At 47.9% G+C, this 263,736-nt stretch overlaps 2 protein-coding genes, 1 long non-coding RNA gene, 1 other non-coding gene and 1 pseudogene across 5 annotated transcripts; all 5 read right to left on the bottom strand.

Moving 5' to 3' along the window:
- Positions 1-31,327: 31,327 nt before the first annotated feature.
- Positions 31,328-32,850, bottom strand: LOC144123063 (uncharacterized; annotated as a pseudogene).
- Positions 32,851-33,848: 998 nt separating this feature from the next.
- Positions 33,849-42,340, bottom strand: LOC144101792 (uncharacterized). 2 transcript variants are annotated; one of them, XR_013308063.1, is made up of 4 exons: positions 42,303-42,340; positions 39,347-39,434; positions 36,736-36,819; positions 33,849-34,034 (listed from the first exon to the last, which is right to left on the bottom strand). It is a non-coding gene; the product is annotated as an uncharacterized LOC144101792 (long non-coding RNA). The 2 variants fall into 2 exon arrangements; XR_013308064.1 differs by lacking the exon at positions 42,303-42,340 and adding an exon at positions 39,571-39,737.
- Positions 42,341-50,468: 8,128 nt separating this feature from the next.
- Positions 50,469-77,667, bottom strand: LOC144115700 (NPC intracellular cholesterol transporter 2-like). Its single transcript, XM_077650173.1, has 4 exons — positions 77,437-77,667; positions 67,728-67,826; positions 63,936-64,114; positions 50,469-50,574 (listed from the first exon to the last, which is right to left on the bottom strand). The coding sequence occupies exons 1-4, from the start codon at positions 77,534-77,536 to the stop codon at positions 50,491-50,493; spliced, it is 462 nt and encodes a 153-aa protein (XP_077506299.1). The 5' UTR covers positions 77,537-77,667; the 3' UTR covers positions 50,469-50,490.
- On the bottom strand, positions 71,609-71,682 carry TRNAT-GGU (transfer RNA threonine (anticodon GGU)). Its single transcript has one exon. It is a non-coding gene; the product is annotated as a tRNA-Thr (tRNA).
- Positions 77,668-125,738: 48,071 nt separating the features above from the next.
- LOC144123054 (cytochrome P450 4C1-like) lies at positions 125,739-236,022 on the bottom strand. The gene is made up of 11 exons (XM_077655970.1): positions 235,657-236,022; positions 234,563-234,675; positions 228,742-228,830; positions 222,941-223,131; positions 221,681-221,756; positions 191,075-191,201; positions 186,330-186,581; positions 183,389-183,562; positions 181,963-182,029; positions 164,113-164,292; positions 125,739-125,908 (listed from the first exon to the last, which is right to left on the bottom strand). The coding sequence occupies exons 1-11, from the start codon at positions 235,898-235,900 to the stop codon at positions 125,739-125,741; spliced, it is 1,683 nt and encodes a 560-aa protein (XP_077512096.1). The 5' UTR covers positions 235,901-236,022.
- Between the last annotated feature and the right edge of the window lie 27,714 nt (positions 236,023-263,736).

Here is a 263,736-nt window from a genome sequence, read left to right as displayed (position 1 = left end):
TAAATACTCCTGCTGGAAGAAGAGTGAGTTTCTCTCCGATTCACTTTAAATTCTTGGCGCCGTGGTTCCTTACGCGGCTCCTTTTCACAGCCCATTTTTTTTGCCACTGCTCTTTAAATATATTTAGGGACGCCACTTCTAGTTTTCACCTCCCTCTTAGCTTTAGCCATCATTGCTCTTTTAGGTCTATTTTATGGTTAGCCCTCATCCCCTTTTAGGCCGTGTTCATTGTTGGCTAGCGTTGCATAATTTTAGGCCGTGTTCTTCGTTGGCTTTCATAGCACGCTTTTAGGTTTTAATTGTTTTCCTATGCCAACCATTCCTTCACTTCATTCTCATTATGCATGTCTTCACGCCGCTTTCCGAGATTTTAATGTCAATTTTGCGTCTTTGTCCTTTGCATTTTATTGTTTGTATCTTTTTATCCCTGTCATCGCCGGCCGCACAGGACTGCCGGTGCGTGTAGATATTTCTTTTTTTGCCAAGAGTTGTTATTGCGTCCCTTCCCCCGCTCCCTCTCTCTTTCGCTGCCACGTCTTGATATCGGTGTGAATGAGGGTGTGCCTGATGTTTGGCCAACCGGAGTGGGTCGTACACCCTTGTCTTTTGTTTCTGAATGGTGTGGGTTCAAAACGCGCCTGCGCGCTGCCCCAGATTTTTCTCTTTTTTTTTTTTTGCTTTGAATTGCGCATGCGCCCTGTAATCACTGGCTAATCTTGGGTTACTGTATAAAAACGTGCGGATCGCCTTCCTTTGATATTAAAGTTGTTAGTTCAGCGCACTGTGTGTCTTGTCCTCCCTTCGTCCGTCGCCTGCCAGCGCTTCAGTGCTCAAAATGAAAGTGAACCGCTTTTCCAACTGACACCCCTGGGATAGTGCGACGTGAAGCTTCTGGAGGCCAATAGTCCGGGAGGCCTATAGTTCGGAGGCCTTTAGTTCGCGCCACCGCTAGTTCTAATCATAAACGCAGCGATATTTATTTCATTTATTATATATTTATTTATTTCATAAGAAACTGAGCGTGTAGTCGCTGTTGCTAGGCAACGACTCAAGACCGTAAGATCGGTTGACAAGATTCATGGTCGGAGTTGGTGAGCCTGTGAGTGGTTTCGCACTAACAGCTACAGCTACATCGAGCCCACTGGTACAGTCTCTAGTTCGAGCCTGTGGACAGAGAGCCCCAAACGCAGAGCAGTTGGAGAGGTCTCAAATATTATTAATTATTTCGATTACTTATCACAAAAGTAAAAACTAAAACACACCTCTTTGCTCAAGACTCGGTCTTATTGGGCTCGAACGCTAGGCCACAACACTGGACCACCGGCAGACGCAAGTTCGAGCAGCGTTAGTCCAGGTGGATAATTTCTTGCGCTGCGAATAGGCAGAGAATGCTATGTAGCATCCACTTATAGCTGCATGGTTGCGCTGGGGTAGACGCTAACGAGTATTTACCGTGCAGTTTAGAATATCCCCCTCACCGCCCCCTGGAAAATTCTTAATGTACTGAACAAGATCATTCCGACTTCGTGCCGTTGATCACTATGGCTTTGCCCTGTCATCTGCTCTTTCGTCTTGGTTTGGTTAGTTAGCAGAGCGACCGCGCCTGGCAGGGGGTGGTCACTCGTTCTGGCCCTAAATCCACACATTTTTTTGAAGCTTGAAATGCTTTTCGCTGCCATTCTCAGCAAAACGGTGTTGTTATGCCTGGCGTGCCTTCCAGCCCAAATGAATAAAGACGCGGACTCCCCGGCCAGGATTTCCAGAAAACCAAAGAAACGTGTCTGCAAAGACTGGTGTTCGCGGAAGGAATGACTGAGGCAGCGACTACAATGGCGTCCCCACGTGGTCGAGCATTCCATCGAGTCCACGAACCGAGTGTTGTCCTCATTAGTCACGCTGGGGTTTAAAATTGGCCGAGAGCTGCCCCTTCGGCATAGGTTCCGCATTCCGGTCACCAGACGACGAAGTGCAAGGTCTTTTAACCACTGCTGGGAGACAGCCTGACATTCCTGTGCCACATGCGCCCTCATTCCTGTGTTACACACGCGCATTCCTGGGCCACATGGGCGCAGTCCGGACCCACGTGCGCGCCCACGTGGAAGCTGTGTTGACGACAACACCATGCCTTGTTCCTTTTCCATCGACCGAACTGCGAGAGAACATCAGGACCGCCCTGCCGTAGGCGATCCCACCAGTGTCATCGGCTGCACGTGTGATTGGACATCATTCTTTTAACTGTATTCCCCAGCCAGGGATCTGGGGAATAGGAAGGGTATTTAACAAGCTGCTGGTATGGTACGTGAGAGGCTCCTCTTGAGAGAGACCTTTTGCTGGGAGACACTCCCGACAGCGAAGAAGCTCCCTTTACTGAGAAGCGCTCTCAGTTGCTCTCACCTCTAAAATATGTTAATAGCCTTTGCATAAAGTTTTCCTTGTTTCTCCCTTCGTAACCACTTCTCCCATGCTCCTCGTCCCTTCTCCGGCCAGACCAGGCTACCCCATCCTAACAATTCGTGGCAGCGGTGGGATCCGAAGCCTGGGCGCGCCACTGAAGACAGAGGGATGTCCAAGTCAAGTCACCAGCTCCAATAGACTCCGGCAGCTGCGTGATTGACTGATGGCATCTGCTACGCTTCTGAAGACCTAGAGATGGACAAGTCAGGTCACCGGCTCCAACGGACCCCGGCAGCTGCGGGACTGACGGCCTCAGCTGTATCTCAGCAGGGTGAGTGCCCGATGTTTGCCATTCATTTCGCCGGACCGCACTAGCACAGGCAAATGTTAGTAGTGGGAATTTGGTTATCTTGGGAACGAAACTTCGGCAGTTTTTGTGTATTGTTTGCTTCAAGGTGAAGCTTGTGTTTTAGCTGGGATTAGCGGCACGCGGTGTGATCCGCGATGGAGAAGTTCAAGGTAAAGGACCTCATTGAAATTCTAGAAAAATTGGGGATTTCAGTAGACCCCACTAAAACGACAGAAGCGATAATGGATGTTATACGGGCGGAAAAGGTGACAGTCGAGGAGGGAGACGAGGCGTGGGAGACAATTCTGGAACGAAAAGCTGAGGTAGAAAAACGAAGGCTCAGCGAGGGAGAATAGAAGCAAGAAAAAGGAACGCTTCGCCAAGAGAAAGAGGAGCATTATCTTCTTGAACAACAAGAAAGACTAAGGTTTCGTGAGGAAGCAGATAGAGAATGGGAGGCTAGGTGTAAGGCACGGGCGCAGCAAGCGGCCGAGCTAGAGAAAAAATGCAGACGAGAACTACAGGAGCTCACGCGTCTTGTTCACTGGCGTAGAGCTCGAGATCGTTTGCGGACTTTCCGGAGATGCGAAAGCTTCAAACTTATCTGGGAAATTTCGAGCGGATCTGTACGGCAGAGGACCTAGACCAGGTCGAATAGGCAATTATGTTGGTGGCTATCCTCCCTTGTGATGTCGGCGCCGTATAAAGGGCGATCCACATGGAGCGAACTTGCGCTGCGGATTTTGAGCGTCGCGGCTGAACGCCGACGCACCGCCACCGTGCACCACCACAAGCGGCGGAAAACGGGCGGCTGCCGCCAGACCGCAGCCGGAGGGATTTCAGCATTACTGGAAACGGCGTGATTCTATATGATTATTAAAATGCTGAAAAGAACAGCTTTGAATTTAAAATTAAGCTAGTATCGATCCCATGACGACAAAGAGAACGAATTATTCTTTGTGACCCCTTTCTGAACCAAAATAGTTAACCTCTTTGAACCTCCCGCGCTTCCTGACGTCACCCGACGCGTAGTGGCTAAGCCTAGCAGCCTTAAAAATCCAGAAGCATTCTGAAACTCTGGCGCGTTTCTTCGCTAAAATTTTGTGGTGCGGGCATCTTCAGACAAAGTGGAAGCTCCATGTGACTTTTGTTTGCCATGAACGTGAGGCACAGTGTAGCGACAACGGCGAGTTCATAGTGAAGCGAGCGGCCGCTTCGGCAGGCGCGGCCATGTTGTAGAAGCGGGCGGAAGCCAGACGCAGTCGCGCCCTGATTGGTCCGCACTGACAGCCCACGTTTGCCGCTTCCGGCCAGCGGCTCACCGCCGGGCAGTCATATCTAGCCCGGCTTGATCGGCGGCGAACGGCCGCCCGGCGGCCTGCGCCCGGCGGCCGGACGCCAGTTTTCCGCGAGAAAAACGCTCCATGTGGGTCCCCTTTTAGCGCGGCCTTTCGACGAGGATGCCGACAACTACGAAATAGCAAAAAGAGCCCTCTTCCGCTTCTTAGGCATACGTACAGAGGCGGAGTCTAAAGATCGTAGTGATGGCAGCGGGCAGCGCTCCCATCAGTGTCAGCGTCCAGCCCACGAACCCCACTTGGTCAGCTAGGGACACAGTTGTCGCTCAGAAGAACAGAGAAAGGGCCGGTTCTAGCCCTGACACAGACGCCACGCTGGCAGATAGGGCAAAGGTTCCGCGTCAGAAAGACTGCGGTGAGCTTGTGTGCTACGGCACCAGACATCTTTCCGGGAAAGAGCGTCACGTAGAGTCACTTGACAGCAACGTTGAAGCGACAAGTCAGAGCGCAGCGTTCGCTGAAAAGGGCGATGGCGCTCAGATTGTTGTTACCCGGAACGCTATACCGAATTAGAGGCCTCAGAACAGCGAACTGTTATGCTCTGCAGACGTTCTAAAGCAGGCAGATTGTTTTGAGTTTCCAGCGGGCAGTGGCCCACGGATAGCGCCCGCTGACAGTTCGACTGTAAGCGCAGAATGCGGCTCAGCGCTGCATCGAAACAAAGAGCAGCTCAGTGATGAGGAAATGACAGCGACTAGTGATAGACCGCAGGAAAATGAGCTACCGTGCACGGAAGAAATGGCAGCGAACGGTTCGTCAGGTGAACCGTCGGCTAGCACTGAGAGCCAAGCGCAAATGATGCCGCTACGCAAGGAACATAGCGAAGGCAACGAGCTTTCGGAGATTGATGCGTTAACTGGTTTGGTTTGGTTTATGGGGGTTTAACGTCCCAAAGCGACTTCAGGCTATGAGAGACGCCGATGCGTTAACTCTCGATGCTGAGGCGAGGTCCGGCAGCTTAGCACCTGACGACATCTTGAGAAGTAATCGAGAAACTGGCACCGTTTCACGAGGGCCGCTGCACGTGAAGAAAGATGAGCTGATCACAAACGCCGGAAGTGTTAAGGCTAATCAGTAGTGTAACGGCTCGACATTTTCGCCGCGGCACAGGAAATCCGAAAGGCGTCGCGTGCAAAACCAACCAAGCGTGCAGGGCGAAAGCCACCTGTTCCATTGTGGGACCACGACAGGAGTTGTCATGAGACAGGTTACGCGTGCGGCGTGCTCCGCAGAAGGGCGCGCGGCCGCCACGCAAAAGGCCGTCACGGAACGCGCGCGAGTCGGAGGGGGACTCAATATGCAGGGAAGAAAGAGAGGAGGAAGCGCCCCTCCCGAAGTAGGCTTTCCGAGAATTACCCAGGCTCTGGACACAAGTTGCACAGGGGAAATTCTCTGGAGGGTGTTCACAGAGGCATAGCAAATCAGCCTCTCAACTTTTGGGAAGCCTTGCCCATAGGAGGCTATGCCTTGGCTGGTAGAGGGGCCGTCCGACCGCGTCCGCGCAGAGTGCGGCTGAAGGAACCGTGGACTGTTTCCATGCGGATTACAGGAATAAGTTTTCTTGTTTTCATTGTTCGCTTTTCTCTTTTTTTAGCTCTGCTATAGAAGAGCGCATGTGAAGTTTTGAGCTTTTATGCCTTACTGCAATCTTTGTTGTACTCTTCCATAATGATTTAGCTCTAACAAGGCTTACCTTTCTATGTAACATAAGTGTTGTACGGTTCAGTGTAGCGAAAACGAACGCTGTAATTACAATCAGTTTGAAGATGCAGTCTTACCAGCGAGATAATGTAGGTCTTGTTTTTCTTTCACGGCATCACTTAAACTTACAACATTGATGCGAATTGTGCGTAGGTTTAGCTGCGCATTGAGTGTCCGTGGACGAGCGGAAATGCAGCGAGGTCATTCTTGGGCCTATTAGGCGTAGTCTCTCGTGTGGGCGCCTTGAGAAGACTAAACTTTTGTTAGGCTCGTTTTGTGGTTTGGCACGCAAAGATTATATGCGCTGATTGTTAGGTGCTAGTGTCCGTAGACAAAGAACCACGAGCAAAGCCTCTTTCGGCCGTTGTACATTAGCTCGCGAGAGCTCGTGGAGATGCTACTGTCTTAGCAATTTGTTGATGTTTCTGTACTGTTTGTTGTGTAAGTTTTGCACATTTACGGCTGGCATCGTGTTTTTTTGCCATGCCGAACGAAAGACCACATGGGCAATTGTGGTAGTTGCTAGTGAAGACTGGCTTGGGGCAAAATTGAAAGCTTCTGTCTAACCTCTCGGCTGATTCCTCCCTGCCCGGGTGACATCCCAGATCGTTTCAACCTTTCCGACCGATTGTACACCAACTCTAATTTTCCTTCTATCTTGAGTGTCATGTATCACAACGTTTTTAAAACGTCCGAACACCTGAACCTTGCATCGTGTTCACATTTCGTGTTCATTGAGGAAAATTGTGGTTTAATTTAAGGTTTAACATAGAGGGATTTCTCTAGCGTAATCTCTTTTGATTTGGTCTGGCGGGACGAATGGGTTTCAAACGGCACTTGCTTTTGTCGTGTGCGGCTTGGCGTTTGTTGTCCCGTTTGACTCATCTCGCAGAGATCAAGGAGCTGGACTTCCCCTGCAGAGGAGGAGAGTCCTGGAGAACTACAGAACGAGAACTCATTCTCGCACGTCCTGTCAGCCGAGCTGCATAGAAGCAGCTCATCTTCCCGACGCATTGTCTGGTGGCGGGGGTGCAGTTATGCCTGACGTGCCTTCCAGCCCAAATGAATAAAGACGCGGACTCCCTGGCCAGGATTTCCAGAAAACCAAAGAAACGTGTCTGCAAAGACTGGTGTTCGCGGAAGGAATGGCTGAGGCAGCGACGACAATGGCGTCCCCACGTGGTCGAGCATTCCAACGGGTCGACGAACCGAGTGTTGTCCTATAAGTCACGCTGGGGTTGAAAATTGGCCGAGAGCTGCCCCTTCGGCAGAGGTTCCGCGTTCCGGTCATCAGACGACGAAGTGCAAGGTCTTTCTACCCCCGCTGGGAGACAGCCTGACATTCCTGTGTCACGCACGCGCATTCCTGGGCCACATGGGCGCAGTCCGGACCCACGTGCGCGCCCACGTGGAAGCTATGTTGACGACACTATGACACTATAACCGTGTCCGGTTCCCTTTTCATCGACCGAACTGCGAGAGAACATCAGGACCGCCCTGCCGTAGGCGGTCCCACCAGTGTCATAGGCTGCACGTGTGATTGGACATCATTCTTTGAACTGTATTCCCCAGCCAGGCATCTGGGGAATAGGAAGGGTATTTAACAAGCTGCTGGTATGGTACGAGAGAGGCCCCTCTTGAGAGAGACCTTTTGCTGGGAGACACTCCCGACCATGGAAAAGCTCCCTTTACTGAGAAGCACTCTGTTACTCTCACCTGTAAAATATGTAAATAGTCTTTGCATAAGGTTTTCCTTGTTTTTCCCTTCGTAACCACGTCTACGATGCCCCTCGTCCCTTCCCCGGCCCGACCACGCTACCCCATCCTAACAGTGTATATCGTCCACAAGCAGTGACCAACCCGACTCCGAAACTGAGCCCGAACCTGAAGCCGAACTTGATTCCTTAACCCCAGCATAACCTTTCAGAAGTAATCCAAAATTTTCCATCTGAATGATATCCCGCAGAAAAGCCTTTGCCGTACTTTAGGTTCCCAAGCTATTCGAAGCAGTGCCGCCGCAAATATTGCAGCTTTGTTTCTCCGTACTTCCTACTACTCGGCAATCGGTTAAGACCAAAGCGTCTTCTGTTGTTGTTGTTGCTGTTATCCTCATACAATATAACATGCCCGCACAAGGGTTTTTTCCGAGAATTGGGGTGCACAGAGTGCTTTTCAGATGAATTTTTCAGGGAGAAGTAAACAAAAAGAAGAAATATCGAAATAAAATGGGAAATGCATAACGCGCACGCAGGAGATGGACACTGTGAGAATTGTAGCCGAATGATTAAAAAATATAATTGGTGCATAGCACTGGCTCGGAACTTAATCATCGTCGTCATCATCCTTCATCCATTTTTTCCGCGCTTCCAAGCGCTCAGCGGCAGTAATGCAATGAAAAGCCATGACTATGTCGCCAACGGCAGCCTCATGCAGCTGCGCACGTCCGTGAGGAGGTTCCCAATGCAGCCGAACGCGTCGCTAAGTCAGGAGGAGGCAGGACGAGCTCTGTGGCTCGTCAAACAGCGAGGGACGCATTGCGCTACCCAGCACACAGAATACTAGCGGCTGAATCCGCGGCAGAGTGCGCAGGATCAAACTCAGCCAGGGACGCCTGCCGCGTTATTCAGATGGGAAAGAAGTGCCTAGTAGTGGTCGCTCTTCAAGCCTATAAAGCAGCCAGGGAAACCGAGGAACCCCTACCTCAAAATGAGGTCGCCTACAGTCTTCTGTAGCATTCTTCTAGTTATGAAACCATAAGCGCACAGTCGGAACGTATTTCGTCGTTACTTATGTCGCATAGGCGAGCATACCCCTGATACTTAAGCATCTGTAACAATTCACTGGCTCCTGCTAGAATTCCATCAAAAATTACACTTTTAGCCGTCATCGAACTGTCAGATAATCAGAATAACGATAAAGAGCGATATTTTAATATGCGTATACTGCATACTATGACGCAGCGACGGCGTAGAGGTAGGGAATCCGCCGCGCGTGGAATAGGACCACCGTTTGAATCCCAAACTCAATTCTTTTCCGGATAAAAAAAAATCATTACCGCTGGAGTTGGAGAACCAGGCCTAGGGTGCGGCCTGATTCCGGCGACCAGAGCAGACAACGTACCCTCTCAGTAGAACAGGGTTTGACCACCGTGGTGCAGTAATCGGCCACCACCTCCTATATGAATACATCAACTCCCGGCCCTCAGTTCTGAGCGGCTGCGGAGCCATTGACCAAGGCGGCGGTCGGAATTGTGACGCAGCGGAGGGTGCTAGTAATTTCTGTATCTGGACCGGCCTCCATTGGAAACCTTACGCGTATAGGGTTAACGCTGGAACCTTATCCAGTGAAGTTACCCTAGCAGCGCTGTTTCAGGAGCTAGCGGTTATTAACTGGGTTGTCATGGGGCTTAGTGAAGTTAGGAGGATAGACGAAGAATATACAGGGGAGTTAAAAGGCGGGCACATACTGTGCTATCGTCGTTTAGCGGACAGAGGAGAAGTAGGCTTGGAATCCAGATCAGTAAGATATAGCCGAAAACATAGAGGAATTGTAATAACGATAGGGTAGCACTCGTGGTAATTAAGATTAGTATGTGTACGTTTCACCTCTTGATTGCAGAAGGTATTGATAAAACGGAGCTGTGGAAACTTGGCCTTGAAAAATAATGGTGAATACCTTAGTAATCTCCGACTTTCTGAGGACATTTGCCTTGGTGAGTAACTAAGGGGTCGAATTGCATAGCTTGATAGGGGACTTAGACTAGTAAAGTAAACCGATAGCTCTAAAAATTAATATTAACAAAATTATTGGTCGATAGAGTTGAGGTGTTGAAGGCTACAGGTGGGGTTAGCCTTGCTATCTCTGCCGATAGTGTCTGAAGGGCATGGCAGTGTACGATAGACAGCGAAGCATTGCAATTTTTCAGGGAATACATGTACTTAGGGAAGGTATTGATCGCATACCCGTACCCCGAGAGTGTAAGAGTTAGTAATATAAGAATGGGGTGGAGCGCATTTGACAGACACTCTCAGGTGATGAACAGCAGTTTATCAGCATTCCTGAAAAGAAATATAAATGACAGCTGTTTATTACCGGTACCAACTTATATTGCAGAAACGTGTAGGCTAGCGAAAAAGTTCAACTTATATTCCTGACATCCTGCTGGCCGTGCAGTTGCTCGACTAGGTGATGTGTAGTGACAATAGGATAACAAGGTCTCTAATAAGCCTCGACTTGATGAAGGAACCGACTAAAGCAGTAAACACGAAGCCCATCAAAGAGTGAGCGCGGTAAGAGAGAAAGAAGAAGAATTTAGGATCTCTCTTCAAAACAGGTATTTCGATTTAACCGAGAACTACGACCTTAGTGTTCCAGCCAATAATGATATTCTCACAAACTTCAAGGAGGAGTGTGCAGTAGAAGTAGGGTAGCTAGACATGATACTGAAGCCTTTTGAGGAGATGAAATATTTTGATAAGAAACTCCGAAGCACGAAAGTCTCTAACCCAATAGATAATACAGAACTAGCAGAGCTGTCAAAGTTAGGGAGTAAGCGTATTGTAGCCAGCGTGAGGCAGCATAATGCGTAGAGAATTGAGCATGCTTTAGGGAATGAAGGTAGAATAAAAACGGTCGAGGGAAAACTTGGTATAAGCAAAAATCAGATATACGTTCTGAAACATCAGGAGGGCGATGGCGTCCCTACTTAAGGTAGTCGATCAGATTTACACGGATCTATACAGTAGCCGAATAATCAGGAGAATAAAGACGGAGGCAGTTGTGAAGGGGAACTGGCCATCCCGCCGATAAGTAGAGAAAGCTTTACATGTAACTGAAAGAGTGGAGGCCGCTGGTGAGGATGAGGTAACAGCAGCTATGTTGAAGGATGGTATAGATATTTTGCTAGAACATGTGGCCACCCTGTATAGGCAGTGCCTCATTACCTCTTCCGACCAAAGGGTCGGGAGAGGCGCCTAAAATTAGCTCGCACTCTTCGGAAAAACGGAGAGAACCAACGGGGTTATCTCGGTCTGTGCCTCTGACCTCAGTGTCCCGAAACTGGCAAACTGGTGTTAGAGCTTACAAAGTGAAAGAAATGAAGACGCAGCGTGCTGTGAAAGGATTGGCTGCGCGCGAAAGGGAACGATAAAACATGGCTCCTAACAATCACAAATGTACATTAGTTGGTTTCAGAGAGGTGTCAAGCACTGCGGGAGCGTTAGCCATTTTTTCTGAAGTACGCCTGGCAAGGGATCAGTAGAATGTTAATTTTTCAGGATCCATACAGTGGTTAGATTGGGCTAAAGAAAAAAACAGTAAATTTCAATTGCCAGCACGAAGCAAGAAACTATTTGTTCAAGTAGTGAACAACCAATAATAGAGTATAGTGGGCCGCTGTTTAAAAAAAACGTTCCTGAACATGTATGATTCTAACCTGTTGGGAAAATCACGTCGCCATAGAATGGTTACCATGTTGTGTTGCCGGCACCTGAGCAATCAGGCAGTTTTCAGGACAAAACATAAGTCATTATCGACGCAAACAGGATAGCAATGACGCACGGGAAAGAAATTCTCAAATGCTTTCCGCATTCTAACGCCAGGACAGCAACCTTTAAGCCACCCAGGGACAAAGAAGTGGACACCGAGGAAGGCACTACATCGACTCACACTCGCCGCGCGCTTCATATGTGACGCTGACAGACACACGTGGATGCCCAAGATTCTACGACGACCTATGAGCAAGGAACGCATGACGCTTGATCACAGGCGGCTACTGCCGTCCCACTGGAACGATAGCGTGGGAACGACGGAATACAGCAACAGGAGGCGCGGCGCTGCGGCTGCCACAACTATCACAGAACGAAAAATCAAGAACTGCTACTAAATTAATATCAGTTGTAAAGAACTCAAGTAAAATTTCGCGGATTCAATGGTTGAGTAAACTCCAGGACTGTAAACATTTCGTTGAAAGGCCATTTAATCAAGGAAGGCCTAGCAAAATGTCGATTGAAATTCAAGGGTCATTTTTATATGGGAACTGCATAGTTAGGTAAATATGTCATGCAGCTCAGCCTGTAAGAACAAGTTGAGGCACAAGAAGGCAACCTAGAAGAACAGATATACTCCTATGTTGCGAGGGAAGCACAACAAAAAGATTTGGAACGATACTCTATTGCCTAATGTAATACAGTGCTGCATTTTTCTCTATCCATCCGGGTAAGAGGTATAGCACTAACTGGCATACAAGGTAAAATTTATTTTCAAAACTCATTGATTAGACTACTAATAAGTTTCATAGACGTCTCGCAAGTATAATTAATTTACATTACTGCCCACAAAAAGAAATTACTTCACATTCAAATTACCTTATCGACGACATAGATTTACTTTTCAATCTCTCTCTGACCGCAGTTCCTTTAAGCAGTTCAGATTTCTTTATTGCCCCACAACCCACAACTTAGCTTTAGTGTGGCCGCGAGCAATTCTGGCTCGCTTTGAAGCAAAGGCGCCCTTCCACGCTGGATATACTCCGCTGGCGCAGATGGGGGCAACTTATAAACTTATAAAACTGGCGACATCAGACTTCATCCAGCGGGGAAGTCCATCTATCGATGCGCCATTCGGTCAAGCTCACTTGACTTTCAAGAATTCCTAATCCTCGTTAGCAGCGACTCCATATGCGCGCTCATCATAACGGAAATACGCCTGCCAGATGGCCAAGCTCCATTTTTGCTACTGAAGATGCTCGTTCCGGGGCCACGATGGCGGACATAGCTTGCATATCGCAGTCGCCTTGGTTCATATTTTGCCTTTGGATTCAAATGAGGGCCTTGAATCTGGCTCCAAAAGCTCATGTCACAGACAACTCATTATCATGTTTGTCAAAGGCTCGTTGAAACTTATATACCAGGTGTTTCAGAGAAGCCCGCCGCTAATTTTTACATATCAAGTGTTAAAGGTGGCGAGAGAAAACATGTTATTCATCTTTTCGTTTAAGGGGGTGGTTCTCCCAAGTCCATGGGCGGATGATGCCCGACCGCCCTCTTCACCAGCTTAAGCTGTGTCCAGGGGTCCAAGCTGGATAGTATACCGCCTCCCAATTCTCAAGGTTCTTCCTGTTTTCCTCAGTATGGGAGTTTGCTACATGCCCAAGAGCGAGAGAGAAGTGGTAGAAAAAAGGCAGGGAGGTTAACCAGTAAAATATTCTGGTTGGCTACACTGCACTGGAGGAGAGGGAAGAGGGGGTGTAAAAGAATAAGAAGTAGTGAAATGCGGTCTGTAGCAAGCACGCCAGGCAATGACACAAGCACTGTAAGTCACAGGCCGCCACAGCTGTAGCCTTCACACCTTGAGGGCTTGCGACTGCTGCGACCTGAGTGCAACAGATCGAGGGCCCTCCACCACACGGCAGCGCAGACGTTTCAGTGTCAAGAAAGGCTGCTTGCCGTTGCGGCTGATAATGTTGATGACAACGTAAGCATCGGACTTCTAGGAAGGATTAGGCTGAAGGATGCGCTGTACCAGCTATATTGGGCAGCTGCAAGCACTGGATTCAACAAATCAAACATCTGCAGTGCATTCTGTGCAGCTGGCATGTGCATGCTGGAAAGCAGCACACGCATGGCATTTACGATTGGCTTCAGCATTGCAATCACTTGCTTGTCTGCGACCTGGTCCGGTTTCTGACCTACTACCCGAACAGCAGTAGGCTAAATAGACTGGGTGCGCGGTGACTGCTCTATCATTGAAGGTGTGCAGTGCTTCGGGAGCGATGGCCAAGTCACTTGCCGGTCCCGGTCTTGGATCGGAGGTGTGACTTGTGCTTGATTAGCAATGGGCTCGGGGCTCTGAGTGCGCAATACCTGCTTGGTCACTGTGTGTGTAGCTCAGGCAGGGATGGCCGAGGCCCGTCTGCGACAACCGTCTGTGCCTCGCCAGTCATATTGCTCCCAATCCTTAAAGTAGTATGCGGAGGGGGAGAAGTTGCGGAAATTGTTGGACGATCCTTTCCAATGCGTGCTACACTTTTAGAAAGTCTTTGACGAGAGCGACGACGTCTTCGCACCTTAGCGGCAGCTTCTCTGTGTGTGCAAGTGTCTCTTGTCATTCGTTTGAGTATCGCCCTTTCCATTTTCAGGTTAGGACCGTCTTTTGAGGCAGCGTCATGAGGGCCGCGGCAATTGGCACACGTAAGGACTGTTGCCCGGCAAGAATCGGCGCTGTGTGGCTGAGTACACCGTCGGCACACGATGGGGAAATTGCACACTACTCACGAGTCCTATCTTCATGCATTTCCGGCACTGGAGAGGCTTCGGGATGAAAGTCCTAACTGTATGCCGAAAGCGCCCAACCTTCACGTACGTTGGAATGCACTCTCCTTGGAAGGTCAACTTGATGCACTTTGTCCTCCCAAGACGCTGAGCTTGTAGTATGGCTACATCGTCGGTAGCTGGTTGAATCAAAATGGGCAGATCAGAGTCGCGGATGGCTACGTCGAAGTCGTAAATGACGCCTGCCGAAGTGGCACTGCCTTGAAGGACATCGGAATGAACGCTGATGCCGCCGAGCGCTCTGATGTTGCTCAAACTCTCAAGCGCGTTATGGTTCATGACATCATTGGCGACGACATTCCTAAAACGATTCACCCTCACATCTTTAATTGCTCCCGGGACGCGAGCCTCCAGAAACGCAGTCGTGGCTTGCCTATTGATGTGGTTGAGATTGTCGGTGGGAGTCTGTGGCACAAATAGGACAGTATGTCCCGCTGATCCTCGCTCCGTAGTGATCTTGGACGTACTCGACGACGACGAGTCCTCACCTTTACGCAGTCTCCGTTTAGCCTTCTTGCTTAGGACTCTGATGAAGCCGTCGTCAGCCGAAGAGTCACCACTGGTTGCCGAATACACCACGGTGGCCTAGCTGCTTGCGTCGTTCGGGAGGCCAAGACGTTTCCTCTGGGCGGCAGCGGTCGACCGACCGGACTGAAGTCCATTAGCGTCCACTTCCATCACCGTCATCAAAGAAGAAACAGTGGTTTCATTATAATGTCGTAAACCAGGAAAAAACTTAAGAGGCGAAGGAACGGCGTTCTGGTCTAGAGCCACTTCATCGTCTTCCTTTTCCAAGCTACATGCCCAAACTGCGTGTTACAGGTTCGAGACCTCTCCGCATTGAGAGCATAACCTATCGTATTTTTCTGGCCAAATTGGAAAGCATCCTGCTATGTTGAGGTGGGTGCCGGCCTGTAGGCCCTTCAGGATGCTCCCTGTGCTGTGTTGAGTGTTTTGTCGGACGGCACTTTTCTTCTTTCTAGTTTAAAGTGTGTAATCATTTCCCCGCATGTGTTTGGCGTGGGTAACTGAAGCGGCCTATCAAGGACATCTCGGTTGTGTAGCCTCGAGTGGCGCGGTCTTCGGCCTCGTTTCCTGCCAAGCCCATGTGGGCTGGTGTCCTTGTCGTTCATTTGCGTAGTCCGACAGGCTTGTCTGCTTATTTCCCCTTCCTGTAAAGCTCTGCACGGAAGTTGGGAGTCGCAAGAGAAGCTCTCTCCGACAGTAATAGCAATGTTGACGAAGGTCAGAAAAAAGAAGAGCCATGTTAACGAGTAAAGAATGAGGTAAATTCTAACAGTTCACTTTTAACTACTACAGATAAGCGCCTGATTTCATTTAGAGAATGGCGCACGTGTCACGGACTGACGCGCATTAATAGACGTAGCAGGAGCGCGATTTTCGAATCACGCGAGAAATGGACCAACATTGTTAGCCACGGGGGCGCGGTTAATCGCGTTTTCGAAATTGCAAAAACTGATATGTCTATTTCGTACTATCGGCCGGCTACAAATCTCTTTTTGCAATTTGGCGCTTGTCAGTAATATCAATAAACTTAATTTCTCTCTTAATTCGTGCGTTATCATGATCCGTCGTTTTTCTGACCGTCCACGAACACTGGTATTGCTAAGCCGCAGAAAGCTTCTTTTTACCCGAGAAAATCTGTTTTTAAAAACTAGTGACGGACATTCCGGAAACGCATGGTACAGCTATAGTAACGACGCACTACCGCCTGTACTCCGTCTAACGAGCTCTTTCAGATGAGTTGGCACTTGCGGCTTGAAATCAGGTCTAGAGCTCTCAAGGTCTCTTGTCTCTATCCGCACTTTTCACTGCAGCTCGCACACGTCACTTGAGCAATCGCGATAGCCTAGGGCGAGATAGAATTACCGGCCAACACCGCGTTGTAAGGCACACACCACACTGACGGCTCAGCCCCTAAGTTTCTGGAGCCAACTTTTGTTTCAATGTTTTGGTTCAATGTCAAGGCACACACCACGCTGACGGCTCAGCCCCTAAGTTTCTGGCCCCATTGTTTGTTTCAATATTTCAATGTTCTGGTTCAATTTCAAGGCACAGTATGACAACTGTGTATTTCTGATTAACAGATGCAATCAATGACCTGTAAAAAATAATTATTGGACGATAAGACTTGTGATGCAACAATTTTGCAAAAGCAGTTGAATTCGCCCTTGACAATCACTATGATGGATTTACTCTAAAAAATGCTTTTACTCGGAGTCGAGGTTTCACATATGCGACTGAAGTTTTCTGAAGGGTGCGGGAGGGTGTATTTTAGGTGCACTGTAAAAATATTTTTTGAAAAAGAGAACAGGCATTTTCGGGCAGCTGGCCTTAAAGAAAATGTCTGTACAGTTGCTTTTTCTATTTTTCAGTTCTTGGTTATTTTGCAGTGTTACTTTTGATTATTTACCAAAAATCTATTTGAAATTTCTGTGAAGTTCAATTTTCTGTTTTCGAGTAAGTCCATAATTTTCAATTTTTTCCGTTTCATTATTTACTGAAAACTTATAAAATGTCTTTGAGGTTGTGATGACCCCCATAATGCGCAGGTCCACACGGGACGGAGAGGCAAAGAGACACCGTATGGCTCAGTTTAAACAAACAGATATATTCAATAATTATACATGATTAAGATTCAGAGGCTGGGGCGTTCGAGCTTACGTGCCGACGACTTCATGGGGGCGATGGAGTGGCTCCGGAGTTGGGCTCGAGCGGTTGCTGGCAGAAGCTGCACGCCGTCGGGTTTCGGCGCTGAAGGCCCTCTTGGCGAACGATGTCGTCCTGAGCGTCCCTCTTCCGTACTGCTTGTCGATTTTTATATCCTCTTCTCCACACTCCCTAGGGTGAGGACGCCCACGCCGGAGGGGAAGGAGGGGGGGCTAGGGCTTTCACTTGGGCGCACAAGCATACCACCGCACTTATGGTCTCGCTCCCCTCACGTGTTGAGTCCGAGGGAAAGAAGGTTGTCTTCGAGGTAGCGCATAGCGTCGGCTGTGGTAAGGCGCGCTCTGGCCCGCTGACAGTTCCCGCTGGTCACCGGCCTGCATTCTCCATCCATCAACTGACACTCGCTCCTCAAGGTAAGGCGCGCTCTGGCCCGCTGACAGTTCCCTTGTCCTGGAATGTGCTCGGGAGGGCCGCCCCTGGAACCGCCACGCCAATTGGGGAGGATAAAGCCCGTTTCCCCGCGGCGGCGCCGGCGGGTCCGGTTGGGTCCGGTTGGGCTTAAACCCCTTCGTTCTGGTTGTCACTCTCAACGAGCATGGCTGGGTAATTGATGATGCCTGTCATCTAGGTCTCCGTCTACGCCGCGCCGTCGAACGTGGAACCTCGTAGCACACACAAGGAATGTCACAACGTTAACGTCATTTCTGTTTTCACTTATAATATTATTATAAAGCGATTATTTTCTATTATGTACACAAAATATGTGAATATCAGTAGAGCCCATTGGTTGTTTTCAACTGTCCTCTTAATTTACACATATTTTTCTTCATCGTTTGTGGAAAATTTTTTTGACATTCGCGCGAAGTTGTGTTTCCTGGTTGTTTTTTTATTTTGAAGTTTTTCCTTCCGCCCTAAACATGGTTTCTATGTAAGCAATTATAGAAAGTGCCCCTTAAATTACAAATACGATCTTTACCGTGTTTACAGCAATGAAGACGTGAGAATGGCCAAGGGATGACTATTAAAGCTAGAAGTTGCCATCCTGCCAGATGATTAAGCAGCGATAAACGTACCAAGTTTCTATAATTCGCTGCTCGAGGGAAGTTGCCTGTGCCTAATTTAAGCCCATGTAAATATGAAATCATTGCACAACACACTGATTTTCATTGATAAAGCATTGCCCAAGAACCAAAGGCTAAACAGCTTGATATTGTTGGAGACGAGGGGTCCTCTTCCCTCTCCTCCAGTCCTTGACAGGCTGCTGCAGTTACCCACGCCAAACACATGCGGGAAAATGATTACACACTTTAAACTAGAAAGGAGAAAAGTGCCGTCCGACAAAACACTCAACACAGCACAGGCAGCATCCTTAAGGGCCTACAGGCCGGCACCCACCTCAACATAGCAGGATGCTTTGCAATTTGGCCAGAAAAATACGTGAGGTTATGCTCTCAATGCGGAGAGGTCTCGATCCTGTAACACGCAGTTTGGTCATGTAGCTTGGAAAAGGAAGACGATGAAGTGGCTCTAGACCAGAACGCCGTTCCTTCGCCTCTTCAGTTTTTTCCTGATTTACGACATTATAATGAAACCACTGTTTCTTAAAAGAACGTCTTGCTGGGCAAGTTGGTACATCTTTGGATTACAGGCGCGAAAACAGACAGACCACAAGGTAGATACAAGGCGCTCCGTCCCGTGTATCTACCTTGTAGTCTGTCTGTTTTCGCGCCTGTAATCCACTGTTTCTTCTTTGGTGACGGTGATGGAAGTGGACGCTGCTGAACTCCAGTCCGGTCGGTCAACCGCTGCCGCCCAGAGGAAACGTCTTGGCCTCCCGAACGACGCAAGCAGCCAGACCACCGTGGTGTATTCGGCCACCAGTGGTGACTCTTCGGCTGACGACGGCTTCATCAGAGTCCTAAGCAAGAAGGCCAAACGGAGACTGCGCAAAGGTGAGGACTCGTCATCGTCCAGTACGTCCACAATCACTACGGAGCGAGGATCAGCGGCACATACTGTCCTATTTGTGCCAGAGACTCCCACCGACAATCTCAACCACATCAATAGGCAAGCCACGTCTGCGTTTCTGGAGGCTCGCGTCCCGGGAGCAATTAAAGATGTGAGGGTGAATCGTTTTAGGAGTGTCGTCACCATTGATGTCATGGACCATAAAGCGCTTGAGAGTTTGAGCAACATCAGAGCGCTCGGCGGCATCAGCGTTCATTACGATGACCTTCTAGGCAGTGCCACTTCAACAGGCGTCATTTACAACTTCGACGTAGCCATCCGCGATTCTGATCTGCCCATTTTGATTCAACCAGCTACCGACGGTGTAGCCATACTGCAAGCTCAGCGTCTTGGGATTACAAAGTGCATCAAGTTGACCTTCCAAGGAGAGTGCATTCCAACGTACGTGAAGGTAGGACGCTTTCGGCATACAGTTAGGACTTTCATCCCGAAGCCTCTCCAGTGCCGGAAATGCATGAAGATAGGACTCGTGAGTAGTGTGCAATTTCCCCATCGTGTGCCGAAGGTGTATTCAGCCACACAGCGGCGATTCTTGCCGGGCTACAGTCTTTACGTGTGCCAATTGCCGCGGCCCTCATGACGCTGCCTCAAAAGACGGTCCTAGCCTGAAAAGGGAAAGGGCGATACTCAAACGAATGACAAAAGACACTTCCACACACAGAGAAGCTACCGCTAAGGTGCAACGACGTCGTCGCTCTCGTCACAGACAGTCTAAAAATGTAGCACGCATTGGAAAGGATCGTCCAGGAATTTCCGCAACTTCTCCTCCCTCTCCGCATACTACTTTAAGGATTGGGAGCAATATGACTGGTGAGGCACAGACAGTTGTCGCAGACGGGCCTCGGCCATCCCTGCCTGAGCTACACACACAGTGACCAAGCAGGTATTGCGCACTCAGAGTCCCGAGCCCATTGCTAATCAAGCACAAGTCACACCTCCGATCCAAGACCGGGACCGGCAAGTGACTTGGCCATCGCTCCCGAAGCACTGCACACCTTCAATGATAGAACAGTCACCGCGCACCCAGTCTATTTAGCCTACTGCTGCTCGGGTAGTAGGTCAGAAACCGGACCAGGTCGTAGACGAGCAAGTGATTGCAATGCTGAAGCCAATCGTAAATGCCATGCGTGTGCTGCTTTCCAGCATGCACATGCCAGCTGCACAGAATGCACTGCAGATGCTGGATTTGTTGAATCCAGTGCTTGCAGCTGCCCAATATAGCTGGTACAGCGCATCCTTCAGCCTAATCCTTCCTATAAGTCCGATGCTTACGTTGTCATCAACATTATTAGCCGCAACGGCAAGCAGCCTTTCTTGACACTGAAACGTCTACGCTGCCGTGTGGTGGAGGGCCCTCGATCTGTTGCACTCAGGTCGCAGCAGTCGCAAGCCCTCAGGGTGTGAAGGCTACAGCTGCGGCGGCCTGTGACTTACAGTGCTTGTGTCATTGCCTGGCGTGCTTGCTACAGACCGCATTTCTCTACTTCTTATTCTTTTACGCCCCCCTCTTCCCTCTCCTCCAGTGCAGGGTAGCCAATCAGAATATTTTACTGGTTAACCTCCCCTCCTTTTTTCTACCACTTCTCTCTCGCTCTTGGGCATGTAGCAAACTCCCATACTGAGGAAAACAGGAAGAGCCTTGAGAATTGGGAGGCGGTATACTATCCAGCTTCGACCCGTGGACACAGCTTCAGCTGGTGAAGAGGGCGGTCGGGAATCAACCGCCCATGGACTCCCTGACTTGGGAGAACCACCCCCTTAAACGAAAAGATGATTAACATGTTTTCTCTCGCAACCTCTAACAATTGATATGTAAAAATTAGTGGCGGGCTTCTCTGAAACACTTGGTATATAAGTTTCAACGAGCCTTTGACAAACATGATTATGAGTTTTCTGGAACATGAGCTTTTGGAGCCAGATTCAAGGCCCTCATTTGAACCCAAAGGCAAAATATGTGCCAAGGCGACTGCGATATGCAAGTTATGTCCGCCATCGTGGCCCCGGAACGAGCATCTTCAGTAGCAAAAATGGAGCTTGACCATCTGCCAGGCGTATTTCCGATATGATGAGCGCGCATATGGAGTCGCTGCTAACGAGGATGACGAATTCTTGAAAGTCAAGTGAGCTTGACCGAATGGCGCATCGATAGATGGGCTTCCCCGCTGAATGAAGTCTGATGTCGCCAGCTTTATAAGTTTTGATGTTACCGTTGCCCTCATCTGCGCCAGCGGGAGTATATCCAGCGTGGAAGGGCGTCTTTGCTTCAAAGCGAGCCAGAATTGCTTGCGGCCACACTAAAGCTAAGTTGTGGGGCAATAAAGAAATCTGAACTGCTTGAAGAAACTGCGGTCAGTGCGCATCTTTGAACGGGTCAAAACCAGAGAGAGATTGAAAAGTAAATCTATGACGTCGATAAGGTAATTTGAATGTGAAATAATTTCTTTTTGTGGGCAGTAATGTAAATTAATTATACTTGCGAGACGTCTATGAAATTTATTAGTAGTCTAATCAATGAGTTTTGAAAATAAATTTTACCTTGTATGCCAGTTAGTGCTATACCTCTTACCCGGATGGATAGAGAAAAATGCAGCACTGTATTACATTAGGCAATAGAGTATCGTTCCAAATCTTTTTGTTGTGCTTCCCTCGCAACATAGGAGTATATGTGTTCTTCTAGGTTGCCTTCTTATGCCTCAACTTGTTGTTCTTAAAGGCTGAGCTGCATGACATATTTACCTAACTATGCAGTTCCCGTACAAAAATGAGCCTTGAATTTCAATCGACATTTTGCTAGGCCTTCCTTGATTAAATGGCCTTTCAACGAAATGTTTACAGTCCTGGAGTTTACTCAACCATTGAACCCGCGAAATTTTACTTGAGTTCTTTACAACTAATATTAATTTAGTAGCAGTTCTTGATTTTTTGTTCTGTGATAATTGTGGCAGCCGCAGCGCCGCGCCTCCGGTTGCTGTATAGCGTCGTTCCCACGCTATCGTTCCAGTGGGACGGCGGTAGCCGCCTGTGATCAAGCGTCATGCGTTCCTTGTTCATCGGTCGTCGTAGAATCTTGGGCGTCCACGTGTGTCTGTCAGCGTCACATATGAAGCGCGCGGCGAGTGTGAGTCGATGTAGTGCCTTCCTCAGTGCCCACTTCTTTGTCCCTGGATGGCTTAAAGGTTGCTGTCCCTGCGTTACAATGCGCAAAGCATTTGAGAATTTCTTCCCCGTGCGTCATTGCTATCCTTTTTGCGTCGATAATGACTTATGTTTTGTCCTGAAAACTGCGTGATTGCTAAGGTGCCGGCAACACAACATTGTAACCATTCTATGGCGACGTGATTTTCCCAACAGGTTAGAGTCATACATGTTCAGGAACGTTTTTTTTAAACAGCGGCCCACTATACTCTATTATTGGTTGTTCACTACTTGAACAAATAGTTTCTTGCTTCGTGCTGGCAATTGAAATTTACTATTTTTTTCTTTAGCTTAATCTAACCTCTGTATGTATCCTGAAAAATTAACATTCTACTGATCCCTTGCCAGGCGTACTTCAGAAAAAATGGCTAACGCTCCTGCAGTGCTTGACACCTCTCTGAAACCGACTAAAATACATTTGTCATTGTTAGGAGTCATGTTTTATCGTTCCTTTTCGCGCGCAGCCAATCCTTTCACAGCACGATGCGTCTTCATTTCTTTCACTTTGTAAGCTCTAACACCAGTTTGCCAGTTTCGGGACACTGAGGTCAGAGGCACAGACCGAGATAACCCCGTTGGTTCTCTCCGTTTTTCCGAAGAGTGCGAGCTAATTTTAGGCGCCTCTCCCGACCCTTTGGTCGGAAGAGGTAATGAGGCACTGCCTATACAGGGTGGCCACATGTTCTAGCAAAATATCTTTACCATCCTTCAACATAGCTGCTGTTACCTCATCCTCACCAGCGGCCTCCACTCTTTCAGTTACATGTAAGGCTTTCTCTACTTATCGGCGGGATGGCCAGTTCCCCTTCACAACTGCCTCCGTCATTATTCTCCTGATTATTCGGCTACTGTATAGATCCGTGTAAATCTGATCGACTACCTTAAGTAGGGACGCCATCGCCCTCCTGATGTTTCAGAACGTATATCTGATTTTTCTTATACCAAGTTTTCTCTTGACCGTTTTTAGTCTACCTTCATTCCCTAGAGCATGCTCAATTCTCTACGCATTATGCTGCCTCACGCTGGCTACAATACGCTTACTCCCTAACTTTGACAGCTCTGCTAGTTCTGTATTATCTATTGGGTTAGAGACTTTCGTGCTTCGGAGTTTCTTATCAAAATATTTCATCTCCTCAAAAGGCTTCAGTATCATGTCTAGCTACCCTACTTCTTCTACTGCACACTCCTTATTGATGTTTGCGAGAATATCATTATTGGCTGGAACACTAAGGTCGTAGTTCTCGGTTAAATCGAAATACGTGTTTTGAAGAGAGATCCTAAATTCCTCTTCTTTCTCTCTTACCGCGCTCACTCGTTGATGGGCTTCGTGTTTACTGCTTTAGTCGGTTCCTTCATCAAGTCGAGGCTAATTAGAGACCTTGTTATCCTATTGTCACTACACATCACCTAGTCGAGCAACTGCACGGCAAGCAGGATGTCAGGAATATAAGTTGAACCTTTTCGCTAGCCTACACGTTTCTGCAATATAAGTTGGTACCGGTAATAAACAGCTGTCATTTATATTTCTTTTCAGGAATGCTGATAAACTGCTGTTCATCACCTGAGAGTGTCTGTCAAATGCACTCCACCCCATTCTTATATTACTAACTCTTACACTCTCGGGGTACGGGTATGCGATCAATATCTTCCCTAAGTACATGTATTCCCTGAAAAATTGCAATGTTTCGCTGTCTATCGTACACTGCCATGCCCTTCAGACACTATCGACTATTAATTTTGTTAATATTAATTTTTAGAGCTATCGGTTTACTTTACTAGTCTAATAAGAACTACAATACTAGATTATGTCACGTATTACGGACTGTTCTGGACGGTGAGATGGATGCATGTTATGTTGGGCACGGGCCGTCAGCTGCCGGTTGGTGTCCGTTCTCGTCGGAGACTGGTGCAGAATTGGAAACGACACAGATACTTGACAGCATGCTTAAATTATGAGCACATTGTGGGGACAGGTTACGAGACTGTTTATTAAGGGCTTAGCTTAGGCTTTTAGTGAATGCGCATCTCTGCTGACGTAGTCCGTCGCGTCGCCTTCCACCCACGCTTGCATGCAACACGGTGCGAGTTAGCGGTGCTTGTCGCACGCAGCATGCACTCATGAAGACGTCGATCTGGGCCATTTTTGGTAGGTTCGCATATTTGCAGCATATCGAAAGCAGCGAATAGAGCGTGTAACTTAACAGCGTACCCTATTCAGTGAAAAGCTCGTAGCAATCAGCATGGCGGACATGCTTTGGGAGCATCTTTAGCCATCTGTTTACAGCGATATATCCCTGTAACTTTATAATGAAAATCCAGTTAGCACGTCGCATCATCATTAACCATTTTTTTCTTTCACTCGAGGACGAACCAAATAGCCCGATTTAACCCTGAAAATAAGGGATTGGTGTTCGTTAGTTTAATTCTGAACAGTATCGCGGGGCATGATAAACGTGTTCCCCGATGATCTCGTCCATCCGATTTGATAATGTACGTCGCTTTGAGACATTAATGCTGCACCTGGCCTCTACTGGGACTGGCAGATCACAGCGCGGAATACAAGTATATTTTTGTGTATATCCCTGGTGCTTTTATCCTGGCCTAAATATAATTAAAAAAAAACAAATTGTGTAATGGTATTTCTAAGGCTTAGGTTAACTTGGGCGGCGCCTAGCAAATCCGTAAATTATTCCATCCATACACTGATGTTGCAATTCCCTTATGTAGTAGCCACCGCGGTGGCTGAGTGGTTATGGCGCTTGGCTGCTGGCCCGAAAGACGCGGGTTCCATCCCGGCCGCGGCGGTCGAATTTCGATGGAGGAGAAATTCTAGAGGCCCGTGCACTGTGCGATGTCAGTGCACGTTAAAGAACCCCAGGTGGTCGAAATTTCCGGAGCCCTTCACTACGGCATCTCTCATAGCCTGAGTCGCTTTGGGACGTTAAACCCCCCATAAACCATAAACAAAAAAAAAACCTTATGTAGTTTCACTTTAGCAAGCCTATTGTAGTCAAAGAATTAAAGCTGAAGCTGGGTACTGTCGTTACTCTAAAGCGAGACCGGGCAATACCTGCAAAAAATCACTACTTGGTTGTACGGAGCGAGAAAATCTTGTTCTTGCACGCGGGTTAAAAGCGAGAATGAGTGGGCAATTTGTGCGTCTCGTCAACTTCACCATCATCGGCTTTGCACCGTATTCGTTATTTCATTTTTAGGAAGATATTCTTGCGGGCTAGTTGGTTCATTTTCGATCAAGGTTAGAAACTGCGCAAAAGGACGAGAACAAGGAAACGAACACGAAACCACGGGCGCAGACTGCCAACTATTTATCTGCCCGTGGGGTCGTGTACGTGTCTTTACCTTCTGTCATCGTCCTTTCGCGCAGTTTCTAGCCTTCCTTAGTTATTTGACCGTCGGGGATTACGAAGCAGTAAACCATAATGCCCTTGAGCAAAGTAAGCAAAGCTAGCTTTAATAGCGCAGCCACTTGTTTGCTGGGAACTTATTAGTCTGTTTTAGTTGTAGTAGTGCGTCCGCAAAGGCTTAGCGCACGCCGCAAGGAGCTTGCGGGGACGGTAGAGCGCATGCGCAGAACGCCAGCGCAAACCCTGCCTCTTGCCTACGCACGCAAGCCAGCGGACTTTGCGTTGCGAAGCTTGCGTTGCTTGCGTGGTTAGCGTTTACAACATGGCGGCGCCCTGCCCTCCCGCTTCGGACCAAATACTGCGTCTCGGCTGAATTTTCGATGCGATGGTTGACTATAAAGCGGTAACCGCATGAGGCGATATTCCTTCGCGATACGTCGCGCGATGACGCCCATCGCTGCCGCTGGCGCAAACCGCACGAAGCGACAGGACTCGGCGTCGGAGCGGCGCGTTTTCAGTGTTGCTCGATTGCGGCCGCTTCAGCGTTCAGTCATATTGCGTTAATTAACGCGTATAACAACACTGTTAAAGCTTCATACAAGATAAAACACAATAGAAACATTGAAAAATATATTTAGATAATAATTTTATTTTTAGTCTACACAAAGTCACGTGACGCAGAAAAGTGCGCCCGAAGGACGCTGCGATGAGGCGCCAGGCGACATTCCTGCGCTCTTGCGACTTATAGTGCGTGTAGGACATACCCACAACATCCTTTACTTTTGAACTTCATTAATGAGCATTTCATTAAATTCTTGCATAGCTGCCATGGTGAGGAATGCGTCGGCTGTTGCTCCGCGCGGAAAGCCCGCTGAAAAAAAAAATCGACTTTCGCGCGCAAGACGGATCGGAAGTTGCTCACCCGCAAGGCCTACCGTCTTTGGCTAGTCTCGCACGGCACTTCCGGGCGATGGGCAAAATTTCTTGCAAACCCAGGACCTGGGCGACGCGTTGAGCGACAGTGCTTCGGCGGCCCTCAGCCCATCGCGCGATGCCATCGCGCGGCGTGTCGCCGCGAATTTGCGCCTCATGCGGTTACTCCTTAAATGGTTGCATTCGTTTTCATTTTGGTCATAATTGTCCCTCCGCAATGATATAGGTGAGAAATAGTCCTCGTTTTTTAAATAAATTGACGAATTTCTTTTTGTTAAGCCTAGCTAGTATGGCATGCCCGTCGTCATAGCAACAACACGAGACAGAGTACTCCTCAAACTTTGCCCGGAATTTACATAGTCCTTTGATTCAATTGATTTACACTTTAAAAAACGAAGCCTTTGAATGCATCCGTTATTGCCATTAATAAAACAGAAAACAATTTCTTCGGATCCCAGTTCAGGAGCTTTGACTTGTTTTTAGACTGCTCCACATTATTGTCACGAAGACGACGAAGCTGGCAGTGGCGCGGGATGGGCAACTCGCGCTAGGCCAGCAGCCATTAAATATCACCTCACTGCCATCGTTCATCTCGCCTCATTCTGTGGCCGGTCGCCACGTAACATTTGGTGTGAGGTGCGGAGTTCATCCCCATCCTGCTTCTGGAGCTTCGGCGTCCTCCGTCAGCCGTGGTCCTCGGCCGTGAGTTCCTGATCCACGCCGCCCGGCCGTGCCCCAGCCCGCCAGACCTGAACCGACCTCGCCGCTCACCCTTGCCCCGTCCCCCTCCTTGATCACAAGACACGACGAATTTCCTTATGAAGGAAACCGTACAGGGGGTTTATTTTACATTATTTACAAGATTTAGGAAACCATTGGAGGGTGATGGGGGAAGGTCGGAGGATCTGAGAAGATCTGAGGATGATCGAGGATTCCTTCTCATGGCACTCGTCGTCCGGTTTTAAAAGGGTCCGGTCCCTAGGATTCCCCAGGTTCGAGGAAGTCTTCGCCAGGTTGGGCGTGGCCTAACTTGCGCTGTCGTACACACACACCACCGCTTCACATAGAGACACGCCCCCGTCACATGTCTCGCCAGAGAGAGAGGGTGCTGCTGGACCATCGCCCCCACCAGAGAGAGCGTTGTCTTCGCGTCCGAACGATAGTTCTCACGCTGTCAAGCCGAACACGTCTTCCGGGAAGTCCGAATGGGCGAGGCGCCGGCGACCCGGCATAGTTGAAGGGGTGAGCCACTCCTCCTCGGTTTGGCGGTCGCTAAAGGCGCTAAAGGCGCGCGGGCGAGCTCCGGCGGTGGTCAGTCACGTCAGGTTGGCGAAACCACGCTAGGCGCGAATTCGGCCCTCCTACAGTCCGGCCACTCCGACGCGGCTCAGCGGCTGCGCAAGGAGTAGCGCATGCGCAGACTGCGCAGAACGTTCGACGCGCCATCTCTCGTAGGTTTGCGAAGCAGCGCCGACCCGAGGAGCACGCGGAACCGGGCCGGCGGCCGGCGGCGGCTGGCGCACTCGGCACGAAATAGAGACATGCTCCAAGTCTCCGCCAACGCGGTCAGAATGCGCCGAAGCCGCCGAACGCGTCGGCGGTCAAGCGCCGTTGGAGTATAGATGCCTTGCACGTGTCGCCACTTCCGGCCACATCAACAGCTAGCGGCCATGCTGCCGAACCATTCGCTTCGTCCGCGCACGTGCGTCCACTCCGTAGACCCGTGACACCGGACCGCTTCCGAGACGCTTTGAATTGTTCTTACATATTCGGACGCGATGCCTCCTCCTCAGAGGAATGAGCCGTTCAGTGCGAGTTATTTCTCTGTACTTGTTGGATCTGCGCGCGTACGCTATGAAGGAAAAGTGCAAATGTGCGACGGTAGGGACCCGTACACGCTGAGACTGGGTGTTGATACAACGATGGACGCTGATGTGTTACCTGCAGTGACTCACGGGAATATCGCGAACTATTTAGTGTGCTCCTCTAGTCTTGTTACATTAGAAGAAATGAAAGCATTTATCATTAGAGGCGCATAACTATTTCACCAGCGGGTAGGTGAGAAGCCTATCTGCGGTGCGCCTACAAGACGAGAAGGTGCTTCTGCTCGGAGAGGTAAGCTCAAGGAACCTTTCTGGCATGTTTCTCTGTGAGCATACGCAAAAAAATGACCATTGGAATTTATGCAAATGAAAAATAAACCGTGCTTCTGCCTGTGGCGGCAGGCTTAGTGACAGGAAAATTTCAGACGTCCGCGTAGGGAAATTTGCGGAGCATGTCGGTTAGTAGAAGTTTCACTGGAGAAAATGCAGTGATGAAGAAGATAAAATATGCCTGTCCGTTTAGAATGCTGGAGCACTGAAAATTTGTTCTGTCTGAGACCACTTTGTCTGGTGTGCATATGCCCATTTTTTTGCAAACAAAAAATGTGCACTGTTATGTACAACTTCACAACATTTTCGCAGGTCAACCATTCCCAACGGCTCAGCGACCACCCACTTAAAGCCTGGATCTTATGCAAGACAAATGGCACTGTGCTTGTTGCCCATTGAACCTGCATGGCAGGTACAGGCGAGACATGCTCGCATGTTGGAGCTTGTCTTTTTGCTGCGGAAACTGCAGTGCGTATCAGGAACTCAGTTTCATGCACCCAGAAAGAAAACATCTGGCTGCCAGCCTATGTTGAAAAGGTGCAGTTTAAACGGCTGAGAGATATCAACTTCACTTCGTCGAGAGGGCGTAAAGAGCAGATTGATGGCACACGTGCTGAAGGTCAGCAGAAGAGGAAGAGGTTGGAAAGCCCAGGACCTTCTCCAGAAGAGTTGAACGCACTTTATGATGACATCGGAAAAGATGGTGCAGTGCCAGCTCTTTTCTCTGTGCTTGATGATAGATGTGATGTGTTCCAGGAACCAGTTAAAAAGCCAGCAGCACACCTAAGAAATCTGTTCACTGACGATGCTTTAGGCGACAGCTACGACGTGCTCGTGAACAAAGCAAGAGAGCTCATGTCTACTTTAACCATTTCAGAGGGCACTGTAAAGGAAGTAGAGTCATTAACGAAGCAGCAGAGTGACTCTCCCCATTTGTTCCTTTACAGAGCAGGAAGAATAACTGCTTCATTAATGAAGAAAGCATGCCACACTAAAGTAGCAAAACCTAGTGTGTCCCTAATCAAAGAGATTTGCTATCCAGAAGCCCAAACTATGAAAGTGCCAGCTATCATGTGGGGTAGGAATCATGAGAAGGATGCCTTAGCAGCTTATGCAAATAGTGAAGGCACAAAACATGACAATTTCAAATTGTCAAAGTCAGGCCTGCACCTCAGCACTAGGTACCCTTTTGCTGGGGCTACACCAAATGCTCTGGCCTCGTGTAGCTGCTGCGGAAAAGGTGTGGCAGAGTTTAAATGCCCATACGTGTTTAGGAATGCAACTGCATTCATTGATGAAAACACGTGCCTGGCTGAAGTTAATGGGATCATGCAGCTTCAGAAAAGCCATGCATATTATTATAAAGTGCAGACACAGATGGCTGTGTGCCAAGTGAAGTATTGCGACTTTGTAGTTTGGGCACGAAGTTTTCACGTAGAACGCATCGCATCAAGTGGGATGAAGATTTCTGTGAAAACATCTTCTCAATTTCAGAAAGGTTCTTTGTGAATGCAGTGCTCCCTGAACTGTATGCCAAGTATTTCACTAGGCAGAAGGACAGTGTTGGCATAACTGCATTGTGTAAACAGGCGTATTGTTATTGTAATGGACCAGAGACTGGCAAAATGGTTGCTTGCGACAGTGAAGCCTGCGTGTACAAATGGTTCCATTTTTCTTGCGTCGGACCGACCCGAGCACCTAAAACTAAGCAGTGGTACTGCCCACAGTGCAGAGGAGGTGAAGAGAAACAGCGTGCTTAATTTTGGTTTTATTGCATAGGGTAGTGGTGGTAGCAGATGCTTCAGTGTGCTTCAAACTGCGTCCAACTTCTATGCATCTCTACAGCGGATGTTTAGTTCTCCTTTCGTCTGTAATACGTATATGTACTGTTATCACACAAGCTCAGTGCATTATACCCTGTGCCCAGTTGCACTTCCCATGTGTTGCTTTGTTTGGGAAATACTGTCTGTCTGGGTTTATGGAGCTGTTGATAGCAAATGAGTGCAAGCCTAACCATACCAGTACCGTACAACAGTTGCTGTCTATAAGTGTTTTGAAACTGCAGCCAAAACAAGCAAATATGTAGCTTCGTAGCCTTTCACTTCCTTGCATCAAAGAGCTACCCACTGATTCCGCAACTCCATGTACGGTACGAAAAGAGCAGGTATGATACATTAACACATGATGTTTGCTTTGGACTTTGAGCATTGTTCTTGACAGTATAACTTGTCATATCCTGAAGCGTCCTTTAACATGCACCGAACAGCAAACAGGGATTTTAGTGCATTAGCCCACCCAACATTCTTGACAGTACAACTTGTCATACCCGAGGTTTTCTTTAACGTGCACTGAACAGCACACGGGCATTTTTTGTGTGTTATCCATGCCAACCACTGGCATCCAACTGTTCAGTTGACCCAAAGTCTGTGTAATAAAAAGCTTTGAAGTCTTGCACCAGCTTGGCTACCACTCTGAGCAGAACCTATTGAACTCATTGAAGTTTTCACATATGAACTGTACACACATGGCAATGTTTGATGATTGAATGGTTTATTACAAATACACAAATGCAAATACGGAAAGGAATGTTTGAGGATGAAGTAGTTTATTACAAATACAAAAATGTAATAACAGAAGAAAAGGGTACTTGTTGGTCATGGAAACTGCTAAAATTAATTCTAAACACCTGATCTGCAGTTGACAAAAATATAAGGGCAGAGAAGAACCACATATACCACCAGAAATCAGTATACAGATGCATTCCTCGTACAAACTGCAAACCATACCAAACCAGAGCATTATAGTGTGCTTTACTTGCTTACGCCCACACCTCTAAAAGTAGGCACAGTGATAACAAAAGTTTGCAGGATGCCGAATTCCAGAAAAGTTTAGTTTTGTGTATTGGGGCAAAAAGCATGAGGAGATATGTATGCTCCATACCATGAGAAAATACCATTTGATTGGCTAGTGAGAGAAGGCACAAATAAATTATTTTCTGCTAACCTGCATCCCACAAACTTCTCTGTCCATGACCACATTCTTGCACTCGTGCATAAATCCCCAGTTATGGTGGGCACCCATCAACAGATTCGGGCACATTCTCTTTGCTTGGTTCCTTCAATGCTGCGACAATCGAAGGGCATAAATTGGACAGTGCGCAGCCCACGGTCACAATTTTGTCGAGTGGAGTGATGCTGTCACCTTGTCGACATGTCACATAGTCAATCGGAAGGACAGACTTCAGCAGCAGAAACTTGTTCCTTATGAGTCCAATTACTCTTTCCACGTGAATACGTACATTAGCAAGCTTCCTTGTGCTTTCCACTTCTGCAGCCGACAGCTGTTTCTTGCCTTTTGTGTATGCTGGCAGATGTAGCCGGGCACGGTAGAAACCAACACTGTCTGCGATGTTAAACCCTCGATCTGCTAGAACAACGTCTCCAGGAAGTAAGTTGTCTAGGAGCCCGCAGTGTTCCGTGTGATATGTTTGTCACTCACTCGGCCTCCCCAGCCCTCCGAGATGAACGTGACAATACCCTGTGGGGCAATCCCTATCAAGTACTTGGCAGTGTTGCTACCCTTGTAAGTCTACCACGTTTCACTCCTCGGCAAGTATGAGGACGGTCTCTCAATCTTGATTTCAAAACAGTCTATGATGACGGCCACATCACTGCCGAATTAATCATAGAATGCTTGTGGCATGGTGCGCTGCAGCGCACTTCGTTCGGGCCACATAACTTGAGACTTCAAGCGGCAGTGAGCTACATGAAGCCATTTGCCAAAAATGCGTGAGACAGTAGATTCAGACACATTGAATCTGAAGGCCAGGTCAGCATTCTGAAGATTTAGCTTGATCTTCATCAGGAAGAGCACAAATTCTTGAAACTTTGCCAGGCTGTTGTTCACACTGTGTGAAACAAATGGCTCTAGCATTTTGAAAATTGCAAGAAGCATTGTGAAGCTTGCCATCCCTGTGTAGAATACTACCTTGGGCTCTGAACTTCTCAATGATTCTTCGGTCATCTCAAGTTGCACCTTTTCGGAACGTGTAGTGTACACGCAGTCGTTGAGTCTGATGCATTCTTGTTCTAATGCCCCAATGTCGCTCATGCTCATGTCTGTCTGCACATAAACACCTGGAAGAGAACGTTCATCGTTTAGCGGTCGTGTGAAAGAAAGAGCCAGACTGCAGGACGACCGCGTAATTATTTCTTAAGTTAAGGCTATGACGGCATGGTGCAAGGCCGACTCACCTGTTTCTTCTCCGGCGTCGACCTCCTCAGCATGATGCGGCGATGGGGGAACATCGGGCACGGGTGCGGCGACGCCGCACGGCTCTTCCGACCCGGTCATCTCGGTCTCGGCACATCGTTTTCACTGCCGTCGTTGCTGGCTGCGATCGTGGCGATCCGAGCCGACTCGCCTAGAGCTGTAGCCGAGATGCAATGACGGGGCCCAGTCTGGGTTCGTGTTGTCAAACAAATCGGCTGGCGACCCTGCAAATCAAAATCAGGTTGTAGTCCTTGCTTCCCACGTTTTCACTAACATTTACTTCACGGCACAAGCCTCTTACCTGTGGTGAAGTGCGCTCCGCACACACGTAAGTTGGGGTTGTCCGGGTCCAAGTCGGCTCGCTTATTTCGTGACAGCCACAGTGTGCGCCGATTTGTACTAAGCGTCTTTGAACGCTCGCACTTGTCTGCTATGATCCTCGGAATGCGGTAGAAATTTGTGTTCGTCGGCTTCTTCTTTCTCCTTGAGCTGTCGCTACGGTTTGAGCAGCCAACTATAGCGCACATAACCATACTGAAGCTGTGGAGAGACGCAGACAAAAACGACGTGAGCTGACAATGCCATATTACTTGAGGAGAAGAAGAAGAAGAAGAATGCTTCCACACCGGTGGTAAGCTACGAGCGGAAAGGCGGCGGTGGTTCGACAGCATGGCCGACTGGCATACGATGGACACCGGATGTGACGTCGGTGCAAGGCATCTATAGAGGGTCTCGCTTTGGCCGACGGGACGTCGCCGTGCCGCGCGCGGACGCGCGCGTTACGTCGGAGTATAAACGCGCCGTAACTGCCTCCGTAGCAATGTTGTTTACACGCGGCGACAGAGTCGTCCGTCTCGAATCCAATAACCCAAGCGGGGACAGGCCGTGGGAACGAAGATGCCTATCGCCGTACAGGGACCGCGGCTGCAGGTGTCCCGGGTCGACTACGCAGCTGAACCAGACGGGCTGTCGCCAGAATCGTTACAATATGAAGAAAAAGATTTATTAAAATCGAACTGAAGACAGGGGGCCATGAGGGTTAAGCAGCCTTCTCCGAAAGTATTTCTGAGCACCACGTATATCCGTACATTAATAAAACACTTATTACTTAAGCAAAAATCATGCTGTCCTTGAATAGGTAACAGAAACCAAAAATCTAGAAGTCGTAGTCCTTCAGTGCAGCAACTCTTGATGCCAGGCAGTGTTGCTTCCCGCCTGTCTTCTCAGCCTTCGTTCCTCTTTCATGGTTAATAGCTGCAACAGCCCTGAAATAAAGAGCCACGACCTAAGAGTAACGACAAGGAACAAGAACTAAAAATGATTTTAATAGTTGAAAGACAAAAATATATATGTTGCACAATCGCACAAAATCACTCCGAGAAGCGCAAAACAAACTAAGGTGTGTTAAAAAAATCAGGTCTCATGTATAATCGGCTATGTTCTGAGAAGTAAAAACTAAGCAAAAAAAACAGTAATCTTACCTGTTCCCACCCAGAAGTAAAACTCTAACTTTTTGAGGTGTCACTTTCCTGCTCAAACCTCCTTGACAAGCTCTTGATAACGATAAAGCAGCAAGATTCGTTTTATCGAAAACCGTACATCAGCAAGAGCCGTAGGTATTGCTATAGGCGGAATGATCATATGATGCCTCGAAACTCATTGTTCATGAGACACATGTGTTTGTAGAGTTTCCTGTCATATATGTACCATCGGAGACATGTCTCTTGGACACTAGTAAAGCCATTTAAGCGCCATGTTTCTCAGTGATCACATAATTTCACTACCACATATTAAAGAACTTGAGATCGACTTGCATCTTCACAAGTGAGGTTTTGATCCAGCGGGTAATAATAAAGCTCTAGGCGTCATTCGTTTCTCATGCATCCAAGGAACTTTTAGCCCTGACAGTACATGTGGCCGCGCGAATAAGGGAGATTGAATGGTTAAAACGAGGTGCAACATGCTTTATCGAAACGTTAGATCTGTTCTGCCTTTCCTCTTCGTACAAGAGTTTCGAGTGCAGAAACCACCACTGTCCGGTCAAAAAACAATACGTGAATGCCGTATCCCCATTCCATTACCGCGCGCGCGCGTGTGTGTGTGTGTGTGTGTGTGTGTGTGTGTGTGTGTGTGTGTGTGTGTGTGTGTGTGTGTGTGTGTGTGTGTGTGTGTGTGTGTGTGTGTGTGTGTGTGTGTGTGTGTGTGTGTGTGTGTGTGTGTGTGTGTGTGTGTGTGTGTGTGTGTGTGTGTGTGTGTGTGTGTGTGTGTGTGTGTGTGTGTGTGTGTGTGTGTGTGTGTGTGCGTGCGTGCGAGAAATGCGGTGGGAAAAGAGCTTTGTGAGGAGCGGGGGGCTTCTTCCCCCGACTCCTTTCCAAAACATCAGGGGATATGTTAACATTAGGGAGCTGTGGAATAGGGGGACCCTATCGATTATAGAGATTTTGGGTTATTGTCCTGCGCATGACCACTGAAGCCCCCGCTTTTCCCCTATCCGCCGCACCGATCCCTCTATTCTAAAACTTCCATTAACACAAGTGATTATCTAGTAAATTTGGCTCTGAGGAGACGGGGACGATGTGAACTAGAGGTGCATAAATGCTTGAGTTTCCCCCCTCCCCCAAGAAAAAAAACATCGAAATTCGACCGCCGCGGCCGGGATCGAACCCGCGTCTTTCGGGCCAGCAGCCAAGCGCCATAACCACTCAGCCACCGCGGCGGCTACTGCATAAGGGAATTGAAACATCAGTGTATGGATGGAGTAATTTGCGGATTTGCTAGGCGCCGCCCAAGTTAACCTAAGCCTTAGAAATACCATTACGCAATTTGTTTTTTAATTCTATTTAGGCCAGGATAAATGCACCAGGGATATACACAAAAATATACTTATATTCCGCGCTGTGATCTGCCAGTCCCAGTAGAGGCCAGGTGCAGCATTAATGTCTCACAGCGACGTACATTATCAAATCGGATGGACGAGATCATCGGATAACACGTTTATCATGCCCGCGATACTGTTCAGAATTAAACTAACGAACACCGATCCCTTATTTTGAGGGTTAAATCGGGCTATTTGGTTCGTCCTCGAGTGAAAGAAAAAAAAATGGTTAATGATGATGCGACGTGCTAACTGGATTTTCATTGTAAAGTTACGGGGATATATCGCTGTAAACAGATGGCTAAAGATGCTCCCAAAGCATGTCCGCCATGCTGATTGCTACGCGCTTTTCACTGAATAGGGTACGCTGTTAAGTTACACGCTCTATTCGCTGCTTTCGATATGCTGCAAATATGCGAACCTACCAAAAATGGCCCAGATTGACGTCTTCATGCCTGCATGCCGCGTGCGACAAGCACCGCTAACTCGCACCATGTTGCATGCAAGCGTGGGCGGCAGGCGACGCGACGGACTACGTCAGCAGAGATGCGCATTCACTAAAAGCCTAAGCTAAGCCCTTAATAAACACTCTCGTAACCTGTCCCCTCAATGTGCTCATAATTTAAGCATGCTGTCAAGCATCTGTGTCGTTTCCAATTCTGCACCAGTCTCCGACGAGAACGGACACCAACCGGCAGCTGACGGCCCGTGCCCAACATAACATGCATCCATCTCACCGTTCAGAACAGTCCGTAATACGTGACATAATCTAGTATTGTAGTTCTTATTAGCAGCCAAACAGAGCAAACAGGATGTTAAACATAAAAATCTTTAGATTGTATCTCACAGCCATAGCAAAAGCCGTAACGAATCTATTTGAGGCTGAAGCCGATACAGCGGCGACTACCAGGCCTCCGAGCGTACTGAGGCGAAGACATGCTCCACCGCAATACACGAGGGAGCGCAGGCCACGCAGCAGCCGCAAAGCGGGAAGCGAACGATCCGCTCCCGGGTCGACGTTGCTTGTAGACAACTAGGCAGGCGCCCAGCCCACAGCTTTATCTTCTCGCGAGAATTTTTTTTTTACTCACCTGCACAAATGAAGCGATAGATCCAGCAGACGCAGCTGCAAGTCCACCACTGTTCACTCAGAAACCATCTTGCGAAGTGCAGCTCTGCACCAAAAGCAGGACCACAGAGTATTCGCCGTGCGGAAAATTTAGCGGTAGGTTTCCGTTTACTACATTCATGGCTTTAAAAAATAAAGGAATGTTTTAAGGTTCTGCGGTGCATTATTCGATGCTTATTTCTGACCAAAAACGCTCGAGACTAGACCACGGCTGTCACAAACAGATAATATCTGTTTTTTGCTTGATCACTTTCGTTTATTCCTTTAACAATTTTTTTTTCTGCGCGGCAACAATTAATTTTCGGAGAAGTGCTTGTAATTATACACTTTTTTTAAGTGTGAAGGGTGCCAGTAGGTGGGTGGGCGCGCTTCCCCCTACTGTGGAGGGTGGGGTGAGGTGGGGAGATAGCTGGAGGGTGGTGCACATGGAGGGCAGTTGCCTTCCCACTGCATCTTTGAATTCGATTTCGCCGTCTGTTTATCGTTCCGCTACTGTCTATACTCCATCTCATAAGTTCCTTGCAGCGCTATGGAAACCAAAGACCCCCTCTGCCAATTAAAATCGTGCGTTAAACGTGTTTCTCTGCGCTCCATCGTGTGTCATCTGATCGCGGCGTTTGCAGACACGTTGAAAAAGAGTATAAATAGACGCTGTGTATGTACCGAAGAGTGAAAGAACATTAGTCAGCTCTAGAATAGCATATGCACGCCTACGTGGGCTAAACGCAAGCATTTTACGGGGCGTTATGCCATTTGTTCCATGTGGAAACACGAAAAGATACGTCAGCCTAGTGGCGCCATCTGGTTTTTAGAATAGAAACCATTTTAGTCAACAAACCAACATCCCTTTTTACGCCCGGGAGCGGCAGATTCGCCTCTCAAAATAAATAAATAAAGGAGATTTATCCGTGGAACTTGCTTTGGTGAGATGAGACAAAACGAAAGCCCGATGCCCCATGTATGACCCGTGAACTAACCGGAAGACATACTACAAAGACAAATTCACTCCGAAGCAAGGAGTACTGCTTGGAAGCGCGCCGCCATGTTGTAAAGGTTATTTTCTTACGCAAGAGTAGTGCACACTAAACTAGCGAAGTAGCGTACGTAACGCGAGAGTACATGAAGGCTAGATTTGAAATGGGGTTCGGAGCGTGCGCATTTAAAAGCACGCTATCTCATATTCCCAAATGATCATTATTTACTGGCACTACAATCCGCAGCGTCAGAACGTCGCCTCTTCATTCATCTTTTTTAGCACAGCAAGCAACTACTGAGATGGTGTACAACGTGTGGAGGTGAGGCAGTAGTGACTGTAATTGTAATATTAAATGTTTTCTTGCCACTGATTTACACTTTCATAATCCTACACCGCTTAATAACATTGTGGCTGTCTGCGGCACTGGCCGCTAGCAATATGGTCCTCCCCTTTGAACATGCAAGAAAAAAATTTTGAAAGAGAGTTTGAACGAACTGTGCATTGTGAGGTGCACAAAACATCTTCGGAGGATTTGTGAACGCGGTGCGTCGACAGTGGTGCGTCGGACAGCGGAGCGCTGCGCGTGCCAGCCCAGAGTTGGGCGTGTGCGCGTGCGAAGGGTGTGTGCGAGGCGGCGGCGACAAAGAGCGTGGCGAACACCAGGAGCGGAGAGCTGACGTGCCAGAAAACCGAGGTGTGGAGGGAGACAGCGCAGCGGAGGTCGTGTCATTCAAGCGTGGAGGTGGCAGCCGTCGGACGTTGGGTCCGTGCTGCCGTGACCTCCCTTGGATCACAGACGTAAGCCTCCTGCGTCCGTTTAAAGCTTGGAGGTGGCAGCCGATGGACTGAGAGACCGTACTGCTTAAAGGCACCCTTGGATAGCCTGCTTTATGCCTCTGGCGTTTCGGGCCGCCGTCGACGGGATCTGGATACGATTCTCCTGCTGCTGCCAAGTTCTTCGGGCTCTTGACGGGAGACCACCGGCGTCTCCCCGTGTTCTTCTCCGCTCATACCACCACCTGGCTCCCTTCCGCCGCTTGCGAAGTGCTTAAAGGGGAAGCAGAAGCGTGGCAAGAGCGTGACAGGGGCAACGTTGAAAGCGGAACTGCTGCACATGCCCGGTGGACAACCAATGACAGCAATGTGAGAAGTTTGAATGCATGTCACGAGTTATATCTACTGGCTCATCCGACCATGTGGCGTGCGTCGCCTTGCCAATCGGATCGACGCCTTCTGCGCTGCTGCCACGTGCAGACGGCAACCAATTTGCGTCAATCTTTTCTGGGTGGCCAAGCAGTCCGCAGCAATCAATGAAACTGAAATCAGACAGTACCCGATGGTTTTCGCGTAAAACGCTGGTGCCCACCTATGTACTCTGTAGGTCTATGCGACTCTACCTCGGATCAAAGGTTGCTTCAAGAACCTAGTAACTGCGGCGAGATTTCGCTTTATCTGGAGTCCAGTGCGCTGCTCGGGCGCTTTACACAATGCTGGCGCATACTGTGTGAGGAAAACACTGCGCTGCCCACATGCGCTGCTGTTGCTTCGTCGCTGCATCCTAACATCTTTATCGAGGACTGAAAACAAGGATGCCTACCTGCAACCAGTTGCCGTGAACGTCTCAGTTGCTGGTCGGAGGGTTTCTTCGGCCAGACGTAGGGTTTGGGCTATGCAAGGATCGGCATCTATGAAAAAAATGGGAAGGTAGTATCGAGAATGTGTCGAGGAGAAGCTGCGCAGAGGAGGAAGAATGGGCTCGCGAAAGGGAACGTGATAAATGGCAGAATGGGGACCTAGGTCTTGGGATCGCATGCGATATACCTGGAAAGCATGTTAGCAAGTATCCAGCTCCTGCGCTCCGTCAAACCATTTGTTTGAAGGTGGCAGGGTGTCGAGTTTCTGAAATGAGACGCGCACAGAGTTTTTCCACAACACCTGCCGTAAACTGGCGGTCTCGGTCACTGATTATGACTAGCGGACGTCGATGTCGTAGGATGCCAAAGCGTAGCAATAGCACGTAACCATGCAGCTCCGCTATGGGTAAAACGTCTGCAAGCTTGGCTCTGTCATTTTTATCCATGCCTTTCCTCGAAACACCAAATGCAATTTTTTAAAGTATTAAAAAAAATTTCGACTCATTTGATTCTAGGTATCCAGCAGAATCCAACCAAAGAAATTCCATATCGTAATTTACCAAATGACCAACTACAATTTTTTTGGATAGTTTTTTGCGCCTTCTAATATGGTATAGCTGTGCAGACAAACTTCCGAGCTTTCGGCACATGGTCTCGAGCTGATTGTTGCTAGAAAGCACATCATGAAACTCTATGCCCAAATGTTTAGCACAGGCGATGTATTGAATAGGGACGCAAATGCGGTTTGTAGCGCTGTCGGGACGCTTAACACGAACGCACGATATTGTAGCTTGGACTGACCCCAGCGCCGCAAAACGTTGGCTGGTGGAACCAAGACTCAATATGTTTGCGGCGGCTGACGATAGCTGGAGTGCAGTTCGATTTGAATTGTTTCTACCCGCGTCAGATCGACGGCGTGAGTGCGCGCTCTTGACGGGACCGTTTCGCTCATGGCTGCAGTCTCACGCCAACATAAAAAAAAACGCTTTGTTGTTTGCTCATCTCGGTAAGCCGACGTGGCTTGCGACAGCTCGTGCGCCTTTCGAATTTAGCCTCAAAGCTGTAACTTGAAAGAAATACACGTAGGGAAAGCAGAGCAAACGCGCGTTCGTGGTTTTTCTTGCTCAGGTCATGCGCAACTTTTTTTGCATCGACACTCCAGAATGTACGCAGAATGTAAAGCGGGAAGCCGGACACTAACCTGTGAGAAGGCGCCTGTGCGCGCTATCAGAGAAAGAAGAAAAATGAAGGAGCTGCACAACTTTAACCGCCAAATTTATTTGTTATCCAATCTTACAACCGCCACAAACTCGCGTTTGCATTGCTTTTCCTAATCTTCATTTCTTTCTAGCCGCAGCTTTGAGGCCAATCAAAACACGCGTAAACCGCCGCACGCCATGTCAGGTTTCCGAGATAAACGAACTGCAACGTGTTTCTGCGCGTGCGTGAGACAGCAACACACGATCGAAACGCGGCGAAACGGGCCCGTTGACAGTCCGCTCTTTCCCCGTTGGTCAGACACAGGCCAACGTTTTTAGATAAGGACAGTTGGAAAACTTGCCTATAACTTGCACCCGGGAATCGGCCCCACTTCCGTTGCCGCGTTCATCTCAAAGAGACGCGAACGCCATCTCTAGGGTTTTGACAGTGCCATGTTAGCTTCCTTTGTTTTATCCAACGCTATCTGAAAACGTTGCTCAACGTTTTTAGATAAGGGCAGTCGGAAAACTCCGAACCCAAAACGCTTGCCAACTTGGCGGTGGCGCAGCGGTCGCTTTGGGATGGGCGCGTCGCGTCGTCTGCTACTTCCAGCTTGAGGAACGTCAGCAGACGGTGACTCGCGTGCGTACAGAAACGTATTGATAGTGAATACACACGTAAGATGCGCCTTCGTCTCTTTTGTATTTATGAAACAAGACGGCTTAGTAGTATCTGTAACCATAACCTCAGCCGGGCACGCTGAAGACGCGTTGGCAAACAGCTTATCCCATGCGTATTAGATACGCATTCAAGAAGTAAAGCTACCATGCTCCCAGTATCGATCACTTAATTTATAGAAAATGCCTCAACCACCGGGCCGATCATATATTTATCTCGACTCATTGAAGTAGGGAAAATGGCTGAAGAAACAAATTATGAGTGCGCATGCCGCAAGAAAAAAAGGTAATGCATTTAGTGTCTTTTTAAGCTTTTGCCAGGTTTTATTTATAGACACTAAACTTTTAGTGATCTAATCAATAGAGGGAACTTTACCGTCTACTTTGCACAACCGCATATTACACACGCGAGGAACCCAAACTACGAGGTGGCAAGCGGTACGTCGTGTTTCTTTGATTTTGCCGCGTGGAACCGCAGAAAGCAGGGCTTTAAGTTTCGGCCGAGATCTATAGCCAAAAGCTCAACCCCGAGCATCCTGGCCTCTTGTATCGCAGGCGTAGAGCGCACGCGAGCTTTGCAATACGTGTACGAGCGCGGCTTGAAGCAACCGCGTCGGGCGCAAACGACGCGAGGCGCGAGGCAGCGTAGACCAGATGGGAGCAAACTCTCTACGTGATCAAGCGCAGCCAATGGGCGTAGCGGCGGCGAAGAAAGCTAACGTGGTACTGTCAAAACCATAGAGATGGCGCTCGCGTCTCTGAGATGAAGCGGCAACGGAAGTGGGGCTGATTCCTGGGGGCAAGTTTTCCAACTGTACTTTCTAAAAACGTTGGCACAGGCGAAAGACAAGTTTCAAATCGAACTGCGCTCGAGCTATCGCCAGACGCCGCGAACACACCGAGAGTATTGTCTCGGCTCCAGCGGCCGACGCTTGGCGGTGCTGGCGTCATCCATGCTACGCACCCGAGCATTCGTGTTTAGCGTGCTGAAGGCGGTAAATGCGTCAGTGTGGAGGATTGCTAATGCGAAAGCTTTTCTTACCTCACGAGTGGCGTGGACAGGATGTGTGACCGCGGGCTGTGGACAGAAAGTGTGGACAGGGCGTGTCCTCATGAACTGTCAGTCATCCAGTAAGTGTGTAATTACGATTTGTAATGATTAACAATGATGCAATAAAAAGTTTTGAATGAGCAAATTACTTAACAAAACAATTAAATAATAAAGTGGGGGCACGACACCGCATTCAGAATGGTGCACTCACCTCGCCTCTTCTTCCAGGCTGGCCTTGTACTCGGAATACTTGCTGCGACGCCTGACACGGCCTCCCTGCGAGCCTGTGCCTTGACTTCGACACAATGGCCCGAGGATTGGACGCAGCAACCAGTTACGGCAGATCACCAGCGGCTAATCTGGCAACAACGAGTGCATTCCACCACTATCAGCGATGACCAACGGGAATATAAGCAGCCTCCAGCAGCCGCCCCTGCGGGGCACGACACCGCATTCAGAATGGTGCACTCACCTCGCCTCTTCTTCCAGGCTGGCCTTGTACTCGGAATACTTGCTGCGACGCCTGACACGGCCTCCCTGCGAGCCTGTGCCTTGACTTCGACGCAATGGCCCGAGGATTGGACGCAGCAACCAGTTACGGCAGATCACCAGCGGCTAATCTGGCAACAACGAGCGCATTCCACCACTATCAGCGATGACCACCGGGAATATAAGCAGCCTCCAGCAGCCGCCCCTGCGGGGCACGACACCGCATTCAGAATGGTGCACTCACCTCGCCTCTTCTTCCAGGTCAGTTACCTAAACGCTTGCCGTTGCGTTAGATCCAGCAATCGTTGTTTCTTTGCGGTGTCGTGCCCTGAGCTGTTGTGTGATGTGTTAGGATTGCTTGACGGCAAAGCCGCTCACGGCGTTAGTAACCTGCTCTTGATGCTCTGCGGCGACGTGGAGACAAACCCTGGTCCCAACCCCGGAAACGAGGATGTACTGTCAACTGTGCTCGCTACGGTACAAAGAATAGAATTAGGTCAAAACGACATTCGGAGCGAATTGACTGCGCTTAAGCACTGGCGTGCCTGTGTTGACGTCGAGCTGAAGCAACTATCTGAAAGGATTCGCACAGTCGAAGTTGATATGGCGGAACGCAAGATTGAGCAGGTTTCGGCAGCATCCGAGTCCGGACCGAATATGTCAGGTACTATTGGCGCACAGCTTCGAAAAATCGAATCGAGATGTGAAGACGCGGAAAACAGAGTTAGGCGATCCAATCTGCTGTTTTTTGGGATTCCGGACGAGATGTCTGAAACATGGTCGACAGCAGAAAATAAAGTTATAAATCTCTGTTCCGAAAAACTAGGGGTTAATCTTCAATCTACACAAATTGAAAGATCGCATCGTCTAGGGCAGTTTCAGACTGAGAAATGCAGGCCAATAATAGTAAAACTTACATATTTTAAGGATAAACAACTTATTCTCGAAAACGGAAAGAAGTTTAAAGACACCGATTATGCAGTGCGTGAGGACTTTTCACTACAAACGCGGCTCGCCAGGAAAAAGCTCTTGGAATTTGCCAAATCTAAAAAAAAACGGCCTACAAGCTCAGCGTAGACAAACTGCGCATGGGTGATTCAGTATACATGTACGACTCTGACACTGACCAAGTAATAGAAGTCTCATGATAGCTAAGATGCCGAAGCAATGCACGTGTTACCAAAAACCCGATCCAGTCGCCTATAGATAGCATTCCAAGCCCACCTCTCCATTTGACTTTCACTAACATACGCAGCCTTCTTCCTAAACGCACCGAACTCTGCTCATATCTTGATAATAGCAACTGTAATATACTACTTCTAACGGAAACGTGGTTGCGTCCAGATATCGCTGACGAGGAACTTCTGCCTGATAGCAACGGATTTCAAATTTACCGAAAAGATAGAATAAGCAAAAGGGGCGGCGGAGTATTAATTCCAGTTAATAATATTTTGTCTTTCCTTGTGGATATTCCAAGTGAACTGGAAATCATATGGGTAGCAATAGCATCCCGCCTCGGTAACACTGTCTTAGGCATCTGCTACAGGCCCCCGGACTCCCCTGCCACGTTTGTCGCCGACCTACATGACAATATCACGGCTATTCGAACCAGATTTCCTAAATCTGACATTTTCTTGTTCGGGGATTTTAATTACCCAGACATTGATTGGCTGAACCTATGTTCACATTCATCTGCCTCTAATGAGTTCATGCAGCTAACACTCGACTTTTCTTTTGTTCAACTAGTCAATGCTCCAACACGCGATGCTAATATTTTAGACCTTATTTTATCAACTGCTCCCGAGAGGGTTAGTGATATATCTTATAATGACGGGTTCAGTGATCATCAGCTTCTTCAGTTATCGATTAATGCCCCTTATTACTCACGCCGCACCCAACCAAAACAGATTCTAAATTACAGGGAGGCTGACTTTGACGCTATTAATCGTTGTCTCGAGCATTTCTCCGAAATTTCTGTGCGTGATTTTTCATCCCGGTCTGTTAACGAAAACTAGACTTTGTTCAAAGAAAAATAGCGAAACTGGTGCGCAAACACATTCCGAGAATAACATTACGGGTCAACATATCTAAACCTTGGTATAACAATTCCTTACGAGCATTGAAAAACAAGAAAAAACGTCTTTTCAGAGCCGCGAAACGATTGCGCACTGATTCTGCGCATGCTGAGCACAGACTGTGTGAAGCATCATACTGCCATGCCATCCGGAAGGCCAAACAAATTTTTATCACAGGACCTTCAATCACTCATAAAAAATAACCCCGCAAAATTTTGGAAAACAATTTCCCCGTCACGCACGTCGGACACCATTTCACTGCTTGATGAAAACAAATGTCCAATACCCCAAGGGAACTGTCCAGTCACGTTTAATGACTACTTCACATCAGTATTCACTACCGAAGACTATTCCAACCTACCTCAACCCCAAGAACTCAATTACCCATTCATGACTACAATAGATATAACAGCAGAAGGCGTAGCGTCTCTAATTAACAGTCTTAAGGTATCAACTTCCTCAGTGGTAGACGGAATAAATACAAAAATTCTCAAACACACCATACATCCCTCTAGTATCATTCTGTGTCATATTTTCAGGCAATCTTTAGCAACCGGCGAAATTCCTTATGACTGGAAGATTGGCAAAATAATCGCTGTTTACAAATCTGGCGACAAAAACACAGTAACTACCGCCCCATATCACTAACGAGTATTCCATGTAAGTTACTTGAACACATCGTTGCATCTAACGTCGCGCGCCATCTCGAGAACAATGATTTCTTTTTCCCACGCCAGCACGGATTCAGAAAAGGGTTTTCCTGTGATACACAACTAATTGAACTTACCAGTGATTTATTCAAGAACATGGATGAAAACTACCAGACTGACTGCATATTCATTGACTTTTCCAGAGCGTTTGACCGTGTTGCCCATTGTCGCCTTATAGCTAAAATATCGTCGCTTAATTTAGACTCGCTAACTGTCTCCTGGATCCGGAACTTCATATCTTTTCGTAAGCAGTTCACGGTAACAAACAACTTTTCATCACCCCTTAGTCACGTCACTTCTGGCGTCCCTCAGGGAAGTGTTCTCGGTTCCTTATTATTTTCAATTTTCATAAATGACCTGCCATCGCATCTTACATCATCGGTCCGACTGTTCGCCGATGACTGCATAATTTATCGCCAAATCCGCTCAACCACTGACCATGCAATTCTTCAGCAGGACCTTGAATGTGTAACTAACTGGTGCACACCATGGCAAATGACACTTAATACTGACAAATGTAAAATCATGACAGTTAGCCGGAAGCATTCAAACTCGCTATTCACTTATTCCCTTAACAGTGTCACACTATCCCGCACGTCTTCCTATAAATACCTTGGCGTTTATCTGACTTCAAATCTTTCTTGGGCGGAACATATTCGATGCATTACTGCTAAAGCATCGCGCACGCTTGGCTACCTGATAAGAAATCTTCATAGCGCACCTGTTTCTACCCGCAAGCTAGCATACTTAACATTTGTCCGTCCCCAACTCGAATATGCATCAGCCATCTGGTCACCACATCAGGCTTATTTAATTCATTCACTCGAAGCAATTCAGAACCGTGCAGCGCGTTTTATTTATCACGACTACAACCGTCATTCCAGCGTAACAAGCATCAAGTTATCTTTATCGCTAACAAGTTTACAGACACGTAGGGATATCGCACTTCTTTGCTTACTACAGAAACTAATATACAGTCGTCACGCGTCCACACTGCCACTTACACGCCCAATGCGCACTTCACGTCACCTACATAATAATCTTAGCTTCCAACGTCTATTCGGCCGAACACTCGCGTTTAATTCTTCTGCTTTGCCACGTGCTATCAAGTGTTGGAATGGCCTTCCGGATTGCATTGCTACCATACGTGACCCATTAATCTTCAAAAACGAATTGACCACCTTCATGCATCCATGATATTGTACATAAATTGTTTTCGTATGTGTTGTAAAATCCATGCAGTGCCACTATTTGTTTGCTGTTTTTCCTCTGTGTCAATATATTACGTTTTTTTTTCATGTACGGTGTAATCATTGTTTGCAGTCCAATGTATTTAATATTGTTTATTTTTTGTTCTTTCCACTTTGTACCATCTTTTGTCTGCTAAATATTGTAACCCCTCCCCTCACACAATGTTCCAAGTGTGGAACCTGTGAGGTATTTGTATAAATAAATAAATAAATAAATAAATAAATAAATAAATAAATAAATAAATAAATAAATAAATAAATTTCGCTAATTACTCGAAGTAATTCACGAAATTGGTGAATTACTAGTAATTCCTTCAGAATAGAACTAACAATAAAATAACAATGAAATTATTTGGTTACAATTACCGTCAATGATTGCTCATATTACTAAGTAACAGAGAAGGCAACGGAACTCGAAAAGATTTTGCATTTCCGCACTTAAGTGCACCTTAAATTTCTGATCTTTCAACATCCAATCTCGTGTGGGGATTGAAGAAGGAAAATAGATTCGTTTCTTTTTCGCCAACAAACATGAAATTTTTCTCAAACCAGCGAAAATTCTGTAAATATCAGACAGAAAATAGGTGCATGCCCCATGAATGTTTGCATGAAGCAAGACCAACTCTATGTCATCTGCAAACTGATATATTACTGAAATAAAATTTATTATTCCCAGATGATACACATAATGATTAAGTAATAAAGACCCCAGTGAATAATTTTGGGGCACTCTGTATATTGTTATCCTTACATCGCTATAAATTTCGCTAATTTTGACTGTCTCTTTACTATTCTCAAAGAGTTTTTCAATGCAGACTCAGATGACGCCGAAGTATTAAATTTTCTGGCTTATACAGTAGCAGATCTGTCAATAATGTCAAATGCTTTTGTCAAATCCAAGAACCGTGACAGTACAGTTTAATTTTCATCACTTTTGGACTGCAAAAAATTTAAAAGTTCTCGAGCAGTGTTATAGCAGTGCTGCACGGGCAAATTTAATGCTATTAAATGCTTATTGCCTTAAGTTTTAATAGCATTCATGCAGTGCTACACGTATGCATTTAACGGCATTAGACTTACTGCTATGCGCGTCCTACTGAGTTCGACACCACTCATTCGACCGACAAATGCGTACTCAGGTCTCCATTCCATACGCAGAAAAGCATGCAACTTTGTTAGTAGTAACTTTCTGACTCGTATCAAATATTTAATTCATAACTTTCAGTGCACATGAGGAATCTCTACTGCATTTTCGATGGGGCGCCATTTTACCACCTCTTCTGACAGATGCTCTCGGATTGTGTGCTGATACGCGAGTTCATGGCTACTTTTTCGACTTTTCAAACAAGACCAGAGGTGTTTTCTGCCAAGCAATTTTTACATTTATTTGAACAACATTCCCAAGATATTTTCCTCATTATCGCTGTTTATATTCCGGTGCAATTTTGGACTGCCTTACAAGCGTTACCGTCATCGTGACCTTCATTAATGACATTAATGGTGGACGTGTAGCACCAACTCCAGCAACAATGGCATTAACAAACTGATGTTTTAGGCGCTTTAGGTGTGATACCTGTCCTTAGCGATCCATTTGTAATGGCTAGGATGGCACCATGAAGCCCGTGAATATCGTTGCGAGTCAGCACGCGTCGTGTCTTCTCTCTCTGTTTACAACTCAAACATTCCGCATTATATTGGATCCTCTCATACGGTAATATCAGAAGGCTGAACAATTTGTATCTTGCTTAGGCCACAGCAGATATCATTTCATTGGCAGGAATATGCGGACTTTGAATATGCGCTCACAACAATCCTTCTTCCTAGTAGTACATCGTTTCCTCTTCTAAGTTCATAAAAAAACATATAAACAAGTCAATAAGCTCCCAAGCTTATTGTCTAAAATCTTTTGCTTGCCGAAAATTCGCCTGAATTCTATCATCCATTCAATGCTTCTTTTTCCAGCACATGAACTCCTCGGGAAGCTCCAACGTAGCTGGCACGTTCTTTGTACTGCATCTGCAGCTTAAAAAAAAGAAAAATTCGTCCTTGTCCGGTGTTCGAACCCGGGACCATCGCTTCACTGGAGCAGCCGCACTACCAACTGAGCTAACCTAGCCAGCATGCTTACTGTAGGGCAAGAGCGAATTGATCAGTAACTCGGACTGGGAACACAGTTGGCCAGATGTTTTATGGGAATCCCACAAGGTGGAGTAGATTTTTAATAAGGGAGTAATTACTCATTGGCACCAACCTTAGTGCAGCCAAAAGGCTACAAAGGAAAGCCATACAGACTCCTCAGATACTTTGTAGTGAAAGAAACATTCGTCCTGGTCCAGGGTTCGAACCCGAGACCACCGCTTCACCGGAGCAGTAGCGAATGGCTGCGCTTGCGTGGATGCCAATGAATAATTATTCCTTTATTACGTCCTAGAATGCATCACGGACGACTGTAGCATTTTTTTGCTGCCATCGAAGTAAAACCTTGATCAAAATAAATGCGAACAGCGGAATTTTGTTCAAATTTCATTTCATTGTTCCTATAAATGACGGAAGCCAATAATCAGGACATTAATTAAATAAATTACCAATCAACTTTTTTCATTTTTGGGGCAAAATTATACTGCGGAATTGAAGGCCGTTGACACTGAAGGGGAACCCTGTTTATTAATCGGCAATTTGGGTCGAAATATGTAACGTCAAAATGTGCGTTTCAATGCCTGGTGAGTGAGCTTTCCCGTATTGCATATTTATAAAATGGCGTCGCTCGCATTTCTTGTGCATCAAATACGGACTCAGTTTGTGTATTAGAGGATGCAGAAGTTATCTTAATCATGGCAACGACGCCACGCGCACAGCAACGCCATTTTGTAAATGGAATGTGAAAAGCCAACTCAAACAAATTTGAAATGCGTATTTTTGACATTCGATATTTCGAATCATATTGCCGATTAAACTGGGCTCACTTTCGAGACTGATGGCCTTAAATTACGCTGCCCTCTATCTTGACCTCTTGCCCTCTATAGTCTAAAATAAAAATTTTACTTCGTTTCAGTTAATAATCGCCTAATTACTGCTCTCTATCACATAATGTTCGCCTTGCTGTATAACGACCGCACTACAACCTCAAAAGGCCTAATTTTAAAAATTAGTGGAGGGCTTCTGTGAAACGTCTCGAGGCCGAAGCACAAAATAGAGTGACACCCTGTCGGCCTGGACGTCTGCCTTTACAAACCTGCACCGATATCAGTGCAAACAGCCTCGTCTGGCAAGCATTCGTCTGAAGTTCCATTGCCCTGATCAAGGACAAAATTCGCGAATAATGAAAACAGATGTATTTAACGTCCAAATCATATTTGACTTCTAACGCGCTAAAGTATAAAACTAAGCATTCGAAAAATTTTTCGTTCTCCAAGTCCCAGGTCGGCGCGGATAGCGGTCATCGTAAGACTAATTTGCATGGTTTGTAATGTAGCCGTTTATAGGCGCCATAATGCAGTACACAGAGCATTAAATGTTTCACACGTGTTAGGGACCACAGGCAGAACGCTGATCGGAAGACAGTGGGCTTGGTCAGACTAGCCCATAAGTTGGCGGCACTGACTATACCGGAGAGAAAAATAGGTCTCAACGAGCTGAGCGGCAAAATAGGCAAACTTTAATCCACAACTTTCACTGGCACAAGGAAACAGAAGATAGTTTTGTTGTCTCCTTTCATGCTCCACTCCACGTTGGCGTCTACCTGTAAAGTGTGAAATACACCAATAAGACAAATGAAGTCCCGCGAGACATTAATTAGGCACTGAAAACAGAAACCGCCTATTTGCACGAAAAAAAAATCTAATGCCAATAGTACTACCAGCGTTTAAGTGCGTCAAATGTATTTCAAATTCCGGGAATTACCGCTCAATCGAAGGTAAAAAACATTGACCCAGTGATTATGAGCCTTTACTGCCATCAGCGCGCTTTTTTTCTTTTTTATCATACTGTTGTCGTCCCAGTCGCTACCTTTATAGAAAATTTCTTCTGCTTTAGCTACCCGCGGTTAACGTGACATTCCTGAGGCCTGGAGCGCATTCACATTGCTTTTTGAGCTCTCAGGCCGTGTCATCTTTCTCTATAGGATGCCCCATAGCGCTCCGGCATGTTCCTATTCTTTGTTGCTGCGCAGTAAATTCGTTCCTCGTTCGAGTTCGTTGTCCTTTTCGTTTGTTCAGTGAAATTTGTATCAGTCACAACAGGCGATATGCATCACTTATTTTAAGGACCTGTAAATTTGCGATTCATGTTCCTGCATGATACTTTGAAGAATTCACCAAATTTGAGTTTTTTTTATATATATAAACGAGATTTACTGCCTCAGGCCATCAATGGGCGAAGATCTGATGAAGGATGCAGTGATGATTAAAGTAATGAAAAAGGTTGGCTGATTTTATGAAGTCCATTCCAGTTCACGTTACTAAATAGAATACCGCTGCTTCACATGTCAAAGACAGAAGAGTTGCAGTGAATATTGCCCGTTTTTCTAAAAGCTGAAAGAACGGGTGTTTTCAAACGTTACGGCAAATCACTCTTTGGCTGCAGTCACTGGGAATATTGTGGGCACAATCGCAATACTATCATCACATTATAAATATCCGTATCTACGAATCGGAAATAGGGGGTGTGGAGTCGTGAAACAGTTTGCTCCGTGCATTGAATGAAATGCGTACAAAGATAACCGGAGTCAGAAAAGGATAAGATACATTAATATAAAAAACGAAATACCGAAGTCTTATTGTTCCCCCACACATGACTTGTTTTTAAAATATGAAATCCTGCCAATCTATAGTTTAAACAATTATAGACTTTTAATGATATATAAACGCTCTTCACAAAGTGATGAACATTATATTAGTTATCTGGCAAAACTTGAGAAAAACACGCATATCCTGCAGACTAGATATAAAGAAATTTGGTTAGTGCCGACGCCTAGGGCATATTATACCGAGCAGTCTCTTTCTTATACTGTTCCAGTATTATTAAATAAATTGAACAAAGAATTGTTTGACCCCTTTCAGCAATCAAGTGATGTTATTAAGCGATTTTTTCTCAGCAAGATTACGTAATATTGCACTGAGTTTAAACCTATACCTGTTATTACTTTTTTTTCGTTTCCCCGTGACCAGTTATTTGTTTTTCTAGTACCTATGTTTGTGCTGCAATGCATAGCGCTGCTTTTTTTTACAAAGTGTTTTGTTATTTTGTTTCAGTGTTTATTTGGAAAATTGAAAATCTCTGCCTGTGTACTGTACTGCCAAGTTGATAAAGGGGGCAGAACCTCTGTCAAGCTTACGAGCTTTTAGTCCTGTCTCCTTCTCTGTCCAAGAGAAAATAAAGACTGAACGAATGAAACTGCTAGTCTGAAGTTATCTGCATGTAATGATCACAAGTCTCAAAGTTCCAGCGCTCTAAGAATTGAATCCCCGGCTGGTGCTTTAAAACTGCGTTTTTCTTCTGGGTGCTAGTCTGTCCTGATCGTCCACCACACCGACTGGCAGATGCGAGTGATGACAGGGCGGTATGAAGCTTAATACTCCTACCACATGGTCACTTGGAAGGCTCCGATGGCCATCTTGTCAATAGTTTATCGAGTCACCAGAGCACTGTGGATCTCTATCGAGATCTCGAGGGCCCTCGAGCGGGCGCTGCGTGCAGTCTTGGACGCGGAGCGCACACAGCAGCGCGCTGGGGAATAAACTAACTGCAGTATCCTCTCTGAAAAACATGGGACTTTAAATTATACAAGTTATTTTGCAGAATAATAGAGAGACTGTGCTACAAAACAATGAAGAAAGCATAATACCATAGTTGCCAACGATACAAAAACAACCGACTCCAGGTTCCTCAAAAGTGCATGAATGCTACTACAGCTTGTCCAAGACAACGAAGTTCATTTCAATAGTGAATAATATTAGTATAACGAATAAACATTGTGTTTTTAACCTTTTCAGGTTAAACCCCTAAGGTGATGGATAACCAATGCTAGCATGTCTGAAAAATTTTTGTCGGCGACGGTGGCGCCACAGCTTGGTGTGAGATTGCGGAAACTCTAGACGGCGATCGGGTTTGCCGTGGAGCAACGGCACAACTCCTTCGAGTTTCGATACCGATCGAAAATCTCGAAGGCTCTCTCTCGAATCGAAACCCTTCGAATGTACCCGTGTGACGGGTATGAGCCAGAGACGAGGAGCCAAAAAATCAAATTAGAACAAAATACATCAAACCGTATCCTAGACATGGTCAGCTAAGCCCAAAACCAACCTTCATAGGATTGCGCCGCCATAGTCAGTCTTTGCGCGTAGATAATTGCTAGAGCCATCAGTATGAGCCTGAAGAAGCCATTTTGCCTAGTCATGGAGCCCTTTTGGGGGCAGATTGTTATGGTCATCCGCACTTCACCACCTTCCTCATTCCTGCCAACCTCATCTCTAGCATCTTCTTGGCTTCGCAAAAGCTGTGGACAATGGAACATGATTTACGGGAGCCCTTAAAGTCAAACACACAATAAAAACATCCTGACCAGTTTATTCCATTGAAACAGTGCGGCGAGATATCGGCTCGTGCCGTAGTACTTATGCATGACATTTCACTTCAATGTTCAGTGAGCCCTCAGCTGGTTCGCGACATGGCGTACACGCTCCATCCATATATATATATATATATATATATATATATATATATATATATATATATATATATATATATATATATATATATATATATATATGAATAATTAACTGCTCATTTCCCAGATATAAAATGCAGATCACGTTCAGTTTCTATTGATAGCATGTATGTACAGGGTCGGTCAAAAGTTTCCAGGCCACAGGGTGTGGATCTCAGCAGTATAGTCAGGCAGGTACGACACCCCCGAAGCTCAAAATATCTCTAGAGGTTAGAAGTAGCGCCGTTCTAATCTTAAAGAGTCTTGACAGCTTTATTGGCATCATAAGTACCAGGATATACTGAAGAAAAGCAGAGCTTGTCGCCTGGGAACTTTTGTCCAACCCAGTACGTCTTAAATGTGCGATGTCCACATAGAGAGTTACTTTTTGCCTTGTCAAAAAGGATATGTTCTGTACAAAAGTGTCATGAGAATTTTCTGGCATATATTTAAATAATGCATACTGTTGAGAGCACCTTGAGACTGGAAACATTGAAATTAATTTGTTTACAAAGTTATTGTGATTTCTAGTCCCCGACTAAACAGCAACCGGAACAATATATTCATATGTGGCATGTATGAAAGTCCATAACAAAGGCGTAACGTACAGGTGACGTAGTGCTCGCTTCTCATTTGGCTAGCTCTTTTTAAAGCGAAAGCTTTACTACTCCAGCCAGCGAGACATTCCGGCTCGTCGCGCACTTCAGCCGTATGCTCGTGGCCTGACCTTGAGCCGCCGTTGCCTAGCAAAGCCGATGCCGCGCTCCAACAGATGGCGCCACCGTCGACGCCGCTGCCATCGCCGCTCGCTCCACCAAATGTGCTCCGCTCGGGTAGAGGGAGAGGAGGTGCCGCCTCGAGATGGTATATATATATATATATATATATATATATATATATATATATATATATATATATATATATATATATATATATATATATATTGCCAGTCACAATCAATCCAGTGGCGCCATACCGCGGCCGAACTGTTTTAGATGGGACTTGCCATGCCTTGCGCTCTGAGGGGCTAGAGGTTTTCGTCTTCTTCCTCGCTCGAGCTCCCTGCTGTCCTGGACGCCTAGCACGTCTAATTAAACCTGGTTTCGAGTGCTTATACCGTTTATCGGTGAAATTTGGTGGAGGCGCCGGGTAACGATCCATGTACGCTGGCCTCGAGGACACTCTTGACGTCAGTTCTCAACGCGTGGCTACAACACCAGTCCACAAGGCGAGCCGCCGCCTGCGAGGCCTACAACCAGAGTTCGGCCAACTCGCAAGACCAGCAAGGGCCATGACGCCCGCTACGGCTAGCCAGACAAGTCAGCATTCCGGGAATGCCGTGCCGTTCGTCCTTCACACGCCTCGGTCGCCCCCATCATTCCACGGTGAGGTTTGAAGACGTCGAAGTCTGGTTGGCCAGCTTTGACCGTGTGGCGGGCTTCAACGAGTGGGACGGCGAGCGCAAATTGCGGAACGTGTACTTCGCACTACAGGACTCGGCCAAGACGTGGTATGAGAACCACGAAGCTTCATTCACTAACTGGGAGATCTTTCGCCGAGAGCTCTTAGCCACGTTCAACACCAGCGAACGAAAGGAGAAGGCTGAAATCGCCTTGCAATCGAGGTCGCAGCAGCCGAACAAGAGCGTCGACATGTTCATCGAGGACATGACGCGACTCTTCAATCGCGCCGACCCTGCTATGCCCGAGGACAAGAAGGTACGCCACCTAATGCGCGGCGTAAAAGAGCAATTGTTTGCCGGACTGGTACGTGATCCGCCAAGAACGGTGGCCTACTTTGCCAAGGAGGCAACAAGCATGGAGCGTTCTCTGCAAGAACGGGGCGCGCAATACGGCCGTCAGGCTAGTGTAGCAGCCGCTCACCACTGCACGCCCACTTCGTTACCCACTGAGGAGCTTCGAGAGCTTGTGGGGAGCCTGGTGCGCGAAGAACTCGAGAATCTTCGCTTCGAAGCTCCACAGGCCAGCGTCGCTGCCATACCGGACGTGGTCCGAGATGAAGTCCGGCGAGCTGTTCATTCGCCACCAGCTGCGCAGCCAGCGCCCTATGTGATGACATACAGTCAAGCACTACAAAGTCGTCCTGGGCCAGTCAGTCAAGCATTTTCTCCCGTCACTCCTGTGCCTTCACTGCGGTACCCTACTGCAGCTGTACCCGTCGTACCGCAGGAGTCCCTGTCCACCATAAGCAAAGCGCGCGTTTGGCGTACGCCAAACAATAGGCCGCTCTGCTACCACTGTGGGGAGCCCGGCCACATCCTCCGCCACTGCCCCTACCGCAGAATGGGCTTAAGGGGGTTTTCACCTGACGCACCTCGACCACGCTACAGAGAACGGCCGCGGGACATCGAGCAGTATCTGTCCGATAACGTGCAGCCAACGACCTCGCGGCGACGCCAGTCCCGTTCGCCATCCCCAAGGCGGTTTTCTTCGCCAAGCCGCCCGTCTTTTTCTAGCCAGTTCAGAGGCGCGTCCCCACATCGAAAAAACTGAATACTGCGTCCCCTGGGGGTAGGGCCGCCGCTATTGGATCAAGGCAAAAGCCTCCACCCGACGATTCGCGGCTACGATCCGACCGACGACGACGACCTCAACCGACGACCTCAACGACAACGACGTGCTGCGACCGACTGGTGTCTGCCGAAATCCCATTAATCGCTGATAATCGCGATGTGACTACACTTGTGGATACCGGCGCTGACTTTTCTGTAATAAGCAGTCGGCTAGCTACGGCCCTCATAAAGGTGCTGACCCCTTGGTCTGGACCCCAGATCCGAACCGCCGGCGGCCATGTGGCTACGCCAATTGGCGTCTGCACGTCACGAATCCAGATCCGCGGTGCTACTTTCCCTGGTTGCTTTGCTGTGCTATCGGAGTGCTCCAGAGACCTGATACTAGGTTTGGATTTCCTTCGGGAGTACGGTGCTGTCATCAACCTTCAGGAGCTGGTCGTGTCATTTTCCACTCAACACCCTGTGACGGCGATCCCGAGCCACGCGGGACTAAGTTACGCGTCTTTGACGACCACGTATTAATCCCGTCAAGAGCTAGCATGTTTGTTACCGTAGATTGCGAAAACATCACTGGTACTCGTGCAATTGCTGAAACCAACATGTCGCTGCTCCTTGGTAGGCAAGTCTGTGTTGCTCGCGGAATTGTCGAGCTGAACAATGGCCGAACCGACCTCTTGGTAACCAATTTTTCTGTGAACCTCAGTGTTTGCCTGGCAGAACAGTTATTGCGCATTTCGAAGAACTCGGCGAATTCGCGGGACAGCACGCTTTGTCCGAAGCCTCGGCATCAGTGGAGGCACCGACCACTCCCATAAAAACTGACGTGAACCCGAACCTCCCGTCTAATCAGAAACGCTGCCTCGAAAACGTTATCCAGTCTTTCTGTGACTGCTTCTCCTCGACCTCTAAGGTTAGGCAGACACCGCTCAATAAGCACCGAATTATAGTCGACGCCAACCAGCGGCCGTTATGTCAGCCGCCTTACTGGATCTCTTCAAAGGAGCGTGATGCCATTCACCGACAAGTTCAAGAAATGCTCCAGGACGACGTGATACAGCCGTCGACGAGCCCATGGGCGTCGCCTGTTGTTCTAGTAGCAAAGAAAGATGGAACCCTACGGTTGTGTGTTGATTACCGACGTTTAAACAAAGTCACAAAAAAAGATGTTTATCCTCTGTCGCGAACTGATGAATCCCTGGATCGGCTGCGCCACGCCATGTACTTCTCATCGCTAGATTTACGCAGCGGCTATTGGCAAATCAAGGTGGACGAACGCGACCGGGAAAAGACCGCCTTTATTACACCGGACGGTCTGTACGAATTCCGGGTGCTCCCTTTCGGCCTGTGCTCGGCTCCTGCAACCTTCCAGCGGATGATGGATACCGTTCTTGCCGATCTGAAATGGCAGTCCTGTCTCGTGTACTTGGATGACGTTGTCATCTTCTCTGATAAGTTTGAAGAGCACCTGAGACGCCAGCGCGCTGTGTTCGAAGCAATTCGGTCGGCCGGAATTTCCCTGAAGCCCGACAAGTGCCACTTCGCTTTCGAAGAGTTGGTTTTTGGGCCACATCGTGAGCGCTAAAGGGATTAGCCCCGACCCCGATAAGACAGCCGCCGTGGCTGCTTTTCCTGTGCCCACCGATAAGCGAAGCGTGCGCCGCTTTCTGGGTCTCTGCGCCTAATATCGGCGTTTTGTGCAGAACTTCTCCCAGATCGCTGAGCCCCTCACCCGCCCCACGAAAGATTCCGAACCGTTCTTCTGGGGCCTTATAATAAACTGCAATCTCCAACCAAAAATTTTAACTTTAACCCAATGTTTCGAAGCCCACTCGGCTCCTTCATCAGGGGTGACTGAGGGCAGTAGCTAGCGTATTTTAAGTATGGAGGGGGCGTGGAAAAAAACGACAGCTGTGTCGCGAAAGGCGCGGGGGAGGGGGTTTAGGCTGTTAGTCACGCTGGCGCACTGCAGGGAGGTGCTGAATGGCGACTTTCTTTTTTTCGTTGAGTTGAAGAGCAAAGCCCCTGGGCATATACTGGGGGCAGGTTTCCTTTTGTGAGGTTGATATTGTTCGGGGTGGTTTGGATATGCCAGGATTCCAGAAGGAGCCTTTTGTGGTAATTTCTTTCGGTTCCGAGGATGCGGGTTGCTTCGAAGTTGATTCTATGGTCGGAGTCCTCGGCATGTTCGGATACTGGATTGCGCTCTCTTGCGAATTAGCGGACGTCCTTTCTATGTTGTCGAATTCTTTCTTTGAAATTTTTGGTTTCGCCGATGTAGCTTGCATCGCAGTCGGCGCATGGAATTTGGTAGACAATGCCTTGGGCTCTTTCTCTCGGTGGCCGGTCTTTGGGAACAGGTAGGCAAAGCGCAACAGTGTTTGTGGGCTTGTGCGCAACCTGGAGACCCGACTTTTTCAGGATTCGGGCGATGGTTTCGCTGACACCTCCGACATAAGGTAAAGTGACGTATTTTGGTGGTGGCGTTGGTCTCTGTGCGTTGATTTCTTGACGAATGTCGTGTTTTTGACGTCGATGGGTTTTTTGAATAAAGTCTCTTGGGTAGCCGTTCATGATGAGTTCTTTGAATATCGTGCGTTGTTCTTTTTTTTCTGTCCAGTTCTGTGCTGCAGTGTGTCTCAACTCTTCTGAGCAGCGTCTTCATCACTGATGCTTTATAGGATTGTCGGGTGGTTCGAATAGAAATGGAGATACCGGCCTGAGTGGGTTGGTTTGCGGTATACGGAGAATTGAAGGGTATTGTGGTTTCGGGACACGAGGACGTCCAAAAACGGCAGGGAATTTTCTTGTTCCACCTCTAGCGTGAACTGAATGTCAGGTTCTACGGAGTTAAATGACGAAGGAAATTTTGAGTCTCAAATCTTTTGATGACGGCGAAGCAGTCGTAGACATACCTGAGGAAAATCTTTGGTTTCGGGTGGAATGAGTTGAGGGCTTGTTGTTCGATGTGGTACATGGTTAAATTGGCCATGACGACAGAGATGGATGCTCCCATTGGTGTTCATTTCTACCGACAAGTGAAAGGAACACCAATGGGAGCATCCATCCCTGTCGTCATGGCCAATTTAAAAAAAGGAACACATCGAACAACGAGCCCTCAACTCATTCCACCCGAAACCAAAGATTTTCCTCAGGTATGTCGACGACTGCTTCGCCGTCATCAAAAGATCTGAGACTCAAAATTTCCTTCGTCATTTAAACTCCGTAGAACCTGACATTCAGTTCACGCTAGAGGTGGAACAAGAAAACTCCCTGCCGTTTTTGGACGTCCTCGTGTCCCGAAAGCACAATACCCTTCAATTCTCCGTATACCGCAAAACAACCCACTCAGGCCGGCACCTCCACTTCTCTTCGAACCACCCGACAATCCATAAAGCATCAGTGGTCAAGACGCTGTTCAGAAGAGTTGAGACACACTGCAGCACAGAACTGGACAGAAAAAAAGAACAACGCACGATATTAAAAGAACTCATCACGAACAGCTATCCAAAAGACTTTATTCAAAAAACAATTCGACATCAAAAACACAACATTCGTCAAGAAATCAACGCACGAAGACCAACGCCAGCACCAAAATACGCCACTTTACCTTATGTCGGAGGTGTCAGCGAGACCATCACCCGAATCTTGAAAAAATCGGGTCTCCAGGTTGCGCACAAGCCCACAAACACTGTTGCGCTTTGCCTACCTGTTCCCAAAGACCGGCCGCCGAGAGAAAGAGCCCAAGGCATTGTCTACCAAATTCTATGCGCCGACTGCGACGCAAGCTACATCGGCGAAACCAAAAATTTCAAACAAAGAATTCGGCAACATAAGAACGACGTCCGCAAATTCCCAAGAGAGCGCAATCCAGTAGGCGAACATTCCGAGGACTCCGACCATAGAATCAACTTCGAAGAAACGCGCATCCTCGGAACCGAAGTTACCACAAAAGGCTCCTTCTGGAATCCTGGCATATCCAAACCACCCCGATATATATCAACCGCACAGAAGGAAACCTGCCCCCAGTATATGCCCAGGGACTTCGCTCTTCAACTCAACGAAAAAAAGAAAGTCGCCATTCAGCACCTCCCTGCAGTGCGCCAGTGTGACTAACAGCCTAAACCCCCTCCCCCTCCCCTGTGCCTTTCGCGACACAGCTGTCGTTGTTTTCACCCCACCCCCCCCTCCCCTCCATACTTAAAAGACGCTAGCTACTGCCCTCAGTCACCCCTGATGAAGGAGCCGAGTGGGCTTCGAAACGTTGGGTTAAAGTTAAAATTTTTGGTTGGAGATTGCAGTTTATTATAAGCCTTCAAACCCAACCAGACAGGCAAATCTGTCAAAATATTTAGTTTTCTGGGGCCTGGAACAACAGAAGGCTTTTGAAGACCTCCGAACTCGTCTCCAAAGTACGCCCATCCTTGGACACTTCGACGAGTCAGCCGCCACTGAACTGCACACAGACGCCTGCAACAACGGCCTCGGTGCGGTCCTTGTGCAGTGGCAGGATGGTGTCGAACGCGTAATCGCATACGCGATCCGCACCTTGTCACGATCTGAGGCAAACTATTCCACCACCGAAAAAGAGTGCCTGGCCGTTGTGTGGGCAGTGACCAAATTTCGCCCGTACTTATATGGCCGCCCTTTCAGGGTCGTCAGTGACCACCACTCGCTGTGTTAGTTGGCGAACCTCAAAGATCCCTCGGGACGGCTTGCACGCTGGAGCCTTCGCCTTCAAGAGTTTGATGTCACTATCGTTTATAACTCCGGTAGGAAGCACAGTGATGCCGACTGTCTGTCTCGTGCTCCTATCGAGGATAACCGAGCTGATCCCGACGACGATTCTATTTTTCTCGGCGCCGTCTCCCCGTCCATCCTCACTCAACACCAAAGGGACGACAGTGAACTACGGCCAATCAATGAGTATCTTGAAGGAAGCGCTGCGTCACCCCTGCGAATCTTCTAACGTGGACTGTCGTCATTCTGTTTGCGCGATGGCGTTCTGTATAAGAAAAACTACAATCCGACGGAAGCTGCCTATCTGCTCGTCGTACCTGCGGCATTGCGCGACGAAGTTCTGCAGGCGTGCCATGATGACCCATCTTCTTGTCACATGGGTTTTTCTCGCACTTTGGCGCGGATACGCCAAAAGTACTACTGGCCCAGGGTTGCTTCAATTGTCCAGCGTTACGTCAGAACTTGCCGCGAGTGCCAACGTCGCAAGACGGCGCCGACTAAGCCAGCCGGACTACTGCAGCCTATTAATCCGCCACAAGTCTCCTTCCACCAATTCGGCATGGGCTTAACTGGGCCCATTTCCGGAGTCCTCGCTGGGTAACCGCTACATTGTGGTCGCCACCGACTACCTCAGCCGGTACTGTGAAACTAAAGCTGTCCCTCGTGGTACCGCTGACGAAATTGCGAACTTTTTCGTTCAAAATAGTGTGCTTCGTCAAGGTGCACCCGCCATCGTTTTAACCGACAGGAACGGCCTTCATCTAGGCCCTTACGCAGGAGGTTATGCGCCTGAGTGGCACCAGTCACCGCAAGACAACCGCTTACCACCCTCAAACGAACGGCCTCACCGAACGGCTCAACAAGACGATCGCCGACATGATTTCCATGTATGTTGACGCAGACCACCGCAACTGGGACGCCATACTCCCTTAGGTCACATTTGCCTATAACACTGCTCTATAAGAAACGACGCGCTTCACTCCATTTCGTTTAGTGCATGGTCGCGAAGCCACAACCATGCTGGACGCCATGTTGCTCCCGACTAGTAGTACCTCATCTCTTATGGGTGTTGCCCAATTCCTTCGTCACGCCGAGGCCGCCCGCCAACTCGCCCGACAGCGCATCCGGCACCAGCAAGCCCTCAACGCTCGTCGCTACAACCTCCGCCACCGAGCTGTTAGTTACCAGCCCGGCGAACAAGTCTGGGTTTGGAGCCCAATACGAATGCGTGGGCGCTCCGAAAAGCTTCTACGCCGATATTTTGGCCCCTACGAGGTGCTCCGCCAAGTCAGTGAGGTGAACTATGAAGTTCTTCCCCAGGGTACAGTTCGCTCCTCTAGATGGCCGACCCCCGAAGTCGTCCATGTCGCACGCACGAAGCCGTACCACGCCCGCTAGCACTTCAGGCCGGTCCACACCGGCCGCCGGACACATGCAGCATCGAAACTGGACTTTGTAGATACAAGCGATAGCTTTGTGTAAACAAAATCGACACAGGTACCCGTCTGTCGCTTCCGTTTTCGCAGTTGCATCCGAGCATCTCTAAAGGTACAGGGCATATTGTAAACGACCCCGTGCCACCAGCACTGCAGCGAACACATTGATTTGCAAGACGGCCTTGGGTCCCCCTTAGCAATGCACTCATTAGTAGCCGAAAGCACTGCGCCTGATAAATTTTCTATTTTTTTTACTCATTGGAAACATTAGCCGGAATAGTTCTGTAAGCGTTAATACTCGCTTGGGACGCAGTAACATATAAACGTAATTTTCTATTCTTCTATTTTATGACTTCACCCCGACAACACGCTCCCGACAACGCGTTCTACATAAGCTATTTTCTGACTATATATTTAATATTTTGCTTAATTTTGCGCCAGCCTCCAATTTTAGCAATGAATTTTTTTCTTAGAAGCAACATATATCCTTTTTTTCATTATGCCATTAAAACGAGAGCTCTTTTATCTACACTATGATGCACAGCAATAAAGCAAAACATAATTATGGCTGAATATTTTTGTTTTGCGCACAACACCCTGAAATGGCCTGCTTTCCACCGGTAGGGAAATAGTCAAAGGGACAATGAGGACAACTGCATCAGCTTTTTCTGTTTAATACTATTCGATAGCTCCTCCCTTTTACGACTCTGGCGACGCTGTTTGGCAGACAAGGAAACGATTTGATTGGTGATTAGGTTAGAGTTTAAGTTGTAATACTTCTTTCCATCACTCATAATCATACTGTTGTCGTCGGCCATGACGTCGATTGCCACTGACTTGAACAAATTTCTTCTGTTTAATTTTTTTTTGCCTTTCTCTTACTTTTGGTATAAAAGTGCCCAAGTGGTAGCGATAAAAAAAATCAGGTGTGGAATCCTTGGTTTTTCATCTGTAAAACAAAAATCTTACCTGGCGTCACCGCATGCAGTGCACTTATTTTTAAATGTCCACTGCGTTGATCCATATATAATAGAAAAAATTTAATGTAAGCTTTATATTTTATGATATCTCTTGTTTATGAAACAGCCTCGTTTTTATTCGATGGTGCTAATACAAAAATCTAGATTAACTTCAATTTTTCTTCACTGTCTTTTCAAAAGGAACTGACTAGTAAGATTTGAGGGAGTGTTGGCACTGCTGTTTTCCATATATATTCCTGCGGTCACGAATTTTTCGTGTAATCAACTCGCCGAACCAAATTACCCTCTACCGTTGCGTTTTGTATAGTTTCATCTCAAGGAAGGAACACATAACCAAAATAAGAATACAGGAAAGGCTGCCATAACAGAATTCTTGGTGTAGTCCTGAGGTAACCACAATGGCCACGTAATATTACCTACAGAATTTCACACTTCATAGAAGCCAGGTAAAGCTTAATTCCGTGGCAACTGAGGCACCTAAATGTGAAGGTTGGATATTTTTAACGCTTCGCGGTATCAATGCTCTACTTATCCGAATTCCAGGCTCTGTTCCAAGCCAGCAGAATTTACGGTCCCACGTGCACTAAAGCTTTGCAGCCTTCAATATCAATAGATGACACTAAAAGCTGCAGCAACAATAAAAATACCAAGGGAGTAACCACACGCATGAGAGCCAATTTCGGAGACTGAGTCTCTCAGGAGATGTCGTACCGATGGGAAACTGGACAGCACATTGAGCGTGGACTCGAGCGTGTAGCTTTTGCCTGCTTCCAGCGGACAGGTAAGGCCGTTGTTCTTGCAGGCGTTCTTGCGGAAGCCAGGGAACGGCAGCCACACTCCGTTGCTCAGCTCCCCTCGAAGCTTCATCTCCAGTTTCTGGATATTCTCGGCTGCGTGCACCAAGAACGGGTGTAAGGGTCGGTCTCTCGCAACGCGAATACTGCACCAAGGATACACCGACTGCTGCAAATGTGCGTGAACTAAAACTGCGATTACAGGTTTGCGGAGATTTGAGTACCAAGTTAACTGCTAAACACCGAGAAGGGGCGTAAGGCAACAGAAGGTAGCGAAGAAGTAGTGAAGCAAGCTTAAGAACACGCGTGAACACGAATGAAGCCCACGTGTTAAGGGTGCCAGAACAGGCAGTTTGACTCGAGGAAGCACAAAACTGCGTACCTTGGGGTGTGTTGCGACGATCACTGCGTTGGCTGCTCTGTGATTGAAAACTATACATTTTGACAGATTTGCCTGTCTGGTTGGGCTTGAAGACTAAAAGAAACTAACACATTTCCAACCAAAACTTTTAATTTGAAACCCAACACCCCTGAAGAAGGAGCCGAGCCGGCTCCAGAGCACTGGGTTTCAAATTAAGGGTTTTGATTGGAGATGTGTTAAGAGTTCATTATACAGCTCTATGATCTGTTCGCAACAGCTGCCATTTTCCAAATTCACTGCTGCGGTAATCGACAATCTGTGGATGACATATCGAGAGCAGCGACACTGAACGTGGTAAGTGATGTTTCCGAGCTATCCTGTACCACCCTGGCAGGCTGTTAGCCACGCCACTGACGAAAAAGCTAACCTTTCGTAAAATCCACTTCGATTCTTCGCTGACACGGATGACCGACCGCTTCGAGACGAGAAAGCTGAGTATAGAACTGGTGCTTTTTATGTGCAAGAGCGCCCGGCGAAGGCAGGATGAAGGAAAATGGTGAAAGGACGGAGGGGGGCAGGCGCCGTTGTGCAGACTTTTGGACTCCTTGTGATAGCGCAGGGTTACTTAATATATGCGTTGCTATCGCACAGCTCAAGGCTCGACAGGCAAAGGCGGTCATTTTGGTCTCCTGGCGTATTTCTCCGTCGTCTTCCTTCTCTCGACGACACACGGACCTCGCCCGCTGCGCCACGCTGCGAGTGTAACTTAGAGACAGCTGGGCGGGACCACGTGCTGTCATTTTTAAAAACGCTCGGTGCGAAAGACAGGGACGCAGCAAGGAACGACCGGATAGGTGCTTAACTTGCAATTAAACAATGTTAAAACGAAGAGATAATAAATAAATAGAAATACGCAGAACTACTTCAGCGCCTGTCCGTTTCTTTCTTCCTCCGTCCCTGTCTATGGTAGCATGCAATTTTTTAAAATGACGCTGTCATTACCTGAATGTTTCGCTTACTACGCCTTTCACTCGTAGACCGATTAGCAGGCCAAGGAAGGGTCATTTCCCACGGACTGCCATATTATGATCGAAACGGAGGAGCTAAGTTTGCATCTGTTTCCAAGTGCTAGCAAATTGTGGATAACGGTACCCGTAGCAGTCAATTTAGATGTGCGGGCCATGTTACTTTACATATGTCGTATTTTTGTAACGCTCTTTTGGAATTAGCACTAATATCACGACTAAGAACCGCGGGAATAAAGATAGATAGTTAGTTTCCCCCCGGGAAGTTTGTTTTATGCATTTGTACCCTTCAGGTTACTGATACAAATTATTATACAGCATGTTTTCTCCACCATAGGTCTTTTTAGTTCATTTAGATATGCTTCCCCAGAAATTGAAGGAGGCCGACAATTGTGCGCTATTTGCTAAATGAGTGCGGACCAAAATGTACGTTCTAGATAGTCGCCACATTTAACGACTGTTTTGCAATAAGCTCCGAATTGGAGCTCGTGCACTTATTGGCACAGCAGAAGCTATTCCTTGCAGTAGCAAAGCGATGAGAGTGCTGCGAAAACAGCTTCTTCACTTAAAGGGCACGTTATTGACATGGTCTCATATTCATGTGTAATATGCTGTAGATACAAGCAGGCACCATGCATTCCTAGTAGCTATTAAATAGCTTCGTCGAGCCGTATCCACTTATTAGATACCTTTTCGTGCGCTCATACCAGGTTCTTCCGCTACCCTGCGTGTATATGCGTGCACTGTGGATTCGCTGCGAAGCAGACCGCCTTTTAGCGCCAAGAGCGCTTATTGTTCCGATAAACTTGCGATACAAAACAAAGACTGTGCGGACGCTTAAGTCAAGTTAAGAGTGGAGTGCGACAGCTTGAGAAGCAACGTTACTGCTGCATGTTTATGCGTTTGTGTCAGTTCTTTCACCCGAAACACAATGATGTCACTGTCTTCGTATCTTTACTTGCACACACTCAATCATGCGCTGAGCGAATCTGGAGAGAATCTGGTCCAACCTGCTTATCTCACTTTTTCCCGGTGCTCCGCGCCCCCTTCTTTTCAGTTTAGAATTTTCGCCCCGCGTTGGACAGATCGCAGCTCGACTGAACTTATCTGCATTATTTTTATTTCCAAGCTCCCACGGTGGCATGTTATGACGACGTCCCAAGGTTACGTGACCTCTAGACCAATCAGCGACTTTTGCAACAGACTCAGGACGCAAAATCGAATGATGCGAAGTCTAATGCTGTCGCATAAAAAGGCTAGATCGCAAAACTTCTAAGCGCTTTATTAATAAATTTCTTAGTGAGGCTTAGTGAGAGTGAGGAGTGAGTGAGAGAGAGTGAGAAGGGCTTAGTGAGAGAACGGGATGGACGTTAAGTTTCAAAAGGCTATCAAAGTAAGAGATCACAATCCTCTCAAGGTTATGAAAACATCAAGAAAAAAAACACCTCACTCCTGCGTAAAACCACAAAGTATCACTGCTACTATCTTCTCCTATTGTCTTGACACAAGCCACTTCATCATGTTCACATGCAGTTTTATCTCGACACTTCAATAATAATTTGCGTTCAGACACGCAGGGAATCCAGGTGAGGCGAGACTTACCCGTGCAGGTTCGAAAGTGGTCAGATATCTTGAGTGCGTTAATTTTTTTTTTTGCTCAACGAAATCTCGCGATCACGTAGGCGCTCGTTAAGGTATCAGCTTGTTGGCACTATGTAGACTTTGCTGTGCATAAATGTGGGAACTTGTACGTCCGTGTCTCTGATTACAGCTCCTTTTTCCCCTCAAGTGCGAACCAACAAGCCAAGGAACGTGTACTGAACCATTCTTGCTCACTTGCTGAGTTAAATAAGTTACATTTCTTAGTAACAGGGCTGCATTTCAGCATGAAACCATGAGGTATATAATATGCTTTAGAGGAACAAAAAACTCAATGAAGGTCCGACAAGCGTCTGTCACCAAATCGAACCTCACAGAATAGTTAGGCGTGAACGCCCTGCGCGACTGTGCTTTACAGTACATTCGTGGGTCCCCACGCATTCATCCTTCGTCAAATGCTATCAAAAAAAATTTTTTTGGGTACTTGCATGCGGGATAGTCATTTGAATTTAATTTTATTCTTTAGATTTAAGTACCTGAAAACCAGTTACTATAGTGCTCATGGATGTTATCGTTCAAAGAGAACTCTCCCCAGGGCTGGAAGCACAATCGTTAGGCTCTTCACATGAAATAACAGAGAATTCATGCAACGCGCTCACGAAGCAAGAATAAAACTGCTCAAAAGGAGAGCATGCCAAAGTATTAACGGTGAGCAACTACCGACCAGCGACGAAGTCAACCTGCAGCTTGAGCGGCTTGCCCTTCTGAAAATGGCACGGGAGTTGCGGACAGGGATCAATCCGGATCTCCGAGAACTCGCCTCCTGCGATTTTAAAGAGAGGGCAAAATCCTCAGTTAAGCCTGAAACGCACTCGTGCATGAGAATGCGCGCGTATAAGCGCGCAACTAAACGCCCGCCAGAGCACAAGCTTATATCAATATACTGGGAGCATTCATGTCTGTTGTCTGCACGCAAGCCGCACAGCGCGGCGTGTGCCGTTTGCGCGATTAACACACACGCGGCAAAAACACGTTGCAGACTTTTTCAGGAATTTCAACCCGCTCGTACTTAAAACATAATGTTTCAATTTTAAAGTCATAAACCACCGCGTTGGAGACGAGCAACAGCATTTCCGAGAGGCGAAAGCGTCTGCGTTTGGTTGGATACAGAATTTATTTCTGACTCACACAATCGAACAGGACCACAAAATATGTAACAGTCGTGTGTGCTCAACGCCGAACGCATGGACAACTAAACAGGCCGCCGGCAAAACCTTGCACACTTGTATTTTTATTTTGTTTCCAAAGCCATTGCAGGATTCACGTCCTTGTACACAGTGGCTTGAGCAATGTTTCGACGAAGGATCTGATCAGCGTTTTTCCTCTAGCGGCCAAGGCTGTCTCTCGTCGATTCCTGTACTCGTGCGTGTCGCCATGCACGTGTGTGAAACGCATATAAGCAGGGATTTTCCCAGACGAGTGAGAAAGCTGTGCACATCGCATGACTGGCTTTTTAGCAGCAGTCAGGGTTCCCGGGTCTTTGCCGATGGTGCTTCTGCACGAATTCGACGTCTACATGGCGCCAGGTTATGAAGGAAAGAAGACAGCCCACTCGAAAAAAAATTATCACCACTCGTACAGGTTCGAGAAGCAACACCAATTCACTACCTCTTAGCCTTACCCAATCGCAAAATGCAAGAAATTAGGTGCGAGTCTGTACTTAAAATAGGCCTCTGCCTACGATAGCTGTGTGTAACAGCCGGAACCTGTAGGCTTATTCACTCTTGGTATTCTTCCCGAGTAGCCGCGCTCGCGGTTCCGCTGAGAAAAAGTTTTCAGGGGTGCGTAAGTTTGAATTTTTTCGTTGCGTACTGAATGCATTTCCTCCCGCCGCACGCCAAATGCTTCACGTACGTTAGAAAGGGACTGAAAACAAACTTGAACACTGATAACTGAAGGTAGTGTGCGTTGTACGCTGTATGTGATTATTGCCTCTCAACATCGACGCGAAGCAACACATATGGATGTTTAGTGCTTTTTGAGTGAGTGACTGAGTGAGTGAGTGAGTGAGTGAGTGAGTGAGTGAGTGAGTGAGTGAGTGAGTGAGTGAGTGAGTGAGTGAGTGAGTGAGTGAGTGAGTGAGTGAGTGAGTGAGTGAGTGAGTGAGTGAGTGAGTGAGTGAGTGAGTGAGCGAGCGAGCGTGGTCGTAATTTGTGTAGAACGAATGACGCTTCTTTTTTCCCTACCATTCTTTCTCCGAATAAGCAGGACGAATTTTCATTACGCGCTTAACCCATGCTCTCCGCCCGTTTCTAAACTACCACTAGAATTACTCTACAACGCACGGAAATGCATTTAACTTTTGTGGCAAGCGCACTGTAAGTGACTAGCCAATAACTTTTCATGCATTAACTGTTTAAAAAAAAAACGCGCTTTCGCGCCCACAGCCTTGCCTCCGCAATCAAAGCTGAATGGAATCTGCTTTCGGATATAGAAGTGTGCAATGGAAACGGGGAAATTTGTTCTAAAGCTGCAACACTGAAGCTGCAAGTCCGTCGGGAAATGCGGGGTAACCTTTGAACAAGTAACAGAAAGCCGCGGTGGAAATTAAGACGCAGTTAATTTTTGCGCGCCAACGAATTCCACGCGACCGACAAAGCTGCCAGCTCGCCGCCTCACCGCCAACGTCAAATTGCTGCCAAGGAATACACTTGACGGCACTGCTGGCGTGGCGGCGTGCCAAAACCGACCGGGGAGCGGTGGTTGGCGTCCCTCCGTTTTTCTAACATTCGCACGCTCACCCCACGTGCCAAGCGTCCCTCGTCAAGGGAACTTTTTTTCGTAAGCTTCACGCAGTCGGCTGCTAAAGATGCCCTGCCACTGCGTCTTTTGAAGAGAGTCGGTGGCAGGCATCACGTCCGCACTGCCAGTGTCCAGCGCACAGGTCGGCGCGAAGCCCCTTCAAAAGGCAAAAGCTGCCTGTTCGCTTACGCTCTTCTTCGTCACTAAAAATTGCGCCTGACTTCTGGTATGTGGGGTTTAACGACCCGACGCTGCACGTGGGATAAGACGAACGTAGGGATCTAAGTTTATTTCAACCACATGGCATTTTTTTTAACATGCACTGACACCGCATATCACACGGGCACTTTCGCATTTCGCCTCCACCGGGATCCGATCCCGGTGGAGGCGAAATGCGAGTCCCGCGACCTTGGACTCGGCAGCCAAAGGCCATAACCACTGAGCCGCCGCGGCGGCTAAAGCGAAAAGTTAATTACAATTTACAATAAGGTTGCGAAATTCAAGATTTCATAAAATTTTCAGAGCGTAAAGTTGCCAGACGGATTGACTCCCTTAAGACTGAGCAGCAGTACTTTCAGTTCTCTGGCACTTTTATGCAGGTCAAATTTAGCAAGACTTTTGCCTGTTAATGAACAAATAAAACTTTGAAAAAGTTAGAATTACTGGAAGATTATTACCCTAGCCAGTGCTACTGCTCGAGCGCACTGTTATATTCCTGCTATCGCATGTGACAGCACATGGCGTCACGTTGGCAAAGGAATTTGTCCCCGCTTAAGTACAGACGCTAGTAATGGTTGACTGAATACGGAAAAGGCTGGGAAATACAGACGTCGACGTTCTTGCCTATATCACGGCGGGACTCAAATGATTTAGTGCTCTTCTTTACGTTATTAACGCAAAGCAAATAAAGAGGATTCCGAAAGGTGCCGAAAAGTCACCTGCTTCTGCGGTTGAAATTTTTGATTCAGCCTCATGGCAGCAAACGTGCGGAAATTTGGAAGTGTTGAGCTCAGCTCGAAAACCGTAAGCGCGCTTCTAAAGCATTAGTCGTAAGCTGAAGATTTCTGGTCGAACGATGAGTGTACAAGTAAGGTACAAAGCCCGCTTGAGCAGTGCTTACAATTTGCGCTACTTGACGTATGTTCAGTATTTTTCAAAGGTTTCTTGACAACATTTCACGTGGCCGTCAGTGAGCAGTGCGGCTGTTTGGCACCCGATGCACTCTGGAAGTGTTAGGCAACAAATCTGGCTTTCACTTCTCACAATCTGTTAGCGTCTACAGCGCCGCGAGCCCAAAACAAGATCGATAGCTGAGCTGCCACATCCCAACGAATTTTACAGACATAATGCATTGTAATTCATATTCAGTTTCGTTTTCGGCACGCGAATGACAGCTGTCACGTCGCAAGTAAATTTGGAATAACATGAGGCATGCAGAAACTGGAACATGTAACACTGCTTTGTCGATTTAACTAGCTGAAGCTCTTACGCTGGCCTGCCCAGGACCCGAAATAACAGCAAGTGAACAAACAGCTACTGCAGTTTCTGTAATGCCTGAAGTGACCTTAACCTAATTTTGACGTCACAACTACTATTCGAAGTGCCGAAGGCGAATTCGAAGCAACATCGGGGAGAAAAAAAGATCCACAGGATTATGTGCCGGACGTAGGCGACTTGCATGTGTTGACCCATGTTTTCTAAAAAGGGAGTAATTACTCATTGGCATCCACCCAAGCGCAGCCACACGGCTACAAAGGAAAGCTATACAGCTTTCTCGGAAACTTCCCAGCTAAAGAAAAATTCGTCCTGGTCCGGGGTTCGAACCCGGGACCACCGCTTCACCGGAGCAGTCGCTCTACCAACTGAGCTAGCCGGGACAGTAAGCTTATGGTAGGGCGAGAGCGAATTGATCAATAACTCGCAGTGGGAACAGTGTTGGTCAAATGTTTAGGGGAATCCCCCAAGGTGGAGTAAATTTGTAATAAGGGAGTAATTGCTTATTACTAATTACTCATTTAATCCACCTTGGGGGATTCCCCTAAGGAACATTAAACCAACACTGTTCCCACTTCGAGTTATCGATCAATTCGCTCTCGCCCTACCATAAGCTTGCCGTTGGGTGGATGTCAATGAGTAATTACTCCCATGTTTTCTAATGTCTTGCACGTCAATCCAAAGAAAATAAAATGGAATGAAAATTCTGCGTAGACTTCATTAAAGAAACACTGACAAGAACTTAAATTTTAATTGAAAGGGCAGCTTTCTAGAACTTAAGAGGCCACAAAAATGTATTACACGTGTTGCTACCATGAGGAAATTTCACACGCCAAATGCGATGAAGGACAGAGCTGTTCTTTTTTCTTTAGAGTGGGGCTGCAAAACTTGTATTCTCGATCACATGGCCGTTCACATTATTTGTGAATCGCGGAGTTCCTGATATACGTAACGCCATCAATAATGTCCCGAGTTTGAATCGGGTAGGAGCAAAAAGAAGTATCGCATTTTTGACCCCAAATTTGTCCAAAATAGAAACATCTTTTACTGCTGAAGGAACATCAAAAGCGGCCAAAGAAGCTAAAAATCTAGTTTGGTGAGAATAAAATGTGCATAAGGTTAACCTCAGTGTCGCGTAATAATGCATTATTGAGTATGGCCTGCAGCTTCTAACGAAGGCTGTAGAGTAATGATGTTAATACACTTTGCACATAAGCTTATCGCATTTTGCTAGAATGTGTCCTCAGGTCTCTGTGTGCTCAGCTTAAAATGAATTCTAACTCAGATACATTGAGCTATACGTCACTATCGCCCGAGAAAGTGAGCGCTGATCATGTGGCTCCATTTTTTGTTTTACGCACGAGCTGCTTTAAATGCTTTCGCCGCATCAGCCAACTGCAACTCGCTGCTTGTCAAGAACCCTCGCACGAATAAAAAAAAAAGAACCCTTAAAGCGATTCACGAATAGACGCAGCGAAACAGCGTTTGGCGCTGACAGTGCGGCAAAACCTCCGGCAGACAACACAGACGATTTAGCTGACGGACGGGCAAAGAGGCGGCGAGGGAACTGGAGAGGGCGCTAACCTTATCGTGAAAAAAAAAAGCTGCAAAAAAAAGACCCCACGTCGCTAAGGCTTACAAACTTTCCCTTAGTCAGCGCACTGCGCAGCACTGATAAAATAAGCGGTTGTCGCCTTCACTCAGAGCGAAGCGAGAGAAAGAGAAGGCTCACAAAGCCCCGTGCATGTTGTTAGGGTCAGTCCTTTTATGGCAACAGATCGTGCGCTCGAAGCATGTGCACCGCCGACCAGGACAGTGGCTGCAGTCAGAGAAAAACACTCCTTATTGCCCGGGCTCTTACTGCCTCTTCATGAGTCCACAAACATCGAACGGTTGCTACGGCTGCCGAATTCGAGCATAGCAGCGCTCCCAACCAGCTTATTCGTTTCAAGAGTGGGTCTCTGCCCTTATCAGTGAACGTTGAGTAAGTCTTTGCTTGTTAAATATTTTAGTATGCATTTTACAGTGCTTGCAGTGTGTCGGGTAGTAACTGTTCAGGATATCCCTGAAAAAGAACACTTTTCTTGATAGGCGATTGATATGGCTATGGAGAATTTTAGAGAGCGTGCTTGGAAGGAAGAAACATTCTCTTCGCTATTATGCACAAGCGAAAATTGATTGCAGTAGCATAGACGCTGCGACGTCGTATTAGCAGAACTCTGTTTTGCCGGCGAGAGCCGTGAGGCAGAAACGAGCAGATATTAATGCTATATGTTGCATGCAGTGTAACAGGAGATTTCTGCCTAATGACATTTGTGCCCTGTGCTCAGTTTGTGATGCCCGTGTTCTGGTGTGACGCTAAGTACGCTGTTTTTGTATGCTGTGGAATGTATCTTACGAAGTCCAAAGAGAACATAGCACTTGTTTGACGGCATGTAAGATGGCCTTGTTTGTTTAGGAAACCACCTCGTTCGGATACCTCAAAGAAAAGAATTCGTAATCCAAAAGCGCTTTCTTGGAGGACACCTGACGTCAAAGAGTCGCGTCGTTCTGTAGTCGTATACATTGAGCACAGTGCCCGCGTCTGCGTCTTTATTGAAAGGGAGGTTTAAGAAACAGCATGCAGTTACTTCCAGAAAGTGCAACCACTCCACGGCTGTTAAAACTCTACACGTGAGGTCTATTGTGTTCGTATACCGCATTCCCATGCTAGCACGAGCAAAAGTGATAAAAACAGATGACATCGACAATGCCAGTCTTAGTGAAAAGTGTGTAAGCTACTTTAGAAGCGCAAAATAAACAAACAGCTCACATTCCCGTTGACAGGCCTGAAAGTCGGCTCCGTTTCATCTCAAGTGTCACCCAGCAGGCAATGTACCATGGGTTCAAGCACGTAGAGCGTTTTTGTACGCGGACAACCATATTCAATGTGAGGAGACACTCTCAAGTTATATGCGCCGTTGAATAGTGCGCATGTGCTTATCATTTCTGTGGTTTGAGTTTCCAAATGAAGACAGCAAACATCAGCTTTACTATATATAGCCTGCGCTTTCGTATTTGTAAAGTGAAGGCTGATAGATACGTCTTTCTTCCGATTGTGGCCAAAGAGGGGCAGAAAAAAACCTAGCTGGTCACGTGTTTGTAGCCTAATTCACCTGCCGCTGTACTTGGGTTTCGTACAAACCTGAAAAAGATGAGTTCACGTGCACTGCTTAGCGTGCTTTCCCAAAGACGGCCATAGGGCGAGGTCGTCAGTTTTCTCATTTACGAGATATTTGTTGTTGAAATATCTACTTGTTTTTTGCATGGTGTGATAGCTGCCGAAAATACCAATGGAAGCAGACGCTGGAGTGCACAACCATTTTCAGCTCATTGACACGGTTGAATGCAGCCCCGACAATCGCTAAAGTATGTATGAAGTTTCCGTGGTGGCATGAGGTCACGGAATACGAACGAAGTTTCCGTGGCCTCATGAGCCATGTGCTGGACGGTGTGCTTGCTGGCTGCGCGGTCGTTCACAAATCGCAAGTGCTATTTACGCTGCAGTAGCGGCGCATTGTCGAGCTTGCAGCAGTCTGAAGTGTCCGCTTGGCGCTGCGTCTGGTCGATGAAATAGTTTTAGGGAGAAAGCGGAATACATTAAACAGAAGGAGTTGCCCATCACTCTACAAGGCTTACACTTACAACAAGAAAGACGTAGTCGTAACTATATCTAGTAGCAAACATTGATATCATCACGAGTCTAAATCCAAATTTCATTTGAAGTTGGTGCCCTGAACAACATCTGCGATAAAGCGGGCGCCATGCTTTTGCACGGTGCAGTGGTGTTGTGTGCGGTCAACTCGTCTTACGAGTTCAGGGATCCAGACCTGCCCAGTTCCCAGTGATTCGCGGATGACGTGATCTGCGCGACTGCACTGGGCACCGAGAGGAAGAGTCGTGCGTTTCAACCTAGCTAGCTTGTTACACCCGAACCATGATGCCAGAACCAGCCACAGGGTCATAGCTCTGTCTGAAGAATTAGCTGAATGTGCTTTTGTTTCATGCCAATGAAATTTTTGTTTTTTGTGCATGTAAAGCGCACCTGTGGTTGTTTGCAGAATGTCGTGCATATTTGTAAGGTGTTCCAGCCAGAGAGTGTTATTAGTCGTCGTGCATCAACCGCTGCCTGTGCCACATACAAGTGCAATGACGCTTCATTGGCGCCGAATATATACGCGATGATGCTGCGCAGAAAATAAAATGAAAAATAAAAAAACTAAGCCATTCTTCTCAGCCATGCGTACAAACTTCATGTCGCGGACAAAACTGGAAACCACTGCGCCGCTTCGTATAAAATCACGGAATTTTAATGCACCCTAAAAACATTGATTACTTCTAAAGAATAGAGACTGTGAGACTGCGCTCGGATGAAGTTGTGCACTCTGTCGCCGCGCTTCCAGCCGCCCGTAAACTTGGCACGCTTGCCAAAGGCTTGCCGCAAAAACCTCGAGTTGTTCACGTCGCAACACTGAACTTCATCCGCACGATGGTGTGGTAATGTCTTACGTTGTTATCGGCACACAGTCAGGTTTGTGTAAATCAGCGAAATCGTCACCCCCAACACAATATACAATGTTTTCAATATAATGCAGTATGGGAACCACTTAAAATCGGCACGCACTGCTCTGCCAACCTGCTGAAGGGGGTTGGCCCCCCAGTTATTGTGGCCGATGTTCAGGGTTTAGTAATACACAGAACAGGTACAAGCTTCTCGTTCTTACCGGCAGGAACTGAACGTTAAAGCAGCGAAGTTGCCTGTAACGTCACGTGGATTATGCAAGGACGACACGCCAGTGTCGTGCTAGCAGAATAGCCATCCAGACATAACACAGAACCAAAAACTAACCTCATGCACTTACTTGTACACACCAAGAAAACAAACTCGTCCAATTATACGTACGAGGTACTTAGGATCAACATCATTTAAGCACCTGGACACGATATGAAGACCGTATCTCTTGAGGCGCCCTTTATCTTGCTTAACAGAATTCTTCAGTCCACAGTATCTGTAGCTAAGTAGTAGGTGTTTTCATAAAGCCAATGAAAGACAAACCTTGTTCATTTTTTCCCTTTCGGACCATACATATACCTGGCCCCGCCGCGGTGGCTCAGTGGTTAGGGCGCTCGACTACTGATCCGGAGTTACCGGGTTCAAACCCGACCGCGGCGGCTGCGTTTTTATGGAGGAAAAACGCTAAGGCGCCCGTGTGCTGTGCGATGTCAGTGCACGTTAAAGATCCCCAGGTGGTCGAAATTATTCCGGAGCCCTCCACTACGGCACCTATTCTTCCTTTTTTCTTTCACTCCCTCCTATATCCCTTCCCTTACGGCGCGGTTCAGGTGTCCAAAGATATATGAGACAGATACTGCGCCATTTCCTTTCCCCAAAAACTAATTATTATTATTACATATACCTTAGGCATAATATATCTTGCAGTTTCAGCGTACTAAGAACTGGTTCAAATCTCTTCTTGCCAGCGCTTGTGTTGTGGAAGCCAGCAACGTATGACAGATTAACTTTCTTTCACACGGACGGGATCAATATAGAATCGGCTAGACGTCTGCTACACCATTCATAACCGATGAGCTGTTCGTTCTGGTTGCCGCGTAAATATAATGGGAGCATTACTAATAAGGGGCTGATGTGTTCGTGTCGTTGACATAGAGGAACTCAGCCACTAGCAACAGTAGCGATGACAACCTTGAAGCCTTCTGCGATTGCCAACGTGACCACAACATTGAACTATTCTGCTCCATTACCAGCGCTGTTTCGACAGCGGTACTATGCAGGGTTTGTAGGTTTACTCATATGCCCTAACTTCGCCCATACTTGAAGCCTTTTGCGCACAGAACACCGGCTAACTATACGCGGGGCAATTCTGGCGTGGACAAGCTTTTCTCATCTTCGAACCTCGCATACTTCCTGACAGTGACGCAAAAGCAGCCGTTAGCTGGGCAGGCAATGAGTTACGCAACATGTTCAGCGAAATCCAAAGCGTTTGTCTCCGCGAACGCAGAGCGAAAATTTTGCCGACAGCTCGCAAATGGGCAAACTGCGAGCTCGCATCCGCGATCGTCTGGGCCCGCATACGCACCGCATTTCTCGTGCTGAACAACGTCGAACACGGCCGCCGCGAGGCCAGCAGAGACGACGAGCAGCAGGGCGGCGAAAAGGCAGCAGCGTCCGTCAGCCATCGCGACTGGTTGGCTTCTGCGCGTCCTTCGGTGACGGCCACGGCGCGCAATCTAACCGCGAGAGCCGTCGACACCGCCGCCACTACGGCAGTCGATTATCGGCCTTTGGACGACACGCAAGCTAGAGGAAGAAACAAAAGTAAAGAAACCAAGTGAGCGAGCGGGAAAAGACGCAAAGAAAGTAAAAAGAAAATGCCCGTAGCAGCCGTTACTTGTGTACGCTCAGGGGACGGTCCACTGCGCCTGCGCCGAACGCTGCCTCCGCCGCGGTGGAACCAGTTTCCCACACGATGTCTATCGCTACGCTCTCCCTCCGTCCCCTGAACTTGTGTGTCAGCGCTGAATCAGGCCCCTTCCCCCCACATTTCCTCCGCTCGTTGTGCGTTCTTGTTTCATATCCTCAGCTCTTCGGCCGGTGCGACCGTGAGTCACCGCCGAGTCGCAAGCAAGTGAGACAGCCTGAGTAGCGATCCTGTAACGCTGGAACTGGCCGAAAAGAGGTGACACCTCCCTCGAGCTGAAATTAGAATTTCTCACGTAGCAGGTCGCTTGTTGCTAACGCCCCCTGAATCGCCACTAGGGGCGTGATTGAAAACCTCCTAGTGATTATTTCTGCGTTGTCAGCGTCCGAAAAGGGAAGCACGTCACACTATGTGGGCCCACCCATTTGGCGTAAGCGTGATTGGCTTGCCCCGATAAATGTCGCAAAGCTCGGCCTAGAGGTGATTGTGAGCACGACGCCTTTCCTGTTGTTTGGAATTAGCGCCTACATCCGCACGTTGCGCAACAGGAGAAGGTTCAATTTGTTTTTCTGAAGTGCTCATGGTGCATGCATCCCGTGCCCGATCAAGCAGGCAGGAACAAAAACGCGCACCAAAAGAGCGTCCACGCCAGGCTTGTAAAGATGCGAACACGCTGAATGAAAATGACTAATTTTCCCCACAAATACTGAATTAAACAAGGTAGTGGCGCATTGCTGGACTAGACGCTGTACGCGGCGTGTCCTAACCTAACCAGCACTGTTTCTTGCCGCCAGCAGGACTGATGCTTTATGCAGCATTGATCGCATGTGATTACTTCCCCGTGCGCTGTCCCCTCTCCTGTCGGATATTCAAGGCCTATGGCGACAGCATAGCGTAAAGTCCATTCTTCAACGTGTCCGAGGCATTATCAACCACAGCTTTTGAAATCGCAACTGAAGTCAGTTCGACAAAATGCTGTAGTGTTGAGATGGACTGTCGGGGCCCACTCGCTCTAGCGCCCAAAAGCCCCCTGCTCTCGAGAACGTTGCTTTTACGCGATGTCTCGCAAGTAGTAAATATCGCAAGCTGAGCTAGGTACAAACATCACAGAAACTGTTCAGTCGAGCAGATTGTTACTCTTTTGACCTCTCAAAAGCAAAAGGTGCCTCTTTAGTTAACTGTAATTCAAGCCAGTGCGTCAAAAAATGCATAGGTTTCCTTGAAATTCTGCTTAAAGTGTTTTTTTCTAATCGTCAAGTGCCATTTACTCTTAAGAGAACTTCTTGTTGGGCTAGTTGGTAATTGATCATTGTAATTTAAAGGCGCCAAAACCACACACACACACACACGAGAGTAGAGAACGGGACAGAGCGTCACTCAGAACTGGTTTAATTTGCAGAAACCACATACATACATGCATTCAAGACTGAAAACGGCGGGAAAAACGGGACAAGATAGAGAGAAGCAAACCACACAGCCCACACAACACAGCATGTATGTAAGACATACATACATACATACATACATACATACATACATACATACATACATACATACATACATACATACATACATACATACATACATACATACATACATACATACATACATACATACATACATACATACATACATACATTTAAGACTGAAACCGGCGGGAAAAGCGGGACAAGATAGAGAGAAGCAACACACACAGCATGTAAGACATACATACATACATACATACATACATACATACATACATACATACATACATACATACATACATACATACATACATACATACATACATACATACATACATACATACATACATACATACATACATACATACATACATACATACATACATACATACATATACAGTCAGCCAGCGCCTACGCAAGGAACATATTCACACATCAAGTCGTACACGGTAAGCATCGCTCAAAAAACTTCTTTCCGCCTTATACAAAGATATAGACGTTTCGCTGACGCACAAACTGCCTTTTTCGCTCATATACAATGCTTCAATCAGTTCTCTGGATTTCTCATTGCTACTGCTGGCAAGAATCCGCACCTTTGAAAAGCACGGCTCACAAGAGCGTGAAGGGCAGGATCTAATATGTTTAGGTAAATTTGGGCCCTCTTTATTTTGTTCCACGTTTCGTTCATGTTCTCTGATTCGCTCGTTGACACAGCGCCCAGGTTTTTTTTAAATAGGAACAACCGCACGAGAGGGGAATGTCCTAAACTAACTACGCATTCGGTACATCCCATGAATGGTCGCCCATGCTTGGTTCCGCAGCCTCTTTATTTTTGCTTTCTTTTTCGACTCGAGGTCAAACGCTTCCGAGCTTCAGGGGGGCCGAGAAGACGAGCGGAATACCGTGCCTGCTCGCAACCTTTTTCAGATTGTGGGCCAACTTGTGCACATACGGCACCGCCACAGGTCTCAGCTCTTCTCTAGGGACCTCTGCCCTAGACTTCATCTTGTGCAAGAGGCTTTCGGCGACCCCTGTCACAAGAGAACAGGGAACCCGGCTGAAACCAGCCTGGTCAATTGGTTGTCAAAACTCGGTCGCATGTTGTGAACGCATCACTTCCTTAGCGCAGACTCAAGAGAGTTGAGAGAAAACTGACGCCAACCAATATTTTAACTTTACCCAACGTTTCGGGACCAACTCTGTCCCTTCTTCAGGGGTGACTAAAGTGTGTCAGCAGCAGCGGGCTCCCTTTGTTACCACGTGGCGCAGTCCACTAACTATCTCAAGAACCCAACCGGACGGACTTCCGTCCAAGATGTCTTCGTTCAGACTCAAGGCACAGCGAAGCAATGCCTCTTTTCACTAACTTTGAATGCGAGGAGTCAAATGGCAGAAGCCCGCTGCCGGCAGGTTAGCCACCGGTTTCTTCAAAATGGGTACAAGCTTAATTTGCCCCGGCCTGGTGCTCGGCTTGCAAGGGTTGCATGGCTTGACAAAGCAGCCTGCGCCTTGAAATCCTGTCACAAGATGCGACCGAGTTTTGACAACAAATTGGCCAGGCTGGCTTCAGCCGGGTTCCCTGGTTCGCTTGTGACAAGGGTCGCCGAAAGCCTCTTGCAGAAGATGAAGTCCAGGGCAGTGCGAGCTGGGGAGAGGTCCCTCGAGCGGAGCTGAGACCTGTGGCGGTGCCGTATGTGCACAAGTTGGCCCATGTTGAAGGTGGGAATCGGGGTCGCTTCTCGACACAACCTCGGTCAAGGTGACGCCTGCTCCGTCCCGGACAGGAGTGCCGCTGACTGAAGGGTTCGTTAGCGGAGAAAGAAGACGGTTTGTTTTACATATTTACAAGCTTTTGAGTTCAGAACTGCATCTGCAGTCCGGTTTTATACACTGCGTCTTCCCTAAATTCCCCAGGTAGGGGACGCCCTCACCGTGGTGGGTGTGGACAAAACTTTCACTATCACACACAAAAAGACACCTCCGCGCACATAGACACGCCCCTGGCATAAGTTGAGCCCGAGGGAAAGGGGCATACGGCCAGGACCCCGTCGGGCTGGCAGGAGACGTCAGGTGGTTCGCCCGCTCTCCACCGGTCGGTGAATTTCGAAGAAACCGAGGCGCAGCCCCGTCGGGAGATAATCCCCAGTTGTTCGGCTATTAGCGATGGCCGGCGAAGCCTGCAGACAAGCCACTGTGGCGATTCGTTCCCACGCTGGTGCTGTGCCCGTGAGGCCAGGGGTAGTCGGGTCGGTGGAGACGTCGGGGAAAATCGGAAGACAGCCGGAACCACTTCGCAGCCGGTGACAGCGATCTTTAACGGGATTTTCGCAGAACCCTGCTCCCCGCTTGTCCCACGCAGCAACGACCGGGCGAGCGCGGTAAATGCACTCCGCAGACACCTGGCGAGAGATTCTGTCTTGGTGGCAATCCTCGAGACATGCTGGCACCAATCCAAATACCAGCTGGCGGCCATTCCTAATACCCACAATCTGAAAAAGGTTGCGAGCAGACACGGTATTCCGCTCGTCTTCTCAGACCCCCTGAAGCTCGGAAGCGTTTGCCCTGGAGTCGAAAAAAGAAAGCAAAAAGGAAAAGAAAGAGGCTGCAGAACTAACCATGGGCTACTATTCATGAGATATACAGAAGGGGGAGTTTATGAAATTTGTGTATGAAATTTCCCGCTCTTGCGGTCGTTCATATATAGGACAAACCGGGCGATGTGTCAACGAGCGATTCAAAGAACATGAACGAAACGTGGAACAAAATAAAGAGGGCCCAAATTTACCTAAACATATTAGATCCCGCCCCTCACGCTCTTGTGAGCCATGTTTTTCAAAGGTGCGGATTCTTGCCAGCAGTAGCAATGTGAAAGGCAGTTTGTGCGTCAGCGAAACATCTATATCTTTGTATAAGTCGGAAAGAAAAGTTTTTTGAGCGATGCTTACCGTGTACGACTTGATGTGTGAATATGTTCCTTGCGTAGGCGCTGGCTGACTGTATATGTATGTATGTATGTATGTATGTATGTATGTATGTATGTATGTATGTATGTATGTATGTATGTATGTATGTATGTATGTATGTATGTATGCATGTATGTGCGTGCGTGCGTGCGTGCGTGCGTGCGTACGTACGTACGTACGTATGTACGTACGTACGTACGTACGTACGTACGTATGTATGTATGTATGTATGTATGTATGTATGTATGTATGTATGTATGTATGTATGTACGTATTTATGTATGTATGTGGTTTCTGCAAATCAAAGCCGTTTTGAGTGGCGCTCGGTCCCGTTCTCCTCTATCGTGTGTGTGTGTGTTTTTGGCGCCTTTAAATTACAATAGCCGTTTATTCTTAATGACGCATTGTGCACATGTGTGATAGGCAAATGAGGCTGTGGCCAAAGCGCATTAGCTGTTTTGCACTATATAAACTGCATACAAGAAGGCCCTCGCCGAAGCTGGGCAGTCCTTTTGTGAAAAAGCATGGTATTTATAAAAACTGAGTATGCCTGGACAGCTTTCTTCGACAGCAAAAGAGCCAATTCATTCGTTTCGCGCAGCTTCCCCACATGTTCAGGCAACGGCTGTCACCGCGCTGCTCCTATACGTGGTGGCGTCTCTACTCGGGGACAGAGCTCTTTCTGTGGCTATGCAGTGGAAGCTACGAGGGCGAGGCGCAAGGCTTTCACGAGCGCACTGTTATCACGTGCTCACGAGGGAGAGAGATAGGCATTTAATCTGGCGGCGTGCGCTCTTAGCGTCAACTGCATAACCACTCTGTAAGCTGTTCCCGATTATGGAAAGCTTTTAGAAATGCGTTCCGAGGTAGGTTTTGCCGCTGTTTGAACACCTCACCGCATATCAGTTGTGTCTTCATGTGGTTAGAACCTTACGTGCGCAAAGAGCTCCGATTGATCGAGATTATCATTCACCACAAAAAGAAAAAGCGCTGGAGCTGAGAAGACGTGTTTATATGTTTCAGTTTTGTCTCATTTGTTTTGCGTCGCCTTGGGAGGTTGGAACCTTGCCCACCACGACGCTGAACGTCAAAGATACGCCGCTGAAGAGATTTCGAGTAAGGTGGGCCAGATTTAAAGTCACAAAACTCAACCGAAAACCCAAGGTGCAAGCAAGCTGCCGAACCAGGCTGCGATACGCGCCAGTTTCATGACTGCCTCGTCGTCGACGGCAGCCACGCGGGCGCCGCAAGGACTGCCGCCTGACGGAGCATCCTCGTCGACGCATTCTTCAATGCCGACAGATGCCCGCCCTGCCACTTCGTTCGACACTCTTCAACGTCGGCGTGTAACGTGGATAGCTCCACACCCACCGTGCCTGACTCTCTCCCTCAGCTCACCGTGTCCGTCGCTCCGGTCAAGCATTCCCCTATTGGACGGGATGGGATGGGCGTCGTTCGAGAGCAGAGAAGCTAGCAGTAAGATAGCATTTGAGATACCATCCATCCATCCATCCATCCATCCATCCATCCATCCATCCATCCATTCATTCATTCATTCATTCATTCATTCATCCATCCATCCATCCATCCATCCATCCATCCATCCATCCATCCATCCATCCATCCATCCATCCATCCATCCATCCATCCATCCATCCATCCATCCAGCACTACTAATCCTGAGAAGTTGCGCGCTGTTAGAGGTGGAGCTCCAACCCTATAGAAGGCCACCGGTACTGGGGGATTGCGCTTCGATCCCACCGCTGCCGCCAGTTGTTAGATGCGGGCCCCTGGTTCGCCTGGGCCGTCTCTCGCCAAGGTCGATGTCCACGGGTTCCTGATCGGGAGACTGCTGTTATGGGATGAAGAAGAGACGAGATGGGCTTTGTGGTGGGGAAGAGACTGAAAGGGTTTATTTACATTTTTACATAGTTCGAAAGAGTGAATCGGGAGCTGCTGATCACATGCCAGATCGCTGCTTAAATAGGGTCCCCTGTCCCCAGGTCCCTAGTTGGGAAATTTAGTTCATTAAAAATGCGTCGAATTCCTGTGATGTAGATCACGTGTCCAGTATTTAGGGTCCGCCTTCCAGGACGCCCCCAACAACACTCTCTTGCCACTTCTGGCAAGTTATGGTCCGCGCTGTCTAGGCAGCAGCGATGAATAGCTCGAAGGGGGCCCCAAACAACGTTGAAGGTCAGTCACCTGCACTTCACAGCGGTAGCGTGGGAACGAAAGGCTGCCACTGCACTTTGCAGAAGGTTCCACGTAAGAAAAATCACTTAGGGCAAGAGGAGGTTGTTTTCGAAGCACGAGGATTCCAGCGTCGTTGGCTTAGTCAAACACGGCCGCGTTTGCCACGGCTCATTTGCAGCCCCGCGCCGCTCGCCGCTTGCCGCCTCCCCCGCCGTCCCTTCCGGGAGAAGGACATCGTTATGTCCCGGGTGAGTCCGGCGTTGAGAGCAAACGACAGGTTCCCGAAAGCCGTTCTCAGGCAGCGGACGGCCGTTTCACCCCGTAAACAGCAGGGGGGGGGGGGGTTCCTTGTAGACGCCGCCACCTGCATTCGTGGCGCAGCCACCCCGACGACGGCCCTTTGAAGCTTCTGTCGATTGATGCTTCTCGTGGCTTGAATATTCTTGGCCTGTTGGCGTCTTCAAACGTAACAGCGCCAACACCAGCTGTTCAACTCACGTAGTGATACAAGCCAGGCCGATGGGACGCCGGGGCTGTTACCGCCTTGTCCTACAAGATCCGTTGACTCTACCGGTTTGCTTGGCGTAGTACAGTGCCTTCATGTCTAGCCTTCGTTCCCGTTCCCGTGTTTCGTTCCCGTCTTATCGTTTCTTATCACTGTCACAAAGAAGGCAAATGCAAAATATCTGCCCGAATCCTGCGTCTGCGGCGATCATTGGTAATTCCACAACCCTTGGTGCCCTCTGCAGATCGTCGGATCATTACATACCTTTCCCAGCTTGTCGAGAAAAGGATCAGGCGAAGAAGTTAGCAAGCAGTCTTCAAGTGTCGCGGTTACAAAACGCGTTCGCAATGCTGCTCTATCATGCGAAGGTAGGTAAGTAGGTAGGCCTCAGACATTGCTGGCACATACCCACTGCGGGGGAGTGGCCAAGACACAGGCGGTTAATTGCTGGATACAGGAAAGTTTTGACGGGAAAAGGAGTGGTAATAGTATGTAGGCTGATAGATTGGAAGACGCAAGGACAGGGGTCCTGTTAACTCGGAGATCGAAGACGGGGCAATGGCTTAATGTGCATAACAGTATAGAATGTCTGTATGTTTCAATGTCGTACTGACTGAGAGCGGGAAAAAGAAATTCGAATAAGAGTCGCTGCGTTTCTTGAAGGAAATTTTGCACAGCAGAGAGCACACTCCTGTCGCTTCGTCCAAGCAAAGAAGCGCCAATTGAAAGAGCAACCGCGGAGGACACAGGCAAACCCAGTTGATGAAATGGAATTTGCAAAAGACGCTTCCTCAAATGAGAGAAGCGGCGGCAGAACAGCAGGAAGTTACCTATTGTCTCAGGTTCGGCACAAGAATTGAACAATGGGGAAGCCGCCAGGCCAGATCTGTGAAAGTAGAAATTTAGAAGGGGAGCCCGGCAACGCAAACGCGTGAAAGAGGCCTCTAGTCTGCGCGAGCGCCAGTATTTGCTACTCCAAGGATGCAGAAGATGCTGATATTCGGGAGATGATGTAGGAGCCGAGGCAGCAAATTACTGAAATATTGTGTAGCTGCGAAACCTCACTGCAGCTGTATATGCAAGGTTGGCAGGACAGCAACAATCAGGCCGCAGAGAGAGGCCCTTGCTAAGGAATCTGCAACCTCATTTAAGTGAAAGCCCATGTGACCTGGTACCCAAAGCAACCCTCCCAAATTTATATGGAGCAGAATCAGGAACCTAAACAGGCGTAATGCCTGAGACTCTGTAGGTGAGGATAATGAAGAGCAAATGGACAGAGAGTCCGTCATAACAACGACCTGGCAAACGGTAGTTTCTAATTTTAGCACGGCTAAGATTACTGCTAATAATTCAGCCAGAAAAATTGGAGTGAAGTCAGGAAGACGGAGAGTAAAAGACCAACCCAGTGAAGGCGAAAAAATTCCCACACCTGCCTTTTCGCGATCCTGCGAGGCATCGGTAGCAATAAGAACATGTGAGGGAGAGGCCCTTAGGTGGTCCTGCAACAAACCCTGAAGAAGCGGAATAAAAGGCTGCAGCATTGTATTCGATGAAAAAATGTCATCGAATTTAATCTGGACAGAAGATGAGTTGTTATGCATTTGGCGGACATCTTTGAAATGAATCTTTATGAGATCAAGGATGGACTGCACGAAACATATCTGCGGCGAATGAAAACGAGACCAGGCGGCCCTAAAAAAGGCGGAAGGTTGACTAAGAAATATTATACTGGAGGCATGAAGAGGTGAGTCGCACAATTTTAAAAATGTTTGAACTGTTAAAAGACGCAACCTAACTGATAACGATGGGATTCGCGCATGAAGATGCAGAACAGCATTGGCGACATATTTTGGAAGCCCCAGACAGAGGCGCAACGCCTCACGCTCCAAGAGCACAAGAGGGCGAAGTTTATAGGCCGGAGCTCCTGAGAATAAAACACACCCGAACTCCAAAATTGGGCAAACGTACATTTTTATAAACCATCAGAAGTGTATGCCTTCTCATGCTTGACCCACAGCACTACAAAGCCTGCGCTGGATGCCAATGGCCCGAACTCCTTTTGCAGAAACTTTCTCAATGTGTGGCCGCCAGGAAAGAGTAGAGTCGTATATAACTCCGAGATACTTCACCGTCTGAACTTGAGGTATGTTATTTCTATAGACCAGGCAGATATTTACAGGAACAGGAACTGATAATACTAACAATGAGCCTTTCTTCACATTAAAGGACAGATGAATTCTTCCTAACCAGTTGTCAAGAACATTGAGGTAATTTTGCAGGGTTCAATAAAGAGTGTGAATATCGCCTGCTGATGCAAAAAATGCAATATCGTCGGCGTACACATAAGTTTTTACATTTTCAATGCATGTAATTGAGCTTAGAAAAATGTTAAAAAGAACAGGTGAGAGAACTGATCCTTGCGGTACACCTCTTGTCTGTTGAAATCTTGATTAAACATCATTTTGTCAGCATTAAAATTCTCTATGGTCCAAAAAAGCAGAAATCCAGGCTACAAAATAGCTTGGGAAGTTGAGATCTTGTAATCTGAGTAACAGAGTCAAGTGCTGTACGCCGTCGTATGCTTTACTGATATCCGAGGTGACAAGCGCAGCAAACTGTTTTCTACTACGTGCTAACTTAATACGACTCTCTAGGTCAGTATGATCACACCATATTGAACAAGGCGGCCTGAAACCAATTTGACACGGATTCGAGAGAGCATTTTCCGAAATGAATGACATGACACGGCTGAGAAGGACCCTTTCAACCAATTTCACTAGGTTCGATGTTAATGAAATAGGGCATATTTTGTCTAAAGTTCAGCCCTCCCCTTGCTTTTTAAGCAATTGAGCTATTTCAGCAAGACGCCACTCATGAGGTATCCCAGGACCTTTAATAGAACGGTCAACTAGAGCCAGGAGGTCCTGAGGAGATTCATTGAACAAAATTTTGGTCACAGATGAAGTAAGCTTATCGGGGCCAGGAGCTGCTGGGAATAAGCGCGGAACAATTTGCGACAGTTCAGGCTTAGAGACCTCAGTGCAATCACTTGAGGTGCATGTGAATATAGCAGGAGAAGGTAGAGTAGATGTAAAGCGAAGCCCTAGGTCACACGCAATATCCTCTAAGGCCTTTGCGATGTCAGCAGGGGACTAAACGAGGAATTCAATGTTGACAGCCAGTGGAATCATCTTGTTGCGTCTCATGAAATTAAACAAAGCTCGTTTATTTCCTTATTGCGAAAGGAAACCATAATGCTATGCTTTGTATTATACTCCTCCTTCGCACGGGCGACAGTGATTTTAAATGTTGCTGCAACATAACTATAATCCAACCAATTTTTTGGGCATGATTGATGAGAAGTTTCTTCCAAGCTGCTTTCCGTCGTCTATATGCACGCGTGCACTCAGCATTCCACCAATTGTTCGCTATTGCACCCTTGGTTCCCTTAACCAAAAATTCAGACTTGCTTTGCATGATCCAGTACTGAACATAGATGCGTAGCCTGGCTTTCGGCACCTGTCTCAGAGCAAGGGTCTGAAGTGATTTTGAGAACTGATTTTAGAGTCTCTTTAATGCAACTGTAAATTATTAATGTGCGCTGATGTCGCCCAGGAAGAGTTAATTTACACGCAAACTTGAAACTAATCGGTAGATGATCACTGTTGCACAGTCAACAGGCGCCCTAGACATATTAGAGATTCCTGGGTAGGATAAAGTTAAATCCAAGGCAGAGCAGCATTGACTCCGAGCAAACGTAGGCAATCCAGTATTGTTGCAGATCAAGTAGTTGTCAGAAGCCCAATCAAATAGTCTAGAACCAAAGCTGTCTGTTTTAAACCCCCACGTAACATGATGCGAATTGAAGTCTCCAAGTAATAAAACCTGAGAACGACTACTAGACATGAGTGAGGCAAGGGGCCGAGTGCCATGCACAGCAGACGGGAAATATGCATTAGCTACCGTAAAGGGCTGTTGACCTGGGATACTGAGGTCATCCGCAAGAATTTCACATTCATTGTCCGCATATTGGAAAGAAATGCATGCCCTGTGGCAAAACTTTGTAGAGATGAGCACTAACAACCCTTTCCCTTGCGATGACTGGTCAAGCCGGAACGGACGGTAATTCTTGAGATGATCATTGAAATTTGTAGTTAGCCATGTTTCCTGTAATGTAACTAAATCTGGTAGAAGCTGATTGCATCAGCAATTTAAATCTGTTTAAGGTGAGAACATAGATAGGCAATTCCACTGGAGTACACTTAAGAACCCTATCTTGGCGGGAGTGTCGCAGCCGCGACTGCCTTTTCTAGAATTTTGGTCTTAGAATCTTGACTTGCGTTGCTTTTCTTTGGCTTTGACTGGGGGCAAGATGGACCAGCAATATTCAAAGGAGACCCACTTAATTTCTGCGCGCAAAGATCAGACTCCATATCCACACAGTCCATAGAGGATGCGTCCATACCGCGGTTCTAAGGAGGGGCTGGAGAGGTCTTTTGTTGCTGACATTGGTCTTGGCCCTGTGGAGCGGAATTGATTACCCCAGAAGGAGGAGCAGCTTCCGAAGCAGAAAAGGCAAGAGCGGAGCGGTCGGCACCTGCAGCATATTGGTTATCTGGGTAGCTATTACCTGCGAAATGCACGCGGAAACGGTTTCCATAATGCGATCCATTGCATTTGCCACAGCGTTCTCAACTTCCGCTGTAATAGCATGGGACCAACTGGCATCCATTATGGGTGGGAATTTAGCGGCCCAACTAGAGTAGCCTGAGGCTCTCTCCTTGACTGCGGCAAAAGCTTCTGTGACGTTCCTTGTGTGTGCTACGAGGTTCCGCGTTCGACGGCGCGGCGTAGACGGAGCCCCCAGTGGCGGCGAAAGCACAACCGGACCCCCTTTCATGTTTCTACTGTATATGGCTGCAAGCAACTTGAGTGAGATTGCTTTTGGGCCTGCCGCCGTGGACCGCACGGAGACGACCCAGATGACAGCGGCATCATCAATTACCCAGCCATACTCGTTGAGAGTGACGACCAGAACGAAGGGGTTTAAGCCCAACCGGACCCCCTTTCCATAGTGTCGGCACGAGACGAACGCCGCCGCCGCCGCCGCCGCCGCCGCCGCCGCCGCCGCGGGGAGACGGGCGTTATCTTCCCCAATTGCCGTGGCCGTTCCAGGGGAGGCCTCGTTTCGGCGGGCCTGGCCCCGTGGCAAGACGGCGGGCATCATCAATCAACCCTCCCGAGCACATCCCTGGACAAGGGACCACTTTCGCGGCCTTTTAGTGACCTCGCGTTCCGGCCTTGAGGGGCGAGGGTCATTTGATGGAGAACGGAGGCCGGTGACCCGCGGGAATCGACAGCGGGCCAGAGCGCGCCTTACCACAGCCGACGCTATGCGCTACCTCGAAGACAACCTTCTTTCCCTCGGACTCAACACGTGAGAGGGGCGAGACCATAAGTGCGGTGGGGTGTTTGTGCTCCCAAGTGAAAGCCCTAGGCCCCCCCCCCCTCCGGCGTGGGCATCCTCACCCTAGGCAGTGTGGGGATAAGAGGATATAAAAATCGACAAGGAGTACCGAAGAAGGACGCTCAGGACGACATCGTTCGCCAAGGGGGCCTTCAGCACCGAAGCCCGACGGCGTGCAGCTTCTGCCAGCAACCGTTCGAGCTCAACTCCGGAACCGCTCCATCGTCTCCATGAAGTCGTCGGCACGTAAGCTCGGACGCCCCAGCCTCTGATGTATAATCATAATCATGTGTAATTATTGAATATATCTGTTTGTTTAAACTGAGCCATACGGTGTCTCTTTGCCTCTCTGTCCCGTGTGGACCTGCGCATTATGGGGGGTCATCACACTGGTGTCAGAAGTGGGGTCTCAAAAGCAAATGTCCTCTGAATGCTGCGACATTCATGACTTCAAAATTGTAATCAAAAGGGAATCACGGGACTGATTGTGGGACTTTTACCCCCATTTGAGAGGCTTGAGGCACCGGAGGGCTTGAAAAAAAAAATGTCTGTATCCGAGGAAGCTCCCACTCCACAGCCATCGCTCGGAGCAAGCATGCTGGCATTAGGAAGCGTCATTCCGGCGTTTACAGGAGACAAGACAGGGGTTCCAATATGAGATTTCTTTTCCATGCTAGAAGAGATTGGGAAAATGGGGGGATGGTCCGATGCTCAAATGCTGGGAATGGCGAGGTGTAAGATGGCAGGAGCTGCTCATGATTTTGCATGGCGAGACGAAGAAGTAAAATCCACAAAATCATTTGCGGAATTTAAGAAGCTCGCGTTTGAGCATTTCGACACTGAACCACGTCACGTGCGGGTACAGAGGTTCCGTGACGCCGGACCGATGGTAGGGGAGGACGTGCGAACGTTTGCGTCGTGGCTTCAGCGCCTAGCACGCGATACGTTAAGCAGGGAGGAGGAAGGAGACCAGCTAAGGAAGAAATACGCGGAGGATGTACTTAAAGAGGAAATGACCGCTTTGTTCGTGGCTGGTCTGCAAGACCCCGTGCGCCGGTTCGTGCTCTCGCGCAAGCCGAGCAATTTCGACCAAGCCGTGGCGGCCGCATTGGATGAGGAACGAAATGAGGCGTTAACGACGGCCGCAGCGAGAGTACGCGTCATAGAGAGAGCGGCGCTCAACCCTGAGGTTGCTCTCTTGACAGAGCGGTTAGATCGCTTAGAACAGCTGCTATCTCAGCAGGTGGAACGCCAGGTGGAAGCGCGCGCTCAACAGCGCCCATTAGCTGGAAACCGGAGACCGCCACAAAGTTACAGGCGCGGTATGCGAGATTTTGAAGAAATCGTATGCTTCGCTTGCCAGGGTCGCGGACACACCGCCAGGTTTTGCCAAAACGTGCGCCGTGGGGAGCCACAAAGAGAAGCAGGCGAGACACGCCCTAAGCAAGCCTACAGCGGGGCTCCAGATACCGAGACAAAAAGCTAGATAGTCCTCCCCAGCCTGAGGGGCGTGGGGAGGGAGCAGTGAATGATGAGGTGGTGGTAGTTTGTGTGGCCGACGAGGCATGCCCTGTTGTGCGTTGCAAGTTAAATGGTTGTTGCATGGAATTGTTGATAGATACGGGGTCAAAGGTGACATTGCTTAAGGAGAGCAGTTTTAACACGCTTCGAAGGAAGGGGGACCGCGAGGTGTTGGAAGCGTCTGGTGGTATGGCAACCAAATTTGTAGGCATAACGGGGGATCCTCTTGGCATAAGTGGACTCTACCGGTTACACTTCTCTCTCGGCGGAATTGCATTGGAGCACCCCTGCTACGTATGCCCGGACACGGTGCCTCTGCCAAACGGAGTGTCAGGTATATTAGGGCAGGATTTTTTTAGAAAAGGGAAGGTAGTAGTCTCATTCTCTGAGGAAGAGGTTAATGCGGGCGGCTCAAAAGTTCCGTTTTTGAACAGGAGAGGGGCGGAGATTCGCATTACCGATATTGACACCCGTCAAAGAGTGGGATCATTGGAGAAGGTATATTCGCGGGTTGCCGTCAGGCTGGTCGATGAGGCGGTCGTCCTTCCTTGGTCGGAGCACATTTTGTACGCGTTTGTGCCTTCAGATGTAGAGAGCGGCGCCGTGGGAGTGCTTGAGCCGGTCGACTCTCTCAGCAATGGCCTGAAGGCAGCCGCTTGCCTCGTGACAGTTAATGACGCCCACAGAGTGCCCCTACGGGTGGTTAACTGTAGCCAGCAGCCAATGAGCCTTCCCAAGAACAAAACATTGGCTTTCTTCACCTCTGCGATAGAGAAACGTGAGCCCATCGATACGGTACTCGCAACTGTAGAGTATGCTAGTCCTTCGGCTGCTCCAAAGGTGTCGTTCGATCTTTCTCACGTAAAATCCAGGGAGAGGGAGGCTCTGGCTGGTTTGCTGAACTACTCGGAGGTATTCGCCGCGCCCAACCTGGATTTGGGCTGCTGTGTCGTTATAAAGCACAGGATAGAAACCGGCACTTCATCGCCCGTTTACCAGCGTGCGTACAGGATTCCTTACTCCCAACGTGAGGAGATGGAGCGGCAGGTGCAGGACCTGACTGATCGCGGCATTGTCGAACACTCAAAGTCACCCTGGGGAGCACCAGCACTATTAATGGAAATGCCAGATGTCTCGTATCGATTGGTAGTGGACTACCGCAAAATAAATGCCGTAACTCGTATCGATCCATACCCCATCCCCAATATACAGGAGACGCTTTCTCAGCTGGGCTCTGCCAGACACTTCACGGTAGTGGACATGGCGGCGGGATTCTGGCAGATAGCAATGGATCCGGCAGATGCCGAGAAAACGGCATTCTACACGCCCTCAGGGCACTATGAATGGAAAAGAATGCCGATGGGTCTGGCCAACAGCCCTGCTGTCTGGCAGAGAACCGCTGAAGTTATCCTGGCAGGTCTTCTGGGGAGGCTGTGCTTCGTGTATATGGATGACATAATCATATACAGTGACAGTTTTGAGAACCATTTGCGCGATATTGAGCAGGTTTTGGTGCGACTAAGAGCAGCGGGTCTCAAGCTGAAGCCCTCTAAGTGCCAATTCCTCAAAAACGAGGTGAAATACCTCGGGCACGTTGTTTCAGCTGACGGCGTGCGACCGGACCCTGAGAAACTAAGGTGTGTCTCGGATTTTCCATCCCCGACTAGCGTCCGCCAGGTCCGGCAAATTCTCGGCCTGATCGGTTACTACCGATTGCACATAGAGGAGTTCGCCAAGCTCGCTAAGCCGCTCACCGCCTTAAAAGCCAAAAATGTCGCCTTTCGCTGGGAAGAAAACGCGGAGGATGCTTTTGGGGCCCTGAAAAGGAAGCTAATGAGTGCACCGCTGTTGCGCCACCCGGATTTTAATTTGCCCTTCGTTATGGCCACAGATGCGTCAAAGTTCGCAGTTGGTGCCGTGCTATCTCAGGTTATCGAGGGCAAAGAACATCATGTTGCTTTTGCTAGCCGACAGCTGAGCCCCACAGAGCAAAAGTACGGAGCTACGGAAAGGGAGTGCCTCGCCGTTGTCTGGGCAGTAAAGCACTTCAGATGCTACCTTTACGGCCGCAAATTCAAGCTAGTCACAGACTGCCATCCTCTGAAATGGGTGATGAGTGTCAGGGACCCTAGCTCGCGACTCGCTAGATGGAATCTACACCTGCAGGAATACTGCTTTGAAGTTGAGCACAAGTCAGGAAAGACACATCTGAATGCTGATGCACTCAGCCGCACAGCTGCCGTGGCAGCTATAGATGAGTTTGTCCCCGTAGTCGACCCCGCCGAATTACGCACAGAGCAGTGCAAAGATCCTGACCTGAAGCGAATAATCGAAAGCTTAGAGGGCGCACCGTCTCACCCCGAACAGCTAGGTTATTTCATTGGCAAAGACGGCACCCTGTGTCGGCGCACGAGGCCAACCAGGAAAGGGAGACCAGAGAAAACCGCTTGGGAGAAAGTCGTCATACCTCGGTCGTGGACAGAAAGGGTTCTTCGCGCGTTTCACGATGCGCCATGCGCCGGTCATTTTGGCGTAGCGAAGACACGCAGGCGTGTGGAGCGTTTGTACTTTTGGAGTGGCATGCGACAGGATGTTAGAGACTACTGTGTGAAGTGTCATTCCTGTCTCGAAAGAAAAACACCCAAGGGACGAAGACCAGCTCCAATTCAGCCGTTCCCTGAGGTTTCGGCTCCCTTCGAGCGGACAGGTATGGACATAATGGGCCCATTGCCCACGACTACTTCCGGAAACAAGTACATTTTAGTATTTGTCGATCACCTTTCAAAATACGCGGAAGTGGTAGCACTCCCAGATCAGAAGGCAGACACGGTTGCAAGAGCATTTGTCGAACAGATCGTGCTCCGACATGGACCCCCGAGGCAACTCTTGACAGATCGGGGAACGAACTTCGTGTCGAAGCTAATGAGGAGAGTTTGCGAGCTGCTTAAGATCGCTAAGAAGCAGACAACACCGTACCATCCGGCTTGCAACGGCGCGGAGGAGCGACTGAACCAAACCGTGGCCGGGTTCCTGTCGCATTTTGTTTCGCGCGACCAGCGGGACTGGGACTTGTGGCTCCCGTATGCAATGTTTGCCTACAATTCCGCAGCACACGAGAGCACGGGCGAATCGCCATTCTTTCTTCTCTACGGCCGAGACCCGGAACAGCCTAGTGAAGTGCCAGAGGGCCCCCGTCGTGTCCCATACGCTTCACTGGACGACTATAAGGTTGAGCTAGAATCGCGCTTGCAAGTGGCGAGGGATATCGCAAAGGAGGCCTTAAAGTAAGCGGCGAAGCGCAGGAAGGAGGTGCATGATCGCAGTGCTAGAGACGCGCCGTTTGATGTGGGGGACAGCGTGTACATTGAAAACTGCCAAAGGCAGATTGGGCTAGCTCGTAAGTTCCAGACGAAGTGGAAAGGACCGCGCGAGGTTGTCGAGAAGCTTTCTCCGGTAAACTTCAGAGTCCGAGACGTGAACCGGCGCTTGATAAGGATACACGCAAATCGCCTCAAGTCGGCACCGGTTCAGTATTCACGAAATGAGGAAAAAGAAAGCGCGGATTTTGATGGGGACAGAAGTGAAGCGGAGCGCGCAGATAGTTCGCAAGAAACGCCCTCTCCTGCATTTGTTCGGCAGGCGCCAGAGGTGACGGCCGGAATGCCACCGGATTTACTTCATGCATTGTTAGAAGAAGAAGCGCGCCAGGTTGCCGCGCAGATAGCGCCAGGAGAGGCTCCTGCCACGAGCCCTCGCGAGTCCCAAAGCAGACAAAGGGTCACAGACTTACTTAGTATGACTCATGAATGCCGATATTCGCTGCGAAATCGGAAAGCTAAGTCGGACTAATGGCGTAAACAGAGCGGAGTTGTGAACTGGTTAGAATTGTGTAATGCCGCAGCTCATAACATTGCTATGTGCTTATGCGTTAAGTTATCGGAGTTGGTAGTTAAACCTTTCTGTCATTAAGTAACACCTTCACAGGAGAGCATGCGGAGCGCATGCAGAACCTGCCCTACTTCCTTTCGTTATCTATATTTTTGTCTGTGCCGCGATCGTGCTAGAAGTGGGAGCTCCTTTGTAACTGTAATAAATTTATTTCGTCCAGTTTGGACTAGAAAGGAGAGGCTTGGGTGCTGAGTTTCATGTTTATCTGTAAAAGAAGATCAGTGCTGCCCCTGGAGACACCAGTTATGACAGCGGAGGCATATGGTGTTGTGCAGTGGTGTTGAGTGCAGCGAAAAGTGTTTTGTCGGACGCACTGTGCGAGGCGATTCAGAAAGACAAGGGGAGCTGCATGGACTCAAATGTTCGGAGAACATTCTTCTGGAGGGTGAGCGAGTGTGACGTTCCTTGTGTGTGCTACGAGGTTCCGCGTTCGACGGCGCGGCGTAGACGGAGCCCCCAGTGCGGCGACAGCACAACCGGACCCCCTTTCATGTTTCTACTGTATATGGCTGCAAGCAACTTGAGTGAGATTGCTTTTGGGCCTGCCGCCGTGGACCGCACGGAGACGACCCAGATGACAGCGGCATCATCAATTACCCAGCCATACTCGTTGAGAGTGACGACCAGAACGAAGGGGTTTAAGCCCAACCGGACCCCCTTTCCATAGTGTCGGCACGAGACGAACGCCGCCGCCGCTGCCGCCGCGGGGAGACGGGCGTTATCTTCCCCAATTGCCGTGGCCGTTCCAGGGTAGGCCTCGTTTCGGCGGGCCTGGCCCCGTGGCAAGACGGCGGGCATCATCAATCAACCCTCCCGAGCACATCCCCGGACAAGGGACCACTTTCGCGGCCTTTTAGTGACCTCGCGTTCCGGCCTTGAGGGGCGAGTGTCATTTGATAGAGAACGGAGGCCGGTGACCCGCGGGAATCGACAGCGGGCCAGAGCGCGCCTTACCACAGCCGACGCTATGCGCTACCTCGAAGACAACCTTCTTTCCCTCGGACTCAACACGTGAGGGGGGCGAGACCATAAGTGCGGTGGGGTGTTTGTGCGCCCAAGTGAAAGCCCTAGCCCCCCCCCACTCCGGCGTGGGCGTCCTCACCCTAGGGAGTGTGGGGATAAGAGGATATAAAAATCGACAAGGAGTACCGAAGAAGGACGCTCAGGACGACATCGTTCGCCAAGGGGGCCTTCAGCACCGAAGCCCGACGGCGTGCAGCTTCTGCCAGCAACCGTTCGAGCTCAACTCCGGAGCCGCTCCATCGTCTCCATGAAGTCGTCGGCACGTAAGCTCGGACGCCCCAGCCTCTGATGTATAATCATAATCATGTGTAATTATTGAATATATCTGTTTGTTTAAACTGAGCCATACGGTGTCTCTTTGCCTCTCCGTCCCGTGTGGACCTGCGCATTATGGGGGGTGATCACACTTCTCTTCTTGTGCATCTGCGCTTGTCTATAAGCTCGAGCCCCTGAACTTCTTGTGCTCGTGGAAGACAGTCAGGCGAATCAACAGGCTGAGCACCACTACACAATCAACATTTCTCTTGGTGTTCGGGACATTCCTCTCTGCGATGACATTCCCCAAAAGCACAGCAGCGTAAGGTCGATTTGCAGGCTTTGCCGCTGTGGCCAATTCGCCAGCAGTTTTGACAGTGAAGGGCCGAGAGTTGATGGCATCTACTCGAAATACCAATGGCAACACCTTAATCTCTGACGGGCAGAATATTCCTGCAAATGTGGCAATGACGGACTCCGTAGGAAATTTTAATCCGTCAATGATCCTGCTGCATCAATGAACAGCAATCGCTCTTGCAGGCGAGAGGTTCTCAAGCGTTTGCATAGGGCTCAATCGAGAGTCGACCCCTCGGACCAAGCCCTTGGAACACGCTAGATGAGGCGGAATGAATGCGCTCACCGGGTGGTTGGCGAAGGACATACACTTCAGACGTACAATACAGTCCTTATCCGGTGACCTGCACAAAATACCACCCCTGCTGAACTGCCGGACATCAGTAATGCGCATGAAGTGCTTCGATGTGCATTGAAGAGCCGCCTGTACTGCCTGCGGGTTGTTCAGTCGGATAGCGCCTCCATCGGAAGGCACTAAAGCGTTCGGAATGCTCGAAACTCCACAGCGAAAAAAGAGGTCAATTGTGAGGTGGTCTTGAAGAAGAGATGCCGACCAACGGGAAAACCCCTGGCTGCGAGAAGTAGTAGACATTAAGCTCTCGTCCTGCGCCCAATCACCCCAGAACAGGAGCGAGCAGGCACAGACAAAAAGGAGAAATTTAGCAAGCTAGCGCAACACCGCCAGGTACTTAGCCGCTACCCGCAGCGCAGAAGGCACAGTTGGGAGCTTCTTTGACTCGTGTTCCTTTTTCCTCGCTTCTCGATCCTTCCGATGACTTATGAGAACTTCTTCCTACTTACCCCACTGATGATCATATATCGTCTCTTACGCAGTGTTCCTAATGTTCAACGGCTCACCTACGTGCATCTAAACCTCCACAAGAAGTAAGGACTACGCTGGGTCCAACACATGTGCATTTAACAGATGAAGACACTGCTTTAGACAATGCCTTTGCAGATGCTCGTCGAAAATGGAAGAACTTACTCAGCGACGAGAGCAGCGTCGATCTCATTCTTGTGAAGAATTCAACACGACGGGTACCGTCGGAGGAGCCAACCCCAATAAGCACTGGGCCAGTTCTCACTAACGATTTCCTATTAACCGTGGACACCCCGACAGAGTACAAAATATTCGCTTTCATGAAGGAGGTGACAAGCCCCATTTTCAAATTTCTGCGGCCTTGCAATGGATAGTGTATCTTCCTTAATCGTGCTATGAAACCACCGAGGCGTTGCTATTAAGGCTTCTGTGCTGAAAAACCAGCGGTGCGGAGGCAAACTGAATGCATGAGGAGTAAAGCTGAAATTTAGGCGAGTTGGTATGTATTCATATTGCCCCCATAGCGCGACCGCGACGGCACAAAACGGAAACAGGCACTGACTATCAGTTGATTTATTGCGGGAACAACACCAAGTATATATACAGTAAAAAAATAAAACCAAACAAGGCCGGAACAATCAAACCGATGATATGTAGGAAGCGAGATATCTCCCTTCCTTGGGTGATAGGGCCATGGAAGGCCTGCTGATGCAAGCAGCACCTTGTTCGTTGATATAAAATGCTTCCATGGTTTCGCGCACCAGCCTATCTTTGCGGCGGAACAAAATGCGTGTGTTCCTATACATCGCTGTGTATTAGCACTTTTTCCAAAGGAATGTTCTACGGCAAGGCGTATCACCTTTTTTTATGTTTCGTTCGTATATACTCCTTTTCATGCTCACATTTGTATTTTTTTCAAATCAACAGCTGTGCGCGAAAGAGGATCATTTCTCCTAGTCTTTTCATACTCCCTCAGCCGCTTGTTAATGCATTCTCCGGTCTGACCAATGTACACTGTGTCACATGCAAAGGGCATATAATATACCATGCCCACATCGCAAAATATGGCTCGGGAAACGGAACCCCAGGGCTTCGGTTTTTAACCCAAATTATTTAATGCGGTTCTTATTCCCCTCATTCGGGCTCTGGAGAACGTCCCTTCTATCTGTATTCGTGGTACGCAGATGACATCTGTTTGTTGTCTTGCCACCCAGGCGAGTCGTGCAACAGTCGGCCTCCGAACACGCACCGTATGACAAACATCTCGCCTTCCTCCCCTCGGCATGACCCTGTCGCCTACGAACTGATGCTTTAGTTGCAGTGGACAAAGAGCTTTTTAAATTTTAACGACTGATAATTATCCGATCCTCCAGCTATAGGCAGAAACGGTTCGGATTTTTGGTCTTCATCATAAATCTGGGCTCGGCACCCCGTTGCTAGCAGCCATCTCTAAATTAGCCCACGCTACGCTCTGACTTATCGGCCGTATAGCTAAGCGTTCTGGTGGCGCCCGAGCTCATAAGACTCGCCAGCATATGCGTTCTATTCTAGAGCCAATGGTAGCGTCCCAGACACAATATTTTCGCCTCACCACTCGGTAGTGGGACTGCTTTCAAGCAATTAATTGTGAGGGTAAATCTGCCGTAACTCCGCCCCTCTTATACCCATACCCGTTCGTCGGAAGTACCCATCAATTGATACCCTCACTGAACTCATCGGCCAGCTTAAGGTAAACCGAGCTCTGTAAACAGTCTCTCAAACTCCACCGTTTAAAATCACTGTTCCACCTGTCGTATCTCTCAGCTTTCTGACAATCGATCCACAGTTGCCCCACCAGCATCAGCCTGACCTCTATCTAGAGGGTGGACACTTCATAGCGATGCACCACCCACAACACATTGAAGAATTTCCGCTGTCTACGGTCCCTACCAGTCTAATCTTGATGCTGATTAGGTAATTTTTTTAATTATGCAAAGGCAGCTTAGTCTGAAGAGCGCCATGGCACAAGGTATGTTGGTCTACTCAAAGTGGGATCAAAGATTCATTTCCAAAGCATTTCACCGCAAAGAAGCCCAGAACCAGGCCGTATATTTAGTAGGTAAACAAGTTGAGTTGAGTTGAGGTGTTGAATGGTACAGGTGGGGTTAGCCTTGCTTTATCTGCCGGCAATTGTTCCACCGTAGCGTCCCTTCTATATCAACAATGCCCTAAAGCCTGTCGCATCTACCCCGCTATGCGCACAGTCTCTTATAATAGCACACATTCTATCCGCAGTCACCATCTATGCGCACAATCAATCCACACAATCCACATCACAGTCCACTCCAGAAGTCACCATATATGCACATATTCAGTCACAGTAGAACATACGCCATTGTAGTGCGACAATCCATACACACATTCACTCACAGTATAACGTAATCCACTCCGAAAGACACCACCTACGCACACATTCAACCACAGTAGGCCATAGTCCGTTCCTGCTGTCACCATTTAATAACAAGATCCGTGTCCTGCAGAAATGTTAACAGAAGGCGTGCAGCCTCCCTTCTGCATGTCTGGTTTCCTCTCGGGTAGACAATGTCCGGAACTGTACTGTAACGTGTTCCTGTCTTCTTGAAGGAAGCGAACATCACATACCTTTCCACGTTGTACTCTGGGCAGTACCTAATATAATGTTCGATATCCCCGCACACACCACATAAAGAACAGAGCGGAGACGATGCTATGCCCGTCTTATGCATCCAGGCAGGAGTGCGAGCAGAGGCCGTGCGAATTCGATGTAGTAAGGTCGCCTGAGATCTTCTCAGTCCCTTGGTCACACATGGCTTGTGGGGCGCAGTCCCCAGGGTACTGAAATGATCAAGCACCGCTTTCCTGTAGAGACTTTTCCCATCTTGAGATACTTTTTTTGATGGAATCCTTGAGAGAACTTTATGGGCGAGATTGTCTGCCACCTCATTACCGTTGACTCCTATGAGAGAGGGCACCCATTGGAAATATACAGTAAAGCCTCTGCTGCGCAGATTCTGCACCAAGCGCAGAGAGCTTATAGATAAGGCGTCAGTAGGGAATCAGCGCTCTAACCTCTGAAGGGCAGATTTTGAATCAGGATGACAACAGGTTGAGCCGGACATGACCCTAACTTCCGTAAAGCCACCTCAATAGCAACACTTTCAGCCGTTGTGGAGGATACGACAGCAGTAAAGCGCACGGACCACTTACAGTCCAAAGAAGGAATGTAAAAAGCCGCTGCCCTAGCTTGTTTGACCTTGTCCACAGAAGCATCAGTGAAGATTTGAAGATGGTGGGCATACTCTGTTTCCAAGTGTTCAAGTACAACCGAACGCGTTGCTGCCAAAGGACAGCTGCGCTTCGCGCTCACATGGGGAATTGTGACCTTACAGTCGAGGGTCGGAAAAGACCAGGGGGGTTTCAACCGTTTCCTTTGCCTTCGGACATTAATGCCAAAAGAACTAAGAGTATTGAGTGCCAAGTAAGCCTTCGACTCATATCTCTTGCAGAGCCGCAGGAGAAGGGATCGCCCAGCTACCGTCTCTCCTAGGCGGTCAAGATGCATTAGTAGTGTCTGAGAAGCGATAAGGCTAAGAGGTTTCGATAGAGACTCGTGAAGTACTGCCTTATTCGCAGCCGCCTGAGGAACTCCAATGGCTCTTCTTAGGCCCTTTCTGTGGACAACTTCGAGACGTTCATGTTGTGATGCTGAGGGGGAAATTAAAGGTAAGTGATACATTATGCGACTGACCACCAGTGCTTCATGAAGTCTGCCCATTGAAGAAGGATGGTTTCCCCATTACTCACGTGCAATTCTACGGATCACATGGAGACGCGAAGATATAGACGAAACAATCGCGTCTACAGCTTTTCGCCACTGTAGACGGGAGTCAATAATGACGTGCAGGAAACGCGTGTGGTTGAGTTGACGGATGCAAGAGTGACCGAGGTCTATCTTCAACCGCGCTTGACGTCTTTCTACACCTGGAAACAGAACAAAGCCGGATTTTTCCACTGACAGAGACAATCCCACACCTTGAAGGTAAGTTTGTGCCGAAAGTAGAGCCTGTCGAATTATCAGGGCTAATTACTTGTGTTGGTAGCCAGTAATCCAAATACAGATGTTGTCAGCATATATTGACATACGCACTTGCCTGCAACTTTTGTTTTAACGAATCGGGAAGGCCAGCCATTACGATGAAAAAGAGCGTGGGCGAAAGAACACTTCCTTGAGGCACACCACGTGATAGAATCCTTTCGGTGCTTAACGTAATCCCTAACCGTAAACGAACCACGCGATCACTTATAAACTTGTAAAGGAATCTTAACATATGGCCCTGTATGCCCATGCCTTGCAAACTGTTTTGAATTGAGCTCTGAAGCACGTTGTAGTAAGCTTTCGCAACGTCAAGAAAAATGGCTAAGATGGAAAGGCCGAACGCTCTCTGATCTTCAGTTTGACTCACCAAGTCTAAGACGCTATCTTGGGCACTAAGACTTCGGCGGAATCATGTCATACGTGTTGGCAGTGCCTTGCTGTCCTCAAGCCACCACGATAAGCGTTCATTTATCAGCTTCTCCATCAATTTAGCTACACAGGAGATCAATGAGGCAGGGCGATACGAGGCAAGGTCTGTCATGTCTTTGCCAGGCTTCAGTACTGGAACTACATGTGCCACCTTCCATGACGGAGGAACATCGCCAGTCTCCCAAACTCGATTTCTGATGTTGAGGAGCTCCTTCCTGAGTTGCAAGGGCAGATTATTCAGCATTTGATTGGTGATGCCGTCGAGACCTGGTGCACGCCGGCGCCTCAGGCCACTGAGCGCAGTCTGATGTTCACGAAGCGTGAACGGGAAGTCCATGATTGACATGGAAGAAGCAGGTGGTGTATATGTCCAGAATTAGCACGTACGAGTGCGTCAGCAAATTCCTCTGCCAAGCACGCAATAGGTTTTTCCTTGCGTATTGCAAGAGCTTCAAAAGGCTTCGAAGGCGAGATTCTACAGCAAGGCCGCCAGCAACTCGCCATATTCTCGTCATCGGTGAGAACACAGTCAAACTAGCGCAGAATGAGGCCCACTGCGACCTGTACAGCTTATTCGTGTGCCGTCTAATGGCAGAATTCAGCCTATTAAAGGTCGTCTTCAGCTGCCTGTCGCCCTGCTTCCGCACGAGTTGGCGCTCCGCCCTTCTTCTCGTTGCGCAGATTCCTGAGTTTTAAATCCGGGGCCGGAAAGTGATCAGGTAACTTGACCGACGTAGTTGCTGCTAGCTTACTAGAAATCATTTTGTCAACAACATCGCCAGAAACACGTTCTAGGTGCTCTCTGTACTTGTCCCAGTTGACCACATTGTTAATTTTTGAACCATGCATACGAAAGTCGGCAGCAAACACATAATTCGGATTGTGATCACTTCCCACGCGGTCAGGCGCTGTTAACCACCTCACGCGGACGTCAGGTGAATGCAGTGTGAGGTCTGTAGCTGTTGCTGAGGCTGGAGGCCGCAAGGAAGTGGGGCTTCCGTCATTGGCAACACACAGGTCCAAACTGTCAATAACGTTGCGAGTTTGCGTCCACGGGAATCTGTGTTTCTGTCACCCCAGACTTCGTGATGGGCGTTGAAATCACCGCAGATGGTTCGAGGAGCTGGGCAGCGGTCGCAGAGCTGCTGTAGAAACAAATCCAATGCTACCGTTTTCCGCGGGGATACGTACACGGAGGCAATAGAAAGGGTTCGAGAGCCGAGCTGTATTCTCACCGCCGCTACCTGAATGTCATCCGTGCAAAGATCGGCAACGCTTAGAGAAACATGTGGAATTTCTCTTCTTATGTAATGCGCGGCACTTCCTGCAGGACATGACTTTATGCTGCAGTTTTTATGGGCGATATATCCAGTCAAACAACTCCCGCTTGGCAAGTCAGCTTCTGATAGGGCCAATACTGGAATACAAGCCTCTTTCAAGAATAGTTTTTGTAGCTAACCGACTTAAAATCCCAGCATAGTTCTACTGCAATATAAACGGCACTTTTCGGTGCATATGAGATCCACGAGGTTTAACCCCATCCATATTAGATCGCAAGGAAGTTCGCTGCAAATGTGGTAATTAGGGACTCAAAAGAAAGCACCAGCTGTAGGAAGTTCTTCAGGTTACCAGGCGCCATCGCTGGAACATGTGAACCCAGGGCCCCAAACCAAACATGAAGAAGGTCAGACATACCTTGATTTTCGAGCTCCTTATCTAGCGCAACGCACTCACTTACAATATCGACAAAAGATGCTGACGAGGACACACTCTTGGCCGCAGTAGCTAGTTTTTTTGTCACTTGTCCATATGAGAGTCCCCCTTGCCGTTGAGTCTGGCAGTGATCCGCCCGCTCAGGAACATAGACACTTTTTGCTGGAGGTCGAAGAACCGACTCGCGCGCACTGGACCTCGGCGTCTTGCTGGACTCAGGTCTCTTAGGGACATTGTTGGGTAACGCAACAACAGCAGACTCCAACACTGGGGACTTGTCTAATCCTGGGACAGGCGTTTCAGTCCGTTGGGTTTTAGGACCAACAATAAAGGATATTCGACGGTGCAGAGCGCTCACACGGAAGGGGCAGCCTCAGAATCTCGCTGGATGATCACCACCGCAATTGGCGCAAGCAAAATCGGCCTTGCAGGTTTTAAATTCGTGATTGCCTCCGCACCGCTTACAGCGTCGATCCTTCGTGAAAACTTTGGCCACGTGCCCAAAACGTTGGCATCTAAAACACCGTGGAGGAGCTTCAGTGAAATCTGCAACTGCGTGTTTTGTGAATCCCTGATCAATTTTTTTCGGGGCGCTGTGAGTTGGAAGCGAATGTCAACACGATAGAGTTGGTAGGTTTCGCAGCCCATTCTTTTCCTGGAGACTCCACACGACGCACAAGTCGCTTCATGTGCAGAACACCTTGTGGTTTCAGATAATCAAGTAGGTCGCGTTCTGAATACCACTTTGGTACACCCTTAATAGCACAGGTGTTCTTCATGTAGGAATGGGGCAACCGAACGTTAACTTTGATGACAAAAATCTGAGATCTCTGCAGGAGTTTGTGAACCTGCTCTTCTATCGAGACATCCAGCTGAAGAGCCCCGTGCATGGTGAACCGACTACGAATCGGAGCTGATCCCAGCAGTGATTGAATGGCCGCAAAAAGTAAGATGGGATTCTTCTCTCTTAAATCAACCCCTTTCTCTGTGGGCTCAACCACTACCGGGATCCCGACCGTTAGCTGCTTGCGATGACTCACCAACTTGCAGCCCTCGTTGTCCACGTCAGCCATATCGGCCACTGACTCGTCACCGTCCACGATCGTTGACTCATCCCTACTAAGCGATGAGGTCTCGCTGGACGGGTGGTCGTCTCCATGTTCTGGTGGCTCCAACGCCTGGGAAGCCATGGCCGCCTCTTTCGAGACAGCCTCCTTAGATTGGCGTGGTCCCTTTAGGCTTGCCGGCGCCGGAGCAGCCGTACTCTTCCCATAGGGACAGTACCGCCTTGAAGATGCTGCCGTCTCGAATATTCAAATAATACTAGGTAAATTAGGCAAAATTAGGTAAAGAAACAGAGCTGAGGCGACAGTAGATTGAACAACGTCTTCGTCTTCCCGTAGGTGAACAAGTGTGTTGCCCTTAGAATGGAAAGCGGCGAAGTTGTGCCGGTGCATAAAGCGGGTCGTCGCTGCCTTGCTCCGAATTGTAGACTGATTTTCTTTACCCTCTGTGTGCTACAAACCCTTAGAACACACCATCTCTTCCAATGTTGTTCATCCCTTCAACAATCTTTACTTAATGCTCGACATAGGTTCACGGCAGGTTCTTCCTGCGCCACTCAACTTTTGGAATTTTCTCACGACATAATTTCTTCACTTGAGTCCGGCATGCAAGCTGACTGTGTATTGTTAGATTTAAAAAAATATATTTTGATACGTACCTCACTCTCTTCTGCTTCTTAAATTTTCATATTTTGTTGTGCCTTTCTGAGTTCTCAGATGGGCTGAACAACATTTGACTGATCTTGCCCAGAAAGTTTCCATCAACGGCTCTGAATATAACTTATCATTTGTAACGTCTGGTGTACTTCAAGGCTTAGTATTATGACCACTACTCCTTTTAATTTACATAAATTACATACGCACAAACGTCACCTAACACATCAGGTAGTACGCTGATGCTGCTAATCTACAAACATGTTAATCGTATCACGTGATGGTGCCACTAATAGAAAATGAAACTAAAATTTTCAAAATGTATTTATATCCGGTTCAGTTGAAAGCGCACAAATTTGGAGGCTAGGTATCACTTGGGTAGATAAAATGTAGTCCTCCCTGATAACGTTAAATACCTAGGCATTATTTTTCTTCATAACTAACATGCAGCAAACATGTAGAATATATAGCCATAAAAGCAGAGCCAGCACGTAATATCACAAAACGAAATTTCAGGACTGCCCCTCACGACATTAACGAAACATCATATTTTACTTATGTTCGTTCCATCTTAAAGTAGGCTGCCTCAGTTTGGGATCCTAATTTCATTAGACTGGTAAAAAATTTCAATCTTTTTAAAATAAGGCCGCTCTTTCGTTACTAATTGTTACAGGCATGTTGCCAGAGTGACCGCACTAAAGAAAGCCCTTTCATGGTAAGCTTTTTAAACATGCCACTCTTTATCCTGGCTCAAATTGCTGAAGCAAGTTGTACGAGTAAAAGTTTTTGTTGATCGCAATCTTTACCTAAAGCCGCCTACGTTTATCTCAGCCAGAAAAGAGCACAGCAGCAAAATACGTGAAATAGCTTGCCGCACATCTGAGTACCAATCGTCGTTTTTCCCGTGCACAATAAAACAATAGAACCTGCTACCAGAATGTGTCGTTTCAGCCGCTGACGGCACTTTTCCATTTCTGCTGATGCAGCACCTACGCGGTCCAGTGTGAAAATTGTATTCATGTGTTCCTTTTATTTCTTCCTTAATTTTTATGGCACCTACTATACTGTTGGTTTTTGCCTTGACAGCTGTACACATTGTTTCGCATGATCACATGTCTCTGTTTTGTAAAAGAAAAAAACCCCTACTGTAATTCCCTCATGATGAAATGTCGGCATACATGACAAATACATGTAAAATTGGAGGGGACACTTAAGGGTATGACGCGAACGCTTAGTGGGTTAATGCCCGTATATGGAGCATTGGTCATTCTCTACTTAACATTCATAGATCCCTGGTGGTCCTCATACCCATTTAAATCAATCAATCAATCAATCAATCAATCAATCAATCAATCAATCAATCAATCAATCATGTTTTATTTCACACCAAGGATGTGAGGAGAAGGGACAAAAAGCCCCGCCCTCTAGAGCTGCTGCATTGTGCGCAAAAACCCACAATTACACAACGGTACAGCACATCGTATGCCTGTGACATATTTAAATAAAGAGAAATTGCATCAAAATATATTTGCGCAGGGCATCAATAAGGACATAACCATCAAACATTCATGTCAAGAGGGAAGGCACAACAGCAGGTTGACTTAGTACAGTAAAGAAAGAATGGATATATTTTTACTCTTCTCTATTTACAATTCATCACAATTGTTTAAAATTAACGGCTGGCACGATGCCACTGGTGGGACTTGTGCTAACCTCTAGCGGCCGATCATTAGGTCAACTGCCACGTGCCACGGTGCGCAGTTTGCTCATTATCCGGAGGGCAGATTGTGATGACGCCACAAGGTCACGTGGCCATGTGGCTGTACGATCGTTTTTTAGCCGCATGCGGACGCGTCCTTGCGACCGTGCGCACGGTCCGAACAATGGGGCGCATGAACGCAAACGCCCGGGCGCACCAAGTTGGTCAACTCCAACTTATTGACGCACGAGAGGATGGTGGCATCACAGCTATTGGTTGCTGTCCCGTGACGTGCCAGGCCGCGCCTTTTAAGCAAAATGGCCGCCCGCGAAGCGGAGTAAGAAACCAGACCTAGTAGGTGGTAGCTGTGCCGAGAAAAACATAATATTGGTCGCATGTAATTATTATGGGCGTTGACAGCGAATTCGAGCTTCGCTCTGTGCAACAGCGGCAAGCGGCAGTTTCTCTGAACTTGTTTTCTCGCCGTCTTTACCGAGTTGACCGAGCGGCCTTCAAACCTACGCTGTCTACACAAGACGTAACAGTGCCGGTGTCGCGAAGTGTTCATTTGGAACCGTTTGTGATATTTACAAGTGTTCTTTATTCGCGCGAGGATCTTCACGAACAGCAGCGAGAAGCAGCTCCCCAGGGTGAATTTCCTGTGCATACAGCAAGCTTCACAGCGCAGTGACAAGTGTCAGTGTAGTGCAGCAGGAACGAGTGCTTTTGGGTCAGTCACTGATATCGCCTGCAAGTATAATTACATTTGAAAAGCTCACTAAGCACGACTTGTTTTCCGAAGGCTGAAATGAACTTCGAGCTGTACAGCAGGTCGTGGTTCGGGTACACGCGTGTGTACTGAATTTGGAAACTTCCGTGATTGCGACATGATGAAATGAACTTCGATCTCTACAGCTAGTCGCATTCGTTGCCGCGGTTGCAGTGATCGGGAGCACAAGCCGTTGTGCTGCGGCGTAGCCATCACCGATATCCATCGTAATTAATGTGTACTGCGTTGGACAACCGCCGTAGTGCGACGAGACCAATCTGAAACTTTGGTTTTGCGTATGCAAAACGATCTCGGCTGCACGGCCGTTGAGCTGTTTTCTGCCGGGACTACAGATGCGTTGCCAGCATTCTGAGGTTGCGCTCCATAAAGTGCAATTTGCGACTATGACTGGCCGGATTCCGATGGTATGCCGGCGGCACTGTGAAATATCTGTGACAATATCGCTGGGCATGGCAGCTCTCACATCTGGAGCGTCTGTTTTTATTTCCAGCTGGCTGAGCGGGCCCATATCTGCAATAAATATTTGGGTGACAAATTGAATGAATCCAACTTCCCCTGAATGTGATCATCGTCTGAGCCACAGCAGTTGTGTTAAGTTTGGGTTGTAATATGTTGTCACCAGATCTGGAACACATATGTTTGAAGAAAAACCATTGTCACAAGTCTTTTACGGGTGTTCCAAAATGTCAAAATCTTTAATATGTGCCGAGTGTTACAGAAAAAAAATTATAGCAAAAAACGGCAGAGGCTTTGCCTCGCGTTGACCAAGCGTCGCCTGTATAAATTTGTTCAGGTGATCTTGATTCCGTACTTATTACTGAGTACTATAGGCGTCAAATGAAATGCGAACAGGTGAACGCATGGATAAAGGTCCATTTTATACCTTGTCTGCCTGTCGCCATCAGATAAAGGCGTGCTCACCCGGCTTGCGATAGTTTTACTTCTGTGTTCTTTGACGTTAATTTTATCGCTTTGCCACCGGGGCGCCACATTCACTTTCCATCGATCTTCACTTGCGCAGCGCGGTTCCGTCGGCGGCACCGGCTGTGGACCGCGTAGGTGAAGCGAGCGCTGTTAGCTCCCTGGCCTGCCGCGCTCTGATTTTGCTTCCATCATCGTCGTGTAATCAGCGTCTGGTTGCAATAGGAACAGTGAATAAGGCCGATCGGGTTGAGGACAGGGCCCAAAGCGACATTTCCTAGATCGCTTGAATGTGGTAGTGAGCGCGACTTTATCGCCACCAGAAAAGCTAAAATACACTGGAATAGAACATTCACATGTCAGCGTTGGGCCGGGAAAAAAGAGAGCACGAATCATTTCTCATAACCGTCACGGTGCGCAGCAACCCGTCATTGCAAAGAGAACAGGTCGTCCAGTGTCGGCATTCTGTGGTGTGGGACGGCTTCGAAACATGCCCCGTGGTCGCAGACAGCGGTTTACCGGCAAGAAACAGGGTCGCTGCAGCAGGAACACTCAACATTAGGGCTGCTGAGGTATACGCGGTATTGTCGAACGTTTCTGGCGCTAGCAACACTGTAATTTAGCCCCAGAACACTTCATGTTTGGAGAGAAGCATCGAAAACTGGCGCGTCACCTGAGCAGGTGTCTTATCAAACACTGAGCGGAATGGTTCGCTTGCCGCGCTGCCTTATTAAAACCAGGGCGACACGCGTCGTCTGCATCGGCGCTTTTTCAATCTAAGCGCGACACGCGTCGCCTGCAGCAGCGCGAACGTTTTCGAATCCCGCGGCATTGATTCGGAAGCGCTTTGGGGCTAGCGTCATCATCAGAACCCGTGTTTGTTAACGAACGCCAATACCCTTGTATAGGTCACTTTTAATTTGTGTTCCAGCACGTCAACCAGTAGACGTGTTTGTTAACGAACGCCAATACCCTGTATAGGTCACTTTTCATTTGTGTTCCAGCACGTCAACCAGTAGACGTCCTATACACGAGGCTGTTCTGCGAAGCCGTGTACCGTCGCTGAAGCCAATGGTCTCTGAAACAAATAGGAAAGCAAGGCTTCTGTTTGCCCAAGCCCATGCATCATGGGCTGTGAAGAATTGGCTTGGTTTGGTTTATGGGGGTTTAACGTCCCAAAACGACTCCAGCTGTGAGGGACGTCGTAATGAAGGGCTCCGGAAGTTTCAGCCCCCTATGGTTATTTAACGTGCACTGACATTGCACAGTAGACAGGCCTCTAGAATTTTGCCTCCATCGAAATTCGACTTTTTTTTTAACGTCCCAAAGCGACTCGGGCTATGAGGGACGCCTTAGTAGAGGGCTCCGGAAATTGCGTTCACCTGGGGTTCGCTAACGAGCACTGACAACGCACAGTACACGGGCCTCTAGAATTTCGCGTCCATCGAAGTTCGACCGCCGCGGCCGGGATCGAACCCGCGTCTTTCGGGTCAGCAGACGAACGCCATAACCACTGAGCCACCGTGGCGGCGGACTGTGAGGAACTGGCGCTGCATGATGCTTCTCTAACAAGTGAACTTTTTCAACTAATTGGGACCAGCGACAGCGAATTTGGAGAGCCGAGAACCCCAGATGCGATTTTTCTGCAATATTTGCATGCCGACCTTGCCATATATGAGGCCAGATTGCTTTAACGCAATGGCCACTGTAGTGAGTCTTCTTAATTCACGCAAGCGGCCGACCTTTTTTTGTTCACGGCGCAACCAGACGCTGAAAAGATGCCAAGAATAGAAGCAAAATCAAACCGCTGCAGGCCAGGGAGCTAAGAGAGCTCGTTTCACTCACGCGGTCCACTGACGTGGACACCGCGATACCGAGCTGCGCAAGTTTCATCGGTGGAAAGAATGCACGTGCCACTCAAGTGGCAAAGCGAGGAAACGAATGTCAAAGCAAACAGAAGCAAAACTAACGCAAACCGGATGAGCGCGCCTATCTCTGATGGCGACAGACAGACAGCGTAAAATGGATCTTTTGCCATGCGCTCCGCTGTTCGCGTTTCAGTTTTCGCTGATAGCACATTCGAGCGACACAAGCGCGCTGTGTCGTTGCCCGCTCTTTGCCTCCCCATGTTCGCTGAAGTCTACAGATTTGGCATTCTGATTGGCATTCTGATTGGCAATCTACAGTGGATTTATTAAGAATGTCATCCGCCGGTACACTGGGAATACATTGTACACGCACGTGTTAAAAAATACAACTATTAATGCGCATCTGCGAACGATTTTGAAGTTTATGACATGGATTCATGCTAACGTGATTTCCAAAGACCATTTGAAGCAACTGATAGATTTAAATGAAGACGAGACCGATGACAGTGATTCGGATGCCGAAATTAACACGGATGATATTGACTGTGAATCATGCCTGTCAGATGGTAATGAGAGTGACGTTCGCGACATTTCTGATTTTATTGACGACAACGGAAATGAACATTGTAAACCGGTGCACATTGAAAACGCCGAAAAAGCAGCCAAAACGACCAAGGGCGCCCTTGTATCAGAAGAAATTCACTGAAGTATTACGAGTGTAGTATAAATTAATAATAAAGGTAAATTGCTCCTTCACAGTTTGCGTACGTGTGTGTTCTCGTGCTGTATCAACTGGGGGGTGTAATCCATATGTCGCGGTGACGCTAACGTGATTTCCAAAGACCATTTGAAGCAACTGCTAGATTTAAATGAAGACGAGACCGATGACAGTGATGCCGAAATTAACACGGATGATATTGACTGTGAAGCATGCCTGTCAGTCTGATTTTATTGACGAAAACGGAGAGAAATGGCCTACACCGATGCACATTAAAAATACCGAAAAAGCAGCCAAAACAACCAAGGGCGACCTTGTATCAGAAGACATGCACAGAAGTATTACGAGTGTAGTATAAATTAGTAATAAAGGTAAATTGTTCCTTCACATTTGCGTACATGCGTGTTCTCGTGCTGTATCAACTGGGGGGCGTAATCCATACCAACTGGGGGGCGTAATCCACATGTCGCGGTCTATCGAGATAAGACCCCGTTGAGGCCTATAAGAGTGGCAGCCGGCGGGCAGCAGCCGGTCACAATCGGCTCGATTGCGCAACGCACACGCTCTGCTAGACCACGCTCGGCGGCTCTGCCCGACCACACGTGCTTCACCGAGTCTCTGCGACGCTTCAGCGAGGCTAAAAAATGTAAGTGTTTGAAACATTTTTCCTTCCTTTTACACATGCTCCAATGTGTTTAAAACGTCAACTTAAAGTTTGTAGTGTTTTCTATGTGTGCAGGAGAATCATTTACCCCGCAAAGAAGGGCCAGGGGTCGTCCCGGGAAGGCTCACCCCCGGAACTATTTGGGGAATCACCGCAAGACAATTTTCACATTGGAATTTCCGAAGGTATTACTCTATTGTTCCATAGGGCATAAGTTGAATAATATTGTTATTGTGCTTTAGAAATTAAGACAGACATTTACATTACAGGTGCATCAATGTTGGATGCATACGCGAAACGTATTCAGGAGGCCTCCGTGGCAATAGATGGGTTTCTTCATGGAACCCATCGTTTAACTATCGGTTGCGGAGGCGTCTTTGGGACGTGCTGTTTGAAAAACCGCTTGATGGAAATCAACGAACAGTTGAATCCCTTCCTGGAGCTGGACGTGGACCCCGTGGTGACGCCGTCCGTCGAGGAGGTGCCGGCAAGTCAAGTTACCGGGTGTCATCGATTGCCAGTCTCTACATCGACGACGGACCGAAAGGTACCAGCCCTTTCTGAAGAACAAGACTGCTCTGCCGGGGATTATGGCATTGTTTTGAGGCTAAACAATGACAAACCGAGCAAATACTATGCTTTCGTGAATGCACTTTCAAAAGTGCATACATGTATAACAGAAATTTGCCTAATTGATAAATGTGAGGTTACCGACAAAGTGAACAAAGTGCAATTTCACACCCCACTACCATCGTTAAAGAGTTTGCAAATGACAAGATGCGAGGCATCAGTCACGGGCATGAATGAATGCAACCTTGCATCGGGCATCAATGTCCAATATGCAAATTTAAAGGATGATGTGTATCGATACACAAAGGAGGTGAATTTGCATTACTGTGCGAACACAGTTGACAGTGACATGGATGCTTTGGTGCTGAATGGGGTGAAGAATACAAGTATTAAGCTAACAACAAACATTTTGGCAGGGCGCGCCACGACACTTGCAGGCCTTCTAAAGGGTGCAGCAAGCGTGGAGCTGCAGCATTGTCCATGTGCACACTACGTGGCATGGCAAAATGAAGAATTAAAAGCTTTTGTAAGTCAGTTAAAAGCCCACATTCAAGATGGGTCCCATGCCCTTCAGTCTTTGGCAATATCAACAGTGCAACCCATGGAGTATAATTTGAAGAAAAGTTTAACGGACATGTTGGCATGCAGTCATGTCAGGGAACTGCACCTTGCATTGAATGAACTGGCAACCGATGACACTTTCGACTGTGCCATTCCAAATCTTTCTGGTACGACCAAGGATGGCGTGCAAAATGAGAAGGCATGCGAATCTGGGCATTTATTATTATGAAAGTGGACTGATTGGCACTACATATTGGCATTCTGTACAACGGTCGACCCGCTCTAGTGACTGGGACATCACATGTATTCTTTCATATCAGAGCAATCAACCCATACGATCCCTGCAAAAAGCTGACGTTATGTTTCTGCCAGTGGCGTTTGAAAACTGTTTCGGACAGCAAGAGAAAGGTGCGAAGGGAGGCGGGACTAGGCTTGAAAAACAGTCAATTGACTGGCGGCGGAAAAAAACGGACATTACGTTTTAGCTAACCATTACACGTCGCTTCAAATAATCTTCAGGCCACCTTGTTAGCAAGAACGCATTAGTTTGACAGGGAGGTCTCGCCTTTACACGCTAGGATACTTGCACATCATTTTTACCTACGTCCAGGTTGCAAGGCTTCGGTTAGGCAGCACTTCATGGTTGATTTCATGGACGCAGAAAAAAGGGTAAACAGATAACGCGCGTCTAATGTCTTCTGTCTATCCTTGGGCCCGTGCACATTGTGTTAATCCAAATAAGTTTTTACTGTTCGAAATCAACTGGTTGAAGGCTACTGTATTGAAGCGAGTAGACGACGACGACATTGAGCGATTGAACGAGTGGACGGAGACGAATACGACAACGAAGTTCTGGCTGTGTTGTCGGTGCCGCTCGCAGGTGTTGCATATGCTTGTGTAAATAACTGTAAATATATTCTTTCCTGCAACATATTTAGTGGAGGTGCGGGGTTAAGGTAGGCGAGAAAACCACAACAGCATCTAGGTAGCAGAGGCAGGTAGACCACTTAAAGCCGCGAAGAAGGGAGTCCATCATTCGTTCAAAGGTAGCCGGCGCGTTACAGAGTCCGAATGGCATGACATTAAATTTGTATAAGCCACCAGGCGTCAGGAAGGCGGTCTTTTCGTGGTCCTTTTCATAAACGGCAATTTGCCAGTTCCCCGATCGAAGATCAATTCAAGAGAAATAATTGGTGCCGTGGAGGCAATCTAATGCATAATCTATCCTAGGGAGAGTATATACGTCCTTTTTTTCTGATTCGGTTGAGGTAGCGGTAATCAACGCAGAAGCGCCAGCTGTCGCCTTTTTTTTTACCAGGACAACTGGTGACGCCCAAGGGCTTGACGACGGCTCGATGATGTCTTTTGCGAGCATCTTGTTCACCTCTTGATTGATGACGGTGCGTTCAGCACTGGACATGCGGTACGGATGTCTGTGGAGAGGAGCGGCATCACCAGTGCTTATGCGATGCGTCACCACAGAGGTACGAGCCAAAACACGGGCATCAAAGTCGAAGATGTCGCAAAAAGATAAGAGGTACCTAAGATCGTGAGCTTGCATCGGCGGTAGGTCAGAAGCGATCATGTCGGCGTAGTCGTCCGTTGGTTTCTCTGTTGATGTGGCCGCAGGCAACATGCATTGATGAGTGGAAGGTAAGCAGCTGTCCACCACTGATATGACACATTCGGCAGCAGGGCACAGTGTGGCGAGTGAGATGCCTTGCGGGAGCGGTTGGATAGACGAGCCAAAGTTCAGGACCGGAAGGTACGCTTGGCTTGTCGACATTGTAAAGACAGTGTGTGCAAGCGAAATGCTTCGCGTGAGGGCGACGTCAAGGTCCGGAGTGACTACGTAGTGACCATCAGGGACAGGGGGAACAGATGAGAAAGAAATGCTAGTGGCGGGTTGAGGCGGTAGACGGACAAAGTCGACAGCACAAAGGCGAGGTACAACTGGGGACAGTAACTTATCAGAAAGGGGAAGGTCAAGCTGCACAACATTGGTGGCGCAGTTGATAAGGGCTGAATGCTCAGACAGGAAGATGAGGCCAAGAATGACGTCATGAGGGCACTTGTCCAGAACAGAGAGTAAAATGGATGTATGGCGGCCGGATATGACCACACGGGCTGTGCATATTCCAACCACAGAAGGCTTTCCGCCGTCGGCAACGCGGAGAACGGCTGTGGGTGCAGGGGTCAGTACTTTTCTGAGGCGGCGTCGTAGGGTTGAACTCATTACGGACACGTGTGCGTCCGCATTGATCAGGCTCTCACTGGGACTCCATCGACATGAATAGCGAGCAAATTGTGGTGTGAAGGAGGGTTAAGCGAGGATTTTGGGACTGGGGTTTTACCGCAAAATCCTCTAGACACTACAGCGTCTAGTTTTCCGCCTGCGAGCGTCCGTAGGGGTCACGAGAGGAGCGACGGCGTAGGGTCTAAAGAGACTGTCGACGAAGGACGGGGAGCGGATGGAGCGGGGAATCTGGCCGTCGACGGTAGCAATGTGCTGGGCTGGAGGGGGCGTGAAGTGGCTGGGCTGTTGGTCGTTGTGGTGAGAGCTTAGAGGACTGTATGTGCTACGACGGGACCAATAATTGCGACAGTGACGGGAGATGTGGCCAATGTGGTGACAGAGGAAACAAATTGGCCTTTTGTCGGGTGTCCACCAGTCGTTAGGGTTACGTCGATGTGGAGTGAAGTACGAAGGTCGTTCAGGAGCAATCGCAGTGATTTCTGGGGGTGATGAAGGACGCACGGGGCTGACGGGCTGGAGACCAAGGTTTGCAAACTCTTGACGGACGATGGCTTGTACCAGAGATTACCAGAGAGATGGTGGGCAAGTGGTTGTCGCCATCGCGTAGATGCAGGGGGCAGGGGACATAGCTTCGAGTTCGCGTCGAATGATGCGGGTCACATTTTCTGGAGGCACAGGAGTTTGCCGGTGCAGCAGGTTTTACACGTGGAAGTCGCAGCCGTGTTGGGGAGGCGTGTGTACGGCTGGCTAATACGCCTACTTTTAGCTTCCTCAAAGCGGCGACATGCCTTAATAATGCCGTCAACTGTAGTGCAGTTCTTGTATACGAGAAAGTTGAAGGCATCGTCGATCCCCTTCAACACGTGACCCATTTTGTAATATTCGGGCATGTTATTGTCAACTTTGTGGCAGGGGGCCAACACGTCCTAAATGTACGAAACGTAGGATTGCGTAGACGCTGGAGCTCGGAATGCAAGGTGCCTCTTAGCGGCAAATGTTCGGCCGAGCGGCCGTCCAAAGAGTTCGCGTAGTTTCTGCTTGCAGACGTCCCAGATGGTCAAATCATCTTCGTGAGTTGAACGAGTTGAGCGATTGAACGAGTGGACCGAGACGAAAACGACAACGAAGTTCTGGCTGTGGTCTCGGTGCCGCTCGCAGCTGTTCCCTACGCTTGTGTAAATAACTGTAAATATATTCTTTCCTGAAACAATATGACAGGAAGGGCTACCATGAGGGTTCTGTGCCAAAGCGCTGTCTCTTCGGTCTGATGTATTCACCGAATAGTCGCGTAAATTGCTTTTATGTACGATATTTCAATACGTGTAACTTGCCGGGAAAGCTTCGCAGAGCACACATGTTGCGCTGACTGGCGGTTCCGTGGCACATCGGAAGACTCCATCACTACCACGCTAAGCTGATACAAGTACCAAAGAATAGCACCGAACGTTAGGAAAGTTATACAGCTTCTTTCTTGCCTAAGTTTAAATAGTGTTTATTTTCACCCTTTTGACGGATATGGGAGAAGGAAGTTAGAATAAATTATAAAGAAATAGCGTGATAAATGTGGTCATGTGAAAAAAGCATATTAGTGTAAAGCACCGTAGTGATGTGAAGTTATAACACATTCAACATGAACTGGGCTTCATTTGAAAAGTGCGAAAACTGAGTGGATGCGATCCTGGTCAAGCAGTTAGAAGGCAGGCAGTGTTTTATGCAGCTTTCTTGGTCAAATGACGTTGTTATATGATTCGGATGACGATATGTTGCATACTAACAATATAGTTACGGGCGTGGGGAAGCGAAATGAACCTTGGCTGACACATACAGTACGAGGACATAGTAGCATTTCAATTTCATGACAATATCAGGCACGAAAGATTATTTCGGTTGTTGGCGCCAATGGAATCTTCTTAGTTACTAGCTCTTCTAGTATGTTTGTGAGGAGCTAGTAGAACGGCTTGTGGAATAGTACGGAGAGGAGTTTTTAACCCAGAAAAGTAAGAGATTGCTCTACGACTTAAGAAAAATGAAAGTTTAAAGCAGTTCACGTCTCTGCTGCACAGTGTTTTCGAAGATAACGGTTTACATTTATCTTCTTTTTAGAGCTTTATTTAATAACTCAGTTTGATATGAATGTCAAGCTGACGACGTGCCTCGCAGTTGGCAGCGTGCCATCCTGAGGGAAATTCAGCAAGCCTTTTGTCCCTCACCTTGTGCAAGCTGAATTTCCACCCTTTCCAACGAAGCTTTTCAAAAATTCGACTTTGTAACTTCTCAAGCAAAATTATACAGAGTGTTCCAGTTAACTAGCACCAGGCTTAGGTAGAACAATGATCCCTGCGAAGAATCAAATAGTGTCGCGTTATAGACAGTCGGCATAAAAATTTTAATGTGCCTAATTTGTCAATCACAAACGATAAACGATGTAAAATTTTATTGTTAACTTCTCCGCACTATTTTTAATGTGAAAGTTGTGAAGCATATTGAAAAACGGCGATTTCACAGACCGTATTTTATAGGCTGTCCATTTCCTATTATCCATTTCGCGGCCATTTTGTCCATGTTCATTGGTCACTCAGACATGACAACGGCTTTCAATCATCTCTGGGAAGTGGCCGGGCCATTTGGTGGTTGGCGACCGGACCTCACCATTGGCTGTCATTGACTGGAATATGCAGCCAATGAACAGGTGCACCGCAGCGCTCTGTCAACAGCAGGCAACCGGACCTGACAACTGGCTTCCATTGACTGCGAAATGCAGCCAAGTGGTGAGTTCCGGTCGCCAACCACCGAATGGCCGGGTCGCTTCCTGGAGACGCTTGAAAGCCGATGGTACGTCTTAGTGATCAGTGACAGGGGGCCAAATGGACTCGAAATGCACAATGAACAATGGTCAGCTTGTAGAAAACGGCCCTTGTAGTTTTCTCCAAAGCATATCCAGCGTGGTTCCTCTTTGAATCTTCAAATCGAGCCCAGGAGATTGCAAAATTATACACACAGAAAGCTGGGCAAGTTGGTCGGGATCGATAGTATCACAGCGCGGACAACGCTGGTTTTTCGTTTGTCCTCGTCTTACTCGCTGTTATACTCTGTATAATCATTATGTGGCTGCGTTCTAACGCTGCGCAGTTTTATATCCCTCGAAAGCGTCCTGGCAGAAGGAACTCGGTTACACAAATCCGTAAAGAATGAAAGGGACACCAGCCGAGGCTATGGTTCTTCGATTAGTGTGGGCAGTTCGTTTTGCCATAATCAAATGCTGCAGCGGGAGGGCCATGAAAACCTTTAAACCTGCATGTGATCATTTTCATGACCTATAGGGGGCGCCTCAGCCGGTCCAACATAGCGATGCTACGGAAGACCGCTTCTTGTGTCAGCCTAGGTAGAAGGGCGCGTGTTTAAAAATATCAGGATAAACTCACGCTTGATTTTCGTTAGTAGCAGCCTTCTGTGAGCTGAGCTGTCTCATTCCTCCACAAGAGAGATGAGGACGAAATCGCTGTCTGCACTTAAAAAAAAATGGTAGTAAAAAGGTGGGAAGTGCAGCAGTTACTAACTGCATTTTACGACTCAATTTTACTACGTTTTTACTACATATATACTACCGTCTTCGAGGTAGGTAGTGAAAGTCGGCCCTTACTACCTTTTTACGACCTATGTTCGTTAGTTAGTAGCTGGTTAGTAACCGTTCCTTCCACCCTAAAACAAAATCGTAGAAGATGACTGACACAGGCTGTTGTGTGAATAAAATGGTTTTGTAATTAAGCATTTCTGCAGCGTAATGCGGTTTAGTACACTAACACTTTTCTCAAATAGCTGGTATTTACGCGTGCAACGCGTAGAGCGCGTGTTGCGCTTGTTTGACTCTTTCTGATACGTGCTTTTCTTCTTGCACTTCACGGTTTTCGGCCACGTTACCGTACTTTCGAAGTGGCACCTCTGATTTCTCGCAGAGCTCCATTTGAAATGCATCATAGAAATGACGTAATTGTGCTCATTTTCGCAGGTTTTTTGAATGTTGAAGGGTTCGGGACTTTCATTCGCGATTTTCTCAGCAACGCAGCCACCTTTCCGCGCTGAAAAAGAAAACCGTTGGTAGCGTTCCTGACGAATAATCTATCCGTCTTGCTCAGCTTGATATTTTCCTTCAGTGCCCCTTTAAAGCTGAGTGTTAAATGGACGATGCGCATTGAATACATTTCAAATATGTGCCATTGGCGATGAGGAGTCATGCACAATGGAGAAATGGGAAAACTATAGATTAGTACTTTTTCGCGTTAAGCATCCCATGCAGGAGAGCAAGACCCAGCGGCTGTCATGCTGCTTACGCGGAGAACGAGCTACTTGCAAAGGAACTGTCACTTCAGTTTTATCTGATTAAGCTGCGCCCTTTTTCCTTTAATATTGCTCGTGAATTGTATTAATTAGGTGTTACTTTAAACATGAGTATAAATTTGTAATTGTATGTAGAAGTGGAAAGCGAGACCAATGGAACGGCCTTTCCCGACGCGCTCTTTCTCCGGAGCAATCAATGTTTTGAACGCCGCACTGCGAAAGAATGTTTCAAAGACGAAAATTCCTACTGACAATTCACATATGTCTTCCAGAATATCCATAAGAAAAAAAATTAGCCAGATTCACAATAAATAAGGATGATTTTTTCCATGGTCCAATCTTCGAACGTTGGCGTTTTTCATACACAGAATTTTAATATCGTTTGAAACAGCTTTTATGATCGATGCATTGCAAAATTATTCATCTTGCTTTCTGATAACAACCTTAAAGCTGCATGCATTATCCTCGCAAATGATAGAGAAAACCGCGATGCATCATATTGTTTTCTGTCACCCTGTGAGCTTGATTGCATTCAGTGCTGGACAAGCCTTGAGAGGCGGGAAAAGATTATTTGATTAATGGCGTTTACAGATAAGTTATCTTAGGCACGCATCACGACCCGCACATGACTCCATTCCATGATGACGTCACCCCCCCCCCCCCCCCCTACTCGTGCCTTGCGCCACCTTCGTCGTCTTCAGGTGGGGTGCGCGCTATGGGTAAATAGGGGAGGGGGCTTGACCGCACCCTGCATGCATCCCGCCGCTTCTCCGTGCGTGTAATCTGAGCCGTCATTGGGTGGGGCGCGTGGTCGTGAAGACACCCCAAACGCTTCGAAACATGCACAGAAGAGGACAGCGTTTACGCCACCCGGCGTAAAACGGCAAACTGTAAGATAGGAATATATTCTGTCTTTGAATTTTGCTAGTCGCAATTTCCAAATGCCAGTGTTCAAAAAGGGGACATTTGTGTAAAGCTTGCTGCCAGTGAAAGACACACAAGCTTTCGTTCTTTAATTTTCTTTCAAAAAATCGCCAACTATTTGTCATTTTTGTTTAATTTTGTAGATTTCAGGATTTTTTTTTTCCTGAGAAACAACACCACAAACACCCGGCTGTGAACAGGCGTAAAATATGTCCTTTTGCCTGTAATAATTCAGTCTTTATCAAATATCCACAAATGTTACATTTATTATCCAATTTTTTAAAGTATAAAAATTTCGAAGAAAGTTGCGTTGGGAGGAAAATAATGAAGGAATGAATGAATCCTTTCTTCGAACGAAGAGATAATAAAAAGTGTGGTTCATAGGTCCTTATTTTGGGACATTTGCTAGTAAAACGTTTACTGCGCCGTGCGCTCTCAGTTTCTCAGTTCGTTGGCAAGCCTGTACGGAAGGTACAGCCTTTGCCAAAAGTAACCAGGCTGCATGTTTTGCTTGTCGTACGAATAGTAGAGCATTTACGGCTTCCCTAAAGATAAAAAAGTTCTCGGAAGGTGAGGACAAGGGTTCTTTACCATACAGAGATTTAGAGCTTGAGGGCTGGCATAGTAGCTTCAATATACGACTTAGAAACAAACCGTGTAGCCTGGTTGCTTTTGACAAATACTGTACATAATATAATAATCTGTACTCCTCCAAACAAAAACAAAACTTTAATTTCAAACCCAACGTTTCAAAGCCGGCTCGGCTCCTTAATCAGGAGTGACCTTGGGGTGGCCCTCAGTCACCTCTGACGAAGGAGCCGAGCCGGCTTCGAAACGTTGGGATTGAAATGAAAGTTTTTGGTTGGAGATTTGCAGTTTATTATAAGTCTTCTTAACCTACCAGACAGGCAAATCTGTCGAAACGCTTAGTTTTCACTGTACATAATGCATGTAAACCCGCTCTAATGAAATTCTGTTCTTCTGATTCTATCCTGATTCTACGGAACTGTGGAAGGTAGTCACTCCGCGTGCCAATTATTCTACGCAAAAGATATCATACACACTACCAACACTTTTAAATTTGTTTCTGAAATCAAGTCTTGATATTTATATAACTGATGTACGAGCTTTACGTCAACACTTTGTCACTCAATCTTTCTTAAATAATTGAAGAGCGTTTTTCGGGTAATTTGTGGTTTTGCGTTTATTTTTTGTGCAAATTTCACATGTGGTCAATTGCTATTTATATCTCCTGCTCAATCGCTGTTTGCCTTGTAAAGGAGGCTGCGGGCTCTAGTCAAGTCGCTTGCCTCTAAAGCGACTTTTACTCGCAGTCTCCTCCATCACTGATGGAAATAAAGAAGTTATTATTATTATTATTCCAGTAACAGTTAGCAAGTGTATGGGCTGCAGGATATCAACCCCTCGCATTTGCAAAAAACATATCTAGTTCAAGGAAAATATCTTTTTTTTTTGGCTCGGTGACTGATGTCAGCTGCGCTGTCACGGTCCTACAAACGTTCCACTGCAGTATGCAATGCTGCTATTCCCATTTTCACTGCGTATTGCTGCCGCCACAAAATTCACGCAGTGGCACATAGCGGCTATTATATCCCTCTGTAGGGGAAAGAGCCCTCTTAAAAATATATTTTTAAAACAACAATCTCACACTGTGGCGGGGAACCGCTTGCCCAACGGAGCAAAACGCGATTCCGGGCACGCCGACCATTCTCAGACTTATTCGCGGTTCCGCCTCACTATGGCGTCGATTTCGTAAAAACTGCCAATGGCTTTTTTTTTTGTTATCACAGAATAAACACCCCGCGCTAGAAGATCAGAGTGAAACGATGCAGGTGGTTCTCGTCCCCGCACGTTGTCACATTTTTTTTTGCGTCTCTGGACCTATTTGGAGTTGCGAGAGGCTCCTCTCATGAGTCAATACAAGAGACTGCAGCAGACAAGGCCAGGACGCCGTCTACTCAGTCACCTCAACATACGCATACCTTGTGTCCCGGAGGAACCACTCCTTATCCAGGAGATTTGACGGCGCAGGCTATGCTTCGAAACCGTGCCACACATGACTCTACACACACACGAAGGCCGGAGAACAGCGCGTGCTTGGGCGCTGGATGCAGAACATAGTTGCAAACCCGGCGGGTTCTACTTTGACGCCGCAGGTCAGAATCCATCGGGCCACTACATGGCAGCCGTAGTCCAGCTCGGTGGGCATTCTCAGCGCGGAAAGCAAGCCCATTGGTTTGCCACTTCTGATGAAGAATTCGCTACCTCCCTCGCGGCCGCAGACCCCGATGCAAGGTCAACATTTCAGACTCTCGTTTCACTTGCGAGAGCTATGTCAAAGGCGAGGTATGTTCTCTAGCCTATCACATACTCTACAACGTCGCTAGAAACGCCGAACCCACGCCTAGACTCATCATGTGGGCTCTGGCCCACCAGGCTTGGGTCTCAGTGGTAACGAAGCTGCGAATGCGGCTTCCGGAGCCCTTATCCTCCGGGCACCTACTTCCGCCTCCTCTTCTGCGGTTTCGAGAAATCGTCGACTATTACAAAGACAGACATCGCCAGTTCCCTCCACCGGCAAACGGGCTGTTGAAGGCAGACGAACGCATTCTGCGACAGCTACAGACGAACACCTACTGGCGTCCCGCCATGGCCGCTCGCTATGACCCGAAAGTGAATCCTTTGTGCCCACACTGTGACGAGCTTTGTTCTCTATCCCACACGGTGTGGGCCTGTCAACACAGTCCCCACTTACCTCCCAACCCCACCCCCACTAAAGAGGCTTTGGAGACCTTTCTCATTCAGTGCTTGAGTGCGATGGCACAAGCTGCCCTCGCACGCCAGGCTCGCGAGGCGGCGGGATCTTGTGGCATTCCGGACTAGAGACGCGGTCCGAGAACGTGCCGGCATTCACCACCTGCGCCGGCTCATCTTCTCTGTTTACATCATAAAAGTTTTCTCTCTCTCTCTCTCTGGTAAGGCAGTGTTTGTGCGTCGTCGTTTTTTTTTCTGGATTACAAGGTCGCGCCTTTCCTGCCGAATAATGATCCACGTTATATTTGAAGGTTAAAAAAAAACATGCACATTTTCGCCAATGTTCCACAACTTTTCCATTAAATGATTCTTTGCTAAGGTTGGCGATAAAACGTAAGGATATCTGTCTTTATTAATTACCAAATTAGCCAATTTAAAACAGTATTCTGACCAGATCAAAAAGACTGCCTACGACCCTGCGTTAGTTGCACCTTCGTAGAGCGCCTAGGGTTTTTTTTTACCTTTTACAGCTTGCCCCGGCTTAGTTGAACGCCCTCTGTATGTTCCTCGGTAACATTAGCTATTGGTGTGTGCGTACTTGTGCGTTCTAAAAAGGAGATGATAGACTTTGAAGCTAATAAGCGTTCTATTCATCCGTCACTTACCGCAAGCTTTGGGCAATATATGAAAGATTTCAAGCATTTGTTTGCATCTGATGTGTAGTACTTGATCAGTATGTTTGCCTAATGTGTAATGACAAAAAGGCTACTTTTGACTGGCGGTTTCTTGACATGCGGAAGTTTCATTGCGTAACCAAATCTTTTGCGAGGTAGTATAACCAGAAACGAAATGCAGATATGATCACCATTACTAAATTTTCCAAGCAATCTGAGATGATTTGAAGTAATTTCTTCTTTACTGATCTCCGAGGCCAGACGGCACCCCGTGTACTTGTGTCCACGATCACGGTGTTGCTAACGCACTTGACGTGATCACCGTCATGAGTTTGAATTGAATGACAGAGAAAACGTTTTCTTTTTGTGTTTAAATGAGACTCCGCCGCAATAAATACGTCCTCTGCTGCCGAACCAACATCGACAGAGCGGCAAAAATCCAAACAAGTGCATTTATCTCAGGTCAAAAGATACAAAGAATTGCACTCCGTGTTTGCTTACATGTACTGCCCTTTAAATTTATTGATAAATTTTTATTGACAGTCATCCAACTCCAGTTTTTTAGTGACTGGGTGCTTGTTTCCCGATTTTGGAACACTAGAGTTATGGCCTTAATCAGCGTAGACTGTTTGGTGCGAACACCTTGTAAATCAAAACAAGCCAGTAGTCAACCAGAGTTGGGTGCGTGAGTCACTTGACGACCTGTTTATTTCTATTCAGCCGCTCTGCGGGGGTGCAGCCGTATCCTGATGGGCCTCCTGGTGCGAAGCAGAATGTCGGCATCGAACAGCAGGTCGTCGCGGTGGTTGCAACTGGATACGCTGAAGCTCCTCAGCACTTTGGCCAGCAGCACCTTGAGCTCCAGCATGGCGAACTTTTGCCCTGGGAATTTCGGAAGGAAGTTGAGATATGCAATTACTCACGATTTTTCCGGAAAAAATGACTTGCGTCATGACGTTTCCTACCACATTCTTTGTAACGCAGCTTTACAGCCCAGGGGTAAGCCACTGGAGCTCTCTCTGTACTCTAGAGCTCTGCATGTGCTGTAGTGAATGTACTGTAGGGCAGAAAATTCTCCAGAGTGCACGAGCGGCAACACAGCTGAGTAGCTGCGTAATTGGCCGACATCTCAAGACCCCCGTTGCAGGAGCGCAAGTCCAACTCGTGTGTTCACGTGTGCAGTAGGGAAACCAGACGATTGCCGACGCACATTGCGCCCATTCCGCGCGTTCTGGAGACGTTTGTCTGTGGTAGCGCACATTACCTGTCGGAATGTCACTCGTCTGCTCAACCAGGCTTATGCGACTGCTGCCTATAGGCACAGTCATTGCACGTTGTTTCATTTTAACAGAAAACAGAAGGTCAGTCTTTTGTTTCACAACAACAAGCAAAATAAAGCGACTCAAACAGAAAATAAGTTGTTTTTTGGTTTGGGGTGGGGGGGGGGGGGGGAGCTACACGTAGGGAAAGGAGGAGCTTCATGTAGAGAAGGGCTCTAGAATAGTCTCGATAAACGCGCGCCAGAATTTCAGCCCACAGGCCATTTTTGTAGTTCTGCTTAGCGTCAATAATATTGCCGCCGCGGCCATTAAAAAAAAATACTCGGGAAAAGTTTACTGAGCAGCAGAACAGGAATCATTTATATGCGATCCACACGGTATGACGAATATCATGTGCCGTCAGGCGTTTGTGTAGAGTCAAACTTCTGTGGTAGTTCAATATTCATGATAGCGAAAAAAAATATGCCGCCATCGTCTGGAAGACGTTGAAGTAACGACCGTTAGCTGTTTGGTTGCGCAATTTATCGTCCATGTGACGTATCACCACGTGATTAGGCTACTTTTCATACCTCAGGGAGAGGGGGTGCCTACCGCCTTGAGGTCGGATATTTTTTACAAATTTGGGCCGGAAAAGTTTTTCGACTCTTTGGAGGACCATTTTTCCTTACTTCAAGGCGGTAGGTGCCCGACCGCCATGAGGTATGAAATTGTGAGCTGCCGAGTGCTGACTTCACGGCCGCCATGTTAAGCCTAACCATAACTAAATGTTAGCCTAATTAGGCGATATTGCTGTCTAACATGTTCTACTCATCGAGGGCGTTATGAATATTGCATTAGATCATGATGTAATAGGTTAATTAATTTTAAGCAATTAAATTTGAGCCTTATCATAACAAAATGTCAACTTCATTATTTCATATTGGTGTCAAACGTGTTCTACTTATCTAGATGACTCCAAATATCTAATTCGTTTTATGATGACCTCATTAATTACTGAGTTATAAGCGATTAAACATAGTCACGTGACTCGTTAATTATGCCGTCACAAAATCAGTGACGTAACCAATGAATCACCAATTCGATATGATAATGACGTCACCAATCAATCACCAATTGGGTTGCTATATTGATTTACTATAAGGGTCGCCATCTTGAATACAACATTTCTCGCCGAAGGGAGGTGGTAGCCGACCCCAGGAAATCGAGAAACGTAATGAATAAGAACTAACGCTCTTAAAAATGCACGCGTGTAGACGTGCTCTGCGTCCTTGCATGACGAACGGTTCGTACAAAACACTAGGAATATTATCGGATTCTATCGTTTCGATAACATTTTGCGTCTGTTGCATCTCAGCGCTTCATTTGTACTGTTTTGAGCAAAAAGTGAAAGCCATCCAAATACTGGGTATGTCAAGGACACAAGCGTAACCGAACATGCAACGTTAAAAAAAAAGACGCGATGTTTACTATTCATTCTCTCGGTCCGCCACAAAGCTGTGTGTCCCTCCTCGACTGCACCCGAGTTGAGCCGAAATCTTGTCTTCAATTCTTTCCAGCGACGGACCAGCATTATCTCCACTTTGGGCCACTGAGTGGAGCGCTGGCGGAAAGCCACGTGTCATCTGGTGGAAACACTGAGCCCGGCGGTGGCCATGGACGGCCGTGCTAGAAAGCACACTTTTCGCATTTCCTCCGGCGAACGGGCACGATGGTGGAGGGAAGGCGAAACGATGCGAGAGAGCGAGCGGACAAAGTTCGCGAATTCGAGGAGCCGCTGTCGGAGGGAATGCTATAATCCTACGCCTTGAGTAGCGTTCCGGTCGCCTGCCCATCTTGCTGCGCTGCCAAGAAAGACCTCCGGTTTTGAAGATGCCAAATAAACCTTTTCCAGGTTGGCTATCATTCGGTCCTGCATATGTAGTTCAGTGTGGTCGGAGGTGTGGTCGGAGCTAGGAAAGCGGCCTTAACCCTGAATGCGGGTCGTATGGCGGTAACAACTTTGGACTGTATTCAAAATAGCTGCCCGTTTTAAATGGCATCTATTAGTTTGAATTGTCGTTTTTCATATAAGTCCTTTCAGAGACCCAGGATGCTCTACAGAATAGCGACTAAGCATACCACAGAGTTTGCAGACACACTGACGACCTCGCCGCCGCGGTGGTCGAATTTCGATGGAGGCGAAATCCTAGAGGTCCGTGCACTTTGCGATGTGAGTGCACGTTAAGGAACGCCAGGTGGTCGAAATTTCCGAAACCTTTCACTACGGCGTCCCTCATAGCCTGAGTCGCTTTGGGACGTTAAGCGCCCATAAACCACAAACCAAACATTGAGGAGCTCCTCTTGTCCTCATGCCCGGAAACAGGCACATTCTCACCCGGACCTGAATTTTTCTTATGAATGTTCAAAACCGGTGTACAATTCCCTTACGAAACGCTTTAGACATGACCTGACATGACAACGACGTGATGGCCAACTGAGTAGAAGGGGAAAGGTTTAGGTTTTATTTGGCAAACGTGCTCCGCAAACACTCTACTACCGCGGTTCGTTTTCAAAACATTCGGCGCCATTTCACCTAAACATCAAAGAAGTAGGCCTCCAGACACCTGTGTCACGCTTGCGCGCTGTTCGAACTCATTCCGCTGTCTGTAATTGGTTTTGCCAGCCAAAATCCTTTTTTTCTTTTCCTTCCTTGTAAACGTGAGAGTGCTCTACATGCTTTATTTTACTCGTCTTTCAGTATTTCGCGCATGATGGCTTTAGTTGTTCATGTGCCATGAAACCCAAAGCAACCGAACATTTAATGAGCCCATGCCAGCGTGGCCAATAAAACCTCGGGCGACACTTAAGCTTCACCATATGGGTATGACGCGACAGCGTTAATGGCTTCCTCCAGCGGCCTGGTATCCTCTTTGCATATCACTTGGCAGACACGTGCAACGTTAGACAAGATACACAAGACCACCCTTAAACCAAGTCGAGCGAAATGGCCTGGTGACCCAGGCAATAAAGAAAAAAAAAGCATGGCGGCCTAGGAGTAGCGTATCTGAATCGGTACCCAAGTGGCATGGGTTCGATTTCGATATCACCACATTTTCCTTTTTTGAGTGAAATTAATTTGCGTTGCATTCTTACATCTCATACGCTCGTTTGAGCCATTCTGCGACCTTCTATTCACAGTTTAAGTAATGTGTTCATCACTTTTGAAGTCCGCCGCTTCACGTGTGACGTCACTGCCATTTCTACCAATCCGCATTTTCACGCACGCCACCGGCGCCGGGGCTGCCGGGTTCTTCGCTGAACGGGAGCCTTGACGCTAGCGCGTTAATACGCCTTTGCTGCTTACTGTTTTTTTTTTTGCGAGGAAGGGTAGCGCGTCAGCGATTTCAAAGCGCTCATTTCACAAAAATAGGATGGTCTCTGTATAGAAGTAAGAAACTAACTAAACTCACAGCGTCTAGATAATAGGAATTCTAGAATAGTCCAAAAACGCTACGACGTTAAATGGCATTTAGTACTGAATTCGTAAAGTACCGAGGTCATTTTAAGCCAGAATTGATCTACAGAGAGAGAGAGAAAGACGAACGGAGAGGCAGGGAGATTAACTAGGCGACGCCCGGTATGCTTCCCAAAACGTGGGAAGGGGAACGGAGGGAGAGATAAAAAGGGGAGAGAGCAAAAGGAGATGACTTTTCAAGATGTCCGCTGGCCATCACTTGCAGGGTACACATGGCACACACTGATAGTTCACAACCTTACACTCAGTCCTCAGTCCTTTAAGAACTTGAAAAGTGCATTCAAAGCTGTCCTCTGCTATGAAGGCTAACTCCAAGGACCCAGAATCTTCGCTTCAGTAAGGGGCCGATGATCCATGTGGCGGAGTGTTACAGCCAGGAGGGCACGCTTACGCTGAAACCGAGGCCAGTTAAAATGTAGGTGTTCTATTGTTTCGTCGCACCCACAGATCTTACACGCATGAGAGTCTGTCACTGCGAATGAGTGGGAGAAGGCATTTGTAAACGCCACTCCCAGCCACAGGCGACACAACAGCGTAGCATCGCAGCGGGAGAAGCCGGACGGAGGACTGAGTTGAAGCAAGAGGTCTAGGCGGTGCAGACGCATGGGGAGTTTCCAGGAGAAGACGATGACGCCAAAAATCTCATTTCGGCCAACCATTCGCAGATATCTTGCTGCGTCGGCTCTTGTCAATGGTATCAGGACAATGCTGGCACTGCCGTGAGCCGATCGAGCTGCAGCGTCAGCTTCGTCGTTTCCGACAATGCGACAGTGTCCCGGTATCCACTGGAAAACGATGTTATGACCCTCTTCTTGCGCCTGGTGTTGATGATGTCTTAATTCAGCTACGAGTTGATCGTGATCGCCAAGGCGGAAAGCACAATTATGACATTGTAGGGCTGCTTTTGAGTCATAGAACACAGCCCATTATTGGGGTGTTTGTGCACCGATGTACTGCACAGCCACGTGAAGAGCGGAGAATTCTTACCCGGTGGAGGTTGTCCGATGGGAAATTTGCTGGTTAATACTGGTCTGTCTCGCAGGAATGACAACGGCGTAGGTTGAGCGTGTGCCTGAGACCGAACCATACACATACACATGAGTGTGGTCACTATATGCGGCGTGGAGTAGGTAGAGTGTCAACTGTTTTAATGGCCGGTGTCGATGAGTTCGATTTTTTCGTTATGCCCGCACGCATGGCTCCCGCAGACGCCACAGCGCAGAGGAAGGCCGTGCTGCCGGGGTGAACTGTGATGGTATGGACGAGTGGTGGGCTGCTATAACCTTTGAAAACGCAGCGTGCGGTCTTTGTACCACCAGTTACACAGGGTGGTCCTGGGGAATCCTTGTTAGATGACGTATGTGGATCCGCAGGGTGTCAAGGGTTATATACGTCGAGAGTGGGTAGTCCTGGGCGATAGCAATGGTAGCAACTGTTGATGCGCTGCGAGGGAGACCCAGGCATGTGCGAAGTGCCTGACCTTGTACAGCTTGCAGAGCACGCAAATTCGCCTTGCATGTGCTTGAAAGCACTGGTGTACTATACCGCAAAAATCCCCAAAAGAGTGCTCTGTACAGCTGCAGCACTGACAGAATCGACGAGGCCCATCATTTTCCGCCAAGAAATCTGGGCAGGTGCGTTATAGAGATTAGCTTTTTCTTTAGAAAGCCGCAATGCGGGCTCCTTTCTTTGCGCCGAAAGTGTTTTCGACTGTGTCTTTTCCACAGACTGTATCACCATAACCCTCTGTTAAAGGATCATCTTTTTTCGAGCCCTTCATACATTTCATCCCGTTCCTATCATATATTTAAAGTCGGTGTTCCATTTTCGAGAACAAAATTGTATTATGATTCTTTTATTCCTAGAACCAGCGTTGACTGGAACGACCTTCCTCCCTCCATCGCTGGCATTACCGATGTTGAGAACTTCAAGAAAACTGTGTTTTCTGCCATCATATAACTTGTTTTGTGTAACTATGCACTGTATTTTTTTGTTTTGTTGTACCACTCCTTTCTGTAATGCCTTCGGGCCCTGAAAGTATGTGAAATAAATAAATAAATAAATAAATAAATAAATAAATAAATAAATAAATAAATAAATAAATAAATTCTTGTCTACGATAATTCCTAAAAGACGATGAGAAGCACGATAGGCAATGGCATGGCCGTCAATAGTTAGCTGATAACGAGTCACACTTTTCCGCGTAAATGCCACTATAGTGCACTTCTCGGCTGACACGCTCATACCTTGCTCTCGGAGATAGGAGGAAGTTATGGTTGCTGCCCCCTGAAGTTTTGCTCGCACCTGGAGACGCGTCGCAGAGGAGGCCCAGATGAAGGTGTCATCGGCATAATAGAGATATGTATGGTATTAGGTAGGTACTCCGGGAGTCTTATAAGTGTTAGATTAAACAAAGTAGGACTGAACACTCCGCCCTGGGGCACGGCGCGGTAGCTTTATGCACGGGCGTGGAGCCATCTTCACACATAATCAAAAATGTCCTTTTCGTCAGATAGCTTTGGATCCACCTATATATCCGTCCACTGATTCCAACAGCCTCTGGCGCATCAAATATGGCCTCATGTGTCACGTTATCGTATGCACCTTTGACATCTAGAAAAAGGGCCGCACACATACGGTTCTGGCGTTTCTGTTGCTGAAGTGTGGACACAAGATCAATGACGTTGTCTATAGAGGAGCGACCCCGTCGTAAACCCGCCATGGCATTAGGATACACGTTACTGTGCTCGAGGTACCCCTCAAGACTAGCCAGAAGCATTCTTTCCATTACTTTTCCCACACAACTGGCTAAAGCTATTGGCCTGTATGATAACAGGTCGAGCGGGGATTTCTCTGGTTTTGGTAATGGTATCGTGTGACTGGATTTCCACTAGGGAGGAACAACTCCGTCTTGCCACGAGTGGTTGTAAAAGCTGAGTAGCTCTCTACGCGCGTCGTGGCCAAGGTGGCACAGCGCAGCATATGTAATGCCGTCTGGCCCTGATGCAAACGAACACTTACTTTCGGCAAGGGCAGCATCAAGTTCCTCACGAGTAAAGATAACATCCATCGCTGAATCCCGTGATGCAGGAGGAACACGCTGGGAACCTGAGGTAGGCACTGTACCAGCGATTGTCCTGCAGAAGTCAGTTGCAACTTCAATCTGGTGACGGTTTTGATGTAGAGCCAACGCATAGAAAGGCTGTCTTTGCTGTGGAAGCGCTCGAAGCTCCCACAGTGTCCGCTGAATGAGGGACATGGGCTTTCGAGGATCCAGAGAGTGACAGTTCTTCCAGCGCTGTTCCGCCAGCGTGTCCATTCGTCGCTTGATCTTCCTCTGCAAACGACGCGCCTCTCTGAGGTCCCTTAAACATTTGGTTCATTTAACGTCTTTCTGCACGCCGACGAATAGCACCTAGGTGGTCTAATTCGATATAAAATTTGGTGCGCATTATAGTTGACGTGAGGTAGCCTCTAGCAGCCTTCATTGCTGTTGCTATAATGTCCCACAAACTGGAAGTTAGGACTTCTTTGCACGTCTATTCCATTCTAGTTTTAAATGCCGTCCAATTGATGTACGCCTGTTTAGCTGGGCCGGATGCCCCAAGGCCTGGAATCTTCAGGTAGGTGGTTATGTGGTCACTCCCGTGGGTCTCCGCATCACAAAACCACTGGACACGCCGGTGCAGAGACCGCGAAACTAGCTTCAGGTACAGGCAATTGCGGTATGAACTGCCTCGCAGGTGTGTCGGGCAGCCGTCATTCATTCCGTAAGGTTCATTTTCTGAAGCAAATAAGTCCAGATTCCTCCCTATGGCGTTGGTTATAGGACTTCCCCACAGTTGGTGGCGGGCGTTGAAATCGCCGATAATAATCCAAGGAGCCCGGGTTGCCTCCATAATTGCCTTCAGCCTCTCGCAGTCGAACTGAGAGGAGGAAGAGACATACGCCGCTATCAGTGTGAACTCTATGGATCCTTTTTTGACTATGAAACACATGTACTGATTGTCATTGTGGGGTTGAACTGGGCAGCAAACGTACGTTATGTCGGTGCGGATGTAGACCAGAAGTTTGCTGCGCTCCCTGCATGTCGGAGCAAAGAAGGGCTCGTACCCGGAAAGCCTGATATCTTGGGATAAGTTAGGTTCGCAGGTGACTAATATCGGGAAGTGGTTGGTAAAAACATATTGCCGAAAATTTGCGATTCGTGACTTTAGGCCTTTTGCGTTCCACTGGAAGGTCGCAGTGACCCTGGCTTTCTCATGAAACGTAAGAAGCTGGCCAGTTATTCTGTTTTAAAAATCTTGTAGAGCTGGAACCAGGGAGTCCAGCACTAGTAAGACGCTTCGAGCGGTTGACGACTGCAGGGCCGCCTGTATCAGAGGGCGAATAGCGTTGACCACCGTCCTAAGGATCACGAGGGCTTATCGATCCTGCTCTGGGAGCCCTTCTCTAACGACAGATGAGCTCGGCGATGCAAGCTTGCGCAGAGGAGGCTCAGCAGGACGTAACGGCGAAAGCGCTGGCCAAGCATCCGCACATGAAGAGGTCTGATTATCCTAGGCGATATTTCGCTGACAGGACACACTTGGACGTGGTGGCACGGGAGTAGGTTGAGAAGGAGGTGCCGTGGGCGCGTCGCTGTGGATGTTTCTTGCAATAGATTTTCTTGAGTTCTTCTTGCGGCGAGAACGCCTTTTCTGAACAACCGCGGCACCTTCACGGTGCGTAGAATTGTCCCGAACCATTTGCTTTAGAACGGCACGATTGTATTTTATGCGCGGACAGTTCTTAGATGAGGCGTCATGAGGCCCGTTGCAGTTGGAACACTTAAGCACTTGTGCATTACAGGACTCAGCACCGTGAGCACCGGCACAACAAGAGCACACTCTCGTGTTGTCGCAGACCCCGCTCACATGACCCAGTTTTAAACATTTGTGGCATTGCAGGGGTTTTGGAATAAATGGCCGCACAGCATGACGGAAATGGCCCACCTTCACGTGTGATGGAAGGATGTGACCTTGGAATAGAATGTTCAGACAACGAGAATTGCCCAGAAGTGATACCCATAGAATTACCGGGGCTTCGTTTGCCTGCCTCATGAGTATGGGCCAATCATCTCGCGTGATAGCCTTGTCGACATCATAGATTACGCCGGTAGAAGACTCATACCCACCGAGCGGGATAAAAGTACTTACTGATAAACCGCCGAGTTGAGTTATGGCCCGCAGTGTTTCCAGTGCTGCCGCATGGTGGACGTCAACGGCTACAATGTTCTTCCGCGTATTCACCCGAGCGTCTTTGATTTCGTTAGGAACGAGGGCCTCGAGTTCTAGAGAGACGACTTGCCTGTTAAACCGCCTCATGTTGCCGGTTCGCTGCACAGGAAGGACGAGGATGGTGTGTGCCGGTGCGGGGCCATTTGTTTTTACAGTGGACTCATTGGAGGACGATCCGGCTCTTAGAAGTCTTCTCTTGGTCTTCCGGCTGAGGTAAGTCTCAAAGCCGTCCTCACTGCTGGCCTCGCTGAAGTATTCGATGGTGTCACCGCTGTCAGGGTCGCTCGGGCGGCTGCACCGCGCTTCCTCGACGAGCTCGAGGAGGAGGCCGCTAGGCTATTCGTATGCCCAGGAGGGTTCAGATCCATCGCCGTATGACGTGGGACAGCGTCCCCGCAGTATACACGCAAAACTGACATTTCATGAAGGAAAGGATGAGGCGCTGAGTTGCGCACAAATCGCTGTTATGGCTTGCAACGAAACTGTTCACTGTTTAGTTAGTTTAAACTACATGGCATATCTTCCCAACTTAAGCCCATAGAAGTCAGTACCGGGCCTTGAGCCTGGGCAGGTGTGACGATTCCCCAAGGCAGCAGACGCCAAGGACACCGCAGGCGCCTTCTCAGCGGCACCCAGCTGCACGGGGAAAAAGGGAGAGGGAAAAGATAATAAACGCTCCCCGCTTTTCAAGGAGAGGGGCCAGTCTGACTCCCGCCAGCAACGTGTACTGTCGTTTTACGGGGCGCTCTTCCCGCGCCCTCGTTAGGGCACGTCGGTGACCCGTTGCGGCATTCGCTTCTATGCTCACCCCCTTACAATACTATAACAATTCTGGCGACGAGGTAAAAGTTTTCCGGCATCGCATCATCTGCAACTATGCCGACCTACGGAGCATTGGAGCCATTCCACGGGGAAGGAGGAGCCTGGACGGAGTACCTTGAGCGAGTCAAGCTGTTCTTCGACGCCAACAGCGTTCCAGAAGAGAAGAAAAAGTCCGTGTTCCTGACTTGCTGCAGGTCCAGTACCTACTCCTTACTACGGAGCCTGCTGACGCCTAAAACTCCAGATCAAGTCTGTATCGACGAGATATTTTCCGTGCTTTCGGGTCACTACATTCCGAAGCCTTCCGTGGTGGTCTGCCGCTTCAGATTCAATAGTCGCTCTCGCCAACCGGAGGAGTCTCTCAGCGCCTACACCGCATCACTGAAAAAGCTTTCAGCAAACTGTGAATACGGCACCTTCCTTCCTGACATGCTGCGGGACAGACTCGTTTGCGGCATTAATGACGCGTCAATGCAACGACGCCTGCTTGAGGAGCCAAACCTGACGTTCGAGTCAGCAGTCAAGCTTCTATTGCAATGAAGACGGCTAAAGGAGACTCAAGCATGTTGATGCAAGCTCAGGGCATGACCAAAGCGCAGACAGTTCACAGTGCGATGAGCAAGCAAATAAAACAGACGATAAGTGGTTATCGCTGTGGAGAGCCGCACTACGCAACAGTATGCCAGCACGCCAAAACCCGGTGCAACGCATGCAGCAAGATGGGGCATTTGACCAGAGTATGCCGCTCAAAGGCTGCCGACATGAAGCAAAAGAACGTGTCAAGGAAGCACAGTACGCAAAGGCAAACAAAGCAGCCAGTTCACAGCCTTGAGGACAGTGGAAATCTTTTTGAAATCCAGTCACAGGTCTACGAGACGTGGCAGATGAACAGCGAGGAAACAATACCTCCGTTTGTAGCAGTTTTGCAAGTCGCAGGCAGACCTCTTAGAATGGAGCTAGACATGGGGGCCAGTGTCTCCGTAATAGGGGAGACCGCATTCCAACAGCGGTTTTCCGAGCTCTCAGTAGACCCATCAGACGTAATTCTGAAGAGTTATTGCGGAAGACGGACACCCGTGAGGGGCAAGGCTACCGTTTCAGTCCAGTTCGGACGAAGAGAGGCAACACTGCATTTGTTTGTAGCTCCGGACCAGTGTCCAACCCTTCTCGGACGAAACTGGATCAGTGCGCTTCAGCTCGACCAAAATAACGTCAGATCCGTTGACTCACTTACGAGCGTTGGCGAGCTGCTTACTTGCTACAAAGAAGTATTTTCGGACGGACTAGGAACATTCAAAGGTGTGAAAGCCAAAATTGTTGTCAAGGAAGATTCACCTCCAAAATTCTTCAAACCACAAACGATTCCTTTTGCATTGCAAGACAAAGTTGCAGAAGAATTGCAAAGAATGCAACGAGAAGGGGTACTTACACCCGTCAGAACATCTGAGTGGGCAGCCCCAATTGTTCCTGTGCTCAAGCAAGACGGCCGCGTGCGCATATGTGGCGACTTCAAGGTCACAATTAACGGTGCCATAGTGCTGGAAAAATATCCTGTGCCGCGAGTCGAGGACCTATGGGCGAAACTTTCAGGTGGCAAAAAGTTTACGAGGCTGGACCTGAAAGACGCTTACCAGCATGTAGAACTTGACACGAGCTCACAGAAGCTAGTGACCATAAATACGCCTCAGGGCCCCTTCCAGTACACCAGACTACCTTTCGGAGTAGCTTCAGCGCCGGCCATATTTCAGAGAGAACTGGAAAATTTGCTACAAGATATGCGCCATGTCATCGTGTACTTTGATGACATCTTGGTAACGGGATTGGACGACGCAGATCACTTAAGCAACGCAGCCAGTGTACTACAGCGTCTACAGGAAGCAGGCCTCAAGCTCAAGCTAAAAAAGTGTTCATTTCTAGCTACAGAAGTTGAGTACCTGGGCCATGTCATAAACGCGGACGGACTGAGGCCAACACCAAAGAAAATAGAAGCTGTCGTGAATGCTCCATGTCCCAAGGACGTCAAGCAACTTCAAAGCTGCCTTGGACTCATTAATTTTTACAGGCGTTTTCTGCCTAACCTTTCGACAGTTCTCCGGCCCTTGAATCTGCTACTTACAAAAGAAACTCCTTGGAAGTGGACAAGCGTAGAGGAACAAGATTTCAGAGAAAGTAAAGTTCTCCTGACTTCTGCGCCGGTACTGCATCATTTCGATTCTTCCAAGCAAATCGTTCTCAGTTGCGACGCTTCACCGTTCGGAATCGGAGCTGTTCTCGCACACCGAGATGAAACAGGGGCACGTCCCATTGCCTTCGCATCGAGAAGCCTTCTTCCAGCAGAAAAGAATTACAGTCAGCTGGACAAAGAAGCCCTTGCCTTAATTTTCGGCGTATCGAAGTTTCATAAGTATCTCTGAGGCCAAGATTTTGAAGTGGTGACTGATCACAAACCACTTCTAGGGCTTCTCGGACAGGACAAGCCTATTCCCGACAGATCATCACCGAGAATGATACGCTGGGCAATTACCCTGTCAGCGTACGAGTACACGCTTGTGTACCGCCCTGGCACCAGCATCAGCAACGCCGACGCGCTGAGCCGACTACCGCTTCCTACAGAGCCAGGCACAGTACCCAAGCCTGCTGATATCTCCATGATTGAAAGTGCATATCCTCGACTTCTTTCACCATCCGCCATCGCCAAAGCTACAGATCGTGATCCTGTTATGTCACGCCTACGACTGGCGCTCCTTACTGGTGAAGAGCTGCCAAGAGGAAGTGATTGGACACTGTTTCAGAAGAACCGTACAGAGTTTAGTGTTCATGAGAACTGCGTCCTGCGAGGAACACGAGTCGTCGTTCCTAAAGAACTACAAGCAGAAGTTCTTGATCTCCTTCATGAAACTCACCCAGGTGTGGAAAAGATGAAAGCAGTTGCATGGAGCCACATTTGGTGGGAAGGACTTGACAGCAGCATTGCACAGAAAGTGCAACTTTGCAAAATCTGTCAAGAACACCAGAGAATGGGACGGAAAGCACAGTATAATCCGTGGCCGTTTCCGAAGCAACCATGGTCTATACTGCATGTCGACTTTGGTGGTCCATTTCAAGGACACTACTTTTTCATCCTAGTCGATGCCTACTCTAAATGGGTAGAGGTGGTTCCCGTTCATGCACCTTCAGCGGACGCCACAATTCGATGCCTGCGAACCATATTTTCCACACATAGCATTCCAGACATCATTGTCTCCGACAACGGCACCGCATTCACCTCCGAGAAGTACGCTGATTTCTTGAGCAAGAACGGCATTCGGCGAATCCTGATACCACCATACCACCCAGCATCGAACGGAGCAGCGGAACGCGTCGTGCAAACAATTAAGGGGAAACTCGAGAAGGCGGCGCCTGGAGATGTCCAAACAAACATCGACAGGGTCCTGCTTTCCTACAGAACAAGGCCGCACGCGTTTACTGGGTCCCCTCCCGCTGAGCTCCTCATGGGCAGGCAGCTGCAAACGCCCATTCAGCGAATGCACCCCGGCCTAAGGGCGCATGCGGACTTCAAGCAATTGAAGCAAAAGATGCGCTGCGACAGTAACGCACGCAAAAGCTGTTTGCCTACGCCCGGCGAGCCCGTCTTTGTTAGGAACTTCCGACCAGGCCCAGCTTGAATTGCCGGAACGGTTCGCCATCCCGCAAGTTCTTCGTCGCTTCAAATAGAACTCGAAGACGGAACGCTGTGGAAGAGGCACGCGGACCACGCGCGACCGCGAAGGACACCCGGCGTTCTCTCAGTCGACGAGGAGCCTCTTCCTGCACTAGCAGCGACAACGGATACGGAACAGCTGTCCCCACCTCGCTGCTCATTAAGCACCGAGCCGTCTACAACATCCTCGGCGCGGCAACAGCAGTCAAGTGCGGCCCCTTTGCACCCCCAGCTTCGTCGGTCTACCCGGGTCCGGAAGCCTGTTATCTACTACGGACTGTAGAGGCGTAACCAAGACACGGCTCGTCCCCAGTGCCGTGCAGCAGGCTTCATAACAAAGGGAGGGGTGTGACGATTCCCCAAGGCAGCAGACGCCAAGGACACCGCAGGCGCCTTCTCAGCGGCACCCAGCTGCACGGGGAAAAAGGGAGAGGGAAAAGATAATAAATGCTCCCCCGCTTTTCAAGGAGAGGGGCCAGTCTGACTCTCGCCAGCAACGCGTACTGTCGTTTTACGGGGCGCTCTTCCCGCGCCCTCGTTAGGGCACGTCGGTGACCCGTTTCGGCATTCGCTTCTATGCTCTCCCCCTTACAATACTATAACAGCAGGTCACAGCAGATAGCAGACATACGCAATTCGTCTACAGCTAACGCATTGTCTTTGTCAAAAGTAAGCAGGCTGCTGTGTTGTGGAAAAAAGCCTGATGCTGGTCAAACGCTGAACCTGCAGTCGGCAGCCCTCACTGGCTACGAGGATAACCTATGTGGCATGCACTTGCGCCATCGCTGTTTTCCTTGGGATGGTAATAAGTTACGTCATGAGAAGCTACAAGGGCAGCCTGGTTACGTTAGGCAAACACGGTACCCTCTCTCTAGGAGAGATCGCTTTTCGTGCAAGGTTTCTATTAATCTATCATTGCCAGAGGGAAGGCTACTGCGACCGGAATTATCTGGGTAAAGGTAGTTCCGTTCTTCCAATATATATATATATATATATATATATATATATATATATATATATATATATATATATATATATATATATATATATATATATATATATATATATATATATACAAGCCAGCTGGCTCGCGATGGATTGCGTTGGCGTGAAAAATGCTGCTGTCAATTTTGGTCGACTTGAACAAGAGAAACAAACTAGGATTGCAGAGCTCCAGGAATCTGCTCATTTCACGAGCCGTAATGTGCACAGGAATGTGTCATGATCCAGAGAGGGTGAGAAGTTCTCAGTGAAGGTGTATCCTTGAGGCGCGTACGCACGCGCTGAACAGTAATTCAAAGCCGTTGTGATCCCTTCATCCAGGAAGTAAAGTGTAAATAGTGGGGTGCAACGCCCCGAAGCCACATATGGACTATGAGGGACGCCGTAGAGGAGGGCTCCGGATTAATTTAGGCCGCCTGAGGTTCTTTAATGTGCGCTTGCATCGCCCAGCACACGGCCGCCTTCGGCGTTTCGCCTGCATCGAAACGTGGCCGCCGCAGCCGGGATTGATCCCCGGGTCCACCGGCGGAGTATTCGAGTGCTCTACGAACTGTATCTCAATTAAGTTACAGAACTTGCCATTAATCACCGAATATTATCGGTAATACTTCGTTCAGGCGAAATTATAAGAGCAATTAATTATTGTTGTTATTTGCGTTCTGATCCACGGAAAGTTCCTGAGCAGTGAGGGTTTAATTTAGGTGTTTCAGAGCAGGCTTTCGGTAGGGGTTTTGCGCCGTTTGAATGTTCAAGCAGCCGTAGCAGGGCGATTATATTTACAGAATTGTTCGCCACGGACCTCACTGCAAATGACGATGATGGGAAAGCGTGCATCTGTTACGCAGATGCACTGTAAGGTTGCTGTCACTTGTGCTGCGAGAACGGTTGTGGCAGTAAGGCTTCTTTTGGAGGTTTCACAATGAGAGCGGTAAATAAAAGGAGCTAAAATCCGTGCGGTGGTTCTCGCTTCTGCGACATGACGTATGCATGGCCTTTGTAGCCTACATATGTGCGTAGCGTGCTTTTCTAGCACAGAACAACAAGCCTTGTCCAGGATTTCGTGGTTTTGTGACATGATTTTCAGACTTGGGTACCTGGGGCGCACATTTGGTCAAAAGTCTCCAGTTCACATAGTGTTTTTGTTGAAGCCCTGTATTGGAGTCTTGACGGCACGCATAGTGACCGAAAGGCCTCATAAGGTGAAGATGTGGGTTCTCCACAATCTGCAGAGATTGAGCTTCAAGGGTGCCACATGACTAAAATGGAAACCATGTGGCACGAAACCTTCTTACCGAAGGTGCACTACAGCTTGAAACTAAACCTTGTCTGCTGCTCCAGCAGGGAGCTCTCACATGTTCGTGCAAAATTCCACTGCGGTAAGCCAGGGACCGAAAGGCCTCATAAGGTGAAGACGTGGGTTCTCCACAATCTGCAGAGATTGAGCTTCAAGGGTGCCACATGACTAAAATGGAAACCATGTGGCACGAAACCTTCTTACCGAATGTGCACTACAGCTTGAAACTAAACCTTGTCTGCTGCTCCAGCAGGGAGCTCTCATATGTTCGTGCAAAATTCCACTGCGGGAAGCCACGCTCCTTTCTTACTTTCTGAAAGCAATCGCTTTATAACGGACGCTATTCTTGCGATTCGACAGGATAGCGAGATGATGTGCATTCAGCGTTCCACATCCTCTCCTTCAGTGCCTGTCGTCGTGATGTTTGCGCTCTAGAACTGGTAAACATGTTTGCGGTGATCAGTGTAGTGGGAATCCCTGTGAGGAAAGGGGTTGGTTGTGCTTGCATCATTTCCTGTTTACGCACAGCTGTCCTCGGCGGAATTCAATTTCATGGGATTCCGAGGTGTGCCGTGCATGTGAATATGTTGCGGCATTTAGTGAGAACCGAGTTTTTGCTGTATGCAGTCCTGGCAACAGCCACCACATTTACATCGCATGCATGTTTTTTTTGCAATTCTAGATATCGCTGAGTAAAGAAACTACGCTTAGCTTCATACAGTAATCGGCACGATCATTGCTACGGGCTAAGTGAGCTTGGCGACAGCGGCAACAACAGAATGCTCAGCAGATGCTTGTTTGTTATGCAATGCCTGGTATGCGCCACCGTACCGCTGTTCTTAGGCCAGGCTGCCCTGCCTGGCGACTCCATCGAAACGACTGCAGCTTCACCTTCGCTTACGCAAGGGGCACGTGCATGTAGGAACGTTTCTTCGCTTAGACTTTCCTATCCCCCCGTGCGCGATAATGAAGATATGCCCGCCTGCATGGCCATCGACCGTCAAGTTCCCTGGTGTTCGGTCATTATCGACCGCCCAATCGCCGCCGGCAGTAGTCCAGTGACGTCACTCGTCAAGGATTTAAAAGCACTGGACTCGGACGTCGCTTTCAGTGTGCTTGGTGGCAGTGGCAACAACATAATGCTTAGCAGGTGTTTGTTTCTTATGCAGGTATGTTATCTTCCTCGTGCTCATTGTGTCCGATCTGACGATCGCTTCCTGCTGCTGTCACCTTGGCCCATGTAGTCTTGCCTCACTTTCACATGCTTTGTTCTACCTGAGACACCTTTTGTTAATGTAGCTACGTCGAGCTCAACCCAGGACCCTCCGTGAAATATAACTCTTCGACCTCGTCAGGTTCATGCAGCCATTCGGCTGTTAAATTGCTCTTTCGACTCTGCGTCTGCAGGAAATGATGTTTTCGGCGCTGCTCAGAATACCTCAGTTGCTTCCGTATTTTCCGGACTGCTCGAAAGTAGAAGGAAATTGCTCGTGATGTATTTGATATCAATGAAGAGTTTTTGGAACGTGTTGAAGCTTTGGAATCAACCATATCAGCGCTAGAATTGTCTTTTGGACACGGTAGTTAAGAGCTGCTTCCTGAATTTTGTCTAACATGTGGTACAATCACAAACTTAATAAAATAATGATTCAGAAAACCGTTCGAAGTGTAATACCATTATAGTGCATGACCAGGCAGATGAAGAAAAAATGTCACTCTGCTTTCGAATGTTTCACAGTTACTTACGGAAAACCTGTGTATTGTATGCACTTAGATCGAACGCTGCCACGGGATAGGCAGAAGGCGCAACGGACGGGTTCTTCCAGTTCTGAAACTCCTTGATTTTCGCGAAAAAATCAATGTAATGAAAAATGTCTAAAAACTAAAAGGGTGTAAAGTTTATATTGCAGAGGATTTTTCGCCTAGGGTGCGGTCTGTTCGACAAAAGCTGTGGGGAGCTTTGGCTTCTTTTCACAGTAACGGTTCTCGTGTACCGCTGCATTTTGGCCATTTGGTTATTGTATAACGATCAGTACTATTGGGTCACGCTTCAGATTTCTTGTTGAAGCTGTCTTCTGCCACAAATAAACCAGCGAAACCTTGTGTGCAAGATGTGCAAGAGCCGGTCCGCCAAATTCATCCAAGTCCTTTCCACCCATCAGCCCTTCTGGGTGACTCGCTGTAATTAAGTGAAATATCTGACCACTTTGAATGTTAATGCAGGGAGCGTCGTCAATAAATTTGTCTGTCTACGCTCGCTCATTTCTGTCTCTTCACCTCATGTTGTTTGCTGCTGAAAATTGGCTGCATGATGGCATCTACGACTGTGCATTCACTCCCCCTGGTTATACTGCATTTCGGGCAGATAGGCAAACAGATAAAGGAGGAAGGCTTCGCTCTGCTTATCTGATCAGATCTTAAGGGTAGTCTTTTGCCTGACCCCCTGACATAAAATTTGTTTGGTGCAGAATCATCTACTCCAAGTGCTCCATCGTTATTTGTACGTTTTATGGCCCGCCAGCCTCTCCTATAGACAAACAGCTTAATCTGAATCGGTTTGTTTTGTAATAACTTCGGTGCCTTTAGCTTCGTGTGCATGGACGATCAGATATTCGCTGACTATCCCTAAGCGCTTCTGCAAACGACACTTCCATTTGAATTGAGGTATTAAATTGTTCTACAACCTTCTGTCGTGTAAATCGAAATGACACATTTCCTAGCTTTTCCTAGTTTTTCCCAGCATGACCTAGCTTTTCTAAGTTCCGATCTCGCAGAAAAAGGGCACAAACGTGAAATATGTATCTGTATTTGTATTTATGGGTGTTTAACGTCCCAAAGCGACTCAGGCTATGAGGGATGCCGTAGTGACGGGCTCCGGAAATTTCGACCACCTGGGGTTCTTTAACGTGCACTGACATCGCACAGTACATGGGCCACTAGAATTTCGCCGCTATCGAAATTCGACCACCGCAGCCGGAGATTTCAGTAGTGCCGACGATGCTTCTATCACTCTCTGTCTTGATGATCGTTTCGATGAATTTTCAGAGACGTTGATTCTTTAGTTGTTTCTTTAATTTACTGTTAAAAAATGCATTCATGGTTTTGTCTCTATTAAAACGAAGAAGGAAAACATAAACGTTGCCTGGATTCACCGGGATATTTTGCATCTATCACGTGGGATAAAAAGATCAAGGTCATCGAGGTCATGTTTCAATCCTGAAAGATTCAGTGAGGGCTATGTTGACGGTTGTCCCGCAGCGAAAGGCGCATTTTTTGCTGAGTAAATTTGTCTGAAACAATAAACGCTATTTTTCCAGCCACTTGAATCAAACTCTAGACGTCGCTGAGACGGGGAAAAATCTGCGTGATTACCATTTGGACGTGAATGACGGTGTTGCCTGGCCTCAGGGATAGTCGCCTAGAAAACTCTCTTGATGCATCGCGAAACAGCAGGGGGTGGCGGTGCCCTTATTTTGTTCTGAGACCGTTCCTGAAAACTAAGCATTTCGACAGATTTGCCTGTCTGGTTGCGTTTGAAAACTTATAGCAAATTTCACATCTCCAACCAAAAAACTTTAATTTCAAACCCAACGTTTCGAAACCGGCTCGACTCCTTCATCAGGGGTGACTCGGGCAGTAGCTAGCGTCTTTAAGTATTGCCGCGAATATTTGCAGTGGTGTTCGTTCTTCAAATCTGCCGCCACAACATTTTATCGCTTTGTTTGCGACGCAAGACGCGACTATATTTATCTCGATTGATCGCAGCCAGGCAGAGCTGATTATACGTTGTTCCGGAATGTTCTAAAAACTTTGCATGCTTTATCTCTAAAGTTCGCTATCAGCTTTAAATTGAGCACGGCCGACAGCGGCGGGCATTCTGCTCGACGACCGCCGAGCGCGCTTGTCGCTTCGCCGCCGACGAGTGATTCAGTCCATTGTGGGCGCAAATCAGCCCAATAAACAGTTTTTTTTAGATCTTTTGTCCGTCTTCATCGCTCCTTCGACTGCCGTCACTACTACGTGACAGTTCGGAGAGGAGGATGGGGCGAAACGAACGAAAGCTGTGATGTGAAAGGTGTGGGAGAGGGGGAGGATAGGCGATTAAGGCTGTGAGTCACGTTGTGGCACTGTGGTGACCCCCTCCTCCCCTCCATACTTAAAGACGCTAGCTACTTCCCCCAATCACCCCTGAAGAAAGAGCCGAGCCGGCTTCGAAACGTTGGGTTCGAAGTTTTTTGGTTGGAGATGTGCAGTTTATTATGAGACCATTCCTAGAAATTATCCAAAAAAGCTCAATTTTCAACGAAAGTGTCGCACCTTTTGATGGAACGCGGAAACGTATCTATACAGGTCAGCTGCAATCTGTCCTCAGTGTCTCTTTAAGAAAGGAGGGAGGGTAGGCCATTTATAGATCTTTTGCCTGATTTTTTGTATTTTTTTCTCTTTTGGAGACCATGAACGCTACTTTCATTAAGTAAAAACGAGCTTTCTACTGTTGCTGAAATTGCTGCCTGTGTTTTCTTTTACGGCGGGGGTCCTGATATGGTAATTGTCGACATACTGAAAATCTCAAAATAAACGCGATTTAAAAAAAAAACAGGCAATTAAAATGCATCAGATAATTGCCGGCACATTTCTGTCTTACTGTTTTTTTTTTAAGGTCACAAAACAAGCTCACAATACACGACTCCTGAACCTCTGCTACCCAACGTCGCCATAAAAAAGAAACAATGTGGCTCGAAGAAAAAATCTTCTATTAAAAAAAAAAGACCGCACGAGGTGGATTTAAGTTCAAAAGCACAAACTGATGTGCGAGGTGGTTTTGATTTGCAGACCACATACGAGCGCAAAAGGACGAAGGCAGAGAAAGACGCTGACATGACAAGCGGATATGAGTTGTTTGACGGCGAAGGGGAATCACTAGCTGAGCCGTCAACGCAATGGTTTGATACAAGGCCCTTTTCCCAAGCATTTCAACCCAAAAAAGCCGAGCACCAGGTCGGAGAATATCTCGTGCCCATTTGAAAGCCGCTGGGTACCAGGCGAAACTGGGGATGAACCCAGTACCTCCCGAATACGAGTAGGCCACCACGAGGCCACCGCTTGCAAAATATAAAATAGCTGACGATTTTTAGCTGAAATCAAGTGAAGTAGAAATATTTATTAAATTTAGCAAAATAGTTGGTTCCATAAGGGGCTATACTACATTACAAGCACTCTCAGAATACGCAGGGTGTTTCACCTATGACTTTACACAATTTTTAAAACTAGCTTTTTCGAGATTGAAGAGCGCTTCTTTCGACACAGCAATGTCAGCGCTGCAGTACATCAGAATATAGCTAAGACGAGCTAACTAGCTGGCTGGTTAACTAATATCGAATAGTTAACTTATCTAATTGTTAACTATTACTGTTAGGCTCCTTAATTAATGAGAGGCGTGTAGCCCACTGTAAGTAATACCAACATCAGTTTTCAGAATTTCGATAACTCGGTTACTCTCGGCGTCGTGGCCCAATAAATTTTACATCGCGCTAAAATGCATGCGCCTTTGAGAAGTTTGTAGGCAAAGCAGTGTCTGTAGTGCACGTAACTCGACGAAATAGCCAAAATTTGTTGGGCCACGGCGCTGTGGATAACCTAGTCTTTGAAATTCTAAAAACTGATATAGATATTACTTACGGTGGCCTACAGGCCTCTCAATAATTAAGGAGATTAACAGTAACAGTTAAATAGTTAAATATCCTGCTAGTTAGCACGTCATAGCTGTGTTATGATGTACCAAACCGCTAAAAACGCCACGCTGAAAAAAGTACTTACGGTGGCCTACAGGCCTCTCAATAATTAAGGAGATTAACAGTAACAGTTAAATAGTTAAATATCCTGCTAGTTAGCACGTCATAGCTGTGTTATGATGTACCAAACCGCTAAAAACGCCACGCTGAAAAAAGCTCTCGTCTAACTCAAAAAGCCTATTTTTAACCTTGAAGGTGTATGAGAGAGCGCGAGTGTGGAACCTTTCTTCTGCGATGATTCTGGGAGGAAGATGAGGAACATTCAGGCCCGATGTACTGGAAATTAAAGTCAAAAGAGCTACAACTGGGGCTAGTTGGAAATGCATCCTTGAAGGTATTGGTGAGCGCTACCAAAATACGGAAAGGGACGAACACACAAGACAAACGCTTTCTAACAACTATTTATTATCTGAAGGAGCATGCCTATATACACATATTAACGTCAAGTCATACACAGAAGAGGGAAGAGCACACGACGCTGACAAGAGCGATATGAAGGAAAAATATATAATAATAAACTATCAACAGGTGCCTTTACAACAGCCGAAGATTGCTATTCCTGAGGTAGTTTAATTCGGTTCTCCCTAGCTTCACCGGAGCTGATGCATTGGTTATCTGGAGCAACGTGCATAGCGAAAGCTTCGATAATTTCGCGTTCCCGTCTGATTCTGGCCCGACCTATTACCTTGGTGTTGTTTAGCATCGGGGTGCATTTGCAGTGTGCGCAATGTGGTGCCAGGTTTCCTGATTTCGCTACTTGCTCGCATAACCTTTCGTGCTCTCTGAGCCTCTTGTTCAGGCATCTACCCGTTTGCCCTACATAGGTTCGTTGACAGCTAAGTGGAATGCTGTAAATGACGTTTTCTTCACACTCTCGATAGGTGATGTCGTGTTTGACGTTCCACCCAGGTTTCTTTTTGTGGTCTTCATTCTCGTTGACCTTTTTGCACATTCCAATGAGCTTATTGGGAGCTGAAAAAACCACCTCAACTCCGTACTTGTTCGCTGTCTTCCTTATTCTTCCTTATTCTTCCTTATTGTCTTCCTATTGTCTTCCTATTGTATTCCTTATTGTGCAATGTCTTCACCTAACAAATTGTGATCAATATACATGCATAAGCCAAGCTAAGTGAAGCATAGGGTGGCGTACATAGGGCAAAACGCTTGTCTAGAACACCCTCTGGGCGTGTCTCGGGCTGGACACGCGATATCTAGCCATGACATTTGGTTAAAAATGGTGTCTCGCCTTCTTCCGTCCCGTCCGTCAGCGCTGTTTTGCCTACCATTTCAACATGAACCAACCAGCCCGACTCAGCCCTCTCCTTGATTTCAACCAGCCCGACTCAGCCCTCTTCTGGATGTAAGCATGTGCAGTTGAACTCACAGAATTTCATCGTCATTTTTTGCCTTCCTGGTCGCAGCGGTTTTAGGAGCTCCGGAAGGCACATTTCGGTCGTTCTAGACAAGGGATTTGCCCTCTGTACCTTAAGGATTCACACTTGGGCAACTGTTATTTCTCATCCACATAAACGATACCATCAATGAGCCCCAGTACGACACGCATACGATGCCCCACTGCCGCATCACAAGCCCAGAATGCTTGGCATTTCTAATGCCAAGTGTGCATCGTCAACACGTTTTGGTACCGGTTACCATGGGATACCCAGATTCCGTGAACCAACGCAACCGCCACGGCCGCGTGCAGAGTCCCGCACGAATGGCTATGCTGGAAGCTCTATGCAGCTAAGCCTAGTTGGACCTGCATCTTTTTTTCTTAAAAAAATAAATATCCTCGAAATCAATGCAGACATACAGTTTACACAGCTCTGAGACTGATATTGGAGAGACAAACTCGACTGCGAAAAATCCTAAAATCCGGAATTGCCGGTTTCAATAGAAGTGTATTCAAAGAGAAATGGCAGTCCAGTTCGAAAGTGACAGAAACGAACATCTCAAATTGCATAAGTTCCTTGGAGTTTATGGGAAGAGAACCTAATTCTGCCCTCTCCATAATTGCGGTCTCCGTGCAGAGATCTCTCTAAATATTGGAGTCATTCTAGACAAAAGAAATTTTGACCTACCAGTTTAACTATCCACCTGAACAGCGGTCAGCAGCCCTGTCCAGAGCGCGCCGACGGTGCTCTGCGCAGCAAGTCAGTGCCATCTAACGTTAGGCTTCAGATTTGAGTTATGCGTCCCGTGCGCATGAGCGCCTAAAATAAAGTGGTGCCTGCTCGTGGGTTCTCGGCCTCATTTCCGATCAGTGCATGTGCTTCACGCCGTCAGGGCCGCCCTGAATTATTTGTCACAGCGGCTGGAAAACCAACGCGTTTCGCACGAATCACGAGGCGGCTATGCAAGCAAGTGCAAGTGATAGCGGATGATCGCGCGCTTCAAACAAGCAACAGGCTAAGAGTGCGAGCATTGGGCCTAGTTGGTTGGTTGGTGTCTCTCTTCGTCTTGTCGGTATAAGGTTAGCGCGTTACCACAACGCACCATGCATTGCAGGCGCATTGTTTGATGCCGTGTCTTTACGCTGTGTTATCAGCTACAAGGGACACTGCATTTCGCATCCGTACAGATCTAGGAACTTGGATTCTTCTTAGCGGAGTGCACAGGGGTGTGACAGTTTATGTCGCTACGAGTGTAGAAAAATAAATGACTCCTTCAAAATCGTTACAGTAGTGTCCATTGAACGTGAAAGGCTCTAAATTCAAGCGGTCTTTCTCGGAAACGATAAAAAAAACAGAGGTGCTATAAAAAAAAAGAACAGCACAGTTATTTAAACGATAGAAACATTTGCGATACCGGTGAACGAAAACAGAAGACAAAAAAAGTCAGGATGAATGAATGAGAAACAACGTAGGTGGGACAAATATAAAGCGGAACAAGAGCATAATGAAGCAGTTGGGAGCTGCAGGGAATTGTTTCAGAATCGCTGTAGTTCTAAGCGCCTAAATGACCGATCGCTTGACTTGATGATGGATAGGGCATTCTCACCTGCTTTACACTAGCTATTCTCCCCAGTGCGAATTTGCATCTTGAGTCTAGAGTTTAGCACGTCCCGCAGGATATTCCAGTCGTCTACACTTGGTTGCCACAGCTCTTCTGCGATGAAGCTGTCGAGGCTGCTCTGTGCCTATAACGTTCGGCATGCTGATTACAGGGCCTCAGATTTGATCCCAGGCGCGGAGGTTGTATTTAGATAGAGGCGAGATACAAGAACGCCTTAGTGCTGGGAGACATCAGCGCATGTAAAAAACCCCCAGGTGGCCTAAATGAATAAACAGGTTTCCAGTACCGCATCATTTATAGCTCGTGTGTCACTTCCGACGATAGGCAACTTGTTGTTTCACCATTCCCGCCCCAGGAGTATAAGTATGGGTGAAGACTGCATACAGGCCAATCCCGTCCATCATGGATTGCTCTAGCCACCTTAGAGGTGTGGATTGATGCTCCATCCAACTACAAACGCAGATAATTTGGGTAACGACCCTTGGCAAAAAGCAAGGCAGCAGCCCGGCGAAAACATTCTGGCGCTCTGGTCTAGTACTAGAAACCATTTTCGTGGCAACTTTTAGTTTCCCACGGGTCGTGTCTTGACACGGAAACACCTGCACAGAACTCCGCACGTATGTAGGAAGCAATGCTGAGAGGGCAGACAAAAGTTCATGAATGCCGGGCTGGAATGAAACTATAATTTCTGGCGTAAAAAAAATAGCACATGTGAACCCACTCAATCATTTGTCGTCCTGGTAGTCCATTTTATGAGCACAATTGCTTTGTGCCGACACGCTTTTCATTATCATATCGTGGATGTTTTTCGCTTTGACGGTAACTTTGTTGGGATGGACGCTTGCCCACGGCACGGCACGTAGAAGTGACGACCGAAAGTCGGACTGGTCAATGAGAAGATTGCAAGGTTTCGGTCCTCTTAGTGCAGTATAAAGTCTGCCTCATCTGAACATACCTTGTATTCCAAATGGCACCCCGTTTGACACCAGAAGAGCGGCGAGCTATAGGGGTGATGGGAAGGACAATGTCGCAACGAAGAATGTGAAAATTAATAGGGCGCCCAATAGCAAGTGCTAACAGCGTTTTACAAGCCTTATACAGTGAGGGTAGAATAGCTGACGCTCCCCGTGCCGCGAGTTGCAAAAAGACCACGGTTGAAGAGGACCAGCAGATTGTGGCGGCAGCTGCCTTGGATTGGTCCTTGAGTGTACGAGAAATTCGGTACTAGATGGGTTTGGATAATGTTAGCGACTCCGCTATAAGACGGCGCCTGCGCGAACCAATGCTCAATTCCTGCGTCGCCGCCCAAAATACACTTTTGGAGACACACCACATGGAGCAACGGATGGAATCTGCCTCTGTGGTTGATTGCTGGTCGCCTTCCAACTGGCGCGCCATGGTGTGCAGTGACGAGGCGTCCTTTTGCACCCGCTCGGGCAAACAAAGGCGAGTGTGGCGGCCAGAGAACTGCCGGTAAGAGCTGGGGGCTCATATACATCGGGAAGTTTGCGGATATTTGTCTTTCTCTACAGCTTGAACACATCACTGTGAACAACTATGATAGTTATTTCATCACTTATGAACACGTCAGCGATGAAATAGAATAGCTATTCATTCTCATGCTATAGTTATTTCATCGCTGATGAACACATCAGCGATGAAATAACTATCATAGTTGCAGGCCCAGCAGATCGTATTTGTGCTATCTGAAATGTTAGCTCTAATTATGCACATCTTTGAGGAAGGTCTGTCTGTAAAGATGCGAAATTCCATGATTATCATGTCTCCTGCAAGCTTGGAATCAATGCGATTCGTATGTTGTCAACTGATTCACATGGAGTGTGGCCTTCTAGGTCACCGTATTGCTAAATTCCTTATCGGTGAGTGCTCTCGTTGGCATGGAATAGAACATCCTACCACTAAATGTGGTGCTGCGGAGCGCTTAAATTCATAATTTATTAATTTCTAGCAAATTAAAGAATAAACAGAGTAATACCTCTAATATTGCTAATATTGCTAAACTAGAAAAAGTACAGAGAGGACCTGCGCGTTTCATTTATAACACATTCACGAGAACTTCTGTTACAGATCTTTTAAAGTGGAAGAATCTTCCTCCCTAGGCGCAAATAAATCGTTACTTGCGACTGAAGTTTTTAAACCAATTATGAATGGCCGCTATAAAACTGACATGAATCATATCTTCCCCCTTCGAATACGCTACTCGCCAAAGGCATAATCTAACTATAACTTCGTTTTCCTTGCGTAACAACGTTCTTTCCCCGCGCAATAGTTTACTGGAATCAGCTGAAAAAAAAAATGCCGTCTCTGCACTAACGTTAACTGCGTTTTTATAAAGTTTAGAATAATGCTATTTCAAGTATTATTTGCTAGTTTGCTTCTTTGCTGTAACCGAGTGTGTGATAATGTAACTTTTTATTTATTTGTTCTTGTTGAGCTTAGCTGTGCTTTGTGTATTTATTGCGCTTTTTATTGTATAATCAGAGCACAGCACATTTCTTTTCTGTACATGCCGTTGTTTTATATCCTGCTAAAATCACAATGCGGTGATTGCAGTAACTATAATTAAATAAATAAATACCATTTGTACTTCAAGACCATAATAACACCAGTATAGAAATGCGAAATCATATCACTGAAGTATTAGGTTTTTACTTCATTTGCATAAATTAGTTTCACCGTAGGAGTTTTCTCACTTCTTTCTCTGTGTCGACCGTAAATATATCTGGTTAGCACCTGTACCCACGCCTGTGAGCTCTCTGGATAGCGCAGTAATACTTGTAGGAATCTTTCTCGCACTGCAGGTGGTATCCACGCTACATGTGGAGTATTCGTTCAAGCGGCCGAACAACGGTCCACCTCTGAAGCGCTATTATTTTCAAGGTATGGGGCCGATACACAGATTCGAAAGAAGAATGACGTCATTGAGCTATTCATGAATGCTTGAAATGGTGCTCCTTCCATACGTTCCCGACGGGCCATTTGCCGATGTACTGTTCCATTTCCAGCAGGATGGAGCACCCGTTCATATGGCTAAAGCTGTGCGAGACTTCATGGATGAGCTGGATTGGCCAGCGCGCCGCCGCACCGCCGCGCCAGCGCGCGCGCGCTCCCGATTCGTTATCCGCGGTCACGTGGTCATTCCCCGCAATAAATGGTCCGCTCGCTTCTTTCTCGCGGCCGCCGACACACAGACCGTCTGGAGCATTACGTAGCATTTGCTCTTATGTGCAGAGATAAGCGTGCACAGCATTTCCTGTCGCGTATTGACGCTTGTGCATTTGATGCCTGCAAAAGACATCGACGAATGTCTGGGTGCTATGCTTTTGTTTGCAGCAATCGGCGGGAATCGGGCAAAACGCTGTTTTCCCTTCCCAGCGGAAAGAAAGAACCCTCAAGCGACGAGGTATATGGCTGCACAGAATCGACAGTTCATGTGCGTAGTTTTAGGCGCACTTTCTTTCTATAACTTCTGTCTACGCTGCTCATGAGGCAAGAAAGGCTTTCGCCTTAATAAATGCGAAGAGTGAAGAGCACATGCACCTCGCTGCTCGCATGTTTTCTTTCGCGACAGTACGCGTGATGCATACGCAAGCAAAAATTCAGGGGGGCAATTAGGTCTCCGTACGTGCGATAATGCGAAAGCATTTGTGCCTTCCTATGCGTTTTTTGTGATTCTTTTAAGCGGCCCAGGCCAAATTTGGAGGTCACCGTCGCGTTTTCCGCAGTCGAATTAGGTTGCACATCGATTTTGGCCCAAATCGGTCGTGGTCAAATTTCAGGGGTGGGTGGGCCAAATATCGGATTGGTCCGGGTCAAGTTTGGAGGTCACCATTGTGTTCCCCGTAGCGAATTAGGTCGACATCGATTTTGGTCTAATTCGGCCAAAGTCATTTTTTGGGGGTGAGGGCCAAATTTGGAAGTGGCTCAAACCAAATTTGGAGCTCACCATCGTGTTCGCTGTAGTGAAATTAGGTTGGACATCGGTTTTGGCCCATATCAGCCAAGATCAAATTTCCCTCCTTACATGCCTTCTATTGTACGAGTGACATATCCGGTCACAGAGCCGCGGACACATTTTCGTTCCTTGAGTCTAGAAAGGCCTCCGTCCTAATAATTGCAGCCTTTTTCCGCCTAATTAGCAAGTGAACAACGATATGCTTCATTCATTGCTGTAAAAGCACGCACAATTCGCAAAGCCTAATTTATTCTGTGTAAAAGGCACAACGCGCGGCCGTCGCTTCAGCGGCGCTGGACCAAATATGGCGGCGGGTCGGTGGCTCTGGCGATGGTTGCGGTAGTTTTCCCGTTCCAGTGACTTTAGCGAAACCGAGCTGCCACAGCTGTGCGCATGCGCCGTTTCTCAAGAGGGACGGAGATTAAGGAACGCCCAGCGAAACGGAGCGGCGAAAGACTGACTGCAATTGAACTGAGCAGGTTTCACTCGGTCAGCTGTAGCTATCGCGTCACTCCAGGTTTAGCCAGAGCTAAACCACTGCCAATTTTTTTAACCCTTTGCACAGCAGCAGGACGCATATGTCCCAAATGCTTCAAGTGCCGGGAAACGGGAAACAGTGCATCTGCGTACCATATTTTTGGATGCGGAATAATACCGAACTATCAAACAAGCCATTCAGCCTGTTTTATCTTTCACTAATAGGCCTCCTTGGTGTTTTGTGTGTTTTTACAAGCGCAGATGTAGAGTTAAATAAGACCTATCTAGGCGCGAAAATTTTTTTGAAAAATTGCTGAGCCTTTCAGCCTTCTCCAAAAGTAAGCTGCCTCGTAATACTTCTAGAAGCAATTTTCAATTCTAATACAACTTTTCTTACACGCCAACAAGAATAAGACGGAATTATGGGTAGGCGCCACATTTGATACATTTTACGAAGTTTTTAGTACAACTTCGCACTACTTTTTTCTGCAAAACCGGTAGTAGAGACGGCTTGAAGGGATGTCACTGAACTCCCACAGTATTCTGACTACAATTTTACCATCTGTATGCATGTGAAAGAAGAAAGATACAGCTTGCGCCTTATAAAGAGTTAAATCCGGTCTATGGTATCTCTACTTTGAGTTCCGAGTTTTTCAGCTCTAATATGTTGAGTGCTGTCGCTTCAAGAATCATATTCTCCATTTTTATGGAACGGTGCTTTTCTAGTAATGTTAAATTATTTTTTCAGTGCTATATTTTTCATCTTTTTTTATGAGATGTAGCACAAATTGAATTCTCTGGTTTATGCTATTTTTATTTGAAAGCGCTCATTAGTTTCTGTACTTAGTTTGAAATCGGTGCATTTATTCGTAGTAGGTCGAGTGCTGTGTCAAACGGGGAGTGGGCCGGGATCAGTGATGTCTAATTTAAAAATTGTCCCTAGTTAAGGGGTGAAATCTGACGAAACGGGTACTTTTACACAGTTACCGGAGGTATTAAGAACAAAATTTTCTCACTTACACAAATTTGACGGTGTTTTCAAGCTGCTGCAGAGAAAAGGGGCCTGAATTTGGGAATTTGGGGCCTATTTAGGGGAATTTTCGGTCACTGCGTGGAATATCTCTGGGGGGTATTGAGTAGCGAAGCATATCTAGTGTTCTAGGCAGCCTCTTCATGGACTGATACATTTGTTGTTGTTTTTTAACAAAGACTAAATTCGAATTTGGGATATAATCCTATCACAAAGCGCGCCTAAAGAAGCCAACCCCTCGAACAAACGTGCAAACATGGCCTTCAATATTACGCGGTCGGCGGTAAAGCCGGAGCGCAGCTAAGCAGGATGTCGTATAGCCGCTCCTGTGTGCGGCAGGAGGGAAGTGTGTTCCTCAAACGACTGTCAGGCCGCCGCAGGACCGTGAACAGTGGCAGCCTGAATGACAGAAACGTCACGATGACGGAAGGGTTGTTCCCCATTCCTCGTCGGTCGAGCATGTCCACCTGCGTCACTATCACCGCTCACAAATAAATGAGCTACACCCGGCATCTGACACGAAATGACGACGAATAGAAAAAATAAATTCAAAACTGATTCATTAGTGACGACCATCGGCCGTCGCCTATTTGCTGTCACGAGCGAAAGGTGCGATCTAAGAAAACCTCTATCGAAATACGTCTGAGGTGGATCTCGCCTGAACTGCCTGGTACTGGCCGTATCTTCACTTTATCTTTTTTAACATGTCTGCGAGCCCACTAAGGATTCCAATTGCACTGTGAGTAGTACTGTGAAGCTGGGCAACTTCTGCGTGAACACTGTTTTTATTCCAGTTCTATCTAAAACGCCGAAATGAACATTTGGCTGCTCAGTGCTGGACGGTACGACGCAAAAACGTGTAATGTGCTATCGAAGCATTTCAATGTGCATGTCTTGTCATTTCGCGTGTTCGTCCCCAAACCCACTTGCGTTGGCGTCATAAGACACGTAAAAGCCTGCGCTATGCTTCCCTGTTTTGGCCCCATGTGCTCGCACGGGGACTACCGATGCAATTTCTGAAGCTGATAAACAATGGCTACGGTCGTTCTTAGTGTATTTTTAAGGAGCTCCAGAGTGCACGTGATGTCCCGGCCATCTGCGGCAACAACTATAGCGCAAAAAAGACCGCACCTTTGACGAAAAAATCATTCCTCTCTTCTGTTCTCTTCCCTTCCCTTCTCTTCTCTTCCGTTCTCTTCTATACTGTTCCGTTCCGTTCTGTCGTACCGCCAGAGGACTTTCGCTTATGCTCAGCATGCGTGAGCGTTGTGCGTATAAGTAGTACTTTGTGAACATATATCGTTCACTCAAACACGTCAACGATTCTTTCGCCCTGCCATCAAATTTTTGCCAAGATAACGCCGACTGTGGAAACATCATTGTCGCCAAATGTATTCTAGGGCTTTCTGCCTTCAAAACATCATTGGCATCATTCTTTTTGAACATGAATAATATTTTCAGGTGCCTTAAAACAGGCCATTTCAGTTCGTTTCATCTCGACGCATGGCAAAAAATGTCCTTTTATCTTCTCCTCGTGAGAACTCATCGAATGACCCAAGTTACAAGCTGTTTAACTTTAACAATGTGCTACTCACTGAATACTTAAGTGTAACCGTTCGAGGCATCCGCGGTTGGAAGGCATTCAAGATTACTTGTTAACGTGGGTTAATTCGGGTTTTAGCTAGTTTATTCTCATTTATTCTCATTAGTACTTGAACACCACGAAACGCAAAATTATTGATTGTTCTTTAATCAAGATCGTGCTCTTGCATTAGCGATCTGACAACTTTATTATGCCAAGACGACATGTATTGCGCCTTTCTTCGGCTGGCCTGCCCCTGTGTGGAAGCCGGGACAACTGTCACGCATTCCACAAACTTGCTTCGGCCCAATGGCGCGAGACGATACCGGTAAGTCCAAAATGTAGCCAAAATGTGAATTTCTTTCTTGGTTTATGTTGCGGTGCTGAGCTAAAGCATGTTTTTCTTGATATAACCTTTTAGTTTTTCTGACTTGTCCAATTTTGTTCTACCATACTCAAGCTATACATTAACTTCTGTACCTATGTTTAATTCTCCGTCATGCTAGTTGACATAAAGGCGCCTCACTGGCTGCACTGTGAACTTGCTGATGTCGGTATCTAATTATGCTCCTTTCCAAAAATGGTCTTGAAATGAATAGCACTTAACGTACGAGCACTAGAATCTCGCTGACAACCCGATTTTCCTGAACTAATATCCTGTGTAAAGTCTCGTGGGATGTTTTAAAAGACTAAATAAAATGAAATAGCATGTCGGCTTAGGGTGGGGAAAACATTTGTGACGGCACGCCCTGAAAATCCTAGTTTAACAGCAAGAGACACACGACAGTGTTTAAACGTACTCGACTGTCTTATGATTCTTTATTTATACGTATGCATTTGCTGTTCAAGATATGAGCTCGATCTCTATAAGAAAAAAAAAAGTGATGTTGAGTTAACAGAGTTGATTGCAAAACTGCTACATACTTTTGAGAATGTTCCCTAACAAGAGGGAGGAACGCTACATAGACGAGGGATTTGCTGAAGTAGGGTTCTTTATGAGGGATTCATAGATCCCCTAATTTACCATCATGGCAATATTGGCTTCAGGTATGTATTATAATTTTTTAAAACAAGAACGTGGATGTTCTGTGTAAGAGTCTCAAAGATAAGTCATAACAACTGTAAATCAAATCTGAGTTGAATTAATCGTCAAAATACCGGAAAGTCAGTTCATTCACTATGTATCATACTGTGCAGCACGCAAATGATGCGTTCCTTTTATATCATGACCCCCCTTTTATTATTCGCTGCGCGACCGGACGATCCTAGCAGAGAAGGCGGGCACGGGACGATCCTATGGTTGAGTTATGACCAGAGCCAAGAGGAAGGAAGGATAGAACATTATCTGGCCGCAAGAGCGAAGAGCGAATGTCTTTGACCGGCAAGAAGGCAACATTTTGTCTAGAATGTTCAGCATAGCACCGTCAAAGCGCAGTGAACGAAAAGGAAAGCAGCGGCTGCTTCTAATTTGTGCGGCGAGGAGGGCAGGTTGTCACCGCAATTACTAATCCCAGTCACACTTGCCGTGCCACGCTGACGGCAGCAGACTAACGTCATAAAGACAGACGACATCAGATAAGGACATCTCGGCTAGAACAGTCCCCTCAAGTGAATGAAATCTAGCAATCTAAGAAGAAAAAGATACACCAGTTTGCGTAGGAGCTGCCTCGCTGGGCGTCTGGAAGAATAACTCATGGTACTAGACATACCGCCTGAGGTTGTCGACAAGGCGGGGACCGGTGTCAAGTGCAATGCACGGCTTTCGTTTTGCATCACGACGTGAGCTGTTGAGAGATGTCGCGGCAACATGCCAAATCTACTTTCAAGAGGGTTAACGTCCGTTTTAGTCGCGTAATGAAATTTTATACTGGAATGCACGACACCACTTTAACAATAAATGCTCTCGTGCCAGTACTCCATTTTGGAGCATGAGTCAAGGACTCCAAGTTTCGACGGCGTGAGGTTCATTATCATGCGCCGAAACGCAGTCTCAGTAGACGGGCATTATAGGGTTTAGTTGTCTCCTCAATGCGGCCGCCACGGCCGCGAATTGCAGACTCCACTTTGTGCCCGCAGCCGAACACAAAGCCACTATGCACAGCCACAGCGGAGGGTAAAAGTGGTTAGAGCGGAACGCTCCCGGGAATCGGGCGCAACATCAACAGCCTCAGTAACAACTGAACTGAGTGTAAGTTCAATTTATCAGCTCGGATACGAGCTAGAGGAAGGGAAACTAAGGCGATGAAAAGCAGGACGGCAGATTTGCTTCTATGTGAACGCATCTTTATTTCAAAAAATTATATGGATTAGCTCAGCTAATCCAGGATATACAAAGCGAAAAGATATCGGCGTTAACTGTGTTCTTTGGCATGGGCGTTGACAATGTTCTAGACGGCGATGGCTTTGAGCAAAGGAAGGGCGCATAACTGGCTCCCTGGATACGTGCACGCCTAATTTGTGCTTTGATTCGTGGTGAGAGAGAGATGTGGAATGAATGAATTAGCGCTGACAGCGTTGTGGCTGACATGCGGCACTGCAGCAAAACCTAGGCCGCAGCGTTCATTTGGTGATCAATCTCTCGCGATCAACCATTAACTACATGCGACCTCTCCCAGGGTGGCAGGGAGGGCGCGCTGCCTATCCAGTGCGCAGAACGCAATCAAAGTCGGCTTTTGACACCAACGCCATGTACATGAAATGAAATTGAGGTCTCCACTGGCCCTCGGAGCCGGTTGTGCGTCTTTCCTTTAGTGAAAATGAACAGCCTTTGCAAAGTTGTCAACACAAATGAATTCTTTGAACGCCGTCGGCTCACTTGTTTTGTTTGGTTTTTGAGGAAAGGAAATGGCACAGTAACCGTCTCACATATCTTGGTGGACACCCGAACCGTGCAGTAAAGGAAGGGATAAAGGAGGGAGGGAAAGAAGAAACAGAAAACTGAAAGTTGCATTTTGAGGAAAGGTGCGGCGCTGCGCAGTGGCGGAACACCTGTGGTTCGGTGTGACTAGGGAGCGAGAGAGAGAGAAAAGGCGACGGAATCGGCGGCGGCCACCTGCGCCGTGCGTGACGTCACTCGTGCTCCGAGATACGCTGGCTCGCGCGAAGCGCGGTGTTGACTAGCGTAGCCAAGCTTTTCGCTTCAAAAATTTCTTAAATTTAGTGTGCTTTCTTCATTAAACGTGGTAGAATATTCAGAAAAAAATGAAGTGGTAAACACGGGACGAAACGTAGGCTGGTGGAACAAATACTTCATCCAGTACGATTCACCTTCTTAAAAGAACAAAACACACCCTTCAGCGCAGTATCCGTGTTCGAAAGGATAGTAAACAAATTTATTTCAAACACGCACGTGTAACTCGTGTAGCACTCCGCAATGCTCTCCAGGAAGAGCGCAATTAAAAGTTAATTCTAGAACGACTCACAACTTTCAGCGCCAAGCTCAACCGAAAGATGTTGCAACAATCCGTAATACGACAAATGGAACAGAGAAACCTTTTGTCATCAGTAGTGGTTTTCATTGGTTTTCGAATTCCTCGTCCAACACCCCTATCAACTCTTGTCCGTCTGGTAAGCCCACGAATAGTAGTCTTCACATTCGAGACATGGCGTTTTATGGTATTGCTGTGGTCCTCAGAAATTCTGCAGTTGTTCTGTCGTTGCAAAAAGGACACCGCTACCATTACTATCATCAGTAGATAATTGCGCACCAAAATAAAGGGTGCTTTTATTATGCGCGTAGAGAAAAAGTGTACTTTTCGACTGCCAAAGCAGAGGGGGTGTCCATTATGCAACCGCGCTCATTATGCCATCAAATATGGTGCACAAACATTTCCCGAAACAAGAGCATAGACCGAAAACTGTTGTCCCTGTTGTCCCCAAACGCTGTGCGGACTATTTGGTTCGCTGACACAGGATGAGTGGAGCTTGCGTTTCAGTCGGTCTTCTGCAGCATTACTACGTGTAGTGTTCAGGATAAAGAAGTGACAAAGAGAGGCGCACAAGGAATAATACAATGTTATGCACTTAAAGTGAGCCAGAAGTTTGAAATATTGCGCAAGTTTAGGGAATTAAACTGTTGCAAAATTTTGATAGCAGGTGTCTGGGGCTACAAGGAAACCTTTTAATTTACAGTAATGCAACTAATTGGTCGCAATAAATTGATGGGCTTTTAAACCGCTGCAGATGTGGAAAATATCCTACTAGAGAGCTGTAGCGTCACTCAAGGGAAGCTACATAGAGTGCACTTTTTGAAGCAGTCGTTTTACTGGAATGCTTTCGTCCGCGCTCTAGAGAAAGCACGCAAAATTCAAAATGCCCGTGATGAGAGCCGGTATCTTAAGCATTCCACGCTTAGCAGTCCTCTCATGCTAACAGTGCGCACCCAAATTCATGCAGCCACAATCGGTATCAGAGCATGCGAGACCAGCGGAATTGTTAACACGAGAGCGTTCAAGGCCCCGTTACCCAGAAAATCCGGCACTGGCGTTGTCGGCGTTGGGAACGAAAATTAGGGTGGCGTAAGGTGGCCCAGGTGGCCACCCGCCGGAGAAGCAGCCTAGGTGGGCCCCATAAGTCACGTGACCTTGTGGCATCATCACAACCTACCCACGGGATTGTGAGAAAACTGATCATCGCGAAAAGTGGCTGCTAAATGAATGCTTGATCGCGACAGGTTGCTCGGGAAGAGCAACTTGGATCGCACAGGCCCCACCGGTCGCAGCGCCTAGCATCGCAGGACTGTGGCGCGTCCCCCAACCTTCGCACCAATGCGGAAGGAGTGGTGTGAGGACTCTCAGGGGCCTATTATGTAAAATTTAGAATGAGAAATTTCACTTATACGGGCATTAACTGTTTAACGCTATCGCGTCATATTCCTAAGGCGGACCTTAAGTGTCGCCTCGAATTTCCTGCTCTCCTGGGGGCGCTGGTGCTTTCGTGGATCTGTGGCGAAGGTGTGTAAAAAAATTTAAGATCAAGTTACGTTTTCAGAAACGGCAACATTTTGGGTGACTATAACGCGCCATAGCTTTCTGATTGCAAGCTGGCTCGTATACCACTTTTGGTTGAAAGGTAAACAAATAATTTCCGTTATTTAATTGGATAAGTCGAAAATAATAGAGCGACTTAGGACCTCTATGCAAACTCCAGCAATGCTCTTGCGGTTTCTCAGCTTACGCTAATAATAATTTCTAGATTCTTTCACTCACGTTTGTTTAGATAAGACTATACAGTTTTGCTGACCTGTGCTCAGGCGTTTCAGGTTTCGATGGCAGATGCCGCGGCTAGCAAAATATTTTCCTTCCATTGTTATTTTATTAATAAATAACCACTAACAACAATTCCTCCACACCTCGGGTTCTTCCATCTTCACTGCGGCTGTTTTCTTTATTTGCGTGGATAATTTCAGCTTTGCAGTAAAGCTCGCGTTGGGTTCACACCCGAAAAATTTACACCGTCACAAATTTTCAACAGCTACGAACAAAAATGCCTCATGAGTTGTTTTATTGTTCACTCGCTCTTCACAGCTTTCTGGCTGATATTTGTCAATCATTATGTTTCAAATCAGCGGCTCAGCTCAGCGCAAGAGTCGATGCTCATGGGGCAACTCAGTTCGGCGCACCGTAGACATTCTCCTGTTTGCAGGGCTGCCGCAGCGTTCATAGTACTCGTTACAGCTTGTCTCCGTGTAGTTTCTTCTCTCTCGAACACGAAGCAGTCCCTGCGCTTAACATTGGAATCCGAAAGCCTTCATTTGCCACTGCCAGGCTCCTTTCCTCGGGAGCGTCGGTTTACTAATGACAAAGTTGAGGCCATTATTTATTCGCGTGAACCAGCACAGGTGGGCTGCTCTCATATGTGTGTGTTGGAGAGGAAGGTATTATTTTGTTACTGGTATTAGTGGACATTGCTTTGCAGAACCTGCCGTGATATCTACAAGCTCGAAACAATAGTGAGTAGACGTAACAGATAAAGCGGGCATCGCCAATAGAACATCGTGGCGACACGAAAGATAGGTGAGGCACATTATATTAAGATTAAGTGGAAACCATTTGGCCACCAATCAGTCGGCTCATTCACCACCTTATGTTTATAGGTGTGCCAATATTTAAGCGGTACACTCTGTTAATGATGACCTTATGAAAATAGATGACTTCGGTGACTTGAACAATGGCGATTCCCAGCAAACTAACGCTCATGTTACAGCAAAAGCAATCGTTTTGCAGCTCGAGCAGCTGAACTGGTGTCGCTATAAAGCCACTGACACAGCAGCACGTTCTTGAGACAATTTAGGCGTAGCCGACTTCACTGAACATCATGCTCACCGATACAGTTTCGAGGACCAGCAGAGAATGGCATGAAGGCGAACGGGTGGCTGCGGCTGCACTTGTCGGGCAGGAAGCGGTCTGGGTCGAACACCTCGGGGTCTCGGTAATGGGTGGGGTCACGGTGGACGCCGTACATGAACACGTAACACGTGCAACCCTCCGGAACTGTGTAGTTTCCTGCGTGCGTTGACCCGAAAGAGCAAAACGCGCGTTAGTCGATGAAAAGGAACGGAATAGTCAATCGTACGATAGTTTTCAGTGGCGCCTGAAACGGTCTGCAGTGAGGGCAAGGAAGGCAAAAGGCTGATAGAAACTGAAGTAGACATTATGTTCTCACAAAAAAAAAATATCCATAACACTTACGTAGCACCATGATATTGGCCATTAAAAATCACCCTCTCCATTTTCTTTATAAAACCATGCATCAGAACAAACCAGAAAAAAAAAAGATCAGAAGCCAGGACTGCGCCCCGCACACAAATACTTCACTCGGCTGGTCTGTTAAGCTGCTATCGGCGCACTCGCTCCCCCAGCAATCGGACTGCGAGGAGAGTGACGCGTCGCTGCCTCTAGTCCATGCGTGCCTACGCGCACCTGTTTTGCCTGCTTCGTTTACAAACGTCGTTAAAGGTTTTCCCACAATTACAGGGTGCGAAAAATCATGGCAAGCTAATGGCGGCCCCTCACTACCGACTTTACTCGAGCCATACGGTGTCGTAATGCAGGATTCTCGCGAGCAGACGGCATCCGTACGTCTCCGGGAGCTGCGGCAATGGGAATTTTTGGAAGTAGCTTGTAAATTAGTGGCTCATTTTTGAGTAATTCTGCGTTGCAAGAACACTGAATAGCTCTTAGTTTACTTATTGTACGCATTCCATAGACACCTTTAAAATCAATTCAACGAACTTTCATGGACACCACAGAGGTGGGTGAGCGTTAAATTCTCATTTCTTCCTGCGTCACACGCATTCTTTTTCCTCATGTACAAATACTGTGATTGCGATGGAGTCCATCAGATGCACCGTCAAAAACTAAAACGTCGCATGAATTGGCATGAGGTCACCTATTGCTTATTAAGGACAGCAGCGTTGATTTGCAGGTCGTGATGCCGATGAAGTTCACACACATGATGCCAGCATCTTGCGAGGCTTGTTTCAAAAGGGAGGAGCCCAATGTAGGAGAAATAGCATCTGTTAATATCTTGGCGTGGGCTAGTTGGTGAATCACAATGGAAAGCGGCAGCGCGAAGCAACAAGGACGAAATAGAGACAGGAGAACACAGGACAAGCGCTGACACCAACTCCCATTTGAGGCAAAACCACAAGACCCTTGATTTTCAGGTCATGATGGCGATGAAGTTCACGCACATGATGCTAGCATTCGCCAACTAGCCCGCACCAAGGTATTAATAGGTGCCATTTCTCCTACATTGGGCTCCTTCCTTTCGAAACAGGCCTCGCAAGATGGTCGAATCGTGTTTGTGAATTTCATCGCCTTCACGACCTGCAAATCAAGGGTCCTGCCGTTTTACCTCAAACGGAAGTTCGTGTCAGCGCTTGTCCTGTGCTCTCGCGTCTCTCTTGCGGTTTATGGTTTATAGGGGTTTAACTTCTCAAAGCGACTCAGGCTATGAGGGACGCCGTAGTGAAGGGCTCAGGAAATTTTGCCTATCTAGGGTTCTTTAACGTGCACTGACATCGCACAGTACACGGCCCTCTAGAATCTGGCCTCCATCGAAATTTGACCGCCGAGGCCGGGATCGAACCCGTGTCTTTCATGTCAGCAGCCGGGCGCCATAACCACTGAGCCACCGCGGCAGCTCTCTCTCTTTCGCCCTTGTTGCTTCTCGCTGCCGCTTTCCATGATGATTCACCAACTATACCACACCAAGATATTAATAGATGCCATTTCTCCTACATTGGGCTCCTTCCTTTCGAAACCAACACTTCTTTTTTTTTCGTTGTACATATCAGGGGGTCCCCCGCCGCTTACAGGAGGCACTGAGTTTTATTTAGGCATCCAATAGCAACGCCGGTTGTCGGCATAGGTTCAAACGAGGACCTATCTTGTAGGGGTTGCGAATCCCCAGGAGACTTGTCCGCGCACTCTCAGCGGCCTTGTCAGCGTGACGTTGTCCACGATGCGCGCTGACACGGGCGGTGGCAGTTTTTCAGCGGTCCGGACAGGGCTCGTTCGAATCCGAGAACCAAAATGCGAAGAACATTCAGAAACCTAAATATTCTCATGCCGCAGGATCTCCCGCTCGATACGAAGGGCATACCAGCCATCCGCCGTGCGCTGGTTCGAGATTCCGAAGAAATCGGTGCATCGCGGTGGCTTGTGGCTAGTTGAACCATGCCTGGGTTCTGGAGAACTCACCTTTGGCTGGAGTCGGTTAAAAGAGTCGGTACTACTGCAGTGAGCCCCGAGGGCTAGCAATGCCAGAAATTTGGGAAGCATGCAATACCCAGGAGCGGTTAGTAGGTCTGGCCGAAACCTCATGTGGACCAAGCACTGGGTAGCAACTGTACGTCACCCATTTACTGAGGCATGCCTTGGGTAGTAAAATTTGTGTAAACTTTAGTAACGCATATTGTCACGTAATGGTGACGGCAGTCCAAGCATCGATGAAGACGGACAAAAGGGTCTTCTAAAAGAGAACTGTTTATTGGGCTGACTTGCACCCAAAATGGACTGAATCACTCGGCGGCGGCGAATGCGACAAGCGTGCTCGGCGGTCGTCGAACAGAATGCCCGCCGCTGTCGGCCGTGCTCGATTTAAAGCTGATAGCGAACTTTCGATATAAAGAGTGCAAAGTTACTAGAACATTCCGGAACAACGTAGAATCAGCTCCGGCTGGCTACGATAAATCGAGATAAATCTAGTCGCGTCTTGCGTCGCGAACAAAGCGATAAAGTGGTGTGGCGGCAGATTTGAAAAACGAACACTAAATATTCGCGGCATTACTCCCCTCTCAAAGAAGCATCGGCCCGATGCATTAAAACAAATAATGCGACTAGTAAGAGAAAAAAACGGCTCTTGGGAAAATAGAGCATGGAAATTCAGCGAAATGCAGCGGCCTTTAGCGCGCATAATACGGCTTCATACGGACTACATGGACAACTTCTGGTCGTACGCGGCGTCGCTGGGATGCAGTCATTGCGTCAGAGATGACTTCATAATCCAGTTCACCTAGCCGACGAAGAACCTTGTACGGGCCGAAATAGCGGCGCAAAAGCTTTTCACTCAATCCACGGCGGCGAATGGGCGTCCACACCCAGACTTGGTCTCCTGGCTTGTATTCCGCGTTGCGTCTTCGTAGGTTGTAGCGTCTGGCGTCGGACCGCTCCTGATTTTTGATCCGTAAGCGGGCAAGCCTTCGAGCTTCTGCGCGTTGAAGGTAGGCGGCAACGTCGACGTTCTCTTCTTCTGTAACGTTGGGCAGCATGGCGTCTAGCGTGGTCGTGGCCTCCCTGCCATGGACGAGCCTAAAAGGCGTCATCTGGGTGGTCTCCTGCACCGCGGTGTTGTAGGCGAAGACGACGTAAGGCAGGATGACATCCCAGGTTTTGTGTTCGGCATCAACATACATGGCGAGCATATCGGCGATGGTTTTGTTCAGGCGCTCGGTCAGTCCGTTGGTCTGCGGATGGTATGCAGTTGTCTTCCGGCGGCTGGTTTGGCTGTAACGCAGGATGGCTTGCGTTAGTTCCGCCGTTAATGCTGTTCCTCTGTCCGTGATGAGCACATTGGGGGCGCCGTGTCGAAGAAGAATGCACTCCACGAAAAATTTGGCGACTTCTGCTGCTGTTCCGTTCGGTAGGGCTTTCGCCTCGGCCTAGCGGGTCAGGTAGTCGGTCGCTATGATGATCCACTTATTTCCAGATGTTGACGTTGGAAAAGGGCCAAGCAAGTCCATGCCGATCTGCTGAAAGGGCCTTGAGGGAGGTTCAATGGGGTTCAGAAATCCTGCTGGTCGTGTGGGAGGGGTCTTTCGTCGCTGACAATCTCGGCAGGTTTTCACATAGCGTGCGACATAGGCAGACAGTCGGGGCCAGTAATACTTGTCTTGAATGCAGCGGAGGGTGCGAGTAAACCCGAGATGTCCAGCTGTCGGCTCGTCGTGTGAAGCTTGTAGAACTTCTTCGCGGAGACAAGCAGGTACAACAAGGAGGTAGGCTGTTTTGCTCGCTGTAAAGTTCTTCTTCACAAGGACCTCATTCTGCGTACAGAAGGAAGACAGTCCTCGCTCTCGTGAAGAAACCTTGCCTTCCAGGTACTCGATGAAGCCTTTCAGGTCGGGCTCCGAGCGTTGCTGCTGAGGAAAAGAGCTGGGGCAGATGTGTCCCAGAAAGGCGTCTTCATCGTCGTCCGGCGGCGGTGTATCTACAGGGGCTCGTGAGAGGCAATCGGCGTCAGAGTGCTTGCGTCCGGACTTGTAAACGACGGTGGCGTCAAACTCCTGGAGACGAAGACTCCATCGAGCGAGTAGGCTTCAAAGTGGCAAGCCAGCACAGCGCGTGGTGGTCGCTGACCACCTTGAACGGTCGTCCGTAGAGGTAGGGGCGGAATTTCGACGTAGCGCAGATGATGGCAAGGCACTCCTTCTCAGTTGTCGAATAGTTAGCCTCGGCCTTGGAAAGGTAACGGCTGGCTTATGCGATGACTATCTCCAGCCTGTCACTTTTTTGAACAAGGACGGCGCCTAGGCCCACGCTGCTTGCGTCGGTATGAACTTCAGTATCGGCGTTTTCATCAAAATGCGCAAGGATCGGTGGGGACTGTAAACGACGCTGAAGTTACTTGAAGGCTTCTGCTTGCGGTGCTTCCCATCTAAACGGCACGTCTGCCTTCGTCAGTTGGGTCAGGGGCTCGGCGATGCGCGAAAAGTTTTTCACAAATTGTCGGTAATATGCGCACAGTCCGAGAAATCTGCGCACTGCTTTCTTATCGGCCGGCGGTGGAAACTGTTCAATAGCAGCTGTCTTCTGCGGGTCTGGGCCTACTCCCTCCTTGCTAACGATGTAACCTAGAAACAGCAGCTCTTCTTAGGCAAAGTGGCATTTCTCTGCTTTCAAGGTTAGGCCAGACGACTTGATTGCGTCAAGTACTGTTCGAAGCCTTTTGAGGTGCTCTTCAAAGTTCGAGGCGAAGACAACGACGTCATCTAAATATACCAGATAAATTTGCCACTTCAGGCCTGCCAGCACTGTATCCATTACTAGCTGAAACATCGCTGGTGCGGAACAGAGACCAAATGGCATCACCTTGAACTCAAACAGCCCATCCGGAGTGATGAATGCTGTCTTCTCGCGATCTCTTTCGTCGACCTCAATTTGCTAGTAGCCGCTCTTGAGGTCCATTGATGAGAAACATTTGGCGTTGCAGAGCCGGTCCAGTGTGTCGTCGATGCGAGGGAGGGGGTAGACGTCCTTCTTTGTTATGTTGTTCAAGCGGCGGTAATCGACGCAGAATCGAAGTGCGCCGTCTTTCTTTCTCACTAGAACAACCGGTGCCGCCCATTTGCTGTTTGAAGGCTGGATGACGTCGTCGCGAAGCATTTCTTCGACTTGGCCCCAGATGGCTTGTCGTTCTCGCGGTGACAGACGGTAGGGGCTTTGACGGAGAGGTCGGACGTGTTGGTCCGTTATAATGCGATGCTTGGCAATTTGCGCTTGTCGCACCTTCGGCGATGTCGAGAAACACTCACTGTAGCTTTGAAGGAGATTGCGGATCTGGTCTTGTCTGTTCCGGTGAAGGGCTGGGTTGACGTCGAAAGTGGGCGAGTTCTCTTTGTCAGGCAAATCTTCTGCGGAGGGGTCGGAGAGGGCGAAGGAGTCTCGTACGTCAGATATTTCGTCGAAGAAAGCAATCGTCGTTCCTCTGTTAATGTGCCGGTATTCTGCGCTGAAGTTAGTCAGCAGTACTTCGGCCTGGCCATTGCGGAAATGTGCGATGCCTCTTGCGATTCTGATTCCTCGGTCTAGGAGCAACTGCATGTTCCCCTCGATGATGGCTTCAGCGTTAATGGCTTTCGTGGCGCCTACCGTCACGATAACGCTTGATCGGGGTGGGACGCTCACTTCTTCCTCCAGGACACTCAGGGCAACGTGATTTTCCCCAGTTTTCATTGAAGTGATGGCTTCGTTCGTCGAAAGCGTGATCAGCTTGGATCGCAGGTCGATGATCGCCTGATGCTCATTAAAGAAGTCCATACCGAAGATCACTTCGCGGGAGCATTGCGGTAGCACAACAAAGGTCGCAGGATAGGTATGTCCTTTGACAGTCACTTGCGCTGTGCATTGTGACATTCCGTGTATGCTACGAGGATCCACGTTCGACGGCGCGGCGTAGACAGAGACCCGTGACAGCGGCATCATCAATTACCCAGCCATGCTCTTTGAGTGACGACCAGAAAAACCGGACCCGCCGCCGCCCCGGGGAAACAGGCTTTATCCTCCCCAATTTCCGGGCCACTGGGACAACATTCTTCCCCCCCCCCCCCCCTTTGTCGTGGGCTATCGCCGGGAAGGCACCCACAGCTTCCCAGAAGGGCCGCGACGGACACCTGTCATGGCGGACAGGCAGTACTCGCCAAGAATGTGGAAAGACAGGCGCTAGTGAATTAGCTCCGAAGAGAGAGCCTGTGTATACTCTCACTTGAGAGAGAGTGGTGGCGTTTTTGTTGTTTATTTAGTTTGTATTGTTAACAGACTCTGGGTTCGAGGCTAAGCCCAACCCAAAGGGGTGGTCCCCATCTCGCATGTTATTTTGGATTGGAGAATTGATGCTTTGGGCGGGCCACTGGAAATGACCGCCCTTAGTCCTTTGTTAATCAAGTGCTTAAAAGCACATGTAAACGGATGCAGTCCAGTCTGAGCTGGGGCTCCATGCTTAGCATGTAATGTGATGCTACTTAGGCACTAACCTGCCCGGTCGATGAGTAAAGTAGTGCAAAGTTTGTTCTGTTAAAAAATTATGCTCTGCTGTCATCATCTACAAGCTCGCCTCCTGTTCATCTTCCAAGCCGAACGACACTAGAGGAAGGGTTTGGGAACCATCCTCGAAGAAACGGACGACTATTGAAATTCTACTGCATACACGCAAGCCGAGCAGGACGACATCGTTCGCGAAGAGGGCCTTCAGCGCCGAAGCCCGACGGCGTGCAGCTTCTGCCAGCAACCGCTCGAGCCCAACTCCGGAGCCACTCCATCGCCCCCATGAAGTCGTCGGCACGTAAGCTCGGACGCCCCAGCCTATGATGTATAATCCTAATCATGTGTAATTATTGAATATACCTGTTTGTTTAAACTGAGCCATACGGTGTCTCTTTGCCTCTCCGTCCCGTGTGGACCTGCGCATTATGGGGGTCATCACACTGGTGTCAGAAGTGGGGTCTCAAAAGCAAATGTCCTCTGAATGCTGTGACATTCATGACTTCAAAATTGTAATCAAAAGGGAATCACGGGACTGATTGTGGGACTTTTACCCCCATTTGAGAGGCTTGAGGCACTGGAGGGCTTGAAAAAAAAAATGACTGTATCTGAGGGAGCTCCCACTCCACAGCCGTCGCTCGGAGCAAGCATGCTGGCATTAGGGAGCGTCATTCCGACGTTTACGGGAGATAAGACAGGGGTTCCAATCTGCGATTTCTTTTCCATGCTAGAAGAGATTGGGAAAATGGGGGGATGGTCCGATGCTCAAATGCTGGGAATGGCGAGGTGTAAGATGGCAGGAGCTGCTCATGATTTTGCCTGGCGAGACGAAAAAGTAAAATCCACAAAATCATTTGCGGAATTTAAGAAGCTCGCGTTTGAGCATTTCGACACTGAACCACGTCACGTGCGGGTACAGAGGTTCCGTGACGCCGGACAGATGGTAGGGGAGGACGTGCGAACATTTGCGTCGCGGCTTCAGCGCCTAGCACGCGATACGTTAAGCAGGGAGGAGGAAGGAGACCAGTTAAGGAAGAAATACGCGGAGGATATACTTAAAGAGGAAATGACCGCTTTGTTCGTGGCTGGTCTGCAAGACCCCGTGCGCCGGTTCGTGCTCTCGCGCAAGCCGAGCAATTTCGACCAAGCCGTGGAGGCCGCATTGGATGAGGAACAAAATGAGGCGTTAACGACAGCCGCAGCGAGAGTACGCGTCATAGAGAGAGCGGTGCTCAACCCTGAGGTTGCTCTCTTGACAGAGCGGTTAGATCGCTTGGAACAGCTGCTAACTCAGCAGGTAGAACGCCAGGTTGAAGCGCGCGCTCAACAGCGCCCATTCGCTGGAAACCGGAGACCGCCACAAAGCTACAGGCGCGGTATGCGAGATTTTGAAGAAATCGTATGCTTCGCTTGCCAGGGTCGCGGACACATCGCCAGGTTCTGCCAAAACGTGCGCCGTGGGGAGCCACAAAGAGAAGCAGGCGAGACACGCCCTAAGCAAGCCGACAGCGGGACTCCAGATACCGAGTCAAAAAACTAGTTAGTACTCCCCAGCCTGAGGAGCGTGGGGAGGGAGCAGTAGATGATGAGGTGGTGGTAGTTTGTGTGGCCGACGAGGCATGCCCTGTTGTGCGTTGCAAGTTAAATGGTTGTTGTATGGAATTGTTGATAGACACGGGGTCAAAGGTGACATTGCGTAAGGAGAGCAGTTTTAACACGCTTCGAAGGAAGGGGGACCGCGAGGTGTTGGAAGCGTCTGGTGGTATGGCAACCAAATTTGTAGGCATAACGGGGGATCCTCTTGGCATAAGTGGACTCTACCGGTTACACTTCTCTCTCGGCGGAATTGCATTGGAGCACCCCTGCTACGTATGCCCGGACACGGTGTCTCTGCCAAACGGAGTGTCAGGTATATTAGGGCAGGATTTTTTGAGAAAAGGGAAGGTAGTAGTCTCATTCTCTGAGGAAGAGGTTAATGCGGGCGGCTCAAAAGTTCCGTTTTTGAACAGGAGAGGGGCTGAGATTCGCATTACCGATATTGACACCCGTCAAACAGTGGGATCATTGGAGAAGGTATATTCGCGGGTTGCCGTCAGGCTGGTCGATGAGGCGGTCGTCCTTCCTTGGTCGGAGCACATTTTGTACGCGTTTGTGCCTTCAGATGTAGAGAGCGGCGCCGTGGGAGTGCTTGAGCCGGTCGACTCTGTCAGCAATGGCCTGAAGGCAGCCGCGTGCCTCGTGACAGTTAATGACGCCCACAGAGTGCCCCTACGGGTGGTTAACTGTAGCCAGCAGCCACTGAGCCTTCCCAAGAACAAAACATTGGCTTTCTTCACCTCTGCGATAGAGCAACGTGAGCCCACCGATACGGTACTCGCAACTGTAGAGCATACTAGTCCTTCGGTTGCTCCAAAGGTGTCGTTCGATCTTTCTCACGTAAAATCCAGGGAGAGGGAGGCTCTGGCTGGTTTGCTGAACGACTACTCGGAGGTATTCGCCGCGTCCAACCTGGATTTGGGCTGCTGTGGCGTTATAAAGCACAGGATAGAAACCGGCACTTCATCGCCCGTTTACCAGCGTGCGTACAGGATTCCTTACTCCCAACGTGAGGAGATGGAGCGGCAGGTGCAGGACCTGATTGACCGCGGCATTGTCGAACACTGAAAGTCACCCTGGGGAGCACCAGCACTATTGGTGGAAAAGCCAGATGGCTCGTATCGATTGGTAGTGGACTACCGCAATCTAAATGCCGTAACTCGCATTGATCCATACCCCATCCCCAATATACAGGAGACGCTTTCTCAGCTGGGCTCTGCCAGGTACTTCACGGTAGTGGACATGGCGGCGGGATTCTGGCAGATAGCAATGGATCCGGCAGATGCCGAGAAAACGGCATTCAACACGCCCTCAGGGCACTATGAATGGAAAAGAATGCCGATGGGTCTGGCCAACAGCCCTGCTGTCTGGCAGAGAACCGCTGATGTTATCCTGGCAGGTCTTCTGGGGAGGCTGTGCTTCGTGTATATGGATGACATTATCATATACAGTGACAGTTTTGATAACCATTTGCGCGATATTGAGCAGGTTTTGGTGCGACTAAGAGCAGCGGGTCTCAAGCTGAAGCCCTCTAAGTGCCAATTCCTCAAAAACGAGGTGAAATACCTCGGGCACGTTGTTTCAGCTGACGGCGTGCGACCGGACCCTGAGAAACTAAGGTGTGTCTCGGATTTTCCATCCCCGACTAGCGTCCGCCAGGTCCGGCAGTTTCTCGGCCTGATCGGTTACTACCGAAGGCACATAGAAGAGTTCGCCAAGCTCGCTAAGCCGCTCACCGCCTTAACAGCCAAAAATGTCGCCTTTCGCTGGGACGAAAACGCGGAGAATGCTTTTGGGGCCCTGAAAAGGAAGCTAATGAGTGCACCGCTGTTGCGCCACCCGGATTTTAATTGGCCCTTCGTTATGGCCACAGATGCGTCAAAGTTCGCAGTTGGTGCCGTGCTATCTCAGGTTATCGAGGGCAAAGAACATCCCGTTGCTTTTGCTAGCCGACAGCTGAGCCCCACAGAGCAAAAGTACGGAGCTACGGAAAGGGAGTGCCTCGCCGTTGTCTGGGCAGTAAAGCACTTCAGATGCTACCTTTACGGCCGCAAATTCAAGCTAGTCACAGACTGCCATCCTCTGAAATGGGTGATGAGTGTCAGGGACCCTAGCTCGCGACTCGCTAGATGGAATCTACACCTGCAGGAATACTGCTTTGAAGTTGAGCACAAGTCAGGAAAGACACATCTGAATGCTGATGCACTCAGCCGCACAGCTGCCGTGGCAGCTATAGATGAGTTTGTCCCCGTAGTCGACCCCGCCGAATTACGCACAGAGCAGTGCAAAGATCCTGACCTGAAGCGAATAATCGAAAGCTTAGAGGGCGCACCGTCTCACCCCGAACAGCTACGTTATTTCATTGGCAAAGACGGCACCCTGTGTCGGCGCACGAGGCCAACCAGGAAAGGGAGACCCGAGAAAACCGCTTGGGAGAGAGTCGTCATACCTCGGTCGTGGACAGAAAGGGTTCTTCGCGCGTTTCACGATGCGCCATGCGCCGGTCATTTTGGCGTAGCGAAGACACGCAGGTGTGTGGAGCGTTTGTACTTTTGGAGTGGCATGCGACAGGATGTTAGAGACTACTGTGCGAAGTGTCATTCCTGTCTCGAAAGAAAAACACCCAAGGGACGAAGACCAGCTCCAATTCAGCCGTTCCCTGAGGTTTCGGCTCCCTTCGAGCGGACAGGTATGGACATAATGGGCCCATTGCCCACGACCACTCCCGGAAACAAGTACATTTTAGTATTTGTCGATCACCTTTCAAATACGCGGAAGCGGTAGCACTCCCAGATCAGAAGGCAGACACGGTTGCAAGAGCATTTGTCGAACAGATCATGCTCCGACATGGACCCCCGAGGCAACTCTTGACAGATCGGGGAACGAACTTCGTGTCGCAGCTAATGAGGAGAGTTTGCGAGCTGCTTAAGATCGCTAAGAAGCAGACAACACCGTACCATCCGGCTTGCAACGGCGCGGTGGAGCGACTGAACCAAACCGTGGCCGGGTTCCTGTCGCATTTTGTTTCGCGCGACCAGCGGGACTGGGACTTGTGGCTCCCGTATGCACTGTTTGCCTACAATTCCGCAGCACACGAGAGCACGGGCGAATCGCCATTCTTTCTTCTCTACGGCCGAGACCCGGACCAGCCTAGTGAAGTGCCAGAGGGCCCCCGTCGTGTCCCATACGCTTCACTGGACGACTATAAGGTTGAGCTAGAATCGCGCTTGCAAGAGGCGATGGACATCGCAAAGGAGTCCTTAAAGAAAGCGGCGAAGCGCAGGAAGGAGGTGCACGATCGCAGTGCTAGAGACGCGCCGTTTGATGTGGGGGACAGCGTGTACATTGAAAACTGCCAAAGGCAGATTGGGCTAGCTCGTAAGTTCCAGACGAAGTGGAGAGGACCGTGCGAGGTTGTCGAGAAGCTTTCTCCGGTAAACTTCAGAGTCCGAGACGTGAACCGGCGTTTGATAAGGATACACGCAAATCGCCTCAAGTCGGCACCGATTCAGTATTCACGAAATGAGGAAAGGGAAAGCGCGGATTTTGATGGGGACAGAAGTGAAGCGGAGCGCGCAGATAGTTCGCAAGAAACGCCCTCTCCTGCATTTGTTCGGCAGGCGCCCGAGGTGACGGCCGGAATGCCACCGGATTTACTTCATGCATTGCTAGAAGAAGAAGCGCGCGAGGTTGCCGCGCAGATAACGCCAGGAGAGGCTCCTGCCACGAGCCCTCGCGAGTCCCAAAGCAGACAAAGGGGCACAGACTTACTTAGTATGACTCATGAAGGCCGATATCCGCTGCGAAATCGGAAAGCTTAGTCGGACTAATGGCGTAAACAGAGCGGAGTTGTGAACTGGTTAGAATTGTGTGATGCCGCAGCTCATAACATTGCTATGTGCTTATGTGTTAAGTTATCGGAGTTGGTAGTTAAACCTTTCTGTCATTAAGTAACACCTTCACAGGAGAGCATGCGGAGCGCATGCAGAACCTGCCCTACTTCCTTTCGTTATCTATATTTTTGTCTGTGCCGTGATCGTGCTAGAAGTGGGAGCTCCTTTGTAACTGTGGTAAATTTATTTCATCCAGTTTGGACTAGAAAGGAGAGGCTTGGGTGCTGAGTTTCATGTTTATCTGTAAAAGATCAGTGCTGCCCCTGGAGACGCCAGTATTGACAGCGGAGGCATATGGTGTTGTGCAGTGGTGTTGAGTGCAGCGAAAAGTGTTTTGTCGGACGCACTGTGCGAGGCGATTCAGAAAGACAAGGGGAGCTGCGTGGACTCAAATGTTCGGAGAACATTCTTCTGGAGGGTGAGCGAGTGTGACATTTCGTGTATGCTACGAGGATCCACGTTCGACGGCGCGGCGTAGACGGAGACCCGTGACAGCGGCATCATCAATTACCCAGCCATGCTCTTTGAGTGACGACCAGAAAAACCGGACCCGCCGCCGCCCCGGGGAAACAGGCTTTATCCTCCCCAATTTCCGGGCCACTGGGACAACATTCTTCCCCCCCCCCCTTTGTCGTGGGCTATCGCCGGGAAGGCACCCACAGCTTCCCAGAAGGGCCGCGACGGACACCTGTCATGGCGGACAGGCAGTACTCGCCAAGAATGTGGAAAGACAGGCGCTAGTGAATTAGCTCCGAAGAGAGAGCCTGTGTATACTCTCACTTGAGAGAGAGTGGTGGCGTTTTTGTTGTTTATTTAGTTTGTATTGTTAACAGACTCTGGGTTCGAGGCTAAGCCCAACCCAAAGGGGTGGTCCCCATCTCGCATGTTATTTTGGATTGGAGAATTGATGCTTTGGGCGGGCCACTGGAAATGACCGCCCTTAGTCCTTTGTTAATCAAGTGCTTAAAAGCACATGTAAACGGATGCAGTCCAGTCTGAGCTGGGGCTCCATGCTTAGCATGTAATGTGATGCTACTTAGGCACTAACCTGCCCGGTCGATGAGTAAAGTAGTGCAAAGTTTGTTCTGTTAAAAAATTATGCTCTGCTGTCATCATCTACAAGCTCGCCTCCTGTTCATCTTCCAAGCCGAACGACACTAGAGGAAGGGTTTGGGAACCATCCTCGAAGAAACGGACGACTATTGAAATTCTACTGCATACACGCAAGCCGAGCAGGACGACATCGTTCGCGAAGAGGGCCTTCAGCGCCGAAGCCCGACGGCGTGCAGCTTCTGCCAGCAACCGCTCGAGCACAACTCCGGAGCCACTCCATCGCCCCCATGAAGTCGTCGGCACGTAAGCTCGGACGCCCCAGCCTCTGATGTATAATCCTAATCATGTGTAATTATTGAATATACCTGTTTGTTTAAACTGAGCCATACGGTGTCTCTTTGCCTCTCCGTCCCGTGTGGACCTGCGCATTATGGGGGTCATCACAGCATCTTCCTGATGGCGTAATGAGGTGGCCCCCTGCGGTGCGAATTTGTGGGCCGTCCCAAGCCGTTGTGACTTTTCTCAACAGCGCAGCGAATGCTCCATTCATCACCGAGTAATCGGCTCCTGTATCGACTAGAGCGGTAACTTTCAGGCCGTCGATAGTCACTTTTAAGTCGGAGGACCTGGATCTTGCATTGCATGTCGCTCTCGGCGTCGGGTCACGGCTTCGTCGCGTATGTGAGTCGCGGGTGTGGTGTGTGGTCGAAGCTTTTCTGGGTGGCGTCGTCGTTTTAAAGGCAGTTTGCGTCGTGGTTGGGGTTGTCATTTTGTGCGGCGTCGGTGCAGCGAGAGTAGGTTCTTCATGCGGCGTCGCGGGTTCAGCGTCTTCATGAGGCGTGGTCGGTGGAGGATTTTCAGCGTTTCGCTCGTGAGCAACCTCACCTCCAGAGGTTGCTGCCTTTAGTTTCCCCTACGGGGGTTGGGAGACCTTCCTCGTACAACGGCTGCGTAGCTGCGGCGTGGCGACGCAAAGCGCGAGGTTGACGGCGATGGTGAGCTCGAAAAGCGGTTCGGCGTGTACTCCTCGCGACACAGGTACTAGTCGATTTCCTGCGGACGTTATCCGAAGCGTGGTCGTAGGGCGTCAGCGGCAAATCCTCGAAGATCGATACGTCGATACGGGCAGTGACGAAGAATATGGCCGGCCTCACCGCAATGGAAGCACAACGGCCGGTTGTCGGAAGTCCTCCAGGCGTCGCATTTCCTGGGGATTGAGCGTCGGTCATAGGCTGGACGGGCGGGGGCTGGGAGGCGGCGTTGTGGAACAAGTGGCTCATCTCGTGGAGGACGTAGGGGTTGTCGTTGGGGCTGAGCAGTCCTTACGGCAGCGGCGTAGGTTTGGCCTGGGGTTCTGTGGCCATCGGGGTACCACATCCATCAGATTCGCTGCTTGTGGCTATGGGGAGGATGGCAGTAATCGGCGTAGCTCCTCTCAGACGATTTTGCGGATAACTTCCCGCAAGCTGTCGCTGGTGGTGGCCGTCGTGTCTGATCGGATTGCACAGGCAGAGGAAGGGCGATTGCACTGCCGAGCTCGGACGTCGAGGGTCTTCTCAATCGTACAGGCTTCTTGCATGAATTCCTCGACTGTTTTTGGCGGCTGGCGGACGAGGCTGCCAAAGAGTTGTTCTTTTACGCCGTGCATTCACAAACTGAACTTTCTTTTCCTCGGTCATCTCGGGGTCGGCGCGGCGAAATAGGCGCTTCATCTCCTCGACGTAACCGCGGACGGGCTCATTCGGAAGCTGGATCCTGGACTCCAGGAGTCGTTCGGCTCTTTCTTTCCTCACGACACTGGTGAATACCTTCAATAGTTCTCTCTTGAATAGCTCCCATGTAGTAAGGCACGACTCGTAGTTTTCGTACCACGTGCGTGCGGAGCCATCCAATGAGAAGAACACGTGTCCAATTTTCGCCACATCATCCCACTTGTTGAATGACGCCACGCGCTCAAATTGGTCCAACCATTCTTTAGGGTCTTTGCCTAGGGATTCATTGAAAGTTGGCGGCACCCGCGGCTGCTGCAGTATGATCGGTGTCGACATCTTCGGCGAGGTTGCGGTGCTCGTAGCTGCATCTTTTCGCTGTCTGGTGCGGTCCGGCAGTTTCCCGAACTCAGGCTCCTCTCCCTGGAGACGTCGGCTGGCTCGATGAGCTGCTGGCTAGTCCTCGGGTGCGAAGCGCTGAGGGCTGGCTTTACGACTTGAAGGGGGCGTCCGGAACATGGAAGGCTACCCCGCATCTCCACCAGACGGCAGTCGAAGCAGCGATGAAGACGGACAAAAGGGTCTTCTAAAAGAAAACTGTTTATTGGGATGACTTGCACCCAAAATGGACTGAATCACTCGGCGGCGGCGAATGCGACAAGCGTGCTCGCCGGTCGTCGAACGGAATGCCCGCCGCTGTCGGCCGTGCTCAATTTAAAGCTGATAGCGAACTTTCGAGATAAAGAGTGCAAAGTTACTAGACCATTCCGGAACAACGTAGAATCAGCTCTGCCTGGCTGCGAGCAATCGAGATAAATCTAGTCGCGTCTTGCGTCGCAAAGAAAGCGATAAAGTGGTGTGGCGGCAGATTTGAAAAACGAACAAAAACTGCAAATATTCGCGGCACTATTCAATAAGGGTGCCCGTACCTCTGTAGGTGCGTGAGAGCAGAAGTAAGGACATAAAAGGACTCCTGCAAAGTCCTTTTATGCCCCCACTCATGTCCTCAAAAAATCACTGTGAGCAGGTGAACATTCCGTGCTGGGTCTGAATACCGTCAAAAGTTCCCGCATGTGAACAAGCACCTTGGAGTATGAGCCGAAACACCCGAAGGTGAGTGAAAACACGGGTCTTTATTAGTCGAGGAGTTTGGAAGGCGGGAACGTGTCTTGGGCGAGGCGACCCGAGTTTGTTGCCTCTGCTAGGGTTCCCTGTCTCAAAGACTCGGAGACACCGGCGAACGTTGCGTGGTATGGAGGTACACTTGGAGGCCGCAGGCCACAAATCTGACGAACATTAATTGCTTGCCCTCTAGGGGGGCTTGAAGAGGAGCTGGACTCTATCAGTATAAATTACCAAATACCTCCCTGTCCCCAATCTCTACCTAATTCTCATAACCAATTCCATGCTTCCTAATTCCATTTCACTAAAACCCATTCATGCAAGCTACGTCCGTGGGGAGATCACGGGAGTCTCCCCGAGCCCGCATTTTCTTGCTCTACTGTCGTAAGGAACTCTCTCCCCAATATTTTACACCCTCGGGCAGGCAAAAACTTATTTGCCCGCTTTTCATTATAATTGGCTGTAAGTTCGTTACAATAAATGAATGCGGGTACATGCACTATTTCTCTCATTTCGTTTTAATTGCCTCAAAATATGGATTACGTGGGTTTAACGTCCTAGAGCGACTCAGTCTCTGAGGGACGCAGTAGTGAAGGGCTCCGGAAATTTTGACCACCTGCGGTTCTTTAACGTGCATGGACATCGCACAGTACACAGGCCTCCATTGAAATTCGACCACAGCGGCCGGAATCGAAATACCTCAAAATAAATTCTGTACATAACTGACCTTTCGCCCACAGAGAAGTGGAAGATGATTGCAAAACTGGCTACCTTCCAGGCCTGCGTGCTAGCATTGCGGGCGCATGACAAAAGCATACGGGAGGAATTCATCACCTCGCTCTCGCAGTTTCCACTGCGCTGCAAGCAAGTTGTGAGAGAGTGTGTGGGAATAAAAGATTTTGGCGCATTGGGCCGCTGGTGCTTTGGAATTGCTAACATATTTTTTGTTATGAATGCAAATTTATATGTACAGTGTGACGGTCCATCAACAAATTCTCATGGTACGTATACTTTAAAACTAGATTGCACTAATTTTCAACGCGCTGAATACCTTACGTTATACCAGATAAAAATTAATGGCTCTACAGTGCTCTATAGGGTTCACTTGTTTTACAGAAAACAGTCAGCGGCCCCAGCTAAGTTCTCCTGGGCTACTGCGACTCTCTAATAATATCAAGCGTCTGATTTCGGTCACGTCACCTTCAGTGTGCTGGCTTAAACAGTGGTCCATATCGTTAGCTAAGCCTACATAACTTTTCCAAGTGAACCATATGGTTTCTATCTCAGTTCGCACCATGCTTGGCGCGAAAACTTGCTTATAAAAACGTGATTAAAGAGGAGAGATTATGGGGTAGATGCTAAGCTCCAATTTCTCAAAGCATTTCGATAACAAAAATTTTTTAGACGCTCTATACAGACCATTGGCAGTCTCTGACCAGCCCTGTGAAATTTTCGATAGGGAAGGATGGTGCTTCATCTCATAAGGACTCCTATTAGTGGATTAGATAGCGCACGACAATTACGTGGATATGAAGTACCGATTTTCAAGGGCTCCGTCAGCGATCGTCCGACCCAAGGGACTATGGTGAAGATGCGCATGGTCTCCTGCAACAGAAAAAGCGAGGGCATAAAGAACTTTCATAGTACACATCGCGTGAGGGCTTCGAATCACCCACAAATCATTCACAACGTGAGACCCCCGGCGAGCACGATTGCGACAATAAACAGATTATTACCTGATCGCGAAGACGCGGTGTTATAAATTACTCCAATATCAATTCGCATGGAGAGCGAAACGCTTCAAAACTCCCCATTCTGAACCGAGGGCGAGAAATAAACTGGGAAAAGTGCAGCCTCCCTTGCAAGAGGGGCCACTCCAGCGACGAGGCCCATTAAGCTGACCCCATTTACGTGAACGCAGGGTGAATACCCTAATTAATCAGACAGCGAGCACGGCACTGCATTGCCTGTTGTTTTTGGGCAGTCGTCACGTAATCTGAGAGCTTTGGCATCGTCGAGCTTACTGCCACGACTAACGTGCAACAACTGATCAGGGGACGAAGACGGTGTCGTAATCCCCACGAAAACCTACACGATACAGCTGCCGCCGTGGAATACACCATAAGGAAAGTCATAGAACTCAAAGAACAAATCTAGTCTTTGCCGTGTTTAACGATAATTCTAAATGCGTCTATTACTATTATTTTAATTATTTACTTAAAGAGTTGCTTGAAATATTTTACGATTCAGCTGCTATTCTCGATCGTATTCGTCTTACGGCGTTACATTGATGACTGTGCTCGCTTTGAGGCTATTAATATCATAGAAAAATAACGCATCGCGTCAAATATACCTCTTTTAAAAAGGTTTCCATCTACCACAGGATGTGAAATCTAATCAAATTTCATGTTCTCACTTCAGTACTGCGTCCTGGTGACCCCTACTCAATCTGTAAATAAGGAGCGTCCACCTTCCAGCTGTTTTCATTTCTAAGCGTCAACACCAGTCCGAAACTAAATGGTGAGAACGTTCTGGTCAAGATAATGCGGCTAACTCGAAGTATACCCGGTGACGGATGGTGACGCGCTAGGTGCCTGTGTTCTACGTAGTGTTGCCGGAATTTACACACTAGAAATAGCCTTGGCGAAATGCCGGTTTTCTATCGATACCGCCGATCTGTGAAAGCAAGGACAAGGAACGGGGGAAGGGCTACATTATATGTATATTTGGTCCTTCCTTGCCGGGTGTGGCCAGCCTAACGAACCAGGAAAGCAGTCCGCGGGGAACCGTAGCAGCGTGACAAAGGCGAGGTTGGCTGGTTGGCCTCAAAAAAAGGTGGCATATAACCACTGCGGGGCAGTGGCCAAGACACGGGCGGCAAATAAGGCGAGGTTAATTTCACGAGGAAATGCTCTCGGCGCACGCTTTTTCATTGCCGGCGTGTCTTCCCCAAGTAACACGCACCTTTATGACGCGGTCCAGGTACGTCAGGCTAGCTACGTCGCTCTTCGTCATGTTTCTGGTTGACTGTTGCGCGAAGACGCTGTCCAGCTCCATGTGCACTTTTCGCTGAATTTCAGGGTTGATGGCCAGCGCGAACAGCGTCCAGGTGAGTGTCTGGGCCGACGTGTCGTGACCCTGAAGGGAGCGTGACGGCAGAACAGCTGTGGGAAGCGGCTTGTATCACGAAAGGAATTCCCACGGTACTGTTGTCAAAACATTGGTAGCAAATTCCTCCTTTCCTGAATTCGAGTTTGATTGATCGAGCGTGAAGCAAAGTTCTGATGCGAGCAGCATTTATTTATGTTTTCTTAATTCTATGCAGGGCGTGCGTTCGAAGGCATATTAGAAAGGCTGGTACCTTGTTCAGTCATTTTGCAGATATGTTAGCACTAAATGTGTGCTGGTTTTTTTGCAAGACATCTGTCCTCGTGTAAGGTTAGTTTACGTAAAAAATCCGAATGCACAGTACTCTTAAATGTAGGCACAATGCACATAATTAAATATCCCGGCGGATAAAAACTTTTCTCTGGCAATTATCAAAAATTCGAGACTCTAGCTGAAGTCAACAGAGGTCTTGATTTGTATTCTATTGTATAATTCCATGCATAACAGGAAAAAAAAAGAAGAAAAACACTTGCGCTGCGGCATATTATGAACAACGTGGTTGACGATGAAGTAGCACTGACGCTAACTGAACGTGTCGTGAAATTAGAAAAACGTGTTCAACATCTACCGTATACTCTGGCTAAGACCAAGAAAAGAAAGGGGAGAGGTCATATGAGCGCATTTATTATGGCCGAAGTTTTAACCCATGCTAGCCTTCTTTGCAAGCGCACTTATCTTAATCGAACGTGTAAGCCCATTCTCCCATCGTTTACGCTCTAGACGTGTCTGTTACATATAGAAAGAATTGTTGCACGTAGAAGAGCACGTTCAAAGTACGTATTTACAAGACAGAAGCAGCAGGGCAAGGCTGCGGACCGGGGCCACAACAGCACTCGCACTGGTTGACAGTGGAGTCATCCCACTCTTCTTTAGAAATAAAAATGTATTCGCATTAGCGTTAACGTTTTCATCTTGCAAATATTGCAAATACATAACCTGCACTTAATGGGTAACTGTACGATTTTTTTTGCAAGTGAAATTTCATTAGTGAATCCTGCAGGTTCTCTTCAGTCTCCTATTTTTTGATGGCTAATTTCGTAGCTGCGCCATGTTTCAGGCTTCCTATTTTCCCGCATTTGTAAAATCGCACAATTCACACGCCCATGGATACGCTCCCGGGCTTGCTGAGAGGGCAAATGTGAGGCTGCTTCTCCGCAATTTTAGACATTACATGACGGGTGTCTTCGCTTATACTCCCTGGTTTCGCCATTGAAACAGTCCGTGACATTCTTGCCGATATTTTAGACGCCACCTGTCTGCCATGCAGAGCACCGCTTCCGACGACGCAGCCCAACTTTGGCTTCCGATGCATCTTTTCCATCTTTTAAATTGCATGACTCATTACTGTGAGGAACGATTAATCGAAAGCTAGAAAGAAAAGGAGCTTGATTCCATAAACGTATACAAGGCTGCCATATACTCAACAAGTTCAAAATAAAAGGAGGTGGCTTTCCACCTTCCCCTCTTATCAGTATGAAAGTTCAAATTAAAATGGCCACAACACACGAGGCAACGAAAAACAATTGCCTGGGAAAATCTGCATGGAATGGCTCCTCTTAATAACAAATGAAAGCTTCAAAGATTTTCCGAACCTAAGGATTTTGAAGGATGGCCCGTGTAAACCATAGTTTGACTTCATTGCGCTGGAAAGCTTGCTCATTAAGTGTTAAAGAAGAATGAAGCATGAAGGAAAAAAAGCATGAGGTTCCAACTGGAGGTTGAACAGCACTCCTCAAAATTCATAGCAATTAAACGCTGTGCCCCAGCTTTCACTCAGTCCTCTAGCCTATTTTTTTTTACGCTCAACGTGAACACGCAACAAACCAACTGGCTTTGAAATAGACGGTCAGCGCGACGTAAAGGTGCGAAACTATTGAACCGTAGCGGAAGAACCATAACGGAACCAAAACGCTTCGAGTGTAGACGTATCCAAGCCTCGCTGCAAAAATTAGAGCAATAGCAGAGCTCCTGTAACATCGTTAAGCTCCCACCTTCACGCCTTCCTGAGAAAGCAGTCACTTGCCCCCCACGGGATGTTTATAAGTCATGGTACAGGAGTGCTACTACAACCGATGCGCCGGTTGACAATGAGGATGTGCCTGTTGAATGGCGGCTTCAAAGCCGCATTCCGGGAGAACGTATTCTCTCCAGATGGGCGTGTCTCAGTTTGCCCAGCTCCATGAAGAAGCAGACTTTTTAACTCAGTTTACTCGTGCTCTTTGACAATGGTAGCCAGCGCAAACCCAGGTATAAAACACAATTCTGTTATTTTACACTTCAGTACACCTTACTGAATCAACATTTCGACTCCCCCATAAAAAAACAACTGAAAGTTATGCTGATTGATTTGCTTGAAAATTCGTAACAATGGATTTTCAAAATTGTGTACGAATTAAAAATGCTCACGCAAACACGCCTTCACGGGACAACGTGAAGCTTTGTCTCTGAATTTTGGCGCAAGAGGAAGGCTTGAGCGGTCGTAGTAACATTGCGGTGTTTTGCACGCTGCGGACGGCGTAGTTTGCTAGTTAGTTTCGGTACAAGAGGTGCTGTTGCCTAGCAGCGCAGCCTCCTCTCAGCTGCCGCCTTCGACAGCCTTTATTCCTGCGCAGTGACGTGCAATAAGGCCACACTTAATTCCTGCGATGTTCACACTCATCGACTTCGGCACTCCTAACTTCAATCGTGTTCCCAGCGGCAAGCCGCGTCCTTGGTTCGCGTCGCTTGTGGCGCTCACCGCGAACATGAAGGTGTCCACCTCCTGCCTCATGTCTTCGATACTGAATACGCCCCGGCGGTAGTACTCTGACAGCAGGTCCAAGAAGGCCGGCCGCTCCGCGCCTCCAAGAGCTCCCTGGGCGTCAGCAACCGCCGGCGTCGACATCACCTTGCCAACCGAAGCGCGAAGGCCCGGTCGCTCCTCCTCCACGTCGCCAGACCGCGCCGCTGCACGCCTGGCCGCGTCGGCTTCCTGGCGATCCACGATCACCTGTTTGTGCAAGAGGCCGCAACCGCGGCGGTCACTTCACAATGATTCTGCCCGCGGGCGCTTCTGGGAAAAGCGCTGCTCAGTTCTTGCGCCAGGAGTCGTAATTGCGCGCCGAACAATCACAAGCCGATGGCACTTTAGAGGCGCAACTTTTTTTTTTCGAGGTTTTGATTTGCGCTTCTCGACAGTACTAAGTGCGACGGAGCATTTCATCAAGTAGAGAACAATGAAGGCTTTGGCGCTTACGCGACACCGCCTCTCTCTTCTATCGCCTCAACCGTGCTAGTGCTCGGGAGTGTCCCAATTATCATAACTGCAAAGTGGTCCTTGTTGAAACGCTGACGGCATAGCAGGTAAGTCTCCTCTGGTATAGGGAAATCGCCGTAATTTGCTGCGAATCAGCGCCTTTCGTGTACACATTTCGAGATCTTGATTGCGCCAATAGACGAGCTAGAGAATTCCGGGATTGTATGGAAAATAAAATCAAGGTTATGCGCAATAATGAAGCGTCACATTCAGCTGCGTTCTTTAAGCGAGGGGAAATGTGTGTCCGTCAACGTTCTAACACGTGCGAAGAAAACACAGGTCAATTAAAAGTCATCTTGAGAAAGCTGTGCGTATGTGAAATTCGTGTTTTTCCGGCGCCGTCCTTAGCTCCAGGTATGCGCGCTTCCAAAAATGAAAATAAATGGCGATCACACCCGTAGTGATGCGGAAGACTAGCACTGGTCATGCGCTGGATGACCAGGGCTATATAAGCATGAGCAGCTATAGCTGCTTGCGTTTTGCGACTGCTGCATTTGGTTTGGATGCTACTGCCACGCATAAGTGGACTGTGTTTCTGTTCTGGGAGGATTACAACGAGAACTTCATGGCGCGAGAAATGAGTTGGCGCGTCTTGTCGTGCAGCGCGTCGGCGGGCAGCGTCCCAACAGTGTTCGTTCCCTTATAGGGCGGCAGCCATTAATGGCTCATATACTCACGGCCATGGGCCTGTCCGGCGTCCGTTATATCCAGCAATTCGACAAAAAAAAAACCCTTGTGCACGGTGGGATTCGAACCACCTTTCCTCCGTTCCGCAGCTGAGCGTGCTAACGACTACGCTACTTCCTGCCAACAAGTATGCCGTTCTCCATTTCTATGACGCTAGGGAGTGTTTGCAGAAAGGCGCCGAAGCAGACGGATGCCTCCCAAACGCCCTCTAGTGTCTCCAACATTTAAGCTTCGTAAACCATTGTGTCCTTAATCAACATCTTAACCACACATCGGTGACACAAGCAGCAACACCGCGCTAAAGGCTTTCGCCTCACCGCACTTTAGGTCAACAAAGTGTCCCCCTGAATTTCTCAAGCAGCCGCACTCTTCTGCCTCTGGCCTCCCACACACGTGGAGCGTTCCGAGCAGGACTCATGCTTGACCTTCCTGCAGCGCGACTTATATCCGTGCGGCCGCTGGCGGCTGTATCGTAACTGCGGCAGCTGCCACACTCTAAACGTTTTTTCGTCCTTTTGGATCAAACGTTGGTACTTTCGGGAGAATGTCCGTGTTGGCAGAACCATTAGATCTTCTCGGGACTAAATTCAGAGAGCCTAATCGTTCGCCTGGCCACACTGGCCACAGGTCATTCCTATAGGGCTCAAATGTTTGTCCGCAGGGAGCAACAAAGGGGTGCAACCGTTCGTCCTAAAAGAGGAACAGCTCAACGAAGCAAAAAAGTTACGTGCCGAACCGCTGTCTCGTAGATTTGGGGCCGGGCGTGCTATCAACTTGAACACCAGCACATTTTTTTCAACTAGGTATTTATTACAGTGATGCAATGTACTGTCATGAGCAATATGAGCAGGTACACGGGAGCGCGTGGCCGATAGCCTCGAACCCTATTTGTAGCTATACGTGGCGGCCCTTTTCAGAAACAAAGTGGAAATGGAGGTGCGTTCTTCCATTTCTCAGAAGCAAGCGACGCAGCAACACCCTTTCCACAAAGTTTCGAAAAGTGACAGCCGTGCATCGCAACAAGTAGGGTGTGAGGCTATCTGCCACGCGCTCCCGTGTTCCTGCTCATATTGATCATGATAGTGCATAAACTAGGTGCAAACCATGAGGAATACATTGGAAAATCATCACTATGCATAATAAGACACACTTAAGCAACCCAGCACTAGAAAAAAAGGCAATGAAGAGCATAGGACTAAGAGTGACTGCCAGTCCTTTTCGAACTCGGTCTTGGCATACACTTCCTTTAGATGAACAACAATTCTACTTTAGGGGTCTTTTGCAGAGACAACAGATTTACAATGTCGGTCCATCGTGCGTGTTTTCTAGAGGCTGTTTAGTCCAATTAGAATATGTCTAAGGGTTCATCAACAGATGGCAGTGCATTCAGATATCGTATAGAATGCGGTGGCAAATTGTCTTTTTTTCAGTGTCTGTTGCAAGACATCCGGAAGAGTATCACATCCTTGCAATTAATGAAACGATACTCAATCATTTGTGGAGCATCACAAAGGCTGCAATTTAGCCTAGGCACAAAAATGCACTTTTTATTTAACCATGTTTTAACGGGTAATGTCTCGCAATGTATCTTGTATATCACTGCTACAACTGCGCCACCCTTCCTAATACGTGGGTTGTATGCAAATGTAGTATAGAATAGTTTAGTAGCCTTGAAAAAGCATAACTTGCTGGGCCTGTTGGGGCATGGTTACAAAAAAAACTAACAGAAAAGGACGCTGAGTTTTACTCGGGGAAATTGACACAACAGAGTAACGATTTCTAGCACGTATTGCTATTATTCCCACAATGTGTTTTATGCTCACGCTTCCACAGCAGGTTTTCTAGCGCTTATAACAGCGTTCTTCCTGCAAGCATAATGATGGAGCCATGTGCGTATTGACGCACAGTGCTTCGTAGCCGTGGTTGCCGTGACCGTGCTGAACTTCACTCGCTGCCTGTCGGGGGCACATCGGCGTGACCGCCTTTCCTCGCTGCTGCCGTCGCGGGTGTGTGGTGTCTTTCCGACGAATTACTGTACTCGGTGCGCTCGTCGCCGTCGAGAGCATGGAGCCTCGACGACGACCGGCCGCTTACCACTTTAGAGTTACGCCTCGCTGCCCAGCAGTACGAAGCAGTATACTTACAGCAACGAAACGAAATGAAATGGCGTATGCTATTGTCGCGCGCCACACAAATCACCCTCATACATGTTTCGAAAAGCGTCGTGTACGTATCGCCGCACTATCCCCTGCCTTTCTCGAAGCAGCAGTCTTTGCCTGCGCACGGATAGCGATGGTGTTCTTGTTCGCAAACAACCGCACCGCATTATTAACGCGACAGCGTTAGGGAGCTCGTGTCGCAAGAAAGCCGGTGTCGGCGTTGTAACACAAGAACCTCCAAACAAACAAAAAAACCTTCTGGAAATATGAAGCATCGAACCTATGTCTTTCAGACTGCAAGACGGTCACGCGCAGAACACCGCCATGAAGGCTGCTTTTTTTCTACTTTATTAAATGGAAAGCCATCAACACGTTACGAAGGCTCGTTGGTTAGAACTTAATAAAAATAGACCTAGTGAATGCGTTGTGGTGTTTGACATCGTTAAGTGCCTTTGTGTACTGATGCGCACAAGAGTAACACCCCGGCAGCGCTGCAACATACTGTCATGTTCCTCTCTGAAAGGCGAAGCTTAAGCGTCCTCCAATTTTTTTATTTATTGCGTTCTTTTGCTGAGTTCGATTAGAACGGTAACAATTTAATAAGCAGCAGATATGAAAGCTGGCGACTTACAGCGGAGCAGAGCATGACTGCGAGTGTCTGAAAATGATGTCGTTCGTTCCTTCGTCTCCCTGCTATCGGTCGCTTAACATTTAGTCCTTGAAATCTGCATATGGCTCCCTCGCCGCGCAGTTAGTCTTTTCGCTAGCCAAGCTTCGTTTCCGGGGGCCTAACGGTTGTCGTTGCTCCCGAAAGGACAGAAAATCGATTAGTGTGTACTGCGCAGGCGCGCAGGCTGGCGCACCGTCCAGTCATTTCAAGATGTTTTCGTTGCAGCCGTATTAAGGTGCTTGGTTGAGTTTTGGTTTTGTTTTGACCTCGCGCCCCTCCTGACGACGACGAAGTTAGCGCGAGGCAAGGGTGCGCACGGGACGGTCCCTCCGTCCCGGACGCGAAACGATTACGTACATAGGCATGCCTTACCTGAGAACCTTCACACTAACAAAAGTGAACGCCGGTCTACCAAAATGTAAATCCGCCTTCATAGGACTCTGCCAGTGTGCTGGTCCTCTTATCTTGAAAGCATTTCTCTAGGGAGTAATTTTCGTGGAACTAGCTTCGTTATCAAAGACTGCAACTTGTTCTTGCTTTACCGTTTGGTTTTACATCCTAGTCTTCTTGGCTTTAGAAGATGTCTTTACCAGTTATGTGTGTCTATTCATTGCAGAAAAGATCGCTTGTGCAGCTCTGCAGGCCTGTTATCGAAAACTGTATGCATTCACCTTGGTAGTGAAGCAGTGCAGCCTGTTTACCACCTTGTCAAACATGGCACCCTTTTCTGTGGCCCCGTACACCGCATCAATCCATGTCCATGGCTGCATCACGCGCTTCATGAACAGCTTGATGGCCCTGCAACGCATTTCAAAATGAAAATGAGCTGAAGCGAAAAAGCAGACTACTTCAGTGCTACAAAAATGATAAACCACTACCCCCTTCACTTCATTGGGCACGCTTCTCTGTACGAAGGAAATCACCAAACGGCTACTAAAGCTTAATAATAGTAAATCCCCACGTCACTAAAAATTTCTTGCAACCATAACCATGATCTTAAATATGAAGCCATGACAACACGATCATGTTTACGCCAAAATGTTTAGGTGTTTCTCTATATAGAGCACAAATGAGGTGTTGAACATGCCTTTAGTTAAGTACATCTGCGCTTAATCTACCGTGAACTGCAACATAAGCATGCCAAATTAGCAACGATGCCGTTTACCTTGAAAAAGTGTCCTAAGAATGTTTGTCGCATATGCTCGATTGCTTCTAGATGCGAATGCGCTGCAAGCTAGGCCAGGCACAGTGAACATGAGATGGCCTTGATGATGCAATGCTTTTTTAAAGTGACAGCTTCATGAAGGACTTTCACTGGGGTTTGTAGCGTGGTTATCTATTTTCCCGTATTGCTCTGGGGTAATGCGATCCAGACACACGGTCCTAGGCCATGAGTACCGTAAAGCGGATGCTCAAATAAACGGGGTCCCTATCGGAAAACACAAGAGAAACTTTTCTATGACAACAGATATTCTCTTAGTACTGTAGACCTGACCTTGTTGTAACGACAGATATTTTGTAACTAGAGAAATTCTGATGCTAACGGCCGCACCTTCACTAGTGCTGCGCAGTCAACTCTCGTCGAGACTTCGGCGGTTCTGTCATGGAGGCAGGCGACTGCTGCAGTGGAAGAGAAAATTTTATTGTGCCTACAGGATGGCAGAAAATTTGGCTTATTTTGCGACCGATTCTTTTGTCGTTTTCCACAGGGTGTAAGGGGGGGGGGAGAAAGTGGTAAAGCTATGGCATGCTGCTAGTTCTCTGCCCCAAGGCAGAAGACAAGTTCCAGGTATTAAGATCCAAAGGCGTCTTGCGACTAATTATTGTATGTTCTCACATAATCAGTAATTCTGTGCAAAAACATTTTTTAGCGGGAAATAATTTGTAAACGCAGTTTTTTCATATATTGTAAGATTTCACTATAACAATCAATACATCTGCAAAACACTCCACGGCAGGCTTGCATTTCTTTTTTTTGCTATAAACTTCTCGCTACCGTCAAAAACGTTCCACTTTGGTTTTCTATGACAGTCTTAACTACTCGGTGCAAGCGATAGAAAAAAAACATTAAAAGAAAGCTTTTGGTACTCGTTGGAAGAAGATACTACAATTACAGTCAATAATGAAAATTTTACTCCCAGAATGCTGGCCTTGTTTGCGTGGAATGTAAGGAAAGCTAACAAACCAGGGACAAAATATGTTGCGTGAAAATAAAGACACGCTCCTCGGGGTTAGGTTAATTATCGCATACAAGTGATTATTCTATGGCCTTAAAACATGGCAGCGAGCTCCCCGCGCTTTTGTGCGTCCTGCTGAGTGTGCTTATAGGACCTATAAGATCGAAAACCACTGCTGCAGCTGCCTTTACAGCCATGCTGATGTGACGTTCCTTGTGTGTGCTACGAGGGTCCGCGTTCGACGGCGCGGCGTAGACGGAGCCCCCAGTGGCGGCGAAAGCACTCAAAGGAAAACAATTCAGCTGGAAGAGAGGAGAACGGCGACAACCGGACCCCTTACATGTTTCTACTGTATATGGCTGCAAGCAACTTGAGTGGGATTGCTTTCGGGCCTGCCGCCATGGACCGCACGGAGACGACCAGAACGAAGGGGTTTAAGCACAACCGGACCCCCTTCCTTAGTGTCGGCACGAGACGAACGCCGCCGCCGCCGCCGCCGCGGGGAGACGGGCGTTATCTTCCCCAATTGCCGTGGCCGTTCCAAGGGGGCCTCGTTTCGGCGGGCCTGGCCCCGTGGCAAGACGGCGGGCATCATCAATCAACCCTCCCGAGCACATCCCAGGACAAGGGACCACTTTCCCGGCCTTTTAGTGACCTCGCGTTCCGGCCTTGAGGGGCGAGTGTGATTTGATGGAGAACGGAGGCCGGTCACCCGCGGGAACAGTCAGCGGGCCAGAGCGCGCCTTACCACAGCCGACGCTATGCGCTACCTCGACGACAACCTTCTTTCCCTCGGACTCAACACGTGACGGGGGCGAGACCATAAGTGCGGTGGTGTGTTTGTGCGCCCAAGTGAAAGCCCTAGGCCCCCCCCCCTCCGGCGTAGGCGTCCTAACCCTAGGGAGTGTGGGGATAAGAGGATATAAAAATCGACAAGGAGTACCGAAGAGGCAACGCTCAGGACGACATCGTTCGCCAAGGGGGCCTTCAGCACCGAAGCCCGACGGCGTGCAGCTTCTGCCAGCAACCGTTCGAGCTCAACTCCGGAGCCCCTCCATCGTCTCCATGAAGTCGTCGGCACGTAAGCTCGGACGCCCCAGCCTCTGATGTATAATCATAATCCTGTGTAATTATTGAATATATCTGTTTGTTTAAACTGAGCCATACGGTGTCTCATTGCCTCTCCGTCCCGTGCGGACCTGCGCGTTATGGGGGGGGGGGTCATCACACTGGTGTCAGAAGTGGGGTTTCAAAAGCAAATGTCCTCTGAATGCTGCGACATTCATGACTTCAAAATTGTAATCAAAAGGGAATCACGGGACTGATTGTGGGGCTTTTACCCCCATTTGAGAGGCTTGAGGCACCGGAGGGCTTGAGTGAAAAAAAAAAGTCTGTATCTGAGGGAGCTCCCACTCCACAGCCGTCGCTCGGAGCAAGCATGCTGGCATTAGGAAGCGTCATTCCGACGTTTACGGGAGATAAGACAGGGGCTCCAATCTGCGATTTCTTTTCCATGCTAGAAGAGATTGGGAAAATGGGGGGATGGTCCGATGCTCAAATGCTGGGAATGGCGAGGTGTAAGATGGCAGGAGCTGCTCATGATTTTGCATGGCGAGACGAAAAAGTAAAATCCACAAAATCATTTGCGGAATTTAAGAAGCTCCCGTTTGAGCATTTCGACACTGAACCACGTCACGTGCGGGTACAGAGGTTCCGTGACGCCGGACAGATGGTAGGGGAGGACGTGCGAACGTTTGCGTCGCGGCTTCAGCGCCTAGCACGCGATACGTTAAGCAGGGAGGAGGAAGGAGACCAGCTAAGGAAGAAATACGCGGAGGATCTACTTAAAGAGGAAATGACCGCTTTGTTCGTGGCTGGTCTGCAAGACCCCGTGCGCCGGTTCGTGCTCTCGCGCAAGCCGAGCAATTTCGACCAAGCCATGGCGGCCGCATTGGATGAGGAACGAAATGAGGCGTTAACGACAGCCGCAGCGAGAGTACGCGTCATAGAGAGAGCGGTGCTCAACACTGAGGTTGCTCTCTTGACAGAGCGGTTAGATCGCTTAGAACAGCTGCTATCTCAGCAGGTGGAACGCCAGGTGGAAGCGCGCGCTCAACAGCGCCCATTCGCTGGAAACCGGAGACCGCCACAAAGCTACAGGCGCGGTATGCGAGATTTTGAAGAAATCGTATGCTTCGCTTGCCAGGGTCGCGGACACATCGCCAGGTTTTGCCAAAACGTGCGCCGTGGGGAGCCACAAAGAGAAGCAGGCGAGACACGCCCTAAGCAAACCTACAGCGGGGCTCCAGATACCGAGACAAAATACTAGATAGCCCTCCCCATCCTGAGGAGCATGGGGAGGGAGCAGTGGATGATGAGGTGGTGGCGGTTTGCGTGGCCGACGAGGCATGCCCTGTTGTGCGTTGCAAGTTAAATGGTTGTTGCATGGAATTGTTGATAGATACGGGGTCAAAGGTGACATTGCTTAAGGAGAGCAGTTTAAACACGCTTCGAAGGAAGGGGGACCGCGAGGTGTTGGAAGCGTCTGGTGGTATGGCAACCAAATTTGTAGGCATAACGGGGGATCCTCTTGGCAGAAGTGGACTCTACCGGTTACACTTCTCTCTCGGCGGAATTGCATTGGAGCACCCCTGCTACGTATGCCCGGACACGGTGTCTCTGCCAAACGGAGTGTCAGGTATATTAGGGCAGGATTTTTTGAGAAAAGGGAAGGTAGTAGTCTCATTCTCTGAGGAAGAGGTTAATGCGGGCGGCTCAAAAGTTCCGTTTTTGAACAGGAGAGGGGATGAGATTCGCATTACCGATATTGAAACCCGTCAAAGAGTGGGATCATTGGAGAAGGTATATTCGCGGGTTGCCGTCAGGCTGGTCGATGAGGCAGTCGTCCTTCCTTGGTCGGAGCACATTTTGTACGCGTTTGTGCCTTCAGATGTAGAGAGTGGCGCCGTGGGAGTGCTTGAGCCGGTCGACTCTCTCAGCAATGGCCTGAAGGCAGCCGCGTGCCTCGTGACAGTTAATGACGCCCACAGAGTGCCCCTACGGGTTGTTAACTGTAGCCAGCAGCCACTGAGCCTTCCCAAGAACAAAACATTGGCTTTCTTCACATCTGCGATAGAGAAACGTGAGCCCACCGATACGGTACTCGCAACTGTAGAGCATGCTAGCCCTTCGGCTGCTCCAAAGGTGTCGTTCGATCTTTCTCACGTAAAATCCAGGGAGAGGCAGGCTCTGGCTGGTTTGCTGAACGACTACTCGGAGGTATTCGCCGCCTCCAACCTGGATTTGGGCTGCTGTGGCGTTATAAAGCACAGGATAGAAACCGGCACTTCATCGCCCGTTTACCAGCGTGCGTACAGGATTCCTTACTCCCAACGTGAGGAGATGGAGCGGCAGGTGCAGGACCTGATTGATCGCGGCATTGTCGAACACTCAAAGTCACCCTGGGGAGCACCAGCACTATTGGTGGAAAAGCCAGATGGCTCGTATCGATTGGTAGTGGACTACCGCAAACTAAATGCCGTAACTCGCATCGATCCATACCCCATCCCCAATATACAGGAGACGCTTTCTCAGCTGGGCTCTGCCAGGTACTTCACGGTAATGGACATGGAGGCGGGATTCTGGCAGATAGCAATGGATCCGGCAGATGCCGAGAAAACGGCATTCAACACGCCCTCAGGGCACCAGGAATGGAAAAGAATGCCTTGGGTCTGGCCAACAGCCCTGCAGTCTGGCAGAGAACCGCTGCTGTTATCCTGGCAGGTCTTCTGGGGAGGCTGTGCTTCGTATATGGATGACATAATCATATACAGTGACAGTTTTGAGAACCATTTGCGCGATATTGAGCAGGTTTTGGTGCGACTAAGAGGAGCGGGTCTCAAGCTGAAGCCCTCTAAGTGCCAATTCCTCAAAAACGAGGTGAAATACCTCGGGCACGTTGTTTCAGCTGACGGCGTGCGACCGGACCCTGAGAAACTAAGGTGTGTCTCGGATTTTCCATCCCCGACTAGCGTCCGCCAGGTCCGGCAGTTTCTCGGCCTGATCGGTTACTACCGAAGGCACATAGAGGAGTTTGCCAAGCTCGCTAAGCCGCTCACCGCCTTAACAGCCAAAAATGTCGCCTTTCGCTGGGACGAAAACGCGGAGGATGCTTTTGGGGCCCTGAAAATGAAGCTAATGAGTGCACCGCTGTTGCGCCACCCGGATTTTAGTTTGCCCTTCGTTATGGCCACAGATGCGTCAAAGTTCGCAGTTGGTGCCGTGCTATCTCAGGTTATCGAGGGCAAAGAACATCCCGTTGCTTTTGCTAGCCGACAGCTGAGCCCCACAGAGCAAAAGTACGGAGCTACGGAAAGGGAGTGCCTCGCCGTTGTCTGGGCAGTAAAGCACTTCAGATGCTACCTTTACGGCCGCAAATTCAGGCTAGTCACAGACTGCCATCCTCTGAAATGGGTGATGAGTGTCAGGGACCCTAGCTCGCGACTCGCTAGATGGAATCTACACCTGCAGGAATACTGCTTTGAAGTTGAGCACAAGTCAGGAAAGACACATCTGAATGCTGATGCACTCAGCCGCACAGCTGCCGTGGCAGCTATAGATGAGTTTGTCCCCGTAGTCGACCCCGCCGAATTACGCACAGAGCAGTGCAAAGATCCTGACCTGAAGCGAATAATCGAAAGCTTAGAGGGCGCACCGTCTCACCCCGAACAGCTAGGTTATTTCATTCGCAAAGACGGCACCCTGTGTCGGCGCACGAGGCCAACCAGGAAAGGGAGACCAGAGAAAACCGCTTGGGAGAGAGTCGTCATACCTCGGTCGTGGACAGAAAGGGTTCTTCGCGCGTTTCACGATGCGCCATGCGCCGGTCATTTTGGCGTAGCGAAGACACGCAGGCGTGTGGAGCGTTTGTACTTTTGGAGTGGCATGCGACAGGATGTTAGAGACTACTGTGTGAAGTGTCATTCCTGTCTCGAAAGAAAAACACCCAAGGGACGAAGACCAGCTCCAATTCAGCCGTTCCCTGAGGTTTCGGCTCCCTTCGAGCGGACAGGTATGGACATAATGGGCCCATTGCCCACGACCACTTCCGGAAACAAGTACATTTTAGTATTTGTCGATCACCTTTCAATATACGCGGAAGCGGTAGCACTCCCAGATCAGAAGGCAGACACGGTTGCAAGAGCATTTGTCGAACAGATCGTGCTCCGACATGGACCCCCGAGGCAACTCTTGACAGATCGGGGAACGAACTTCGTGTCGCAACTAATGAGGAGAGTTTGCGAGCTGCTTAAGATCGCTAGGAAGCAGACAACACCGTACCATCCGGCTTGCAACGGCGCGGTGGAGCGACTGAACCAAACCGTGGCCGGGTTCCTGTCGCATTTTGTTTCGCGCGACCAGCGGGACTGGGACTTGTGGCTCCCGTATGCAATGCTTGCCTACAATTCTGCAGCACACGAGAGCACGGGCGAATCGCCATTCTTTCTTCTCTACGGCCGAGACCCGGACCAGCCTAGTGAAGTGCCAGAGGGCCCCCGTCGTGTCCCATACGCTTCACTGGACGACTATAAGGTTGAGCTAGAATCGCGATTGCAAGTGGCCAGGGACATTGCAAAGGAGGCCTTAAAGAAAGCGGCGAAGCGCAGGAAGGAGGTGCACGATCGCAGTGCTAGAGACGCGCAGCTTGATGTGGGGGACAGCGTGTACATTGAAAACTGCCAAAGGCAGATTGGGCTAGCTCGTAAGTTCCAGACGAAGTGGAGAGGACCGTGCGAGGTTGTCGAGAAGCTTTCTCCGGTAAACTTCAGAGTCCGAGACGTGAACCGGCGCTTGATAAGGATACACGCAAATCGCCTCAAGTCGGCACCGGTTCAGTATTCACGAAATGAGGAAAGGGAAAGCGCGGATTTTGATGGGGACAGAAGTGAAGCGGAGCGCGCAGATAGTTCGCAAGAAACGCCCTCGCCTGCATTTGTTCGGCAGGCGCCAGAGGTGACGGCCGGAATGCCACCGGATTTACTTCATGCATTGCTAGAAGAAGAAGAAGCGCGCGAGGTTGCCGCGCAGATAACGCCAGGAGAGGCTCCTGCCACGAGCCCTCGCGAGTCCCAAAGCAGACAAAGGGTCACAGACTTGCTTAGTATGACTCATGAAGGCCGATATCCGTTGCGAAATCGGAAAGCTAAGTCGGACTAATGGCGTAAACAGAGCGGAGTTGTGAACTGGTTAGAATTGTGTAATGCCGCAACTCATAACATTGCTATGTGCTTATGTGTTAAGTTATCGGAGTTGGTAGTTAAACCTTTCTGTCATTAAGTAACACCTTCACAGGAGAGCATGCGGAGCGCATGCAGAACCTGCCCTACTTCCTTTCGTTATCTATATTTTTGTCTGTGCCGCGATCGTGCTAGAAGTGGGAGCTCCTTTGTAACTGTGGTAAATTTATTTCGTCCAGTTTGGACTAGAAAGGAGAGGCTTGGGTGCTGAGTTTCATAGTTATTTGTAAAAGAAGATCAGTGCTGCCCCTGGAGACGCCAGTTATGTCAGCTGAGGCATATGGTGTTGTGCAGTGGTGTTGAGTGCAGTGTAAAGTGTTTTGTCGGACGCACTGTGCGAGGCGATTCAGAAAGACAAGGGGAGCTGCATGGACTCAAATGATCGGAGAACATTCTTCTGGAGGGTGAGCGAGTGTGACGTTCCTTGTGTGTGCTACGAGGGTCCGCGTTCGACGGCGCGGCGTAGACGGAGCCCCCAGTGGCGGCGAAAGCACTCAAAGGAAAACAATTCAGCCGGAAGAGAGGAGAACGGCGACAACCGGACCCCCTTACATGTTTCTACTGTATATGGCTGCAAGCAACTTGAGTGGGATTGCTTTCGGGCCTGCCGCCGTGGACCGCACGGAGACGACCAGAACGAAGGGGTTTAAGCACAACCGGACCCCCTTCCTTAGTGTCGGCACGAGACGAACGCCGCCGCCGCCGCCGCCGCGGGGAGACGGGCGTTATCTTCCCCAATTGCCGTGGCCGTTCCAAGGGGGCCTCGTTTCGGCGGGCCTGGCCCCGTGGCAAGACGGCGGGCATCATCAATCAACCCTCCCGAGCACATCCCAGGACAAGGGACCACTTTGCCGGCCTTTTAGTGACTTCGCGTTCCGGCCTTGAGGGGCGAGTGTTATTTGATAGAGAACGGAGGCCGGCGACCCACGGGAACAGTCAGCGGGCCAGAGCGCGCCTTACCACAGCCGACGCTATGCGCTACCTCGACGACAACCTTCTTTCCCTCGGACTCAACACGTGACGGGGGCGAGACCATAAGTGCGGTGGTGTGTTTGTGCGCCCAAGTGAAAGCCCTAGCCCCCCCCCCCTCCGGCGTGGGCATCCTCACCCTAGGGAGTGTGGGGATAAGAGGATATAAAAATCGACAAGGAGTACCGAAGAGGCAACGCTCAGGACGACATCGTTCGCCAAGGGGGCCTTCAGCACCGAAGCCCGACGGCGTGCAGCTTCTGCCAGCAACCGTTCGAGCTCAACTCCGGAGCCCCTCTATCGTCTCCATGAAGTCGTCGGCACGTAAGCTCGGACGCCCCAGCCTCTGATGTATAATAATAATCATGTGTAATTATTGAATATATCTGTTTGTTTAAACTTAGCCATACGGTGTCTCATTGCCTCTCCGTCCCGTGTGGACCTGCGCATTATGGGGGGTCATCACACTGCACAAGACGTCACCGCCACTGAGGAGAAGCACAGAGTGCTGAAACGAAGGCATTTGACGCTTAATAACACGTCACTTACTGGCTGAGGCGTCGCTAAAGATCACGTAGTAAAATTGACAAGAAAAGCAGTACAAACGTTTCGGAAAAGAGGCCAGAGAAAGTACAAAAAAAACAATTAAGGCTGCTTACCCATCGCAAGATCAGAGCATTCCCATAGATATATGTTCATAACAGTATTTTACAATATTCCACAGTTTCCTCGGAATTAAAAGCGATGTTGATGAAAGCTGGACTTGCGAGTGATAAGCGCTGGCTGGTTTGTGAAGTTATTAACGCAATAATGACGCCACGCACGACCGCGCGATCATTGGGTACATTTTATGGGACTGTTAGACTGAGTGTTTTGTGTCAGTAATGTGTGGTCACGGACTCAGGGATCTTGACTCGCGGCGCCTTTGGATGCAGCGTCCCGACAGCGTTTTTCTCCTGTTCGGCCTGCCAAACGTTTCTGATTCTGGCTTCGCGCATACGTCCGGCGTTCAGAGGACGATCTTCTGCCTCGGATGCATCTCTGATCTTCTCGAAACGCAACCGCTGTGCCAAGTCCCTGCTGGCAGTTTCGTCATTGCGGCGGCAGTCACTAAGCGATTGTTAAAAACTGTTTTGAAGATTTTCATTTCCTTGCTTGGGTGCCTGCGGCTCCGGCAGGGATGATAAAACCACTATAGCGTCAACGAGAGACATGAGTAGTTGTGCGGGAAGCCCATAGATCAAGCTAAAGTGGAGTGTCATGCGCGGAACACGCGCGCATGTTGGGGCGAGAGCTGCAGACGCCTGGCTGGTTGAACTCTGGATCAGTACTCTCGGGATGATGCTTGCAAACGCACTTCGCGACAAAGACATCAAACTGCTAATCACATGCGGCATAACCAAATTACGCCACTGGAGATGAGCGAAAGCAATTGCGAGAGCCGCGTCTCCAGAAGACTAGTGCGCGCGCAACAGCTTTTCCCGCGAGCCGCCATGTGTGCCCCCTCCTCGGCGCCTTTCCCTTCTTCTCCTATTCTCTGCCTTCACCCTCTACTGCGTTCCTATTCCCTTTTCTTTCCCCCTTCCAGTCCGGGAGTGAGCAGGAGGTGTGCAGGACAGTATGGCTGGGACGACTACGATGACTACGCTAAACTGGGGAAACTAGGCCAAGACATTTGAAGCTGTGAAACGACAGCACAACAGTCCTTAGTTCCAAGTGGCCTCTACAGTAGAAATGCTTCTTTTTCACTCTCAAGGTATGTGCGCACGTACCGTCACTGCCAAAGGTAACCGAGCAGTCGCGCCGGCTGCGCAACGGCGCTATCTTCTGCGCTGGCTGCTGCTCCCCGGCTGCGAGTGTAAGCTGTATGACGTAAGGCTGCGCCCTCCCTCAGTATTAGGGCACTCTAAACGCGGGAAATTGCTCGCCACACAATACTACTTGCTCACTTCTTATCATCCAAGGAAGGAGGGCGAGAGCAGCGGTCTTACGTTACCCAGTTTACACTCGCCGCTTGGGACAGCAGCGCCACCGCTGGGCTGAGAGCGCGCTCCCTTTCCGTCGCGGTTACACTTGGCAAAGAGGGTACATATGTGCGTTGTATATATTCGAAATATGCGTGTGCGCGCAATTCCCCAAACCTCCTTTTCAGCGCATTCAACACGTGGGACACATTTATCGCGTAATCTTCCTTCTCCCAGATCACAATTTACAAAATTCCCTTGCCATGAAGAAAGTCATACCCATGAAACAGGAACCTTGGACTGTCAATCAGATATAAAAATAGCACACGTTCGCTAACCCAATGCGCTTATTGCACAAGCAACCACGTTTCCGACCTATTGCGATTGTGGCAACGACGTACGAATCTCGTACGTCAGATATTTCGTCGTAGAAAGCAATCGTCGTTCCTCTGTTAATATGCCGGTATCTTCGCTGAAGTTAGTCAGCAGTACTTCGGCCTGGCCATTGCGGAAATGTGCGATGCCTCTTGCGATGCTGATTCCTCGGTCTAGTAGCAACTGCATGTTCCCCTCGATCATGGCTTCAGTGTTTATGGCTTTCGTGGCGCCTACGGTCACGATAACGCTTGAACGGGGTGAGACGCTCACTTCTTCCTCCAGGACACTTAGGGCAACGTGATTTTCCCGAGTTTTCATCGAAGCGATGGCTTCGTCCGTCGAAAGCGTGATCAGCTTGGATCGCAGGTCGATGATCGCCTGATGCTCATTAAGGAAATCCGCACCCAAGATCACTTCGCGGGAGAATTGCGGTAGCACAACAAAGGTCGCAGGATAGGTATGTCCTTTGACAGTCACTCGCGCTGTGCATCGTCCTGATGGCGTAATGAGGTGGCCCCCAGCGGTGCGAATTTGTGGGCCGTCCCAAGCCGTTGTGACTTTTCTGAGCTGCGCAGCGAATGTTCCATTCATCACCGAGTAATCGGCTCCTGTGTCGACTAGAGCGGTAACTTTCCGGCCGTCGATAGTCACTTCTAGGTCGGAGGTCCTGGCTCTTGCATTGCATGTCGCTCTCGGCGTCGGGTCACGGCTTCGTCGCGTATGCGAGTCACGGGTTGGGCTTGTGGTCGAAGCTCCTCTGGGTGGCGGCGTCGATTTCAAGGTAGCTTGCGTCGTGGTCGAGGTTCTCATTGTTTGCGGCGTCGGTGCAGCGAGTGTCGGTTCTTCCTTCATGCGGCGTCGCGGATGCAGCGTCTTCATGGGGCGTGGTCGGTGGAGGATCTTCGGCGTTTAGCTCGTGAGCAACCTCACCTCCAGAGGTTGCTGCCTTTAGTTTCCCCTACGGGGGCTGGGCGACCTTCCTCGTACCGCGGCTGCGTAGCTGCGGCGTGGCGACGCAAAGCGCGAGGTTGACGGCGATGGTGAGCGCGAAAAGCGGTTCGGCGTGTACTCTTCTCGACGCAGGTACTCGTCGATTTCGTGCGGACGTTGTCCGAAGCGTGGTCGTGGGGCGTTAACGGCAAATCCTCGAAGACCGATACGTCGGTACGGGCAGCGACGAAGAATATGGCCGGCCTCACCGCAATAGAAGCACAACGGCCGGTTGTCGGAAGTCCTCCAGGCGTCGCATTTCCTGGGGCTTGAGCGTCGGTCATAGGCTGGGCGGGCGGGGGATGGGAGGCGGCGTTGTGGAACGATTGGCTCATCTCGGGGAGGACGTGGGGGTTGTCGCTGGGGCTTAGCAGTACTTACTGCAGCAGCGTAGGTCATGGCCTGGGGTTCTGTGGCCGTCGGGGTACCAAGTGCCTGTTGCACTTCTTCCCGTACCACATCCATCAGAGTCGCTGCTTGTGGCTGTGGGGAAGATGGCAGTAATCGGCGTAGCTCCTCTCGGACGATTTCGCGGATAACTTCCCGCAAGCTGTCGCTGGTGGTGGCCGGCGTGTCCGAACGGATTGCACAGGCAGAGGAAGGGCGATTGTACTGCCGAGCTCGAACGTCGAGGGTATTCTCAATCGTGCAGGCTTCTTGCGTAAACTCCTCGACTGTTTTTGGCGGCTGGCGGACGAGGCTTGCAAAGAGTTGTTCTTTTACGCCGCGCATTAAAAACTGAACTTTCTTTTCCTCGGTCATCCCGGGATCGGCGCGGCGAAATAGGCGCTTCATCTCCTCGACGTAACTGCGGACGGGCTCATTCGGAAGCTGGATCCTGGACTCGAGGAGTCGTTCGGCTCTTTCTTTCCTCACGACACTGGTGAATACCTTCAATAGTTCTCTCTTGAATAGCTCCCATGTCGTAAGGGACGACTCGTAGTCTTCGTACCACGTGCGTGCGGAGCCATCCAATGAGAAAAAAACGTGTCCAATCTTTGCCGCATCATCCCACTTGTTGAATGACGCCACGCGCTCAAATTGGTCCAACCATTCTTCAGGGTCTTCGCCTAGGGATCCATTGAAAGTTGGCGGCACCCGCGGCTGCTGCAGTATGATCGGTGTCGACATCTTCGGCGAGGTTGCGGTGCTCGTAGCAGCGTCTTTTCGCTGTCCGGTGCGGTCTGGCAATTTCCCGAACTCAGGCTCTTCTCCCTGGAGACGTCGGCTGGCTCGCTGAGCTGCTGGTTCGTCCTCGGGTGTGAAGCGCTTAGGGCTGGGTTCACGACTTGAAGGGGGCGTCCGGAACATGGAAGTTACCCAGCACCTCCACCAGATGTCACGTAGTGGTGACGGCAGTCGAAGCAGCGATGAAGACGGACGAAAGGGGTCTTCTAAAAGAACTGTTTATTGGGCTGACTTGCACCCAAAATGGACTGAATCACTCGGCGGCGGCGAAGCGACAAGCGTGCTCGGCGGTCGTCGAACAGAATGCCCGCCGCTGTCGGCCGTGTTCAATTTAAAGCTGATAGCGAACATTCGAGATAAAGGGCGCAAAGTTACTAGAACATTCCGGAACAACGTAGAATCAGCTTTGCCTGGCTGCGATCAATCGAGGTAAATCTAGTCGCGTCTTGCGTCGCAAACAAAGCGATAAGGTGGTGTCGCGGCAGATTCGAAAAACGAACAAACACTGCAAATATTGGCGGCAATATACCAGTTGTTTCACGTAAGATTATGTGCAATTTTTAAAAATACGTTTCTTGTCTTATAAGAGCGCACTTTCGGCATTTTCGTCATCAGTGTAGCGCATCAGAATACAGCTAAGACGCGCTAATTAGCAGGCTGGTTAACTAATAGGGAGTAGGTAAGTTTTTAGCTATTACTTTTCGTCTCTTTATGTATTGAGAGCCGTGTATACCACCATAAGTAATTTCCGTATATGTTTTTGGCATTTCAAAACGCAGTTACCCTCGCCGCTGTGGCCCAATAACTTTGGCTATTTCGACGAGTTGCGAGGACTGCAGAGGTTGCTTTTCCTGCAAGCTTCTCGAAAGCAGCAGCAGCAGCAGCAGGAGCAGCTATCCTAAGGAATCACGGCTGATGCTTGCGGAATTCCTTAAAAGAGTCATATATTTAACTGAGTCACCAATCACAGTAGAAACAGCCCAAAAACCAGCGGCCGAAACTGTGTCGGAACTGAAAGACCAGCAGAAAACAGCTCTCGAAGCTATACCAAATGCAAATGCATGGTGAGATTTGATTTGATTTATGGGGCTTAACGTCCCAAAGCGACTCAGGCTATGAGGGACGCCGTAGTGAAGGGCTCCGAAAATTTCGACCACCTGGGGTTCTTTAACGCGCACTCACATCGCACAATACACGGGCCTCTGGAATTTCGCCTCCATCGAAATTCGACCGCCGCGGCCGGGATCGAACCCGCGTCTTTCGGGCCAGCAGCCAAGCGCCATAACCACCCTGCCACCACGGCGGCAAATGCACGGTTAAAGGCTGTAGACAGCCAGATCTCAATACTTCAACAATGGCAAGCCGATTTCAGCGATCTTGTAATCCTGTAATTCTGCGCGCTGCGGCATCTGGCACAGGAGACCGCTCTCGACGCGATAGTCTCGTTTTTTATAGAAAAACAGATGCGAAAAGTCAGCTGTATTCCTATTATGAAGCGAATGTTTTGGACGTCATTATCAATGACCCTGGGACAGCTTACCCTGGGACAGCATTTTACGCACCGACAGGATCGGTTTAAGGAAAACGCTGCCGGTAATTGCGAAATTTTTAACAAATAAGCCCAAAGAATCGAGTTTTGCTAAGTGTTTCTTGCTAAAAAATAGCAACAATGCTCCCATTGAGCATTTCTGTCCTGCGAGATTTAAAAGAAAGCTAACAGAATAAGGCAAAGCCCTCAGAAACCTTTTAAACTTCACAACAAAAAATTGTAAACTGATGGCAAATTCTACATTTAAGCTTCACTGCAAAAACAACAACTATATAGTGATGGCTAATCTTGCAGTTATAATGAAGCGGATGAAGTTGTTTGGGCTTGCTTCCAGCTGTGCTTGCCATTCTACACAAGACTCTGCCGTTTGTGGCTGATGTGTCACGTCGCTGTAGGCGGCTACTCAGAACTGCAGCTGCTGCAACTGCGGAGGCACGCAGAATGCGGCGCCATCCAGTAATTTTAGCACGTTTGGAGTTTAGTTGCAACTCCTCCCTCTACCTGATGACCACACCATGCTTTGTGCACGAGGCAGTCACGCGATCGCGTTTTAAGGCGTTTGGTGGCGTCGTTTTGAGACCCCGTGCCCAACGTGATGGCGACGAAGTTGGCGCAAGGAACGGAACACGGGCTGCGTGCACGGGGCAGTCACGTGATCTCGGACGCTGCGGCTGCTTGGCACGGAGACTGCGGACATTCGCTTTAACACCTAGCGATGTAAAAATGCTATCATACTGCTTTCAGGTTGCCCTTCGCTTCAATGACTGCCGCCTAGTGGATTTCATCGCGGCGCAACAGAAGACGCAGTAAAAGAACAGACATATATGGCCTGTAGTTATCTGAAAAAATGGTGTAATACGAATACAAAATTGCAGCGCTGTCAGTCACGTTTATCATACTTAGGCTGGGGAGTGTTTTATTTGAGAGGAAATTGTTTCTGCGAGGCAAAAATACCCGGGTTTAAAATATAACCGGGTAGGTTAAATAGATACACTAGCAGCCTATAGATTATAACGACATAATTCTTGATTCATTTTTTTCGCCCCTTTATCATTGCTAGCTGGCGGCTGTGACCTCCGCGCGGAGACCTAGCAAGAAGTGTCATTCATAGGTTGCGGTAACAATGGCGCAGCTGACCAGTGCAAAGGTACCTCCAGGCGGAGACGTCCGCGGCGCGAAGACATGGCGAAAGAGAACTGCTGGGTTCCCAATGAATTTGTCTTGCTTCTACTTCAGTGCTTCCTGCTTATAAAAAAAAACAACATCAGTTATCTTTGAAATAAATATGGTTGCACAATTGATTCGCATGGATAAACACCAATTTAATTAATAATAATAATTATGTTTTTCTTGGTTTCAGTGACCGTTGACTTTCGTCACGTATGTCGTCATGAGCCCCTCAATTCCCCATCTTTGCCTGGTGGTCAGCTTAACGAGGGTCTCGGTTGTTCTGGCAGTCTTGATGCTATAGGAAGCATAAGAGGGTTCTCAAACAACTGCTTCCCTCAGCGTTCGATTGCGTTATGCGCGAGACTTGCGGTATAACAGGACGTTCTTGGAAAGAGGGGTTCCTTGCTTACGTTTCATGCGCTAATGACTGAAAACGTGATACGTTTTTGAACAGTTTAAACATGGCAATATCGCGAACTTTCCTGATGCACAACCTTCCTGTTTTTCTTCCTGTAAAGGCTGCCACAAAGAAATTTCAGATTATCTGTGTAGCAATGTTTCCCCAAACGAAAAAAAATGCAATTAAGTCGGGTCCGCCTTTGAAGGAAATATCTGCCGTTTTGGAGCGCTGAAAAGAACCTTTACAGAAAATGCACACAATGCAATGGACGCAACAATGTCAAAAAGGACACGTAACAGCAATATGAAACGGAAAATTTTTTGTCCTCAACAGTGAGAGGAACATTGTGTTTTGGTCCAAGTGTTGTGCCATTGGACGACAAATTTCCTAACTTATTCAGTTTAGACGCACACGGGGGAATTCCCTTGCGGTTACTAGCCAAGCACACTTTGGTGTGGTTGAGTAGGTTTTTTGGTTGGAGCTTTTTGACGACCAAGGCGCAAACTTTCCGTTATCTTCAGCAATAAGTGAGCGATGCTTCACTCCGAATCTGCTGCGCGAACCCCTCATTTCTTCGTCCTTTTGTTTACTGGGAAAAAGCTCGGTGATAACATCGGGGATCATTTTTAAGTTTGAAAGCGAGACATTCTGCAAGATTCTAGGGCAGCTCTCAGGTACGTACTGAACTTAATTCGTTAAATCGAGTAATTAATTAGAGACAGCCCAGTGGAAGGAAGGTTCAACTGTGGTGTTGTTTTATCGGTTGTATGTGTCATAAATATTCTGATCTCCTTACTGCCTCGAAGGTAATCCATGGTGCTGCGCCAAGCGAGCGCACGAGCCGTGCTTCCTAGAACAAAGGCGAGGCGACAGGCAGGCCTTCCTGTACGTGACCAGCAGCACGTGTCGCTCCTACATCCATTGTGGTCTTCGTCTCTTCTCTGGGCGTAGGCCACTGGCGTGATCAAACAGCTGAGTACGCACAGCTGAGTACGCACCACGAGGACAAATACATCACGGACTAGGCTGCTTTAACGAGAGGTCCAGGAACTTCCCAATAGACAGGGAACGCAGGAAGGGAAGCCCAGAGTATGTTGCTAACAATACATAAGAAATGTTGGCAACAATATAAAGCGCAGGTGGCGCTTGGTATAAAGGTGAGTACATCGCGAATCCTGCTCTCTCGTCGGCCGTTAGTTTTATTACTCTGCTGGGTTTTATTAGTATCCTGTTTCCATCCAGACAGCTAGGCAAATGCGGGCTGTGCAATCTCCTTCGCGGAAACGTGACGAGTAGCGGTTCCTGCCTCATACATGCCTCCAAAGGGGTCGTCTATAGACGCCAAGTGACGCTGAGGCTGCGACCGCCGGGTCTCCATGAAATCCGTTCAGCGTGGGAACAATTCATGCCACAGGCTGCAGGAGTGCACTTAAAGCGTGTAGGCTGCGAGGCCGGTTTTTCTAGCTCCCGAGTACGCGAAGTTACGAATGCATGTTTGAACACCTCAGTGTCTAGGTTTGCTTTAATAATAATAATAATTGGTTTTTGGGGAAAGGAAATGGCGCAGTATCTGTCTCATATATCTTTGGACACCTGAACCGCGCCGTAAGGAAAGGGATATAGGAGGGAGTGAAAGAAGAAAGGAAGAGAGAGGTGCCGTAGTGGAGGGCTCCGGAATAATTTCGACCACCTGGGGATCTTTAACGTGCACTGACATCGCACAGCACACGGGCGCCTTAGCGTTTTTCCTCCATAAAAACGCAGCCGCCGCGGTCGGGTTTGAACCCGGGAACTCCGGATCAGTAGTCGAGCGCCCTAACCACTGAGCCACCGCGGCGGGGGTGCGTCCAGGTTTTTTAGGGGTGCGGCAATAGCGCAAGGACCACGAGAAGACTACAAAAAAAAGATCATTATTCTGTTTCTCGCGTTGTGAGATGCGCGTATCCTTACTAAACCACACTCTCAAGCAAGGCTGTTAATGTCACGGATAAATTTTTGAGCGTTTTAATAGTTTACGTGGCACTTAAACTAGACCATTCTTAATTTGCGCGTCTGAGAATATGATGCCGCAAATTCCTCCTGCAATTCATTTTCACGCAGTACATCAATAGTCACTAGTGAAATGACTGTAGTCACCGCAGGGGCGGATTTATGGGTCCGTTTAGCCATAGCCTAGGCTATGGTCTAGCAGAGGGCGGTTTCTTCGAGGGGGCGGGGGGGGGGGGCGGTTCCATAGAAACCATGTATTTATTGAACAATTTAATGGCATAGCAGTAGAGTTGTCGTCAAACCAATACTCAGAGGACGCCCGACACGAAATTCTGATTGGGCGAGAGAGGTCACGTGGTCTTGCGACGTCATCGCAACATGCCCACAATGGAGGGTGGCACCCTGGCGACCGTTTTATTAGCAATCTGCCCACCGTGGCAGGTGTCAGTTAAGTTAGTGATTGGTCGAGAGAGATCATGTCCTCTTTGTGACGTCATCATAACCTACCCAACGGGTTGGGAGCAACCTAGTTTCTAGACAGCAACCTAGATAGGTATTAGAAATGAAAATATAGAAAAGAAATGTGATATATGCAAATACTTTCACCATCACAGCATAACGGATACATGCCACTGCAGCTAGGAGTCCGAATAAGACGGTAGATGGACCGAAAATTGCTAAGAAACTGGCGCAAACACACGCAGAAGTTGCAACACAAGCTGCGACAGATGTGAAATCTAATGCTACCGCATTCCGCTTTTAAGATGACCCCCATAGCTTGTCACAGCGTCACCATAGTTTTATCATAGAAAAGAATGGGCGGTTCAGCATGAATTCCCCACGTAGAATTTCTCGCTGGATAGGGAAGAGGGGTAACCTCCCCACCGCCTCGCCTATAAATACGCCCCTGAGTCCCCGGAGAAAGTTCAGCTGTCGCGGCTGTAAAGCGTCGCATCACAGACATAGACCACTCATCCGCACACATTCGTCCACACTCCTCCGATATCTATCTTTCGTTCGCAAACTTTATCAGGCTTAACCAGAAGCATCGTCTCTGTAACGTAAACTTGTTTTTTGCCGCCAATTCGTCTGTCTGTGCAAAACGAGACCAAATTATTAGCTTTTTCGCGCCGATTATGTCTTCTAACACCTCAACGCTATTGCCACAAATACTTCTAGAACCGTGGCTATAGTGCTGTATAGACTAGATACCCCAGAGCCCTGCAAGGCCTCGTTCTGGGGCCTGAGCCCGGCCGGAGGCTGGGGCTCGAAGCCCAGCCCAGCCCGTGCCCGTGCCCGTTTCCTCAGCATCTCAAGAGGCAAACTGTTCAGTGTTTGCACGTAGTCTCCTACTACGAAAGCAATGAAGCGTCCAACAAAGGTGCTCAAATCGCAATAACGCTTAAAAACATTGCTTTAGTAAACATAAAAGAAAAGCTAAGGCGGGTTCACCCGCTCAGCGTTTTAAATAGTGTTCTCATCTGCGAGTAAGTCCAAAGTTTCGAGAGCGAAATCAAAGTTTTTGTATGGACGCGCAATTAACTGTTTTTCGTTAACTCTAAATTTTTATGCAGTCATATTTTACAGACCGCAATGTTTTAATATTAAAACATCCTCGCCGCCATAGTAGTGATATTTTTTTTATAAACACAATTTCGCTCTTTGAAGTCATGGCGCAGTGGCGCGTTTCAGTGGAGATGAAAAGTGAAAAAGCCTTTTTGTTTATTGTTTATTGTAATACCCACAGCGCCACAAGTGGCATTACAGTGGGGGGGCACATCATACAAACGAAGAGAAAGGTAACAAAGTGCAGCACATACAATGCAACCATGATGCAACAGTAATACAGCCTAAAAACAGCATTCACAGCGATGAAGAGAATAAATCACCTGACGTAATTAATACGTAATTAATTGCCTATAATGAGCCACCGCGGTGGCTCTGTGGTTATGGCGCTCGGCTGCTGACCCGAAAGACGCGGGTTCGATCCCGGCCGCGGCGGTCGAATTTCGCTGGAAGCGAAATTCTAGAGGCCCGTGTACTGTGCGATGTGAGTGCACGTTAAAGAACCCCATGTGGTCGACTTTTCCGAAGCCCTTCACTACGGCGTCCCTCATAGCCTAAGTCGCTTTGGGACGTTAAACCGCCCTAAACATAAACCTTTAATTGCCTAGTATGTATTCAAAGGTTCGAAGTTTCCTAACGAAATATGCCCATTCCCAATGGCGTTTTCCACAGCGCACGGATGCGCGTTTAAGAGATGAAGACCACAATGAAAGACGATCTTGGGACAAACGTCTACCCGTCGAGCAAACGAATGAAGGGCCTTATACAGCTGTTTCTATGAGACCTCAAATGCCTAGTCGCAAGCGGTAACAAAAACTAAGCAGATTAAGAGCGCCTTTTGGTCGAACCGAGGACGGGTGCTCGCTGATAGCTGAAACCCGGTTGCCTATGCAACAAGCGGTGCGCTGCACTTCAGTAGGCGAACACACTCGCGCAAATGTACTGTGCGTAGCATGTTACAACGCTTCACTAAGAACTCCGCATAGTGAAGCCCGCTGCTGGGTTTTCTTCTTTTAGAACCAGCGAGAACGGTCTTTCTCTGCTGCTCTTCAATCACTAAAAACTGCCATTCAACTTGTAGCGTCCAACGCGGCCGGGCGTGCGCCTCCGAAATTACTTGGACATTGCGCTGTGAGTGACGCTGGTCTGACTCAACCTGCAAATGAGGTAGTTGGCTCTGCCATTACACGTCAACGAAGAACTCTCCAAAGAGATTTTAGCGCAGGGGTGCTTTCATTTCCGAGGGGTTCCGGCCAGCAGTATTGTTTGTAATTTATCTTCCACGAAAAAAATGCATCAGTAGCAGCCACCAAAAGGTAAGTAAATAAACGCTCAGTAATATTATTTCTCAGCTCATATCACGGCCCTGTCCCATCCACTTCACCAAGTGCACTTCACCCAGCAATAATGAATCAAAAGCAGGAGACATGCCCTATGTGTATAGAACAGAGGCTGGCCCAGGCCCGCAACTGCAAGCCTGGCACCAGCGCGGGGTCGGCAAAACAACGCATTTCCCGGCCCGTGCGCTGATCCGAGGCCCGACTTTCAAGCTGGCTTGACACCTTGCTGTGCTCCACACACCTCGCCACGGCAGCGAAGGCTTCGACGCCGTGAGCCAAGCTGTACTGATGCCATCCTGCGGGTCGGGCAGTAAACTTGACGAAAAAGTAGTTCGCAATATCTCCGTGAGATGTCGCTTCCTAGACAAATGTAGCTCAGATCGTAAACGGGTGTTGGTTCGGGCGGCGGCTGGGCTACATTAATCAGGTTTTACGGTGTAGGTGCAGTCGGCGTCTAATTCAGAAGCGGGTTTATCGACAGCTCAGACGTGGTAAGGGGGAGGGGGGGGGGGGGGGGGGGAGGTTGTATCTGCACAACGCGTCGCTTGCCCTATCTTCGTGGACGAAAACAAAAAACAAAAATGACTACCAGCATGGCTTTCCCACTGAAACTTTATCCCGCAAAGTGGCTGTGGCCCTCAGCTACGTTTTTACATGCGCTCCTAGCCAGACTTACACGCACCACTTGAGTGGCTTTCTGCTCCACACAGAAAACAAGGGGGGGGGGGGGGGGGGGGAGACTTTGCAGCAGTTTATGGGTTCCAGAAGCATCTGCTTGAAAACAGAGCCACGGAGTGCCCCAGGAAGCACCACTTATTAGAATAACCTGTCAGTTAAATCGTGTTTAATTTATAACAATGTAACATGTTTCATTCAAACGTTATGTCTATGTTGAAAGTGACCATAGAATATTGGTCATATGGCCTAAACATTACCTTAATATTCAGCACAATCAAATAATGTTTAAGGTGTATTCAAGATAATGATGCAACCTTGCATACGTAATTACGCGGATTGACTTGGAAAGTTGGAGGTATTTCGGATCATTGTTGAGCTACGAAAATTCTGACAAACTGAACAGTCTAAGAGCAAAACCACATCTGTGTGTTCAGCACATGCACGCTAACTTCGAGATCAAATGTCTAATAAATAATGTTTGCAAATTAGGAGATCGGCGAATAATGGGAAGATAGACAACAATATTTCTCCCACTTTGAGCTCGCCTGTTACATAAATATACAAGTAAGGAGATCAGTGTACTGGACATCACTTGTTTTTAAAAAATCGCGAAAACCTAACTTTGAACGCCACTATGCCATTGAATTGTTCTGTGTATGTTAATTAATATTTGACTGTTTATCTATACTATCGTTTCAGGAACTCTAAAGAAATGGACATTATAAGAACCACGCATTACTATATGACGAAAACAAAGCAATGACATTCTTTTAACGTTTAAATGCTACCTGGGCCTCTTTTTTAAAATCAGGTAGGCACGGTTCCTTTCCTTGAAAGCCATCCGTTGCTGCTTAGTTTAGCAATCTGCTGTCCGCTGAGCAGTACTCGAGAGCTCTGTGCAAGTGTAATGCGGATTGTACTTTTTGCTGCATCGAGATTGCATTTTGCCTACCTTACAATTTGAAGGAAGAGAGTCCTTCACGCGAGATGCAACCTCGCGCTCACTTTTTCTTTCGCTTATCATAACTCTATTATTTAGTGGGATTTGTCTCTATTAATGATTCTGCAAGCTAGCCGACGCATTGCGCGTCGCAAGAAGGAAACCGCTCGGCTAAAAGCGGTTGCTAAAGTGAGCGCGAACGAACAGCTTTCGGAAGGAGGTCTCCCGGCTCGAGTTCAAGGGCAGCCTGCATTATGCGGTGTCAATTTTAATAAGGTCTCATCATCCAGCTGCATCTTGGAAGACTTTCTCTTTAGAGCAGCCCCTTTTTTTATTTCTAGGTAGCTCTTTGCCTCTCCTGTCGCATCAACGGCCACATCTGTGTCATATGCTGATTTTGTAGCTGCCAAAATGAAAAAAAAAAAGATTTCGACACATTTGAGATGATAGGGAAGCACATTATGTATTCTGAATTTTCAAAAGTAGAGGAAAAATTGAAAATGCCGTTTTTTTACTGTCGGAGATGTGTATTCGCCCTCGTCTGGAAACGAACAATCAAAACCTAGATGAAGATTAACTTTCGTATCCAAAATGTTGGCTAGCGAACTGAGGCTCCCCTGAACCAACGTTGATGCCGTTTTGTTTTGTCAAACATCCCATCTTCCTGGTTTCTCTAAGCAGCGGAACTGTGACATAGGGCCGTCTTGAAAGACCTCAACGTTTTTGCCCGAAAGGGTAAGGTTCACGAACGGGCTGGCCAGTAACGCATAGAGAGGCAGGTGACTGCTGTAAATTACGAAAAAAAAAACATGCTTATTTTTCTTACCTGCGAGCGCCAACAAACTGTTTTACTTTGATACTGCATGGTGTAATGTCCGCTCTGTACGGCGCTGCAGTAGTACACAAACTCGCTCATGAAAACTTTGAATAATATGTAGGTATATGGGCCCGAATAAGTTTCCTCAAACAAGCCTAAAGACTACGGCAGGCAAGTTGCCCAGATAATGTAATTTAATTGGGCTGCATACTCGCGAAGCCATACTCGCGAACAACTGCCTGCTGTTGTGCTATCGTACGTACAAGCGCCGAGCGACTATATCTAAGGAGTCATCGCCCCCCCCCCCCCCCCTCGCACGCATTGATCATGCACATTCGGAAGCTAGCAGCGTGCCAGCAAACTGCAGGCGTGCGTCTCAGCCCATGCTTGGCGGGGCATCTTGAGGATAGCTACCGCGACTCTGAGTAGACCCGGAAGGAGCACTAAAGCAGTAATGACTGAACTGGTACATAAGGTTCCTGAGACATTGACATTTTTTTCTTCCGGAACCAGAGTTTAGATTTTTCAGAAAATTACGCCCTAGTGAGAGATGTGTGGGGATGCCGTACACTGCGACCGGTCGCGGTCATTCTTCGGGAGGAGAGTTGGTTTCCTGCTAAATCGACAGTATACCGGATCTCGACGATATCACAAAGTTATCGCGACGCGTGCCTCGGAGATGCATGAGCGTATGAAGCGTTCCTCGCTCGGCATTGTGCCCTATCGGCATACAGAGCAATTTCACGGAGGAACTTCAGAAGCACAAGCGTGCTGCGGCTGTTTCTAGCCTTTAGGGCTCGTTTTTTTCTGCCGTCTAAAGAGTTTTCATTGCGCGGCGAATCTGCCACTTTCAGCAGGCTGAACGCGCTTTTAGAACCGGAAAGTACTTCCCTGCTTTTTCCTGCTTCGTATAATGCTTCGAAAAAAGTATTTCTGCTAAAAGAATGATATTTCTTAGCCAGAAAAAATATTCACCAGAACCATTCATCATGCCTGGCTTGCACTACCGCTGACACCGTACGAGAAATTTGGAGGCAGGAGTGCTGGTTATCAGGAGGCCTTTCTCGAACTCCTGTAAGTGACTGCTCCGTGAGAGGCGATGTCAGACTCGATGCTCGGAAATGTTGTTGTTGTTGTCCTCGTACAATGGCACATGCCAGCACAGGAGGATAGGGCCAAGAATTGGGGTGCACAGAGAGTTTTTCAGATGAATTTGTTCATGGACGAAAATGAATGCTGGGGAAGATAGAAGTAAACAAAAAGAAAAACAGGGAAATAAAACGGGAACTGCATAGCGCACACAGGAGATGGACACTGTGGGATTTGTAGCCGAGCCATAAGAAAATAAAAAAAAAAGTTAGCAAGGCAGCCGATTAGATTCCAGTAAGAAATTTTGAATGGCGGTAAAAACAGACCTGTGGCTGTACCCAAGTATACGGTGGCGCCAAACGACAACATGATAGGGCTGCTCAAACTCAGGCCAAGCTGTTGCAAAGGCTTCTTTAAAAACCGTCCTCTCATCATGGCGAAGCAGCGACAAAACAACAAGAAATGGTCTATTAATTCATGTTCAACACAGAATGCGCAGACGGGAGAAAGCGCCAAAACAGAGCTGTGGGAATAAAAGTTTAAAGGTGGGATCTGGCAGTGCAGCCTTGTTAGAGAGACCCCAAGCTGTCGCGGATGACATGATTTCCTGCTTCTCATGAGGCGTATCTCATTCGCTGAATGCACAGGGCATTAGATGGGCATTGCCCCACCCAAGTCTATTTCCTCCCTCCTACTTCCACTATGATTTCACATTTCACTAGCGCTAGCTTGTTCTCTAAACTACGAGAAACGTAAACTCTACCATTTTTATTTTCACACCTTGCTTTGGTGCCCTGCTTTGTATTTCAGGCCTTCTGGTTTGTTCTTAGGTGTCCGATGTGGTATAAACCAAATCAAATCCAATAAGATTTTATTGAGCGCATGCGTGTTGAATACATAGACATCAATATATAGACGAGGGTGCCAAAAGCCAGGAGACTGTAAGAGGACGTTCGATAGATAAGTTTCTAAACTAAATTGTAAACAAGTAGCAAGGCTGACAAACATTTAAACAATAGTAATATTAATATACATGGACAAACATCACATGTAATGCTAATGGCATACCTTAATGGATTGCCAGGACGAAAATCAAATAAGCAGAACAAAAGTAGCCATCGTTATAGTTGATATTGAACGGAATACAAAAAACAAGCAAGGTACAACGCGGTGCAAACAAAATAAATTGTGATTATTCAAAGGCAAATACAAGAACCTACAACTTAACTAACTATTTAAGGTTAAGGTTGTCAAAAAATGTATCCAAGAAGAGGAAGGTTTCAGGTAATAATGAAAATAAGAATTTTAAACACTAAAAAAGAAAGTCGTAAATTTTAGATTGATGTAAAAGAAAAATTTTAAAAGATCATTTATTCATAGACGACGACATGGGTGGTTTTAAGCTCAGGGGAAGATTATTCCATACAGAAATGCTGGCGAAATGAGAACTGCTTTTTCCATAATTAGTGAAACCTTGGGGTTAGGAAAGAAATTCTTGTGGTCTGCCTACCTAGTGGCGCTAGTATTGTAGTATAAGGCCTTATCAATAAAAGTAAAAAAAAAGTATGTTTTTCAGTAAGCGAAAAAACAAAACAGGATAGCTTGATTATACCAAAACAAATTCTTAATGAATAAGACATTATACGGAAGCAGCGAAGGCAAACATCAGAAATGCATGAACTGCTGGTTATGCTGAGCATGGTCCGTTTTGCATGAGTTGGATCAAGTGCCAGTGGGAGTGGAAAGTGTTTCCCCATGCTACAAGGATATAGTTAAAGTGTGCCTGAATAAATGCAAAGTAAGCCAATACCAGCGCGGATAAACAGATAAAGCGCGAGCTCATATTAGTGCACAGATTACAAATGCTTTTTTTCTTGAGTTTATTGGTACGATGATGACATTTTTGGTGAGAATCAAGTTTAATACTACCAAGTAACGTAACAACTTTTATGCCTTTGCAGTATGAGAATTTGCGCGCGGTAGGTAGAAAAACCAATTATTGGAGATTGTTTCGCTTCTTAATCGGCAATATCCGCCATTCTTAAAAAAATTAACATTATTGCGGAAGGTTAGTTCTGCTGAGAGCGCATACTCATTACTTTTGTCATAATGTATTGTCGCGTTCACGTTGGTTCCATAATGCCAAACGGTTCGTTCAGCCGTTCAACCAAACTACCGCCCTTTGTAATCAGTTCTCTTTTAGCTATAAAATTTTTACACTTATTTCGTATTGATTAACCTTAAAACTTAAACTTAAAAATATAGCAACATTCCCCCCCGCTTTGCTTGGTATCGGTGACTGCCGGCTTTATTCATGTGTGTGCGTGTGTGTGTGTGTGTGTGTGTGTGTGTGTGTGTGTGTGTGTGTGTGTGTGTGTGTGTGTGTGTGTGTGTGTGTGTGTGTGTGTGTGTGTGTGTGTGTGTGTGTGTGTGTGTGTGTGTGTGTGTGTGTGTGTGTGTGTGTGTGTGTGTGTGTGTGTGTGTGTGTGTGTGTGTGTGTGTGTGTGTGTGTGTGTGTGTGTGTGTGTGTGTGTGTGTGTGTGTGTGTGTGTGTGTGTGTGTGTGTGTGTGTGTGTGTGTGTGTGTGTGTGTCGATTTACAGAAAGAGATGATGCTCAAACTGCTTCACATTTTTCAACGCCGAAGTGAGACGAGCAGCTTATGGTCACTAGAGCGCGGAGGTTGTGCAGAAGGAATGCACATAAATGCAAATTGTGTAATTTTCAGTCTCGGTGCCTCATCTGGTATGAACGCCCTGAGATTTGTGTTTTTGCGCATTGGGCCTACGTTCACGCCCTGAAACGCTTGACTCTGGAGCGAAGTAGTTAGCGTAGAATAAATGGCGCTCATAACTTGCGGAGTGCAGTGCACAAAGAAACGCTATTCAGCCTGAACCCATTGCGGATACCAGGAAGGAAAAAGTAAGGACGAAACGAGAAATAAGCAAATAACGATCGAAGAACAAAGAAAGAAGCAGACAATGAAAGAAAGGGTAAGATAGATAGGAATGAAGAAATAAAAACCAACCTTAACATCGAGACTGGATGACGATACATAACATAGGAATACACCTGAACAAAAAAAATGGAAGTGCTGTTTGAAGAATGTAACGAACGAAAATGCCACGTTGAACGATCCGCCAGAGCACTGAACAACTGCTGACCAGTACAGTGATTGCAAACTGTCCTCTTTTGGCATTAAATATAAATAATTACGAATTTTCTCAAAATAACGTTTGGACTCTTCAACAAACGCAATAAACCGACTGCGTCGCCGTCTCCGCAAGGGCCCGAATGTGAATCACGGCCCATTTTTTGTGTTGTTTTTGTTTCTTTGCACAGTGAATTGCAGCCACTGTGTATTTGTCCCATTTCAAACGAACCTGCACAGGAATACGAAACGTAACTATCTTTCCTATTTTCATTTTTGCCCGCCTTTCTTCTCAGTTTAGTTTTTTTTCCGCAACAAGACAGCACTACGTAAGGCGATAACAGGAAAGCACTAGCTTCTCTTTACATGTTAAAATTGCGCAGGCCAGGGAAGGCAGAAAAATGTGGGCTGTTTTCTGCCATCGTAACGGTCTTCTTTAAGCTCACAGTGGTGCGCTTTTCAGTTTGGCGATGCTTTGTTTTACGCACGCAAGTCTTTAATTGTAGGCAATAGAAGTTGCCACGGAATGCAGGTGCTGCATCAAGCACTATATCACGAACCGTTACTCATAGCCGTGCCACACTCTGTATATAGGACCGTGCGCTATTAGTGCCTACAGGAAAACCTTCGAGGCCAATGAACGGGTATTAAACAAGATGTGGTTCTGGGTTCTTCAAAACAGGAGCTGCGCGGAAGGGTTCGCACCGTCCTTCGACTTCATGCAGCGCGTTCATGCAGTGCGTTCGAGAGAAGACGTCGGTTAGAATGCATCACTGTATGCTTCGACAGCCGTCTGCATAGAATTGAGTAACTGATGTGTGATCCTCAGGGCAAGCGCAATGACCGGAGTTCGGTCGGAAGCGTTCACCTTTTGTATGCAATGTGTTATCTCAGGCGGCTGAAACGCAGTCTGTGGCCTGTGAAGGAAAAACGCACTGCCGAACTGCAAAGTAAATGCGATCCCTATTGCTCCGTGCGCTGTGAGTGTCGTGCGTCTGAAAAGAAGTATGCGGCGTGGGGTACTCCCTGCATTGCAGTGTGTCAAGAAGCCGGTGGAGTACGTTTTTGAGCTAGACTAGATTACTTTCCATTTGTCCTCAGTGTGTGGTCTAGACCGTCCCCTGGAATCGAGGTTTTGGCTAGCTGACTGCATATCACTGTGATTTCTGTTTAGAGAACCGCATTACACACGGTTTCGTCGGTTACAAACAAACATGGGTGCTGATGATGATACCAGTCCCAAAGCGTTTGCGGTGTCAATGGCGCGGCGTTTGAAAAGGTTTGGGCCGGTGTAGATGACGCGTGTCGCGCTGGTTTTGATAAGGCAGCGCAGAATGCGAAGCATTCCGCGCAGTGCTTGATAAGACGCCGGTGCAGGTGACGCGCCAGCTTTCGATTCTTCTCTTTTTTTCGTGGGGTAATCGCCTGCTCGAAAAACGCGCCTTCTTCAAACAGGAAGTGTTCTGGGGCTGAATCGCAGTATTGTGAGAAAAAATTAACGTCCGAAAAAACCGTGTATATACTCTCAGGCAAAAATGATTAGAATCAGTTTATTATTTTGAATATATTTAACCGGGTACACGATACCGTGTTTTAGATGTCGTCTATGAAACTGATCAGGGAGCTACTTTTGCTGGTAAATACTCCTCGGTTCATCAAATTGCTGCGAGATAACGAAGACGGAATACATACGAGCTATGAACTGTCTACAGGCACTGAAATGGAGCGAGATTTCTCATTTTTAAGGTAGGGGCAGTACTAAGTAGTGCTTCCTCACCCCTCTCCTTCCTACACCTGGTACGATTTATAATGGAACGGCATGCCTATCGCCACCGTCGGTTAGTAAGATGGCCTCCTCTTTTGCATCAGAGGCCAAATACGGTGGAATATTACACGAGACAGCATATAAAACTTCCAATAGCACTCCATTGAAGCTACATCCTAGCACGCATTGCGCGCTTGTTTCAGCTACATTTGTATAGAGAACTGTAAGATCCTGCTCTGCACTCCTGAGAGCGCATTTTAAAACGCTAGCATATACTGGATCCTTCATGTATTTCCTTCTTACGAAGAAGGAACATATTCGCATTTGGGTCGAGCACCTGCTCATAGTAAAGTGGTAACCCCACGGCGAGTACGCGGAGACGGGCGCAATGCTCTCTAATAAGCTGGATCCTTGACCAGCAGGAAAGGGCTTAGGGCTGCATGACAAGATAGAGAGGCAGGCAGACTGACGGAGCGCTTAGTTTAGTAGTTAATAAACGATCTCCCAAAGTATTGACGCTGGGTCTGATCATCTGCCTTCTCCCTCCTGCCGCTGTAAAAGATGTCTTTTTCTGTTTTTGCACACAGGTGCTGGGAGCCTGCCTCAGCGCGTAAAACGCGAAATAAAAGGCACATCCCTTAATTTAAAGGCATGTTGATATCGTCGTCATTCGAGAAAAGCAATTTGATGCGTTTGCGAGGTCGGCATATTGAAGGCTGCATAAAAATGCACAAAGCGTGATACCCGAAATTCGAGGCCCTAAGAATCTCACAGATAGTAAGCTGTGGTACGACATTCTGACGTCAGATTCTGCATGCTAGAGCTGGGGGACACGTGAGTTAAAGTGTTGTGCGTGACTCACAGCTCCAAATCCTTCTCGTACGCAGACACCGCACTGGTCCTTTCCGGAGAGTGCACCTTTAGCCCCATGGCTGTTTCTGCATGGAGACGAAGAAGAAAAGTAATTTTCTTGCCATGAAACATCAGAATCACAAAAAATTTTTGTGAGAACTTTTTTTTTTCTCTCTGGCGCAAGAAACAATATAGGCTGGGTGCTGAAAAATAAGCAAGTACTTGAGATTTCTGAGCGGTAAACCGAAGTGGCACGTATCTCTTACCAGCTGCAAAGTTGGCGGAAAAGTATCAAGCGCCGACCACTCCTCACAACAAAAAAATTAGACATTTAGGCCGTGTAACGGGGACTTTGTTCACAAGGCCCCGTGAACAAGGATCACGTACCGAGGCCGAAACGTCGCCTTTTTGTTGTGAGGAGTGGTCGGCGCTTGATACTTTTCCGCCATGATTATTCCCCACCAGACACTTGTCCGTTACACCCTCCGTTTCAAATGAAAATTCTGAGCACTCTCGTTTTTCGGCTTCTTTTAAATAATAAGGCCAATTTCTAAGGCGCTCACAAAAGTGGTCTATGCCGACTATTTGTGGAGTAACGATGAATATTGACCATTTGCATGAAATAGTTATATTATGCGCAATTTTTGCTGCTGTTAACCGTGAACCACTCAAGGTCCATTCAGTGGTGATTTGTGGGAGACAGTCATGGCGCGAATGCCGGCAAGCCTGCGCGTGTGATGGCGAGCTATGTGTGTATGTTCAGGAATGAGAGCGAGCAGCCACGTTAAATTTGGAGCTGGCATTTCTTCGCATGTAACAACCTAGTAAACGCCGTGCTAAGCGGACAAAGTCAGGTTAAAAACCAATCTGTTAAGACAACACGTGAACAGGAAAACGAATGCCGAGTTTTCAGCAGTAAGGAGTAATGTATTCAAAAGGTACAAGTCGCACTCACAAATTTGTGGAGTGCTCTTGGAGGAATGCTGGGAAACGATGTTTTGAAAAAGGTTCCTGGATTTCCAGCACAAACAGATGAACGCTAGGCAGCCTTATTGTGTTCTGTTTTTTCCAGGGATAAATTGCAATGTGGCAGACCAATCAAAACTGAACTGTTATTTTCTTAGAGCCGCTTTCAGTCTAAGATGTCTTGAAGCTTCTTACATGGGACTAAGGAAGTCGCGGCTGCTCTTGTCTCGCTTGCATTTTACGTTCCGCTTTTAACAAAGTGAGCCTTAGATAATTCATGCGCACAGTTAATGAAAGTCCTCACCGCATATCGTGGCAAGGGCGCATTTGGAGAGCGTAGGGAACAGGTTGACGTAGTCCCCATTCGCAAGTCGGCGCAGATCATCAATAAGTCGATCGCCCTGCTCGTTGATGACGGGCAGGAAATTTTCGAGCACCCGGAAGTGGAAAGCTGGAGTGAGCAGCTTGCGGTGTGATCGCCAGCGCTCTCCGCAGCTGCGTAATGAAGCCACGTTTAAGTCATTCGCGTTGATGAGGTGACAAAAGAGATTTGTTGGTTTCAACTTCATCTAACGGTGAGGGCGGAAACTGTGCGAGAGCCCTCTTATGCTACCTATGGCATCAAGACTGCCAGAACCAAGACCATCGTTAAGCTGTTAGCACACAAGGTAAAGGAAAGGAGGGGCTCGTTTGACAAACTTATGAAGGGAGCCAACTGTCACCGAAACCAAGGGGCATAGGGGAATGTTAATTTTGGTTTAATGTGTAGTGCTGATCAGTGGGATAATAATACTTTTATTAATCTATCGGTTAAAGAAAATTAATAATAAAGCAGCAGAAAAAACAACCATGCCGTCGGTAGGATCCGAACCCACGACGTCCGAATATCGCGTCCGGTGCTCTACCAACTGATCTACGACGACGGCTGTCCAATCTGCATCTCTCGTGGGTATTTATGTTTATTGGGTGTAAGCGAACCTTGAGAGTGTTCACCAGCGCTACCCTCGTCCATAGCGGCGGATGTAGCACGTCCTGTAATAACACGAGTGTGACGTGGAACATCGTCTAACGGCGAGGGCGGAAACTGCGATTGAAGTCGTCATTGATTGAAGTCGTCATTGAAGTCTTCAAGAACAACATCCGGAGTAGTCTGATTTATAATGCGGTCCAAAGCCTATGACGGGTGAAATTTTCTACGTTGTCTAGCAGCGACGCTGGCAGCCTTCGAAAGCTCAAATTCTTCGGTAGATTTGAACAATGGAACTCTATCCGTCCTTCTTGAACTGGTCCTGAATTCGAACAATTTTGAGTTTCATGGTGAGCACTGCCTCCAGGTAAGCGGTACTGCGATGGGCACAAAAATGGCATCTAACTACGCCGGAATCTTCATGGCGTCACTAGAAATTCCCTTCCTTGAGGAACAGCCAAGAAAAACCACTTTTCTACAAGCGTTTCCTGGACGACATATTTCTTGTATGGGAACATGATGAATCAAGCCTGCTGGAATTCATTGCTCACTTTAATACCCTGCATCCATCCATCAGATTTACCCACATTATCTCGGACTCGAGAATTAATTTTTTCGACGTGGAGATATCGGTAGACGGTAACTGCCTTTAGACTACCCTATACAAAAAGGCCACGGATAGACAGCAATATCTTGATTTCCAAAGTAGCCATCCGAAACAGTGCAAAACAAGCATTCCGTATTCTCAGGCGCACCAGATACCGAAGAATATGTTCTACCACAGAGGAAAGCTGCTCTGTCACGACAGAAATACCCCGGGGAAATAGTCGATGACGCGATTGAACGCGCTCGCAGCCTAGACCGCACGTCCATCCTAACAGAAAACAAGGTGAAAGACGACAGCAAAACAAACCTAATCCTTACCTTCTCCTCAATGGCTCCCAGAGTAAGCAACATACCAAGCCGACATTTCAATGTAATCAGACAGAGTAATAGGTTGCCACTAATATTCAAGGAACTGCACCGAGTGATGTACCGCTGTGACAAGAACTTGAGAGACTTGCTTGTAAATACGAAAACAAGAACTCTACCCAGGGTGGGTGCCACCCATGCGGAAAACCCCAGCGCAAAGTCTGTCGGCACATTTTAGACACCAAACTGGCAAAATCCAGGTTCGACAATTGTGTTTCATATAAGCGAAGACATAGACTGCGACTCAAGCAATGGGATTTACAAACTTCATTGTGAGGTGTGTGGGCAAGAGTATATTGGTCGGACCAAGACATCATTTCGCTTCCGCTTTAACAACCACAAAGTCCACGTGTCATCCTTAACCAGCTTACCCATTTCCAAGCACCTACGTCTGCCACTCCACAGTTTCGAAAACATCCGTGTCATCCTTCTCCAGTCCGGGTTCACTAGCACCTATTACAGGGAACAAAGGGAGTCATACTTCCTTCACAAGTTTGGCACGTTCTCCCATGGCATGAACGATACTCCCGGGAGGCTCTCCTGCTTGAAGGAGACAGCGTAGGAAATTTCATCCGTCATGGGTTTTGGACAGCATTATAAATCAGACTACTCCGGATGTTGTTCTTGGCAATTTCAACCACGCTCTGAAATGGCTCGGAATCTAGCTGTTTATTTTTTCAGTAATCTCCTTTGTCCAACCTACATCCAGCATCCATGTTCTATCCGAAATACGCACCCATATTCTCTCTATCACCTAGCCCACTGGGATTACGCGGCAGCCCCTCGGGCAGCAGACTTTTCGCGGTTTCCGCCGATGTGTATTAATATTTCCGATTTTTAACTTTTGTATTATATTTTTTGTAATCTATATTATTTCTTTCGCGCCTTTTTCATTTTCATGAAGCATTTCGTATTGGTTAGACGCCACATTCTATTCATTTTTTGTGTGTGTTAATATTTTTGTTCTTTCAAAGTTTTTTGTACTAATATTTTTTTCTGCTTTCTTCCTTTCGTTTTCTCTCCCAAATTCCTCTCTGCCTTCGCATTACGCGATCGGGCTTAGCTCAGTTTTTTTCTTACTTTTCCTTTTTCTCTTTTTTTTCCCCCACGGCTGCCGCTTTTTCACGGGGAGCGCACTGCCGGACACGGGTTGAAACGGCCTAGTTTATTTATGCGAAAAAGGGCGCCAGGATGTCTGGTAGAAAATCCCGAGAGAAGAGCCAAACGAGGAAATGAAGCAAAAATACGCATATGGCACGGTCGCAGGTTGTTTGCCTTTGCGGCGCGTAACAAGTGTCTCTTGAGACCGTTCCCCGCTAGCGTCTCAGGATACCTTGATACTGGCCGCCCGTGCGGACCCGGCGGCGTCTTGCGGGAGTGTCGTTGGAAGGGGGGGGGGGGGCGGAGGAAGTGCGGCCCCCCGATGCGCCGAGAGCCGCGCTTAGCGCTCCTTTCCCCTTTCTATCGCTCTTAAAATTTGTTGTATTTTCTACTCCTGTACTATTTCCACCTCCCCGTTTCTCTCTGCGTTTTTGTGTGTTTTATTCAGCCGCGGCCCCTGTGAGAGATGCTGCGCGGTCCATTATACGGCCCCTTGTCCTCACTCTCAAGTTTGCTCTGAGGGCGGAGATTACACCTCCTCGCTCGCTCTGTGTCCTTATATTGACAAAACTGTGTCATTGTAAGCCTGCCCTGAGGAAGGGAACACCATTCCCGAAACTGTTGGTAGAATAAACCTTTAAAACGAACAGTCGCGTTTGTAGTAACGCTGTACTTACACTATATATATATATATATATATATATATATATATATATATATATATATATATATATATATATATATATATATATATATATATATATATATATATATATATATATATATATATATATATATACACGCGGATAAGTATACTCTGGATTAACAGAAGACGCACTACCGGACAAGTGTGACGTCCGATTCCTGCTATGTGTTATTTCCTTCCCAAGTACGCAACAAGAAGTTTTTCAGCCTGCTTACGGACATGCAGTTCGCAGTCCCGTTAAAGGTGAACTGAGGACAAGACCATCCAATTTATGTTCTTAGTGACAATTGATTCTGTGGCTCTTCCTGGCAATGCTGGGGATGTTTGTCCGGCAAAAAAAAAGCCGTAATTACTGGCGATAGAATTTTCAGGCCGCTGGATTCAATCTAGTGACAGCTACACTGAAAAGGAATCCGTGATCACCGTTCGGAAGTGAATGGCGCTGTAGCCTAGGATCTGGTATTCATGTCGAAGAAACTGCTTCGACTTACCGCAGTTTACATCCGAAATTGGCCGGCGGTGGCGACACCTGTAGTTTCTTTTTCGGCCTTTTCTAGCTTATAAAAGCTCAGTTTTCAGTGAAAGTAGTGCATTACTAGACTGCGGTAATCTATCACTAGAGGCCAATTTCAATTTCTTGCCAGTGTCCCTTTAAAAAGAGACATGAATCGCCTTACTTTCTGGTGACAGCCGACTATACTGGGTTTTTAAGGGATGATTAAGTAATTCTCATTCTCAAAAATAGGTTTTTTTGATAGAAAAATACAACTTTTTCGGCATAGTATTGCCAGTGTGTACGGACACCGGAACACCGGTGAATCTGCCTAAGTAGCAACATGGTTAACTAATTTTCAATAATTAAATTTTTACCTAGCAGTGTTAGGTGCCTAGTTGTGATTACAGATTTGTAGCCGGTCGTTAGTAATAGCCATACCAGCTTTTATAATTTAGAAAACGCGATTACCCTTTGCGCTGTGGCTCGACAGAATTTGGCTTTTTTGACCAGTTACGTGCACTGAAAAGGTTGCTTTGACTACATGCTTTTGGAAAGCGCGTTTATTTTGGCACGATGTAGCCAACATTTTCCGAGCCACTGAACCGAGAATAATCGCTGTTTCTGAATGCTGAAAACTGATATGGCTACTATTAACAACCGGCTACAAAATTCTAATTGCAACCAGTTGCTTAGCTGTGATAGTTAAAAAGTTAGTTGTCAGAAATAAGTTTACCAGCTTACTACTTGAGACAATTAGCTAGCTTTCCGGTGCCCGCCAACACTTGTAATACTGGGCCGCAAAAGCCATATTTTTACCTCCTAAAACCCATTTTTGAAAATTCCTTTGTCTCTTCTGAAGCACCTGGTAGAGGGACAATATTTTGCGCCCTGTCCACAGGCGTGGTTGCGCAGTGTATTGTGCACTGCGCAGGCTTCGGCAGCTTTTTACAGCCCAAATATTGCTTAACCTGCGCACAAATTGCGCACTGCTGTTTCCTGTAATACGACATGCCACTTGCATGCTTTAGGTAGTCCATCTTTCTATTTTTTGAGCATTCAAGCCAAAGGATATCATAGACTACAGGGCTGCTAATTACCATAATAGAATGAAAAACTGGGGAAAATTTTTTTTAAATTATTCAAGAAAAAGTCCGTAGCCTAAATGAATGAGCCTAAGGTCAGCAAAGGTTATCACTGAAATTTTCTCAAGGAGATTATTCCATGGTAATATTCTTTTGAAGATAAATATAATTTAAAACCGGCAACCTCCCCTCTCTCCCTTGCATATCTTTTTTCTTTGTTGTTGCATGTGAACTCGCTTGCTATTGCTTTGCAAGTGTGTTGGGCCATTACGAATCTCTAAAAAACATATTTGTGGCGCGAATTTGCAAAACATTGAATAATTTTACCTAAAAAGTGTCTCTTTGTAGTCTACCTCTGATTTTTATACGTGAGAATTATTCATCACAAAAACCACTGCAAAAAATTGATGTCTCTGCATTATTTGTTTGCGGTGGGTTTATAACGTGTATCGATACTATAACCAACTAAGTTATTCCAGCGTAAATGGCGACAGGGTTATTAAGTTTATTACCAAAATAAACTAAACAAAACCACAAACATGCCTGAAGTTCTGCACCATCGTGTGAACTACGCAATCTAACTTGCAGTTTTTGGCAGTTTAAGCATTTCAAAATTGATGCATTTGTAGAGATCGATTATTTTGTAGCCACGGCTCAGCAGTAGGTAACACTGGGATGTAATTTTAAATGCCGACACAGGCTCTCAGTCAAGCTATTTCTTCCCAAGTTCATAAGCGCTTCATTTCTGAAAGCTATGCTGAAACTGAAGTCCGTGTCTCACCTGGTAATAAGGCCCCCAGATCCCAGCCATGGGTGCATATTCTTGTAGAGAACGGACTTCTTCAAGTTCGATGTACTTGAAAGTAGTGGCTGCGGTTGAAGTTCACATTATTGTAAGTGGCATACTTTTAGGTGAGTCGGGTTTAAATCACAACTTTCAATTAAACAAAATACATTGGCGTTATCTATGTGAAGCGACACAGGCAGCAATTTTTATCCTTTGGCATTAGTTCCAGCTCAGTGCATTTTCCAGTGTTCTGATAATTCTTTTATATGCCTTACATTAAATTGGCGCGTAATGCTTTGCGAAACGGCAGCCTCCCCGAACAAGGCTCATAACATAACATAAGAAAAAAAAAGAGTGGCATTAAAGAACTTGCGATTTCAAAGTCACAGGCGCGAATGACTGCGCCTTAGAAGTAACAATGCAACTTCCTTCCTCCATTTCTACCGACTGTTCATCCCGTATCATCGTCAGCACGCTTAACACGAACGCTCCGCAGCGTGGCCTGGACCGGCATGGACTGACGACAGCGCCGCGAAGTTTTGGTCGCTGTTGCCGAGATAATATCTCGGCATGTTTGCGGCCGCTGACGTTAGCTGGAGCGCAGCTCGATTTGACTATATATATATATATATATATATATATATATATATATATATATATATATATATATATATATATATATATATATATATATATATATATATATATATATATATATATATATATATATTTCAGGCCTTGATTACACACATTAGCATAAGTTTCCATGAATTTTTTGAAGCAATTGGAGATGGTTGAGCGCAACGTCTGGAACGTTAGGCGTGGAATGACCTTTTTCTGAGTCCGCGTGAGTCCGCAGCCACGAGTGAAACGTGGGGAAAGTGAGCGCACTCACCCCGCCATTCAGATGCAAGCGAAAGACAAGGCGACTATATATATATATATATATATATATATATATATAAAGACAAGGCGACTATATATATATATATATATATATATATATATATATATATATATATATATATATATATATATATATATATATATATATATATATATATATATATATATATATATATATATATATATATAGTCGCCTTGTCTTTCGCTTGCATCTGAATGGCGGGGTGAGTGCGCTCACTTTCGCCACGTTTCACTCGTGGCTGCGGACTCACGCGGACTCAGAAAAAGGTCATTCCACGCCTAACGTTCCAGACGTTGCGCTCAACCATCTCCAATTGCTTCAAAAAAATTCATGGAAACTTATGCTAATGTGTGTAATCAAGGCCTGAAATATTTTTGCCGAAAAAAATTTATTCGTGAGGTGAGGGCCGTTTGAACATTTACAAAAGGTGAGAAGCCAGGCACTGTTCAATAAGTAATAAAAAATTCGAATTTTTAGAGAGAGAGAGAGAGAAAAGCATTGATTGAAATCTCAATGAGATTAGCGGTGGGCCGTCGTCTTCATCGTTGACGTCTGGCCTCTTCGCAAGGTCGGGCCCCTATTCCAGGGCTCCGCTGAGTCTTGGTGCTTCGCATGCGTGCTGCACAAGGGCCCTTTGGGCTGTGAGCTCGCTTTAGAAAATACTTCACATTTTTTTTCATTGGCATATTCACAGATTCAGGCTTTTGATAAAGTTCGGAGCGTGCAGCTTTACACGGCATAAATATTTAATAAAATCGAAAAAATGTTTGAAAATACACCATTTTTGTCCTTTTTTGTGTTAAATATGAACTTGCTCTCGGAAGTTCTGAAATAACTGTTTTCTTTTTCTAGATGTCTAGTACCTATAACAAATGTTACAGGTGATGAAACCGCGTACATCGAGGTAAAAAAGAATAATAAAGTTGCAAAAAATGCGTTTTGAGCTAAAAACACTCGTTAATTTCACCCCGAGGTAGTCCAAGTAAAACCACAAACAATAACGAGTTACATAGAACAGTTTATTTCCATTCATTTCTGAAATTTTTATCGAGGCAATTTTTGTTTAAAGTGAAAAAAACAATTTTTTAAGTTAAGCTGCTGCGCCGCAAGTTGCGTCGTCTCTAAACGCCTCTTCACCGCAGAGCACGATACTGCCGACACTGTAGCAACGCGAAATCTATTGTACATGTTCTTGAGGGAGGTTTGCACTGCAGGCAAGCATGGGAACGTTGAGTAGTCGAACAGGTATTCGTGGGAAACGATTTTCTTAACGCTGTCGGGGCGGCACACGCCCCAGTGAGCTAGTTGTTCGGCGTGGTGCTGTCGCAGTCTGTAATTCTTGTCAGCTTCATGACAGACGTAATCAGCAGCATAAGAGCTTGTGAGACGCCTATCTGGAAATGACCAGAACGATCCGGTGTTGAAAAAATCCGAGACGCAGCAGCACCACGTGGTACCTGACCCTTGTTACCGTCAGAGGCTCATGCCCGGTTGTTTCCGATGTGATGTGTTTGTTGTATTTGATTTGATCAGCGCAATTTAAATACTCCACCGACAACTGTAGACGTGCTACTTTGCTGGCGAAGCACCTTCATGCGAGCGACACACATACGCGTGACCGGGCCGCGTTCACCTACAGCGCGTCTCGCGCTACTCGTCGCAAGTCCGCAGCGGTGTGCACTTCACACCTTCCCGTGTGCTCCGAGGCGCGCGCTCTCCGCGCTCTTATTCGGTATAAAAAAAAGCACTTGTGATACGCCTGTCATGCCGGCTGGTCAACCCTCCTCGTGGTCCATGTGAGACAGCACGTTCAATAGCCGTGTTTTTCTTCTCTTGGCCGCCCCGCACTAAAGCGGGTCTGTTCGAACTTCGAAGACGAAAACGATCTCGTTTATTGCATATCATCCGCCAAATGTCACATGATATCTTCTTTAGCTTGAACCCTAAACATGCATGGCAGCGAACGACGGCAAAATGAAGCTGTTATATGGCTTAAGTATCGTGCCATTCCAGGTGCCGTGTTCTGCGGTGAAGAGTCCTTAAGAGACGATGCAACTTCTGGCGCGAGAGCTCAACTTCAAAAATTCTTTTCTCACTTTAAACAAAAATTGCCTCGATAGAAATTTAACAAATGAAAGACAATGAATTGTTCAATGTAACCCGCTACTGTTTGTATTTTTACTTGGAACACCTCAGGGTTAAACTAACGAGTGTTTTTGGCTCAAAACGCACTTTTTGCAACTTTAGTATTTTTTTTGCCTCGATATAAGCAGTTTCATCACCTGTAACATTTTTTGTATGTGCTAGACATACAGAAGAAACAAAACGGCTATTTCAGAATTTCCGAGAGAACGTTTATATTTATTATTAAAAACGACAAAAATGGTACATTTTCGTAGTTTTTCTCGATCTTTTAAAAATATTTATGCTGTATAAAGCTGCTTCCTCTAAATTATATCGAAAGCCAGAACCTCTGCAAATGTCAATGAAAAAATTGTGCACTCTTTCCTATAAATTTGAAATTTTTTATTAATTATTGAGCAGTGCATTCTTTGTCACCTTTTCTAAATATTCAAGCTGCTCTCACGTCACGAATAAATTTTATTTTCTGGAAGAATATTTTAGGCTTTCATTACGCACATTAGGATAAGTTCCCATGAATTTTTTGAACGAATTGGAGGTGGTCGAGCGCAACGTCTGGGACGTTTGGCGTGGAATGACCTTTTAGCGTTGCGGTTTGCTTATCTCGACAAAGCGGTTTGGCGTGCGACAACATGCGCGGCTTTCGAGGTTGGCCTCAAGGCTGCCGCTTGAAAGAAATGAAGATTCGGAAAAGCAGAGCAAACTCGCGTTTGTGGAGTTTGTAAAAACTGGGCAATAAATCTGCAAATCCGGTGGCATCGTTGTGTAGGTGTTCTTCATTTCTCATATTTTCGGACAGTGCGTATCGTAGTGCTCTCGCAGATTAATGTCTGGCTTCCTGTTTTGTCCACGCTGCACTAGAGATCCTGTGCAGGGGCGCAATAGGCGCGCAAGTTCTGGGCAAGAAAGACGCGTGCATGTGATTCAAACTAATTTTTCTATGCCTAGTTAAAAGGGACAAGAGCTAAGTGCCATCTTGTCGGATAATAATCTGACTCTTTAGGCATACTTGGTTTGGTTTTAGTATATCTCATGTCCCGAAGCGACTCCGGCTATAGATGCCGTAGTGGAGGGCTGCGAAAAATTTCTACCACCTGTAGTTCTTTAACGTGCAGTGACATCGCACAAAGACGGGCGTCTAGAATTTTACCTCCATCAAAACACGACCGCCGCGGCCAGGGTTGAACCAGCGTATTTCGGTCAGCCGACGAGCGCCGTAACCACTGATCGACTGCAGCAGATCCGCTCGTTTAGGTTAGTCCATTTTCAGCTTTAAACGTAGAATAGGGCGTATAGCGCGCAGTTCCTTTATTGCGAGTGAAGTGTTGGTCCCATTACGAGAAACGCCTACGGCGCCTGTGTGTGCACTGGAGGTGGCACAGGAAATCTCAGCGGTGGCCAGCGAAAAGTGTTACGTCATCAAGCGGCCTTAGGACGCATACTGCAAGCCAAGCACCGCCACTTTAGACAATCCTATACATGCCGTTCTTCTATATGTACCCGCCACTGGCCGAACTTCATGTGGCGCCATTGATGGGATGACATTCCTACCTATATTGTGACGCAACCGTTCGTCTTACATCGTTTCGGTTGGTGTCATTCACGCATGTCTCTGCGAGTGCGTGGCGCTCAAACTTAGGCAGATTGCCTGAAATAAACTCAATTCGCAAACCGTAACCAAACGTTTGTGTCTACATGACATGCTTTCGCATTCTCACGCGTAAGCAGTCTTGAGTGTCTCTGCCGAATGTTTTTTCATCGGAAAATACTGCCGCTAAAATAGAACCTGCAGTCTGTATTTTTAAAAATTAGCGACAACACCATGTAGGAAACGCGCATTGGCAAATTTTCTTAGTGTTGTTACTTTTAAGCTTGTGTGCAAGTCTAAAAAATTCCGCTGTGAATAAGATCGAGAATCCGCTGTTTAAGACATCAAGATGTGAGAGGGTTGTCGGGGTATAACTTATGTGCACTTACACACTGCTACCTTTCGATACATTGCGTTTATGGTCAGCGTCTTTCTCGTTACCTAAAAGGCCAGTTTCTTACCTGACAGAATGTCACTTAGCACTTTTCGCTAATAACCAGACATTAAAATCTTAGTTTGAATCATCTCCACGTCTATTTCTCGCTCAGAACACGAGCATCTCTTCCTCCTCGACATTGTATCTCCAGTGTAGCGTGCACTAAGCAAGAAGCCAGACACTAACCTGCGAGAACTCTCCGATGCGCGCTGTCCGAGAATATAAGCAATGAAGAACCTGCACAATGATACCATCGAATGTGCAGATTAATTGTCCAACCTTTACAACCGCCAAAAACCCGCGTTTGCTCTGCTTTTCCGAATCTTCATTTCCTTCAAGCGGCCGCTCTGAAGCCAACCTCGAAAGGCGCACGAGCTGTAGCACGCCATTCCGCTTTGTCGAGATAAGCAAACCGCAACGTGTTTTCTGGGGCCGTGTGAGTCGCAGCCACTTGTGAAAAGTGGCGAAACGGCCCTGTCAAGTGAGCGCACTCGTCCCGTCATTCAGACACAAGCGAAAGACAAGGCGACCAGTAAAATCGAGCTGGGCTCCAGCTGTCGTCAGCAGCCGCAAACATACCAACATATTAACTCGGTAACAGCGCCCAACACTTTGCGGCGCTGTAGTCAGTCCAAGCCGATCCAGGCCACGCTGCAGAGCGTTCGTGTTAAGCGTGCTGACGATGGCGCATGTATGCTATTCTCTTGCAGGTGTGACTCACCTCCGCTGTCTCCGCCCTGCAAAGGAAGACGACAGGTTCGAGCCCTGCGTATATCTTGAAGATGCCCGTCGACCGGTGTATCTCGCTGAGTCCTCGGATCCATTGGAAAAACTCTGTGGCAGTATACAGAAGAGACAGCTAACGGCTTCATCGTATGCTAGAAAGGCCCATCGGGAGCGGCCCGCTGACCTCCGATTACATGCTCATCACAAGCTTAGAGCACCCCTTCAAGTGTAGGCTATACGACTCCGCCCAAAGAGCGTGCACAAGTACACAACAGGTGATAAATTTCACAGCGCAGGACTGTGCGCTTGCAGGACTTTTCCGTGAATGATGCAGGGATTTTTGACACATTATTAAAGCGCCAATTGTCTGGTGATAAACCATGTCACTGTTTACAATTTTTCGTAGAGACTACTTCGGCACGAAGCGCAAGCCGTGAGGCTAGTTGGTACTTCATGTTCGAAAGGCTTAGCTTGGCGTACAAACAGGACTCTAACGAGGGAAAAGAATCGTTTGCTAATTATTTAGCATGCCAGTTGTGTTTTACTCCATGCTGTCGCGTGTTGCACATAGCGCTGTGATTTAAATGTACGAAACACGATCACCAATAGGTGCTGCCTATGCTTTATCCTAGCAGCTACGTTACAATTAACACTCTATACAGTTATATTAAAGGTATTGCCAATGAACTTACGCCACAAGAACCAGGACAAAGTAATTCAAGGTGGGTACCTCATTTACTTACATTGTCGTTTTCTTACAGCCTGGCTCTAATCGCGACCCATGACGGCAACTGGCTACTATAGACGGGGAACGAGAATGGGTTCAGAAATCTGGGCAGCGCCCCAACTCCAGTAGTCAGACGCCTCTTTGACCACCTTTACGCGTGACTAAACGACTTCATGACATGCATAAGCTGAACGTTTCTTTATGGAACTTCCCCCATACATGCCGGAAGTCATGCAGCAAACCAAGTGCGCTCAAATTATTCAGGACAAATTCAAATTTTCAGCGTTTTTTTAGTGCGACTTGAGAGCGGGTAATGAAAAGAAAGAAAACGTCGTCGATAGAAAAGTGCGACGTAGACTCACCAACCGTGCTGCCAGCTCGGCGTGGGTTTGTGGACAGCGAGTGGAAAAAGTAACGAGGCGCGAACAGCACCGGCCACCGTCCTCCAGGCCCGGGAATGCTTTGGAGCGCCCGGTAGAGTCGCTGCTGAGACCACCACCATAGGAGCAACTTGCAAACACCAAATGCGACTAACGCGGCGGCGAATGCTCTGCACGAGTTCCAGAGCCACAGCCATTGGGCTGCTACCAACGCCATCGAGCTCATCCTATGGTCGTAGAAGAGCGATAGGCCAGCGTTCTTCGTCACCGACTCTGCGATGAGACAGCGCAAAGCGAAGACGAGCGATATAGCAGGGCGCAGTCATCGCGGACACTGCGCTCGGAGGATCCTCTTTAGAAATCAGCTTGGGACTACATTGGAAATATGCATACCTCTTTCTTCCTCCCTCTCTTTAGTTACGCGTGGAGGACGGAAGGCTGTTGTGTAGCTCGGAATGCTTCTTGCTGAAGCGCTTCGTTTGCATTCCTTTGGGCACGGCGGAGCCATAACTCCTTCTGCACGGGAAAATATCGTATCATAGAGCAAGACGTCTCATGGTAAACACAGCACGCGCGCGAAGAGTATACGGCGGAGAGCAAGATTTCCTCACGCTCGTGCAGCTTTCTTTCTTTGAGTCTGCTGGCCTCAGCCTTTCTTTTTCTGTTAGATGCATGAAAGGCCTTAACTTTCCGAAAATGCAATCCTCCCTCCTACTGGTCGCGCCGCCGATCAGATTTCCGAAGCAGGCTAAAATAATCAAGCAAAAAAGTGTAAGCGGCGCAAGGTATTTTGCTTTTTTCACTCATGAAATCACAGGCACTGGTCACACCAGTGTGGCACGATTTATCTTTTCCCGTCGTCGCGGGTGTGTGTAAGAAGATGAAGGTACGTGAGCTGCTGGGAGAACCCCCTGGTGGAATCCACTCCGCTGTCGGGGTAACCCTGCGCAAACTCTGTGTACAGAAGCTCCCACGCTCACACACTGGCCGGGCAAACACGGTCGGCACTATTTGTCCTTCAGCGAGTCGGGAACGGGAATGTTTGCGCGCAGACGGAGGATATTTTCCTTCGACCAGACTGTTTCCGTACTTCTCTTCGACGAAAACTTGGGCACACGTACATGGGCCTGTGCTCAGCGCAAGAGACCAATCATAGCTTATCCAATAAGATTGTTCACCACGCATAGATTTTCATTATCTTGCGGTTGTTCCCTTGCTGGGCATACACGTAGAATAGCATCGACATGCTACGCTTATATAAGATCACCTCGCGCTTTCTTGGGGGATGGCTGACGTCCGAACCTTGATAGCGCCCGCAACAAGTCACTGTTAGCCATAAGTTCAATCAGGGAACAGTCAGCGGCTCGCGCACGGACAAGGGCTCAGGGGGAAAAAAAAAACCTCAAAAAGGCAAGACGAGAACATACGAACTGATTAACTTTCCCGTTGTCCTGAGGGCATTCTAGATAGCAATGCGCTGTTTGGCGTCAAGTGTTTTCTTGTGCTCTTGCATACGCAGGCAGACAAGGGAAAGCTGTCTAACCGGTCGCAGAATACAAAGCAAATTTTTTTGCTACTCTTCCATGCACATATTTATTTATTGACCCAGAACATTTCATGCACGGGTGACCAGGAATTCGCAGACGAGGAATGGGGGATGTTCTAGTGTATGTTAGTCGCGAGAATGCGCCACATACAAAAGCGTAAGTTTCTTCTAGCGTTTTGTTGACTGTACACTAGAATATCCGAAAAGTGAAAGTTCTCATACTGCCCAGTTTTCACTTGACAGAACATCTCAGCGGTGTAATTCAAGGCAAACATAACGAAATCTACCACGTGCCAAACACTCCGGTGCTCTTGTGTCCGTGTTCTGGCTTTGTATTTGACTTCGTAGTATTAGTTATCCATATTTATGAACACTCAACAATACTTCACGATTTTGTTAATTCAGCTAAGAAACACTGCACTTGTTCACTGCATGAATAAAAAGCATGACGCAAAGCTTCAAGTACAAGCGTGTGAGCTCAAGTACAATCATGTGAAATCGTAGATTAATAGGCTTATTTACCAAGAAGCGAAAAATAGCTTCCAGTTTCAGTAAAACATGTCGTTCTTTGATATGACATCCGTTATGAGAGAACGTAGATCATTTGTTACAGAACCTGAGGAACGTAGCATGGGACATTACAATGCAGAGAAGTTTTTTTTTTTCGCCTGTTCGCTTAGCATGAAGGATAAGACGCAGATGAAAAGAAAAGACAGCGCTCGTCTTTGTGTTCTTCCTACGTCCTGGTCCTTTTGCGCTGTCTGCACTTATAAAAGAAAAGAACCAAGAATACCACAGCATTATCAGAGAACGCCTACTCAGGCACTAGTGTTCAGGGTGCTCTCATTTTACTCTGCCTTTGACGCTATTCTTCGTCCATTATCTAGATAGACAGTGTTCCACTCCGACTAATGACGATTTGTATTTGAAGTGCGTTGTTCTACGTATTTTATAGGGATAACGCCAAAAAATGTAGTCACATGTCTTTTATTAGCATCCATGTTTGCTACACGGTGTAGTAAGGTTATCAATCCTGCAAAGCACGACAGTAGCAAAATGATCGACGCACTGCTATTCCAACGTATAAGGGCACTTGTTAGTAACCCGTCAGTTAACCCTTACCAACGCGAGTAGGCACAATTTACCAGCTGCGGTAGCGTAGTGGCTAAAACGTTCTGCTGCCGGCTACAGCGGCAGCAATTCGATGGCGGCAGAACGCAGAAACGGCAGTGTGCTATGTGTTTTTTGTGCATGCTAACGAATTTTAGATAGTAGGAATTATCCGCAACCGTCCACAACTGCGTCTCTCAGAACCGAGCGGCATCTTGGGCACATGAAATCTCGTATACTACCTGGCACAAGGCGTTAGCAGCTTTATTTCTTTTACAGGGTACACTGAAATAATGTTCGCAGCCATGCTTTTGCAATACCTGCGAGGCTGTAACACGTGCTTATTGGGCAGTTATATCTCTTGCAGAAAAAGCGAGACAACTGCGGGGTTTACTTCACCATCTAGAAAAAATTAAAAAAAAACAGTAATTTATCCTTTATGAGCCAGTGCTATTGCTGTAATCGTTGTGTGCAACTAGAAATTCGCAAAACAATTTTAATTAGGGTAAATGTTCTACAAATGTTATGGTGCGAAATCGTGAAATGAACTCTATCGTCTGGTACTAAGAGCTTGCGATGTCTTCCTAAACAGGCTATCGTTCCGAGCGGACATGCAGCGGATTCAGAGCCTCAGCCACTTCTTAAAGCGCGTGCGTGTGATGCAGGTAAAACAAAAATGGCATAGCTTTAAGGCAAACAAGAAAAAAAAAACAATGTTTGGTGGACGTACCGGTCACACAAAAATGAAGAAAAAAGGCGCAAGAAAGCGTTTAGTCGTGGCTGTCTGATGCTGTCTTCTTCGGGAATACGAAAACGCGTGGAGGACTTTTCCTCTCGATAGTAAAATGCACCCCAGAATTCCCAAAGCGCGACAAGCCACACTCAAGCCCATTGAGCGATAGACGAACGTTTCCACATAGAATAGTGAATCTTCGTGCGGATTTACCTTCACAAAAACGAAGGAGAGGGAACGATAGACGACATGGGCGCTGACTGACAAGGGGAAGTTTATAACAAAATGTGTGTCCAGTTGTCAGTTAGCACCCGTGCCGTCCATTTTTCACTGTCCTTCGTTTTTGTTGGGCTGCATCTACAACTAGCCCAATGCGCCGTACTGGCGAAGGCTGAATATTTAGTGCGGTATTGATGAAATTATTTTCTTAAGGAAACATTTGCTTGTAGCGGTGGATAACAGAATCTTCGCGCATTACTCAGAAGGCGCCGCATCTAGTGAAATAGGCGGATTAAGAATAAAAGAGTGGCTAACTTTGCTTTGCATAACATTTGAGAACAATGGTGTTGGGCACACTTAGTTACGCTGGGACGGTCTGCATTCGCCTCAGCCTCGTGTCTTAAGATTTACGATGTATTGACGCTCACTAGACAAACCGTGAAAGTAGTTTTCATTGGTTAAAGATCCTACAATATACACCAATACTGCGTCAATGGCGGCCCACGCGCTTCTGTATCTGGAGTGAAGCGCCGCGTTTTTGGGATGGTCAGTACCACTTTCGGAGGCTGCAAAAACGGATTCCTTCAATTCATTTTCGCATTCATTACTAGCGATCATAGAGTGTGGGTAGGAATACCTGCAAGTGAGGCACTGTGAGAAAATTACGTTAGCCGAAAAAAAAATTACTTGATGCACTATTCAGCAGCTTGACATGTGGAAGAACATTGGTCTGATTTCGCTCGGGCTCGTTAGTCGGGCTGGCCCTGACAGTTGGAACGGCTTGCATGTCAGTAGTGAACAATTTCATGCGTTGACACTGTCCTCTTGGGTTCGGTCGCAAGTGGCATTAAGGAGCTCGCCAGTGGCCAGAAAGAAAACGTTGTACGTGGTCGCTGTGTCAACGGAAAAACAAATACGGCACTGTTCGACGCAAAACCACTGTTCCTATTGGTAAACACCGTGCAAGAACTTGGGACGTTTGTGGATTTGAAAATATATTCCAATGTTTGTTGGTTAGTGCAAAGTGAAAGAAATAAATAAAAATAAATGAAACAAATATCCGCCACTGAGATTCGAACCAGCGGCGGCGCGAACAGATTAGCTTGCTTGCCACTGCGCGAGAGCACTAGGCTACCGCCGCTTTTCTTTTTGTTTTCTTTATTGCGCACTAGGCTACAGCCGCAGCTGAGCACGCGTCGCGTTAAACTGCAACACACTCTCTCGCTGTGCATTGCACGTCGTCGTCTTCATCAACTAATGCTACTATCGAACTAATATTCGCGCTTTGAGCTATGTGGCGGCAGTGACAGAAAGATGTGCGCTGCATGCGTTGGCGTGGAGAACTTTGTGGCAGAAACACGGCACCAGAGCAATACGCGTTGACAACATTGCTGCAGAAGTGCGGCACTGGAGCATAGGCCGCCGGCGTATATTGGGTAAATTGGCATTGACGATGAAAAAGTTGAAGATGCGCATAACTCGCTCCCTGGGTCAGTGGTCACCTGAATCGCACTTTCAGGTACGTAACGGTGGTATACACCTGCAAAAAAACTGTGCTTTCGCATGATATTTCGTGCTTAGCAATGCTAAACTGTCAGCCATTTTTTTTGTTCAGGTGGCATCTGGAGCCTGGAAAGGTGCCTTTGTGTCTTCTATCCCGGCGGCAGAAAAAAAAGGGAAAAAGACACCCAAAGAGGAAAACCGTCCCCGACTAAACGTGTGTTATGCGACAGCGCAGGACTGACGTCGTGAGAGCGAAATAGCCACCTACACGCCACACGCACGACCTTTTTTTTCCTCACGGCTTCGCCAGAACCCGCTGAGAGCCCACGAGATTACGCGCTGCGGTGTTAACTGAGAAGAGACATGGCAGTAACTGAAGTATGCTGTAATGAAATTACAGTAAATAAATTCTGTTCTTGGTAATTTATAATGTAATTCATTACTTTTCTGGGCTGGTAATTTTGTAATGCAATGAATTATTTTGGAGCTGTAATTTCATGCATAAGTAATTAATTACTATCGAAATAAGTCTTGCTGAGTAATGAGTTTAAGCTCCTCCTTGTATAGGCCGCGCTGTGGCTTCGCGTTTGCGGGGGTTAGCGTCTACAAAGCAAGAAAAACACGCGGCCAGCAGTAGCCCGCAGTCCAGCTAAGCGGCGCACGCGGACTAGAGGCGATGTGCGCGCGCATCGGCACCGCCTGGGTGATGATTCTACTTAATAGGACTGCTACGCATCTTCCAGCACTGCGTGCGGTCGCACACTCAGACGCGCCGCAGGGTCTCCGGGAGGGTTCCACGGCCATGACATGCTGTATTGTATCTTCCCACAGACGTACTGCGAGTGTTTGAGGTAGTAGTTCCCTGTAGACTGCTACATATACCGGGTGTCCCAGCTAACTAGAGCCAAGGGTAAAAAAATAAATTATTGGAGACAGGGGAGCGAAACCAGTTGCATATTGGCGGTAGCCATCTTGCGCGTAACAGGCATTTTTCGTTTCGCAATTAATGAATAGTTTACTTCGGTTTAATTATCTAAATTAATAATTATTGATTTTAGACAACAAGTTGCATTTGAAGAGTTGTCGAGCACATTCAGAAAGCCCCATTCCATCATTTAGGACAAGGAAATCCTCACGCGTCTTTTTTTTTTTCCCAGCTCCAAAGAAAGCCCGCCAAATACAAAAATAAACCACGTGACTAGCGCAATCGCGCGCCACGATCGTGCTGCTCTCAAGCGTGGTTTGAGAAACCGCCGCCAACATATCGGCCTGCCGCTGGTACGGGGCCTCGAGTCAAGGCTGCAGGTGATTTCGCTTGCTCAAACCGCGCTTGAGAGCAGCACGATCGTGGCGCGCGAATGCGCTAGTCACGTGGTTTATTTTTGTATTTGGCGGGCTTTCTTTGGAGCTGTGAAAAAAAGACGCACGTGAGGATTTCGTTATTGTAAATGGTGGAATGGAGGTTTCTGAGGGTGCTCGACAAATATGCAAATGAAACTTGTTGTTTAAAGTCAATATTTATTAATTTAGATAAAAAAACTTAAATAAACTATTGATTAATTACAAAAAATTGCCTGTGGTGCGAACGACGGCTGTCACCAATATGCAACGGGTTTCGCTCGCCTATCTCCAATAATTTATTTTATAACCTTGGGCTCAAGTTAGCTGGGACACCCGGTATATTGTCACGTCGCCACACTGACAAGTCTCAAACGACATCTTACAAACTTGGTTGTGAGTTCCAGGGAAAACTAGTTTCTGTGGCCGGATATGAAGCCATAATTTTAACTCAAAGGCAATATGGACGAGAGCGGCACTACGATATGCTTTTTTTTTCCGCCAACGTACCTCCAGAAGAAGCACATTTAACAGCAGAAATGGCAGCTTGTCCGCACCCTGGTACATTTCCGGGACGATGAGCGTCAACAGGCAATCGATGCGCTCCTGCTGGTTACGTGTACGACAAATTCTTGAAAATCAAGAGGACGGGACCACTCTGCGCATTGAACGATTGACTTCTCAGTCCAGAGTGATGCAAGCATTAAATTTTACTATTAAGTTGACCTCATCTACATCAGTAAAGCGGCTGTTCAATGGACTAGGGCTACCTTCATTGAAAAAAGGGCAAAAGTTTCGGCGCGTACTTTGAACCTCAGTGGTGGTGCAAAAACAGAAATATGAAAATTTTGTCGCATCTATGTCCAATGCGTAACTTTTTATGTGTTGGCACTAAAAAGTAATCTAAGAGTAATTTTCGTTACTTTCTGAGATCAGTAATTTGTGATGTAATTTAGTTACTTTTTAGAGATTTCTAGGAAAGTAATTAGCAATGTAATTAAATTGCTCTTCAGAAGTAATTTTGCCATGTATGACTGAGAGCATCATAATCGCAGGATGAGCTATGAAAGGGTAAGGCTTTAAAGTGCCCACTACGAATCGCCCGCTGCGAAATTGGCGACGGTGGTCGCCGTTATATAACAAATACATTTTTCTTTCATAGATCTCGCAGCACAGACGAATGCTTTTGACGCGGATATGCCTCTCCGACGTCTTCCTCGTTTCTTTACATAGCGACATTGCTTTGCACGACGCCCCACGTAAGAATTCGTTCACTGCGCAGTGGAATCGCCAGCTGGTGCTCAAAGACAGACGCCACTTGTACATACCCGGTCACAGTTGTCGAGAGCACTCGAACGGTGAGCTGCTGAGAAAATCAAGTAAAGCATACCCCGCAGTTCTGGAAAAACGAAAGCATTTTTGAGCGGGAAACCGTTTATGAACGCAATTTTTGCATGTAATGTGAGATTTCACTACAGCAATAAATATATCCACAGATCACCCGACTACAGTCTTTTATTTTTTTCCTTATTGACGTTTTCGCTATCGTCAAAAGCTTTCCTCATTGGTCTTGTACGGCAGTCTTGACTGTTCGATGCGATTGCTGGAAACAAATTGAAAGAAAGATTTCGCGACATATCAAAGTAATGGACCATTACCTTCAATGTTTCCATAAGTGTCTTACAATTTTCCAATTTTCAAAATTTTTGCCTGAGAAAGCCGCACTTGATCTTGTCAGCTCCTGCTTTGCTAGGGGGAAGGCGCTTATGCTTGTGCAGTTCGCTTGACTATTTCTCTTCCCTCGAGAGCTAGTATTATCAGTAAAAGTCAGTACGATGCTCTAGGGTTAAGCTTTGTCTCGTCTGCATGGTAGCGCCCTAGCGCACTTGACAAGTGTGATCGGGTCTGTACACGGCAAAGAGGCCCTGCCACTCTGTCCGGTAGAACAAAGAAATGGTATTATATAGCTACACCCGAAGTTAATGGTAAATCTGTACCCTTCGCGCCGAAAGAGATCACATACCAGAAGTCCTTACAGCTTCCGAAGGATGTCTGGTGCAAGTGGTGAAGTACAACGTCCGCTTTCTTTTCTCTTCTCTCGCTTCCGCAATGAATGACTGTTAGAAACACAAATTTCAAAGTGGACTGTTCACTTACGATTGTAGTTTGTTTAGAGAAGCAACTTGTCCATATGATCTGACTGTTAATAAAATTGACTTAAGCATCCTATTGAAGTAGTGCCGTGAATAAGTGACGCTTATCAACACCGAAAAAATCAATATTATTCCGTATTATTCTTAAAGAAAGTTGGCTTGTTTTTACTTATACACTAGGTTCTTCTCCATCCAATCTCTTAATACTAGGTGAATTCCGGGCGACTGGAAATGATGTAGATTTGTACCAGTCTTCAAAGCTGAAGATCGAACCGACGCCTCGAATCATCCTCCCATTTCACTGACATGCATTTCCTGTAAACTTTTCGAGCATATAGTGTACCTACATATTGCATCTCACCGCTATCATAATTCTTTCTTTTTTCCATTCAGCATGGTTTCAAGACAGGTTTTTCGTACGAAACAAATCTTCGAGCTTACAACAGACCCTCACTTAAATGTAGACTCATTTGAAAACGATATCATTTACTTGGATTTCGCTAAGACATTCGATCGTGTCCCTCACCATCTGATGTCTAAATTCTCTGGTCTGTCACATTACCCTCTTATCTTTTCCTGGATCTACTGCTTCATAACTAGCCCCTAACAGTCTACTTCATCGCCAGTCATGCGTCTGAAACTAGTAGAGAAATCTGCAGGGTCCCTCAGGGATCGGTTGTTGCACTGTTACTGTTCTTAATCTTCATTAACGATTTCCCGTATGGTATTCATTTTCTGTCCGTCTTTATTGCGGATGACTGCGTCATTTATCGTCTCATCAGACGTGGTATTCCAACTGGCTAATGCAACTTTGTTTCGTAATGTAATTTCATGTACATCTTACGTAAACGCTCATGTCTTCAATTTCCCTGCGCCCTGAACTCAACAGCATTCTCTCAAACTATTTCATACAGGTACCTCGGCATCAATATAACGACCAACATAACTTGGGAAGATCACGTAACGAAACTATGTGTCAGTCCATCCAGATTACTCGGATTCATCAGGAGATCATTAGCCTTGTCCTCACCAGCCATCAGACAACCAGTATAGGAAACATACGTTCGCGCCAAACTATAATACGCCTCAATCACATGGAACCTTCACCAAGCCTATTCGACTGACTCACTTGGCGCATGTCTCATTATACTGTATGCATAAACGGTACAGCAATACCCTAAGCAAAGGGCCATCGGTTTCTGGGAGTAATCATCGACCGAAATCTTTCATGGACCCCCCGTATTTCATACATGAAAAAGAGACTGACAGCGATTTCTCACGTTCTCCCCATTCTTGGGGGTAACCCGTGGGGAGCGTCAATGCGGTCGATGATGCAGATCTACAACGCCTTATTCATGGGATTTCTTCGCTACAGCCTCCCTGCACTTGGAAACATCAGAGAAACAAACATAAGAAGTCTGCAAAGAGTTCAAGCTCAAGCTCCCCGGACTTGCCATGGATTGCCGAAATGTGCCTCTACGGCTGCATTTGTACTCATCGCCAAGTAGCATCTAATTTCTACCTAACTAACAGCTGACGCACTGAGGGAACATTTTCAACATTCTTCCTATTGCCAGGCCGCGCACATTGTTTACAAACACCATTGATGCACATCGCGCCACTCTGCCGTCGCAGTTTACACCCGCCTCTAGACCGTCCTCGCCACTTTGCAGCCTGCAGAATCCCCCCGTGCTTCTATCAATACCTGGCATCAGGAAAGGAATCGATTTATCACCGATAGAACTAAAACAAGTCACTCTTCAATATTTCCATAAGCACCATGCGAACCGGGTGCACGCCTTCACCGATGGCTCAGTGAACACCATCAGTACTTCGGGCTCCATAGTCATCCTCGGAAGGACTAACGATATTAGAGTTAGGATAGCTCGACAGACTTCTTCGACGGGTGCAGAACTCGCCGCTCTTCGTGTCGCCATTGAACACATCAATCAGCAGCGCCCTCAGCAGTGGTCTATTTTCACCGATTCCAAAGTAGCCCTCCAAGGCTTACAAGTTGCTCTTCGCCGTGGAGCCCATGAACAACTGACCGCGAAGACCTGGTAACTGCATCACTGTGCCATTAATAAAGGGCACGAAATTATCTACAAATGGCTACCGGAGCCCAGCGGCATAGCAGGCAATCATCGCGCGGAAGAGGCCGCGCGAACTGCTCACCACGACTGCGATTTTGTGTCGATACCCATTTCGAGAGCCGACGCAGCGGGCAGGCTTCGCGCACTTGCAGGCTTCGCGCGGGACATCACGCTTGCCACGTGTACTTCCGGCGAATTTTCCAATTCACGTTTAAAATCCTTGGATCCAGATCTGAAGCTCCGGCTTCCATCCGGCCTACCACGACGTGAAGCAACTTTGCTGTGTCACCTGTGGCTTGGTGTAGCTTTCACCAACCATTACTCGTTCTTAGCCCTGCCTGTGCCATCTGCGGGTATGACGAGACTATATCCCACATTCTTTGTGAATGCCCTGCCTACAGCGCCGAAAGGCAGTCTCTCTGCCGTGCGCTGGAGCGTCTAGATCCACGCTCACTGACGGAAATGAATTTCGGCCACTGGCCACGGCGATCGTCGGTGGTGAAGGCCTCCAAGGCACTGCTCCGCTTCTTGCGAACTTATGGCCTGCGCGATAGGCTGTGACTTTACCGAACGCTCACTTCACAGTGAATTCAACTTCTCTGCTACTCTCCTTTCTCTTTCATTTTTTTATCCCCTCACCCGTTCCCCCCACGTAGGGTAGCAAGTCGAATATTTTCCCGGTAGACCTCCCTGCCTTTTCTCTTCCTCCTCCTCCTCCACTTGACGACATCCACAACCGGGCACCACGTTTCATTACCTCCCAATATAAACATCGGCTCAGTGTTACTACCTTACCGGGCTATAAATAATTAGCTCTTCAGTTCAAAATTTTATTTCTTTGTCTCTTTCACAAACTGTATACTTTTCAGTAAATCGGGATAAGATCTGACGCGCCCCGGTACAATCATCTCACCGCCTGTTCAATTCCTTCAGCGTACAGCGTTTGCAGGGATCCACCACTGCATTTAACAAATATTGTCGTCATATATCTGCGATAGAAGACTGGAATAACATCCCCGAATGCTCTGCCATTGAGACAACTGCCTCCAGATTTATCCAGTAATAATCGACCATTTAGCCGCTGTGGTGGCTCAGTGGTTATGGTGCTCGGCTGCTGACTCAAAAGACGCGGGTTCGATCACGGCCGCGGTGGTCGCATTTCGATGGAGGCGAGATGCTAGAGGCCGTGTGCTGTGCGATGTCCGTGCACGTTAAAGAACCTCAAGTGGTCCAAATTGTACGAGGCCCTCCACTACCCGCCACAATAACCACTGAGCCACCGCAGCGGATCAGCGGCAAGTTCAACTTGCTCCACTGCTTTCCGCAAACTCATCGTCCTGAGACAAACTTAGGCACGCCGCTCCTGATGTGAAATTATTGCTAGCTTTCATTTGTTAGTCAGAATCGCAGTGCGCTTGTAAAGCGTGGTACCCCTGCACTAAGTCAAATGTTAAGCGCCTTGAAAAAATTCAAAGGAAGGCAGTTAGGCAGTTAGGATTTTTCTAATGGATTATCAAGGCTGAAGTCTTCTTCCGAAATTATGATAGCAGGTTCCATACCTACTTTTGAATTCCGCCGAAAAAATGTACGGCTAGAATTTTGTTCAATCTTTTTTAACAACAAGCTTGAAATGAACCCACCCCCTTACGTAGCACCTCTAATAACAAGACTCGGTAACCACATGCCCGGCCCCCTATTATCCTCGAACTGACGCGTTTCAGTATTCCTTTTTCCTCCAACAATATTAGACTGGAACAATGTTTTGCAAACAGCTTCATAAGCAACTAAAATCGTGCAAATTTAAGTTGCCTACGTATTGTTCCTGATTTGGTGATAACTTTTCGTATGTTTTCCAATGCTATTTTCTTTGGTTTAAGGGTATGCATTATGTAACAAGTAAATGCCGTTATTTCCGGTTTATAGTCCGCACCTGGTAACGTCCGCAGGGCTCAATTTCGGCTGCAAAAAAAATTGATGATATCCTAGCCCTGCTAGGACAGGATACACATAGCGTATGCGCGGCGACATCTGGTTCGGAAGAGTTAATATATGAAAGGCGCGCATTCACTCATCATCATCATCATCTTTATCATCAGCCTGACTACACCCATTGCAGGGCAAAGGCCTCTCCCACGTCTCTCCTATTTACCCTGTCCTCCTTTGCCAGCTGCGCCCACCCTATGCCTGCAAACTTCCAAATCTCATCCGCCCACCTAACCTTCTGCCGCCCCCTGCTACGCTTGCCTCCTCTTGAAATCCACTCCGTTACCCTTAAGGAGCAGCGGTTATCTTGCGTTCGCATTACATGCCCTGCCCAAGCCCATTTCTTTCTCTTGATTTCGACTAGGATGTCATTAACACGTGTTTGTTCCCTCACCCACTCTGCCCGCTTCCGGTCACTTAACGTTACACCTATCATTTTTCTTTCCATGGCTCGCTGCGTTGTCCTTAACTTAAGCTGAACTCTTTTCGTTAGCCTCCACGTTTCTGCCCCGTAGGTGAGTACCGGTAAGATTATGCTGTTGTACACTTTCCTCTTGAGGGAAATTGGTAAACTGCCACTCATGATCTGCGAGAATTTGCCATATGCGCTCCACCCCATTCTTATCCTTCTAGTTATCTCCCTCTCATGATCCGGGTAAGCTGTCACTACCTGCCCCAAGCAGACGTATTCCTTTACCACTTCCAGCACCTTGCTTCCAATTGTGAACTGCTGTTCCTTTGCTAGACTGTTGAAAATTACTTTGGTTTTCTGCATGTTAATTTTTAGACCCACCGTACTGCTCTGCCTAACGCATTGATCATGATTTGCAGTTCACCTCCTGAGTGACTCAGCAAGGCAATATCATCAGCGAATCGCAGATTATTTAGGTATTCTCCATTTATTCTTATTCCCAACTGGTCCCAATTGTTCCCTCACCCACTCTGCCCGCTTCCGGTCACTTAACGTTACATCTATCATTCTCCTTTCCATGGCTCGCTGTGCTGTCCTTAACTTAAGCTGAACTCTTTTCGTTAGCCTCTATGTTTCTGCCCCGTAGGTGAGTACCGGTAAGATACAGCTGTTGTACACTGTTCTCTTGAAGGATATTGGTAACCTGCTATTCACGATCTCAGAGAACCTGCCATATGCGCTCCACCCCATTCTTATTCTTCTAGTTATTTCCCTCTCACGATCCGGGTAAGCTGTCACTACCTGCCCCAAGCAGACGTATTCCTTTACCACTTCCAGCACCTTGCTTCCAATTGTCAACTGCTGTTCCTTTGCTAGACTGTTGAAAATTACTTTGGTTTTCTGCATGTTAATTTTTAGACCCACCGTACTGCTCTGCCTAACGCATTGATCATGATTTGCAGTTCACCTCCTGAGTGACTCAGCAAGGCAATGTCATCAGCGAATCGCAGATTGTTTAGGTATTCTCTATTTATTCTTATTCCCAACTGGTCCCAATTCAGGCCTCGGAATACCTCCTGTAAACAGGCGGTCAATAGCTTTGGCGAGATCGTGTCTCCTTGCCTGACGCCCTTCCTTATTGGAATTTTATTGCTGAATTTATGGAGGACTATAGTAGCTGTGCAGTTGCTATATATATATATATATATATATATATATATATATATATATATATATATCTTCCAGTATTTTGACAGAAGGCTCTTCCATACCATGATTACGCAATGTCTGTATGACTGCTGAGGTTTCCACTGAGTCGAATGCTTTCTCACAATCAATGAAAGCTATATATATAGAGGTTGGTTATATTCTGCGCATTTCTCTATCACCTGATTGATAGTGTGAATATGATCTATTGTGGAATATCCTTGACGAAAGCCTGTCTGATCATTTCGTTGATTAAAGTCTAAGGTGGCCCTGACTCTATTAGCGATTATTTTAGTAAATATCCTGTAGGCAACTGACAGTAAGCTGATCTGTCTGTAACTTTTCAAGTCCTTGGCGCCTCCTAATGAATTGAGATTATATTGGCGCCCTTCCAAGCTTCTGGTACGGTCGAGGTCATAAGCCTTTGCGTATACAGGGCGGCTAGTTTTTCTAGCAGAATCTCCCCTCCGTCTTTCAGCACATCTGCTGTTGCCTGACCCTCACCACCTGCTTTTCCCCTTTGATGCCTCTAAGGCCTTCTTTATTTCCTCTTTCGTTACTGGCGGGATGACGCATTGCTGTGCGCTACTATCTCTATCATTAACGTTCTGATTAGATTTGTTACTGTACAGATTTGTGTCGAACTCTTCGGCTACTTTAACTATCTTACCCATATTGCTAATACATTGCCCTCCTTGTCTCTTAACGCATACACCTGGTTTTTCCCTATGCCTAGTTTTCTCTTCACCGCTTTTAGGCTACCTCCGTTCTTTAGAGTACGCTCGATTCTCTCCATATTAAACTTCTTTATATCGGATACCTTGCGCTTATTTATTTTGCGCCTTTATTCACGATTAAACCTTGAGCCGTCGTGGCGGAGTGGTAGCGTCTCCGCTTCTAGCGCCAAAGGCCCTGGTTAGATTCCCAGCCTCGACACAGGTTATTTTTATTCCGTGCGTGTGTGTGTGAGTGGGGGGGGGGGGGAGGTTGACAATGCGGTTGGTCACGTGACCAGTCACGTGGTGCGGTTTCCAGAGAATGCGCAGACCGGCGAGGCGCGCGCGGCGGCGGCGGCTCTGGCGCGCTAGCTGTGCGATTTGTGACGTCACTGCTCCTCGCGCATGCGCAGCATGGCTCTTCAGGAGTCACGCGAAACTGGTAAACCTCGGCCAGTGTAGCTTACGCTACAAAAATCTGTCCACGCGATAATTAGCTTGATCCGGGCTGTTGGAGCACAAACATTCTGCAATTTTTAAGTCGAAAGATGCCCGCCTTTGCAGTCGGTATCTTAGCTCGTACTCAGCTAATCGGGCGTAGACATCCGCAACCCAGATTTAGCGACGTCATTGCCGATATCTAGACAAGGGACTGCTTCCCAGTATTTCGCCTTCCACCTGCGCACCTCTGCATGCGTTCATGTTCTTCGAAACTGAGATGACAACTTCAGTGCCACTAAGTACGCGTGCCACTATTGAGCCATGCGTTGGGAACGGAATCATTGTGATGTTTTAACGTCCCGAAACGACTCGAGCTGTGAGGAACGCTGTAGTGGAAAACTGTGGATAGCTTTAGACCACTGAGGTTTCTTTAACGTTAGCTTAGATCGCACAGCGCAGAGGTTTTTTTTTTTTTTGGTATTTCGCCTCCATCGAAGTACGGCCACCGTGGCCGGGATTGAACCAACGACCTTGGGATCATCAGCGTAACGCGAAAGCAACGCAGCCACTGCGGCCGTTAGAAGGAAGCACAGCGCAAGTATTCCGAAACTTCTTGATGTAAACTCACGTTACTGCATTTCATGCTGTATTAGGCGATACTGAATAGAAAAATACTGCATAGTCCGCACCTACCGATAGTACGCTAAGTGAAGAATTTCCACTTTAAAGCATGTATAGTCTGCGGTCTGCATGCCGGAATTTAAGGTAAATAAGATAACTGTGCGATGCACAAAGCGAAATACAACTCTTGTGCTGCGATACGCAGCATGACGATGCTAACCTGGAATTACTTCGCGATAATCACGAATTGCCAGCGGGGCCATGCAGCTACGACAGAAAGAACCAAAGACAAGATAAACACAAGCTAGAAAGTGCGTGCAAGGCCTCCGAGGTCCGCATTATTCGGTTTTATGAGAGCCGAGGGGTGTGCTTTTGTTGAGGCTCGTACCAGTCCTATGATCGGGCACTAAACAGTGAAATTTCACAAAAAAAAGGAAAATTCGTTTCTCTTCCGTTGCTTCGTTTCGAAAATGAGCCTTCATGGTCGTTGTCACCGCTTCCGCTCATAAAGTAGACGCTTAGAGTACTCCACAGCTTGTTTTTCTCGTTGCTTCGTATTTTTGTTTTTCTTCTTTCCGTAATTAGTCACTAGCTTGCCCGTGAATGCAGTTGTCATTACGAACATCTTATACATCATGGTAGAGCTGCGTGCATGGCAAAGCAAACATAGAAGCGCTAAGCACATCTGGTTTCGAAAACCAGATGTGCAGCACAGCGCGACAAAGCAGCCAGTTCTCGTGCAACTGGGCTAAGTCTCGTGGAATAGTCTCAGTATTACTCAGCAGCCGAAGCTTCGAAGCAGCCATCTTTCTTATAATACAAATGCTACAGAGCGGCAGGCAAATGGTATACCGCTGAGATATCTTAACTAGAAAAAGATTCCGAGCCCAAGTACAAGGCAGACACCGCTCAGTGCTGTCCTGTGTCCTACCTGTACTTGTGCGTTTGCGCTATTTTGTACGTATAAAAGCTTCTTGGTGCCCTAAAGTATGTCTCTAGGATGCCAATGTGGGGTTCTGTACTTACATGAATGAAGCTATTGGCTGTGCGCAAGCAGTCTTTGCGATGCACAGTTGAAGGGCACTTTTTGAGAGACCTGTGCACACACATCACGCTTTCCCTAGCTCAACACACGGAATATCTAGCGTCAAATCTGTTTTATCGCAACTTTACCGCCGCGGGATCAATAGAAGAAATGAACGCAGAGATTTTCCAAAACCACATTTCTTATAATATAGCAATGCGGCATGCTTGATTCGGTCGTTCGATGGGGTAAAAAGGGTTCTAAGAAAACCGGAAGTATACATAACTGTTTGGAAATAAGAATCATAACATTAAGGACGTCTGTAATAATGAAACTCGGGAGAAGTCCTAAGGTACAGCCAAGAGCAGATCATATACGATGTACAAGGACATCTCACTCCACCACATGCAGCGGCGCAGATCGCGTTGTCGACTCTTCCCAACCAAGCAGTCAAGAAACAATAGCGTCAGGCACCCATCCATGTCTGTTGTGGAAGCACAAGGTCAAAGTTCACTGCTCGGGGCCAGTGTGGAAGGCACCGAAAGAGATACAGTCAGGCAACCACGCAATATCTACTACTTGCTCGAGACCTCTGTATAGAACACACTTTCGTGACACGAGCGATCAAACGGGCCACTGTCCAAATCGCACACGACCGCCGGATCGAGCCGCACGGGCACGCCCATCACGCAGCGCTGTGGCGAGCGCTCCAGTGTCGTCTCGCCCAAGAAAAGCGGCCGCTGCCAGGATATGTTTACAAAGCCCGGCTCGTCGTTGCAGGCCTTTTCAGCGGCGGCGTCGAAGTCGGTGTCAAGAGCGGCGATAGCACCCCCGCTTTCGCACCTCTCACTGCCTTCGGGCCCGCTGTCAGTTTCGACGAGCTGCAAGTCCGACGGGTCAGTGTTAACGGAGTAGAACAGGGCGACCGGGTAGGCACCGCTGTTCACGGATCCATCCTTAATTTCCGACCGCGGCCGGAGGGCAGCCGGCCGCGCAGCGGCGGCCGTGAATCTGGTGCCGACGGAACACGACGTCACACACACCGCCGCGGGTTCAGCAGGCGAAGAGGACTCGTGCTGCTGTCCATCTTTACCACCGAGTTCTTGCAGGGGTGCTAGGCTCGCAGGTGCGCTGATGTCCACTGCCTCTACCAGACCGTTGTTGCTAGCCGGGGAAACCGTTGGGCCAGCAGCTGCAGGCGGCTGCCGGAATCCGTAGGCGTCCTCCACCCGGCGGAACAGCTTCTGCCAGAGCCTTCGAAGGAAGCCCAGTGCCGCGACCTTGGTCTCCATCGCAAAGCCCGGCAGCAGCGGTTCCGAGGAGCTGACGACTGGCTTCCGTTTGCTTGCTGCCGCCCCTGTTTTACTCAACGCTAAGTTGAAATCCACTGATATGGGAGGAACTTTCCCCTCGATGTCGCTGCTGTTCTCAGAGTGGATGGGGTTAGCCTGGTTATTTCCACCAGATGACGCAGGGCCGCACGTCGGCTGTGTAGATCAACATCTACATATTCGGATTGAAGATTAAATCTTTCCACTAGATGAAGTAGCTGGGCCTCAGTACATGTTGAAATAGTGCAGACAATGGTTCTATCGTTGCAAGCGTTGTGCGCGACATTTTAAGCATAAAAGAGAGGAAAGTTGATGCCACTTTCCTGCTTCAACGCAACGTTCGCTCGACCAAAAGTGAGGGCTGAGCGGGACGCCAAGACTAGTTATCTTTCTTGTTTTGCGCAAACCGATGCGTTTTAGAGAGGAGCGCTGTAAAGTATGAGCGGTTATGATTGTCGTAATCTTTTTTTCGTCCATGTGAGCTGGAAGTCTTGACTTAAGATACCAGATAAGCATATATACAGAAGACTGGTTGACTGATACCACTCTTGGTCCTCTGGCGCGCGTGTTGAAGAGCCATGACTTAAGTAATTACAAATAATCAGGAGAGCACTTTGTCACTGATGACGTAACAACGCGATAGTACATGCTTTATGTACTACCCCATAGCGTACTATCGCGCTCAATATGAGTTGCAACGCGCCGTCATCGACCGGAGCTGGCTCCCTCGTCTACATCCTCCAACAATCGCTCGGAATTCTGGGAAGAACTGCCATTCCAGGAAACGACCACACTCCCTCTCAGGAAACAGCTTAGTAAAACTGAAATGCATTCTATTTGACTGCGGTATTCTACTGCATCCCAACTACCATAGATAAGTTCGTTATATATTTCCTGTTATTGGCCCAATTAAGAATTCAAGACGAAATATTTGAAACTGAATTCAATCTCATGCAAGCAAATTCCGTAAACACGTTTTACTATAGTGAAACGTGTCTCCTTGATTATGTCTTTATGTCCACCAGAAACACTGCAGTGCACTAGCCATGATATGGAAAGCCAGCACTGGAGGTTTCGCGCAAATGCAGCGATTCCCTACTGGATAGGTCGCACATCTTTCGGGCGCGCTAATAGACGAAAATGGCGTCTGGCGCAATAGGTACGGCGGTCCGTAGAGCCGAATAAAAGAAGAAAACATGCCGAGATCGGCGGTATTATTGCGATTTTAATCGTCATAACCAAGGACGTTTCGACGGGACTGTTTGATTTTATGGTTTCTCTTCAAAACCAAATGAGCAAGAGCGAAAGCAGCGTTGGATTCTGGCGGTTAGGCGGCCTGGGTGTGTGAGCTTGTTTGCATTTGATTTCATCGCTGGAGTAACAGTACGACGAATCTGTGAGTACATTTACCCGTCAATCCAGACGGTAACCCGTGCCAGCCAACGATAGAATCTGAAGCCGATATTTCGTCAGGAACACGGAAAGCAACGCCATGCAGCACCCTGCAAACGTGCGTACGTGCCAACGATATTTCCCTTGGCGCATACCGCTGGGCTACTCGTTGTGATCCGTCAGTGCCAGCTGAGAGGTTCGTAATGTAAGCACTATTTTTAATCAACCAAAAATTTAGTCGATAGGTGGGAGCAGTTTACAGTCATATGAAATGATATGGCCCTTTAAGCGAGTGCAAACCATGTGTAACTCTGCAGTGCATGCGCAGCAATACAGCGCTATCTCGAGTCGCTTGATTCTTGCTCATTCTCTTCGACATTTTTGATGCTGAAAGCGGTATTTATGTCGTTTTAAAGGTGTGTGTCGTTCGGATGCCGATCCCAATGTCATGGGCTCGATTCCGGATTCGGCCGCTCTATTCGATGCAGGTAAAATACGAAACCGTGTTTTACTTTCGGCAAAACCTACTTTGAGTACCTGAAAAATAAGAGTTCCTGGACGCATGACTGTACGCGGCGGGCGTTATAATTAGTTAAGCTGCTGTAAAAAGGAAGTTAATTTATATTTCTGCTTTACCTTACAGGTGGGCAGCGCGATCTAAGGAGGACGCATAGTCACTAGGAACTTATTAGCACGCAGAATTCTTTAACTACTCGGACTCCAAGGTAGCAAAAGAGGATGCAAAAGCAAGATTAAGTACAGAATAATTTATTTCTCCTTTCGGGGCTCTCATCACACTGATCTGCACAGGGCTCAAGCAGTACAGCTAAGGGCAACGGTTGGCCTGAGTAGGCTCCAACAGCTGAAGGATTGTAGTACAGCATTGCACTGTTCACGAGTAAATCCTTACATGGTGATGCTTGTGTTGTTGTTACGAGCATCTATAAAGAAAAACACAGCCCAAGAACAGCCTGAGTAATGTTGTAAATCTGTTTCAAACCTGGAACATGATGAATACAGCTGTGATTTTTATAGTTCAGAGGGATAATGTTTATTACTGCATATGTTGCAGCTCTGTCCAGAAACTGATGGGCAGCAGGAATATATTCTGAAGAATGGTTGCCATTGTTTTATATAGGACAAGCAGAACAGTTCTCATGAAGAAGGAGGAGGAGGAGAGAATTTAATGAATACAAGAGAGGTCTGCCTGGTTTTTAGCCTAGCATGATACTTCTGCCACGAAGAAGACACTTGGCAGCAGCCAACAGCCATGCAACCTGAAAGCAACAGTGTATGTTTCATATCCGTCAGTTCATTTTTTTGCTGAAGTGCAGCTATGTTACGATACATCATTTGTGGTCTTGTTGATCCCAGACTAATGCGGCTGGAAGCAGCTATGATGAGCATTGGGGCTGCACCTCACTTTGAAAGATACTCGCCGACATGAAGTAGCAACTCAAACACAAACAGCAGCGAACCAACTAAACCAGCGCAGAGCCGTGAGACGAGACAACAGCACAAGCTTTTTTTTTGGCGGTTATGACACTGTTTCACAGACACCTGGTGAAGTAAAGAACTTATGTGGAGTGGATGCGTATGTTTTTGCTCTCCTGTTGAGCCTCTTGCCACAGGTCAGAGGTAAGGGAAGTGATGTGAGCCTTCCCAACAAAGTTTTGAATTTTCTGTTTAAAATGAAGCATGGAGTAACATTCAATGCCATAGCAATACTTTTTGGAGTTAAGGAAACAGTAGCCTCTCGAATTTTCCATTCTGTCTTTGGCACATTCGACGCTGCCGCAAGTCAGTAGATTCACATGCCAACCAAACACGTAATCAGAGAAACGAGGCCTGAAGTTTTGAAAGTGAATTATCCACGGCGTACAGTTATCGTAAATTGCACTGAAATCCGAACAGAGGAGCCATAAGAAGTTAGGCAGCAGCACGGTCTATACTCAGAGTACAAAAATGCATTCGCATTGAGGATTCTCGTTGCTATTGCACCATCTGGCCTCTCATGTTCAAATCAAAATCGTATGGAGGACGCTGCCATCACACACATTTAGTTCTTGACTATGCATTTCTGGACGTAATTAATCAGGATAATGCCATTATTGCTGACAAGGGCTTTCCTGGAACACAGACAATGAAAACTTCTTTTGCTACAGCTTCATTAAAATCATTATTATATACCACCTACGTGCGACCATAAATTTGGTATGCTTCCTTTGTATGGGGCTCTGGACCGGTCACAATAGCACAGATGCTGGAAACTGCAGAATCATGCGGCTCATTTTATTTTGGCTAACTACCATCGCTCAGCTAGCGTCAGGAAAATGAAAATATATTTAAACTTCATGCCACGAGCTACCCTACTGTAAGATTTTCTATCAAAATTCTGAACTTCACCCCTCATAGATTCAACCAGCACTCTTCCTTATCGTCTTAACCACCAACAAAGGTTGCAGTGCTCTCTTGCAATACAGTAACATATGCGCAGTCATATTTTCCGTGAACCTGTAAAGAATGGAATTCCGTGCCTGCATCATTAACAACCATTAATATTTCCATTCAAATTGAAAAATCCTCACCACTCTGACTACTTAATTACCACTTTTGTGTTTTGTTCACTGACTGATTTGGTCTGCTATTTTTGTTCTCTGCCCATTATCATTATTATTGTCGTTCATTATTAAATTTTTGTGAGGTTCTAAGACGATTGTTAGTGTTATCGGGCTTCACCTCAGTTGCTTGTTACTCTTGTATAAAATGTGGTGTGCCGCTCTTTTATTGTTGTAAACTGCCCTTTACCTGTGAAATTCATGGAGCAACCTGAGGGTATGATAAATAAATAAATTGACATATTTCGATTGATGAGCCCTGTGGGCTATATTACTGGTGCGGGCAATCTAGTACGGCTTTTTTGGCGGGCAGAATTCCGTCATGAAAAACAGTTGCCTTAAGCTGCACTCATACATTGTCCTGTGAGGCCTTCGTTCCTTGCGCTCTCTTGTTTTTTAAGCAGTGACAATAGAGATGTCTCTACTGACGAACTCACACCTACCTTAACGAAATGAATTTGTGCACCCAATAACTGTTGTTGCACAAGCACTCGCTGCTTATATTGTTCGACAAAATGCTTATTCAAATCACAACAGTGTAGCATCACTCGGTGAGCACCCCGCTCATAAAAAATCATTCGACATTCAGCGTGCCATGTGCTATTGCACCAGTCCACATCAAAGCATGACAGCTTTTCCATGGACTTTAGCACCAAATAGCTCCCCGATGGATTCCCTTTTTGAAGTATCTGGCTTCGACGTGCGCCTTCCCAATGCTTGGGGCAAATAGTTGGATGACGGTGTGTCAGCAGCAGTACTGATCCACACAGCAACAACATGCTACATGTTTGCAGGAGCCGCCAAGTTCAGGTTTGCAGGTGCAAACTGCACTAGGTATTATGCCATCCGATGAGTGCTTCAGAAAAAGCGGATAAAGCAATCAGCAAAATAACGAAAAATGTGAATCCAAATGAACTTAGACATTTAAAGCAATGTTTACAGCTAACAGGCGAAATGCAGTTCCGGTCAAATGATACAAGAAAAAACACCATGTAACACAGTAGAAAAAATGTAGCCGCCGCGGGGGCTCAGTGGTTATGGTGTTCGGCTGGTCACCCGAAAGACGCGGGTTCGAACCCGGCCGCGGCGGTTGAATTTTGATGGAGGCAAAATTATGAAGGCCCGTGTACTGTGCGATGTGAGTGCACAGCGAAGAACCTCTGGTGGTCGAAATTTCCGGAGCCCTTCACTATGGGGTGCCCCATAGCCTGAGTCGCTTTGAGACGTTAAAGGGAAGGTGAAGCACTTTTCAAAAAAATGAGTTCCCTACGTCATTAGATAGCTTTTAGTCCGCTGAAAAAGAATATCTCATTCGAAAAGAGCGGAAATAAACGCAAAAGGCTGCTTTTAGAAGACAACGCGCCCCATTGCCTCAGGGCGCCGAGCGAATTCCGCTCTTGCCCGCGATTGGCCGGGACTGTCGTGAAGTCATCCACGGGGATCTCCGGCCGGCAGCGACGGCGTTGCTGCGTAGCGAGTTGCTTCAGCTGGCCTCTAAGGACTACGTTTTGGAAATTATGGATAATTCAATCAGTGTTGAACAGTTTGGGCATTCACCATGCATGTTCCAGCCATCAGCACCTTCATAAAATGGCGGAACCAACGGCGCCGCGGTGTGCGCCGGCAGCGAAAGTCAAGTCGCGGCATTTTCACGTGTTGGAAATCTCGACTGGATGGATGGATGGATGGATGGATGGATGGATGGATGGATGGATGGATGGATGGATGGATGGATGGATGGTGGATGGATGGATGGATGGATGGATGGATGGATGGATGGATGGATGGATGGATGGATGGATGGATGGATGGACGGACGGACGGATGGATGGATGGATGGATGGATGGATGGATGGATGGATGGATGGATGGATGGATGGATGGATGGATGGATGGATGACAGCTTTTATTTCAACTGAAAATGGAAACCCTTTCCTACTCACCGCCCCCGGCACGCAGGCCTGGAGGACGGGGGCCGGTGCCTCCGTGACTAAAGGCTAACAAAGAGATTTTATCTCTTCGCGGCCTGAGCCGCCAGGCGGATTGGCATATTTCTGCCGAGCGGGTTCTTCGCTGCGCAGCAGGGCTTCCCAACTTTCTGCTATCAGTATCTTCGTCGACACCGGGATAGTCAGCACATTCCCTTATTCTTTGCTTCCGGGTAGCCGTGTAGCCGTGTAACCGCCGGACTGTCGGAACCTGGACGAGTGCGCGCAAACCTATTCCGATATCATTGAGAACTACAGACTAGACAGTAATCTGGTGTCACCGCCGGATAAGAAGCTAAGTAATAGAGGAGCAACCGCATGGCGGCGCCTGCCTGCAAGCCGTAAATTTCGTTAACCCAGTATAGGCCTTGCACGCCCTACCAGGGTAACACGAAAACCGAATCTCGACTGATACGTATGTTTTGCGTAGGCGCATGCGCGTGCATATCTTTTCTGTTTGTGCATGTGCAAGTGGCAATAAAAAAAAGGAAATTGCGCCGAAACGTGGTTGTGTGCCACTGCTGCATAAAAGCCTGGCCACCAACTTCTTCCCGGCGTCTGTCTGTGTGCGTCTTCTCCTGGTCCTACATCTTTTTCTCGCTGTTTTTTTTCTCTTTTGAACAACTTGTTGTAACGCCTGTAAACATGATTTCAATCAGATCACCGGCACGCTGACACGAGTCGCTCGAGGTAAAGCATTTGTTTGTTCATTGATTTATAGTTACTGGTCTAATTATCCCAGAATGCCTTTTAGAACGACAAAGAATGCCAAACTGGATGAGTTGGAGTGGGTTCACTGCTGTACTGCAGCGCGAAGAGACGAGGCGACCGGGAGGAAGCTCCCGTGTGCGCTTTCCTTCTGTCGGATGTTCGGGCTACTGTTCAACCATGAAACTTCTACACTTTCCCCCATGCGTTTTTTTTTTCATGCTGCGACACATCAAAACCAGTTTGCTGAGAGATATAGTTGCTGCTGTTGCATATCGAGATAACCAGCAGAATTACTTGTGGATGATGTACATGTATGGGTACCGCGGCTCGACATCTTTGCCGTTGTTACTCAAGGAGGACAAATTGGCAGGAATTCTGGTGCCATTGTCGATCGTCAGCCATGACCAAGCACTGATGAATGCAAATGGTTGCTTTGCTCAAGTATACTAGGCTTATATAATCGCTTTTTTGTTCAGTGAGGTGCAGCTGCGTTTGCTGCGCGCTGACGAAAGAGAATTGCTTGTGCTGCCATGAGGTGCAAGCAATCAAGAAAAAGCCAAAAGGCACACAGTGCGTAACAAGCTCAAAAGAGTTCAAGACTGTGTGCCCTAAAGACAGCGCTGGAAGTGGCCTTAGCTCAGCATGGATGTGAACCAGCTGGAAAAGGCAAAGAGTTTACAAAGAGGTAACAAAGTAATATAACGAAAAGAGAAATATTGATGCACATATTTTGTGCAGGCAGTTTCGGCATGTTGCGTACCACCAGATTGTAGGGTTAACGTGGAAGAGGCTGTGGGAGAACCACCGACGGATTTCACCAAGCCGTGTGCTGAGCGCTGTTCGAAATAAGTACCATGCCAAAACTGGTCTATATGCAGGCTTCAAGCATTACACGGAACGCCCAAACGAGAGAAAGTAAACGGCACTGGCAGATGATTATGTTGTTCTGTGGTTCGCCAAAGCGCGGGCCGCAGCGGAGCAAGCGCAGCCGGACGGCCGGCCGACTCTCCGTGAATGGCGTCACTTCCGCCAGTTCCCCCTCTCTGCCGTCCCCCCACCCGGCGCTTCCGGAAGCGACGAGGGCGTGCCGGCGGCTGGTTTTTAAGAAGCGATTGCAGCTGTTTGTGAATAGAATCGGGAAAAAATTTACACATGATTTTCAAGGTCGTTTCCACGGCCGGGCGCCTTAACAACGGAACCACCGCGGCGGCTCTATTCTAGTCATATAAAGTGGCTATGCTGGGGTGCTGGTTGGAGCATGGATTCACAAAACGCCACGGGTTATCCCATACCACATCACTGTAATGCACGGTGAAGAAGAAAAGAAAATATGGTGAGCTAAACTGCGAGGAACAGGAGCAAAGACACGACAGCGCGTGAGCCGGTCGAGGCATTCGACATCAAAAGAAGCGGGAAATGTGTAATTGCCGCCTCTATTGCCCTTTACAGAAGTGGAATTGCATTTTTAGATCAAATGTGGTGATTTGCGTGTTTGGCTGCCCTTTCTGATTTTTAATAAGGTGGAACTTTGGGCTTGTTGGTGCATCACTTTTGACAAAGACATAGCGTGTGAAGACAGGACAGTGCAGAGACAACACAGGACGAGCGTTCTGGCGTTCTTCTCGTGGCGTTCTTCCCTCCACCTTCACCCTCATTTTGCTATATATTCTCTCGCGTCCGCTATTAATAAAGAGTTGCAAGTTGCGTACGTCTCGTCTCTCTCCCTTGTGCGCTGCCTTTTTTTTTTTTTGGACGGCACAGCTCACCGATCACAGGTCACCGAAGAACCCTGAAATTACATTTAACATATAAAACGGTTCATATTTTCGTGCGCGAACAAAGCCATACCACGGAATGTCCCCGACTGAAACAAAGCTGTGAAAAAATTGGGTGTCTTTTTACCACGTCCGCGCTAATGGTATGCTGTATGCGGGATTTAACGTATTGATGCTGCAAAACATCTGTGAGGAACACCGTAGTGGTGGGCTCCGCGTTAATTTAGGCCACCTGGGGTTCTTTAACATGCATGGGCATCGAGAATTTCGGAATTTCGGATAACCAGCCGAAAATTCTAATTATGATGACGATGAATTTTTATGGCGCAAGGGCAACTGTGGCCTAAGATCGCCATCGCACAAGATTTTTTTTTCTACGCAAGGTGGGGTCAAAGACCGATTTCCCAAGCATTTGACCCTAAAGAAGCCGAGCACCAGGCCAGGGGAAAGCTTGTACCCATTGTATCACCGGCGGGTACCCGGTGGCACTGGGGATCGAACCCCGCACCTCCCGCATGCGAGGCGGATTCTCAAGCCTCTAGGCCACCGCTGCGGTATAATTATAATTGTAAGCAATTTACACTTTCATAAATCTCACTTACATATGTTGTAGCAACCTGCAATAAGTGAAAGCATTTTGCAAAGATGACCTGGGAAAAATTTCACAGAACTCCAGCTTACCACTTCCTGCCGGGCTAATTTGAAATATGGCGCGAAAATTCAGTCTCGATGCCTGGCGGCTGTCCACTCACTTTCAAGACTCAGTAGTGTTTCGTTAGATGGCGCTACAATATGCATCGAAAAGGCGCAATGGTGCCGGGCTTGACGTTTGCGAATGCTGTGTTGTGTTTGGGATCTGCCACAAATTCCGCACTTGAAATAAAGCAGAGGAAAGTCGATAGGCTTTCCTTGGGGCACATGGAAACACTACTAATTAGGAAGTTCAAGGTGATAAGGGGTGGTCAAGATTCGAAGCGCGTGAGGAGAACAGTAAGGTGCCGTATGAAGAACGGTTTAGGCAGGAGGAGGCGCTGGTTGAGGCATATGGTTGAAAAACGATGGGCGGCACAAATTTTCAGGAACTTATACCGATGCATAGTCGATTCTACGTGGAGGCGAAGAATTACATGGCTTGCTAAGAAATACAAA

Source organism: Amblyomma americanum, chromosome 1, assembly GCF_052857255.1.
Source record: "Amblyomma americanum isolate KBUSLIRL-KWMA chromosome 1, ASM5285725v1, whole genome shotgun sequence".
Lineage (NCBI taxonomy): Eukaryota > Metazoa > Arthropoda > Arachnida > Ixodida > Ixodidae > Amblyomma > Amblyomma americanum.
This window is presented reverse-complemented; position numbering and strand designations above follow the sequence as displayed.

Excerpts from the sequence above, each read along its gene's own strand:
- LOC144115700 (XM_077650173.1), bottom strand. The coding sequence starts at position 77,536 with ATGGCTGACGGACGCTGCTGCCTTTTCGCCGCCCTGCTGCTCGTCGTC. Across the intron at positions 67,827-77,436 it reads TGTTCAGCACGAGAAATGCG|GAGGCGAGTTCTCGGAGATC; the intron begins GTGCGTATGCGG and ends TTAAAATCGCAG. Across the intron at positions 64,115-67,727 it reads GCAGGTTGACTTCGTCGCTG|CCGAGAATATCCAGAAACTG; the intron begins GTCGGTAGTTGC and ends TGGTGCACGCAG.
- LOC144123054 (XM_077655970.1), bottom strand. The coding sequence starts at position 235,900 with ATGAGCTCGATGGCGTTGGTAGCAGCCCAATGGCTGTGGCTCTGGAAC. Across the intron at positions 234,676-235,656 it reads CCGAGCTGGCAGCACGGTTG|AGTTTTTCCAATGGATCCGA; the intron begins GTGAGTCTACGT and ends ATACTGCCACAG. Across the intron at positions 186,582-191,074 it reads TGCACTGCTTCACTACCAAG|GTGATCGTGGATCGCCAGGA; the intron begins GTGAATGCATAC and ends TTGCACAAACAG.